This window comes from Fringilla coelebs (assembly GCF_963513975.1).
Source record: "Fringilla coelebs genome assembly, chromosome: 4".
Lineage (NCBI taxonomy): Eukaryota > Metazoa > Chordata > Aves > Passeriformes > Fringillidae > Fringilla > Fringilla coelebs.
In genome coordinates, this window is record NC_140032.1 from 49,322,453 (window position 1) to 49,610,810 (window position 288,358).

Genomic DNA, 288,358 nt, shown 5'->3' on the forward strand with positions numbered 1-288,358 from the left:
AGAGAGGGCATATCTTCTTTGATAATCTAATATAAAGGTAATTCACAGTAGAGATTAAGAAAAAAAACATGTATGTAATTTATACAGAAGGAAAACTCTTATCTATACTATGTTGGAACCTTTCTTAAGAAAACCCTATGTGTGACTGTAGTTCTTCATTCTGTGAACAGAGATGTATAAAGAAGAAAGCAGGGGAAGTCACATCAAAACTGCCAGGAACAGCAGGAGGACTGAGACAATTTTGAAGCTAGTTTCATACACTCATTTCTTTTTTAATTGCTTTGATCTTTTGAAAAGTCCATGTTATGCACTGAAAATCTGGAAAACAGAAAGTACCCTCACTACTGCACAAATTTGTCAGTTGTAGTAGAGCTGAAATAGATAAGCACTTGTGGGTGTGTTTGTGTGTGTGTACTTTATTAACAGAAGAGCATGAAAAAGTGAAGGTAAATATACTTTTATTAGGAAGTTAGATTTTGTGGTTTATGCTGCATTATGAAAAAATTATCTTCCTGACTGTAATGCTGTGTTTGGTTCAGAATGTGGGTTTTTTATGGGATAGAAGAACAGGGATGAGAAAGGGATATAAATGCTGTGGTGTGCTGCTCCAGTAGCATTTTCCCAGCAGCATAGCAGCACCAGTTGGTTGCTGTAACTGGCACAGGGAGAAGCATTTCTGATTCCTGCATGGCCTCTGGAGTGCCATGGGAAAGAGAATGCTTGGTTAAACAGGAGGCTGGGGGTATTTCTGAGACTTGCTCTGTGGCAGCTCCAGACTTACATCCAAAAATAATTGCTGTCAGAGTGTTTTACTGCTTGTTTGCTCTGCCCTCTACTACATCCTTCACTGAATTAACATTGTATGACAGGAAGGAAAAGGTGCCGCCTAACAGGTAGAGCACTGTTTATGAAAGGGAAAGGAGAGGCAGACATGCATTCTAGTCCTTCTACCCAGAATTCTGTATTTTTTCATGAAGGTTTAATAAGAAAACTGCAGAATGGGGTATTTGGGTGAGTTCTGGGCCTGTAACTGCTGCAGGATTGTGTTTTTTCCATATTCTCTTTCTCTTGCTGCATTTTGAAGATGAGAGGCCCTGCAGAAAGCAGTCAGCTATCAGTAGTGTAGTGATCAGCTCACTCTTAGGAGAGGGGGGCATCTGACAAGCTTTCCAGGTGTTCAAGAATGTAGGAGACCACCACAAAATTTCCAACACACAATGGGACCAAAGTGAGAGGGAAGGCTGAAAAAATATATACAATGTATTTTATGAATGATGTGTGTTCTTTTAAGCAATGCACCTGCAGTAATGCTAATTAAAGACAACAATTTGAGCAGAAATAAAAGGCAGACAACACTTTGCCAGGACTTGTCATGGCAGTCTTATAGTGCACAACTTACAGAAATGAATCATTACTATAAAAAATATTTTTCTGCACTGCACAGGTCTGAAGGCATTCTTGCATCACCTGAAAAAGCATTGCTTTCTAATGCCAAGCACTGGCTGAAAGAATATATCCATTCAACATACTTTTAGGTCATTGTAGGGACCTATAAATCACAGCTGATAGGTCATGTGGAATTCTTGCTGGAATCACAACCTTTCCACTTCATATAAATCCTCCAACCACATGGTTCCTGGCCAAACTCAGAGCACACATGAGCCAGGCTTAACAAGCAAGAGTTATGAGGGATCCTATTTCTTTCTTCAGGGAGTAAATGAATAAGCCAAGAAAACAACTCAGCAGGTCGCAGGAGAGCAGATCCTAGAGGAGTTACCACCTGTCAGCAGATATCTTGGCTCACAGTTAGAAGTTGTAGTGTATGTGCAAGATCAGCATTTGGTAAGTTAGCCAGGAGACCACCTCATTCTCTGTCAGCAATTGGATCACTGAATTAGCACAAGTAATTTATCAAGAGTACCTTGAGAAAACACTTAGAGGAGCTTTAAATCAGGAGAGAAAAAAGAAAAAAAGGTAAAATGGAGGTGTTGTGTATCTTTTAGGCAAGGTGCTAAAGGGGTGTTACCCTGCAAGGGGTAGTCTGTGGAGCATGCTCGCCTTGCAGGCCAAATAAATTGCATGGAGAATTATCCCACAGGGAGCAGATAGTTTCCTCCGGAGAAAAAATGAGACGGTAAGGACAAAACAGAGTTTCTGAAGTGGTATAAAACAGTTCTCTAATGAAGAAATAAAACCAAAGATCTGACATTTCATGTTGTTGTATGAATCTTTAGGACTGCTCACAGCTTATGCAATAGACAGCAACATGAGCTAGCAAAAAAGAAGCCTTCTTGTAAAAGGATGCCTTCCTGGATACGCTCAACCACCTAATGAATCTGGGAGCACAAAGAGGAAATATTGCCAGCTAGTAATGCTGAGGCCTCCTGTGTGCAAGGAAGGGGCTTGTAAGCCTGGTATCTGAGTGTTGTCTTGCAGTGGCAGCTTTTTCTTATCTCTTCTCCATGGGCTCATGCTGGGAATGTTTTAGAGAAAGGAATGAGGTGTTTTATTGGCTCAAGTTTTTGGAATGCTTTAGAGATTTTTGCTGAGGAATCCAAGCCCTGGCGAGGAGTTCTGTGTCAAGCTATGCTGAGGAGGTGATGATGCAAGCTGGAATTGTACAGAAGGTTGGAGAGAGGTGCCATTTTCCTGCTAAATGAAGTATGGAAGAGGACCACCCCTGCCTCAGGGAGTCATGGAATGGAAGTCTTTATTCCTCGTGGCTGTCATGAAGGTGTTTCTACAAGTTTCTCAAACACATAAATGAAGAACAGCCTCTGAGATAGGCAGAAACATTGTGAAAGGTCCTGGTTATAGGACAATAATCACATTCATTCAGTATCATTCTTTGGTCAGTTCCAGGTTTGTGCAGATAATTAAGACCACAGCCTAGCTAGGTCTTGGTTGCCTTGTCTTCTTGCTTTCTTTGGCAAAATGAAATTTGCAGGATTAATTTGCCTCAAACATGCTAAATGTGCTTTGTTTTTTGCACAGCTGGGCAGTTCCTGAATGGCTGAAGGCACTGAGCCCTCACTGCAGCACACACAAAATATAAAGAGACAGCTGGGTAGCAGGCAGCCCATTAGGCCTTGTTGCTGTGTTCTCTCCATGCACTGCAGTCATCCTATGTACAAACCTTTGATCATGTTAGAGGGGCCAGCATGCAGTGCACAATTTCATTTTGGAAGGAACAGAAAGGAATCGTTCCTTGTATTTAACTTTAAATATCTTGGTTAATGTTTTGTAAAAAGGAGTAAGACTATTAAGTAAGACTAAATTGAACTGGGAAGGACTTTTTTTTCTTTTTTTTTTTGGTGTTCTTTTATTAAAGGAGAACAATTAAAAAGCATACTTTTTGCAAACTGACTGGTAAAATTACATTGTAATTTACGTTCATTATTAGGCTCATGCCAGCTGGTATTGTAACAAACCTCATAAAGTAGTCCTTTTGGAATTGTGTCACTGTTTTAATTATCAAACTCATCATGCACTTTGGTCATTTGTGTCTGTATTATATATCAGGAAAAACAGGCTTCATCTGAAGTTGCATAACTGCTGATTGTTATCTACAGTCATTTGTAGTGAAAACAACTAGTGGGCAGCTCCAGTCTGTTATTACTGTAAATCAGATTACTTCAGCTTGCACTTCTCTTGTTCTTGATCTCTCTATTTGGGATGAAGTTTTGGTGTGCCTTTTTTCCAGTATAATTTCCAAAATATACAAATATACTGGAGAATATAATTTTCCTTTGGGGCAGGGCATGAAATGATAATCCAACTGTTTATAATAACAAAGTACTAATGGTGTTAAACCTAACAGAGAGATTCATGGACATTTAAGCTGAGAAATAATTGCAGTTTGCAAAAATCAGGACAACAATTCTTAAGCATGTTTTTTAAAGTCTTCATTCACTGCTGCATGATTATAAATACTTCATATTCTGATGTTGTGATGTTTTCTGACAGAAATTACTTAAAATCCGCAATATTAGAAAGAATTAGCAAGATCTGTGGGCTTCAACAAGTTAGTAACAGCAGCTGTTGTAAATAAACACAGTAGTGTTAAAGAATAAGAAATAAGTTGAAATATATACTTCAATTCTATTATATTACAAAGATAGAATTGAAATTTATGGGAAGATACAGTTAAGCTCACAAAGTAAGGAGATCTGTAGTCCTGCAGTGGATTCGGTCACTCAAGCTGAACACTGTTGCAGACATAAGCATTTGGAAGTTTCCAGAAGTATGATAGCTTCTTGCAAGCTTGAACCTGACCTATTTTGTTCACTGCAATTTTAAACACTTGAGACTGCAGAGGCTAGAGGAAAGGTTAGTGGTTTTTAAATGATAACATTCCAGAGTTGCTGAGACCAGCAGTACAAAGTAGACCTTTAAGACAGGGCCTATCAGGCTGTAAGAAGTTTCTTAGGGAAATAATTTCCATTTATTTTTCTGTCAAATTGTTTCTGGTGCTTCTACTTTCCTCACTCAGCTCACCAGCTCTTACAGGTACACAGACCTTTCTGGTGTAATAGCTAAAACAAACTCCACACCTTTCCCTTCCTGAAGTAAATTTGCATGGATGTGTGAATACATGGCATTAGTCTGTGTATGTTTGCTTTATGTCTGTGTTCAAAAGTAAGTGTGGGGATGAAATGGCAGACAGAAAATAGGCATATCAACCAGTGCAACCTGCAAGGAAAAAGCAGTTTTCTCGGAGGTGCAAGACAAGGAAACTAACATTAATGCTATGAATGCTCCCAGGCAAAGTGACCATGGGTTTTTTGTTTGTTTGCTTATTTTATTGGACTGAAAGAGTTATTGACGTACTGAATACAGAGAGATGTTTTCCTCAGCAACTATGCCTCCAGAAAAAGGTTTTGGCTTGTTCTCTTTCATGTTTTACAGCATAAAATCAAATTATATCACTGGTGGACAATAGACACCTAGCCTAGTGATCTCCAGTGGAGATCCTGTTGCCGTTGGCAGCTGTGGTAGTTCTGGAGGCCAAACCAAAAGCCCTGTTGGAGGCTCAGCTCAGGTTGGTGCAATCTGATTGTCTGAGCCAAAGAGTTTGACCTGGGAGGTGCAATTTTCTATTTCCTTTAAACCTCAAAGAACACAACCCTTGGTGCTCAAAGTGGCCCAGTATTGCCTACCAAGAACCATAATCAGGGTTTAAGGGAGAGGAAATACCAGGCCTAATGCATTACTATTCCCATAGTAGTGTAAGTCAGTGTTTTGTTGCAAATAAGGAAAACTGTCTTACAGTAGCACTGTGACACAATCTGGGAGTCACTTTAGGAACACTTTAGGAATCCTAAAGTATTTGCATTTCAAGTTATGTATTTGGGTAAAGTGAAATATTAAATATTCATCCAAAAAGAGAGAGAATTTGGAATTATTTAAATAAGAGATTTATTGCCTACTCTGAGTTTTTATTCATCTCAGCTACTGATTTAATAGCTCAGGCAGAATTCTTGAACTTTAAAGATTTAGTGAATTTATGGATTAAAATATTAAAATAGAACGAAACAATCTACACAGTCTCAAATTGCAAATTTTCTGAGGGAAGCCTATTGCAAACAGATTGGAGGTCTCTTGTGCTGCTTCACTCTTCAGATGAGAGGCTGTGTTTTCAAAGTTTATGACTTTGGATGCATAGGATTGGTAGGTAGCCATTAGTAATAGTAAATAAAACCATTTTCTATTGCTAAGCTAGTTCTTCCAAACACAGTACCAATCAATATACTTTTAATTCCTAGGCTGGGGCATTGATTATATGATTATACTATCACAGCATTAAACTATGAAACCTCAGTAACTCATGCTGCATCCATAAGATGGATTATTTATCAATAAGCAGATTCCCTGGCATGTTGATTTGGCTTTCTGGTTTCCAGTGTGCTCAAAGACAATGAAAATGAAAATCTTAATATTGTCTTTAAGAAAAACCACCACCAAACTCAACAACAACAGCAAACCAACACCCCAAACCCCCAAAAACCTGCCCAGTGTGTCCCAAGCTGCCACAACACGAAGAGAGAAGAAACCCATTGATGGAGTGAAGCGGGAGTGTGTGGTTCAGGGTGTTTTCTGAAAAAGATATGACAGCCTTCTGTAATGCTCTCAGGACAAATATTTGGCCTTTGTAACAACCTTTTGTTGTTGTAAGAATAGGTTGTAAAGAAAAGAGAGGAAAAAAAATTCTCCTGGAAAACATTCCAGTTCAGCTGCATTTTCATCACTGGAAAAGGAAAGAGCACCTATGTGGTTGACCTAATTTGACCTGAATTAAACAAATCTTTTTTGCCACCACAGAAAACCAGTTCCAATACCTCAAGTTTAGGTAATTCATCTGTGTGCAGATATGAAAATAAGGCATCTTGTGCCATTTTGTATGTTTGGATGGATGCCCATTATGTCACAAACCCTTCAAGGGTTCTGTACCTTTCTTGATTGACAGCTAGAGGCTAGAGGGGAAGATTGGATATCCAAACACACCTAATGTGTTTCTTTATATTGATCCTTAAATCTTGCTCTAGAGTGTTTGGAAAACTTGTCTGAATCAACCAAAGATATGAACACAGAACCTCTTTCCTTCTAGCACGTACAAACTAAAAGCATCTGGGAAATACTGGACCTCTGTGGGAAATGCACTCTGCTCTGCTTCCTTCGGAAAACACTTTCTGCTCTGCATAATCAAGAAGACATTAGGACAGAAAGGAATAGTGGGATTAAATTCACTGGTATCCAGTGGTATCAGATGTATTCTATCAGTCAATGAAGTCAGAGTTGTCCTCTTTAAAATATCAAGATACAGTTAATCCCTTGTCATAGTCTCCCTTGTGTCAAAGCAAATCAAAGGCTTTTGACAGGACAGAGGTCTAATTCTAAAATTTAAGCCTGTACCAAGGAGTAAAACACCTGGTAAAAGTGACATTAATTATTAATTTGTGTTTAATTGTCGCTTAATTGCCACTTTTTTTGAATAGGCAGCTCTATCTCTTGAAAACCTTTACAGTGTAGGTTAAAATGTATTAAGGAAAGGGTATTTTGTATTTTCTCTTTCTCCCCTCCCCGTTCCACTAAATACACATTAAGTGTCATCCTTTGCACTTGCTGTTTTTGTCATAGACTCAATATGATTATTGACATTCTAGGGCTCTGAATCTCAAACCATGGCTTTTGTTACTTATGTAGTGCAGTTAAAATCCAGATGGAGATTTTCAGTTCTGTTGTTGATGTTTTAACAGGGTTAGTCATGTATGCATCCATCTATCCATCCATCCATGTATCTATCCATCTATCAGGTTAAATGCAACTAATATCACATCAAAGAGCTGATTAACATCCCTAGTAGGGGAAAAATGTAGAATTCAGCTCTTTAATAGAACAACACTGGAATACACTGAAATTCAAGATAATCCCTTTCATCAAGCTGCATTTGAACAGATCTTTTTCTCCAAATCAGTGCATGAGTTCTTTAGAAGAGCTGCATATTTACTCGTCCCATTTAAAAAGACTAATTTTAACAATGTGTGTATTTATGCTTCACTGGCCTACTAAACATGATTATGTTGCAGTTCAGTGACTTTTAGATGTGCATTACTCTAAGACACTTAATGGTAGAATTTGTTCAGTGAACTCTCAGTCCTTTATAAAACTTGGATATACGTCCTGATAATGGCCCTAATATCTGCCTTACATCACACAGATCAAGGAAAGGTTGAACACTGCTGCCTGAAAAGGGTATTGTGTGCACCCATGGGGTTCTACAGAAATGACTGAGAGAAATTAATCTGTAGGTAATGTGTGTGGCCCCATAAATGATGGAATAGCCATTTTTTGTTTGTGATGATGCCCTAATCTTTCTACATGCTCTTATAGCTGCTGGTTCCTGTAGTCTAAGAGCTGTAAGGTGCACTGTTGTGTATACCTTATATAGACACCATACCTATATTTGACATTCTCTCTAAATTGCTTCTGGAAGGATCTCTGGGGCTGTGTTAACACCTTCCACATCCCTGAAAATGCTTAGGAGAACACAAGTTACTAAAGAGAAAATCCATCCTTGGGGCAATTTTAGTTAATCATCTGTAGAGATGAGAAGGAGCCAGGCTTGAAAACATCCTGTCACTTCCTATTGTTCTTAGTATAGACTTAATTTTTTAATGTTCTCATTGACCTGACAGGAAGACTGTGGAAATATTCTGCCCCAAAAGAAGTCCAGTCTTCTCCACCAGTTTATGTGTAACTTCAGAGAGTAGGGGAAAGACAGTCCCTGTATTTTTCTCATTCTTCCTTACATTTTTTCATTACCTCACTTCATGGACTTTTTTACTGGACTGCTTTAATGTGTGTAACATATACAGTCTAATGTGAAATTTCAGGTTCAACTGCAGTTGCAAGAGTTAGCAATAACTTCTGTACTCAAGATATAAAATAGGGGTTATTTTTTGTGACTAGCCCAAGCCATGCTGATGGTAGAACTTAGTATATCTACAATTAAGTAGATACTGAGAAGAAGTGGAAGAGTAAATAGCCAAGGTTTTCAATAGTCCCTTGGAATTACTGCAGAGAGGGGAAGACTCCTTCTTCCTTGTATAATAATAATTTTCAGCCTAACCTGTTCTTCCTCTTAAATTTTCTAATGGTATTGTGCAGAGCCCTAAGAATTTAACCTTGCTGTTCCACATCTTTATCAACAACTCCATTTCTATCTTGTCTTATACTGTATTTTCTATTTTCTTCCCCATCTTGAAGAAGAGATGAAGATATGATACTAGATTCCTTCCTTTACATTCTGAATTCATTTTTTCAGTCATCTTACAGGATAGACAGTCTAAGAGTGAAACCAAAAAGAAAAGGAAGGCAAAGTTTTTTTGAGCTATTTATCAAAGTTAGTTGTCCATAATGGTAACAAAGTAAAGCAGGCATTAAAACGTAAGTGAAAGTCTAAGAGTAAGTTTATAAAATCATGAAATAGTAAATATATTTAAGCATCAAAACCTTAAGCAACAAGAACAATTACTTGTCTACTATTTATTCACAAAGTGCATACCAGATAACTTCCCTAACAATTTTTACATCTGTGAAAATGTCATTATTTTCTTTTAATACATTTACGGCTAGAGAAAGGGTCTAATAGTAATAATTTACCTATTTGCCTTCTGTAGTACTGTTCAAAATTCTGCTTGGTTTCTCCCCTGAACTTAAAATATTTTTCATGTCTTTTAGCTCACTCATTATCTCTATTCCTACCCTTCCCTGAACCATCTTTTTCTTTTTTCAAATTTAGAAAAAGAACTGGAGTTTTAGGGATGTATAGATATATTTACCTGGGTATCAATCCTGGGTCCCATTTTTTCCCTTGTTCATTGGCTCTTTTGTCTTTAGTTTGGTACAGTTTCTTCCACGATTTTTACTAAAACTGGATGTTTGATACAATCACCAGCACCTTGGGAGTTCTCTCCCTTCTTGTTTCTGAATGATTTAGAGGGAGGAATAATGAATCAAATATAGGGCTTACAGTTCAGAAGCAAAGCTGTGCAGTAGCATAATCCTGATCCCTGGTAACAACTAGGAGGCCTGAAGGGCTGCAGGTACAGGCAGTCCGGAGCAGTCAGGTACAGGCAGGTGGATGGTGCCAGGCTCTTTCCAGAGTTATGTGGCTTTTAAGTGAAGGCTGTCTCATTCCTGTCTCTCTGCCCTCTACAGTAGTTAATTGCCCACTGCTTATAGGTCTGGCACTGAAAGCTAAAGCACTGCTTCAATGTTAAGTTTATGACTTGTGTGGTTTTCACAGGGGTGTGATAACCTGTACAGAGGTTGTTTCCTGGGTGTTTGGATTTTTTTTCTCTGACAATGAGTAGAGTTCTGAAGGAGCATGTTGTTGAATCTTGCATTACTTCTGCACATCAGGAAGCGAAATGCAGTTGGAGACCCTGTGATTGTGCTGCATGAAGCATGCAAGTGACCCCCTTGCAGGTTGCAGAACAATTGTAAAAAAATACAGACACATACTCCTCATCCATTTTCTTATCCACAGACCAACTCAGGAAAAAAGTCTCCTTCAGAGAACCGCAACTGGTCTAGTCAAATCAAGAGATCACCTCTTGGGAATTTAGGATAAAAGATTCTCTCTGTTCAGATTCTTTGGCAACATGTGAACATAAACTTCCTCAATACACAAATTAAAAGTTATTGGAATAAATGGCTTATAGTTGAGGTAACATTTCTTAAGATATTTAGAGGGGAAATTAAAGCATAAATTAGTCATATTGCCAGTAAAATTGTTCCCTGTCACAGCCTTTCCATTTCTCCGCTAAACCACTAATGAACACTCTAGCTGTAGAAAAAGCACAAACATTGTGCTCCCTAGTTTGTACTTTTGGCAGTTCATAATATGTCAGTGTTTGCACTGTCAAATTCTGCTTCAGATCAGTTGGCCACAGATTTGGCACTAAGACAAATATGTTTAAATTGCACACAGTCCAAAGAAGTGGAGAAGTCTCTTCAGGTTTAGGTATGAATACAGCCCTTTCTTCTGTCAGGTATTTTGAAATTAGAAGTTTTCACTAAAATTACTGGTATAATCCCTGCTACAAATAGTCTCTGTTTCCTCTCTGTACTGGTGAGGTGCTACTCCCAGTGTATAAACAAACGGTGATTCATTAGCACAATGACCCAGAACAACAGATGACCTTGCATATGAATAGGTTATTCTTCTGCTTCAGTTATGGCAATGAATCATTTCCCTCTTGTGCTCCTCCTTCCCTTCTACTTGAGTTCATTTCTTATTATTCAGAATTCTCATCTTGAAAGATTGTTTGTCCCTGGAGGTTGAGAGGGGAAAGATCCTCACTCGCACAAAGCACAGAGGAACACAACTCTGCTGAGTCATCAGGAAGCCTCCTGGTTTATCAGGCAGTTCTCTGGTTATCAGTGCCTATCTTTGCTGCTTTACACTGGACCATACTTTCCTCTCAACTGTTGTGTCCTCCTGACACAAGGTATGTTTCATGAGTGAAAGCATAAATTGTCCACCAAAATTCTTTTTTCTTCTGTGGGGAGCTCATTGACTTTTGGAGACTATGTGAATTTAAATTAAACATCAAGACTGTCCATTGGAAAATCTATTAGAATTAATGTCTTTTGTCAGTATTTAGAAAGCAGTTAGCATGTTTCAGTTTTCTTGTTCTCCACCCTACTTGAGCACAAGGAAGCCTTGTTCTGAACTTGCTATTCCCACAAGCCCTTATGTTTCTTAAAATACCTCAATATGTAGATTTCCTGAAGGGCTTCCAGAAGCTAGTACTTAGTAGTATCTGGATAATTTTTCTGGAACATTTTTGCTTAGGTAAATGTTAAAAACATAATGTCACATTTATATAGTGATTTGGCACCTGGCCATATGTCTCTGTTTCATATCAGTGGTAAACAGCTGAGTTGGCTGACTTTTAAATTCAAAAACATCCTGTTCTAGCTGAAGCTGTTAATGAAAAGACCACTGAAAAGTCTGTTGGTGAAAGTTGGCAATTGCAACAACCCTGTTCCTAGAAATACAATGGCTGATATTTACAATGGCTTGGTAGGGCTGAGCACTCCCTTTGGCAAGGGGATATAAGCGGTGTGCCACCCAGATAAGCAGTTTCTGAAGCATGGGTTTACACACCTGGACTGTTTAAATAATGCTCAAGCTTGAGATGAGAAGAGCAGAGAATCACTGACATTCTTCAAATGCCTAGTGACTTGCTGCAAAAGAAGGACAATATTTCACAATCCATGATGGATGAGACAAAAGGCTTCAGTTTTAGTGAGCGAGGATTAGACATCAGGAGAAAAAGCATCTTCCTAAACATTTTTCTAAACATAAGGATGGATTAATCATAGGAACCCAAGGGTACATGAAGCCCTTGGGACCTGATGAAGTACTAAGCCATCATACTAGAAAAGTTGTGTCAATCTGGTGAAGTTCCCACCAACTGGAAAAGGAGAAACATAACCCTCATTTTGGATAAGACAAAAATGAAAGGCCTGGGGAACCACAGCCCAGTCAGTCTCACCGGGCACCTAGAAAGATCAGGGAGCAAATCCTTCTGGAATCTGTGCTAAGATACATGGAAGATAAGGAGGTGGTTGGTGACAGCCAGCATGGTTTCATTAAGGGCAAATCAAAGTAGTACCTCAGAGGCAAAGATCTTTCCTTACTTTTCATATACAAGTTACAAGCTGCAATAGAAATGGGCAGAAAAAAAGTTGTCATCTCTGCTTCTGCAAAGGAACTCCTTCAAGTTCTCCACTGAGCCTCATTAATATTTTTTCATTTCTGTTTATTTCACATTGATTATTCTTATACTGCAATTACAAGTCTGTAGACCCTGAGAAGAATGAATTGCATTGGAAATTAAATACATGACTGTCATATTTTAATTTCTGGTAATTAGAATTACTATGATTTGTTGTAACTATGGGTATCTATCTATAAAAAATTGTATTTACTGTCTAAAACACAAAAATTAGAAGGAAAAATGTAGTTCTTGTCTACATTTCATAAATGAGGCAAAGGTTATGGATTTATGTTGTACATATTGAAAACATTTTTCCAGAGTACAAGGATATAATTCTAAGCAGTTTAAACATGTGGCTGCATAAATCTATTAAATTCTTTTGAGTAAAGGTTAGATGAAGCCATTTTTTATTTTCAAATCTCATGTGCAGCCTTTCCAAGAAAAAGAGTGTATTTAAATCAATTACAGGATTAATCTGAAGAGAAGTTCATTAAGAATCTGAGAAGAAAAGACTAAATAAATGCTAATTTGACTGCCACCGTCTGGTTCAAACTCAGTCTGAAATTTTTTTGTCATCATTTAAAGGTTTCTATGCTTGTATGGAGAACCTCTAGGCAGCTGCAGATCCTGACACTTGTGACAAAGAGTTAGACCAGTGGGTGGACTTAGTCACAGGAATTTTTTTTTCTGGTGATATATACAGTGTCCCAAAGCATCACAGCTTAGAGTCAACAGATCCTTAAGAGAGACAAATTTGAATGGGTTCAGGTAAACAGACAAGAAAGCAGACACTATGTCCAAACAACATCTCAGAATGATCAATAACAGTCAACCTATGACCCTGCTTTTCATTTGTCTCTTTTTCTTATAAGGAGAGATTAATGGAAGAAGTTACAGACTGGACTGAAAGTATTGATACCCCTCTGTTTTTTCTGTAAGGTCATATGTATCTGAAGGAAGAAAAAAATTAATTTAAAGTTAAGCATGAGAAAAAGTCCTGAAGATGAAGCTAGGAAAATCATTGAGGAATATAATATGAAATTAGAAAAAGAACACAGAAATATCCCAAATTTTGCTTTGACTCGCCCCATTGTTTAGTGAAACATGCATGGCAGGTTTGCCCTAGAAGTAAAGTTTATTTCAGTTCAGAAAAACATGTTTAAAATATTATTTAAGCATTCAAGAAAAAATGGGGAATTGCTCTGAGGGTTTTTTTCCTTTTTTCTTAAGCAGGCATTTTGTTCTGTGTAGCAAAGGAGTAGTGCCTTCAAAAGAGAAACATTCTCCAACAAGCAGAGAGTCCATTTAAAAATGAACTTGAGTCATAAATTCAGTTTTAGTAGGGTCCTGATTTAAAGTAATTTGACACTTGCCATGTTTCAAGATCAAATATAAATATGAAATGGTATGAGATGCAAAAGAAGATTGTCCAAATATGTGTCAGTCAGATCTGCTACATTTTGGAGGTTTCAACTCCTGCTTACAGATAAGGAATATTTGACATCTGTATTCCTTAAAGTCAACTTTTTCAATATCGAAACAATATTGGTAAAATACTGATTTTCAAATGTTCTGCACTTCCTCCAACTTCTGTGACCCACTCCATCAGTTACCAAACACATGTTTTTATCCCTTTTGTACTTCCATTTTCATTGGTCTTTTTTGTAGATTAAATATTTGCCAAGGAACTTGACCCCCATCAGTTGAGGAATTCATTACTTGCAGGCTAGTAAAGTAGGCAAACAGTAATCAGCAGAGTAGGCAAACTCCAAATGCTGATCATGGTACAGGTAGATTGAAAAAGTTCAGGAGATGTGCTGGTAGATGACAAGTGGGGATGTTGCTGGGTCAGAAAAAGAGCATGGCTAAGCAATGGACAGCAGATCCATCCTCTTACCTTTCTCCTATGATGGAATGCAAGACACTACAGCTCGGAAGAGGTTCATGTGGAGTATTTCGTCATAGTGAGTGTTTCTGGCTCTCCCAAAACTCTAGGAAGTTAATGCCTGAAGGTTATTCTGCATACCAAGTGTTAATGTAAGAACATGAAATGCATGGGGGGGAAAAAGCACATTATCGTGACAAAAGAATTGGAAAAATCTGACGTAGGTAAATATAGAATCCGTGCTGCAGTGGAATAATAGGTGCCATTCTAGGATGATGAACAGCTACTTGGGCTGCTGCTTAAGCTCAGAAAAATGAGAAGAAACTTGCACTGTGTTTGTCACATTCAAGAGGAGATCAGAGTATATGCTTGGATGTAATCCAATCAGCAATAAAATCATTATGGTTCTTTTTCTTGCAAATCCAGTCATGATGTCGATCATACAGATTAACACTCCTACGATAGCAGATGACAAAGATGCAGTTGATGAATTCTATCAACAGCTTGAAGAGACATTAATTAAAAATGAAGCAAAGATATCACCCTTGCAACTGGGGACCTAACTGTGGAAGTTTGGCTGTCAGATGCTTGGCTTGCCAAAAGAAGCAATGGAAAATGACTATTCATCTTTGTTTACTGAATGAAAGGGGCATCTGGTTGAACTTTTTTGCCTGCATGTTAATTTCTTCTTCATTTAACACCTAAGCTGAAAGTCCAAGATACTTGTATAGATGGCAATGAGTAAGAGCCAAGCTATACTGAAGGATCAATATGCAACAAAGAGCACCCTGAGTCAGAGGAGCAGTTCTTGGCTTCTAGAATATCAAAATATGGATTTTCAGCTGCCCATTGCTTCTTGTCCAGACACAGAAAAATCCATGTGATGTCTGTCCAAAAGAGGTTGGTTGCATTGGCATGAAGGAGCAGTCAGTTAACCCAAATGGGCTATGAATAAAACTGCCAAGAACAAGCTACCAGTAAACACATCCTGGTAAGTCAGGGCTGTGCTCTGAACATCTGTGAACACCAGCAAGCAACCATTTCATAAGACAGCATGTGAATAGTATGTGAACACCAGCAAGCAACCATTTCATAAGACAGCATGTGAATAGTAACATATGCTGCCCAGACTTTTTCAAAGTGTATGGAGGATTTTCTCTGAGAGAAGCTTTGAAAAAATTTGCAAACTAAAAAGGAACATCATGTCCCACTCCCTGCCACCTCCTGCCCCTGTCCCACCCCAGGAAACAAGTCAGATGTGCTGATGAGATAACAAGACAAGCTCCAGTCCTAGGTAATCAGCAGCAAATGCTGGAGTTACTGAAACCCACAAGTGGAAACCACATTAAGGACATTATTGTGGGAGGGAAGGAAATATCTCTATACTGACCAGAGAGAGGATGCAAGCAAATCTTACCCAGTGATTACCTGCAGAAGAAATAGATTAGGTTCAGTTATCTGGAAACTTTTACACCCAACCACAAAGGTGTTCAAAAAGAAGTGGAGGCAGAATTCCAATTCAGCTGTATCTTCTCACAGAAAAAAGCATGAGAAACTTTAGAAACACTTACTAAAGTACAAGGTTCAACTGGTGAAAATAGGAATGGCTGAGGGTGCTGGGATCATTTAGCCTGGAAAAAAGGAGGCTTGGGGGGATCTCATCGCTCTGTACAAAAACCTAAAAGGAGATCCAGGTAGGGTCAGTCTCTTCTGCTGTGTCTCAAGTGAAAGGATGAGAGGAAACAGTCTCATTGTGCCAGAGGAGGTTCAGATTAGATACTAGAAAAATTTTTCCACTGAAAGAGTGGTTAGGCATTGGAATAAGTTTCCTAAGGAGGTGGTGGAGTCACCATCCTTGAAAGTGTTAAGAGATGTGTGGATGTCGCACTTGGGGATATAGGTTAGGGGTGATTGTATGGGTGCTGGGTTGATGGTAGGGCAAATGATCTTGAAGCTCTCTTCCAAAAAAGCTTATTTTTAAGTCCAAGACAGTGAAGGAAAGAAAGTAGATAAAAGCTTATTTTTCGCCTAATTTTCTTCCCATTGTACATGGATCAATACGTTGATAGCTTAGCCTGTGTTCCAGGTCTATCTTCTAAAACATCAGCTAAAGCACTGCCACAAGCAGTGTCTGCACATAATTTATATAGATCTTCTTCCAAATTACTTAAACTGGTACTAGAAGGTAGTATTAATGTCATCAGGTGCAGTTTCCAGCTTTGGCAACTGTCCTGCCTGAGATCAGGTTAGTTATGTGCTACATGACTCTAATGGAGGGGTACTAGGAGGCAAACAGTTGTTAGCCTTAACATGGATAAATCATCTGTACTTTTAGATCTCTGAAATCCAGTTATTCTCTTCTTTTTACCTCACTGCTTTCACAGCCTTTTTTTATTGTCCACTTGTATTTTTCTGAGCAATGCCTACAGTAATTTTAAAAACCCCCAAACAACCTAACCAACTAGTTTTAAAAAAAACCCTAGTTTTGCTTTTGGTGGAAAATCTAGCATTGAAATATAGCACATCTCTGCGCTCTGCTGCTCTTATATCCAAACTTTGAGCTACAGTCACACAGTTTATCATGCTCATTACATTTTTTTTTATTTGCATCTGCTGCCATGTATTTCATTTCTTACAGGCTTAAATACTATACATAAGTTCACAAAGATATCTGAACTCACAGATTCAAGAGGATAAACTGGCTCTTGTAGTACTTTTTTCCCTGCTCATCCTCCCCCTCAAAGTAAAATCCCCAAATAATCTATTCTATTCATCTATCAACTTCTGAGTCCTTCAATATCTTCATCCACCATTTCTTTTATGCATTTAATTTTGCTCTTTCTCTTCTTTTGGTGCAGAGAGAGATCAAATTAAACTGAGCAGTATGTAGTCAAGGCAGTATTGGACTTGGTTCTGCGTGTTTCAGTTGCAGCTGATGCCATATTCACAGAATCACAGAATTTTTACACAGAATAGTTGGAAGGGACCCACAAGGATCATCAAATCCAACTCTTGAGTGAATGACCCATATGGGGATGGAACCCATCACCTTGGCACTATTAGCACCCTGCTCTAACCAACTGAGCCCATCTCAGGGCTGATGTTCATTGCTTATGATTCAATTTAGAAAGTTACTTTGTTTTTTTTGTAAATCAAACTGTTTTCATCCTGTGAGAAAGAAATCTGGAGATGGGAATTCTCCCTTCCAGTCCTTGTTTTCTACATCCTAAATTGCAGGTTTCATGCACATATTTACAGAATTAGTTGCAGAAGGCTTCATGGTCTCCAAGGATATTAATTCTCTGCCCCTTCCTCTCCCATTTATGATTTTTCAGTCTTTGAAATACAATGCAGCAGTCATGTTGATGCTGTTCAGACTCCTCTCTTCTGTACTTTATAGGTGAAAAAACTACCAACAACTGCTTTTTCTGGATTTATTCCTGAAAAATTAAAACAGCATAATACCACAAATGGGAAAAAAAGACAATGTTTGATGAGCAGATCAAATGCACAAAATGATAACTTGGGATTTTTCCAAAGGACATTTTCCTTTACCCAGACATGCTTTTTCTCCTTGTTGCTGTCATGATTGATTAGTGAAGCACCAAACAGTCCATGTAATTATTCACCAACTGCAGACCATCTGGAGTTCGGAATTTTCAGTCTCTTTCTAGAAATGTATCTGCACTGGGTTTGCTGCACGCTTTTGAGCCTCTTTTGAGCCTAGTACTTAATCACTACATGTGGGAGGTGTTAACTAGGGAATTGCCTTTCCAGTCTAACTACATTATCATTTATATTGTGCTGTAAATGTCTGTAATATTTAAGATGCTGTTCAAAGGGTTAGAAGTGCAACACATATAACAAATTATACCCCAAAGAGCATGGAGTTGAAGTGCACAAGTGGATCCCATAAAATAAAAGGCAAATGATGAGGGAACAGTGGCTGCAAGAGAGGTAAAGGAACAGATGTCAGAAATTTTTTTGGAGGAGGAGGTGGGTGAGGAGGAGGGAAGCTGTTCCCATGTGAAAGATGATCTAAAATGGGGAGTGGGCGAAGGAAATGATTTGGAGTTTCTTTCAAGTGTGTCTACTGTCCTATCAAGAAGTGTTTGCGCTTTTGAAAGGATAGCTAAATTTGACAGGAAAAAAACCCTTTTAAACATTCTAGTGTAAAAAGAAACATAAACCATTGCCCATTGCATGGTTTAGACATCCTATGCATTACAAAAGTAGCTAGCATCAAAATACTGCATGTCTCACAACCAGAAACTTGTAAATTCAACATGAACTGTCTCTCTCATCCTTCAGAGACCAGGCAAAACAACAGAGCCGTAAGAAAGACCTAAAGGTCAACAGCTTGGACAGCAAGGTAAATATTCTGGCTTTGTGGAGATGAGGCAGGAAGGAGGGAGGCCTGTTCCTTCACTGGGAACAGCACAGTGGGCACCAGACTCTGGCCATTTACAGCTAAACCAGGGACTGCCCACGTTTTTCACTGTGGTGCTTCACATATGCCCAGTCATGACTGGGAGTGACACACCTTAGCGATATGGTCTTTTTGGCTGAGACTTTAGAAACAGCTCTATCGTTATTGTTGAAGCTACAAATACATGTTCAGAAGGAATCATTAGATGTGAAAAGACATCTACGTCTGGGGTAATGTCTCCTGGCTGAGGAAGCATCCACCCTGCTTCATGCACTAATATGCACCTTCAGAGCTGGATTCTGCAGCTCTTACAACACATATAATGAGGCTACTGTCTGTATGCTCTTACGTATTTTGTCAGTATTTTGGTACAATATCTGTTCCTCCTTCCAAGACACAACAACTTTATTTTACAAAGAGGGGATATGGATAGATTTGTTGCATACACAGTTTGCTTCTAAAGGCATGCCACAATGCAAACATATGGGCTGCATCTCTTTATGCTATAAATGTTATAAAGCCATGCCCTGGGCTCTGGCAGATCTTATAACTATATAACTAAGGTCTTCTCCTGGTATAATCTGTCCTTGCTACTTACAGAAAATGGACCTTGTCCTCGTGCTGAGCCATGCTGTATAATTGTCTAGGGAAGCACTAATTCCTGTGGACCAAATTCAAAACAGTCAGCTAACGATTCAACAACAGAAACAGTAATGTGCTGAAATTCATTCCCTCTTTAGACATTTGGTCCACTGATGCAGACATACCAATAGCATACATCGAATTCAGAATCATTTTTAGGCAGCAGGTAATGACCATGAAGTTTCCCTAACACCCCTGGCTTTTTTCTGGTTTCTTACAAACCATACCTGAGGAATAAGAGTCACCAAGTAGGCTGGAATACTTCACCTCCTATTGGGATGTCAGGTACTACCCATATTTTGCCCCACTGATTGTGTCTGGTTCTCTCATTCATTCACTGTGATGTGCTTTAATCTTAAATAATTTGCCAACCCTTCCCTGCTCAGAGCATCTGGAATTTCTTCTCAACAATTTCCATCCCATATCAAATTAATTAAAAATAGTAATTAATATTAGTCTAAGATCCCTGTGGAATCAGTCTTGATGCTGGGCCGCAGTTAATGAGCAGATTTTTGTAACTAGTTGCATATGGCAAATGAAGGGGCAGGAAAATTAGGTAAGGAATGATTCTTTCTACTAATCCTGTAATCAAGAAAAGGTGAGAACCAGTAAATATCACCAAAGTTGTCATATAAGCCTTAGCAATGTTTTACATTCTATCACACTTATTCTGTCTCTCTGAGCAGGCAGCTGCTAGACTTAACTACAGTAAGATAATGTCAGAAAACAGAAGCAAAATATTTTGATCTGGGGACTGCAGAGCTGTGGGTGGTGTTAACTGTGGCCTCCATGTAGATCAGAGACAAACCAGGAAGAACTTCTAGAAGAGTGAGAAGCTAAACTATGCTGTTACCAAATTAATGTGCTACTCTTGCTTAAGTCAATGGAAGGTTCATCTTCCTCCAGTGGAGTCAGAATTTCCTCCCCAGTGCTTAAAACTCTACCAGGTTAACAGAAAAAGGCCTTAAAAAATTACTTGCTGTTCATTTTTGGAGACTATATATATATCTGTGTAGTTGGTGAAATCCACTCAGCCATATCCCAGCTCCATGTTGGAGAAGACTCAACATGCTTTAAGTTTTCCACTCCTTGGTGCCTTGATTTCTACTAGGTGGGAATCTTGGCTTATGTAATGGATAGAAATCCTGGTCTGTCTGAACTTGCCTCTAGTCTGGATGATCACAGGATATCCAAGAACATCATGGCACATATCCAGACATCACTTCAGATGCAGCCCAAGAAAGTCTTTATCTTCAGAATGAAAGAGGTAGGTACCAACAGATGGACAAGTCTATTTACTTCCAGTCAAAGTTCAGTCTTTTTACCTGGAGATACTGCTGTTTCATTGAATAATGGTCATTGTCTTGGATGTCACAAGAATGTATTCACTCAATACAGTAGAAAGGGCTTTAACCAGGCTGAACAGTGAACAGTAGAATGATCTGCATTAGAAGGACAGTTGGAATAATTTGGTATTACCTTGTCTGATTCAGCCTATTCTTCCTATGTAATTCATGTTACTTTTTTGTTAAATTAACACAGGTCCAGTATGAAAAGAAAAAAGGAGAAAGAGAAGGAGAAACAGAGTCTTTGCATTGGCCTGTCAGGTAAGAGGAGTCCCACCTCTGTTACAACTCCAGGATGTTTCGTCCCTAATACATATAAAAGTCGCATATGCTAAAGAAAGAGACAACTGCGGGGGCCCTGTGTGGACTGTGTATCTGCCAAATTGTAACAAACGAATTTTATAACCAGCTCTACCAAAACCCATGTTTTAGAGGAAAACTTCACCACGAGCAGTTTGGGTAGTGAGGTGAAAATACCTTCGTGTTTTCCAGAAAAACCCATCTAGAAGCACAGCCTTTAGAGCAAATCCTGTAACTTGGTGTTACTTTTTCCTAAAGGAGAATTTTTATTCACAGCACTCAGGAGTGTCTTCAGGAAGAAGGGAGAGTTTCTGATCTGGCTTGTAGTCAGTAATAACATGCAGAATTGCACCTTTTGTGTGCAAATATGTCACTCAGTGAGTGACATAGTCACTTTGTCACTTTGTCACCTCGGCAAGCTGTGATAAAGCTGCATGGCCACTATCATTTTGTCTGTCCAGTCTCTTGGAGGAGTCTGTAGTTTTCTGCTGATCCAGACACATCAGAGATGATTTCATGAGCAAGGGACAGGGAAGGTAAGCAAAGATTTTTTAAAATTGGGATATTTTCCTGCTTCCATCTAAACTGACTAGCTATCAAATTCATTCATAAACATCATCAGCCACTGACAGTTATTTGCTGCTTCAAGATTAAACAGAATTCAGACCAGTGATCAAGAGGCGAAGGGTCTCTCACTCATTAACAAGCCTGTGAGCCATCAGTTTCCCAAGAGCACCGGGTTTTATAGGAATGTCAAGAAGTACACAGTAGTCATGGTGTAGTGTATGCTTGAAATATTAATGAACTTTCTAGCTTAAACATACTTGACTTAGTGTAATTAGACAGCAGAAGACTTCTTAAAGATGCATTCCTAAAGCAAGTTAAACACTATTTCTGTTACATGTCATTCTTCAAAGACAGCATCTGAAATAGGTATCTGACATGTAGCATTTGAACAGTGTTTCATTTACCCCAGATTTCACTGTAGCAGCCTTCCCTGAATTTAATAAGGCTGCATTAGGATGAGCAGTGCCCAGAGTAACCTGAGTCAATGAAAAGCAATTTAATTCACTGTATGGAGAGGCACATGGTGTCTCTCTTTCCCCCTGCCCCCAAAGCAGATTAAATGAAAAGCTTTCTTACGTATTGAATGAATGCTTTCAGGATTGTGTATCATACTGTGATCTCTATAAAATCTTGTGTAAATGTGTATGTTTGGGTTACTGTGTGTTTGTTCAAAGATGGAAAGGTGAGCTGAACATAAATGAATACACTGCTCTAACCATACAGAAAGGCAGCTATTTAATTCACTGACATTGAATAAAAATAAAAGGAACAAAATAGTTGAAGCACAAGTGGTATAAACAGGATGGTTGTGATAATCTATGTGTATGTGCTTTTATTCTTTACAGTAACCCCTTCAATGCCACTCATACAGGGCATGCACTAGGAAATCATGCCACTATTACACCGAGTTGTGCTCTTTGGTGACATGGCACAGTGAAATATCCTGGGCTAGTGTAAATACATGAGGCATATTATTTAACATGACAGTAATAGTATCTCTGCCGACTGTACATTAATTGAGGCCATGAAGAGTGGGCCTGTACCTCACCATTCAGGCACAGCAGAGGTTGCCAACAGACACCGTCCTTCGCTGCAGGTACAGTGGGTTTGTAACAGTGTTTTCATCTTTGAGCTACAAATACTCAGAAATTGCATTAGGTTGTAAGTTGTGCTTTTATTTCATGTTGGTATTTGATCTCATCTTTCCTGTCTATTTCATGTATTCTGGTTTTCATGGTAAGGTTTCTGCTAGCAGTTTGCATCTTCCTGAGGTGTAGATATTATGTTCAAATGCCTGAGTGTGTGGTCAGCATTTGTTATTATCTGATTTGGACTGTACATGATAACATTTAACAGCAAAACTGAAGTACAGAGGATGCAGCTAAGAACTAAGGCCGGAAGGCACGTAGTCCCTTAGTTCACTAAGTGCTTTAGTTCTTCTGGCCTAGAGGGCATCTGTACCTCATCTTTTGCACCAAGGCAACAGTTTAGCTTCAGGCTAAACTCATGAAGTTACTGTACATGCTAATAGGAGATCAAGCTTCTTCAGAAAATCAAACTGTGTCACTGTGTGATTAGTTTTAAGAATGAATTAATACAAGAATTGCAAAGCTAAACATAATCTCTGTAACACTAAATTTACTTCTGTTCCTAAGTTCATATTTGAGAGAAATATGTTCATATTTGATAAGTTCATATTTGAGAAATTAAAAACCAACTAGCTTAACTTCTCTAGCAGTAGAAAAAAAAAGGAGGAAAGTGAGATTTATTCAAACAAATGTCTTTTGTTTGAAAGTATGTCTCAAACATACTTTTCTTATAAGTAGGTTTAGAGGGACAATATATCACATCTGTATTCAGTGTTTGTTCATCAGAAACTACCTCACAATTCAGAGTACATAATTCCAGGTATTCTTAACATCTGTGCATACTATAAACAACTAATGTATGGTTTAATGATACCTTCTGCTCTTTGAAATTGTTATGGATCAAGTTTGACCAGCCATTTTGGAAGATATAAAAGGTTTGTGCATCAGATATGGCTGCTCTGATTCTCCAATCTGCTGTGAAATTCATGGATAGAAAATGGAAACAAGATTTGCTATGTGCTGGGAGTAGGTAAATGATTTAAATAAGAAATAATGGGCTGGAATATTGCACTGTGTATGTGCATGAAAATGATAGCAGTACTTATCTGTGGAAAGAACTCCCAGCAGCTATTTACTGATTAAATTGGTTTGTGAGTCAGTCAGAACTTTTATTGCTAGCCTGCCATACAGCTACAGTGCTTGCAAATCTCTATAATTTTTTGTTTGTTTTGTTTGTGAAGATGAGCTTCCAAACCAGTCCTGTGTGTGCTTTGCAGTACTTGAGCAATGTTTGGGCAGTGTGTGGGCAACCCTTAGGGGAGGCTGAGTACTGGGCAGGGCACAAGAGTGTTGGTGTTCTGTAGTGGTGGTTGTGTGGGGCTGATTGCTGTGGCATGTGGAAGGAGCCACATCCTTTTGCAACAAGAAAACTGCAGGCAGTGTGCTGGGGGGGACCCTGAGCTCCTGCTTCCTTTTGCATACTTCTACTTGCATATTCCATTGGAAAAGGATGGTTGTGACTTATATTTTTCACATGTTGTTTCAGATAGAGCTAAAGCAAAGACAGCAGGAAGAACGTTGTAGTATATACGTGCATATATACACACATATATATAATAATTTCTTTTATACACTCTGCACTGAACTACTGTTATCTAGAACTAGAATTCAGTTTAATGGCTCTCATCCTCTCTTACTTAGCCTCATGTCTTCTGTGATGAAAGAGAAAATTCTTTCAGAGACAAGAAGCATTCCCATCCATAAACAATTGGGACAACTTTCAGCAGAGCCAATTCTTACCCTAACTTTCTAGACACCCAAAAAAACCCCCAAACAATAACCAAAAAAAAAAAAAGCAGAAGGACAACTCAGTGAACTCAGTGTCATCCCCGTCATTCCTTTTGTACCTTTTTTCCCCATCCAGTTTTATATAAGAGACCTAAGCAGAACTTTGTAGGAGTGGGTAGACAAATATAATAAAACATAATAGCTCAGAGACAACAGGGACAGATGATGGAGAGTGTGGGCTGAATGTTCATTCTCTCTTTTGTCTTTGTGAGAAAATCCTCAACAGTACCCAAATACTAAGAAAGTTCCCAAATACTAAGAAAGGAAAGTACTAAGAAAGTTCAACAGCAAAAGAGAGGCAGTCAACTTTTGAAAACAAACTTGAAATTTATAATTATGTTGAACCAGCATCTTAATGTACATATGCACCCACTACCAGATTACTTTTGGAATAATCATCCCTCTCGGCCTCTTCAGAAGGATTTAAACCCTGAATAATTCATCCCTCCTCCAGATCAGAATCTGTACTAATGTTTTCATTATGATATTTATATGAGAACATATATGAGCAGATCCACTGCTCTCATCACCTGGGATTTCCCATGCAGAACCTTCTTCAACCAATTCAGCTTCCAAAAATATTTTGCATCTCAGTATCAGAAGCCTATCATTATCTGATTTGTACTCGCTTCTGATCAAAGAACAGTTCTAGGAGAGATATGGATTGAAGATTCTTTGCACCAGATTCTCTCTCCATTCCATTGCACACAACTCTGTGGACCATACTATGCAAAAAATTTTTTCAGATCCTTTAGGCTGTCTTTCCAGCCTCTCCTTCTTGGAATGGGGTTTAAGCCTCACCTTTCATAAGTACTCCATGAAGTCCCAGACAATCTTAGTGTGCTGTGATAAACAGAAAGTCTCCCACTTGCCCTGAAATGAATTCAGGATTCTTAGGTTTGATTCTGCTAAAAATTTTCATAGTCACTGAGTCCTACACCATTTTAACAGGAAGCCAGAGTATAATTTGTGATGCCCCTTAGTCCTTGACAAAACATGACTCCAGCAGAGATCATCAAACATTTGCCTGTGTTTTCTTCTGGTTTATCCCACAGTAACTAGATTAGAGGAATTTGTCTCCCATGTTAGATCCATCTCTGTAACAAAATCTCTTCTTGCAGATACAAACTCTCTGAGGATCTTAAGCAATGATTCAATTAACCTTCCTCTGAAACATTTGTTGGTAGCATTTACAATTAACCTACCACATCTAAATTAGGATTTCTCTTCATCCTATTATACTTTTGACTTTTAATGAGTCAAAAGTTGCTCACTTTATGGATTCTATGGTTCTAATAAAACACTAGAGTATCTATTTTTTCTCTTTGGAGTAAACACATATTTCACCTAGCTCTTAGCACAAATCCTTTGCTAAAGAAGGTCATGCATAAAATCCAGTAGAAAAAAAAGAGGATAGCTTCAAAGAGGAGACATGAAAATGAGTACCAGAAGAAAGCTTATTATTGAAATAATAATAAAAACAAGGTCCTCCTTGAGAAGCCAAAGTTTTTTAGAATATCTTCTGTTTACTAGGCTTGTTTGGGGAGTTTTTGGTTGCTTACTCTGTCTTGATTCCCAGACTGTGGACAATATGTGTATGTTATATAGAATGGTTTTTTTCCTCATTTTTAAAATGAAGGGAAATGATCTTCCTTGTTTAATTCTTTGTGTATATGTTCTTCATAATATGTGATAAGATGCCTGTTAGATTTTTTTTGTGGGGGTTGCTGGGGTTTTTTTCCTCCCAAAATTAAAATTCCTCATGATATTAAGCAAGAGTCTTGGTTTTATCATCATTGTCTGGTTCAGAATTGGACGTGGTCTGAGAAGTCCTGCTTAATGATGAAAAAAATGTTGAATTTTAGACATGAAAGTTTTAGTAATTTCAGTTGCTACTGATTTGTATGCAGGGAAAAGACTACTAGAGAAATGAAAATTTGACATTTATCTCCTCATATAAATGGAATGATTTATTCTCTAAATCAAAGTAACCTACTTTGGTTCCTTTGAAAGCTTTTCTTCATTCTTTTTCAGCATCTGATTAGGGTACGTTTTTCTTTAGCAAAGAATTTTATGTTCAGTGATTTCAAGTTTACTCAGTCCTGACCTTAGAAACTGATTTGTGCCTAGAAAGTTATTATTTCTGAAAATAAAGGTTGACTGCCAGTAGAAACCGTGGATAAATCTTAACAGATGGCAGTACATGCTGCAATTTTATGAAATTCCTGCACAGGAGTGTACATACAACTTATTATGCATAGTTTTGGGGATCTGTGCAATTGAGTATGAATATATAGTGTGTGGGACTCGTTTGTGTGGACTGACATGGTGACACAATTACATGTGGTTTTCACATGTGCCTGAACTTTGGAAAACATTCCATGAAGCCTGCAAGGCAATCCAAGCAGTGCAAGTGTACAGTGTTTCCTGCCATGGCCCTGTGATGTCTTTCTGAGATGGTTCATGTGCCCATACTCATAAGTTGATCCTGTTTCAAAGGTAATTTATACTGAGAGAAGTGTACAGATGGATAGAAATATCTGTGGAAAATTTGGTCAACAAAAGAGCAAGTTAAGAGCAATAGGTAATTTTGTACTGAGGTATTTGTTCTTTTTAAGGAATTTGACTTGTTCTGTTCTGCTAGGGTTCTGTTGCGTTCTGTGTCCCCAAGACAAAGTTCAGGTAGTATAAAATTACTTTTTGTTCCCTCTGATAATATTCTTTTACAAGAACTCTGCTACTTGATTCATTGCCAAGAACCTATTCTACCAGGTATTGTGGCAGCTGGACCAGAAGGACCGTGTCTCACTCACTTTATTTCCTTGGAAAATAATTTCTGTCTGGCTAGGAAAAGAGCTGGATGTGACTTGCCATGATAAAATATAATCAATCTTGAACTCCAGAGGAAGCTTGAGTAGATTTTCAGAAGCTTAGGGGGATCAAATCAGCGCATCCAAGTGTGTAAAACTTTTTTGTTTTGTGAAATATGAGGGAACACTCAATACAGAAAAACAGATATTAGCTGAAAATAGCATCAGCATTTTAATTTGTACTGAGGAGAAAAGGTTTAAAGTGTTTAAACCTCTCCACAAATTAAATAGTTGCTAGCTAGCATAAAAGAGTTAATTACAGATCACTTTCCAGTAAGTAAGAACTTTCTAATACCTGCAGGTGTCCAGTAGATTCTTTCTTATCAGCTAGCCATAAGGGGTAACATGATCCTCCACTATATCCTTTTGAGTGGAAGTAGACACATTTTGTAAGGTAATAGAGAAGATTAATAACTACATTATTATTGAAAAGAAAACGAACACCACACTGAAATGCCTTTCAACTCTTTGGAATTTCAAACTGGGCTCCAGCAGGGCTCTAATCTATCTGCCTTTTAACTTAAACTGAAACACTCAAATTGGAGCTGCTTTGTATGTTTGGATCACTGCTATACAGCTGAGCTTCAGCCCCATCCTGTTGGAAATCCCCATGCCCTGTTGGTCTCTGCCTGCTGTATCCTCATTGTTGGATATGGCAATCAACCTTGGCAGCTCTCAGTAAAAGCCAGCTACCAGCTGTTTCCTGTGACAGAATGAAGCCAGTGCTCACTGCTGCTGCTTTCTTTAGGGCTTTAATGCCTTTTATCAAGAGTTTTCTTTTTATTAAGACGACTACTACGGCAGTGCACATACAAAATTCCCATAGCTTTAAGTAACAGACTTAGGAACAGACTTCAGATGTTCAGTGTCTTGGTGTCAAAATGAGGATAGCAATGGCAAGTGTGTTCAAAAGCTATTCTGAGGTAATGCTTTTGCTGTTCTGCTTGTGAGCCCATTAAATCATTTGCAGAGGACTGCATTCCCTCTGCTGTATCTTCACACTTTTGGAGAAAGAAGGGCTTGAGTGAAAAACCTTTCTCTCCTCCTCAGTTACACATCTTATGCTGAGGTACTTCTTTCTCTTGTAGACCTTTCTGACCACAAGAAACACTTCTTTACTTCTCAGATGTCCAATGTCCTTAGAAAATGGGTTAATAGCACTAACCAAAATACTGCCAGTACATTTTGTTTTGAAGATATATTCAGATACAGCATTGCTAAATTGGACTATAAACTCGCTTTGAGAACCTTCTATCAATAAATGGCTTGATGCAATAATCATGGAACTAAAAGCTATAAAAGGTAATTTTATCAGCCATTAAGCAGTTCTATGAAGGCATCACATAGCAAAAACCTCAGCAATGCTAGGATAGCCATCCTACATAACCATGGAGAAATTACTAAATTTCTTCTTTATGAAAAGGGGAAACTTAAAGATAAAACCAGAGTTGCTCCTCTACTTCAGGGGCCTGCTGTTCTTCTTCATTGTCTTTTTGACAATGTGGATTGTACTGTTAATTATCTTGTCTTATGTGTAAAGTATATACTGAAATACAGATGATTCCAGAAGCACTTCTTAAAATTTGGGATTTTATGTAATTACTGAGACAGACTTGGACATGCTAACACTGTGTGCATACATGCAGACATTGGGAAACCCTTCAATAAAAATAGGACCTATCATCAATACCCCAGGTATGTTGTCTTTATTGACCTAAATAAATAATGTGAAAAATCTTCAGACAACTCTAGAGCAATGCTCCCTTTTCTTGAATGTCGCAACATCATCTAAAGGGAGGAAACCTGTGAGTTACCAGGACCTGACTCACAGAAGGCATCTAAGCAAAAAGTCATACAAAGGTCTAGTTGATTCTTTAGAGTAAATGTAGCATTCTGTAGATTACAGAATTTTTATAAGCTGTCACAGAGATTTCAGCTCTGTCTTCCCTCCAAAACACTTCTCTTCAGCTCCTTTTTCAAAAATTACCAGACATGGAGAATTCACTACCAGCCCTTGACAATTTGTTCCAGTGCTTAGTTATCACCACCTGCAGAAAGACAACTTTATTCCCCATCTAGACCAGTCCATCTGCCCCTTTTCACCAGTTATATTTGTGTCTACTAATCCAAATGGCCTTTTACTCCTCATGTTATTACTCACAGAAAGAGGTTAAATTGCTTCTTAACCTTTTCCACTGTAAGCTAAATAGGCCAAGCTTTTAGTTCTTCACCGATGCAGGACATTTTGTAATCCTTTAAGAATTCTCATGGCTCTTCTGTAAATTTTTTTGCATCATTTGCATTATCCTCCTTAAATTGTCAGTATCACAACTGGAGATAGTCAGCCTGTAACTGCAGCAGGAATGCTAAATGAAGGGGTTATACAAGCTTTCTGCTCCCACTAGGTTCTCCTTATTATATACCCGTTGTGTTGCACATATTGATGCTTTTTGACAAAGGGAAGTTAGAAATCTATCTATCCTGAAAGATCTCAATGAGCCTGAACCATTACTTCTCAGTGCTAGGTGCTTTGCTCATAAAATGAGGGAGGGAGTCACAGGCTTTTGCAAATGCAAGGCAGCCACCAACACAGAAGAACGCAGTTTGGTCAAGTTTTAAAGAAACAGTTGTTTTAGGGTCTGATGATTCATCTTTTCCTATGGAAAAGCCTGATGACAAATACATATTAGGTGCCCAAGGATATGGTCTCAACATCAAGCAATGAATTGCAATAATGTGAATGGTCAATCTTGAAAGCAGACGGCGAGGAACACATGCTGGAGCTGTGTTCATCCCACCACACAGGGGGCAGCTGACCAGGTGTGCCAGAGGTGAACATTCCATGTGCCTCCCGTGCAGGGATCATGCTGCTGGATGCATCGTGTGGCTGTGTGCGGTGGCCTTTTAGTCCCAGCTGAGTGTCCGTCTCTCAAGGTTTGGAATCACGCATCCGTTCCTGCACATGCATCTCGTATGCACAAGCTTGCAGGGCAGTAATGCTGATGCAAAGTCAATAGGTGTTAACAGGTAAACCTGGCACACTTAGAGCAAGGAAAACAAAGCCATACTGTGCACCACTGTGTTCTGCTGATTCGCCTTGGAGACGGGCTGTGCGATTACCCCCGTGTACCAGTCCGTTTCAAATCGCGCTCATGCTTTGAGAATTCAGAGTTTTGGAAACATTCTCAGAGCTGGAGCCCAGCCTGTGGTTTGAAAGGAGGCAGTGGAAAAGTAAACAAAGATGGAATAAAGTAGATTTTTGGTTCAGTTGGCTGGTTTATTTTTGTTTGTTGATTGATTCACCTTTTTTTTTGGAGCCCTTTTGCCTTAGTTACTTTTTTACACCTCCTACAATGTGGCATCTTCACAAACATAAGGCAAATTGTGAAGTATAGCACAGCAAAATTATGAGGCATGTGACATCAGACAAGACACATAAATGAAAAACACTGAAATTACTCATTTTGTAGTGCATACACACATATGTCAGCAAGGGATATATGAGTGTATATTTGTGTGTGTGGTTTTAAACAAGTTCCAGAATCTTACTTTCAACTTTGCTTCTATTTTCTGTAGAGGCATTCTAGCTTTGGTAATATTTGGGAAATGTTAACCTTGTAGTATCTGGGAAGTAGCCACAAAATTATTCTGATGCATCTAGAGTATAAATAGGAAGTACTCCAGTACTCCACTACACTTAAACTAGGCTGAGGTGATGGTCTAAGAAAAAGAGTCCAAAAACTCCATGGAGATATATTAGGACATCTAATCCCTGCAGCAAAATGACTAACACTAAGTTTGGAGCATTAGGCTGAAATGAAAATCAAGAGAACAGGTTGAGTTTCCCAAATGGATAATATTCAGGAGTTGAAATTAATTCAAATAAAGGGATCGGGTGAGAAATAATTAAAAAGAGATATAGATCATAATCATGGAGGGTTATGGTTGTATAAGCAATTTAGAATTTCTATTTCTCTTTCTAATAGGAAGGGAGGCAATGGGTGAAGCTGGTAAGAGAATTTCTGGAATGAAGCTCTTTGGAGAGGAAGAGAGATGCAAAAACCATTCTTTAGCCTTTATCACAGAAACTGGCAAAAATTGTGGGAAAATGTCGTTGTAAATAACCTGAAAGCTGCAGAGAAAATTGTATTTCCCATGGAGTTAGGCATTTTAGAATTTCATTTCATCCTTTCATTGGTCACCCTGTAAGCATTTTGGTTTCTAGTTTCCATATGATAACATTCTTACCACATCCAAGAGATATAAATATTGAGTTTACTCTTGACTTTTGCAAAGATGGTCTTTGAGGAAATAGTTTCAAAAGCCAGTGTAGCTGTTGTTTTTCAATAAATGAGAGAAATTATATGATAGAGGCACATGCAGACTGAGGAAACATGAGGAGCAACCACCCTCCTTTTCTATGTCAAATTTGTCATTCTGATGCCAGATGTCTTTTAAGAAAGATGTTCATTGACAATGAATCTCATTCTCCCTTTCCACATCCACAGCAATACCAGTGTGCTTACGTTTTTCTTCTTGCATATGTGAGCTGAATGTGCCTGGATGAGCATTACTGAGCTAGTGTATAATCTTTGTGAACTCTTGCTGTAAATAAAGCTAGGCTTTTAAATTCTACATTGTGAAGGAAACCTGAGTGTAATTTTAGGAGAAGTTCATCAGGTGACTTTTGCCTGCACAGAGCAGAAGAAGGCTCTGCAAAGTCAGTGTGGGGAAAAGCCAAAGCAGGTACTGTTGCTGCCGCAGAAATCTTGAGGTGATTCGTGTGCATTGGATTCAATTTGTCATGGAAGCTCACCCCACTCCCTCTCTGTGGAGGAGGGCTCCTCTAACTTTCTTGCCATGTGGAAATCATGCTGGGTTTACCAGCACGAGGGTTTACCAGCATTGAGGACTCTGCAGTCAGCCTTTTAAAGAAGTCTGAGAAAAATGCACACAGTGGGAGTAATGATAAGGAGACTGGGAACAAAATTCCAGAAGCATGCTCCACGTATTAATTTGTTTTGGCTTTTTAGAAAATGTTAGAAAATGAGTGAACTTCCACAGAAAACTGTCTGCACACATAAAACCCATTAGCACTGCTAGTGTGGATGCCTTATTGACAGCCTCAGCAAGAGGGTCTGATGGCAAACTTTCAGTCTTAGTCTTCCACATGGATCTTCCACAGATGTTGTCAGTGCAGCTGGTGTTGTGCTCACCAGACAATGTTATTCTCCAGTACTAACCAACCTCTTCTAAAATCTCTATGTTTAGCTCTAAAAATTACATGCAATTAAATACAACCCAATTCCAGCACTATACAAAGTATATGCTCTTAGAGATATAACCCAAACTGTTACATATGTGCATAAAGTTTAGTTTAATTGACTATAAGTTCAAGGAAGTTGATATGGTCTTGTTTGTTATGTTATTTTAGTAAACAAATGCGAAATGTTTATTTAACTTTAAGCAGCTCTGAAACTTGCCTACTGTAACCCATAATCCTCTGATATTTATAGATGAATGCTTTTAGCTCAGACACCACGAATGCAAGAGATTCTACATAGCCTTCTGTGGTTTCTTAGCATAAAAATAATCTAGGACTAAACAAACAGTAGGGGAAAAAAATAAAACCCAAAGCCACAGAACAGTACTATTTCTACAACTTGAAGAATTGTGTCATGTTGTTAAAAAAAGTTCATGGTTTCATTTTTGTCATATGGAACTTTTCTTAGCAAGGATCATCTAACACTACTAGAACTAATGTGCCATCTTGCCTGTATGGTATCAAAATACCCCAGAGTAGCTAAGTACAGCTGCTTCTCACAGAGATTCACAAAAAACCCCATGTGAGTCCTTTATCCAGCTTACATTTTAAAAAGGCTGGACTTGCTCACTTGAATAACAAGAATAATATCTAGCAAAATCAGATAAAAATTTAGGAAAACGCTCTCACTGCCAATAGTGCCAAAAATTTGGAGGTGCCATCAATAACTCTGTCATCACTGAAATGTATCAACAACTCAAAATATGAAAACACATATCTAATATATTTCTATTCATTAGTCTTCAATGCCCTGTTATGAGTTTTCCTTTTCTTATTTCTTCTTCCCCCATCACCCCTCCTTGTCTCTCCCCTTTCCCTGGTTTGCAGCTCTCAGAAATGATCCAGTCATCATAACACACACCTTTTTTTTTATTTCCTTTCCCCAAAGCCTTCATTTCACCTACAAGCCTGTTGCATCTGTGTAGCTGTATAATTAACTGGAAGTCTCATTTTTTATTTATGAAAATGAAGTCATGTTTCTGCTCATTATGGTTGTAAAAAAAATATAAACCTCAAAGGTTTTAGGTCCAAAACAAATATTGAAAAAACCCCTCCAAAGTTAAGAATGGTTATGTTTTTAAGCCAACCTTTGTATGTTGGACACATTTTACTTATGTTTTCAATGTTCATATTTAGAGGTACTGCAATCAGAAAAATTAAAGGTTGTCAGAGGAGCAACTCCATGAGTGAATGTTAAAAAATAATGGAATGCAGGATTATATCAGTGCTGTGACATGGAAAGGTTTCTTTCTCTCCCCATAAGTTAATCTCCATTCTCTGGGAGGGAAAAAACCCCCCAAAAACCCAAAACAAAACCAAAGACCTGAAAACAAAAATCGCAGGTTTGGAAACAGAAGGCACTCTTTGCAGAAAAAAAAAAAAAAAAAGCTTTCTAATCTAATTAATCTCTATTTTTGTGCATTTAAAAGCAATTGAAGATGTAGATCAGCAGTACATACTAATATAAAAGAAAATACAGTAAAGAAATGCTCCAAAGAGGGAGTGGAAAGTTTTCCATTGAAAATAAAGAGTATGAACAATTTTATCAAATATGTTGAACAGAGAATTTGTTCTATTACTGTCTCATCACAACCTATCTACATATCACAACACCCATCTATAAATAACCTCACTTATACTGCTATTGTGTATTGCCTATTTATGTTGAAATTTCCCTAGAATAGTCACACAGTTTTTCTGCTTCACTGTTCAAATCATGCATGGTTTAATCTTTCAGTAACATTCAGAGGAAGCACACATTTTCTGTACAAAATTGGCCTAATGCACCTCTTACATGCATAGAAGAAAAATCTACTTACAGACTTCAGGCCCATCATATAAAATACAATGAAACCTTTTGACTTCAATGAAAGTGGGAAAGCAATTTAAATTAGGCATAAAGGTGATTATAAGAAATCTCCTACATTATATGATCCAGTGTTTTTATGGGCACATTTTCATGATAGACTTAGCAAAGGCCTGTAACATTTCAGCTGATTAAGCTGCCAGTTCTTTGCTACAGTCTCAGGCATCCCAAAGAACTGTAAGGCACTTCACAAGCTACTAAAATTCAAAAACCTAATGACATGTACTTGCCCCATCAATACAAGAGGCAGTGAGTGCCCATGCACAGGCACAACCCTTATTCCAAGACTTACAATGGTGTGCACAACGTCAAAAGGCTTTAATTTTGATTTCCCTGGCAGAATTATTTTTTTCCTGATAATTAACCAACTGGATGTTTAAAAGTGTAGCACAAAACCAGATTCAGCAGAGATTTGATTGAAAAATTACTCCCCTAGCTACCCATCTGGATTACAACAGTGTGAATCACCAGAAAAATATGGATCAATACTACACTCAAGTCCATTCTGATGCCCAGCCTGATGATACAATGCATTGATTGAGCAGAAAACATTGATAAAATGAAGCAATTAGTTTAAATCTTCAAATAAAATTTCCAATATTTTTCTTCTCATCACTCTCAACGACTCACTTTTGTGTGTATTCTCTGGAAAAGTGTCACATTCTTCTAAGTATTTAGGTGCTGAACCTATTGTGAAAAAATGCAGTGGGGCTCTGTTCCCTGAAGCTCTTTGCTGAGCTCTTCCTATCCATCACAAGTATTTACACAGAAAACATTAGAAACCCAGGTAAAATACTTTCAGTATTCATATTTTGAAAATGCCTGACTGAAAATTTACCACTTTAAGTCTGATCTACAGAACCAAAGTTCCACTCTTGTCAGGTCAACATTTGGTTTACTAATTATTGTTTTCAACAAAATGTTCACATCAGGATCTTAAAATGGTTTTAGGAGGAAGAACAGGAATTCCAGTGTACTCTTGAATACTGGCAAAGCATGAAAACACCATTACTACTGCTCTTAGGTTTATGCAATGTATAAACTTAAATTCTAAAGAATAAAAAAATAAATCCTGTTTGTTTCTTATGAAATTACTTGTTAACAAAGCATAGAATCATATAATTTTTTAAGTAACTTTTTCTCAGCTGATCATGTAATCTGAGTCTATAGCATTGCTAGAAATTGTCCCAAAGGATTTAACATTTTTTATCATGTAATCTGAGCCTATAGCATTGTGAGAAATTGTCCCAAAGGATTTAACATTTTTTATAAGACAAAGGAAAAAACAAAAATGAGATTATGCCTTATGTTACATTGCTACTCAATGCCTGTTCATAGTATTTGTGTATCTTCCAAGAAAAAAAGAAAAATAATTATTCACAATTTGGAGAGGTCAGTGGCAAAATCCAGCTCAGTATCTCTCAAGATTTGACCACATCCTTTCAGTTCTGCTAGCACTGCCTGCCTCTGGATCTGTTGGAGCAGGGCAGCTTCCATGACACACCTTGCAGTCCTGCCTCTGTCACCAAGCTCCTTTCAGCTCCTGCCTGCCAACTGCACTAGGTTTGCTCTGCAGGGAGTCGGGGTGCAAAGGGCTGGGAAGAGGGTGTGAGTCTCAACACACACTCCTTGCCCTTGTGCACTTGGAGGCCAGGAAATACTCTGGCTCCAATTGGAGAGAGGGAGATTTTAGTCTATTTATACAAAGGCTGACATTTTTGGGACAAGGTAGCATCAAATTAGAAAGAAAGGGAAGCACAGATGTTAAGAATCAGGGACTGAGTGAAGTCCCAGAACGTAATTAAGAAATTATGACAATTATTATCTCCTATTACTGAGAGGTTATAATGGCCTGAAGACAAAGATTTTAAAAGTGTTCATGTACAGCTTTCCTTGCTGTGATGGTGGCTTTGCTGCATAGATCTTGCTGGCTCTAGTAGGAATTAGGCAACTCCGGGGCGTGGAGCTCTTTGTAGCAGTATTTTACAATCTCTCTTAGAAATATATATGGAAACATAAACTACAATTGCTTTAGTTATATAAATTTAGTGTTAAAATTTAGCAGTCATCCTTCTCCCAAATGCAATGACTGACTGCTCTTTGATGCCTGCAGACCATGAGACAGACCAGTGCACTCAGATGCTTTGCAAGACAAATTCCTTGATCACACATTCTTCTGTAATTACTGCCGTGCTGTAAAATGAGGTTGTGCACACCTGGCTCACACAGGAATCACACACAATCTTCTTTGACTTTTCTGGGCCTTGATGAAAAGACAGACACATCTTGATACAGTTCTCTTATCTAAAGGATTAATGAGGTTATTTAGGAAGTGTTATGGAAGTTAGGATTTATCTGGAAGATAGCATAGAAGTATCATGTTATTTTGCAAGGAGCGGGGTAGGGCAGGAGCCTGGCTTGCATTTACGGACATATCTCTATTCTCTTGGAAATTTTCTTTCAGTTGGAAATATATTGACATGACAGGGGAAAAAGGGGAAAACCAAGCTCATTAACAGTTATGGCATGGTTGCCTTTATTATGAAAAAGAGGTGACTAAGGGAGGTATGACACAGGCCTGTAAAATGATAGATGGTTCAGAGAAAGCATGTAGGCAGTGATTACTCACTGTTTCTTACAGTGTAAGGCTTCTTCAACATTCACCCTATGACATGACTTCAAAATAAACAAAAAGGAGGGAGTTGTGCAGGCAACAGTGTTAATTCATGCAGCCTGTTAATCCATGGTGTTATGAAGACAAAGAACTGAGAATGCCAAAGTAAGAACTTGAATTTCTGTGTGAGACAGGTCAGTCATTGGCTATTAAAAGGTTTTTCCAGGTGCAGTTTTCAGCTTGGGAAGGTGGTTAGGAATATGGTTAGGAAAGTGGTTGAATATTTAAAAGAATTGCTGCTTGTCTCACATTTTTTCCTTAGCTAAGTGCTAATGGCCACTGGCAAAGAATGAATAGTGGAGCAGCCTTTATGTCCCTTTTTCCTGAACTTTGTTGTTTTCCATAATGTAAGCTTTTCATAACTTTTAAAACCTGTTAATTTTTCATGGCATTTTCTTGGCTTTTACCATCTGATGGGACTCTTATTCATGCCAGCACCTGGATTCTCATTTCGCCTCCACACTGGCATTTGTGATGAGCTGGAGGGACCGTCCTCTTTCCTTAAGCAACAGACAGATACTTGCAATTCTAAAGGAAGTTTTCTCATAAATTGAGACCTGTGTGAGCAACCCTGACTCAGATTTCAAATGCTCCCCTAAATTAGGATTAAATACCGATTTTTCTGTAGACACCATGATAATTAACGTTGTACTATGAACTGGAGTAGTTTTGTCATCACTTTGAATCCAGGAAGAACTTCAGGAATTCCTTCCTGTGATGGCAAACCACTAGGATGGATACATTTTCTAGTGCTGCAACAATGTTGCTAGAGTGGATGCAATATATTTCCCCCCAATTTTAAGGTCAAGTCCGTTTGCTGCTTAGCAAACTCTTTAAAAATTAACTGAAGTAGGTATTTAACGACTTGGCAGTCCATAGTGATAGGTAGTGGGCTTTAGAATGAGCAATGGTAGAAAAACTGAAGGGAAACATTTTTTTCATTTTTAGGGTTTCTGCTTCCTTAATTTAGGCACAGAAAATTAAATAATAATCAACTATAAAAATGTATGCTACACGCTAAATATTGGGTGCTGGATGTACAGAAGATATTTAAGTAATTACTTCCTGGAAGGTCAATTTTTAGTAAGCATACATGCTTAAATGTGGAAGTTAATTCCTCAGCATTGTACATTTTAATGACCTTCCTTGAAACTCCAAAAGCAGCTCTGGATAACTTCATTAGGTACACATTCCCCCAGCTTCAAGATTTAACATGGACCCAGAAAATTATGAATATATGTACTTGCATCAATTTTTCATGGCCATTAAGAATTAAATGGATACAAGTGACTATAACTCATTTGATGCCCATAATATATATATAATGGTTTTTTTGGTATACAAGGTTTTTTACTGCATTTGTGTAACCATTGTATTTCTTCAAGCTTAGGCTTATATTTCCTGATTTCAACAGCATGCCAATGAACAGACCAGAGTGGAATTCTATCTGAAACTGTGCCTGAGAGTCTGAAGATACATTATACTAGAAATCCATGGGAGAAATCAATGCTGTGATTGGTAACTATACCCTGTAGATTAATTAAGGCCAGAGGCAAGGGATTAAGCCCAGCACAATTCTTTATTTGGTTTGATTGCAAACACAGTTGTAAGCAAACTTCTCTAAGACTGCTCAAAGTTGAAGGTCATGTTGCACAGCATTGACAAATCTTTTTGTCCACTAGAATTTCAGAGCAGTCTCTCTATGTACTGCTATGTACTCACAAGGTACTGTGATGCTGTAGCCATGTGAATAAACCACCAATGTTCCCTGTGCTCCTCTGATGTGGAATGGCATGCCATTTGTTTGGTGATTTTCTCCAGATTGGCAATTACATTTTAGATTTACAAATCCCTAGATTTATATCATGGTAAATCATTGTTATCACTGCTCAGATTCCCTATGAGGGAAACCTTTCCCTGCTGGACTGAGAATTCTACATTATTACTTGTCTGAATGACTTCTTGTGGTGACTAGAACAGTGCTAAGTAAGTAGTACCAAAAGTGACAGAGGGATTGATTTGGTTCTTCCTCGGACTGTAATCAACATAATCCCTCATGCACCCTGCAGGGAATGTCCTGCTGTCACCTCATTGCTCAGTTGTGGCAAAACTTGCAGCATTTAACCCAATGATCAGTAATATTTTTAATTAATGCAGCAAAATCTTGAGGTTTGAAGCTTTTTTAAAAAAAAATTAAAACCAAAAAAGAGTTGAAGTCTTCTCCCAACTTCAATCCATTTGAAGTGATGCTCAGTTGGCAGAGTGGCCGGAGTCACCAGAGTAAGGGAAAACACATATGGTGCGAGCATGAATGTTCTGATAAAGCAAATAAAATCCCAGCTGCAAACACATGGCAAACCCTTCATTACTGACCTGATCATCTTCATTTCATGGAAAACATGAACTGCTACAAATCTAGTTAATGATTGTTATGGCTGATTGAAGTGCACAAAGTCATCTATTGTTATCATCCAACGCAATTAGGAGTAGCTCTGGTGATGTAACGTTTTCAATGTCTCAAAGCAAGGGCTGTTCTCTGATGCTTAAAGTGCAGAACTATGTTCTCTGCTGGTTTTGATAATAATGAAACAAAGGTCTTTGATTTTAAGAACCTTATCAGCACATCCCTGTGCAATTTTAGTGCATTGCTCATCCTCCATATAAAGTGGAAGCACTTCTATCTTTACACATCCCACACCTACTATAACTCCAAAATATCCTCCAGTTTACAGAACTTCTGTAGCAATTAGTCTCTGCATAGTCTTTTCCAGGTCAATCAGTTCTTTTAAATTAATGAATTAGCTCTGTTTTGGTTAAACAATTATTCATGACCTAGTCTTAATTTCCCCTGATTGTTTTCCATTAATTGTAATGCTTACCCAGGTAGCCCCACTAAAAAACTATGGTTTGCTTGGGAATCTCTCACCTTCACTGTGCTCTTACATTTGTTACCAGTGCTAGTCACCTCAATTATCATGGGATGGTTTTTATTTTCTGATTATGAAGCTGACATTTTTTATGCAAGGCTTTCACAAATGAGCACTGCTGTGAGAGATGGGGATATAATTATGTTGCTGAAACTATGGGAGGCTAATGGGGACAAACATTTAATTAGCAACTAAAAGTAGTTTGAATACTTTAAACTAAGAAAGTTTTGCATGGTTTACTCCAAATAAAATATCTTCTTTTGTTAAAAGTGTATTATCGAATTGAGGATTAGACTTGTGCTTTTTATGGGGAGGTTGGGATTGTCAGTCATGCCTGTGACACATTCAGGCATCACAGCATTACTGTGTTGCTCAGTGATGTCTGAGGACAACACAGTACTGAACAAATTGTACCTGCAGCACAGAAGGTGCCAGAAACCACTGTCAGCTTAACTGAGTGCATAAAACCAGAAATTCTTGAATATATGGGAAAGGAACAGCATAAATAAAATGTTATTTCCTAGGAGAGAAAGTGGAATATATCAAACAGACTTTGAGTGAGAACGAAACAATCATACCGTGGAGTCTCCCAGGAAAAGAAAGGGAATGTAGCTTCCCAAGATTGTTCCAGTTGGTGTTAAACTCTTATTACAGCACACAGTTTTACCCAGTTCTCTTCACAAATAAATCAGCATTGTAGCTTCTTGGGATCCAGTCTGTCTGGTCTAGAAATACCTGTCTCTGGTGCTCTGCCTTTTTTAATAGGACAATGTGCTTGGCAGTCATCATTTACAGTAGCTCACTGGGGACCAAGCACCATTAACAGCCCCCTGTGGTTTGATTCCCAGAGCTTGCGTCTGTCAGTTTGGTTCCAGAGACTTTGCTGTCACTTTTGCTGTTTTGTCAGGTGTGGCTACAGAAGTCTCTCCACCTCTCTGCCCCTTTGCCTTTCCAGTCTCCAGCTAATAAGGAGCCTCTGGCCTTCAGAATTAACTTTGCCATGCCCTGTTAAACACGGTTATTTTATCAGTCTTGTAGTTTTTCTACTGAGTCTGTTTGCACTGATGCATAAGGATCTCTTCAGATACTTGCTGATTCTGTCCCAGTAGCTTTTGCTGGATTAAGTCTTAGTAGTAAATCCATCTTGGCCATGCAAATACTGCAGGGCAGCTCAGGACTGCATCAGGACTGTGGGGCTGCAGAGCCTGTGCCCAGCTGGGGTAGGGAGCACAACTTTCTCCTAGGTCTGTCCTCTGCCACAGAAACCTGGCAGGTGGGCCCCTGGCTATCTCTGTTTAAGGCATAAAGGGCATATGCTGCTCCTAATAGAGTAAGGAGCTTCTTTATGCTAATGAAAACACAGATTTTGCAACATTAGGGACTTGTTGAAAGTGTGAGGAAGAGGCATAATTTGCACATTCATCCACATAAATCTGCAAGCAGTTTCTACCTGCGTGTACAATAATGTATACAGTAAAATTAAAGCTATTTAATGGCTTATTTTGTAAGGTACCATCTGCTTCAGTGCAGTATTTAACATTCAGGACTCTATTTATAAACAGGAAGAGGTGTAGACTTCAAAGCTGGATTTGCACATCCCAGCACTATGGCCACCTCACAAGCTATATATATATTAAACATGATACAGATCTACAGACCAAGCCTTGTATGTTTAGCTGAAGGAACAGAATGTGAAAGTGAAGGCTTATACACCCTCCTCCCCAAGCTTAAACTGGAAGCAATCAGTGGGCGATAATTCTTCTTATCATTCTATTTTCATTAAATAGTCACCAGCATATGAACATATATTGGAGAAATAGAAATTGTGTAACTACTTTGCTGTGATATGGATGTATTAATAAATAGGCACCCCAAAAGAATTCCTATTATATTGATCCAACAGTTTACCTTTAGTCTTGCCACTAAAAATTGTTCTTTATTGGTCAAAATATAAAATCAGTGGTCCAGGACATGTTTGCATGTATGGTATTTGGATTTTATCCAGTTTCTGCCTTAACCAAATAGCTGAAAGAGTGAAGGAACAGTCCAGAGAGATTTGTGGCTATCTCTGGATAACCATGAAGCAAACAAACCAAGGTTTGCCTGTTTTCTACATGAAGACAAGAGAGGAGGTTAATATTTATCAGCTGAGTAGATCTGGGGTTGGGTTATATTTTGTCTTTGTATTTTAATGATACCTTTTTCTGTGAGAAAAGGACCTTTAAAAAATACAGTCATGGTGTTTGCATCCCTGCTTCGTGAAACAGCCTGCCAGGCACGTCAACATATTCACTGAATTAATTAGCAATTTCTTTAATTTTTTTTGTAAAAATGATTTCTCAGAATCTCCATTTTTCTAGAATAGCTTTGACTTGGGAAACACAGCTATGAATTTTTGTTTCAGATATGACCCAGGGAAAAATGAGTAACTTATACAGGTTTACAAAAATTTTGAATTCTTTCTAAGTATGCTGTCATGGTTGCCAGGAGTATCAAATGCTAGCAGCAGTTTTGGTTTCAACCTCTTTAGTTAGACAGAACTCCTGGGTCACTGAAAGAGTGGTAAACATTGGAACAGGCGCCTCAGGGAAGTTATGGATTCACCATCCCTGGAAGTGTTCAAAAAATGAGTAAATATGGCACTTTGCAATAGAGTTTAGTGGTCATGGTGGTAGTCAGTCAAAGGTAGGATTTGATAATCTTGAAGGTCTTTTTCAACCTTAATTATTCTGTGATTCATTTAAAAAATGTAAGCTGTCTTTTATTATAAATTGAAATGGGTTGCAGATGTGAAAAAAACCACCTTTTTGATACACCCACAAATAAACTTAAGACGAAATCTAAGTGCAAACAAATGCAATACTTTTTGTGATAGAGAATATGAAAGCAAAACTGCCTGAATTGTAAATGTATTTATTTTCAGAACTTATGTTTGACATTCTTGGCTGAAAATGAGAAGTAATTTTGATATTCACGTTGAAAAGGTACATTTGCTTCCTGCCATGGTTGGCTTACACTGCTATCAAAGTGAACTGCATTTTCCCTCAGGAGGCAAGGGACAGTGCAGACCTTCTGCTACAAAACTCCCTCTCAGTAGACCCATGAATCTGGGCCTTTATGTAGATTTTGGAAAGGAAATTACGTGGTACTGCTTTGTTAAAATATTATATTTTGATGTGTCTCTCATCAAAAACATTACATGGACATTTAATCAAAAGTTTGAATGGGAGGGAGGGGGTGGCTATAAACTTACTAATGTATATGTTTGCTTTGAATGCCTTTGGATTGCAAACCAGAGAAGAACAAATCTGTATTCTTAGGAGTTCAAATGTTAAGTAATGATGAATGTAATTGTTAAGATTACATAATCTCTCCACACTGTGTATATTCTGTCTGTCCCAACTGAATCACGATATTTGACCAGAAAAACATTGATCTGTAAAAGCTATTTCCTTTTAAATAAGGTAATAATCTTCAAGACAATTGTGGCATTATTAAAAACTATAAAACTGTTGCTAAATGCAAAGAAAATTCCCACCAAGCTGGAAAATAGAAATACCTGAAACACTTCAGACTTACTTCCCATACATTTGACAGCACAGGTTATTTATTTATCTCCTATTTTATATGCCAGAATTGTGTGTGTGCATATGTTTATAGGTATGTACCAATCTGTTTATAAAGAATGAAAGTTATTATTTTGCCACTAAGATGAACATAAAGATGAGATCCTGCTCAGTGACTCATAGGTCTTATGCTGCAAGGTTCGGAATGCACAGAAGAGATGGGGAGTGTCTCCAAGTCCTTCCCATTGAATCAGTGGGAGGGAGAATCTTTTTTTATTGCCTTGGAATCTGCTCAGGTTGCTGCAGATCCTAATAGGAAAGTCATTAACATATATTCAATTCCACAGGTGTACTAAGCCTGTAGACACACTGGCTGAGGAATAAACCCTTCCACAGGTTTGGGGGTTCTTATATGTCTGGTAATAGACATCAGTGAGCTGAGGTAGGTGGTTGATTGGATTATTACAAATAATTTCTGAAGGAGATTTGAGTCTGCTGAGTAAGAAGTGGGTACAGAAGCTTTTTCTGGAAAACATTCTGCATACTATAAAGAACTTGGGGGGAGGGTTGGAAATGCTCTTTTACTGAAAAAAAATATTTAAAAACACAAAGAAATGTTAATTGCATTCAGATAAGGCATTTTGCCAAGGGATGAGCAAGATTCATTGCAACTGAATTACTGTAAATGCAGAACTGATGGAAAGATTGCTCTTTCCATGCAAATATCTAGATGATTGGTTTCAACAGTAGAAGCTACATTCAGGGTCAGTCTCTTAATCTGGGCACAAAAGAGAATATTTTAAAATACTTCAAAGCCAAATATATTCAGAGTTATAATACTAAAGCACAGGAAGTACATAATCAACTCAAGTTTCAGAGAACAAATAAATTTCAAATTACTAAATTTTGGGAGGAATTTTTTTCTGGAGATATATCTCAGAAATTTACCATTGTGTAATTTTTTTGTCTGTTTTAATAGCAAAATTCTAGATTAGACAAACAACAATATGTCTTGATTACTCAAATGGCTCAAAGCTTTGGAGTAGATGGCATGCCTTAATTTTTTTAAGTACTTCAGAGTCTAAGACTCTAGTGAAATTCTCTAAACTACTGGAACATCCAATGAATGAAAAATGGTCAAAAATAAAGAGAATGTTTTCTGCAGTGTTAAGCTTCTGGGATACCTAACACAAGATTGAAAGCTGATGTAAATTACAAAAGTACTAAAACTTGTCCACAATTCCCGCTGAAGCTTATGAATTACTATTTTTTGGTCATGGTCCTGTTGTACTTAGATCTAAGCCTAAGACATCCACATGCGTGCATGTATCATGAATCATTTTGCATGATTCAGCTCCTTTCAAATGCTGCATGAAATCCTTTCCCCTTTCAGGAAAAACCTCTGACATCAGTAGACAAGGAATTCACCCACCTCATTAGTGCAGAATTGCTACTGAATGTGTAAATCCTAATTAAAAAAAAAAAAACAACTGAGTTAATTTTACCATGAAGAGCACTTCATTCATCTCAGCTGCAACAGGCATATACATGCAGGCATAAATATCACACACTGGTGCATGAGATATATGAGAAAAGTTTTGTCCAAGTTGTTTTTATACCCAGTCTTTTCAAACTGGTACTTGATCATGAGGCAGATATTACAAAAGTTGCACGGTTGTGTATAATGATCAACTCAGTTCCACAATGATGACACTTCAAGCAGCTACATACAGAAAGCATGTATAATTTCTCTCCATCATCACTTCTCCTTCTATCCATAGCTATCCTTTTTTCAAGTTTTGGCACCTGGATAGGTGGTAGTAATTTGAAATGATGACTAAGAAAGGCCCCCATGTACAAAGAGACGTTGAGTAAAGATTTAAATGTCAAACACAAGTGGAACAATGATAGTTCTGGCCATCTAAAATTTCTTGTTTTAAAATGAAATAACTTGCTACTTCAGTCTGACATCATAGGCCAAATTTTGCCTTTCTTATTTATCCTATATATGTGGAATGTGAAATTTGAGCAGCAATGAATGGAGAAAGGATAAATCATGGGTGAGATATTGTGCAGTCTTAACCCGAAAGAGATGGTTATGGGCCTTCTATGGAACAACATGGATTTATGAACACTCAGTAGTTGTATTTCTAAACTTAATCATTTGTTTAGAGACCATATTCTTAAATATCCAATTAGAATATTCAAGAACAATATTAATTGATAAAAATGTGTTTGGGACATTATTTGCTTTACCATGTAATACGTCCGAGTCCTGCTCATGGTTTGCTTCATCACTCGACAGTCACTGTCCTGGGAGGGCCCTGTAGCAGGTTCACATTTGCTCTCTACAACTCCCTGACAGGAGGCTGTAGCCAGGTGGGGGTTAGCATCTTCTCCCAGGCAACCTGTGACAGGATGAGAGGAAGTGGCCTCAAGCTGCACCAGGGGAGGTTCAGGTTGGACATCAGAGATAATTTTTTCACTGAAAGGGTGTTCAGGCATTGGAGCAGGCTGTCTGGGGAAGTGGTGGAGTCACCATCCCTGGAAGTGCTGACGAGACAATTGGACATGGAACTTAGTTCCATAGTTTAGTTGGGATGGTGGCATTGGTCAGAAGTTGGACTCCATGATTTTGGATGTATTTTCCAACCTTAATAGTTCTATGATTAGTTTGGTTTGATAGCTGCACACTTTGATTTACAATGGTGAATCTCCATTGAAACCTCCTGATCGTTAAATTTATAATACCATCTGATCCTGACAATTATTTTTGCAAACACTGGCCCTTGAAGCCAGTCAGCCTCCTCTGTCCTGCCCTTTCTGGCTGCCAAGTCCCCATTTTTTACTAAATGCTGACAAAACACTGGTGCTACTGAGTGTCTATTTAATTTTTGACTGATTTTCCTGCTGCATGAGATCACTGGCAACTGCTAGAACACATTCTTGCTTTTCCAAACTTTGTGTTTATTTCCCTGAAGATCTTGCCATCTGCTGTGCTCAGCTGCCCAAATAAGTAAAAATTTCCATGTCTTATAATTTTTTCCTGAAAATATTGTCTCTTCTCTCAATATTTCCAGTTTTCATCAGGTTCTTTATGATCAGTTCACCTCTAAATAACATGTATCATAACAGGCCGTGTTACCAAAACCAGGAATATTGGTTTTGGCAGCAAGACAGTGGTTACTGAAGCAACATTCAGTAAGTGGCATTCCAGATATTATCTAGAGGTCAGCCAATAGAACTGTGGACAAGAGATTCATATATGATGCTGTTCCTGCAGTGTATATTTCTTTGGCCTTACTTAGCATTTACACTTCATTTATTTCGACTTGCTTACTGTTGCCAACCCTGAGTGCTCAAAATCATGAAATTGGCTTGAAAATTATAATGCTTTAAGCTGTAATACATTTAGAAGTTCTTAACCCAGAGTGCTTGCACTTTTGAGCATTCTTCTATAGCTGGCAGGAAATGTGCTTTCTTGGGGGGAGGGCAGAAGTGACGGGAGATATTCACACAAAATATTGTGACCCCCTCTGAGCTGAGAAAACACAAAGTATCTCACTTTTGAGAACTCCATGCTGGCTGAGTGGCTGGGTTACTCATGATTTATAGTACCCTAAGTAAATCAGAATACTGCATAAATGTGTAACAAAAGGAATGCATTTCACCCGTTAGAACTTATATGATCACTGCCCCTTCCTACTGGTTCCATATTTTTTTACTTTAAGAATCAGATGAGCAAAAGCTCTTGGAGATGGAAAGGCACATGGTGCAATTACATAGAGAGCTGAGGCAGTGAAGACATCTGTGCTGCCTGCCAGACTGGTTAGTTTTCATGTTAATCTGTTCGTGCCTATCATCTCTATTGCTTAATGACATCACAGGTTTAGTCTGAGCATACCTTGGGTCAGCCTGAGCCACACTTTAAGTCTTTGCACTATCAAAATGGGAATTGGCTTTGATTGAGTGAAAGTACTCTGTTCCTTTGCCTTGACATGTGTTCAGAAATAGAAATGCGGCAAGGCAAGGCAAGAGAAACAAACAACAAGCAAACAAACACCCCAAATCTTGCATACCTTACAGTCAATTCTTTGAAACTATAACTGGGACACAGAGCAGAGATTTCTAGTGAATTTTAACTCTAAATCTATTTTGTCTATAGCTTCACCAAGCAAGCTTTCACATTCTTATACCCAGGTCCTGATGTATTTTTCTCTCTTTGGTGATTTCTAGTGGGATGAGAGTGGGAGGTTAAGGGAAAGAGCAGTATGAAGAATGAATGAGTGTTGCTCCATGTGGATCCTAGGGACTCCCATAAAATCTAAAAAAGAAATGGTGGAGGAGGATGTGGCTGGCTGCTGAAATGCTCTGTGGGCTACATCCTGTCTGTGGCTGTGGCAGAACTTGCACACCTTTTTGCTGGTGTGTGTGTTTGCTGGGTGCTGAGCAGCGTGTGCAGCTCATACAGAGGCTGTGCCTTGGCACTGCACCCTCCTGTCCATGTGCACACGCTGAGCATGCCTGCTTTGGGAATCATCTGCTTTATGGAAAGCTCATGTGAACCAGCACAATGTTAGAAGGATGAACTTTACCAGGTGAAGGCTTTTCCTCCAAGACAATCTTGAATTTTCATCATAGAGAGCAGCGTTTTTCTCCAGCTCTGTAAAACTTTTCTGAAATGTCTTTATATCACTTTGTGTAGTTCAGCAGAGTGCAAAATAACCTCTTGGTGTTTGCTTTAGTTCTGTCATATTCTGTTTACAAATTCAAAAGGACCTAACATAAATAGCTGTCAACACTTACATATTACTGTGATTCACTGACTTCACTACAAGAATTTTTGTATAGCAGCAGAAAGAGCATCAATATAAAAATCTTATCTTGAAAGCCACTGCAGTTGTTCATCTCTCTTTCAGTGAATGTGTGCACAGTGAATCTAATTATGCTACTTGAGATATAATTACACAGCTGCCAGAACAGGACATCAAAATGGTACCTCAGCAGTAGTGTGTGGGCCTGAACAACTGAGAGTGAAGGGCTTTCTCTTTCCTGTACTGCTACTATACATATTGTTTTGATCATCTAGATTTAAAAACTTGTATAAATGGGAGACAAGAGAGCAAAAAAAAGAAATCAGTAAAATCTAAGGATGTATGTCTCTTCTTCCCTTTTGTTTATTGATAGGTCAATAATTCCTAAAATTCTGCTGAATTTTTTGGTGGGGGGATCAGTTCTGACTAAATCCTACCCTGCAGTTTTCAGGATGGAGGAGGAAAGATGGTTTGGAGTCTGTTGTTTGTTATAGATATTTAATATCTAGTCATAGACTAGGAAATCTTGCAGCACTGATTGCTAGCTGCCTATCTGTGGTCCTACAGCCTATGACATCTCAAACCTCTCATGTGGAAAGACATCAGCACACAGCAAACATTGCAGACTGGGATTTAAATCATGTCTGCTGTGCCATGGGAAGGGAGAAGCAGAGAGACTTGCTGAGCTGCTCTTACATAACCATGCGGTGGACAAATACGCATCTGGCATGTATTACATTTTGAAAAAGCACTGAGCTCCAGGCTTCTCAGTTCTCAAAATCAAAAATGTAGAAACACTAGAGCAGAGTTTGTATTGCAAAATGATGAACAACTATCTCACTGCTACAGGAGGACTGTGCAGCGAGGACTGTGGTATCCCCAGCTAGTTCCATTTAGTCTTACTGTCTGGAAATGCAATTCTGGGGACCTCAGTTTGACATCTCACCTAAGAGGTCTGGTTTCTCAGAGATCACCATGGTGCCTTCCTTAGTTGCAGCCCAGGGCACTCTGAATTACACAAGGACTATTCCTGGCAGTAAAAATATACTGGGAGACATATTTAGCGCTTGTGGTAGATTGTGGAGCTTCACTGAAATAAATGGACTAATTGAGGAGTAAGGTAAAACCACTGGCTTTAATGGCTTGAATGTTTCCTTCCTTTTTTTTTCTCCTGATAAAATTGTAAACAAGGTGCAATTTTTTGCAAAGTTCTGACTAAAATATTCCATCTAGATAGTCTGATTGGCAAAATTCATCTGACAAATGAACGACAATATTCAAATGAATAGCTGGATAAAGTTAAGCAAAGTCATGACCAATAACTTGTATAGTACCACTAGAAAGATGTCCTAAGTGTCAGTGCCGTGAAGCAGCCAAGAAAGAGACTTTGTCACTGAGCTTCTAAGAAAAAGTCCTGTGCTTTCATGCATGGCATCTTTTACTTGCCTAAAGATATTCAGTGCAGAGTATTTAGAAAAAAAGACTCGCATAGTCAGCAGGCTGAATTGATAAATTTACTGGCATAAAATGCCATAAAGAACTTTCTGAATTAATTGGAGGTGGCAGGGCATTCAGCATTCAAATATATGATTCCTAGGATTGAGAAGCTGCCATGGATTCTAGCTCTTTGGATAAAAGCCAAACTTTTATGCAAACCAACAAGGCATGAGCTGTGCAAACTGCTTCACTGCATTCCTGCTGCCTGGTCTTGGTGACCAGTGCTCCAAGGGAAAGCTCCATCAGTGGGGGTTGAAATTTCTTTCTGGGAATGGCTGATGAGAATAAAGTGCAGTTTTTCTCTTTACACTCTGGGACAAGGATTTTGCTTTGCAGGGTGCTAAGACTGATGGAACTGTAGTTATACTCAGGTTTACTGTGGATGATACAAATTAAACTATGAAGACACATAGGTGTCTCAGAAGAAATGCAGACTATGGTGTTTGGGAGTCTCAACAGCTTGGTGTTGGTGAATGCAGGGTTAAGCAGTGCTTTCCTGAGCTGATACTCTTTCATTCTCTAGCTGTAGCTGGTGACTGTGTTATTTTTACTGGAATACAGTTCTTCATTTTTAGGCTATTAAAAAGAAGTGATTAAAAAAAATGAATATATAAACAAAAATGTGCAAATGCAGGATTCACATTTAATTGGAATTTTGGTTTGGTTGCACTTGAAGCCACACTTTCTTCCTCTTGCATACCTTCTGTCCTACAGTATGACTAGTGCAACCACAGACAGCTAACTCTAAATTTGAATGCCTGACATTTTCAGCAAAAGTGAATTCATAAATTGTGTGCATTACCAGTATTTGTGCAAATTGGGTATTACACTTGGATGTGTTCCTGAGTGTATTTCCTAATCAGTAAAGCCCTTGGGACCATCTAGTCCAACCTTCTTCATAGCAGGGCCAATTTCTACACTGAGTTCAGTATCTTGCGACTGAAGCAGACAGCGTCTTTTTATAGACACCCTGACGTGATTTAAAAACTCCAAGTGTCCCAGCATATTCCAGGGCAAGAAACCCCACTGGTTAATTACTCATAGTGTTAAAAATGTGTGTCTTGTTTCCAGAGTGAATTTTGCTGAGTTCAGCTTCCAAGATCTGCATCTTTGAATGTGAAATGTGATACTTCTTGTTGTTTATCTCTTATATAGCTTGTCTGCGCAAGGAATGGAAATTATTCTCTGCAATTGGCAGGTAGGATGGACAGAAAGGTATTAGTATTCTTTCTTCTCCTTCCTCCTTTTGGAAAATCAGCACACTCTTAGGAGAAATTTAATGTTATGTTTTTAGCATTACTTCATACAAGCTTTCCTATATGGTCTTCCTAGAATGGGAATATTATATATGAATGATATGCAGAATATGAAGAACTTTGAGGTGAAAGGCCAGTGTCTGCTCCTAGTATGTTTCTTCTGCTCCTAGCAGTTTCTTCTTCCTCAGTTTTGTGCTAGTATCTATTTCATTGGCCTCCCTGATTAACTTCATCCATTGTTTCTGGATGTTCTCACCACCACCAATCTTCTGATTATTGCCAAGGCTTAGTAGTTTCTGGAGTGATTTTGTACAGCTTGTCTGGGAAATCTCAATGCAGATGGAAGCTGGCTGCTATGTGTGTTACTGTTGGCAGTAACTATATATTTAGAGCAGTATTAGCAATTTTTTTAAATAGGAAAAACCCAGATTTACTAAGTTCATCTCTGTGAGTGATATAGTCATGGTTTACCCTAATTTATTTTGGTAGATAGTTCAAAGACAGTGATCAGAGAAAGCTTGAGGACATTCAAAGTACATGCTCTGATTGGGAGAAACTGGTGACCACTTAAAATAATGGAGTTTAAAATTAAGAATCACCAGAATACTTTGGAAAGCACTTCTGGACACTATGAGGGTATATGTTGGAAGTCTGTGAAATGGTTCCTTCCTGGGAAAGAATCACTGGAAAATGTCACAGCAATGTCTTCATCATCCCTCCCTATGACTGCCCACTATAAGCTACAACAAAGCTAAGAAGATGGGGGAGGAAAGAAGAAGAGGGAGGAGGGAAGGGAAGGCAGGAACAGCAGCTTTAATGCAAAGGTTCTTCTAGAAGAATGTGTATGGTTACTGCTAGGTGCAATCTACATCCTTAAAGGGAAGCATGTTGTTGTAAAACTTTTCTGAAACACCGTTCCAAGCACTTCCAAAATGAGGAAGGAGGGGGAATAAAAAAAAAATCCAAACTAAAAAGAGAGAAAAGAAGGGAAAACAAAAGAGGAAAATTCTGAGAACGCAGAAATGGAAGGAGGTGAACCAGTCATTCCCCACTGCATATTCTCCATCTGAGCCCATGAATATGCAAGTGAATATCTGAACAAACATTATCACTGACACAGCTTTCCTTCCACAGCGTATTTGTGTTGCCGTGCATATGAATAATTGCATTACTAAGGCAGAAGATCTGGTTCCCATATTTTACATGCACCTATATTTTATCTGTGGCTATGCTTTGCACTCTAATTACATGGTGTTGGAAGCATCCATTTGTCTTCTTTCTTCCCAGTGAACAACACTATTTTTTCCCAGCTGACCCAATGACTGAAAAAAATTGGAGCAAGAATAGAAAGTGACAGCTCAAGCTAAGTCTGGACAGGAAGGAGGCAAAAGGAAAGCATTTTAGTGAAGAGACGGAGTTCAGGTCATCTGCCATCTGCTAGACCTCATTTAATTGTATATCTGCATAGCAGCAATCACTTTCCTCTGTCTCATTTCCCTTCCCTTTCTCTTCCTGTAAGCTCCATGACTAAAATAGGTAGATTCAGAGATGAAATGACATGACACTCTTTCCCAGCTGGGGGGAACATGGCACAAGCACATGGTTCCAGCACTCTCTGTGACTTTTGTGTTTGGCACGAGTTATGGTGCCAGGGCTGCTCCCAGCCACTAAGTATCCAGGGACCAATGTATTGTAACAGCATCCAGATCCTTCACTGGTACAGTTGTCATCAGCCCTCTCTCAGCTGATATATTTAAGTGGAAAACTTCTGAGAATCTGGCAGAGCATGCATGTCCTGGGCTACTCAATTTTGCAAGTCTCACCAATCTCACTTTAAGGTCAGGATAAGCACTTGTCATTTTTTTAACTCAGAGCAAACCCATTTTTGCAGATATTCAACTAATTCACTACTGAGCAGGAGGTCAGCACTGTAGTACTTAAATGTCATTTATGCCTTATCTGAAGATTTTAATGGGACTTATTTGGTATATAATCTTGGCCTGGCCTTGGCACAAGGGTTATTTTCACCCGAAATGAACTACTGAGGGGCTGACAACATCCTTTGGAAGACACCCAGCGAGAAGTCATTACTCTTGGGATAGCTGTGAACTCCAGGAGAGTTAGAGAAATATTTCCTTCTTAGGCAGAAAGCAGTGTCATATAAAGGAACGAATGCAAGTGCTGGGTCTATTGGCAAGGCTAAGATAGCAAAAGTAACTGAAAAATGTTTGCTTCACTCAATAAGAAACATCCTAATGGTTTTGAATAGTGTTAATGTCTGCTCCTTGCCTTAAGTTTAAATAATTTTCTCAAAATATCAAAGTCAAGATGATGAAATTGTCCCATCCTGTAGCGCACATCTATTTACAGAATGGATGTGTTCTGTACCAATAAGAATTATAGAATCATTTAGGTTGTAAAAGACCTTTAAGGTCATCAAATCCAGCTGATAACCCAGAACCACCAAGACCATCACTAAACCCCTAATCCCTAATGCCCCATTTACAAGTCTTCTAAATTCCTTCAGGGACGGTAATTCCACCACTTCTCTGGGCTTCTTGTTCCAATGTTTGACAGCCCCAGCTCTTCACCTTGTTGATCCTCATTGAACTGGCCTCAACCATTGATCCAACCTGTCCTGATCCCTCTGCAGAGGCTTCCTACCTCCAGCAGATCAACACTCCCACCATCATTGAGCTCTAGACCATCCAGCTACTCTCTCACATCCATGGCTACCCCACCACCTCTCCTTCTTGCCTATCCCTACACCCACTGCACTATCCATTACAATACTCCAGCTCTGTGAACCAACCCATGCTGTTGCCATGATGGCAACTTGTGTCATACATTTCCTGCTGCATTTTGGTTTCCAGCTCCTCCTTTTGCTTGCTTATGTCACATACACTGGTGTAGATGCACTTCAGCTGAGCTATTGATCATGCCACCTTTTAAGGGGTGAAGCCTTAATTCCTGATCATTCCCAGGCACTTCTGTTGTTTCTAACACATCAGTAACACATCAGGTCTAACACATCATGTCTCTGCTGCTATGGATACTTTAAAAGGAAAATTTATTATCTGAGTATTGTAAAATGGTGTTCTCTAGTCCTGTGCATTCATTTGTCATCATCTAGAGCCAAAACAGCCTCTGGGTACCACTTTTTTTATGCATCTCTGGTGCTGAATGCCATTTTTTGAGTAAGCACAGAGCACTGAAACTTTTTTTTAAGAAGTGAGGGAAGAGGAGGAAAGATTAAAGGGGTTCATGTACTTCTTACATAAAATTTGAGGAGCTGATGAAAAGAAATTTGATTAAAATATGTTTGAAAGGATGTTCTGTGGCATGCCTTAGGCTGATATTTTTTCAATGACATAGGTGCAAGGGGGAGGAGGGGGGAGATTGGTTGTCAATATTTCTGAGGTTTTTTTCATGAGATTAATACCTAGTCTTGCAAGCTGCCCTGCAGGAAAGCCTCGTGGGACTAGTAGGGCACTGCTAGAGTGACAGAGTTCCTTTTCCTTTGCTGCAGTAGGTTAAGACAGCAGCACTGAACTTGCATCCCTGGTTGAGAATGTTTGTAGTCAATTAGAAACCCGGTTTCCCTTAATTTAGGGCTGCTCTGCATCACCCTGGGAACATAAAATGTATTTTAAGTGAGTGTAAGTGTAACTTATAACCATTAAAAACCAGCTTTGCATTGTACAGTAATTTAAAGCCTCAGGGATAGTGAGAATCTGGATTTCCAATGCATAAATTATGGTCAGTCTGAAAATTAAATTAAAATTTTTATGTTTTGTAGTGCTACCACTAAGCCAACCTAAGTTATTTACATCTAATTCTTTATTGTAGTTATATTAATTAGAGCTCCTTAAATTGTATGGTAATCTCTAGTTTTCAGTATTTTGCTTTGAAAATATTTGGGAATTTTACAAACACACATTCAGAGATCAGATTGTTCTGTCCTTTTTTATCCATTCTAAAGTTCTTCAGAAAAGACATAGCACAGGAGGTCAGTTTGAAAAACACTTTCTAGTCTGTTGTTCCTTTTCATATTCACTATGCTTCTTTAAATAACACATCACAAGACACTTTACATTCTGAGAGTTTTGGCAACTAAATCAAAGTTTTCAGTGTTTGTTCCTTGAGTATCACTTATTGTGATTAATTATCTCACTCTTAGCACCAGTTATGGTGTGCTGTCACCGAGCCTTCAGCTGGCACTGATGGCACTTGAATAAATAATTTACTCCAGGATGTGTTCCATGCATGTTACTTTAAAGTGGCAGGGATTTAATCTATCCTGTTTTCAGGCCATAAAGGTAGCAAAACTAAATAATAAATCATGGCATCTCTATGAAAGCAAATAAGGCTTACTCTTGCAAAAGTAATTACACACATTCCTCTTTGTTCTTGTGTCTCTGTCATCGGTATTACTCCTGAAAAAGGAGGCAGAAAAGCATCCTGGGTATTAAACACCCTGGGTATCATGTCTTACTTCAGGATCCGTTCAGCTGCTTCTGTCACTAGTAGTTTTCAATAACACACCAGAGGTAAATCAGCTATATATAGATACTTAAAATACAAAATGAATATATATCTTGTTATTTTGCTGTTCCCATTTCCTTCAAATATTGTTAATTTCTTTCAACAGGCATTGGTCTGTCATGAGTTTTTTTAATGCAAGAACATCTTTAAAATGCAGTGAGCTTTCCTTCTATTCCTTTCTTATATTCTTGTATTTTCTGGATGATTTTAATATTCACTGGGATAACATCCTAAAGCCCCTTGCAAAATCTGTATTCTGTAGACTCCCATTAAAACCGATGTCTAATTAACAACCAAAGCCTGCAGGATGAACTCCCTGGGAGAAAATGACTAATTCTTGATAGCAGGACTGTGTTTTTAAGCTGTAGCCAACATCTTGAGAACAGTTCGATGCTGGAAGCTGCTCCCAAGGGTCCTTTCTTTCAGTTTCCCAACGTATTGGCAGAGGCAGAGGCTCGGGGACGGGCACACCAGTAGGGGGAGATGAGGGGATGTCTTTCCACTTCTGGGAACCTTGGCACTGTTGCCTGCCTTCAGACACAGCTTTTTGGTTTTGTCTACAGTAACACATTTTCACTGCACAAACTTGCAGTGCTTAATTAAAGCAATAATTTTAAACACATTTAGGCAAATCAGTGCAGTGTTCTGCTGGATACATAAATTGAGTAAAACCTGCTGCTTGCACCAGTAAATTTATAGGGACAAGCTACTCCTGCAGATCAAGTTTTAAGTCAATGAATGTTTAACCACACTGTTGGGCTTTGCTTGGGCTACTGGCCCTGCAGCTGGATGCAATAGGGCAACTGGGACTGTGGCCCAGCTGTGCAGGAGCTAAAGCTTGGCTAATTTCCTCTAATAGCAGATGTGTCAGGCAACTCCACCAGTTTTTCTTGGCAGCCTGCAGTGCCATTTGGCTGTAGTTTTGCTTCTGACTCTTTTGCCTTTCATTCTTGTTTGCTTAGTCTTGATTCCTGGTTCCTGCTTCCTTTGTGTTATGCTCCTGTACCTCACCTTTTCCCAGTCCTGACTTGACTTAGAATAGGGACTCTGATTTTCAAACACCTGGCTCTGTGACTTTCTGACTATGCTTTTCAGTTTGAAATTATTCTTTCCATCTCTGGTGTTTTGATTTATTCTTAAGATGGCTTCACTCCTATCCAAACTCAATTCTTATCTGGTCTTCACCTTTGGGCTTAGTGGAGTCGTCTGATGAAAGTATGTGCCTCTTAGGAAATCTGACACTGCAGTGGAGGAAACTTGTGTTAGGCTGTTTCTCAGCAGTATTGGAATGGGGACAGATATGGAAGTCCTTTGCATGATTTCTCTTGAGTCTGCATGCTGTGAGGGATTATAGGCATGACTTGGGGATCAGTTTTACACCAGAGGCTTAATCTGAATGCAAATATTAATTTGCAGCCTCAGATTACCACAGTTATGCTTCTTTTATATTGAAACCTGTTGTAAGCAGGCCAGTTTTGGCATGGGGTAAACAATTTCCAGGCCTCAAGGTTATTTTCTCTCACTTGTGTTCTTCTCTTTCACTATTTGTTGACTTTTCAAATGTCACTCAAGCTCTGAATACTGTTCATGGCACCAGTTGTTACTGTTTTCCATGTTGATTCAGCATCTTGGAATTTGTAGCTAACCTTTCTCTCTTCTGTATTCCAGATGCCATTGCTTGCATTTTATTGCAACACAATTCATTTTGGTATCATCCATTCCATGGCTCTCTATAGAATTATCTATTTAGCTTTGCTTTCTCAACCAGGCACAGTATCATTAACAGTGCATATAAATTCTTCTAAAAACTTCAGGACAAAATCCAGAACCTGCATAATTAGCCAAGCCAAAAGCCCAACAGATGAATGCTGGGAAAAACATGCAAAGCTCCAGAGAGGCTGATGATCAACAGGTTAAGTGCCCACAGTGGATCCATGAAGACCATGTGTAAAGAAAGGAGAGGATATATTTAGCGATGGGTTATGTGTCTGTCTTTTGCCATCTGAACTTTCCATCTCCTTGCCAACATAACCAGAAAGCATTTCAATGATACAAAGAATTTACTTGCTACAGGCCCTTTCTCTATCTTCTTTTGTACTGAGGTAGAACAAGAGGAGAAAAACTATTGTCAAAAAAATCCTCAGACAGTGCCCTTTGATGGTGATCTAAATTGCTATGTGGTCCTTTGTCTAGGCTCTCTACCACTGGGGTGAATTTTCTCTCTTGAGGATATGATGGAACCAAATGACATGTGGAGTGCTGATAAATTATATTGCCTATCCAAGGCTAGTATATGACACTTGGTATCAAATTTATTTTAGTTAAATGTAGATGAATCTAGTTCTTTTGAAAGTTTTAGGCTCTTGGTGTCACTGTTGTGACTGTGAGCTGTAACAGAACGTTGAGTTCACTATGGAGCATCTCCTCAAGACACACTATCAACATAGACTGGTACATAGTGGTTTTAATCTTGTAGACAGTGATGCTATAGAGGTGATGGCCTAGGCAATAGACATAGATACAAAGATGTTGGGAATCTCCAGTAATTTTTATATTGAAGGGAAGTAAACCAACGCAATTGCATATCTCTTTTGAAAGAAAAATCAGGAAAATCATTATTTAAGGCAGCACCAATATCCAGACTAACCTTGTCACACATATTTTCCATCCGGCCATCACAGTATTTAAGGGCCCTTGCTAATTCCCCTTTGCTTCCAAGATATTGTCAAACTTACATTTATTACATATGAAGCCAGAACTTCCAGAGGCTAATAATAATGCAAGAAGGACAGACTCCTGTAGCTAGAACAGTCTTTCTCTAATAATAATGATTAAAATTTTAAATACTATCTCTTGCAATCAATACTTTAAAACAGTATCTTAATTGGTTGAGTCAGTAGGCAAAAGTATTGCTACACGTCTATAAAATAATCCTCACCTTGCTGCTTAAATAGAGTCAAGACAACTTGACTGCTAATTTTTCATAGGATCTATGATACAGTTTGAAATCCCTCAGTCTGTGTCTTTTTGAAAGTCCGGCTTAAAATTACTGTCTTTTCATTGTATGGACATTTATTCCTCCTTCCACTTCAGCTGGATGCTGCTACTTTCCAGAGCTGCTGTGTGCTTAAAAGAATTGTCATGTCTCAGCTAAAATGGAACAGAATTGTTCATCTGAGGCAAAGAGGTGGGTACTAACTTACTCCAGACTTGGAAAAAATCTCTCCCCCAGATCTCACAGAGCTTGTCCTCAAAATCAGTAATCAGGAGTGACTGCTCTTTGGAAGATCAGAGCTTCCAATCTATCATGCTGGGCTTTTATTCTACTAGGGGATGAAATGACTAACAATGCTACTAGGGATTACTGATGCAAGAGGTCAAATGTGTTAGAATTTTCCCAGAATCCACTGACTGTGTTCTTTTCACTCAAAGATGTGATCTTCATATTCTTCTCTGCTGTTAAATGAGAAAAAGGAATCTAATAGGACTTGGATCCCATGAAAAAGAAATCCTCCTGTGACCAAGGAGTGTGAGGAAAACCTGAAGGATCACCTGTGTGGATGGATTTGAAGGACAGATTTAATCATAAGGAATGCCTATATAACCTTTACTATTAACACAAATCTGAAACAGAGTATCTCTAGTTTCTTACTATATCAGATAACCAAGACAATGTTTGGTGAATTCTCTCTCTTCCTTTCCCTGCATCACAGCCAGGATAAGGAAAAGGATAAGGATTTCCTTTTGCTATGGGAACAAGTTATGGGGTTAAGATTTCACCACACCATGGCAGAGTAGTTATGAGGTCTTACACATGTGATCTGAATCTTGGCTGTATTATCCATTGCAGAAGTGGCATGATTTGTGGTATTTGGCTGTGGTACTGACCTTTGCCTTATGAAAGCTCATTTGAATGCTCCTAAAGAAGAGATGACCTGAAATGGGGATTCTACCTTGGCAAGGAAGACTGAACACATTCAACAGATGAATAATCAAGACCCTCCACAAGATAAAATGAAAGAGCTTTACGTAGCCTGGATGGCATCTTATAATTGAAAACCAGAAGGGAAGGAAAACTGTTAAAAAGGAAGAACTCCTATATAGCCTTCAGAATTAATACAGACCTGCTGGAGTTGTGACACTGGATGTTCTTATATAAGCAGCAGCAACAATGATACTTCCTTGTTAAAAAAGCAGAGCTGAAGTCTTGTCCTGTGATTAATGGGGGAGCAAATGTAAACTCAAGAGTTCTAGAGCTTCTGTTATTCCAGGCTATGAAGACAAATCCAGATGACTCATGCAAACCGCCTGCAGTCCCAGAAGAACGGATCCAAACTGGTCCTCCACACCTCATGAAGCTGGGGCCCACAACGTGTAGGCGATACTGGCCATACTGCATTCCTCACATGCTGCCTCTCCTTCCGTGTCCGAGCACCAAGTGCCGCTGGGCAGTGTTTCCCGGCAGTGGGGATGAAGATGTAGGGGTTTTTCTGTCCAGATTCTTCTGTGCCCTTCATGCTTCATGAAGTATGCCTACCATATGGGGAGATGTCTGCTTACTTGTCATGGGTTTCAGGATTTTTCTGGGCATATATAAGGCACCCTCGCTTGAGCCCTAGCTCTGTTTCACATTCTCATGTTACCGCTGCAATAGGAATCTCAGATGGCAACTTTATTACCCAGCTAGTCTGTGCTCCTGGGACAAAAGGATGGTCACAGCACATGGAGCTCACCACAGTTATTGGAACAAGCTGAGAACTCATGCTGTTCTACTAAATGTCAGTCACATACAATGTCTTCCCATGCTCAGAGAAAATACCACAAGGACAGCCAACAAAATGTCCCCTAAAAATGTCAGGCAAATCAAAGCAGGGAGTATGTGTCACAACTGCCATCTTACATTCTTGGTGGCTTTCTAAAGCTATAGTATCTGCTAAGCAAGCAACTTGTACACCACCCCAGAGGGAAGTGAGAAGCTGGGTTAGGTATTTGTTGATTCTTGGCTCATCTATGCAGAAATTATTCAACAACAATTCTGTAAACATCCCTCTCCAGAACAGGTATGCCCTATTTTCCTCTTTAATTAAAACTCTTGGTGTTAAACTATACCAGAACAGCCCAGCCTTATTCTGGAAATTAGTCATGAAATTAGTCAGGAATAGCTCCTCCTGAACAACATGTATAAACAAGCCCATAACAATATTTATGTTGTCTGGAATGGTGGAATACACCTTCACAGATGTAAAGTACTTTCCAATCCTCTAAGAAACATGAAGCAAGAGTTGTTGTCTTTCTTCCAGCTGGGGGCGGCGAACACTTCTCACCCACGTTTGGCCATTCCGCTTGTCCTTGCAGGCCCATTTGAGGGGACAGTGATGCCCCAGCATTGAGGCCGAGCTCTGCAGCCAGCCCATGCCCCAAGTTGGCGTGTACCAGATGCGCTGGGCAAGACACACAGCTAGGGGCGATGGATGTATTTTTCCTTTATCCGAGGGGATGGACCAGCAACCCCCCGGCTCAAGGATGCTATTTAAGAAGATCTCCCTTTCGCGCAGGCCAGCCCCGGCTGCGCGCGTGCCGGTACCTGCGTGTCACCTCTCCGGGAACGCCGCACCTCGGGGCGGGCACGCCGCGGGGCAGGTGCTTGGAGCGCTACGCGCCCGTCCGCACCCGCGCGGGCCGGCCGGGCACGCAGGCGCGGCCAACCGGGCGCGGTTCCCGGCGCGCAGCCGCCGCCCCCGTGAGCGGCAGGTAGTAGGCTCCTTCCCGCGGCCACACGCAGGCCGGGCCGTGCCGTGCCGGACCGTGCTGTGCTGTGCCGTGCCGGGCCGGGCCAGGCCGTGCGGTGCGGTGCCATGCGGGCGCTCGGCGGGGGATGCGCGGCGCCGGCGGGCGGGCGCACCTGGGCGGCGCGGCGCGCGCGGGGCGGGGCGGGGCGCTGGCAGTGAGTGGCAGCGCGGCGCGGGCCAATGGCGGCGCTCGGGAGCGGGAGCCGGGCGGGCGGGGCCGGGCGGCGCGCGGGGGCTGCGCGGCGGAGCGTGTGCAGCGGCGCGCGGGGCCGCGGCCGGTGTCGGTGCGAGGCGGGGAGAGACCCTGCGGGGGGCGGCGGGGAAGACACGGATCCGGATCCCGATCCCGTGCGGCGGCGGCGGCCGTGGTGGTGCTGGCGGCGGCGGCGGGAGGAGCCGGAGCGGCGCGCCGTGGAGGAAGGAAGCGCAGGGCTGGCCGCTGCGTGTGCAACCTGGCTGTTCCTGCTGCCCGCGTCCACTCGCGGCTTTTCCTGCCGGCGCTGCCTGACAGCCGCCCGCCGCGGGTGTTGTCGCCGGGGTCTTTGGCGGGGGGGGGAAGAGCGAGCCGTCCTGCACAGCCCGGAGGCGTGATTGAAAGCCAGCAATAATTAACTGGAGGAGGAAGAGGAGGACGGGGGTGGAGGAAGACGAAGGAGGAAGGCACCGCGCGGCAGAGCCCAGCCGAGCCAGCGAGCGGCGGCGGGACGCGGCAACTTCGGCCGCAGCGGAGGAGCCGGAGCCGTGACCGCAGCGGCCGCCTCAGCCCGCGCCTGCCCTGCCCGAGGGGGGAGAGCCTCGCCGCCTCCCCGGCCGCCGGACATGTCGGAGCATAAGGCCGTTGATCCCAAGTTATCGACGACGGACAGGGTGGTGAAAGGTGGGTGCTGCGCCCCCGCCGCCCTTTCGGCCGGGTCCTCCCGCCGGGCCCCCTGCAGGGGTCGCGTCCGTCCCCTCTTCCCCGCCAGCCCCGGGCAGGTACCTCGGGGCTATCGGAGGCGCGGCAGCTGGGAGGGGTGGGCTCGGCCCGGGGGCTTGCGCCGGGCCCCAGTGGAGGGTTTGCGGCTTCCCTCGCCTGCCTGCCCGGCGCTACATTGCAGCATTTCCCCCCCTTCCTCCCCCCGCCGCCTCCCCCCCCCTCCGCCTTGAAGGAGCTGCACAGGGCTGGCATGAGAGAGAGGGGGAGCCCCAGCTTCCTCCCCCGCCCCGGTGCCTGGGTGAGAGGAGGGCAGGGCTCGGCCCCCTCCCCCAGCCCGCCCGCTCCTCTGGGCATCCCCCATTCCTCCTCCTTCTCCGGACCGCGCTCCCCGGAGCCCCCCCCCCCCCCCCCCCCCCCCCCTTCCCCCGCAGGCTGCGCCGCCGCCGCTTGTCATTGCCGTTCTGCTCCCCGCATGCAGCAAGGATGCCTGGAAGCCTTCCCGCACCAGCAGCCGGGGCTGCGTTGCCACCCCGAGCGCCGCTGCTGGGACCGGTTGCACCGCTCGGCTCCCCCGTGCCCCGCTCCCGCAGGGCCGCCCCCGCGGCACCCGCGGCGGGGATGCCGGGCGAGGGGGAGCGGGCCGCGGGCGTTGTGGGAGGCGGCGAAGGCTGTTTCCTCCTCCTCCGCCTTCTCCTCCTCCTTCTCCTGCTCTCCTCTCCTCCTCCTCCATCGCCGTTTCTCGCTGACGGCCCGGCCTGCTAGGATGTGAAGTTATCCGGCGGGCGTACCGTGTCCGTGCTCCCGCGTGTGCGTGCAGATGGCCGTGAGGGTGCTCGGCACGAACACGTATGGGCTCCATGATCTTTTCTCTGTTTCGGAGGGACGCGTGTGCTGCCAGCCTCGGCCGTATAAACAAATTAGAGTTTGGGTTGACGACACGTTGTGCCCCGCAGTACAGACCCAGGTTTTATTTACTGGGTTGATGCTGATGTAAATTGCACATGTGCATTTCTCGGTGTGTAGGAAGTGCACGTGTATTTAGTGGTCTGGGTTTTTTGTTTGTTTGTTTTTTTGTTTGTTTCTTTCCTTCCGCACTGGGCACACAGCCAAGTGTGCCCAGCTCTAGTGTATTTCACTCAGTTAGGTTATAACCCGTATGCTACGGTGGACAGCACAAATCCTAGGTGCAGCATGCATGTGTCCAGATCCTGGGAAGCTGGAAATGGAAATGGCCTTGAAATACATACACTTCTGTATTTACATGACTGTATGCCAGAATGAAACACTCAGTGTAAATATTATTTGGGAATATGTGTTATTTATGGTTTTGTGTTTATATTTATGTGTCCCATCTTATGCCTTTCCCCGCTTACTTCATTTTATGCCCCTCCAAAGGCAAATGTAGGTATTCAGGTATTGTAAGAAACGTAATTGCAAGAATTTTAAGAAAATCACTTGTAAATTCACCTTTAACTTGTAATATCGGGAATATTTACAATTTAAGTTTCAGTCTGTTGTATCACCCTAAAAGTAGGCTTGAAAGCCTGTGTTTAGCTGATACTTGTCTCCTGTAGAAACAACAAATGGCCATCCTGTTAGGAGATTATGGGGTATCTTTTTTTTTTTTTTTAATTTCCTTAATCTCCGTGGTCCTAGTACATGACCAAACGTCCTGATCTTTGCTCTGGCCAGCTTCCTTTGGCTTAAGACAGTGTTTGTAATGAATAGGACTTATGTCAGTATTTACAAAACCTTTAGTGCTTTCAGCTCATCTAAATGTGTTTTGTCAGCAATTGCTCTTTGTATTTTTCCCACGTGTAAGTGTCTCAAACATCTGAAACCACTATTTCTAAGAAAACTTAGCAGTGTGTTTAGTTTAATACTTTTATAATGCAGCTCAGAGATAAATCAACTTGGTTAAACTGAATTCAGGTCTTGAACAGAAAGAACATAGATGCTGCTCAGGTGTCGATTGCCCCTGCTGTTTGTCTCGTAATGTCTGTGTTTCAGTGTAGATGTGAAGATCGGCTTAACTGGTTCAGGCCTCTATTAAATATTGAAATCCTTTTAAGGTCTTAAAATAGCATCTAAAGAGTGTAGTACACAGTCAAGTGATTGTTCATAGGATTATTCTTTGCTGCATCATAGGCACTTCACACTGCCTTCATATGGACATTAAGGAAGTCAAGAAACTGGTGGTAATAAAGGAAAGATCACTTGGTTGTTTCTGTCTTATAGGACGTGATTTGTACCCTCTGGAGATGAACAACTGAAATGGGCTTGCAGTGTTAAATTAATACAGAATAATTAAATTAAAAGTTACATTGTGAGCACCTGTATAAGTAGTTGAAGTCTTGTTATTTTAGAGAGAAAAAACAGATATTCTAACACTGGTAAGGTGTAACCTGAGAAAGCAAGTTAGTTAGGTTCTTCTAAGTTAAAATATAATATAAAACCTTATTTAAAAGAAATGCCTTTAATGTGCATGTAATCTCTGGATGAAATTTTTCCTTCTGCTTGCCTATGTGGGATTTTTTTGGTTTGATTTTATTATGTTTTGTTGAATTTTTTTTTTAATCCTCTCGATTGCTGGTGTGTGAGAGGAGATGTTTCCTACTAACAGTAACTCTGAGCTGGCTGGTGAAAAATCCTGGCTTGGCGCTGTTACGTAACAGTGGGATGGGCTTGGGGGGATTACAGTTCCAGCAGCTTTGTGCAAATTGCTTGTGGCTGAGAGCTGCTTCTTCAGGGGGTTGCTGTGGGTTTGATTTTGTTTTTTGCTTCTAGTGCTTAAAAAGCTCAAATATATGGAGAAGTGGAGTATTTCATAGGCGAGGATTTAATCTCACACTCATTTTTCTTTGCTTTTTGATTTGTCTGAACTGTACTTGAACTGATTTGACTCAAAAATAAAACATGCTTTTGGGATGAGGGGAGAAAGGCTTGGGAGCCCCTAATGTTTTTAACATCTTGGTCTTCTGTCTTTGTTATGCATATCCTACACTGTCATATGATGAGAAGTGTAAAGATGAAATTCAGGTTTGTGTGTAATGGTAAATTTCCAGAAGCAAATTAACTCCAGTTAAAATTGACAAAACTGTCTATTTTGTTGAGCTAAAGAAAAAAGTATAATTAATCCAGAGAATGCAGTTGTGGTTTGAGGGGTACTTTCATTTTACTCAGTGCTCTCATGAAGATGCTATGTGTGTTGTGATGCAAATTACACAATTCATCTTTAATCTGGATTTTGTCATGCTGTAGAGGAGCAACACTTTGGTCTGTTGACTGCAAATACGATAAACTGTATATTCAGGTGCATTCAGAAGTTCGTGGGATCAAGGCTCAGGAACAACATACTGTTGCAGGAGGTGCTGACTTGTTGTGTTTATTATTAACTGAAATTCCTTGCCTTTTTGTTAGTAGTATGGTGCAGCTTTCACTTGAACAGAGCTGTCTTAAAAGTTAGTGTCTTTTTTCAGGACTGAGGAAGCTATTCCTTATCCATGCTGCTTCTAACTCCTGAGACTTGCCAGCCAGAGTGTGGGCTTGGTTGTTCTTGTGAAGGTAGTAATACCTGTCCAGGAAAAACTGGACTGAGGATAGTAGCTCATTTCACATGGCTCAGCTGCCTGATGTCAACAGCTTTTGCTCACTACTGACATTAGCAAGATTTGAACCCCACCCATGGGGAAGGAAAAGCCATGTATCATGTTACTTGACCTCCTCAACGTGTTTAGTGTTGCATTAGTGCCTCTGAGGAATACTGCACTAAAGCAGAGTAATCCTAAATAAAAACTTTGAAAGTCGACCGGAGTAGTCATACAAAAAAAGAGTGAAGTCAGTATTTCTTGGAAATCTTGCAGTTAGTTAGGTACACTAATTGTTTAGATTTTTTTCTGGGCAGGTCAGATGGTTGTATGCTTTTGTGTGGGTTTTTTTGTTTGGTGCTTTTTATTGGAAGTGGAATTTTAATGAAATAATTCTGTCTCAGCTGTTTAGAAAGGCTGTAGCCATGGCCTGTGATCCTTGGTGTTGTCCTTTCCTCTTGTGCGTTGCATGGGGAGGTGTACATGGTTATATCAGCAATTGACAACACACAATAAAACCAGACACTGCTGTCTCTGAATTTCAAACTGTGTCGTTGTTAACGCTCTCCTAAAGTGCAGGCTGACAGTTGTTTGTAATATAATCTGAATGCCAGCTCAGGATCGATATCTCACCATCAGTGTTAATTTCAGATTTGTGAGAGGTAAAATTGCTGTCAATAATGGAAACTCTAAACTTCATTGGTAATTGCCATTAGTCCAGGGAGACTTGTGTGCATTCACCAAAGGCTTGTGCTTCAGGCTGGAATCCAGCACTGGTGAATTGCAGAAGCCTGCTTCTGTCTCCCTGTGAATTGAGTTCAATTTTTCCAGCATAGATGTGTCCTGCAAGTGCTTCAGTGGTTTTTGAGCAAGTGTGTTGACCTGAATGTCTGTAATGTTAGTGGATTTGGTTTATATTTTGGTGTAAATTTGAGTATTGCTTGTTTATGGCAAGGACCATGATTACTTAAATAGTTGTAACTGTCTGATACAGTAAAGGATGATATGCCTTTTTTTGAGGATGATGAAGATTGTCTCTATCTGATTCTCATGAAGAAAAAGAAGGAATTGCTTTGTAGCTGTTCCTGTTGGCATAAGAAAGCTGACTTGACTTTTAATTAATTTATTGTTTTAGTACTTGGGAATATACTGCCTCTCCTGAGGAAGACTGCATCTGGGTTCAAGGTGTACTATTAACTAGAGAATCCACCCGCAGCTGTGCCAGAAAGGTGGCACTGGTACAGCTGGGGACTGATTCTCTTCCTGTCCACTGTTACCTTCATTTGAAGGAGCAGGTGTACATCACCTCAGTTTTAGTAACTCCGTAGTTGCAAATCTCCTGGTACCTTTATGAAACAAGCTGTGTGAGAGGCACCTAGGAGCAGAAAACAGTTGAATATACTTGGAGAGATATTATGGTTGTTTAGGAAAGAAAACAAGGTTGCTGTGTTATGGTTTTTTTATGTATGTAACTGATTTGTTCTTATCTCATGTCAAAACTTAATACTTGTAAGACCAATAGATTTTATCAACTGGATGACACTTAGGTGTTGCAGTCTTTGTATGTTTTACATTGTGCAAACCTGCATGTGTATGTGGTGTGTGTGTAACGCTAGTGAGGGATTATGAGTGTGGTGCTGAGAAACTGAAACAAAACTAAAGTACAGTCCTTGATGACTGTGTGTAATGAAGCTGGTGATTTGTTTTGATTTATGAACTTACTGAGCCTCTTAGTCATTAAGATCATTTTGTAAATAAGACCTTTAGTGAAACAAGTCTTTTGCTGTATAGGCATAGGGGAAAATTGTGCACTTGCTGAAGGGTGCCTTTCTTACAGAGTTATTGCTGCACTGCTTAGGTGGGAGGCTTTTCTCATGCTCTCTATGATGAGAGTGGCTTGCTGAGTGTGCTGAGTCGGAGGACTGATATGAAGTGAGGCACAAAATTGCCTTGTTTGTGTGTTAAAAATCTTTTGTATGCTTCTGAATTCCACATTGGCTGAAGCTGCCTTCTGTTGCCTGCTCTTTCTGACTGAGCCTCAGTAGGGAGCTGGTGCTTTTAATACCACTGTTTGTAATCTTGAAAGAGGAGTACATACTGGATGATACCAGCATTTAACTTAATGGGAAAATATGAACCTGTTGAGGTCATTTTCTATGGGGGGATGTTGAAGAGAACAGTTGTTTTCGCTCTGTTATCCGTACCCAAATTGAATGGTATTTACTTCCATCACATGTATCCCGCTTAGAGATGATAGTTGTTGTGTGGATATGCTTGCATTTCAGTGCAGGTTGTGGCAGGAAGAGCACGTGCAAAATATATTTACCTTTATTTATATAACTTGATATTTTAAATAATCTTTTTTGTAGTTCTAGGCTTCTAGAACTCAGCACAGTGTTTTCTGTCTGGTATTTCTAAAGGGATTTTCTATCAAAAGTAATTTTGGGTAATGTCAATAAATAAGTACCTGTAGCCTGGATACTGCCAGGCTTTTTTTTTTCCAGTTTCTTATGTTTTGCTGAGTGGCTCCTCCTTATAGTACAAAAGCAGGTCTATAAGTTAAATTTGGTACTCTATTTAAGTGTGAATATTAACTTATTTTAGGCTTCTAAGTGATGTTGAAGCAGTTTATAGTGGGGATTAGTTTCTTCTTTATGGCTTCAAGGAATGTGGAAAAAAGTACTTCCTTAAAAGTATTTTAAGATGGAGAGATACTGCTTAACACTTACTGTAAGCATGCCATAAAAGAAGCCACAAGTTTCTGAAGTAAAAGCCACTTCAAATCATCTTCATGAAAAGGTACCTTCTTATATTCTTTTGTATGTGGTTTCATGAATCAAATATAGGCTGTGATTTCACAATCGTTTTTCAGCTGAACACTCAAATAATTTCCTCTTCTGATAATCAGCCATTTACCTTTCCCTCATAAAAGATCATTTTATGTCTACTCAGTAATGGTGGAAAGCATCACCCCAGTTTTGAAGACCATTGTAGTGCATGTGCAGCCTAAGTGTGCACGTTCATATAAGTGTGTGGCTCGCTGAGTGGTCTGCCACTTGGGTTGTAGACTGAGATGTGTAACTGCTGGAGGTGGTACTCCAGGTACATACTTAATAGTTTCCCACAATTACTGCATGAAGGAAGAGACCAGAGATCATATGTGGAAAACTGGAAAGACGTTAATTGCTGTTATGGTGGTAAGTCATTCCTCTAAAGGTAAAAATCTGAACTAATTCCCATCCTATTTACTCTTCCCCCAGAAAGCTGCCACTGTTGAAATAACACCTCCGGAGTAGTACCTCCTTGACAGTCATCTATGTGTGTTTTAATCTCTATTTATACGAGAGCTTAGGCATGGTAATGTTGATACAGCAACACTGCGTATGAGGAGAGAATGACTGTCTTATTTAAGATTGATTTAGCATGCCAGCATCATCTCCGGCTAATTGTCAACTAACACCATTTATGTTTGGAGCTGGAGAGGAAAAGAAGCGGTGGAAAGATACCACACATTGAAAATGGTGGTTTTAATTAGAAGTCATTTCTTGTGTGTCTTGGGGTGCTTGTGTCTAAGGCGCAGATAGCATCCTTTTGGGTGTATTTAACCAGTTTTCAAAAACATTTCATTTGAAAACTGTCTATCAATCATACTTCTTTCTACTTGTAATTAAAAGCTGTGCTGAACTTCTGTTGCAGCTCCTTTTACTTGTCAGCAAGTTGGGTTTGTAATGCTTTCCCCCCTCTCATGTTTCAAAATGCCCTTTTCCTGCCTATTCCTGTCCTGCATTTCTAAAAACTCTTCCTCATTGCTCGTATGTTTATTTGATTATTGCTAAATAGGATGAGCAACCTAAGTGCTGCCTGGTAGATTTGAGTGATTTGGGTGCATGTATTGAATGGAAGAGGTTCAGGGAACACTGTGTCTTTCCTTTTGGTGCGTCTGTAGGTGCCTGGGGAAGCCTGTGAGAGCAGGGGAAGTATATTCTGCCTCTTCTCAGACTTCTGTTGTAACTCTGCAGCCAGCTGCTGACTGTAGCTTTCTTTTCAGTGAATAGCTCCACTGTCAGTGTGCTGCTCAAGCTCTACCCAGCTTGTCACAGAAGGATGTCTCTATTCTGCAGCTCAGCTGCTGCTTGCAGGTTTCTTGCAATTTATGTTGAACACTCATAGTGTGACTGTTAGTTTCAACTCGTGTGGTTGCAAAGCCAGCATGAACAGTGTGTTCTCGGTCAACTTGGGAGTCCTCCTTCCAAGGAGTGGTATGGGTCCTCCTGCTTTGGTGCTTTTATAATCAGACATGAAGTTAGTTAGCAATGAAGGGTAAGACATGGTGGCGTTAGTAATACTTGAGAAGAATCCTGAGGTTCACCACAGATGAGTGAATTATAAAACTCCCCCCTTAAACTTTAGGATTAGAAGGTGCAGAACCTAGTCTGTATGGAGGCTGTACCAAACCTTTGAGGAAAAGAAAGGGAAAAACCATGCTAAAAAAGGTTGTATAAAATCTTTGAGAAAAGCAGCAGCAATTTTTTCATCTTTGAGAAAGGCGTATCTGGGTTAATAAAATCAAGCTTTCAAAATTAAAAAGTGCTGTAATGTGATGAAACATACATTGATGTGGACAGATGTTGGTATAACAGTATTCTTTTCCATATTCTTGTTCTCCATCCCGTTGTTTAGAAGCATTCAGCTTAGGCATTTCATTGCATCAGTTTGCTGTTGGCCAAAATACTTTGAATTATCTTGACTTTTGCACAATGCAGAGCTGAATGAAAAAAAAAACCAACCAAAATTGCTATGGAGCAAATTCTGCTACAGTGTTTGTCTAATATTTCCTAATTGTGCAGACTTGATCTTTTTGTACAATGTTGCTATAAGAAAGGAAGTGCACTTTGAACTTTGATTGAAATGGTGAAAATAACATGTGTTAATAATGGCTTATGCAGATGTGATGCTACAGAGAGTCTTATAGCAGTCCCTCTGGGCATTGTTCAATAGGCTTAATTAATAGAATCCAAACTATCCAAAACTAGAGTTTTGGCCTCATGCAGTGTGTGATTAGATTTTTTTTTTAATTTAGACTTTGAAGGTAGTGTTTACAATTCTACTTTTTAATTTTTTTTTTTAATTTGCTGATAATGACAGATGAGTAACAGATAAGTGTGGCTGCACAAAGTTTCAGGATTATTTGTGTTTTGAAGTAACCATCATTTGGAAAGAAATCCTTTGCAGTCTAGATAGATGTCCCAAAGTGAGGAAAAGAGGCTCAGCTTCTAACTTGTTATCTGTTGCTGAGTTTGGCTATAAGTACATGTTTAGAAATTATTTCTTCCTTTGGATCAGGAAGTTTCATTGTCATAGGTTTTTTGTTGCAGCTGTGTTTGTAACTTGTTACAGAGTCCCAGGCTGCTGCCACAAAAATGGGTCAAGGCAGTGTATGTTTAGGTCATCATCTTTCCAAAGTATTTGGAATTTCTCTGGCAGTGTTTTTGTGTCTTAAAGTGGAGAAAGTGGTAAAAGGACTTCTAATTTTCTTCATGAATTATTGATTTTCTTGGTAACTCTAGTGAAAATAAAAAGCAGTGCAGGATTGTGATTTCTTTCTTGTCTATAGCTCTATATGGATGGTCTTGGAGGGCACATTGCTAGAGAGGAACCTCTATTCTCTTATTTTATTGAGAAATTACATGAAATTACTTGATGTAGTATGTTTCAAGTTCTGTGGAGATTTTATGTGGGAACACATGCTTTCCTCTAGCTTTTTCTCCATATGTCGAGGAGTAATGCTCCATTGGAGAGAGTTGTATCTGAAAATTCTTTCTGCATCTATATGTATGTGTGTATATATATATATATATATGAATTTTTCTATTTTAACCTTTTTTCTTTGCATTTGTGTACTTGAACCTTTATGAAAAAGTCTGTTTTGGTTCATGTATAGTTCAGTTAATAAAGCAATTAAAAGCTTCTAGATGGGGACACCTACCCTGTTCTTGGCTCCAGAGAAAAGATGTTTCATCATCATCTTTGAACTTGAGACTTGTAGTCAGCACACCTCTTTTCAAAAAAAAAAAACCCCAAAAAACCAAACCAAACCAAAAAAAAAACCACCACCCCAAACCCCCCCCCCCAAATCCCCCAAACATACACAAACCAAACCAGGATTTATTAGATGAATTATCTTTTTATTTCTGGAAAAGACAATTTTGATAATTTAATACCTGTTATTTACCATGATTTTGTAAGCAATTTAACATAATTGACAATTTGAATAAAGAACCATTCATACAAAATCCCTTCCTATCCCCCTAAAACACTTTAAAAAAATGAACAGAAATTAAAAAATAAAATCAAACAGGATTTAAATGATTTCTTAGTCTTTTTTCCATGATGCTTGCCAGGTTTCAGCTTGATGTAGATTACAATGGTCATACTGTGTTACAATCTTTAAAAAAGTGCAACTGGTCATTAGCTGCAATGACATGAACAGCTGTAGTATTTTATGACAACAGCTGGGAACAATCTAGTTCTCTTCAATAACTTTCTTTTGTTGTTTCTTTCATGCCATTTTTAAAATGAGAAAGCAAGATTACTGTATTTGTTCTCTATTTTACACCAGGGATTTCTTCATAGGCAGTGGTGGCAATTACGTATCAAAATACGGCATTGCTGTTTGTGACTTGGAACATTTCCCTCTGCAGGACCTGTTTCATAACCCGCTGAAATCTGTGGGAGTTGGAGTCTTTCATTAACTTGAGTAAACTGTGAATCAAGTTGTCATCCTAGGATTTCTTATTTTGGCCTTCCTTTTCCAGTGCATGATTTCTCTTTGGTTTAAACTACTTTGTTCTATTTGATCTTTTACAACATTAGCACTTAAGAGTGAGCTAAGTGCCTTTCTACTTTGCAGTGCTCATTTACCAAGTGAGGATCAACTTGTCTGTAGGTGGCTGGTTTGCCAAGAAAGTTTGCCTCACTGTTGCTTTCTCTTCAGAAGTGTAGTCTAAAATATTTTCTGTGTATGTGCATATGGTTGTTCTTTATTGTTGGAAAAACAAGCAGAAGACTTTATGCATATATGTTCTTTCTATATCCCTTTACAAAGAGGTTTTCTTTAGTTATGAACACATTTGGGTCACCTTAATTAAAATCTGTTTAACTTATTTTTCAGCTATAAGAGTGTAACTTAAAATCACATGGGTAATACCAAAGATGTACATAGCAGATAGGTATGGGAGCATTATTTACTTCCCTGAGAAACCTGCTGTCATGTGTCACCCCAAGTGGTGGTGTCTGTGATTACCAGAAGGGAGCCTATTGGCGTAACGTGGTGTATTGGGACCACAGATGGAGCGTTTGGGAGGAAGAAATGAAGTGCACAGTGGGCAGGGGGGTGTGTGTTCAGTGCAGTGAAGTGTTACTAAGGGAATTTACAACTAAGGTAGTTTAGAAATCCAGAGAGAGCTGTTTTGGTGCTGCTTTGCCTCATGAGCCCTGTTGGCTCAGGTGAGTATCCTGGAGGTGCCTGTGCAGCAGGGCAGGAAACTGAGTGGTAGCTTCTGGGGCGCTTGACTCTCAACAAGCAGAGAACTGGCTAAGGCAGTTGGTGAAATTTTTGGTTAGTCATATACTCTGTGTGTATACCCCTAAAGTTGGTTTAGGTTATCAGAAAACGAACTTTCTGCATATTTAAAAAAAAGTTTGCGGAGATAAAGTGCTTATAGTTTTTGTAAACCATAACAACTTTTAATCTGTAGTTAGGTTATCAGTAAGAAGGAGGGGAAAATGACTCTAGGGTGCTGTGTTTGGAGCATCCTGAGATAAGGTTACTTTTGGTAGTTGGAGGAAAGAAGTGAACTCAAAAAAAATCCCATACTTGTACTACAAAAGGTGAAGAACCTGCACTCACTTCAGTTGAGAGATCAGTTTTAGCTTCTGCGCTAGCTCATCGCGTATGGTTTGATTTGTTTTTTTGGTTTTTTTCCCCCTGCTTTATCACTTAATCTTCTGCTTTCCACTTCACTAGAGAAATAGTGTATCCTTAATTTTTATGAATGATGTGTCAAAGTACCTTTCTCAGTCACTCTCAAGGAAAAAGCGCAAGCTCTGACAGCTTCACAGAAGCCCAGAATCGTTAAGGCTGGGAGAGACCTCTGGAGATCATCTGGGCCAGCCCCAGCTCTCTCAGCCTTTGATCACAGGAGAGATGCCTTGGTCCCATAAGTCATCTTTGTGGCACTTCGCTGGGCTCTTGGTAATTGGTCCATATCTCCACAGTTTGTGGGACTTGTGAAAGTACATGGAAGTTAATTTATGCATATAGAGAGCTTGTACATTAGGGAATAGCATACTTTAATCCTTTTAACAAGGTTCTGTTCCTTCCCTGGAGCTCTGACTCTCAGGTGACACTTACCTCACATGTAAATAGTGTTTGTTTACCACAGAGAAGATGAGGAATATCGCTGTCATTAACAGAAGTCTTAAATGAATGTGAATTTTCTGTACACTTAACCTCACATCTTGTATCCTATTGTAACAGACAATGTTTTGCTGTAGGTTATTTGTATAACCTTGCCTAATGTCGGAAGTACTGCCCATCAGCAAGTTACTCTGCAGATATCTTTTTGGTTATAATCCAGTTGCTCTGGCTTCTGAAAGTGTGTTAGACTCTTTGCCTTCACCCCTTGATTTATGGAGACATAGGTTTTTATGGGTTGTCTAAGAGAGTTTGCCAAGAGCCTTCAGGGCTGCATAAAGACAATAGTTGCCAGCAAGTTGATGGGGTGAATCCTCTGCTCAGCACTGGTGAGGCCATACCTGAAGGGCTGGATTCAGTTCTGGTCTTCCCAGTATGAGAAAAACATGGACATACTGGAACAAGTTCAGTGCTGGTGCACAGAGATGGCCCTGGGACTGGGGAAATCTGAGAGAGCTGAGGCCACTGAGTGTGGAGAAGACAAGGCTCAGAGGGGCTTTATCTGGCTACATGAAAGCTCGTTGTAGGAAATGGAGAAGGGGCAGCCAAGCTCTTTTCAGCAGTGCTCAGTGACAAGGCAAGAGGTAATGGGCCCTAATTGGCAGCTCCACAGTAAGTAGCTGTCTGCTTTTCAGACACTAGCACAGGTTGCTCAGAGGTTGTGGAGTTCCATCCTTGGAGTCATTCAAAAGCCATCTTGATGGGGCCCTGTGCAGCTGGCTCTAGCTGGCCCTGCTTGAGGACAGGTGTTGGTTAGAGCAGCTAACCAACAGAGGTCCCCTTTCAACCTCAACCCTTCTGTGATCACCTTTTACTCAACTCTCTTAATGAATAATTAAAACACTTGATCAATTAAAAGACCTTTAGACCGAACATGAAATGGAAAAATCTCCCTTAAAAATGCAAAGTTATGTTTGCAAATGAGGTGTTCTACAGGAAGAATGCTTTGTGGGATTGAGGGTCCACCATGTAAATAATTATCTTGGCATAGCAGCAAGATATGTTGCATTGGGAAGATATATGCATATATATTTATGAGTTAATGCACCCATATGTAGCTAGTAGTGTTGCTGGCTAAATATTTGCACAGATCACTCTTGAGAATTTTCAGAATCTCCCGAGCATGTGCAGCTCTGGAGTTTGGTGTCGCTTGGAAGCCGGACACAGTATGACCACTGTACTTGGCTTTGGACAACTGTAAGAAAAAGGGAAAGAAAGCTTTCATATAAATCTTCCATAGTTACTGCCAGTGTTCCTAATATGACTGTCAGAAAGGTCCATTTCCTAATTATGGGAAGGAAGTAGTTATCTTTCCCTAGTCCTTGGTTCATCTGATTTTTTCATAGTGGCATGACAATTGAAATTGAGAGGGATGGCAATTGTCTTTCAGCACTGACACTCTTGGGCATATTTTTTCTTTGCTGCTTTCTCATGTTTGTTTCCTTATGAGGGTGAATGTTGCCCTTTAAACCTAAGTTGCCCTTTAAACTGAATTTGTGTGTGTTAATCTAAAATCAAACCTGAGATAAGGGAATCTCTTCATGTGGGTAACAGAAAATGAAAATAAGCACCTGGAAAAGTTCAGAGTATGACAGAATTATGCTGATTGTTTCAGAAAAGTTAGTAGAGCATCCATACTAGAAGTTTTGAGCAAGCTCCGTAGGTGGCATCACCTTCAAGGATAAGTAATCTGGATAATGGAGGTAATATTTTGTTTTGGAAGTGTGGCTTCCAGAGTTGCTCAATTGACTTGATACATTTGAGGAAAAAGACAGATAACTGTAATTTAAAGCATGAATCGTCTTGGTGTATTATAAATCATATCATAAATTAAAATCTAGGGCAAACATACATCCCCATGAAAGAAGCTCTGAATTATTCTGTGTTGTAGGAAGCTGGGAAAGCAACAGGCTGAATTTATTACTGGTTCAGGATGCAACAGCGATCAGAAAGGATGCTGCTTGAAGTTAGGGAAAACTTACAAGAGGAGTTTGTATTACCTTTTGTTTTCTGCTTCAGCAGCTACACATTTAAGTAATTCAAAGGAAGGAGGAGTATTAACCTTCAGTAGTGAGAACTGCTGAGTATGATAAATGACTCGGAGAGGATAGTTAGTTATTTATTCATGCTTGTGTATCTGCAGTGCTGTAGAAGCCTCTGTCAAAGGTCTGATTTCTCTTCAAAGAAACCACCAGAAAAATGGTCCATATAGGCAATGTGTTTGTACACAGTAGGACTGCAATATCCTGCACACATCCTCCTGAGATCAGCAGGTGCTCCTAAACTTTACTGTAGAACTGGAAATAGAGAAATCCTGGGTGTTTGTGATTGGATCGTAAGTGCAAGGCATGCTGCTAGTTAGTTTCTGACAGAATAGCATCCCTTGCTTGTGTAAGTGTGCCCGTTTCTGGTTCAGTGGCACTGCAGCTGGAGAGGAGTATGTGAACCAGAACCACTCTGTGAGGGAAAGGTGAGTGTTAAAAGCTTTCATCTTGAAACCCCACCAATTTCCTCTGTCGTGTTTAGCTTCCCATTCAGATAGGGAAGTAGCTGTGGGTAGTTGTGTCGCCAGGCTGGTGTTGCAGAGGCAAAAGCACTAAGGCTTGGTGCTATGTACTGAAAAGATTCTGAAGCTTTAGAAGACTTTTTGTCTGTTTTCAGTCCTGTAAGAGCCTTGGGTTTTGTTCACTAACTAATTCCTGAGTTAACTGAAATGAATGCCTTTTGATTATTAAAGGAAAAAAGATAGCCAAACCTAAGATATACAAACCCTTCTCCCCAAATCAACAAACATCTTAGAAGAAATTATGCATCTGTATGTGCATAATTATGCAAAAAAATTTTGCATATGTATGCATTTTTCTTCTTTCCCTTTATAAGCAAATTTGGAGTCTCCATTAAAAAAAAAAGGATGTTTTCTTGCACTGGTGGCCTAACTGCTATAAAACCTGTGTTAATATGGACTGTTTAATGTCATGCCTTTCTCCTGTACCAAGAAAATGGTGATGACTGGAATGCATGTCATCAACTTCTGTAATCAGGGTACTTGAAATATTTACAATACCGTGATTACAGTAAAGCTTCTTATGTACACATACGCACACACTGTAGCTGCCTTATATATTTTGGCCTTTCACGTTTACATCCTCGTTTGTCTGCTAATCTCATGTGGGGTTTGTTTTTTTTATCTAAGGTGCTTGGCAAAAATGAATAAAATATGAACTTCTTTATCTGCTATGTGAGGTTTGACATGTGGACACTTAAAAAATATCCTAGTGAAATGAAACAGGACAAAAGAGCAAAGTTTGAAGATTTTTCACAGGCCAAAAGCAAACACTCCAACGTCTACTGAAACTACCAAATTCTGTTTTAGGGGCTTGTCTGTCAAGAGTCTAAAACCTTTTCATGGATCCAGTGAATGGAATTGAGCAGCAGGAAATCCTGGAACAGATTTGCTGTAAAGGCCTCTGTTTGGAAGAACAAAGGTTCCTGTAGGTGTGAGATGCAGAGGAGTTTCAGGGCAAGACCTGTTAGTCTGATCTGTTTTGTTTCTGTGTGTAAGAGCTGTGACCATTTGGTGCAGTGCTTCGCTAAAAAAGCCAGTTCATTGTAAACACTACTCCTACTTATTGTTTCAGATCCTGATGGTCAGTCCAATGGGAAATAATAAGGTATCCCTGAATAATTACACCTGTAGTATTTCCTGTCTGATGGGCAAAGTTCACAGAAAACCTTCTAAAGCATGACTACAGACTCATTTAATTGAATCCATATTCTAAACTGGGCATACCTGGACTGAGTCCAGGGCATGAAACTGGAGAGGATTGGGTGGCACTAATAGATGGTGTTCTACTGTAACTTGATTGCCTGGCATCTGTTGCAGGAGGCATTAGAGAATGTACCCACTCAGTGGTAGTCAAAGAAACTTGGATTACTCCTTGCTGGGGGTCTTGTAGAATTTTTTATGCTGGTGCCTGGAGCTCTAAAATGAGGCTGTTGTAGTGGTTTTGCTTTCCTGGCACGAGGGCAATAGTCGCAGCAAGAGGATATGGATTTTTGCTTTATAGCTAGACTGAAATTGTGGAATAAAGTCCTTCTTTTTCCTGCTGGGATGAAGGGTGATCCTAGATCTTATGCTCTGTGCACCTGTGTAAAGCAGTTATGTTTGACCTTTCCTTTTCTCATGCAGTCTATAGTCCGCTTAAACCTGTGTGGTTTCATGTAACTTGTACCAAAAGTGAAGTGGCCTTTTTTTTTCTTTTTTTTTCCTTCTTTTTTTTCTTGTTTAATTCAGTTCATGTTCTTTGCAAAAAGAGGATGATGTGAGAACAAGAAGTGAAAACAAATACTGTTAGAAAATCATGCCCTCATGTGTGCATGTGTGGCCATGTAGTTTTTGTCTTCCTTGAGAGCTGAGGGTTTCTCTTTCATGCCTGGTATGCCCTGCCCTGTTGGGCTGTGCAGTCTGTCTTCCCTAACAGGCTGTAACAGGTTTTTTAAATCTCTTTTTGAGCATTTCCGATTTTGCTGGCTTTTTTTTTTTTCTTTTTAGGTGTACAGTCCCCTCCCCTAAAGGTTGCCTTTTGTATGCTGATGTACATAAACTACTTCAAGGTTTTCTTAAAGAATAGTGGAAACAGGCCCACTAGTTCTCCCAGGAGAGAAGTGCAGTGAGGTCAGTGGTATTCCTTTTACTTCCCTTTTGGTTTTGTTCACTCCTATGCCTTGTAAAACAGCCAGGAAGATTTGTCACAAATCATGTTTATTTCTTCTTGTGCAGAATATAATCCAATGTTGACTTTTATTTTCCTTACAATAAGTCTTCCAAAATCCCAGCAGCAGAGTCACAAATGCCGTTTTATTCTTCTTATTTGGAATCTAGTGCCCCAATCTGTTACATCAATATTGCTCTCAGAATAGTGTCACTTGTTATTACCTGTCTGGTGAAAGCATTGGATTTGGCATGCATATATGTGTGTTCTCCTTGTACAGCTTTGTTTTTTTCTTAACTGTACATGTATTCCCTGGAATACATGTACACCTCCCCTCAGGTGTGGGAAATAGGATCTCTACAACTAGTATTCTGGAACAAAAGCAAGGTTTAATCTTTAAACGAGAGTATGAATTGTTACTGTAAAGCCTTGACTCCAAATATAGTCGGTTGTTGTGTTTTCAGTAGCAAATCTCTTAATCTTCTCTGGAGGAGTCACAGCTTCCCCTTTTTGTCTCTTTTTAAACTGCAATTCTTATTACTTTTATTAACTTTACTTGAATTGTTATGGATGGAAAGTAGTGGAGCTGCCTGCAGAATAATATTAAAAGTTTAGAGTGAGAAAAGTTTAAGAGCCTGTTGCTTTTGCAGCACCTTTTGTTTTTTATTCGTCTTCTCTCTGCTATAACTTTACTGAAATCCAGAGTCTCTGGCACTGGGAAGTGTGTGAAAGGCCAAAATGTCTCATTCAGACAGTGACTCAGATGTGCAGTCACTTAACTCTCCAAAGGCTTTGTTGTATCGTAGAACCAAATGTACACTGCTCTGGTATATCCTCAGACCTGAAGGATGTTCGTGGGCACTCAGCCAAGTACAGATTATCCCAACCCTTGAAAACTACTTGGATCCCAGTGTAGTTTGCAGTAATTTGTTTTTATATAGCAGTGATTAATTAAGACAAATACTCTCTGAAAAGCTTCTTGAAATTTTTGAAAGAAGAGGTTTTATTTTCTCTAATACGTACCTTCCTAAGGCAAAGTGATTATTCTTTAAGAGCTGAATCTTCTGTGGTGATTTTTCTCCCCCAAGAAAATCTGTGTGGAATTAATAGAAGAGCTGTATTTAGAGAATAAAGTGCTTGCAACTTCTCGGAGAAAGTGTTGTTAAAAATTGAAAGCATCATAAGTTTACAGCATTAGGGAGAACTACTGAGAAATAATTGTTCATGTTTTTACCTTGATCACATGGCAACAAATAAAAAAGTGATTTTGCATTTCAAGTAGAAGTTGACATTGCTATTCATAAAGGCTTATGACTTGTGCATTTAATGAAAAGAAGGACCAAGATTTGTCCTATCTGTTTGCAGAACACCTCATTCTGTGAGTTAGAGATCATGGCTTGCAGAGGGAGTGGTGGTGGTGTCTGGAGAGGAGACCCTGTGCTACTTCATCTTTCCTTCCACTTTCATCCCTTGCCTCTTCCCATTCTCCCCCCACTTTTTTTGTTTTACTGAACTGTTTCAATTTGTGACATGATCCCAAAGATGATGAAAACAAAGTGTGTTGAAAGGCTGGTGTTCTTTGAGATCTGGTGCCTGAAAGCTTTTGGAAAAATACCCAGTTCTAGCAAGTACAGAAAATCTGATCAAACATTATGTGAGAGACTACTTCCATTTTGGTCGCTGCAAAAGAGGAACAAATTACATTCTTACAGCACTTTTCTAGCTGAGGTGCACTGTCAGGAGAATTATCCTTATGGGAATATTTGCATACAGAAGTAAAAAAGGTTGTGTAGGTCTAAGTTGGAATTCCTTTTATATATATGTCACTTTTAAATTATTATTGCTTTTTTACAAAACACAACTTTCCATCTAAACTCAATTAGCTGAAAAGAAGCTGAAGGGCATATTTTGGGTGTTTATAAAACTTTTTCAGTATTTCATACTGGAGCAGTATTCCTGAGCCTCCCCATACTGGACTGGACATGAGGAGAAATGGACCAGTCTCTTTAATCTTGTCTAATAAAGTACTTCTTTCAGCTGCACAGGGACTGTTTTGCTTTTAATTCAACTAATGTAAGAGCCAGGGAAGGCTGTCAGGTGGTTACATATCTGCAAGAGGCAGTGGTTTGGCTGCTGAGCATGCAGAGCAGTTACTAGGTTGGGTGGTTTAGCACGGCCTCCGTGGCTTACCTGGATTTTGTGCAAGAAAACTTCTCTGGGGAAGGGTGACAAGCTTATGCTTGAGTTTGTGCCTGAGCCAGCCAACTGAAGTGACAAGTGCAGCCATTTCTCTCTTTCCCCCTCCCCCTTTTTAAATTTTTTTTTTTCTTTTAATTTGCTGATGCAGGTTTGCGGTATGGCTGAGGAGCCAGTGACTCCACACATTGGCTGGGGGGGGGGGGGGGGGGCTGTGGTTCTCTCTGTACCAGCAGTCAGTCCTTTCTAAATGTATCAGATAAGCAAAACAGTTTATACAGGGCTGAGTAAATTCACTTAAAGACTGGTAAATACCGTTTGCCTTATCTCTGTTAACCTAAACAGTTTCTGTAAATGGCTGCTGGTAAATGATCTTCACTAAGTTCTATGAGAAGAAAGTATTTAGTTTTAGATTAGTTCAAGAGGCCAAAGGAGTTTACTTGTCTGTGATGGTAAGTTCTCAAATAAATCACTAAATCATATATGGGTGGTCTTGAGACAAGCTAATTAAATGTAGTAGGAATCTTACATTCAAAGACCAAGTTTTCTCTTTTAGTTTTTCTGCTCTTAAAAGGTTAGTTATTTTTTCCAGAATGATGTAATGTTGGTGTTTTACGGAAGTTATTACCAATACCTAAAAAACTTGTATGCACTCAGAATGATTAGAAGAGCAATTTCAGTGTAGTTCAGTGCAGTAAACATCTGCAGGAGGCTGGAGTTTGATACTTTGTTTTTTTGTAGAAGTGGAGTTGGACTAAAAAACTTTCCTGCTGATACCTCATTTTCTGTTCCGTGGTCAGCTGAAAGATAATTAAGAGGCATGGTATCCTGTCTGTGAGGGAGGTACAACCCTTGAAATTTTCTTGCAAAGCCTAGAAGATGACCTGTTTTCTCAGTCTTGCCTAAGGCCAAGTCCAAAATGCTGGTTTAGTAACTTAATGATGTATTTTTGGTACTGGTGCCAGGTCTCATTCATCTTACAATGTCTTGCTGATTAGTATAAAAATTGCAGTTCTTTTTAAACTTTGTTATCCTCTTGCTTTAGCTTGGTGATATAAAGTACTAGGAACATCTCTGACATCTGTTTTCTTTTGATCTGTAAAATGCTTTTTGTTTGATAACTTATAAAAAAAATATGCGTTAAATTAATTCTACTTCCACCTATCCTTCTGGGGGCGATGGAGGGTGACTGTCCAGGATTTTTTAACTACTGAATACCAGTAACCTCTGCTTGCCAAGGGTGTCTTGGTTGTTGTTCCCTTCCATGTGAGAGCAGGACTTGCTGCTCATGGCCTGGTTCCTTCTGTAGTCTCCCACCTTCCAGACAGAGCAGCTTCAGCATTTCTGGTGCTGTTGCCATGATTCCTGTAACATAATACAGGTCAGGAGAGTCTCACCTCATGTTAGGAAGGACCTGTGATCCTCTGCATGGTGTAGGATTAAGAGCCTCTGTGCCACTTTAAGATGTTTTTCTGTAGAAGGAGGAAAGAGAGAAGCTGAGGGTCTTCTGCTTTTTGCTTCCCAATCTGAAACTCATTAGCTAATTGCTAAAACTTAGAATGATTTCATTTGTGATGCAAGGCACAAGTCTAACTGCTTAACCAACTAAATAACTAACTGGAATAACTAACTAAAGTCACTATTAAATATATATTCTAAAATGAAGAATCATAAGGCCATTTTGTACAACATTTGATAGCACATGTGAAAATTGTAAAGTACAGGTAGGGATGTGCTTGTCCCTTTTTGTTGACTTGTGCATATTTGAGAAACTGAAGTAACTTCTTTAAAAAGGTTTAATTGGGTTGAGCATTTCAGCTTTTTAAATGACTACATGCAATATATGAACTATTATATTCTCCAAAGATGAAGTGTGACAAAGAAGTCATGTGCATTTTTTTAAATCAGCAAAGGAGGAAGTAGACTTGCTGTATTGCCTTTGAAATAGAATATTCTGTACATTTTGGTTTCATACAGAAATCTTTTCCTATACTGGAAACTCCTGAATGGATGCAAAGCTGCCCTTACCCTGGAACATTTGTCCATGTGTAGGAACATTTCCTTGTAAATCTCATTACCAGTGTTGCAGCAGAACTTTCTTCTACCTGTGTTCAGAGCATAGGCTCTTGTGACTTTAAAATATAATCCTTACTGTTTATGAGTGCAACACTGAGAATGAGGCCTCTGTAAATAGATCCAAATCCATATTTGTGGGTGGGAACATGTGAGGTTTTATGGTGTTTTTTTAAATCCGGTATCTTGAGACAAGCAGCTGCCTCTAATATCACTCAAAAGGCTGCAAAATTGAATTAATCAGACACGCTTCTTTGACTGATACTTGGAAACTAATAGCAACCCTGTCACTGTCCATGGTCAGCTGAATTTCACCCAGCTGGAAATCCCAGTGATGTTCTCTGTTCATAGTGGAGCCACTGGCCAGACCTTTGCCTGTTGACCTTCTGCAGTGATTTCCACCTCCCCTGGGGAAGTCTCCTGCTCACTAAGGGGTGAATTATTTGGGCCCTGTGTTTGTAGGAATCGTCTGCAATCCTGGACATCCTTAGTGGTTAGAGCATGGAAGATTATAGACCTGGGCTTCCAGGTTGATCTTTTTTGTGTCCATCTTTCTTTTTTGGGACCAAATAATCTAGGCTGAACAGAAGTTACATTTGGCCTGATGATTTTTGCCTCATTAGGATCGTGGTTTTTTTCAAAATACAGAATGTGCATGTCATTCATATGTTGGAAATATACCAAGGGAACTCCAAAGCAGAGGAACCAAAAATGAAACTAGCTAATCAAAAAAGACCAATGCTGTTTTCTGTTGGGATTATGATGCTGGGAAAACTTCTCATAGTACCTGCAGATGAGTCAGCAGTGCTCTGCCAGCCAGGAGGGCCACCCATGTCCTGGGGTGCATGAGGTGCAGCATCGCTGGCCAGGCCAGGGAGAGGATTGTCCCACTCTGCTGTGCACTGGGGTGGCCTCACCTCAAGTCCTGGGGGCAGTTTTGGGCACCACAATATTTGGAAGACATTTAAGCTATTAGAGAGCGTCCATAGGAGAGTAAAGATGCTCGTGAATGTCTGGAGGGGAAACCTTACAAGGAGCTGAGGTCAGTTGGTTTTGTTCAGCCTGGAGGAAGCTGAGAGGAGACCTCATTGCTGTCTTCAGCATTCTCACAAGGGAAAGCAGAGAGGCAGGTTCTGATCTCTTCACTCTTGTGAACAGTGGCCAAGGAGCCTCTTGCTGGATATTTTGTTGAGGATATTCAGCTACCTAACCTGTTGAACGTTTTGTCTGTCAGCCTTTCAGGTTAATGCCGATGCTAACATGCTCTCAGAGCAGTTTTGGATATTATTAGTTGCACATTTGTGAAAGTCTTCTCCTTGATAAATTTTTACTATGTGTGTTGAACAACTTGGGTGTCAAGTCCTGGCTCTCCTTCAAGCTCAAGGGAGCCTTGGCATGACTTATAACAAATGAAAAACTTGGCTTGATCCAAAAAATGGGGTTTCATTTCTTTTCAGATGGCTGTCTTGCTGCTTACTCTGTATAAATGTTGTCTCTCACCTTAAAAGTAAAATAAATAAAATCTGAATAATTAATGCAATTAGTGATTGACAAGAAGAAGCAGTGCTCTTGGAATTTTTGTGGCTTGTTAACAGTTAAAATGAAGTTTGTAGAAACTGAGAATAGAAAATTTATTTAAACTCTAAGCATGCTTTTGTTAGATTTTTTTTTCTTTTTTTTCTTCTTTTTTTTTCTTCTTTTTTTGGACTTCCAAACCCTCTTAAACAGAAGAATAATGATATGAAATAGAAACCATTGAAAAGGAAGACCAGTGTTCATGTGTTTCCTGTTTTATCATTATTTTGTGTTTAACTTGTCAGTGGCAAGATTCACATGACCTAAAACATCCTTTTGAAGCAAATTTGCCAACTTGTATGACTGTGCTTATTTGTTCTGCATTTTGAAGAACTCCCTAATGGGTACATGAAAAGGCTTACTTTTATTATGATACATGATTTTGTGAATTATCAAATACTGCTTTATTTTACCTCACTGAAAGGAAATGAAGTATGGACCTTAATTTAGTTAGTTAGTTAGTAGTAGGTGATTCTTGTGCTTTTTTTGATTTTTAACTTAGAGAAAGAACATGTATGATTGAAGTGTGAGAAATGTGCATTTCTCTTTTTATATGAATAAACAAGGATTAAATTGCTCCCCTAAGGAACAGGGTTTAGTTGATACGTGTGGGCCTCCTTTTGGAATGTAGCAGATTCATTACTGTTCTCCCTTGGTCAGTCTTGCATGAAACAGGAAAAAGAAATGCAAAGCTTTTGCTTTTCTTCAAACTACAAAATTACAACGCTGTATAAAAACTGTTAAAAACACTGAAGTGACTTATAAATTAGCTTTTCAGTTTTGGAGACTTCTTTGGACAGTCTCCAAAACTGCAGAGAAGGTGTAGTGGTAAGGTGGAAGAATGAGGAGATGAATTGTGCCTGGGGTCACCCAAAGTGGTGGGATCAAGGTAGTTTCCCAGATCCATGTACATATTTCAGTTACACCAGGACTCCATCTCGGGATGAGAAATTGTGGCTACTGTATTTTTCCCTCTGCCAGGCTCTCCTCTGTTGTGTTTTCCAACAAGAGGAAGCTTGTGCATGATGTCTGGCAGGGTGCCTGGGTGCCGGGCAGCCTTGCCCTGGCCAGAGCTGCCAGATCCTGGGTGGGCTGCAGAAGGCACCTGCAGCTGGGCTCCTCACAGGCTCTCCTGATTCAAGAAGAGGTGCTTGAGAGTGTGTTTCATGTATAAAACTCAGGATGTGAGGGAATTCATAGATTGGGTTTTGAGCTATGAGAAGGGGTATTATTCATTATCTTCTTGTTTTAAACCCAGAAGCAAATCTAAGGGTTGTAGAGTCAAAAAGTGGTGCCAATAATGGGCATTGGAAGGAGGAACTGAGCATTTGTGTGCCAAACACAGCAACGGGAAGATAAGCATAGCTCCTGAAAAGCCTGGCACTTCTCCTGCTGAAGGGATCTGTATAATGTTACAGTTGACTGCTGATGCTACAGAATTTTGATAGATTAAACTAGTTTGTTTATATGGCTTTTTCTCCAAGGTTCTGTGATTTAAATTGAAGATGTAGGTCTTTAATTAAATAAAATTATTTTGCTCTTTTGGGACTTAAACAGTAAGAGGCTTTTTTTGTATACCTTTGCAAACATGAAATAGTTCCTCAGCCAAGACAATCGTCTTGTAATCTACATATGTGTGTTTCTGCTTTATTTGAAGCACATGGATCATTTTGTATACTTTTATTATCTGTGTCTTTTGTGTGCTTGGAGAGGGTGGGTGGTTTTTTGGTTTTTTTCCTGCTTAGGGGAGCACGTAGTTTTGGAATCGTTGTCTTACATCTGAAAACTTCACAAGGGATCTCCAGCTTGTGTAGCTAGATCCATTCCTTAAACAGTGACTCCTTCTTTGAGGTATTTTTTTGGTTCCTGCCTAATTCCATACTTTTGGCAATGATAATGTTCTTTAGAACAGTAAATAGGTACATGGTTGTAAAAATAGGCCTTGTTCAAACTCTGGCCACCAAAATAAATGTTAGCATTTAAAACTCTAGCTACAGAATAGAGGAGAGGAAAGAAGCATTCACAGAAATGAGATGACATTAGTTTGGTTAAAGCAGATGCCAGAGAAATGATTTCTTTTGAATGCCTGGATGATGACAGGCAATGCTTCAGTCCACTGAGAAATCAGTCTGAAATGTTGAGCTAGGCTCGGTTGTTTGCTCTCAGACTATTAAGTTAATTCCTGCAGGAGGCTGGCTTAAGTTGTTTACTAGTCGATATTCTCAGTATTCATCATCCATTTATCGCTGTCAAAGAGGATAATTTCAGTATTTTTGGAAGATGAAGTGGGAAGGGATTATAAACAGTTAGGAGAACAGATTTAGAATTTCATATGATGAATTGGAAAAATGGTTTGAAATCAATGAGGTGAAATTTAATAAAGACAACTGTAAAGTGTTATGCTTAGGAGAAATCAAATGTGCAGATATAAATGGGCTAGGCAGCATGCTGGCCAGGAAGGATCCAGCAATCACAGTGGCTTTGGAAACTGAACTTGTCAGGGGTGGTGTGCATTACACTGAGATTTCATTAGGGCTGTATAAGTGATGAAACATGTCAGATAAATGGCAGAGGAGATAATTATTCTTCTGTGCTCAGCACTGTGCTTTCAGCCTCTGGTTTAGACTTATAATTAAAGGAGGATGTGGTAGATAAAGGCACAGAGTCTCAATGGCACCAACAAGGCTTGGACATGAGGTTTGAAAAACTCAGCCTATAGGGAATATGTAAAGCTTTGAGGTTTTTTAGCCTAGAAAACAAAAAGGTTTGAGAATGTCTGAATCTTAAATGATTCAAAAAGATGGTATAAAAAAGATACAGATCAACTCTTCTGTATTCTTCATTTCTAATGAAGCTAAAATAAATTATTTTAATTTGCTGTGAGCTTTAGATTACACAAGATTGAAATTTTCCAATTACAAATATCTTTCACAGTCTGAAAAAAACATACCTACAAGAGCTAGATGAAACAGTGACACCATTGTAAAAATGCACAAATAAAAGCTGCCCTAAGAAGGGAACCCTCTTGGTCCCCTAGCCGTGGTGTACAGTATGGAAATGGATGTCATAGCTGGACTCTGAAAGCAACAGAACAGCAAGTTAACCCTGCTGAGAGCCTGTCAGCTCAGCCTTAGATCTACCCTGCTGTAGCCAGGGATATCTGCTTCTGTAGCTGCCTGCAGTGCTTCTGCCGAGAAATTACGCTGTGCGTGGTAGAGATGGTCTAAAGATGGCAGAGTGCAGGGGCTGGTATTAGTCAGGATTTCTCAGCTTTTTCTAGTCCTTATCTAATTTTTACTATTGAAAATTCTTGGCTTATTATAGTATGTGGTTCTTGGAGTGGGAAGGTTTTTCGTGTCTCACTTGTTCTCTGCAGCGTTTCAAGGGTGAGTTACACCTCTCAAGTTGGGAAGAGCAGGCTCGGATGATTGCCAGGGGCTGTCACTAGCCGGCTCAGAAGCAGGTAAAATAACAAAGCAAGCTGTAGTGTACACATCTGAGTCAGCACAGGGTTAGCTGCTCAGCTGGGTGCATTTGCCTGTGCTACAGGAGTTGAATTGGTTCTGGTACCTGAGCCTAATGCGCTGAGAAGTGGCCTGGGAGTCTCTGCAGCAGTGACCTACCTGACTCTTGGGCATGTTCCCCAGCCCTGTGGTGCAGGGAAAGGCAGTCCTTCCTCTGCCCTGTATTTGGCAGGACTACTCATTTTAAGCCAGCCTGACAATGTTAACTACTGTGTTTGGAGTATTAGGTTGTAGCTAGAGTCAGAATGTTTTTTCCTGTCCTGTCCTTTTTTCTTGATCTATCCTACTGCACAGAGCACTAGACTTGGAGAAGTGGTTTACTTGTCTTTTGGTGTGACTTGTAGTAGGGGCTGCTTGCACTGATGAGTGAGATATTCTACAGATCCTAATGACTTTTTGCCTTTTAAATATGATATTTTGAAATGGATATCTTGACACTTGCACAAAAATGGAGGAATGAGATGTTTTTGAGGAAATTAATAGTTCTTATAGAAGGTATAGAGCTTCTAGTTTGAGGCATGCTTGAGATGGGCTTTTGAGCTCAGTGAAGTTACTTTCAATTTAGGTGCTATTGAAAATAAGAAGAATGCTTATTTTGGTAAATTGAGAGGAGAAGATTAATATGAGCCTTCTGTGAAATTAATTTGTTCTTGGGGGGAGGGAAGTGCGTAAAAGTAAAATTATGTTTATACTCAATCATTATACTCTGATCATGTAATTTGCAGGAGCTAAAATTTTAAAACACTAATGTTTGTGTAAGTTTGTCACTTTTTGATTGTCCTAGTGCTACAAACATGAAATTTCTACCTCTGTTATTTTATTTTAGTCAAATGAAAGCATACAAACCCAAAACATTGACTTTCAACATTGAGGCCATTTGCCATTTCATTCTCAGGGAAGTCAGATTAAAAGGTCAGGTATGGAAGGGATATGTTTGTTCTGGATAATTTATGGGAGATGACTTTTTTTTTAGCATGGTGTAATTTCCATGCTGTTGCTGTTAATTCCTTACTCAGGTACTTCTTGTGGAGAAAGGAACATTTGCTTTAGAAAACCTTGTTCATTTGGCAGCTGAACCTGGTGGTATTCAGGCTGCATGACTTGTGGCATGAAATCAAGACTAGTCTTAATGCCCACATTGTCTCTTTATTGGGGTGTCTGTATCTCACCTCCAGATCTGAGATACAACACTTGATGTAGTTGCCTCTTCAGTGTATTCCAGGATTTCACTGAAATTCCTTTTCATTGCTCAGAGTAAAATTAATAATGTAAAGATTTTCCCAGGTAGGCTTAGATCTGTTTTGTGGCAGTCATTGAGATGCAGATTAAATGGTGGCAGCCCTCTTCTAATGAGCTCTTTCAGTGCACTTTGTCAGCAGTGAGGCTGGTTTCACTTGAACTGACGCCTTCATTTAGCACCTTGCATTAGCCTAGTTTGTTTTAATTTCGTTTCCTTCCTTGACAGAATACCTGCAGAAGTTTCTCATGCAGTTTTTCTCCAGTGAAAATAGCTTTGTTAATTAGCTAACATCACTGTGAGGGTTCCCTTTGCTTCTGGTCACTCCTTTTTTCTTCACTGTGTGAAAGTATTAGCTTCACTGTTTGCCATAGTACAGTAATGTTTTTTCAGAAAAACTCAAATATTTAGACAGCTGTTTCCTTTAGTCAGTACAGCACTGAAGAGGATATTTTTACTACCCTGACACTGTGCTCTTAAGCTAACTCATTAATTCATTTGGCTTGTTTTGCCAATTCTTTGCTAAGACAATTGGTTTATGGTAGTCTATTCTCTTATTTCTTTCTGACACTTTCTGCTCTCACAAGGTGCAGCAGATATTTCATCAAGGAATTGGGCAGGTGTAATATCAAATGGTGTCAGAGATGAACTTGACTTCCCTGAAAACTTGAAGTAATAATTTTCAGTGTTGTAAATTCAGGCTTCAGAAATATTTTATATGCATCTGACATAGGCTTGTTGCACTAAAATGAGACCACTTTTCTCTTGCCAGCCTAGGCATAGCTCTACATGGGTTTCTGCACACCACCACTTGTGAAAATCCCCCTAAGCCACTCTGAACACTTCTCACTTTAGGTGAAAGGCATGTGTTACTTATCATCTGATAGGCTTGTACCAGCAGTGCCTGCTACTTTTGCAGGGTGTAAATATACTACTTAAATGTCATATGCCTTGATACACTGATTTTTAACCTTAATGCTTGAGACACTCTGTTTTCAGTGTATATCTTTGTATGTCTTAGAGTTTTACAAATCTGAGCCCCTACATGGTAGAAGTTTGCTGAAATTCTTTGTGAGTGGTGTTTACTTTCAGTCCCTCTTTGGATATCATGTACTTAACAACCATTTGTAATCACCAAAACAGTTGCATAGGAGAGTTTTTAAACCTGTAATTCTAAATAGTTCTCTGCAGAGTGTCTTACTAAAACTTTATATATTTTGAGAGAGATTTCCCCATGTTTGCAGTTCTCTGGAACTTTTGAAATTCTCCTTAAGACATGCAGAGGTAGTGTTTGAAATTTATGTGATGCTGGGAAAACAGTACAGTACTTGCCTAAAAGAGGCTTTTCAGTCTACAGCTTTGTGTTTCAAGGTTGTGGAGCATGGAGTGATGTTTCTTAGTGTGCAATATCTCTGTTAGAGGTGGTTCTGAATAGCAGATTTGTATGACAGAAGTACATTTATGTGAATATAACCTTGTGTACATTCATATTGCTTCTATTTCTGGGATCATTTTAGGAACGGTGGCAAATTTAGATGATGGATTTTGTAGAGATATCACATGGCAAAGGTGTTCTCTCAAAGGTTCTCTTCATAAGAATTTTAAATATTGATGTTCAGAGGTGAAGAACAGTAGCTTTTAAAATGTGGGTTTGTTGTTTTTGGGTTTTTTCTTTTGGTCTTTGTCATTTCTTGTTTTCCTCGCAATTCCCTAGCTAACCTTGTTTTCACTAGATAACTATTTATAGGCAGTATCTCTGTTACTGGGAAGACTGAGCTGGCAGGGCTTGAGGGGGATTCCAGGAGGTGACATCATCTCATCTGCACAGCAGTCTCCTGCTGGCATGGCAAGAAGGGAAAACCCCATTACCACAGATGAGATGAGAGAGCTTGTAAAATGCCTTTTATAGAGTATATGTGCAAAGGTGTAGTATCTTACCTGCTTTTTACTGCCTGAAGAAATAATGTCTCAAAACTTGTTGCAGGCTTGGTCTTGAATTTTTAAACTGTCCACCCACTCTTTTCTGTCCTGAAGACTCTTTTGTATTTCTTTTCACGTAGAACTTAAAAGCTTTTTAAAGCAAGCGGAAGAGAGAAGATATTTTAATTTCCTTGTTTTCCAAGTGGATGGCACTTGAGAAGTTTCATTCTGACAATAAATGTGCATTCAAAGGGGGGGTGTGTATTTTATTGGTCCTCTTGGATACTCAGCATCTCTCCTTTTGCCTATCCAATGATTAGATAGTATCATTAGGCGAAGTGAGTGTACATGAAGCCCATATGTAGCTGTTTGCCACCTATATTTTTTTATATGAGGAAGAAAAAGGCTTTCTATAGGGGGAGAAGGGAAAACAACATTTTTTTTCCTATTCATGGTATGTAATAAAGTATTTTTTTACAAGAGGTATGTATGGACCTAATTTTCAGGGAAAGGAGAAGTTCCTGATGAGGAAGGATAAGTCACCTTGTCCTGTTTTGCAGATAAGGATTTGCAGTGGACAAATCCATGGACATTTTATTTTTTCAAAGAATGATTCTATCCCCTTAAATGGTATGGGATCCAAATTTCTGCATTTGATGTTTGCTGTTGTTGCAGCCCTGAGCCCAGGTAGCAGAGCTGAGCAGTGAGACAGTGACCACTCAGCAAAAGCAGTACTTGGGCACCCGAGAAAGATTTTTGATTTGCAGCATGGCAGGAGCAGCAGCTGGGGAGTTACTGAACTTTACCAGCTGTATCCTCTATTCACTTGCCTGAGTGCCAGAACACTTGAATTCCAATCCACCTTCCTGTTTGTTGTCCCACAGTGGTCCAGCAATCTCAAGTTTAGTGCTTGCTCTAGAGAGACTGTTTATGATAAATCAGATTCGGGATAAAGCTGTAGCTGAAACACAGAAACAAGAGGTTGTTGTCTTTTTTAAAAATAATATACCTACAGTGACTTGTGCATTTCAGAAATGCAGGTGAGGAAAAAGTAGTTTGGGAGAGGTGCTTTTTTTTTAAAAAAAAATCTAATCATTGATCTGATTGATGTTATAATATTTATTGTTACTGGCAGGATCAGAAGAGTATAGACATTTATGAAATGGAGAAGTATTTAGGCAGTCACTCAAAATAGCAAGTGTGACTTCCCTCCTCAGTTAGGTTCTGTTTTGAGGCACAAAGTCATCTAGAGGAAAAAAAAATGTTTTCTGTTAGGATGTGTTTTCAAACTTGAAAATACTGGGTGTGTTAGTTTTTGTTTGCTTTGAAATGATGTATGCTTGTATCTCGATTCTCGTGCAAAGCAGATGGCTGGAGGTGGGTAGGGGGAGAGGTGGTCAGCGCTGCACCTGGAGCGCTCCTCCAGTTGCTGTCAAACCAAGGGGGGAAGAAAGCAGATTTCTTGGTTGAAAAATACACAGGGGTTTTCTAAAGGCAAAAAGATTTCAGTCTCAGCTGTCGAAAACTGATCCTGAGATAGGACTGATAATATACTCTTGTGTGAGAAGCTTGAACCCCGGCGCAGGTGACAGCTGACCTACTTAGTGCGGCCGTGTGGCGAACCAGTGGCCAGCCCTGGTGCCGACAGGGACATAGAGCTGCCCCGTGGGGACCCTGCCCTGGCCGTCTGCCCTACGAGAAATCATCTGTCTCCAGTGTCATTAGTGGCGGTGTTTAAACCAGCACGCTGGCAACAGTTCGGGGCTTTTAATAAAAGCCTGTACCCAAGGGAGGGGAGATAAAAGGGACACAGTTCGCAAAACGCCTGTGTGGTTTAAGCTTGGGCAAAAGAAAGGTGTCTGCTGACTGAAAGTTGGTAGAATCTGCTGTGTAGATTATACCACTTAATACAGTGATTTGCATATCCTTTAAAAAAAAGTATTTTTAAAAATGTCAGAATAAAAAAGCCTCAGTTTTAAACTCTTCAAAATAACATTTACTTGTGTAAGATAAAGTCTGTATTCAGGCTCTTTTACTTCCAATCATGATTAACTCTTGTCTCTTAACTTGCTAATTGCTTCAATGAATGTATTAATTCCTGTCAATATTAGCAGAGCTCTATCACTCTGAGACTCTAATTTACTTGTTTTCAGAATTGCAGGGGGAGGGAGGGAGAAGGACTAAGTAAGCACATCAGTAGGAGTTTCATTTATTGCTACTTGTATGCTGGTTTTTTAAGTCAAGTGAAATTGTAAATGAGTTGCATGCCTTGCACTCTCTCTGGCAGCCATCCCGAGGAGGGAAAACAATTAATTCCTCTTCATCTCACTGGGCCATGATGTGTGCTTGGAGCTGAATGCATTCTTCAGCCAGTCATACTGTGCAGCCCAGTCCTTTGCTCTGTGAGGGAACTGATGTTTTTATGAACCTTAAAATAAAGGGAATAATGGGCCATGTACAGTGCAGCTACTTAGAATTTTTTTATTAGGCTTTTTTCCTATATCTTCAAGAAGAAGCAAAGAATGGAAGAGAGAAGAGACAAATGTAACCACCCAAAGCACAGCTTTTACTGGTGTGAAGGCCAGCATTTCCCTGCTGGGACCTGAAAATGTGTGGAAACCAGGTAATTATTCTTTCTGACAAAACACAGGTGTCTCCTTATGCATCTGTCTATTTTAAAAATAGACCCTTAATGTATATGTTCTCGTAGATCTGGAATATTTATTTGTTAAAAAACTTCTGCTACTGGCCGTTTTGTCCTTGATGATAATTTCTTGGAGGCAAAATTTTGTGGGTTTGACCGACTTGAAAAAAATGTAAGGCAGAAGACAAACATTTGTCAGTTGGGAGAGGAAAAGCAAGAGGGCTAAGTATTTTCACCGTGCTTTAAAGGCAGCTCTTCATTGTAGCTGCTTTGGTTAATGAAAGCATTGTGTCATGTAAAGCAGCTCATGTTGGTGTTGAGATGCAAGCTGCTGGTCTGAAATCCTGAATTCATGGTACAACATGACAGTTCAAAGGGTAGATGCCAGGTAGTTTGGAAATAATGTGTAGAAGGACTTAAAGGTTCCACTTACTGAAGCAATGTTATTTTCTTCTTGTTGTTTTGGTTTGGGTTTTTTCACGTGTTTTGTTTTTTGGTTTCTTTGAGTGAAGTTAAAAACAAAAATAAAAACAGATTTTAAGGGTCAGTTTACCTTTAGAATTAAGGTTGCAATTTCGGTGACCTATCAGTTTTGGTGTGAAACTTCATAGTTTTCTTTTAATTTAAAACAAACCTCTCAATGTTGTATCAAGACATCAGGTTCTGATTTTTTGGAAGTCACTCAGAAGCTGCCATTTTTGTCCATGGAAGCTGAATACCATGTGTAATATCCAGTGTATGTATCTGTGGGAGCTATGGTGGAATCCTCAAATGACCAAGACTGTCAGACTCTCATCATTTACTTCTCTAATACCCCACTTCACGGTGACATTATGTAATGAAGTCTCTGCAGCTCTGAATTTGGTGTTTGCCTTCTCCAAATTCCTTGTACACAGTGCAGCACTGAAAACCTGTTAGCTGTCAAATTGTTACATCTTGAAATAATTTTTCTACCTCCTTTCCATCTATTTCTTGGAAAAGTAAGAGGTTTTTTCTGCAGAGCTATTGGTTTTCATTATGAAATTATATAATGTGAACACATTTAGCAGTACTAAGCAAGCTTATAGCTATTGTTACTAATGTATCATCTGCATTCTGAAATGCAGTAGTTAACTTCTGACATATTTGTAGAGTTGAAATTTTTTAGTGTGAGTCAAGCCTACTTTTAGCCAAATAGCTGTATTTGAAGCAGTGTAGTCATTAGCAAGGATTGGCTTCCAGTTTTCCACATCCTGTAGTATTACATTAACCTTTCAGTTTGTGCTCGAGGTTGAAAAACCTGCGTAGAATTTCTCATAATTGTTAGCCCACACGCTTTGGACCATCAGAAGTGGCCTTACCACTTTTCAGTATCTTACTGCATTTCTGAGTATATTACTGAAAATAAGCTAACTTGTAAAGAACATTGCTCTCATAAATAATTTTTTAAACCATTCTAATTGCAACTAAGTTACCTCTATTTAAGAAGTATCGCAGAATCATAAAGTGGTTGAAGTTGGAAGGGACCTTAAAGATCATCTTGTTTCAACCCTTGTGCTGTGGGCAGGGACACCTTCCAATAGACCACATTGCTCAAAGGCCCATCCAATCTGGCCTTGAACACTGCCAGGGATGGGGCATTCACAGCTTTTCTGGGCAGCCTGTGACAGCATCTTAAAGAGCAGAGCAATATAAAATACTTTTTAAGTGTTTTCTCTGGTTGGGCAAAACTGAACTTTGGAGTGCAGGCAGAATAAGACTGGGGGCATCTCTAACAGTCCACGTAGCCCTTCCGACACCAGCTTTTGAGATTGAGACACTTGACTTTATTGAACAAAATAATTATGGGGAAAAATGTTGGAACTTCAGTACAACTGTTTTGTATTTGAGGACTTGTAAATATAACGCTCTACACCTACATTATTGAAAGTGGAAAAAAGTAAAACTGCTTTCTAGAATTTTTTCAAAGCACCAGGTTTCATTTCCGTGATGAGCAAGTGCTGGTTTTTCCCAAGTGTGTAATGGGAGTAGGGATGTCGGAGAGCAGCACTGCTGCTGCCGTTTGCAACAGCATCCTTGGAAAACCTGCACAGCTGCACTGCCAGCTGCTAAAAATTGGCAAGGTGGGGAGAGAGGATATTCCTTACCTTGACAGGGACACAAACACTGTCTAACAGTGCCACCCAGTGATGTCTGCCATAACAGCACGGCAGAGCTCGGCAGAGCTCCGTGTGCCCGTGGTGGGGGTGGCCGGGGGTACGAGCCCCACGGCCGCGGAGCGCTTGGCCACACACGATCACCTCTGCTCGTGCTCAAGCGACCTTCTGGGTGCATGTTTGGAGGGAGGGACAAGACACATCTCCTTCCAGCTTGAGAGGGACATCTTGCTTAAGTGCAAACGTATGAGGGGAAGTGCTGGGCCGCAGGAGAGATGTTTTGTGGGGTGTACAAAATGTATTGGGCTTAGCACACATCGTTCAGGCGCGACGATGTTAAACTCACAGTGCAGTTCTGTCGCCGCGAGTGCAGCAGGAGCTCAGTGGAGCTCTTTGGCCTGTTTCTTGTCTGTATGTACTAAAAACACTGCTGGAGAACAGCAAAATACAAAAAGTTGAAAATCAACTTTCAAGCGCTGAGTCTAGGGCTGGAATTAGGCAGAGTTGTAATTTTCAGCCTCGGGAAGGCATGCGGAGAGGTGGGAAAGTGGCTAAGCTCTGCACAAGACAGGCTTAGCATTTTAAGGCTGTAACTGCAGCAAACATGTTTTTGGGAAGGTAGTACAGGCAAATCAAACGTCTCACAATCAAGCCATTTGTATTCAAAACTGTAAGGGGAGATATTACATAAACATCCCCCCTCGTCTAGTTCAAAGAAAAAAACCCCACTTAATAGTGTGGTGGGAGTCTGAAACTAAAAATAATGGCTTTTATTATTATTCAGCACTTCTTTAATATCAAGCCAGATGGAGTCAATAAAAGCTACTTCAAGGCCACAGAAGATGAGCTGCTGCCTTTTATGTCTTATACTTTTTAATTGTATCTGGCCTCAAAACATTTTGGAAAAAATTGAAGCGTTCTGATGATGATAATGGCTTACTAGTTTGTATTCTTTAAATATGAAATTAATGTGTTATTGCATCAAAATTAGAAGGCTTAAATGCATTTTGAAATCAAAAGTAGGGGTTGAATGTTCGTACATCATACAGTCAAGAAATAATTTGAGGAAAGGAGTCATAAAGCAGTTATTTACCTTTTTCCTGAAGTCAGTAATGAAGTTGCCACCTCATTTTTTTAATATGAAATATGCAGGATGGTAAAAATATGTGTAAAAATATTTTTCCAGCTAGAATGAAAAAAGATACCAGTGATCTCTTGATAATGTGTTTTTTCAGAACAGTCTTTTACAGGATCAAATACTTAGAATTTACTTGGTCTCACTGTCTTGAGTGCAGGTGCTTGGCTTTCTTTTGGCATTTGTTCTAATATCTTCTATAACTAAAGTTAACCAAATTTTTCCCCCTTGGTTTCTTAATGTCACATTTGCAGTAACATGCTGTGCATGTACCAGGACATGAATGTGTGGGTGTTTTGATCTGTATTCATTCTTTCCTCAGATAATTGTTAGCACTGTTTTAAGTATTTGCTTTCCTAGCTTAGATTTGCTTGTTCCTGTTGAGTTTGAAAAAAGTAGACTGATGCCATCTGTTAGTTTCAGACTTCTGTGTAGTTTGACCTTTGTAACCCTTGTCATATGTAGCACAGAGCTGCCCTTGCTGGAAAATATTTCACAAGGGAGGCCCCTTCTCCTCCTTATCCATTTAGAAACAAACCTGGATGATCTCATTATTTTGTGGGGTTTTGTTGCTATTGTATGTTTTTTGAAAACTTTTCCTACAAGAAGAGATTTGATCAGTGCCTAGGCTTCAAAACTGTATCTGTGTACTGTTTGTGGCTGCATGCAGACCATCATTTTGGTTTGCCTTTTCTTTTAGTTCATAGAACTGTGTAAAATATAAGAATATACGGGAAGCTTGTTCAGTTTGTTTTGCAGACATATGGTTTATTTTCCTTTCTTAAACTGGTAAACCATTATTCTTTTAACCCTTAACCCAAAACATGAAAAATATTTTATTATAACTCTGTGTGCAGTCTTTCTAGTGAAAAGGGAAGGGAAAAAAGGAACTAAAGGGGAACTAAAGGAAATATGTGAATTGTACCACAGAAATGCTAAATTCTGAGCAATTTTCATTTTCTCTCTTGCCAGCTTATTAAGGAACTCACCTCAGTTTTTACTGAAAAGTTCATCAGCATTTCAGTTCAGTAAGTGAACTCTCAAATCACTGTGATGCAGTTTCAAAAATTTAGTGTTAAAAATTTACGCTAAGAAAACGAAAACAATAGAAAAGTCTAGCAAAAGAAAAGTCTTAAGATGTCTGCATTTTCAAATAGGATGTATTAGGGAACTTGAAATGCTTCAACATGGGGAAAAAACTACTGGCATAAATAGTCTTTAAATACTTAATATTGGTGTTTCCTAAACCAAATATTAGGAAAGGTGTTCAGTGTGCTTCAAGCTGTTTTATGACTTTTAGTGATTAAAAAAAACTACAAAACAAAGCAAAAAACCCACACCCCCCAACCCTAAACTAGCTACTCTCAGAGTAACACAGCAGTATGTTGTCTATGCAGTGCAAAGCTTTTTAGGCTCCCATTATAAATAGTGGAACATTGGACTTTGGTTTTGTTTATTAAGGTTTTTAAGCTGACATCTGTTGAAATGTTCTTTATTTTCATAGTTAAGTATGACAAAATGTATAGTGGTAGAAGATGTTCCAAAATGTTAGACTTAAATACAAGTTGGAAGCAGTCAGTTTTATAAACAAATACCTGAATGAAAGTGGTCTTAAGATCATTAGTTCTCCCTGCATCCGTGTGTTAAATTGCAGAAATAACCCATGTGATAAAATGAAAGTAGGAATAATTGTCCTCTTACATCAGATGAGTTTTCTGAAGTGGCAATACCTAACACAAAGCAAGATTTCATAATGGAAACAGTTGAAAGAGTATATCTGAGTGTAATAAATTATAAATAGGAAAAAGAAAAGACAGTGGCTAGAAATATTTTGCTGGGTTTTTGAGCTAGAAAAGACTTACTGGCTCAAAAAGCAAGTGTCTCACTCAACAAAATGGATTCTTTATAGAAAGCACTCTAAGGAAAGGCTCACGGGGCCTAATATTATATAAACCACATTGTAAAACTATCTATAATGTATTCATACTTTTATACCCAATATAAGAATTCTTCTTTCAGTAAAATTGTATGTGAACAGTCTTCAGCCTTATATTTAGTAGAGAGGTTACTGTACACTGGTACTTTCCTAAATATTAGCTTTTGGATAAGAATGTTTTATACATACATAAATACATAAAGTCATTGCATATGTATCCACACTATGAAATTATTAAAATGACATATAGGAAATACTTATACAATTAAATATAAAGATAGTGACTATCAAGTAAAGCTGCTAGTGACAGCTGCCTAAGGGTTGCCTATGCTGGGCAGTATTGCTGGAGCCAGACTATCTTTTAAGTGTTGATTTCCAAAGAAATTTCTGCCTCTAAATCTGGAGCCTCTATCCTCTCCTTTCTGTTGTATCAGTGCTGCCTTTAAATTTATTTTAAAAAACATTTAAAGGGCTTGGTTTGGAAGGAATCTTGAACATCATCTGGTTCCAACTCCCCTGCTGCGGGCACCTTCAACTACACCAGGTTGCTCAAAACCTTGTCCAGCCTGGCTTTGACCGCCTCCAGGGATGGGACATCCACAACTTCCTGAGTAACCTGTTCAGTGCCTTGCCAGCTTTACAGCTTGTGGCTGTCAGGGCTCTTCCCTGTGTTTCTGCACTTGTAAATCCTTGGTTGATAATGAATAAGCAGGTGCTAGTCCTCTGGGAAGCTGCTTATGTGAGCTCTGGGGCTTGTTTGCAAAATCAGAGCACTGTATGCATGACACCAGGGATGAAATTAACAGAGCAGTTAATGGCAGCTGATGGGGAGTCTGGAGGGATTGTTTTAAAATTGCAGAAAGGAGAAACTATAAGGCTGGGAAGGACCTTTCCTGGAGCACTGAATCCACTCATCTGTCACTTCTAGCATTCTTGCAGCCCTCTCCAAAAATGGTTCTAGCTCCACTTTAACACTGTTGAGATTTATTTCTCAGTCTACCTGGATTCAAAGACTGTGTGAGACCTTTTTTTTTAGTGCTCATGTCTGCCAGGCTTCTTACTGATGACCCAGTTAATACCCACTTGTTCTCTGGTCACCACTGTCCACCCAGATATTCCTGTATTTATTTCCAGCCCATATTTCTTTCCCTTTTGTTGTTGTAGGGACAACAGAGCCATCTTCTCCCTATCCTTCCCCCACCTTCATTTTTGCCTAGCTGAAGGAGGCAAACTCTTTTAGCTTCTCATAAAACGGACCCAGGGTTGCTGCAATTATTGTCACAGCCCTGCTCTGCACCTGTTAGATATGAGTTTATTTCTTGATTGCAGGTCACCAGGGCTGTGGATGGTGTTCCCACTGATTGCTCACTACAGCCTTCCCAATCATTGTATCTCAAATTTGCCTCATAAAAGTTGGACTTGATCTTGGAGGTCTGTCCTATTCTGTTCCAGGGTTGTACACATTAAATAATTTGTGCTGTTTACTACCTGTCTTTCCTCTCTTAAATGTATTTAGAAACTGAAGGGCTGAATGAATGTAGCTAACTTAATGAGGAATAACCTGATGCTGAGTGTCTGGAACGAACAAATGTTTTGAAATTAGAAAGTTTAAGAAATAGAAATATAAAACTTTGACTAATGAAATGAATAATTTTACTGAATTCTGTAAAGAAGAAAGCAGATGACCCTCAAATCTCTCTTGATAAATTGATATCAGTGACAAGAACAATTTTAAAAGTTACTGCCTGATATTTTTAAATTCGACTGTGCAAAACAGCTGAAATCATGCCCTGTCAGGAGAATGTTTTGAGTGATGCAATCAGCATTTCCTTTTTTAACCTCAGTATTTCTATAATATATCATTGATATTCACTTCAGGAAATCTTCTACAGAGACAGCATGAGCTAAATAGACTGCAGTGGAAACACAGCTTAAAAAAGTTGTCTTAGATGTGATATGCCAAGTCTCTAAGTGCAGTAACCAGCTTGAGGGGAATGTCCAACTGATTTTTACTGGGATACAGTTAATTTTCTTCAGAGTAACTGATACGAAGCTGTTTTTGGGATTTGTGCTGGAAACAGTGTTGATAACGCAGGGATGTTTGCATTACTGCCTAGCAGCACTTGCCCAGAGTCTCTAAAGACGTTTGCTGTGCCTCATCCCACCCCACCAGCAAGGAGGCTGGGGGATGCACAAATAGGGGAACACAGCTGGGACAGGTGACCCCAACTGACCCAAGGAGTATCCCACATCAAATGGCATCTTGCTTGGCATGTGCAGTGGGGGGAAGAAGGAGGAAGGGGCAGACGTTTGTAGTGATGGTGTTTGCATTCCCAAGTCAGCGTTAGGTGTGATAGAGCTGTGCTTTCCTGGGAAAGCCTGAATAGCTGCCTGTCTCTGGGAAGTGGTAATTGAATTCCCTGTTTTGCTTTGCTTGTGTGCGTGGCTTTTGCTTTAGCTATTAAGTCACTCTTGTCTTAATCTGCGTTTTCTCACTTTACTCTTCCGATTCTCTCCCCTATCGTGACATGGGGGGACTGAGTAAGCCCCAGCTGTGTGGGGAAACTACTTACAGAGAAATATGTTAAAAGTTGGGGAGAGTTTCATGGTGGCATTTAGAAGCTAAATATTATGACATAAAATTTCCATTGGTTCAACTTTTCTTAGTTGAAACAAAAGGGTATTTAACCCAAATCAGGCTCCCTAAAGTCCTATTTGCCCTGTTTGCTGCGTAACAGTCTCATAGGAGGTAAGCTTCAGGGAAGTGCTGGTGAACCAAAGCTTGATTGCTGCCGTGTGCTTGCACAACCAGTTCTCAAAATTTTACTGCTGCAAAAATGAGGAGGAAAAAGCAAGGAGACTGATGTTTGAAATTTAATTTAAAATAAAATGTTTGCAATCTACAGAAGTTGTTTGTTTCTAGTATAATATCGCTTCCGTAATTCTCTCTCAGTCCATCAGCAGCTTTTGGCTTTTGGAGAGAGGACAGAATTTGCCATTTTTTCAGCTCATAGCCCGCTCCTGCTCTGCCTCCCAACATTCTTCAAGCTGGCTCCCCATCTTTGAGTCTCTTCCATACCCCCCTGCATCCTGCACCCTGGCAGTTGTGGTGTTTCCATGGATCGCTCTCCAGCTGGCTGAGGAGTGCTGAGCAGCAGGCAGGGGCAGCTGGCAGCCGGAGTCCCAGGGAGCTCAGCTCCACCAGCACTGCTCTCTCTCCCTGGCAGCCAGCCACAGTGAGCTGCTGTGCAGCAGCCTGGTGAGCTTTTGGACTTGGCACAGCTCAGCTGCAGGCTGAGGTAGCAGCGGAAACAGCGCAGAGCTTTCCGACCCATTCTGAAACACCAGGCTCAGGTTACTGCTCTTAAGAGTTGAGCAGGAACCTTTGCTTCATACACCTGAGCCAGCATCTTGGGGAGGACTTGTTGCACCCTTTCCAGTTTTGTATCTTTTTGTTGTTCTTTCCCAGCTCCGTCAGAAAAGTTCAGTAAATGAGGGAAGCAGCTGAAGTAAGGCTGTAGAGAGGAGGGTTTGGGAGCCCCGAGGAGGGAGGGTGGTATTCTGACTGGAGCTGGTTCCTGCAGAAGCAGCATAGGAGATGTAGACTGGACAATGGGAAGGTAGCCTGCTATCAATGTAGTAACGTAAGGGACCCATCAGGGTCGTCTTACTCCTCATTCACCCTTAATTAAATATTACTTGCTTAAATATTACTTGCTTAAATATGTATGTAATAAAAGGTAGAAGATGTTAGAAGCTGACTAATTTTTTTTTAATCTGTCTAATGTTTTCTGTAACCCTTTCTACGAGAGTCTTTCAGTTATAATTTATGTTTCTTACTGATAGACTTTTTCCTGAATAGATCTTTACGTAGCGTACTGTGATTGTGGCATTCTAAAAAAGCTGACATGATTTTAGTATCTTTTTTCAATTAAAATAGAAGATACACAGGTATTTTATGAGTGCAATTTGTGTTGCCCTTATGATATTGCAGATTTATGATTGTGTTAGAGTGAGTGGGAATAACTTACCCGAGTTATTTATTTACAGTCATGCCAGGAAAGAAAATGGCTCTTTGCTTCAAAAGTATCGGTTCTTGTTTTTAATCTTTAATTAACTCTGAATTTGACTAGATCTGCAAATAGCAGATGGTGAAGTGTTGCCAAATTGCTGCTCATCATCTGCTTCTCACATACATAATTTGTAAGAATGTAAGTATAAAGGAAATATATGAAAAGTCCTCGGCACAGTGTTCCCCAGTAGCAGGAAGTTGCATTTGTTTTTCTTTTGGCATTCAAGTTTAACAATGAGCAAGAGATTAAATAAAGCATTTGCATAAAAGAAGACTTTCATAATAGATTTTTGAGAAACAAGTAAATAGGACAGCAACTCCAAAACTTTGCATTGTGCTAAACCAAATGAATAAATTATCTTTAACTTTATGATGTTCAAATGAAATGGAGAGTTGCCTGCATGTGAAGTATTTTGCTTGTTTCAAGTGCTGATAATTGATGCCTTTTGTTACTTGCACTGGTGCTTCTGAACTCTGACTGGGCTATAGTAATTGAACACAAAAAGGGGAAGATGGGCTCATTAAGTGCAAGAATTCTTATGGGAGGCTAGGGTGGCTCTAATCTTATGTAGTAGAAACACACAAGATTTCATATCGGCTCTGAGGAAAGCTGGAAATGTAGACTGTTGTATTGACAGCCTGTATAAAAACTCTCCCTTGTTGCCCAATGTCTGTTATTACCTTTAAAAGAAAAGAATACCAACACAGGTTTGAAAGTAAAGCTGAAATACTGAGAAAATTTGCTGCTTGTCTAGTCATGCGTCTCGTGATTTGAAAATATTTCGTATGCAAGGCTAGTTTTGTTTTGTTATGTTTTCAAGGCATTAGCCTGTAAATTGTACAGTTCTCAACTTTAACGTTACACTTGGTATAATTCAAATGTAGGGTTACATCAGCAGGTCTTTTTAAAGCAGTGGTTGAAGGTTAAGTGTAGGCATGAATGTACTGCTCCTACAGTTATTCACCATCCTCTTTCTGAGGGGTTGTTTAGAGTCCCACAGCTGGGAGGTTTCTATGTGAAAGTCCATGAGGTGGGGTAGAAAGCTGCTTCTGCCCTCTTAGAATTTATTTTGTTGTAGAGGCTTTTTGTACCAGAGCAAGAAATCAGCTCAGGTTTTTAACCTAGGAGCAAAGCCTTACAGCACTCAGCATTTAGCAAATGCATGATGGAGCAAAACATGCTGTAAAAAAAAAAAAGCGCAACAGACTTTAAAGAAAGACTTGAACGAAGCCGTAGGGAGAAAAAAGTAGTTTTTTGGGCTTTTTTTAATCCATTATCTGTACCTTTGGACAATATTTTATTCATTTTTTTTATGGCTTCTTAACTTTTCAATTCTATTCTAATTAAGTTTGCATTTAGCATATTCCTATTACCTCTAAAGGATATTTATCATACTGCCAGGGTCTTATACTTACTTTTGCTGTCTAGTAGAAGACATGGAAAGCTACATCTTGAGTATATGGGTTGAAAATGAGGGCATTAATTTTGCCTTCCTCACAGATCAGTCTGTCATATCATTTGCAAAAATCTTGATCAAAAGAGCTAGTTACTCTGAGCAGTGTTCTAAAGCCTTGGGAGGGGAGAAGGGATTCCTGAAAGGGAAAAAGTAAAATATATTTTGCTGAGTGTGGTTCAGGAGGTTGGTTAACTTGAATCGGATTAAATCTCAGAGCTCAGATGGTGTCAGTTGTGCTGGTGGGAGGCTGGTGGAAATTGACACTTTCTTCAGCTTGTAGGCATTTTGCATGTGGGTAGTGTGGTTGCCATCTTCAAAAGAAATTCACAGAAAGATCCATAGATAGGAGGAAAAAAGGCTTCTCATTTCTCCTTACTGTCATGCAAGTGTTCAAACCAAATGGATGGACAGCCCAGCTTTTGCAGTTAGAGTTGTACGTGTACTTCTGTCTCATTGTATATAGCCAGAGGATGTGACGGGTGGGGTTTTGTGTTTCTTTGGTTTGCTCTGCTGACTCAAATCTTTCAACTGGCTTGACTGTGGGAAATGTATGGTGGTAGTAGCTCCTTGGCTGAGAGGAGAGGTGATTTCATGGGGGATAGAGACCAGGGTCTGGATTCATTTTACCTTTTGTCTCTACCTTAGTTAATTGCCTTCATCTCCTTGAGATGAAAGAGAGCTGTGGAGAGCAACACGGTCATGGGGAGCAAATTTAACCTATTTAAGATTCATACTGTAGAAGGAGCTCAGTCGTGCTGTCAAAATTCTGGTAGAGGGAGTCTACAGATACTGGGTTAGTCATGCACATTTGTTGGCAGTTGTATGTTAGGAATGAGATTTGCCTGGATGGTCTTGCAGTTGAAGTCTCTGCTCCGGAACGTGTTTCACTTTAGGATCAGTGTCTCAGCGTTTATTATGTCAGTGGAAAATTCAAAGAGACTTGAAAAGATCTTTAACATAGTTCTGTCTGTCATGGTCACCCCCATGGTTTTCTGATCTGGGTTATGGTTTTCTTGGGTTCTCACACAAAATGCAGAGTAGGCAAAGAAAGAGTGTATGGCAAAGTGGTGAAATTTGCTTACTCTCATGGAGCAGCTTCATCTCAGAGTCAGAAATGTTTAGAGCATATGACAGCCAGTTCTCTGACTGAACAAACTTCTAGGTTCATCTAACAAAGCATAAAGAAACAGACTGGTCTAGCTTTGATGTTCAATGTATTAGGTTATCTCTGAACGTCCAAATATGGCCTAACTATAATTTCATATGTGTCAGGCAGAACTAGATGAGTTCGTTTTTCATCCTAGTTTTAGTATACTGAATGTAAAGAGGGAGGTCCAACATTTTGAGAAAAAACCCTGAGTGCATCCCCCTGCTCCTGTTTTCAATGCGAAACAGCTCAGACCAAACCCTTACTTCCTCTGCATTTTACTTGGAAATGAACATATCTTGTATGTTCATCTGAGTTTCAGCTGCTTTCTCCTGAGTGCTGTGAAAAGATGGTTATGCTGCTTATGCTAATCTGTAGATTAGATGCATAATTTCCTGTATTTTGTCTCCAAACACAGAAAACAGACAGCTTTTGCTACTGTTAGACATAAACCCAAACTGGAAACCTGCATTTGCGAGAAAGTCATGGGCACACCAACAAGCTAAACAGCTTTACAGTGACGAAAGCATGTTGAAACCGGTGTACAACTGTAATTTTAAAAACCTAACATTTAATTTCTGCTTTGTAAATCCCTGTCCTTAATGGGGGATAACAAGAGATTTAAGGGATAGGAAGACATCGTGCTGGTAGATTCAGGCATAGTTGGGGTTTGGGCTAAAACCTCATTTTCTGTTAGCTTGCCTTTTATCCTAGTCCCAGAAAATCTGACAAGGAAAAAGAAAAGTGTTGAAAAAATACAACTGGAATGAGCACTATGTTAGATGAAATGTTTTTGTTTGTGCCTTTGTGAGTTGTTGAGTGATCTAAACCTAATTTTCAAATGCTAATATTTGCAAGTGTTGCTGGTAGAAGTGGGTTGTCTTAATCCCTTGTATGTGGGACTGTTAAAAAAGTACATGAGAGTGGAAGGGAACCCCTGGCAAAATCAAACCCTCGTGTCAGGGTACAGAAGGTAGCAAACACTTCTGTCTGAACAGCAGAATCCACTTTTTATCTCTTGGCTGGAAACCAATGACTCTGACTTCAGTAGAGTCTGACTGTGGCAGGAGAGGATGGGTAGTGGTAGGTTATTGCTTTTCCTATTACCTTTTAAATTTGCCGTTGTGTGTCTGTAACCCTGCTGGGTTGCAAAGTGGCATTATCTTGGCAACTGCTTTGTTTGCTGTAAAGCAGATAAAAAGCTGTGTAATCTATGCAGTTGGCACTTGCAGGAGATTTTGAAAGTAGATGTGAAGTAGCTGCCAGGGGGTCCCCCAGACAGCTTGTTCCTCCCTTCCTTTGCTGCAGCTTTTCGAGGGACAGGTAAGCACACCATTCCTCAATCCTCTCAGTATTGATTTCTGAAGGGCATGTGGAGGGATTTATTTTATTGATTGTTAATGGGGGACATTAATGCCAGTGCTCCAAGAAATGAAGTTTCTCATGGATTCTTGCAGCTGACTGTTCTGTTTGAAGAGAATTTTAGAGTATATGGGTAGTAATATTAAATATGATTGGGAAGGCCAGTGATGGTGGTCACTGAAAAGCAAGGATTTTGGAGGGACTGACTGTGTAAAGGCTAAGTATTCAAGTGATAAAAGCTCTTCTGTGTTGTATATGCATTTTTGTCACCCAGTTTTGTGATTACAAGTCAACAGTGTTGAAGAGAGAGGTTTTGGAAGACCAAATTTTACTCTCTTGATAATTCCTAGAAAGTGGGGCAGTAGAGAATACAGCTCTGTGAAATGGTCTGATACATCTTTTCCTTCTCGCTGTAAGTGACTGCAAGGATATGTTAAAACAGAGAATGAGAAACTGGCCTCTTTCTTCTGGAGGCAGCAGTATCACGCCTGAAACCTGTCATTACCTAATTTTAATTTCTAAGAACATGCTAGTTCGTTTCTTATTTCAGAAATAATACTCCCCTCACTTCATTCTTCTGTAGGTATATTTAAATTAAAGTAACTCTCTCTTTGAATTGATTCCTCCCTCAGTCATGCTGAGTGTGCCCTGTGTAGTTGGGCTTTTGATACCAATCTAGGCCTTGGAATGAGAGCATGATTAAGAGAGGTTGCAGAGTCTCCATTCTTAGAGTTGCTCAGCACCCAACTGTCCATACAGTCCTTACCTTCAGAACTTTTCCCACCTGTGGGACTCTAAAGATATAAATGATAAATAAGGCAAGATTAATGAAAATGTTAGAGACTAAGGTTCAAATTAGAGTAGTACAGGTTTCTGCTTTAGGTTAGGTTGTTTAGTCACATTTATCAATTAATGCTGTTGTGCAGGCTTTTCTGCAGTCCCTTTATTTAGAGTTACAAGAGACTGGAGCACAGGCTGCTGCCTCTTCTGGTTTTCTTTCCTCCTGTTGGGCATCCTTGTGTCTTCCGCTGCAGTCTCCCTTAGCTGATGTTCCCCTCACTGCTGGGCTGAAGTGACAGATTGGTGTTGCTAGGGCTGTCTCAATCCACGTGCAAGCAAACAGGCATCACTGGGTGACTGTCAGAAGCCTTATACTTTGGGTGAACAGGGAGAGAACTGTGCAGACACTGCACTTCTGACAAGCTGAGGTCTGGATACCCTGTGCTGCCTGTGTTTTGTACTGCGTGCTTGCAGTTCTCAGATTTCTTCTCCTTTCCTCCCAGTACTGAATTGCTGAAAATATTCTGCCTATGAAGATGCATTGCCAGTGAAAAACTGCAAAAGTGTGATGTGTGAAGAGATTTTTAATGATACCTTGATAAGCATGTTTCAATGGGTTGAAAAATCATTAAAGTAAGGATTTTGGCAGCCAACTGTTTTATGCAGGCCTCTGAAATGCTCCTGAGTATGAGTCTGAAATGCAATTAGTTTAAAGAAAAAAGGGCACACAGAGGTCTAGGACCACTTCTGCCTTTTGTAATTAAGGGGCGGGGTGGGGGGGGGAAGAAGGGAAAGATAAGTTACCTGTGTGAAGAAGTTAGACAAAACCAATGTAGAGTTCAGAGTTAGAAGAGGAAAAACAATCTTCTCAAAGCCATTCTCTGAAATTCTAATTGAGGTCTTGCACTCTCTCTTGCATTCTAGTCCAAGCAGCAATGTCTGTTAAAATCTGAAAAGGCAGATGAAATTTAAAAACCACTAAGAAAATTACAGAAGGAAGAAACTTTTTTAGGAAATAATTAATTAACTTGTAACTCACAGTGGTTGCTCGTGTTTGTCTGTGATTTCTATCCCACATTACCATTATCTTCCTCTTTAAATATTTCAGGAAATCTCTGCTAATTAATTATGCTATATGGTTATAGTACAGGGAGATGGTGTTATGAATAGAGATTAATTTCATGTTTCAGTCTTCAAACCAGTTTCTAGCTATGAGACATGGTAAGCTGTAGTGAGTTGGACCCCAGCCCTCTTATGTTGGCCTTTCCTGTTTTCTTCTGATATGTTTGTGTAGTGTGAAAAGATGACAAGAACTATTGGAATTCTTCACTGTACAGGAGAATAGTCACTCCCTTGATTTCCCCCTCACACCCCTGACTTACGCAGATACTTAACAAGGTATTTACTTATGTGCTCCAAATTTGCCTTTTCTCAGTTCATCTGAGACCTGTTTTCCTCCTGGCTTTGCTGCTATAGCATGTAATATCCACCTTTTGCTGTTGTGCTTCAGGTGCTCTGCAGATTATCACTTCCCATATTGTTTTTATAATTAGACCCAGTTTTTAGTTTCTACCTGCTCTTTACTGTTGGAAAAGTTATCAATTGCGGAGGCCGATGGGCATGGAGGTAAATCCATTATTACCTTTAATTAGGGTATTGTATGAAACAGAGATATGCTGACTGGAAGTCTTATTCCTGAATTTGGTGCCTGTTAATTTCATCTTCCCCCTGTTAGGTCTTGGGCATTAATCTAAGCTTTGGCCATATACTTCAAGTTTGAGAAACTCCTCCTTTATTTATCTTCAGTAACTGAATTACAGGCCTCTCACTGTCTCCTTACTAGGCATAAGGTGCTAAGTTAGATTTCTTTGCAAGTGTAAGCACTCAACTGTTTCACTACTTTTCCTCTCTCCTCTTACCTACTACCTTACTTAAATGTGTGAAGTCTCACCAGGTCTGCATTCTGTATTCTCTTAACTTGTGTTAGCTCTTCAAAATAAATCCCAGTGCTTCAGCGGTCATCAAGACAGGAGGCCCACCAGATTGTTGCAGTGAAGTTGCTGTAGCGGGTTGACTTGAAATTTTATAAAATGGGATGTTAGCAAAAGCCGAAATGGGTGTTGTAAACATGGAAAAAGCTTTTTGTGTACTGAAATGGCATTTAAACGAGCTTAGTTTGGTTTTCTAAGTAGCATGGTGCAGTACTTATTCTGAAGTTGGAGTTCTTTATTTTACATTCCCTTTGAGCCAAGTCCCTGATAATAGATCAAACTGTCATTCTTAATGGACTCAAGAGCAATAAAATAAGGACAAAGTGTGACGCGTTGTAACAGTGTGAAATTGGAATCAGGTCTGTTACTGCAAGAGTCATAATGGCACATAGCTCATTCCTGCACACAGGCTGCATCATTTCAGGATAATGATCTCTGCCATGAGACAAAGTGTTTCTGAGAGAGACTGCCAAAAATGATGAGTATGAGTAAGACAGTGGGGTGTTTTTTCCCCTGTAAAAAAGCACTGTGTTCTGCAGCCCTAAATGTCAAATTAAACAGTAACTTTCAAGTATAAATAAATTTTGAAATACGCAGTATCAACTGTGGAAAGCTGGAAATGTTGTAATAACATACTGGAAAACATGAGATTTCTACTCCCTGTTGTGTTGGCTGTATAAATGATTTGGAAGAGCAGGTGAACAGTGAGGTAATGAAGTATCAATTCATTCAGGGTAGTTAAAAGCCAGCTCTAAAGAATTGCACAACACTCTTACAGTCCTGCTTAACTAAGCCACAGAATTGTAAGTGAAGTTTGGTGTAGATAAATGTGAGTGCGCCCATGGGAATGGAAAACATGAGAAAATTACAGTTCTACCATGCTAAGTTTGGACCTTGCTCTTGTCCCTTTTATTTCCAGGATCATCTTCCCATGGGTCACTCTGGGAAGGCAGGAGCCTGATGCTCAGTAGGCCTAAGTAGTGCCCAGCAAATGGAGTGGCTGATGTCACTAAGGGAAAGACAAAGGACAAGTCCCAAGACATGGCTGTGCAGTGTGTGCCTACCGCTCATGTGTTTGGAGCAGCTCTGGATTACCAAAGAGCATAGTTAAACTAAAAGACTGTTCTAAATGCTGGGGTAAACCATGAGGAAAATGGGAGAATTCAAAACATTAATCTAGGAGAAATCTATTGATTAGAAAGTTCCTCAGCTCCAGGTTTTTCTGTTCCTCTATTTTTAAAACTAGGAATTAATCCTAATCTACCAAAAAGCTTGGCTGTATTATGATGATGATAATTCTTGTTTATATAAATGTAGTGAGATATTAGACGTTTGTTTTGAAATGTTAGAACACAAAGCACATCCCCCTCAAAAAAATCCAAGCAAACCTCATCCAAACCCCAGCTATTCTCGTACCATGAGAGCTATAAAATCCTGCAGGCTGACATGCAATATTACAAATATTTGTTCATAAGAATAAAAATATTTCAGTTGCAATCCTTATATTAAGAGGAACAAATCATTGAGAACTTTCTTGGTGGAGCCTGTGAGGGTGAATGTTGCCTGGCTCTGTGGCAAACCTTGAAGGGCTGAGCTAATGCAATCTACCAGATGTTGGGGTTATTTTCAATTCCGTAAATGAGTAAGCCTTTCCTTGGGCCCAAGCCTTCATGAAAAGGATTTAAGGGAAGGAAAGAAACATAAATAGTAAAAAGGCAAAGGCAGGCTATACAGCCTCCTCTTTAAATGTTAACCTTGTCTGTGCATCATGGATAAATTTATCTTTATAGAGCTCCTCAGTATTTGTTTGGAAATAGTGTGTTGTCTGTTACTGCTTCAGGAGAGGTTATTTGTTGTTTCTGGATGTGGTTTTGTCCTTTTCTATTACTAATTAATCGTACCAGCCTATTATTCAGAGAAACATGCATATCCCTGTTCTGTCCTTGCCTCATAGATGCATTTACTCTGTGCTTGTGTTTTGCTCTTAGGATTTTTAAAATATAAGCTTCTGAAGACTGGAAGGTGAAGCCAAGACTGTCTTTGAAATAGTGTATTTGAAATGTCATTTCTCAGGTAACCAGGTAGAGTTAAATGATGCGAATGGCAGACTTCATAGTGATGGAAAAATAAAATGGAATGCAGTGTGATTTTAGGTTCATTTTGAGTTCCAGAGGAGAGGGTTTTAACCTGTTTCCATTAACATCTGAGTATATCTATTGCTTTTTGACAGTTATTGTTTTCCCTGTGGCAAGATTTTTGCAATAAATACACCTTCAGTGTGCTTCTGACTTGTATTTTGCTGGAAAATGCAAGAACTTTGTTTAGCTAAGTGAATTGTTAAGTATTATGCAATGCAGCTCTTCCACACGCATTGAAAAGTGATGATTTAGTCCTTGCTTATTGACCTGGTTCCTTGCACAGAGAAGCAGCCTTTCTGTGCTAAAATGTCTACAAGTTACAACTAACTCATTTTGAGGTTGCTGGATTTGTGATTTCACAATGTTCATCTCATTTACTGAGTCTGAAATTCCAAAGAGAAAAGCAAATTTGGAAGCAGTCCAACGTGCATCCAAAAAATTTCAGGGTGAAGCTTGAGGTAAGAAGGACTGCTATGGAAACTAGATCGGTTCTTTCTTGTAGGATCTCTGCCAAGGCTCTTCATTTGTAGAGGAAGGCATAATATGTTTTATCTATGTTGTCTCAATATAAAAAAATCACAGTCCCTCATATGGAGAAGGTGGATATGCAATATTTTCTTTCCATTCTCTGGGACGTTGTGAACCTCAGAAAACCCATTCATCATCCCCTGCCTTGCATTTGCTGTGAGGAACAGTGTTTTCTTCTTGCTTGCTGGTTTAGCCCAAACAATTTTTACTTTTTTTTTTCCTCTTGAAAACAGCTTCATACATAACTTCTAGCCAGGAAACATTCTGGGATTCCATTTGGAAGGTTTTAAGCTTGGGATGGATGGGGAATAGACAAACAAGTTAACTGGCTTGACATCTGCTGCTAAAGTTGATGTACATAAATGTGTCAAAATTATTTTGGCTGCCTGCGGAAGAGGGAAATACTATCATAAATTCAGCAGTGTTTTGTTTGTCCTGTCAGCCAGGGTTGCTGATTCAACTGATGGTTGCTGGTTAAAAGTGTGAATTTGGATTAATGAATTTACTGTGTATCTGCCCCTGACTGTAAGCAGGGTGGATTCTGACAGTGATATCACCGACATGCAAAGTATGAACATAGGACTTGAGTAATTTAGAAATCTCTTTTTTTGTAAGACTGAGATTCTAGTAAGTAGTAGGTGGGGTTTTTTCCCCCAAAGGAGTTAAATCAGAAGCAAATAAGTTTGATTGTAAAGCTTTAAATGTAGAATTTATCCTTCTGAGTTTGCATGTTCATTTAGTATTTACATATTCATTTTAGTATTTAAGGATCTTTAAATTATTATGGCAGGAACATGGGATTTAAGATCTTCAGATAATGAAAAAAGACTGGATATCTGTGTACTGCGTTTCTTTAATGTATCCCACAGAACACAACCATTAAATAAGTTTGAGTTTGAACTCAGTGGCTTGAAAGTGTGGTAACACTTTTAAGCCTTTGTGCAATTGATTCTCTTGGTTTTTAAATGTTTGCCACAGGCTTTCAGTAAGGTCAGACCTGTACCAGATAATATCAGGGCAGGGCTCTTGAGATGATGCAGAGTTTGCCAAAGCACGTCTGATGGTACCTCAGGTAGAAAATAGTAAGAATGCAAGAGCAAAAATAAATATTACTAAAAATTAATGTGTTTAACTTTTAAGGTTTAATTAGGACATGCTATGCTGAACTAGCCTGAGGAATTTTGAAAACTTGAACATTATGTGCATCTAGAGCAGCAGGGGGATAGATCTTTTAAACCCATGTTTCTCCTTTATGGATGATGTTGCAATTAAACCAGCAATCTTTGAAGTTATTGTTAGTCTAATCTTTAAACCAGGAGAAATGTGGAAGTTGTTCTGTGGCAACATGATGGCCAGTGATAAAACGTGAGAAACTGGAGTTAGAGCTTTCTGCCTTGCTTGCATCTGGCATGGATTCTTGGGTGCTTTGGGAAATTCCCAGTGGCAGTCTTAGACTTTGTTAATACACATTCAAGAAATTAAGCACAAAGGATTTTGTTTCTTGTGTGATAAATCCTACTTAGTACACATTAGTATCTTTATGTTCTTAATGCTAAGATAATATTAATCTTAGAAAAGCCTTTGTGTCATACGAATATAATATATAATACATTTGTACTTTTTTTCACTTACAGGATTTTCTACTCTTTATCAAGTTGCAGAGCAATTTGAGGCTGCTTGATTCTGCAGAAAATGATTCAGTTGAAGTGCACTTAATTTAATCTCCTCTGTTTCACTGAGTCTTTGATAAAAGATAATTGAAAATGCTTCAACTTGGGCTCAGAAAGTTTTAGTCAAATCAGACTTTGGTTTGCTCTTTTTCCCTGCACCCTATTAAAGGTCAGTGGATCTTATTTGTAATGTGAATTATGCAGGAAAGTAAGCCATTTATGGACTCAATTCAGGACTGATGGTCACTCGGTTAAATGTGCATCTAAAATGTATTTGTTGCATTAATCTCTGTCTTACAGTGTGAATACTGAATTGGTAATACAAGGAAGGTATCGCTGGCTGCCAGGTGGTTAATAATTGATTCAATATCTGATGAATTCTTGATTTTCATTACAAGTGTCTTTTAATTCATTTAGAAGTAGAAGTAACTCAGAGAGGTTGGGAGGCGCACATGAAAAGTTGGGATTGGTTTTGCTGCAAATTCAATAGACAGAAGTTTGCTGGGAGGCAAACTGGTGCTGGTTCTGACTTCACAGTTATCATCCCAGTCATTACCATCCTCTTAGCAGTAGAAAGAGTGAAAAAGGTAACTCTTGTATTACTTGCATGTCCACAATTTCTTTTGTTTTTCCTCGGGGCTTCTTTAGTGACTAATTCAGTGTAGGTTGTTCTGTGTTTTTTCCCCAGAAGACAACACTAGAAATATTAACCTACCTTCAGAGAATTTCTTCCCTTTTGTTCACTGCTATTTTTGTTAGGAAGTACTCTCACTCTTGTCTAATAAAATGGTGATAATTTTATTAAAGACTGTTCTTTAAAGCTGTTCAGGAAAACAGAAAGTCAAAGATCAACAAAGTTTGAAGGAGCTAGATGGGGGAAAGAAAAAACTTGTAAACAAATAATGAGTGAAATTAAATGTATCATTTTGTAGTTAAAAAAGTCTTTTTTTTTTTTTGGCAGTTGAGGTGAAATATATTCTTCCCCCACACAGTAAAAAAAAAAACCCAAAACAACAACAACAGCAAAACCATCCCACCAACAACTTTTTTTCACAGATTCCCGTCAACAGATTAGGTGGCCACCAGTGGGTGGTAAGTGGAATGCATGGAACTAGTTACACTTGGAGTGCTGGCTGGGTTTTGGGGAGTAATGGCTACACACACACACCCAGGTCACAGCATGTTGCATTGCAATAGAAAGATGTAAATCAGACTTCAGTGTTCAGAAGATACACAATGATACATTTTCAAAACCAAATTAGATGAAAATCACTTTTTGCAGCTCCCATTGAGAATTTCTGTGTTAGGTGACAGGAATCATTCCTGCTAAGTCTGATGCAATGCAATATAAGTATTGTGAAAAATACAACTTTAGTTTATAGTAATTTTGATGTTTTAATATATGGGGAAGGGAGGAAGCAGAGTCAGAGGCAGATTTTGCAGTGTTTTTAGATGAATATTACTAGAAAAGTGTGAAGTTAATGGCAAAAGATAGGCTTTGCTCTGTATTAGAACTGGAACCTGATTAATGGACTGGGAACGTTTTGGTCTCAGATAGTTTTGTTGCGTTTTTTTGGGGTTTTTTTTTGGTTGTGTTTTTTTTTTTGTTCTCACATCTTCTGCATAGTCTACAAGGAGCTGGTTTTAACAAGTATAGAAAAATAGTTTTATGTATCTGGTCATAACAGGCTTTAGGGAAAAAAACACTTTTTTTCAGTGCAGAGGTGATTATTGATCTCTGTTGACTAATTATAAATTTATTTATCCTTAAGCTATTTTCTTTTTATACTAGAATACTTAATCTTTTTTGTGATGTTCATACAATAGATTAATAATGCAACTCTTGAGCTTCATTTACAAGGAAGTACTGTAGGCCATTCTGGAAAGCTGCAGTTAAGTCAGGAAAAGCAGACATTTCACTCTGCTTACTATCTGTTTTGTCACAAATATTAAAAAAGCTATTAAAAAGTGTGAAAGCAAGTTGAACTGTTGTTTTTGCTCTCCAGTGGTATTCCTGAGGAACAATTAGCAGAATGGGAGGGCTGGGAACTGCCACCATCTCACAAATTTGTTCTGTGCTGGAAAACTTATTCAAACACTAGATTATTAAGTTGGAAACAAAAGCATTCTGTCCTTTCTTGATTGTGTTTTGAAGACCTTCATAACAGGGCAAATGTTTTTTACCTGATAACCAATTAGTCCTTAGGGTGGGGAGGAGACAGGCATCTGTCCCTCAGAGGGCCCTTACCTGCAATGTCTGCCTGGGTTTAATTTGTTTGGAAGCAATTTTTTGTGGAATAGGGAGGGCTTTTGCAAGACCCATCTTCTCCCTCAAGTTCTCTGGTGATAAAAGATAGCATTTCAGTACTTCAAGCTTGGAGCTTGCCACTGGCTGCCCATAAAACATGGGAGATTCCTGTGTTCTCCTCTCACAGCAATATTACTTTGGGAGATAATGGCTGTGCTGGAGATAACTCTGTGAACAGAGGCAAGGCTGGTGTAGCGATTTGGGTCCAGGTGAATGTAGCCTGTACTGAGGAGTTTCTTCCACTATACACTTAGGGTATAATGCATTATATAGGAAGAGTCATAGGATCCAAATAGTCTGGGGTACTCACAACCCTGAGATGCATTTCTTTTTAACTATTCCCTCAAAAACATCTCAAGTGGAATAGATGTTTCTGGTGGTTGTATGCCTTTGGGGTTTTGTGCTTGTATTTGTACTGATCAAGAATTAGTATAGTTTAGAAGCCTTGCAGCCATTCAGTGCTTGCTAAATATGATTTTTGAGGCTTTTGGGAGCATGTGGATTAGTGTCCATTGCCTTTTGAATTCAGATGGAATTTTGTGGGAAGTGGAGAGACTTTTAAGACACATACACAAACTTCTACAAAACTAGTTAAATTTCTTAGGGCAGCAGTGTCAGTAGTAACCAGTTGTTCACATTAATGCAGTGTAACTTTACCTGTCAGTAAACCTGGAAAAGCATTTAACTTCTTCAGCTGTGTGCAATGTGAATTGTTTTTGTGTGAAAAGGAAATACAAGTCATTGTATCCTTTGGTACTTCTTCCTAGTTCTGTATAGCTTTAAGAGATAAAGTCTGTAATCTGTAGAGTTTTCACTTGTGTGCATGCAAACACAGGCTGGTGAGTATTTAAGTTCATTTCAATTTCTGTAACCGTAAAACACTCTTTTATTATTAAACATGTAAGAGTGTGTAATAAGGCCATCAGCAGTCTGTCTTGATACCACCATGGTGTGTATTATTTCCTTGATAGATTGTCTGTTAAACACAAAACATATCAGAGAGTTTTGTTTAGAATAATTGTGTGTAGATGAGTGTTATAAATACTTCATGTCTGTGTGCTGTCTCTGTCCTCCACACCAGTACTAATGGTTTTGCTGCAAATGGTGCAGGGTAACAAGTGAGAAATCACTTTAGGAAGTGTAATCGCTATAATTTTTGCAATTATTTTTAATGATGCAGAGCTGAATGTATTTGAAAAAACCCTCCACAAAACCTCTTGATATAGGAAATGTGTAAGGCACATTGCTCAGTTTGGGATACCTCTGCAGATTGTAAAGGCTCTTCCTTTTGTTATGCTGGTCCCCAGAGTAACTGTTGCCTTGGTCACAACATGTGAGACAAAAAGAAGTGGTACCGGCTGTGCAAATTGCCATGTACCTTTCAGCTCACTAAGGCATAGATTTTGACTCTGTCTTCCACAAGTTGAGCTTACAACCCAGTGAGGCCCTGCCAGGGGTTTTGAATGTGTGCTGCATTAGAAATTTGCCTTTAAAACAGAATGCAAGAGGAGACAGTTCCAAACCCCTAAATATTCCTTAATTTTGAATGCCTTTGGAATTATCCATTTTTACATTGATATTGTTACTCCATTTTGGAGGTCAGCAGTATCAGAGGTCTTGGAGATGGTTTTGTGTAGAAGCCTGTGAAGTAATTTTATTGATCCTTGTTTCCTTAGGCTTTATTCAAACAGTTACATGAAACTGCAGAAGAGTTGAGCAAACAGGGGAAAGTCTTGTGCATGTGGGGCTACAGATCTGTTTCAAGTAGTGTTGTGCACCCGAAGTATTTTTTGTTTCCCACTGCTTGTTTAGGCTAAAAAGTGTTCTTTTCCCTGAGCATCTCTGACCCTCCTTCGGCCTCTCTGGTAACAGTGGGAGATCTGCATGAAGCAAAACAGTGAATTCTCTGTCCTTGTATTCCATCATTTGGTTCATGAAATGTGCCTTTCATCTGGAGGTCTTTATTAGATGCTAAGTGCAAGCCCATTGCTCAGCGTGAGAAGTGACCTTGCTCTTGGAAAGGGGCTGCTTTGATTTGCAAGTAGCAGGACCTACATCTTTGAATCTATTTGAAGGAAACAACTCCATGTTCCACTTAAGTCAGAACTGTTTTCCTTGGGTCAGGATGATGCACTGAAATGAAGTAATGCATCTAACAAAACAGAACACCACAGCACTCGGAGTGAGAAAAGCCAAGTGGCACATCACGGATTGTAGATGCCAGATGACTTTTTGGTGCTAGGCTGTGATTATGGCTTGTTTCTCTAGGTCCTGCTTTCCTTCATTATAATAATATATAATAATGTAGTAGGTCAGCTATATCAGATCAGTAATGTTGATATAGTGATATATGACACAGGTGAAGTTCTGTTTCTTGCTAAGGTAATTTAATAAAAAATTCTGATGCACCTAACAGGTAAGCTCATCTCTTGATAATGCAGTGAGTTAATGCACTTGGGAGATTAAGAAGCAGTGAAATGCGTAGGCTGTGTCTTGTCATTTGCAATCCATTAGTGAATGGACCTAGTTAGATATTTCCATGATAAATACCATCTGAGGTTTCTCCTCTGGCTCATGGTCCTTACTTTCATGTATAAGCAGAAATCTGAGAAACTTGAGTTATTTTTTAGAGCACTTGAATCCTGTTTTCTGTTTTTGCTTTTTATGGTTATGTGAAAAATGTTTTTATTTTATTTGTCCAAATATTCATTATTAATCTCTATTGATATTAATACTGCCATATTGCAGCAAAAACCTGCACAGATTTCCCTCTCTTCTTGTCCCCCCTTAATCTTGTAGCCATACTTTCATCTCAGGCTAGAAAAAAACTTGAGTTCAAGAAGGGGTAAAGGTTCTTACCTCTGGGAAGATGCACTAATACTCTGCTACTTCTTCCTGGAGGAAAAAAGTGTCCTCAGCTTGTCTCAAAAAGGTAACTACTTAGTGTAAAAGAAGAATTTGGATTCCTTAGGACCAGAAAAAAAAATTGTGCTGTAGGGGAATGGTGACATCAAAATTCCTGCCCCTGCAACAAATGAGGCCATTTTTACTGGTTCTAGGGAACTAGTGAATGTCAAATGTGGAAGTGGCCTTGGTAGCCAAAGACATGAGTTTAGTTTCCCTGATGCCTGCGCAGCTGTCTAGGCTGCAGCATCACATTTCCTTTCTTGCTGTCTGATCCATGGCTTTTGAGTCATCTGTAGAAAAATATTTTGGTCTTGGTCAAGGTAGGGGAAGATGGTATTTTGACCTAGGTCTCTGAGCCAGCACTTCACTGGATAAGTGGCTGATTGAAATCTCTTTTGATCTTAATTTGAAATAATAGTGACCTGTTCTGCATTAAAGGATTTGAGACCCAAGATGTGACTGAAAGTGCCTGATACCACCTCACCATTAGCAAATGAGAGAGTCCCATTTTCCTGGTGTCTCCCTGGTAATTGTGCTCTTTCTGTGACTTTTTTTTTTGTGGGAGGGAAGTGTGCTGGGAGTCCTGTTGTCTGGGAGTCCTATGGTCTCATAGGGGCATCACACAGAGTCACCATGACCGACACATGATGGTGCATGACAGACCCGAGCACCCCAGTGCTGAGCTCTTTCTGTGTGTTTTGTATGGCAAAAAAATTAATTGCTTTTACACAACAGATCTGGGAATAAACCACAGGTGTCTGGTTCTCTCACTGCTTCATTAAGCTGTTTTTTTTTAAACTCCAATGTTCTGCTTAAGAACAGGATGTTTCAGAGAGTATGAGCAAAATGGTAAATTTAGACAGATTTATTTTTATCTAACATTTATTAAGCAGCAATTGAGATTTGCGGGAAGATATGGTTTACAAAAGCTATAAAAGCATCTATACTAAATAAAAGGAGGATTTGAGTTAAATATCCCTTTAGATACAGGACTAGAAGCTTTGAGAGCTTTGAAACTATTGCTGCCATGTGTACTGAGAAAAAAAATGAAAAAGAGTTTTAAAAAAAGTGCCAATCAAACCACATAATATTCCAATCAACAAAAACTTGCCTTTTAAAAAAATTTTTTTTCTTACAAATTCTGCTTGTGTTACTTTTAAAATCAGTGCAGCTTTTTCCAGAAGTGCAGGTTAGTTGATGGAAATAAATGTGCTTTGATGATGAGTCCAAGGCACAAGTTCTATGTGGATGTTCCGTGATACAAGTGCTGGTAGAGGCAAGCCATGAAAACCAAACAAAAATACCAGGGCTGATTCACAGCCACATTGCTTGAGATTAATGTCAGTGTCACTGGGTTTGGTTTGGTAGGTTTTATTTAGACACTGTGAGCAGGCTGAACCCAGTTTCAAAGCTCAGTGTGATCTGTTAATGCTGGATTAGAAAGGGTATTTGTTTAATGGCATTACAGCATAGCACAGTGGTGAATGTGGTCCATAATCTTTAGTATTGATCTGTGTGAACTCTAATAACGTCACAGGGAAATTAGTTCTTTGAGCATGTTGGAAGAAGAACAAGTTGTATATGAAACTATTTATAAGAGTCTCATCGAAGAGTTTGGGTTTTCATTAGGAGAGAAAGGCGCCATTGCTTACAGGGCCTGTGGAGGGCTGACTTTGCCTTCTGCTTATGCCCCTTCTGTGAACCGAAGGGTTGAATTCCCCTGTTAAATGTTCTAGTTTGAACTGGGGTATTAGTTTGGAGTGGTAAGCCATATCTCTGATATCAGGCAATAAGAAACAAGTTGTACTAGGCCTTTGCTGAGTTCCAGAAGAAACCAACCATTTCAACTCAGTGAGTATAGTGAAGACTGAGATGGGGATTTTGTTTGTTCATTTAAACTAGGGCTCTGTGTAGCATGAAGTGTGTGTCCCTAAATCCTAATGCAGACAAAGCCAAACCGTGCTGTGAGAACTAGTTGGTATCTAGACATTAAACTGCATGGGAAAAATAAAATGACTAGTGCCTCTTTATGTTGCTGTTTTTCCAGGTGTATGACCTGACCTCTAAATAAGAAGGGGCTGCTATTGGATCAATAATACATGTAGCCTAGTACAAATTAGTTTTTTTATATTATCAGGTGCAGATTTTTTTAATGCATGTGTGTTTCCTGTCCATTGATTATGGCTGATCAAAAAGAATTCAGTTTCAGTGGAATTCTGAAATTGTTTTTCACACTAGTATGTGCAGAGCTGGGCCAGTTCCTTGTACACCTTAAACCAGTGTGAGTCAGTATAGATTCACTCATCCAGAAGTATGCTGATTTAAAACTTCTGTCAAGGGCCAGAATGCTGCTAAATAAGCAAAGCTCTTTGGGATTAAAAAAAAAAAAAAATCCCAAAATTCAAACAAAACCTGAAACAAAACACCCACACATCAACTGCTATTTCCAACTTCTTCTTAAGGTCAATTTGGCTCCAGCTGCACTTGGTCCTTACGCATACTTATATTTGTAAGGCTTATTCCTTAGGCTTGTCAGACTGATTTATGAGGTGTTGGTGTATATCTGCTACTTACTGCATGCCTCGTGATCAGCAAAATAATAAACCAGGTTAACATTTACAGGTCAGCATGTCTTTTTGATTTAGTTCATAGGGCATAGTTTAGACATTAATGTTTTCCCATCCTGATATTTATTGACTTAGGTAAGGTGTTTGAGTTTTTTATTTGTTTGTTTTCCCAAAACTTATCTTTTTAAAAAAAAATTCAAATAAAATAAAACTTTTATGATTCCAAGATGCTGCTTGCAAGTCCTTTGGTCAACATGGCAGTAAAGTACCTTGGCCTGTTAGCATCCCTACCCCCTTGTATTTGTCCTTTGTCCTTAGGCTGCACAGAAAGTTGTCAATTGCTAGGTGCCAAGTAGCCTTCAATTTGAAATGTGAGATGTATTTTTTTGAACGATTACTTAGTAATGCTAGTAGGAATTTTCATTTCCTCTGCCCAGTGAACTTTCTTGTAGGAGCCAGAGATGTGCTGGTCTTTCTTGTTCCAGAAATCAACCTCGGCAGGCTGACATTTAAGCAGAGCAATTTCTGTAATGTGGCATTTAAGGAGTGTTTGGAAACAGAATTACTCCAAATAAAGACTGCCTTACTTGCACTTACTCATCTCTCCTTTTAGGAGTGAGGGGCCAAGCTGGATGGAACTCAGAGCAACCTGGTTTAGTGGAAGGTATCCCTGCCCATGGCAGAGGGCTTGGAACTTGATGCTGTTTAAGGTCCTTTCCAACCCAAACCATTCTATGAGTCTATGACTTCTTTTAACAAATTTGTCTGACAAGTGCCAGCCTGTGTACAGTGGTCAGTTTTTGGAAGCTAAATCTTGGTTGTATTTAAACCTTGCCCTGATAGAGCAGCTTTGGAAAGGAAATGGTGTTTTCTTTGTGCCCTTTTGCATGTCACTAGAAACTTTTGAGTTAGTCCTCAAAGCCAAGCTGATTTCTGACGAAATTTGGTAAAGTTACCCCATTGTGATCAGAAGGTTGGAGAGGGAATTCTGTTTTGTAGGTGAGGATTTATTTGCAGTCCCTTTTTTATCTGCCTTTGCTATATAAGAGACTGAAATTTGGTAGTGTCAACTGACTGAAGTTGAACCAAAAACCAGAAGAAAATGGTGCCATAAATTTGTGTTGATACCTGAAGGTTTCCCAGGTCCTTGATTGTTTGGGGTTTTTTCCTCTGTAGATTGAAATAATTTCAAGTGCAATCACTTCCTGATTGGCTCCAATTAGGGACAATAGCAAAACTTTACCACAGAAAAGATATTATCCCTCACTTAAGTATTTTGGGGGATGGAGGACTGTGTCTGATTCCTTATCTAAGTCTTGGAAGACCTTTGGTATTTTCCATTGTTGCAGGGTTCTTTTTCCCCTGCCTATTTTCTCCAAATGAATTGTTCTCTTAAAGGAATTTAAACTCTGGGTAATTATTGTTCTCTGTTCCAAAAGGTAATAAAAACAAATCTCAATAGTATTCAGTTTGAGGCCTATGGAAAAACTTGGGTGTAACAAAGTAGAAAAACAAACTTTTTTGATGAGGCCAGGAAGCTACGATCACATTTTCCAGTTTTTACTGTATGTGTTGGTCCTAACTGGGAATATTTCCTATTCAACTGAATTTTTCCTCTCAACTTTATTTTGTAGTTGATTTTTTTGTCCATGAACTGTGTACAAAAGTGGATTGTAAATGTCAAAGATACTTGCATATGATCTCAAACACAAGGAAAGAACACTCTTTTGCAATATTTTATAGGGATGTGTGTTGTTTTGTGCTCTTTAAGACTGATAGGATTTGTTTGTTTATTACAATAGTTGGCCAAAAGATACTCTGGGAATGCTGCCAGTGTATAACCATGTACACTACAATTTGATATTTCATACAGACCCATTTCTTTGAATTAGGAGGCTTTTCTTTCTTGCAATTTTTTTTTAACTGTACCTCCTTCCCTTCCCATTTCCAGCCTGTGCCTCCTCCAAGGCTGTCAGGGTTCCCATGCTCTCTGATGTGTCTGTTGCCTGTAAATGTTTGGGAGAAGTTATTATGTGGTTTTTTCTCTGACTTCTTCTGAAAAACTGAAAACCAGTTTTATTGCTAATTGCGTGATAATGATTGAAAATTAGATTTGGCTTGTTACAGAGTTGTTCCATTTATCTATGTTGCTGATATCAATGGTACAATTTATTACAAAAGTGTTCAGAGTGGTTGAGATGTCTACATGTCAATCAACTCACCAGTCAAGGGTCAAACCACCAAGGGAATCTGGTGCGTTTATCCAGGCCTTGGTTGTTTTTATAACTATTCTTCATTTGAGCCCAGAGTAAGAATAATGGACCACTGCTCTAACTTCTTGGAAGAACCTCTTTGTGTAAATTCTTCTTCAGGGCTTTAAAGCTTCATGAGGTGAATATAAAGAAAATCAAATCCTAAAATAGTGAGTGTTGTTTTTAATGGATTTTTTTAAGTGATTGAAGGTGACTTATGGTAGTTCTTTCCAAGTATAATTTGACCTGAGTTTATATGGAGATTTGTTATACTCTTTTAAAGAGTTGAAGAAAAGCATTGCTATATACTTTTCTTATTGTTAGGTACTGTGTATTCTGGAGGAGGCCAGTGATGCCATGAGAAGTCCATAGCAATTCCCAAAGTGGTGGCAAGTGGTAGTTCTTTAGCCTTTCATCCCCTAAGAACAGGCACCTGGCATCCACCCAGGGGCAACCCATCATACTTCAGCTTGGTAATTAGACAGAAATGACAGGATTTCATCCCCCTTCTGTTGGTCCAAGTTAATGGTGACTTTTATTGTCCTTCCTTTCTGCTGTGCCACTTATGCCCAGCTCCACAGCTGGTCAGAGGCAGCGCCCTCCTGTGAACAGGGGGTGAGACTTCATCCTTCCCTTTTAAGTCTGAGGCTCAAATCCTGTAAAGGTGTTGTGCTTCCTGAGGTCTCATGGAGTTATGCTGCATGAGGATTGCTTGTAGTGTGCTGGAATGGGTTGTCTGAGAGTGGGACATTTCACTAGAGGAGTGAAGCCTCCTGATGAGAGCACCACAGCCTTAGTGTCTGGAAACAACATGGCAGTGTGTTGGGATCAGTACATGGTTGACACAGCCCTTCCTTTTACAAACAGTGTCCTGTCACAGCTTTTGTCCAAAGTTAGGCACGCTTCTCTGAGGCAATTCTGTCTTTGCTGTTATGTTTCCCAGTTATGACTGAAGTGTCAGAATATATTAAAAATAGTCATCAGAACTGGCATATTTGATGAAGTGTCTTTTGTTGCTTTTTAAAATTTTTATAGTTTGAGCTTTTGTTCATCAAAAAATAATGCTAGCATGGCTCATCTCAGTCTTGTGAGAAGCAGTTTCCTTGCCAACCTGTAGTACCTTCTGTTTTTTCTAAGCCACAGGTGTTATTGCCTCATGTCAAATGGCCTGTTTTCTGTGTTGTCAGCTGAGATCTCTGTGAAAGGCACTCTTTTCTCTTTTCTATGTTTGGTGTATGTGGGCGTTGTTGAGGTGTGACTCTCTTGTCTGCTCCCAATTCGGTTCACATATAGGTGCTGTTACTTCATGTAACATTCTTTTTGATGGACTCTTTCTTTTTGCAGTATCGACTGGCTTGCCCAGTGAAAACCTCAGCTTTCTGTGAAGCAAAGTGCCTTGCTCATGAGTGATGTTAATTTAGTTATGTCTTTTAGCAAAAACGGTTGTGAGCTCTTCTGATTACACTGCAAGAACTTGTTGGCAATGAAGAAAAATTCATGCTAAATTTCTGTAGGAATCCTCATAGCTGCTTCTTATTTTATACTGTAGATTTATTTTCCAGATTCTAATTTCCAACACTTTCACCATCTGGTGAGCAGATTTAGTAAAAACAGTCCTCAAATACGTCATGTCTTAAAATAGCAGGTGAAAGCTTGATCTTTTAGAGAGAGATTGCCAATTCCAGTGCCTACTCTAATGACAGTAGCTAATGTAAAATGAAACCTGATAGTTTTTGTTAGAAAACATCAGAACATGTGTTCCACTTTTAGCTCCACTGAGATGATTTTGGTTTGGCTCTTTTGCTGTCATATAAATAGTTGGATTTTTTTTAATCAGGTATAGACATATTTCCCTGCCAAGTACACAAAAAAACTAATAAGAACTTGCATATGGTATGAATGCTATAGTACAAAATTTTATATTGTGAAGAAATTTTGTTTTCTGAATAACTCAACTTTCTGTATGGTACTCCTAAAAAAATACCTGCTAAGGAAGTAATATGCAGGTTTAAAAAGAGATTGCAGTGATTCAGTGTGTTGGAATAGTTGAATCTGTCTCCAGAAAACTTGTGTATGGAGATGAAAGCATTATCCTTGTGGTGCCTGAGGAAATCTGTTGAGAGGGGATGTTTGTCACATGAGAATTCCATGTCTTGCATGGCTGAGCATCTTTGGCAGTTCCCTTTCCTTTTTTCCACTGCTTTGGTGAGCCCTGCACTGCCTGGGGGTTTCGCTCTGTTCCCCTTTAGCAGCTGTGGATGGTGGTGACTCATCTTCTTGTGTCAGTCTGTCACCTGAATTAAGCAGTGTTCTTGAAAAAAAAAGGCATTGTTCCTTCCCCTTAGGTTCATAGAAACCATGTAAAACAGAAGTTCATAGGCAACTGTACAGGAATTAGGTAATGTTAAATTCATGTCTTTAGGTTAACAAGTTTATCTTCGGCTGTGTCTTTGTGTTACTGCATAGGTTTTGTCAGACCCAATAAGATGCAGGAATGCAGAACTCCGATTAAATAGTAAAAACTCCAGTATGGGTGTTATTGGTCAGCAGGGAATGCTCAAGATTATACTGTATGTTCAAACAGATTATAAAATGGGTTAGATTTTCAAAGTCAGACTGCAAAACCTGTTAGTTAACTATTAAAAATGTTCCTGTCTTTAAAAAATACAGTTTTGTTGGCATTTCAGAGGTGATTTTTTTTTATCATAGTTTAGGAAACTTCTATGCATACTGAGTCTGAAGGTTATGAGGAAGTCGATGTAAAAAACCCAAAGCTGCAGAGTGACCTTTTAACTTTTTTGCACCTGTGGCATAGTGTCAGTGTGTTTAATAACTTGTGCTCTAGGCATGACTGTAGTGCAAATGTTTCTCAAAATAGAGAATTGCAAATTGCTGTCAGACAAATGCAGTGCATTGGGTTTTTGGGATGTTAGCAGATGTTATTGGTGTGTTTTCCATACAAGTAAAAAAGCAAACATATATTTGTCATAAAACTATGGTGTGCTCTAGTTACGTACAGCCATGCAGCATAAGTTGCATAAAATTATAGGACAGGCATTACAGGGGGAGATAATTTGGGAACTTGAACATTGATGAAAGAGAGTTTTTCTTATGGGCAGCCTCCTCTGAGAGTATTAATTTAGTGTACAGCTTCATTTTAAAATGAATAATATATAAACAAAATAATGCTTGCTTTGCCACATGCTTGTATTTTATTTATGCGTGCACACATGGTCCACTCTAATTAAGCAGAGCTCTTTATGGTTTATTTATTTGTTCCAGAGCAGCTGCTTAATATTTGAGAGAAATAGTAACGATGTCTGACCTTTGCAGTGGCTGTGTTAGCGATGAGATGGGTTTTGTAGGAGCCTGCAAGAACAGTAAAAGAACAGGTTGATCTTTTCCGCCATTTGCTGGAACATGCTCAAGAGACCTGAAAGCCCAAGTGGAAAAATCCCCATTAGTAAATGGTTAAAGAGAATTTTCTTGTGCTTTTGGATCTCAGGAGAATATTACTGACTGGCTGAGGTCAAGGGTTTTAAACTTTGTTTCTTTGCATTTGGTTGTGGCTCATGTTTTATGACCAAACCACCAGGGCAGTATTTCACTTGGCGAATAGTTGGTTGTTTGTTTTTTATGCCAATATAAAGAAAGTAATGTAAATGAGATGGACACCAGTCCAGGTTTTAAGTTTTACAGAGTATGATTAGGCATGCATGAGTCTTTTGTGGTGGTCTTGTAGTGAGATTTGTCACTAAACTTCTAAAAATATGTCTCATATGTAGATGTACATTTTATTGCCTCTCCCCTTTTTATGGCCTTTGCTTAATAGATTCCTGCCTGTTTTTACAAAAACATCCCCTGGGCCTGTGCCATGGCGAGGAGCTCAGTGCTGGCAGCTCATACCCCACTCCTTCCTCTTCCTGCTTTTCCCTGGTGGCCTCCTCTCCCAGTTCTCTGCTCTTCCTCATTGTCTTATCCCTTCTGATAAGGGTCAAGTCAATTGCATTTGTTATTATTTACTTATATATGCTAATATTTTAGGTTTAAAAAAACAGAAAAAGAAAAAAGGAATGGAGAAACAGGTGGATACCTGTGTATTCAGGTGGTAACATTGGTCTCTATAAAGCAATGGAAGTTAAATGTTTGTTGTATTTATAAAAGGATTTTGGTTGATACGGGTATTTGTGGGTGTTATTAGTAAAAATGATGTTTAACTGACTTCTGCATGAATGTGACCGTTTCTTACATTGTTCTTCTGTGGAAGTTCTGTGTATGTGTACATTCAAAGTTAATATTCTCATAATGGAAGATGCAATTTGTGGTCTGTTCAATCACTCATGTTTTTGCTAATTAATCATGAATCATCTGCTATTGGAACAGTATCTTTTTTTCTTTAATTAGGTACGGGTACATCTTTGTTAGAGCTCTGCCTGCAGAGAGCTCTTACAGTCATGCAGCATATGTCATTTTTTTCTATATCAGTAGGTTTTATGCCATAGCTTCTGTTTGCTACTGTCATTGCATCTTGTATTTTGACCTGTCTTTATAAATGTAAAAATCTCCTTTCAGCATACAAGCATATATGGTAGTTACCTCAAAGTACTGGTGCACTCCATAGGTTTGTGCATTATCATGCCTTTGAGGAGGACCAGTGGCCATTGTCTTGCTAAGGAATGCAAGCTAATGGTATATGCTTATTCCAGCCAAAGTGATTGCATATATGTACCAACTTTTCCTCTTTCTCCTTTCTCCATGCTGGGAATGCAGGATCATTAGGACTACGTAGTCTTCCAGGGTTTTGTTTTTGTAAAAAGAGGATTGAGGCTTGGAGAATGGCTGAGCTATCACTCACCTTCTGTTTTTTAGAAAATATTATTCTTTTTCTGTGCTGCATAATGAATTGTTTATTTCATAAATTTTCACCTTTTGCCCTGTGTTTAAGTCTGAGAGCAGTCAGGCTTCAGCAGACACTCACATTCATAAGTCCCCACCAGATTATTTCAGTGAATGGACTGCTGAAGCAGCAAAAAGGGATGAAAACAAGATTGAGGTGGGGGAAAGGCATTTTCTGAAGCTGTTTGTGTCAAAAACATCAGTGGAAAATAACTGTGTAAAGAGAAATTTTTTATGTTTTGCTCTGTTACTTCTGGTAGTGGAAGAAGAGTGTTGGGTTTGAATTTGAAATAATGAGTGTGAGTTATGGGTTTTTGCGGTCCACTGCTGGTGAAATTAGAAGAAAACTGAAGCTTATTGATATATTGATCTGCTGTGTTAGGGTGTCGTGTCTTGTGATGGGGCGAAGCTGCCAGTAAGACATTCCACAGGGGACAAGACCCTTTGGCAGGGACAGGGTTGCACTGCAGATGGGACCAGCTGAAACCAGCCCTGTGGCCACCTCCTGTCCCCGCTTGGAGCTCTGGAACAATCTGACCCTCTTGCATCTGTGGCAGGGATCAGGATAATTACCCTGTGGCTGGTGAGGCGGGTGCTGCCTAATCCCACTCCAGCTGACCTGGGAGGGAAAGGGGGTTAAGCTGGGGTAATGTTCCAGCTTCAGCCTGGCAATTGACAGCATCACCTCTGAGCCTTCTTGCTCCAGCTGGCCCCAGGAGAGCAGGAACATGCAAGTTTATACCTCTGACCTTACTTGAGGACAGTATGCAGGTTGCTGCCCTGTTGCCAGGACAAGCTTCGCATTTATCCATTTATTTCCAACTTCAGTCTAATGCATCCTCTGCCCTGTCCGTGCTGGAATGGTCTCTTCAGCACTGATGGGTTCCAGATGTGTCTTGTGCAGCAAGCTATTACTTATACAGGGAAAACATCTTACAACCCTCTACCCAAAGTCATTAGAGAGAGCTCTGTCTTGGTTTTAGAATTTTAATTGGAGTGTATCTATGCGTGTCCACACACAGATATTAAATATTGCACTTGTTTGTGAATTTTATGCCATTAATGAAAGAGATGTCAGTGTTCTCTGTTTCTACCAGAGCAGTTTAAACTCTGTTCCCTCCTTTCCCTGGTGTTCCCATGCCTTTTGGGGGATTTACTTGAATGTATCGACCTGTAATTACGGCCTAAATACTCCTCTCAATGTTTTATAAGCATGAATTATTTCTTGCATGTGTTAATAATATATCTTGTAGAATACATGCACTTTAATGGTATCTTTGGGAGTCTATGTACAATTTAAACCACAAATTGTAAGAGGCAGTAGAAAATCTTTGCTAACATTGTTCTGCAGCAAAGATGTGTTTTGGAATGTGTCAGTAATGGAAGCTTTTCTGTAGAGAATGACCATAATATTTTTTTCGGTTTTTTTTTCATCTAGCTGTCCCATTTCCTCCAAGTCACCGTCTCACAGCTAAGGAAGTGTTTGATAATGATGGAAAACCTCGTGTGGATATCTTAAAGGCGCACCTTATGAAAGAAGGGAGACTGGAAGAGAGCGTCGCTTTGAGAATAATAACAGAGGGAGCTTCAATTCTCCGCCAGGAAAAGAATTTGCTGGACATAGATGCACCTGTCACAGGTTAGTGTGGAGTTACGGGGGTGGAGAGGAATGGGTGCTCGCTGGGACGTGTTTGGTCATGCATTAGTGTATGTGGCTTCCTAAGGCACTGAAAGGCACCTTGAAAATCAGTTGTTCTCGCCAATACTTGATTCGCTCTTTGTCTGCTACCACTGGGTAATGGAGGCCATCAAGCAGCTTGTAATTTAAAGGAAAGGATTGCATCTGCTGAGACCTGTCTGTTTCTAAGGCAGGGAACATTTTTAGTCTTGAGGAGAAAATTAGAACTACCTTCTGAAACATGAAAAGTTAATTGGCCTTTTGCACCAGGTATTAATTCTGTAATTGTATAGATGTTATTTATCATAGTAGGACTGTTCAGACATACAGACAGCCTTGGGCTCTGGGTGGCATGAAGTTCAACAAGGCCAAGTGTAAGAACCTGTACATGGCTTGGGGCGATCCTAAGCACCAATAAAGGCTGGGCAGAAAATGGACTGAGAGCAGAGGTGATGAGAAGGACTTAGAAATGTTGGTGGTGAGAAGCTCAGCATGTCTTGGCAATGTGCACTTGCAGCCCAGAAAGCCAGCTGTGTCCAGGGCTGCATCAAAAGCAGCATGGGCAGCAGAGCAAGGGAAGGGATTCTCTTCCAGCCCCTCTGCACTGGTGAGCAGACCCCACCTGGACTGCTGCATCCAGGTCTGAGGCTCCTGACATAAGGAGCCCGTGAACCTGTTGGAGCAAGCCTAGAGGTGGTCTACAAAGATGCTCAGAGTGCTGGAGCAGTTCTCCTCTGCAGAGATGCTGAGAGGTCTGGGGCTGTTCAGCTTGGAGAAGAAAAGGCCTCAGCGAGACCGTGCAGCTCCTTCCAGTACCTGAAGGGGACCTACAGGAAAGTGAAAGAGGGAATTCTTACAAAAGCATGTAGAGACAAGGCAAGGGGGAGTGTCCTCAAACTGATAGATGGTGGGTTTAGGTGAGATGTTAGGGAGAAATTCTTTACTATGAGGGTGGTGAGGCACAAGCCCAGAGAAGTTGTGGATGCTCCATCCGTGGAAGCACTCAAGGCCAGGCTGGTTGGAACTTTGAGCAACATGGTCCAGTGGGACTGGCCCAGCCCATGGTGGAGGGGTTGGAACTAGATGATATTTAAGGTCTCTTCCAACCCAGACCATTCTGTGATTCTGTGAGGGAATTATGGTGTCAAATTTAGTGGAAATTTTAATTAGATGTTAAGGAAAATAAGAAGTGCAGAAAAAAATTAGTAGTTTGTGTTGCCTGGGGGATTAATGAATTGTGCTGGTTGCAGAGCCCATCCTGCCCTTGACTATCAAACGCTACCACCCACTCATTAATCCTCAGGAAATGCCTTATTTCTGAATTTCCTTCTCTAATTGTCTCCTGCCTCTGCCTGCATTCTGAATGTATGAATGCATTTGCTTGCTCTAATGTGTGTCCTCCCATATTTTGTTGTTGCTACTAGATATGAATGCATTTCTGACAACTAATTGATCTGTGGCATAGAAAGTTAGCTAGGAGGTAAAAGATATCTAATTCCAGCCAGTTTAAACTGTGAAGCCAAAGTATAAAACCTGATTTAATAACTCAGGTCCTTTCATCACTTTTGCTTCTCGAGAGCCCTGATAAAGGTACTAGAAATAGTCATTTACTGCAGAGGAAGGGTGACCAGTTTTATTAGCAATACTGGTAGCAAAAACTACGTAGAAATAATAAAACCTTCATTTTCATGAAACCTTCTCTGAGGCTGAGTGTAGTGTCTGGACTAGAATGATGCACAGTTTATTAAAGCTTGTGGTTTTAAAAATGGCATCCAGCTAGAGGATTGTAGTTTGACCTGGAGAGGTAATGTGTATCATTTTTTATGTAATAATTAGCTTGTCATGCTGCTGTGCAGTTCTGATGGAAAAGATGTCAATCATGTTGCAGCTCATGGATGAATAAAGAAAACAGAATGAATAACAGGACCCTTAGTTGACTGAAAATAAAGTTCTGCAGATATATTTTTTTTTGGCACTTCAGGATAAATCAAAGAAGTTGTAGAAGTGCAGTACCCTTGTCTGTAACTGAGTGTCAGACACACAGAAAATTCTACCTCTTTATGGATTTTTTTGGGGTGTCATTTTGTCATTTTTACACTTTTTTTTTTTTTAATCCATTGAGAGATGTAAACTGTAGGAGGACAGCTCTGGTGTGTTGTGTCCCAGCTGATCTCCATAAGCCTATGTTTAATGTTCTCTCTCTCTCCCTTTAATTTTTCTCTTCAAATTTTTTCTTAAATGCATTTGAAGGTGTTGGAATTGTTCAGAATTATATTTTGGGGATTAATCTCCTGAAGTTTACCCCATTGTATAACACTGGTATAATATAAGTCTTTGATTCTTTTTTCAGTTAAGCCTACACCTTGCTTTGTTCCTGCCTTTGAAATTATTCTCATGCAGTGATTGTGATACTGCAGCATTCTTTAGGGTGGCTGGTAGCTACTCTCTTTTAAGCCAGCATAGGAAAGCTGGGCTCCTGATGTGTGTTAGCAGGGTAGCTGAGAAAGTGCTAATCTTCTGTATGAACAAACATGAAAGCTGTAGTTATGAAAGTGATCATCAAAAGAAGGAAGAACTTAAATTGTGAGGGGGAGGTTGAAAAAGCTTGTGAGGCATGGTTGTTGTGGGCCTGACAATTTTCTTTGTATGAGTAGTATGACAGCAGGTGACTGGATAAAGAGAATATCAATTGACTGATGATGTAGTGGAAGTGCCAGGTATACAGGCAGTCAGGAAATAGCTATGCAGTAGAGGAAAGCTTTTTTCAAACATTGGGAAGAACAAACAAAACCACTGATAGTAGATAAGAAAATAAATTTTAGGATTCAATACAAAAGAAGCAATCTTTTTGAAGAATGACAGTCATAAACCACTAATAAACCCCCCCAATATGGGATTCTTTGTGGGAGAGGCATTCATCTTTTAGAAATATATTCCTGTCCTTGGCTTATAAGATGGTGATCATCAAAAAGAAGAAAAATAGAGGAGTGTAACTGTAGAAGTAATAGCATTGTGGATTATTAGTGATATACTGATAATGTTAAAGAATATGAAAAGTTCTTTCTTAAAGCCTTGTGCAACCATCCAGTCATTTGAAATTTCACTTTTATTTTAAGGGGTGATAAAACTGTCCTCAGAAGTATCAGAATTCTGTTTATAAGTCATGTGCAATGAAGTGGGTACATACAAGGCTTGAATTTGAGCAAGAAAATGATAATTGGGTGTGAGTCATGCAAAGAGCCTTAATGTGACATGCGCAATCAATTATTTTGCATTTGTGTATAAAACTTACTTTGTATCTATGGTTAGCTGGAACCATCAATGTGATTGCCATTTGAATGAATACATTTTATTTTCAAATTTGGCAAGGTTATAAGCCTTTTGAAGTACTCCTGGTGAACCCATTTGTGAGCGTAGCTCAAATTGTCATTGTTTGCTCCATGCATGTACTGCAGGTCTGGCTTACAGACATGGTGATCTGGTGTCCTGCAGTTACACTGGGCTGCTGCTCACTGGTAGGGATATGAACTGAGCCTGAAAAAAGAGACTCCAAGTGCCCTCCTGTCAGGACTTTTCTTATATCTGAGAAGTCATGAGGCAATGTTGTCTTGACTGACTTCATCTGTAACCTCTTCACTTGAAATGCAGACTTCATTTGAAGCTTGTTTGTTTGATGAGGTTGATCTACCACTAGACTACAAGTGTTCAGTGGACAGATGTCTTTATGGCAGCCTTAGGATTTCCAGTCCTGTATTATGTTCATAACAGTATAATGACACGAGGAGAAATTGGCTCATTTTAAATGTTTGGGCGTTTTGTTGGGGTTTTTTTTGTTGTTTTCTAGAAGGCTAAGGAAGTACATCTCTGGATCACTCTGGCAATATTTACTGAAGTCACACTCCAAAGTACACTTGGGATTGCCAGATTTATGATTGACTAGGTAGCCTTATTACAGAGGTTCATTACAATGCAGAGTGATTTTGGGCGAGTGATATACACTGCCCTTTCTTTGCACGATGGCTGACTGCATGGTGTTGTGGGCTCTCCCAAATCTAAAATATACTGCTTGGTTACTGACCATTCTTAACTGCATGCCAAGCATGTGTCCCTTTGACTTCAGTGGATGGGTGACTTTCTCTTTGTGCTTCAATGTATAACTCCTTAAATGACATACATAACTGCAGGATAGACCTAGAACAGTAAAATGATATATTTATCTAATATCTATCACTGCACATCTTTGCTTGCACTTTTTAGATTATTTTCCTTGAGGATATTGTTAGATTGTGAATGTAACTATCATGATACCTCTTGCACATATAACTGCACAAGTGAATAAGCTTGTAAGATATGTATTAATGCTTTAAGATAAGTCTTTTTTCCCTGTTGATATCTATTTTTAAAGTAATTAACATGTGCTCTTTTTTCTTGTCACACTTGATATATCTCATTTTTTGTGCTCAGTGTGCAGTCTTTTAGCTAGTTCTGCCCATCAGTACTAAAGAAAGTGTCCTCCAGTAAACTAAGAACACTGAAACCTAAGTCATATACATCTTTATCAAACTGTGCTTTTTAGTATGTGTACTGAAATATAATGTATGAGTATTACTGAGGCAGCTGTCTGTGCACAGAGGTTCTCAACTCTGTCTGTGCGGCTGCCCCACCAGCAGTGTCCGTGACAGTGGTTTCTGGCTTGGTGGCTGTAGCCAGGCTATGCACAGGCACGGGGCCCAGCGTCTGTTACTCCTTCACTTAGGAATAAATGGAAAATAGGTAAAAACAGCATATACTTTCATTCTAAACATGCTTAATTGAGGAAGTCCTGACTCTGTGTTAGCCTGGGTGCAAAGCTTTCAGAACTGCCAGGTATATGCAGCTTGCTAGATGAAGAGAGGAGAGCATCGGGGAAGACAGAATAAAGGCTTATTCTTGTAGCATAGAAAGTGTCTCAGTCTCTGCAGAACTCCTTGGCCATCTTTTCCTCTCCTAGTCCTGTTTTTTGCAGCTCCAATGTTTATGGCTGTGGTAAGTGCAAGGAAACCACTGCAGTTTGCAGAGCCTTCCTTGCTACTCCCTCTGCATCACATAATGTAAAGTAGAGTGTTTGTATCCTGTTGGTTTGGAAGTGCTAACCTTGTGCATGCTAAGGGGAAATAACACCCACTTGCACTATTATTGCAAGTTATTATCTTGGGGTGAAAAATTCCATTGGCTTGGTCGGTGCCACAGCATTATGGAGATCCAGCTTAAATACTTGAATTGCTTCTAATGTTTGTGTCTTTGTGAACTCACAGAGGTTTTGCAATTCAAACTGTAAATTGATGAGAGGGAAAAGGTTGTAGGCATTTATGGACAAGCCTGTGCAGGAACAACTGTGACAACCTGGGTGACCTTTGGGAACTTTTGTGCATTACAAGTCCATAAAAACTAGAGGGAAAGCCCTTTCCTGCTAGCATGTGCCTTTATGATCTGTGAGGCTTCCAGATATTCTCTGGGTACATTATTCCGTGGAATGGTAGGGTGTCCTGGGCCTGAATTTTTCTTCATGTTCCACATATATTTTTCCTTTGCCCAGTTTCTCTCATTTGGTAGCATAAAATAACATTTGTTGGTTGCTAGTGCTGTGCAAGCTAAAATTTTGTAAACAGCAAGAATTTCTAGCTAAAGTGATCAATGTCAAGATTAGTTAATAAAAATATTTATGCCCACATTATAGTAAAAGAGAATAGCATTTAAAATTACATTGAATTTAGTATGCATGTGAATGATCTGATCCAATCTGAGAGTCAAACTAAACCAGTTCTGACTTTTACCTTTGAAGCAGTTTAAGATCAAATTTCAGCATGGAAAATAAGCAAGGTTGCTAATTAGAGACCTACAAATGTTGTTAGATCTATCCATATTTGCACAGCAGTTTGTTTGAAATTAGCAGTTCTGTAAAAGTAATTATAGTCAAAATTTCTTTATTTCACACTTAAGGTTAAACCCTATGTACTGTGATCACTGCTGAAGAAACTATTGAATTCCCAGAATATGTATAACTAAAATTTTTACATATGTGCCATGAAAAAAAAATCACATACACGATCAAATTGTAAAGTGTTTTAAGGCTGGTATGTTCAGACACGCAAGTCTTAAAGCTTAATTGCTGGTTTGAAGCCTAGATACCTGCAACTTTTGAGGATAAGAATTGAACTTTTCCCTTCTTTGCCATAGGACATTCAGTTTAGTTATCTTGAAAAAGCATCTTTTGTTTGTGGCGCTAAGAGTGAGCGTGTGATGGGGTCTGCCCGCAGAACAGGACGCTGATTACAGTACAACTCTTTTTTCTGTATCTTGGAGATGCATGAGAGTTGCAAATGCTCCTGGTATAACTGTATCAGTTTGAGTTGCTGTGTTACCAGTAACACCTGAGACCTGGACACATTTCTGCAAATTAGTCTCACTCTCAGATTTAGTAGCCTGAAGTTAATTCTCCTTCATCATAGGAAAGTTAACTTTGCCTGGAGTGAGGTAATGTCTGAAGTAAATTTTTACTTGTTTCTTTCTTAATATCCATTCACAATCTCATTTGCATAGATGAGATTTCAGCAGAACAGGTTGGAACTGGGAAGTGGAGGAAAGGGAAGGTATTAATAGCACCACCTACTCTTGTATCCATCTTGAAAACAAATGATAGTGCAGTTGTTTTTACATGTTTTTACTATATAAGATCAGATAGGAGAAGAAAGCAGAAGCAGCAAGAAGAAAGCAGATATGCTTTCTCAAATTAATTAGACTTTATGAAGAAATGTTTGCCGTAATTTTTTAAAATGTTAGATATCCTCTTTTCTCAATGCAGGATAAACACAGTTTGCTGTTGCACAATTATTTTCCATTACGTTATCACTGTTGAATGTCATTAAACTACAGAAAACCTGCACTTAAACTTATGTTTAAAGTAATTTACCATATAAACATACTGTTGAACAGTGAAAGTGAACTTGATTAGATCCTTTATTTGGGTTGCTGATTAAAACTGACACAACTCCAGCTATTTTGCATGCTTTATTGAGAACTCATAATACATCAAATCACTTGTGGCTTAAAATCTTCTGTAAGAAGGTGAAGATGTAAGGCTGTATCTAATCAGATTTTTTTTTTATATGTTCCTTCCCTAAGTGCTTCTGTTGGTTCCAGATATAGATTGAAATATGTGTGCCTGCATCCCTGGTAGAACAAAGCAATTGTGTCTTGTAGCTTAATTGAGCTGCTTCAGCCATTAGCATCTGACATTTTGGCAGAGCTGATGTTTTCTAGTAGCAGCTGCTTAAATCTATCATTATTGCCAAGACAGTGGATACTACTGATGGTGTTCTTTACAACTATCTCAGTTGTTCTTATAAATGATCTATCTATGGTTTACTTTATTTGGTGCAAAAACTGTAGTCAAATAAACCAAACTGAAATTGTGGAATCTGAGATTCCCTTCAGATACAGAGCTTAATTTGATGCTGTGAAATGGAAGATCAAATATATTTTAGGCTTCAAGTCAGCACAGAAATTGCATTGATTAAAAAAATAACCACCAGCAAAAATACAAAAACAACTGCTTGCAAACACCTAAGCCTTCAGGACTTTGTTCTTTCCATCTTTTATTTAGCATGTGGGTGGTTCATCATGTAAATACTGACAGCACAGTGTAGCACATTAGCATTTCTTCTAGGACTATTCCAAGCAGACAGAGTACATCATAGCAGTGCTGTTTATTATAGCTTCTCAAATATTTTTCTGAAACTTGTAAATCAGGGCTTTTACTTGCTTTGCAGTTTTGTAGTCAGCGGCACAGCTTGAGTTAGACCTGGGTCTTTGACACTTGAGTTCTTTTTTGAAAATAACCATGATGTTTGTACTGTATAATCCTCATTAAGAAGAGTGAACCTTTGTTCTTGCCTTTTGTGTTCTCTTAGCTTCGCCCTGTTACTCCTCCTCTTGATTCTCACCTCGGTTAATTTAACTCAATCTTAGGTCGTAGTCTATATTAGTAAGGGATGTGGGAATGCAGTGGGATCACTGCTGAAATCACAGCTACCCATGTTCCTCCTTCCATCCATTTTGGGTGGAGGAGCTACTGAAATGAGTAAGAACTAGAAGGAGGCAGAGGGAAATTCCAGCCTATGTTTGCCTTCCCCCTTGGGAAATAAAATATCTACCAGTCACAGGTGTACAAAACAGAGTTCCCCATTTTGTTTGAATGTGAAATAATTATAGAGTCATGATTTATGTGTGTGAGGCTGAAAGGGGGATTGATTTGGTCTTAATCACACTGTACCTGCAACAGCTGTAGATTGGCTGCAGTACAGAAATCAAGAAAAGGAGTCAGAAGAGTGTGAGGGGGTGGACTAATAGCAAGTCAGAGACAAACAGCATTTTGTGTCAGCTGATTGTTGCCATTGGAGGTACCACCATGTTCATCTGATTCGGGAATTGCTGTGCAGAGGTGTGCCTCTGTTGTTCAGAGTCTAGTTGTGCATTTGGAGCTAACACCAGCTGTCTCTTGCCTTCATCTGTGCCCTATTTTTGTGTGTCTAACCTTTCACCAAAACCTGCTGAGAAGCACTGGCAAGTGCAAAGGAGGTAACTAATAGGTTCCTTCTTAAAGAGATACTATAAACATACCTGTCATCACTTGGAGCATAAATCAGAGAACATTAGAAGTTGGAAATTACACTTATAGAAGGACATTATTCCGGGGTGGATGGTTCTTTTACTTCTTCCTGCAACATGCTGTTGCATTAGCATTTTAATTATTCTAAGAAATACTACCAGAGCTGAGACAGATGCTTTCTTCATTTGGTTTTCTGCATTTGTCTAGAGAAAACATTTCTAGAATGGTTTCCAGGCGTATATAATATCCTCTGAAGATACTGCCTTTTTAAATGAAAAAGAAAGCTGCTATAGTTCAAAACATTTTCATTTGTTTTTTAAAATAGTATTTTAAAATGTTCTTTACAGCCTAAAAAATCCATGATCTCCAAATAAGTGTACCAGTTAGGAAGATCAGTTTTGCTGAACAGGAACATCTTTTCATTCTGGAGTTGATTTCAGAAAGTCTTGGGGAGTGTCGCAGGGGATTCTGGCAATAATGTACATGATTTGTACTGGTAGTGTGTCAAGCCATAACATTTTCTTCTGACTTGGGGGTCATTATGTGCATCTTGTAAGGCATTAAAGCCTTAAATGGTGAGTTTCAAATTATTCCTTGATGTTCTCTCTGCATTGACTGTGTTTGTTCCTGCGTCTCTCTTCTCAGCTTTAGGCATCTAAATCTGGTAGAAGTTCATGTATTGATACCACTTGGGGTGCTCATTTCTTCCTGATAAAATGTTTTTGATAAGTGAAGAGGATCTTATTTCTCATCCACTAAAGAAGATTCATCATTAACTGAATTTTCAAGAGGATTCTATGTCCTATGATATGTTGTCTTTCCCTTTCTTTATTGCGTACTGAGCTTAGCTGTTTTGTTGAACCTTGTGGATTGTTTGGTTTAAGTCAATGTTGTTCCTTCTTGTGAGATTTTTATAGATCCAGCTATGTCATCTTTAAAGCAGGCAACTCAAGGGCAAATGGCAAGGGACTAAGCTCCAGTTTCAGAGCCTTTGTGGGACTCAAAACCAGCCACAGTGCTCCGCACAAGGGAAGGTGCTGTGGAGAATCCTTCTTGCTCATTAAGTGTCCCAGCATTACTGCTTTCAGATGGTACTTCTGAGAGTTGTCACGTTGAATGTTTGACAGTCATTCTTCCACCTCTTCTCACTCCTAATTTATTTCTGCAAAAGTTTCTACCTTTACAAATGGAAGGCACCACAAAAGTATTGCTTCAGTCAGAATAGGTTGAATTTAGATGTCAAAATGAACAGCTTGCGAGAGTTCATTACAAGAGCTTATTCATCCAAACAAAAAAAATTCTTCTGAGTAATCAAGGAGATAAAATTCAGTGAACTTTCAGATTTATTCTATACTAACCTGTATTAAGAGCACTTAAGTGTGTCATTTTAAAAAACCTGAAGAAAACAACACAACACATTTCAGTTCATTTTTCATGCATGTTCTCCTTTGTATTTGGTGCCCCCTGTACATACAGGTCAAGAGCTTAGTGTAGCAACGGGGGTTGGGAACATTGCTGGTGGCCATAGAAATGAATCCTGTGGCTTCAGCTGTTGACAAAGTGGCAGAACACTTTCATTTGCTTTCTGCTTGGCTTGATTCCTGTCACAAGCAATAGTTGGAGTTGTCTAAAGCAATAAATTATGAAAGCTAATGTAGCTTCTTTGTTCCACTTCATTTCCTTTGGTTCTCATCAGACTTTAATAGGGGAAAAAAAAAAACTAGTCTCAGTGCAGGGTACACAACTGAAAGTGTAGAGAGGAAGACCTAAGAGCTGTTTGTGAGATCAGCCTGCATGCATAAATCTAGGTTATATTTTTTTTCCCCAAACAATCTAAAAAACTTCAGTTGAAAGGGTAAAACTCCTTTGAAGAGAAAATGTTTAGATTCTAGACAAATAAGAAAATATTTGTCTCTAAAAGGCAGTTAATTTGCAATGCCTATGGCAGGAAATAACCAAAAATTGTACTTGAAAGGTGAAGAGTATGGTAAGAGTGTTAAGGTAAGTCTTGGTTCGTCTCTAAGTACAGTAAAGCAAGCATTGTTATAGATTTGGGTGTGGTTTGTGTGCTACATTTGTTACTGTAATGATTGATAGCAGCAGATTAAGGATAGGCTTGTAGTCGACTGTTTCTTGCAGAATTACTTGAGTTAGGGGTGCTTTTTTGTTCGTCTTGTTTTCATTAAGATGTCTGCTAAGGAAAATAGACTTTCTCATTATAGCGGAAAAACTGAAATTTCCAAATACAGGTAGAGGTTAGTTATGGCCAAAACCACCTCTTAACAGGGGACCAGTATCAAATATAATAAAATCCTGTGTAAATCTGTAGGCCCTCTTTGAAAATCCAGTGCATTGCCCCTAGATTTTATTGTAAAATTAGAGAGACATCATTAAGGAGATGTGGAGAGAAGACATCAGAGACTGCTGCGGCTCCCAGAATCCTTGTTGTGGGAACAAATGTATCCTCAGTAAAATGATGATTTTAGCAATGAAAAAATGGCTTTCAGATCATTGTCGCCAATCTAGGTCTTCACTAGTGCTCCTGCTTTTTCTAGTCTAGAAGCTTGAGGCTTCAGAATATCAAGGGTCTTATCAAATGCAAGATCTCCTCTTGAAAGCACGATCTTAGGATGTAGCTGGTTGAAGATGCCATCTGGTGGCACGTGTTTGGTGTATCTGGCTGCTTCCTGATGCACCTGTTATCAAGGCCGTATATTCTCAATATGCATGAGAGGAAGAGTAACCACAGTGATAAGGCCAGAACACAGAGGTCTCCAGCTGTTGCTAGGGGAACAGGCTGGAAGATGACCACAGCTGTGGGAGAGCAGATAAGGATAAGCAATTAATGCAAGTCAGCCTTTTACTCTGGAGTCTCATTTTCTAAATAAGCATTTGGGAAGAATTTCAGGTTATCTTACTTGGGGTGGCAGTGAAGAATAAACTGGATTTCTGTTGGGTTGGGGCAGCTATGAAATGATGAAGATCTGAAGCCTTTGCTTGCTGCAGATTTTTATGGTAGAAGGAAATGTGTTTCAACTGCATAAACAAAGCTTGAGTGTGTGTGTCTGGGTTGTAAAACCTCAAGGCCTGTATATTCTTTTATCTTTAAGAATATCTGGAATATGAATATCACCCTTCCTAGTTCTTCAGTGAAGCTTTTTTCTTTGAGGAGAGCTTTTCAGGTCTAACAGTAATTGAATGGGTAAAGGTTAAAACTTTATAGCAGTAGCAGTTATTCACTGTGCTGTTGAAGCTAAGTTACTCAGTTTAGGTGGTTTAAACAAAATCAAGGCATTAGTCTGCCAAAAGACATCTATCTTCTCATAACATTTGCAGGTTCTTTGGCACTTAATTCATCACACTTTTTCCCTACACACCAGTGACCTACTCTCCAGACTGCAGCTTTTTTCAGCATAAGGTTCATTCAGTAATGAAGATAATGCTATTTTTGTTTTGTTCTTTCCACATTAAGCCCTTTTCTTAAAATAATTTAGGTTGACCAGTACCTTTGAAAATCACATTGTGCTACTTCTTGTTCAAAACAGAGACAGGTTCAAAGGTAAATGAGAGTAAATTCTGCCACTTCTTTTCTTAATTAATCCATCTTCTTTCTGACTTACACACATTTGTCCTTCCCTCCTAACATGTTTCTGAACAGACCTCCTAGTAGTCCAACTGTGTTCTGAGGGAGGTTAACTCCTCACAAAAGCGATCATATTCTTCAAGCATCATGACTGTTCCTCATGACTATGCTTCTTACTGTCTGTCCCTGTTTTATCAGTTATCCATATTGTCTGTTTTGCTCCAAGATCCCCAGTGACTCATCTGAGCTCAGACAGTTTCATTGTAAGCTTCTGAAACATTTCTTTGATTCTTCATAGAAGAAGGACCATTTGCAGCTCCTTTTACCTTTTTGTTCTTTTCTGTTGGTGATTTTGGATTCAAAAAAATCTGGCCTTGGAAGAGTACTGAGTCTGAGCACTGAGATGTCCCTTCTCTCAAGACCAAGTCCTTTCACGCTTCGTGGGAGAGGCGGTGTTAATGTTTAAGCTGTCACCAATAGCTATTGCTCTGCAATGTGCGACTGATGATTCTTCCCCATTACCAGAGTGTACAGGAGGAGAGCCTGGTGTTCAGAGGCTGTTCTGGGTGCCAGCAGCTGTTTCATCTGCACCTTCCTTGAGTACCTACCCTCTGTCTGCCTTTGGACTCACAGACCCTAGCTGATGCAAGCGTGATTTCGAAGAAAGAGTAATAATGAAGAAGGTGTGTTTGGCTGATGTGTCACTGTCCCAACTGAATCCATCTCAGGGATAGATATTATTTTAAATATTTATTCTGTGTCCTCAGGAACACCTAGGCGCTGCATCTGTCTTGCAAAAGATTTGGCTGGTTCCTTAATTCCATTCTGCTGTGGCACAAATCTCGTAAAACTTTTGGAAGTGAAGTATTTGGTTCAGCTCCTGTTAGTAAATTGGGATATGGGGGTATAAAAAAAGGACTTCCCCAAAGTATCTTACTCACAGAAAAGCATGGAGAAAGGTATTTCAGTAGGAAGAGTATGTTTTTAGTTGCAGCAATTGAATTCATATTGACAAGAATTTTATGTTAAATACAGATGCTAATGGTTAGAATTTTTTATCTGGTGTCTGTTCTGCTGCATTTTACATGTTTTCTTGTGAACTAGAAACGTTTTCCAGTAAATGAGTATTTATATCTAGAGTGTGTATCATATGTGATCTCAAAGCACAGTTGTTACAGCTGATAATGTGTTGTGTGGGTGCAGTATCAGTTATGAGGCTCTGCTGTATTTGCATGCATGGGGGCATAGTGTAATTAACCACATTAAACTGAATAACATACAGCCTCCCCATTGTTTCTCTTTATGGATGTAATTAGATGCTGAGAGAACTATAGCAGGAAATAGGAACAGTTTCCTCCTGCCACCCCTCAAACAGGTTTTGAGTTCCAATTAAAATAAATTACATTTTCAACCAGAAGAGATTCCTGACATGATATCTATGTCATTTATAAACAGGCACAGAAAGCCTGTTGTAGAAGTAAATATTAGAAAGGAGAAAGAAAAGGAGAATAATTCAGAAAACCTCACCAATTGGAATTAAAAAGCTGATTCTTTGAATTGTTAGTTTTCTACCAGAGAAATCTACCAGAGGTTGAGTAATGGAGCTTGAAAGCCTCGTCACAAAATTTTGGGTCTTAGAGGTTTCTGTAGTTAAACTATATGATGTGCTTTGACACTTTGATGACAGAGCAAAGTTTCATAGTTTTATGTATTTTTTTTTAAAAAAACCCTTTATCTTATGAGACTTCTTACAGAAGAAGTAACTTTCTGCCCAACCTCTTCAAATTTTGATCCATCAGATATTCCCAGATATTCCTCACTGCTGTGACAACAGAACTTATAAAACAAACAGAACAAAACTCTTAATTATGATGCAATTAGGTGGAAGGATAGGTTTTTTAATCATCATTTTTACTGAAATCTCATGTGTTTTATGTCAAAATAAAACAGTTGTTTGGTTTTAAAAGAATCAGTAAGAAATGACAAGAAAAACCACATAGTGAAAATCATGTGATAAAGGAAAACCCTAGTCTTTTCAGCTATGAAAAGGCTTAAAAGTGAGACTATTTTCATTCTTAATAAACTATGTAAGGGAAACCAGCAATTCACTTACTGAATGTTGTCTAGTACATGAGCCTTTTATCCTTTCTCTGATGATAGAAGGATGGGTAAGGTGGTCCAAGAAAGATTATTTAAGAAATTAGGAATATCTCATTCTCTATTGTCATCATACAATTCCAGTGACTTGTAAATCTTTTGATAGACATAATGCTAAACGATGGCTGTCTTTTTAGCTTAATCGTGCAGAAAAAGTTAATACAATCACAGGAAAAAATGCTGTTTCCTCTCCCTTCCTTAATTATTCTGACTGTTTAGGAAGGCTTAAATATAATTGGGAAAAAATAATGTGTATATTAATAACAGTGTTTTCCACATGTGGAAAGTCTTCATTTCCATGGCTCCTTAATCTGAATCTCCATGATATCTGCTGTGTACATTATGTCAATACATTAATCAAGCTGAGGAGAATGTGGTGTGGGAAAGATTCTTGGATCAAGTGTATTATTAAATACCATGCAGGTGTATATTTTTCAGCAGTTTCTTATTCTGCAGATGCAGTCAAGCTGTGCAAGTGTATCTAGTGGAGGAGGATTTTGACAATGCTAATGCTTGATGGTCTTTTACTGTTATCACTCCATGCTTTCTTATCCATTGCATAAATTCACTTTTGAAGCACTTTGTACAACGCATTTTTGAGTCCAAATTCAGTAGCCTTTGATACTTTTTGCAGGAGAGAGAACTCCGTCCTCCAAAGCATAATGTGATCTACAGCCTGTCAAGTACAGTAATTTGATGGTTATGGCTAGTAGACTTGATTTTTGATATAGAAAAGCAAAAGAAAAAAACCAAAACCAAAACCTTAGTTTTTGTGTAGAAAAAGCAGAGAGAGAAACAAGCTGATCAATACATGTTTGTCACATTGGGGTTTGGAGCAACCTCACCTTTCTGTGAGTTTTCAGAATGGCTTATTTTGTGATGTTTATCATAACTGTGATAATGAATTTTGGACTGAAAATATGAGCTGCATTTGGAAGATTTGATAGCAGTTCATATCTCTGCAATTGTGTGGTAAACTTTTAAGTTAAAGCATTGCAATGACAATTCAATTGGAAAATTAACGGCACAATGTGGAAAATAGCTCATTCTCCTCCCACTTCTTCCCCATGCTTTCATCTACCAGAGTAGTCTAATTCCTGGCAATCTTCTTATTTTCTCTGCAATTTTCCAGTGTCCTTGATAATATCGGAAAAAGTACAAGTCTTAATTGCTTCCTTTTTTGAGATGTATGAAGAGATTGCTTTTCATAGTTTTTTTTTTTTGTATTACATGCTGATGCTTTTTCAGGGTTTAAAGTTAAAATGCTGAGACATTTTTGTAAAACTGACTGTAGTAATAAATTCAGCTCATTACATAAGGAGTTTAGGGCATGTTCTTGTACTCTCACTCCTGTTAGTTTGCCAGCCACATAACTACAAATACCTTTTTTGGTCTGATGCAATCACTGAGTTATTATAATACCATTATAAATATTGTCAGTTGAAAAGAGCAAACTAAGACCTGCAGAAGATGTTTCCTCAGCTGAGCAGAACTGGGCATATAGATCCTCCATTTTCCTTTTACCTGCTGAAATGCTGAGCCAGTGTAAGTGACCCTTTCCTCTAGCGTGGCTGTTGACCTCTTAAGTGGCATTTATGGCCATCTGGGCTGGTTGGGCTGTTCTGTGGCAGCAGCCTGAACTGCCCACTGGCTGTCCTGGACCCCTGGGCTGGGGGGTTCCCCTGGACCCACTTCTCCAGCTTGCTAAGCCCACTGAAGTCTAAACTGGCAGAAGTCCTGTAATTCAGTGTAGTGCTTGGCTTTTTGCTGGTTTAGTATGCTTAAGCAGTTCATTTCACTCAAGGATGTCTGAGACCAGGAGCTGGAGTAAGGGAAACTGCAGTGGCCTGGAGCATGATTGGCTGCTGCTGCTGCAGACCCAAAGGCTGAAATGACATTTTCCTATTAGGGAACTTGAAGGTATTCTGTCATTTCTTTGAAATAGAGTATTTTTCTCAGCGCTTGAGAAAGAATACCTGGTAATGAATATCAGTATCTGGTAAAGTCAAATGTATAGTCTGGGCATGTTCAGTACACTTTGGCTATGCATGTAAGGCTTTTAAAATTTTCCTATGTTATGATAGTGGAATTATAGGAGTAATGTATCATTTCTTGAAAATAAATTAGCTATGATCCTTAAATTGCTACTAAATGGAAAATCTGCTGATGTTTTTTGAATATTTGCAGAATAATACTAAAATCGATACTTGAGTCATCCTGTGTCGAATGAAGTGTGATGCTTTTGTCATCAAGAAATTCAGTACAGCATGATGCTACTTCACTGTGATTTCTATCTGGGAAATGTACCAAAATTGTACTTGTGAAATCTGCTCAAAACATGAAAAGATTGAATATGCTTTCATGGAAATACTTCTCTGTGGAACCAGTATAGGGGAGGATCTGTTCACTTTGGGGCTTAAAGAAAATCACATCGGGGTGTGTATGAAGTACACAGGATACAAAGCTTACACACTTTGAGCTGGGCTTCAGGCCCTTGTCTGTATACATGCACACTTACTGCACTCTATCGTGGTGAGCCATCAGATAGTGTATCCATTTGGCACTTGGAAGTTATTTTAAATGGATCTGTTAGAATGGGTCCAGAGGAGGCCATGAAGATGCTCAGAGTGCTGGAGCACCTCTGCTGCAGACATGCTGGGAGAGCTGGGGCTGTTCGGCCCAGGAGAAGAGAAGGCTTGGGGAGACCTTAGAGCACCTTCCAGTACCTGAAGGGAGCTTATAAAAAGGAGGGAGAAGAAGATATTATATATTATATTGGCATGTTCAGACAAGGAGCAATGATTTTAAACTGAAAGAGAGGGCAGGTTTAGATTAGGTGTTAGGAAGAAATTCTTTGATCAGATGATGGTGAGGCACTAGAACAGGCTGCCCTGAGAAGTTGTGGATGTCCCATCTAGTGGGGGCTGTCCCTACCCATAGTAGGGATTTTATACCCCCCATGGTAGGGGGACTAGAACCACATGATTCTTAAGGTCTCTTCCAACTCTATCCATTTTGTGAATTTGTGATTCTGTATTTGCGATGTTAATAGAAAATAAGGTCATGTTTTTCTTCAGAAGAAACAGCATTGCATGTGCCAGTGCTCAGAATTATGGTGTGGATTGCAATTGTGTTTGTTACTTGTATACTAAATACTAGCTGATTATTTATTAGATGCATCTCTTGATGAGGCATGTCCATATTTTGCTGCAGTTTTTTCCAGCATTTTGAATAGCATTGTTGCAAATTTCATTTTGTGATACTCCAAGGAGTATCAGTTTAAAAAATAATTTTTGATGTTTTAGCATCCATTTTCTCCCTTTTCTCCTTTTCAAAGATTATGAAGAGTTTTTGTCTCTGGTGATAAAGGATATGTTTGCTCTAGGTTGTATCATCTTTATCATAAAATTAGAATTGTTACCTCTAAGATCATTGAGTTCAACCAGTAACACATCAGTACTGTGTTCTAATGCTAAACCATGTCTTCAAGTGCCACATCCACACATTTTTGAACATTTCAAGGGATGGTGATTTCACAAACCTGGCAACCTATTCTAATGCTTGACCACCCTTGCAGTGAAGAAATTTTTCCTAATATCTAATCTAAACCTCTCCTGGCAAAACTTGCTTTCAGACATTTATAAAAAGCAACAAGGTCTTCTCTGAGCCTCCTTTTCTCCAGGTTAAACCATCCCAGCTCCCCCAGCTGCTTCTCATCAGATTTACTCTCTAGACCATTCACCAGCTCTGTTGCCTTCCTCTGGATACACTCCAGCACCTCAATGTCTTTCTTGTAGGGACAGCCCCAAAACTGAACACAGGATTTGAGGGGTGGCCTCCCCTATGCCAAGAGCAGGGGATGATCCCTTCCCTAGCCCTGCTGGCCACACTATTGCTCATACAGGCCAGCATGCCCTTAGCTTGCCAGCTAACCTCATCTAAGGAATGCAAACATGTATTTTACTTTGTATTCAATTCTGGTGGGAAGCCTTATGCTGTATTTCTGATCTAGGCTGTGGAGACTTGAAGTGATTTTTTTTTTTATGTTGTCTCTTCCTCTCTCTGTCATCTTCTTTTGCAGAATTTTAAGCAGTTATTGTGGCATTCTCAGCCTTCCTGGTACAGGCACTCAGCATTGTCTGTTTCTATTTCATGTCTAGGTGAAGACTGTTTAAATACCTAGACTGAGAGCTACTTAAGTCTGTTTAAATTTGTTTATTAAATCCCATTTTCTTTCACCAGAACCTCTTGCTGACAGTATGGGGAGGGGGAAGAAACTTCTCTTTCTGGGGAGAACTTGATGCACATTCTCTGAGGTGCTCTCTTAGGTTAGAAAACAGTGTCTCTCAGACAGGTAAATCTAAATCATTCCAAAATATCTGTTTCTTAAACATCATGCAACATGTTTTTGGAGCAATCTGTGTTGTACTAAGTCATCTCATGTTGAAAGCAGAGCAGCACCTTTGCCTGGTCAAAAGCCCTGTGCAAATTCTCATCCAGTTGTCTTCCTCCACATCTCCCTCCTGCATCAGCTTTCAAAGCTTAACCAACCTTCTGTTCACTCATCTCTGCTTCCTCAATGCGTCTGGAATTGGGTCTTCCCACTGCCTCTCTTTGATCTCTCTGGAGCTCCCTTCCTCTCTTGGTCCCTTCCTCAGAAACATGTGGAATCCATGCAAGTTTTCACTTTTTCTCAGCTGCCCTTTAAATGCTTTGTCTAAGGACTGATAGATAGATAATGTAGAACTTCCTCTGAAAGTTTTTTAGATTTGTGAAACGGAGTTGCAGATTTTTGATGCCAGTGTGCCAGTTCTTTATCAGCTGTTTTGGTCCATATGTCAGGACCAAAACATCAGAGCCCCATTAGAGAAGGTGGAGATCTTTTACTCATTAATCTGAGTAGTCTAAAATCAGGAGCAAGGCAGTAACTTGTGCCTTGCCTCAGAAAGTCAGATCTGCCCTTTAAAGTCTGGGAAATGTCTTTGGAGGCAAGGTGCTCCAAAGACAGATGGAGACACCCTTTCCCTGCATGTAGGCAGGTGCCTTGTGAAGCCTCAAGGCACACAACACCTCTCAGCTGCTGGAGAAAAGTTCCAGTCCCTAACTATTGTAGCAGCTAATTATATCTGCAGCAATGCAAATGCCGTTTTTACTTATTTTAGTAGATTTTATGAAGATTCATTATAAGCAGAGTTGAAAGGACTTGCATTTTAAAAAGAAAAGAAATCTCTTTTTAGTTCTGCCTTTAATCCAGGTCACTTCAATAGGCTCACAGTGAATCACATAGAGCTGCCTTAGTACCTGTTGAATATTCATCTGCATGAAAGTAACACAAAGTTTCAGTTTAACAGCCTGTTTAAATTGACTCCCAGGGTGTGAGGAAATGTGAAGATGCATTGTTTAATCTCAAGTATGTTTATTAAAGATTTTTAGTAAATTCTGTAGAAAGTTGTAACATTAAAAAAAAAAGAACCTGGCAAAATCATAGCGTAAATATGTAAAGGAGAGTGCCTGTCTCCTTCCTCCAGGAAAATTGAGCTGCTTTAGATGTCTCTGAATTAGGGATGATTAGATAATTAAACTTTGTGAGTTTGGGGTGGTTTTTTTAAGTTCAATTAAAATACTTCTGTTTACAAAGGAGCTTAAATTTACTACAGTTTTCATCTCAGACTTTTTTTACAACTCATGCAGTTTTGGAATTAAACAGGTAAACTGCGTTAGCTCCTTGCTGGACTTTTGAAGCTTTTAGGCCTTTTTTTGCATCTTGTGTCCCATAGTCTGAAATATGGTTTTCTGCACTAATAGTAGTACTGGAGCAAATGATGGGATAATGCAAGGTAGTGATTTTAGACACTACATCCAGGATAGACTTCAGTAACAGATGTGACACCACAGAATCACCTAGTATAATATCTCATTTAAAGGGATGTTTCATGTCTTTTCTCCTCTGGAATTAGGCGTCAGAAGGCCTTTTTTCCCCTCTTGAAAATTGTCTTTTGTGCTCTTTTCTTCCATCTGAGGAAGAATAAACTTCTAATTCATTTAGTGAGGTTGATTTTTCAGATAGCAATGACAGCAAGTGCTGTTTTCTGTGGTTCTCAAAGGAAACATAAAGCTTGCCCCTCTGCTTAATGGATGGCTGCTGTTAGTCCTGAGCAATGAGTTTTGCTGTAGTTAATATTTCAGAACTAGGCAGAGTGTTTGCTGGAGAGTTTTCATGGAGTGGGCTCTGGTCTTGGGAACAGCTTAAGGGCTCAGTACCCATGTGAACTCTGACAGAGGGAGCACTAATCACTCTATGTCACTGCTGATGTTTGCAGAGCTTTCAGCTCTGCTTTTCTTTGCTTATTAACATTTTATTCCAAGTATTTTTCCATCAAATATCTTTTAGGTGTCTCCTAATTTTGTAATAGCATACACACAAATAAACTTGAAGGAAGTGTTGTTTAAGTTATTTCTGTCCCAAGGTACAGGATAGCAGTACAACTGTTCTTCTTGGAGTTTCTAGAAATCAGGGAAACTTATACTGAGTGCTCTCAATTCTTTAAGGGTCCATGAGGTGTCTGTGGTATGTAGCGGGAAGTATCATAGAGACCTTAGTCTTTGGTTCCTACATTAGTAGCAACTTTTTCTGGAATGTAATGTGCTTTTTCCAGTCCTTATTTTGTTTGCTAGCTCTGTATATGCTGCCTGGGCAGACTGATAGTTCTTGGCAGCTGTTTGCTGTTCTTAGTATAAGCAACCATTAATTTTTTTGCTTTGCCACAGTGTCCTCTGTGGAAGCAACCCCTCGTATTGGTTCCTAACAGTTTTGGATGGCTGTATTATTGAGCATTTTTCCTGTAATGATATTTTTGTCACTGGATTGTCTCTCAAAGGGGAAGAAAAGAGTTATTTCTCATAGGCTGAGTTAAGTCTGTGGTAGCTATGAGTTCCAGAGGTTGTAGGGGGAACAGCGGCTGAACATTGTAGTGGCTTTGTTAGTGACACTGCATATTAATGCAGCCATTTCTGGGGAAGGGCAGAAATATGGTTGCATAGTAATCACTGGGAAAATTAATGTTTGGTTAATAAACTAACTGGAAGTTCTCTAAGGAAAGCTAAAAAAAGACAAACATTATTTTGTGAGTTGACCTAAGAAGAGCATGTCAACCTGTTAATTCCTTAGCCTAAGCATATCTGGTGATCCTGCTCTTTGACGTTGCTATTCCCCTTCTTTAACATTGGGTCAAGCACAGTCAGAGGCTGCAAATGCTGTTTTACACTGTTCAGAGCAGATGAACCCTCAGTGGTATTTAACCTCTAGTTTTTATTAAGTTTCATCTACTATGTGTGTATCTCTTCCCCTCCCACTAGTTCTGTTCATTTAGGCTGCTTTTTCTTACCAGCAGAGATGAGTAAGAGCTAAAGACTGACCCAGTTCAGATACCGTGATGGAAATGAAAAGGAACATGTACCTCTGGGAACAGCAGGACATGTTTTTGCTTTAGCATGGCTAGATTGTTCCTCCAGTCTTTGTGCTGAAGACTTAAAAACCCTCACATGCTAAAAAAACTGGAAAATTGTGTGGTAATTTGTATTCTCTTGAAGCATGTGGGGGTTTGAGGCTTTATTCTTTGAAAAGGTATGTTAATTTGGTGCTTGTCAGAAAGGTTGTGTGAGGAGCTGGCCCACATGTAGTACTCTGTGAAGGCAATGGGATATGGATGAAATACATAGTTTGCTTATTTACTATTCAAAGGAACACAATGTCAAACAAACAATACAAATTACGATAGCATTCCAGAAAACAAGATTTTGAGGGTTAAAAAGGTAAATTGAAATGGATTATGAGCTCCCAGGACACAATATCCCAGCAAATGGTAGGATATGAAGACTGAGTTAATTTCCTTGTACTCTATTTTTTTATTCCACCCCGAGGATTTGTGTATAATGATGTGTGCAGTGGGCTGTCTGTAGCCAAAGGCGTTTAGAAAGTAGTCTGCCTAGGTCTTTGTCTCATCCTACTGAAATGGATAAGGATTTACAAGGGACAGAATCAGACAGATGTTAAAAGGTTTTGAAAAGCTCCCCATTCATACATGCTGACAAAATTAATGAGGCACTTCGCAGCTTAGAGCATAGTTTTTATATGCAATTTTTGCTTCTTAACTGAAAAAAAAATCTCTTTTTAATTTCTTCTCTTTAATACAAATATTTTGTTTACTTGTTCAGACTTCACTATTGACTATACCTTAGGAATTCTAAATTAATTTAGAGCGTTCATACGTATATTTTCTGTCTGCTCCAATGAGAAGTTAATGGTGCTGATGTGAAAAGATCCAGCAATTTTCTGCATAATTTTAAAGCACTGTAGCAAAATATAGTAAATTGAACCAAAATAAAATAACCAAGAACTCCTTCATTACTAAACACTGTAGTAGTAACAAGAGAGTATATATGTGATGTCTTAAAAACAGTGTGTATTTGTTCTACAGGTGCATCTTAAATGAATAGAAGTACTGTGCAGAAGTACTTTTTTCTTTTTTTTTTCTTTTTTTTTCTTTTTTTTTCTTTTTTTTTCTTTTTTTACATTTTAATGAAGTTGCTTCCACTCAGGTGGTCAGCATCTAAAACCTGTAGACCAGATGGTTCTCCCCAGGAGAGTGAAATGCAGAATTGCAGAGTGCAATCATGGTGCCAGACCATGCAGGACAATCTGCTGCCTGAGCTTGCCTTAAAAGCAGAACAGGAATAACCCAGAATTAACAGATGAAAAATGGTCACAGGCCAGACTGGGGCAGAACATAATTTACTGGATTATTTGTTGGGAAACACAAAACAATACTTGAATAGCAGCAGGTGAGAATAAATTTTAAATATAGTGAGGCTAATTTGCTGCTTTTACCTGTTGAGTTGCTAAACATTACAGTGGGGTAGGACAACTGCTTTTAAAATCCATGCCCGCTATCTGTGATAAACCCATAAATATGTGGTTTGCATAGCATCAGCAAATAGATGTAGAAAGATTACCTCTGTTCCTGGTCTTAGAGCAATCCCTGTAAATCTTGTGTTTTTTGCTTTCTTCTCTTTCCTGAAGGCAGAATCCAGTCATTTTCTGAAGTCACGTGTTCATTTATGTGAGGGATTTCTTTCCTGCTGTTTCTGTTGTAATTTAACTGCCGAATTTCCTGAAAATAACATAACTGTGCCTTGTATCAAAATGGTGGTTGTTTCTTTCTCAATGTGGGAGCATTTTTTCTTTACCCTTTGAGGAAATTTCCTTTCTCTTTAGCAGACATACAAGTATAACTTGAAAGCCTCTGCGTAAGAAATTCAGGCTTGCTTGCATAAGCTGCTGCTTTCATCTCCTTCGGCACATCTGCATCATGCTTTCCCTCAGGGGGCTTACTGGTCCTGTCTGAGAGGAGGGATGGGTTTGTATCTCAGAGAATAGCCTACAAAAGCAGGCAAGCTTTAGTTTAATATTTCCATGGCAAGCAGTGGGTTTGGTGTAAGTGTGGCAGCAGATGGACACTCGACTAGGAGCGAAAGCAAGAAGGAATGTGCCTTACACCATCCCTGGCTGGAGAGAATTTCTTGATGAAAATTGAGATTAATGGTTATTCTATTCTAAAATTTAAGATGACTGGGGTGGTTTTCATTTTGAATTAATTCTCTTGGCAACAATAAAATTTCTGTATAACAGAGTGCTTTGATCAATGCAGTTGTCCTTTTCAGGCAGCTGATGGTGAAAAGAAATATAATCTATAAGCATGTGTTACCTTCTACTTGAGGCATTTTTTAATATTATGCTTTTATGTATACTTTTGCTTATGTGTATGTGAGACTGTCCGAAAGAAATCTGAGTTATTGTCTTGTTTAGAATGAGACTTTTTCATTTTCCTCTATTGAAACATTTGAGAGAGCAGGTACCAATATTTATTTCCTTCCAGGATTGAATTTAGGGCCTTCTGTGCAATCCATTTGCAGGATACATGGGATTCAAAGCTTTGCTGGTGGTGGCCTGTTTATCTGGCTGTAGGTGACTCTGGCAAAAGGCAGGTGATTGTGGGGCTAAATGCAGTGTTGAAACACAAGCATCTCCCTTGGGGGCTTTTGGTGTGCGCACTGGGGTGGGTGGTTGGTTTCTCCTTTTGAGCAGACCTTCAACTTCTGCACTGGGTCTCCATGGTGCCCAGCCTCTGGCTGCCTGTAAAGGGGAGGGCTTGGGGTGATGAGTGGCCTTCATTTTGTCTGTATATCCACTGCAGAGGAAGATTGTTTCTGGGTGTTCGTTTGTGTGTCACTGTGTCAGCGAGATGGCCAAAATGTGGGTGAGGCGACAGGGGTTACTGACCCTGATGTGAGGAGTACACACCGCTGACACAGAGCAGTGAATTCAGAGAAGGACATTCCTGATGGTCACATAACGCATCACAAAATCTCTTCTAAGAATCAAATTTGGTCATGTGTTTAGTACCACCTGAATTTACTGTAATATTGAATTATTTTAATCTCTGTCATCGAAGGGTTTGTTATTGTAAATTATTATTTAATAAAAGAAGTAGTGAGCCATGCTAATCAGATTGCAGTAGCATTATGCCAAGCTCTCTGCAGTCATCTAGTAAAAGACAATTTCTGCTTCACAAATCGGTCTCTTCTCCTAAGTCCTCTCCCCTGTGTCACTGTAGGCTGGGGGTGAGGAGGTCCTTTTTGGTGCTAAGTAATCGGGATAAGAGTTTGAGCTAAACAGCATTTGGAGGAAAACACTTGTTGTACTACATTGCTTGTTAAATTTTGGTGCAGTTACCAACATTTTTCTCACACTAAATTAAAATACAGCACTACACCATCTACTAAGAGCAAAATTGTCTGTCCCAGCTGAAACCAGGACAGTTTTTTCAGCTTCAGCTATGAGACTGTACTAATCTGTGATGCTGTCCATGTCACAGAAGAGGAGGCTGCTTTGGGATGATGATGTGAAAGAGAAGGATAAATCTGTAGTATAAAGGTAGCAAAAGGACATATCTAACATATATGTAACAGTTCAATGTCATGTTTTCTAGAAAATCTATTTTAAGCACCTTTGCCATTATGTTTGCAAGTTTTTGATTTTAAAATATTTCCACTGTCTCAATCAGATTTTAAATATAGAGTTTCAGTATAGGCAGTATAATGAAAATGATGTCAAGATTATAGTATATGGACCTTATGACCATTTTGGTTCTGCAGAGGTTTAAGGCAACTGTTGCAAGCTTGGCTGATATAGCTGGTGCTGCCACTGAAGGTTGAAGAACTGTATATGGAGATTATAGAGATCTTTAAAATGGGATTAAAAGGAGAAATTAGTTCCAGCTCTTTATCCCCAGACACCTATCACAGTAGGAAGCTACTGGAATGACTGACAGTGCATAATTGAGTCTCCCAGTATTATGTGCATCTTCAAGCAAACTTTTTTTTTTCAAGAGGCCATTACTGAAAATGATGATTTTTACTTGTATCCAGATACATTACATTTTTGCAGGGTAATTGAGCATCTGCAAACAAGATTGAGAGGAATCAAGGAATTTTAAAGAAATGGACTGTTGTGGAAACTAACAATGATCTATCTCAACAAAAATGCACGCATATGAAAGTGACCTGAGGGATTTCTAAATGTGATGGAAAAAGATCAATTTGCTCTTCTCAGAATATTGTTTTATATCACTCTCATCCTAATTGCTACTGCACACTGTGTTATTGCATTTGGATATGTACAGCAAATATTTATGACTAGTCTCTTGAAACTGAAACAATTAAACATGCTGTTCTTGGAAAAATATCTAAGAACCATACAAACAGTTGATTGGTCTTTGCTAGCACATTCTTTGAGGAGCACAACTTAGATCCTAGGCGTGTAGCTGAGGTTGCAGGGGCTGCCCTAAAATGTCGGTAGCGTGTTGCTAGGGCAGGATGCCCATTGCCTGGTACAGATATAGGTGAGGGGTTTTTGAGAGACAGGCATGGTACCTACTGAAAACAGCAACTGAAATCATAGAGTCATAAAATAGTTTGGGTCAGAAAGGACCTTAAAGATCAGGAGCAGGGGCACATTGCACTAGACTGTGTTACTCATACACCAGCAGAAGAATCCCTTGTCCATGACTTCACCTGTGTGGAAGAGCCAGTATGCCTGTCTGCACATTCACCGGCCAGGTCTAGCCAAACAATGGAATTTACAATAGCATTTTAGTGCTCTGCTGTTAGATATGGGAAATGTTTGGGGTTTTGGCAAGAATATGGCAATGTCTTTGTACTAAAGAGTTTGGAACCAATGCCTCTTGCAAGTTTTTGTATTTCAGTGCAAGCCTCTTTCTAGAGGGGTTAAACTGCTTCTAAGCTGTGAGCTCAGTGGTGCGGGTGGGTGGCTTATGCTGCTTATTACTGCAGAGAGATTGTCTGTGCTGTGGGGTGCTTTTCATGCAGAGTGAGGGTGAAGATAGAGTTTGAAATTCTGTGCCTGGGTGTCAACATTAAGAAAAACAAACCAACTTCTAATTCCTCTCTTGAGTACTATGGAGAGGTGCCTGATTCAGGATATGTAGCTGCTGCTTTTGTCAAATAGGTAACAGATCATTGCTGGTGAACAGTATTCTTCTTTGCCAGGGGAAGTACTTGGATGCTGTGCCAAGTTTGCCCTGTTTCTGTGTGGTGGCTGTGTTATGCCAGATAGCTGATGTGCTGCTAGGAAATCACAGAATCATAGAATATGCTGAGTTGGAAGGGACCTTCAAAGAGCATCAAGTCCAGCTTCTCACCCTGGACAGGACCATTCCCAAGATTCACACCAATGCCTGAGAGCACTGTCCAAACTCTTATTGAACTCTGTCAGGTTGGTGCTGTGCCCACTGCGTTGGGGAGCCTGTTCCAGTGCCTCCTAAATGCCCTCTGGGTGAAAAACCTTTTTCTAATGTCTAGCCTAAACCACCCCTGACACAATTTCAGGCCTGGCTGGAGATGCTGTGCCTGCTGCACCCCAGGACATGGTTGGCCTTCTTGGCTGTCAAGGCACTGCTGATTCATAGTCAGCTTTCAGTTAAGCAGGACCCTCAGGTCCCTTTCCACAGCACTGCTTTCCAGCATCTCATTCATCAGTTTGTACATCCAGGGTTGCCCTATCCCAGTGTAGAGTCCAGGACTTTCCCTGGTTGAACTTCATATGAACTTGACCAGCAGCTTTGGCAGTAATGCAGGCAGCAGTGTCTCTTGTCTGAAGTTGCACCAAACAGAAATAAGGTCAAAGAGCTGTCGAGAGTTGTAGTCATCTTCCTGGGCAAAGCCTCTTGCCTGTGATAAGTGCTGATTGGCAGGAGCAGAGTATGTGTCAAACCTGGGATGATCTAGAACATACAGGTTACAGACATTTGGGATGACAGGGTACTTTTCTCTGCAGATATGAAAAGAAGCTCCAGGACTTTTCAGAAGTGTGCAATTAGCAAATCACCTTGCAGGGTGTTTAGAAGAAGGATCTGGCTTTTGCTGTCCTTCTGGACTTTTGCCGGTTGAAGGCCTTTGCCTTACTGTTAAGAGGGTACTGTCAGTACATCTTTGAAACCTTGCTGGTCTTCAAGGTGCAATTAATAATTTTGTATGTGCTTGAGGTAAAGCAAGCTGTTAATATTTTCTGGGAGCAGGTATCTGGCAGGCAGATAAAAAGAAAGGAGCTCCTTTATTCTGCGTCATTGTAGCTGCTGTGGTTCACTGGAATTAATAGGTGCTGCAAAAGTTTTTCTGAGACTTGCTTTGATTTCTATTTTTATTACTTCTTCCTGTATGTATGGTACTCAGTGTGTAGTACCACAGCTAGTAAAGCTTTTTATTGAGCTGAAGCTGTGTTGGCAGTACCACGCTATTTCCAAAGACAAAGGGACTGATGGTCAGTAGTTAGAAGGCTTGTGGCTGCCAGTCATTATGCATCTGAGATGTCACAGCTGTACTATGTTTCTAGAACAAACGGAAGGAGGGGAGATGGAGAGGCAAAATTTTAGGCATTTCTAAGGTATTTAGGGCATCCTGTTCTCATGTTGCTACAGAATGGCTGAGGTTGGAAACGATCTCTGAAGATTACTTGGGCCAGCCCTCTGACTGATTTTGGCTCGCTGTGTGTAGATGTTTTTTAATGGTAACTTTAGGAGATGAACCACCTTTGTGTCTTGTGAATAGCTGTGTGTGAACTACAGTTTCTCCCCTACAGTTTCAGAACTGATACGATGCCATGTCTTTACAGACCTTTTCTTATGTTATGACCTTGTGTGTTGAGCAGAGCAGCAATTCTGCACTGACAACTGTATTGTCTGCTTTCAGTGAATGCAGTTGTGTCATCTCATTTTTCTGTTGTTCTTTGGACACAGGTGGCATCTTAATTAAGGACAGGATGCTGAGGACAACATTGATCACAGATTGCAGAGTTAAGGAGAAAAGGGGTTGGAAGTTTGGCCATCAGGGTGGTTGTTACAAAGCTGGCTTCAGCATTCTTGCCAAGTACTAAATGATTGTCCTTGCAGCATGTAACAGGGAGGTAACAAAGGGGTTGATCAGAATGACAAGGTAAGCCAGGCAGGAAAAGTGAGCAGGCATAGTGGCTGATACATTATATTTTGCAAAATTATCTCTTTCATGCTCTCCATATGCCGGTGCAGCTGGTGGTCTCTGTACAGGTGTTGGAGATGGGAAACAGCTCTGAAGAAGCACAACAGGAACAGAAAAAGCTGCTAGGTCACATCCTTCCAAGCTGGAGCTTAGTACTGGGCATAACAATTCATTCCAGGAGAGTAATCACAGGATACCATAACTTAGGGTAAAGATACTCCCATTGTAATACTGCAGCCAGTTTTTTCTAGGTCTGCATGAGAGCTTTGGTGTAGACTGAGCATCTAGGAAGTCAAGTCATGACTGAGGTCACCAGACTTGTGGCTCTCACCAAAACTCCGTGAACCTTGCAATGCTAAAAGGAGGTGCCCTCAGCTCTGTTGAAGGAAGTGCCACTTTCCAGAAGGCTTAGAGCTTCATCAGGAGGCAAATTGTATATAATATTTTCATTAATTATCTTGGCATAAGAGAGTGGGCATGTGCTAATAAATTCTGCTGAGGACACTCTGTGGGAGGTACTGTCAAACAGAGGACTGGAAATGAGGGAAGAACTGGAATGTATTAAAGGTTGCAGTAGTAAAAATGGGATGAAGTCCTTAGTTTTACTCACGAAGCTGGCTGTTTCTGTTGTTAGCATCCTGCTCATCATCTTGTCTGTGGAGGAGAAAGTCCTGGCTTTCACAGTTAATGGCAGAATGGCTGTAAGTGTGAAAAAGATAAATTTTGTCTTGTCCGAGAAGACATTTCTAATAAATACAGGCAAGTGTTGTGCTGGTTTTCATCCACGTGTGGTTAGAAGCCCTGGTTAATTTTTTCTGGAATAAGGGACCCAATTCTGATTGTATTCAAGTTGAAATTCAACAAAAATAAGTATAAACAAAGTGCAAGGATGAAGAATGCAGAAGCAATAGAATAGTGCATATGGAAAAGGTTGAGGAGAAAAAAGCCAGAGGAACAATGGCTTCTTTTCTTTAAAAACCAGTGGTGGTACAAAAATGGGTGGTTGCCTGTTAATAATGATAAAAGGTCAGCTTGGAATTGGAAGAAAAGTTCCCTGTCTGTGATGAGAGGCACAGTTGACTGAACTATTCTCAGTGCATGCATATCTTCCCATAGTGTGATATCGCTGGAATGTCTTTAGTCTTTAGTTAGCTATCTGAGGCCTTCAGAAAAGCAGCTTTAGGGTAGAAGTAGCCATGTGATTTTTTTGGTGTTAATTAACAGGAGTCAGAATTGTTGGAGTTTTCTTTTGAGATTTCATATTGCAGTATCAAGAAGTTCCATCTTGATACTGCAATATGAAATCTCCAAAGAATACCTCCAAAGAATACTTCAGAATGCAGATTCTGAAAAAAAAAAATTCAAAAGCCTCCTTAAAGTATCTCTGAAATAGCTTCAGAGTATAGTGAGAAAAGGACCTGTTGAAGAGCAACAACTCTTGAAAGTAAATTTGCTTCAGTATATTGAAAATTTAGAAGCACAAGTCTGTTCTTGTGAAGTCTTCCAGTTGTAGGTGCTGGTGGGAGTTGGTACTTCTGCCTGATTTACAGGGTTTCACTGGAGATGGAGCAGAATTATAAAGAAAAACAGAAGGGTCCATGAGCTATTGATTTAATTTAGTAGTATTTCCTTTTCAAAATTGGTGGCATACTTAGGAGATTGAACTTGTATTGTATGAAAAATTGTAGTTTAAGCCATTGGAGGTATATTAAAAGACTAGGTCGGTTGCTTTATTTTTATTTACTCTTGTCTCTGATGGCTATACACACCCAGTGAAGGAACAGGAGTACTTTGTCAGCGGAAAATGAGAAGAGCCTGAATATCGTGTAAGCCACTGAAATTTGGCTCCTGCAACATGACTCAGTGGGCCAGGTAACTGAAGTGGACACTCTGCAAATTGAGCACATGGGTAGTAGTGCTGGCAGCCAAACCTCTATCCCATCACTTAAGAATATTGAGCATGCTGGGAAGAGGAGGCTGGGCTTGGGGAGGAATAGGAGACCCTATTGGGAATGTCCATCTGCTCTTCATGCTGATGAGGTTACATGCCTGTGATTTCTTGGCTGGAGAAACTTGACTTAATAAATAAATCTTAAAAAAGCTTCTGTGACTAATAACAACAGTTTGTGCCAGAAGAGGATGCTATCAATTTGGGAGTTAAAAAAAAGGAAAATTAGATGTCTTCACTGTGGATCATTCAGCAACCAAGTGAAATTATTTTTTTCCCCATGAAGGTATTTTTACACTTTGGTATCTTATTCAAACTAATAATTGCGTGTTTTGAGTATGCTAGTACACATGTTCTCACAGCTGCTGTTCCCATGTGGGAAAAGCAGTGCTATTAACCCAGCCTCCTGCTGGGGTTATAAACCTTGCTATTATCTGTTGGGGGAATGAATTGCAAGGAGCTTATTTGAAGGAGATACAGATTTATTTCTACAAGTGATCACCATGAGTCAGAAAGATGCAAAATTGTCAAAGGTGGAAAGGTAGTCAGCTTTTTACAACCCAGGAAGTAAATTACAGTTCTGGTATATAATTTGTTAAGTTCAGTAAGGGAAATAGAGAGGACAAATTCCAGTATAAGATTGCTTACTATTAAGTAACAGTGATTATGAGTAATTAAGAGTAGTAAGAAGATGGATACTGATATTTTTGAAGCATTTTTAATAGTTTTATGAGGTTTTCAAAGTCATTGCACTTTCCTAGGCTCTGTCTTTAAAGTTATTTTCTTCTCTGTGACTGTCAGTGTCATAAAGTCATGGGCACTTTCTTTACAATAATAGTATGTAAGAAGAAATGTCTTCTGTGGTACTTAGATTTTTTTTTTTTTTTTTTTTTTTTTTTTTTTTTTTTTTTTTTTTTTTTTTTTTTTTTTTTTTTTTTTTTTGTCCTTTACAGTTGCCTGCCTAGTCCTCTATTAGGAGTCATTAGGCAACATGTTGTCTTTTGTGATTTTTTTTGAATCTCTAGTTTTTGTTTTGGAAAGCCAACATAACCTACCAAGTCCTCTTTATGAGTCCAAGCAGAAGTTATTACTTGAAGATGTGAGTTAAGTCTTTGAAGTGAAAAAGATATTGTTGAGATTACTTTACACTTCTAGGGATATATAGTTAGAAAATATCAGGTGAGAAATAGGTCTTTTTATTTATAGCTCTTGTTTTTTTCTTTAATGTAGGAATTTAGGTTAGTATATAATAATTTGTTCTGTTGTGTTTTGGCTTGATCCTGATAATGGAGAAATGTCAGTATCTGTTGCATCTGGTGACTTAATAATTTTCTTTCCTGAGGAAGTACACGAGGAGTACTCTTGAAGAATAAACTCTGCTGCAGCATACCATACAGTTATTGTACTTCTATGTAAGTGCATTGAAATGAACGCCTCCAGTAACATGTGGAAGCATTTAATTATCAGAACCATTTGTTATTATTATTCGATTTGCTGTTAAGGAAAGTAGCGAGGAAAAAAAGCCAAAACCCTCCTGGGAAACCAAAAGCTTTTTAGATGTGTTTTGTGGTTGATGTTTCATGCTTGTTAACTCCAGAGTTTGGTTTCAAAGCCCTTTTAATAGAAATGCTAATGGGATTCTTCTCCATCTTAGAGTGTGCGATAAGAGATTTTTTTGAGGGATAGCAACATAAGCTGTGCTGAGCAACATAGCATTCAGTAACACTGTCCAGATTCTACAGAGCTGGTGTTACTGGGATAGTATTTCATAAGACTGGGGGGAATGATTCCTCTCTAGTCATTGCTTATATGCTTGTTTGGGGCTTGTCAGTTTGCTGGCAGTCTGCTTACTTGCACTTGTGTGTGTTCTCTACTAGCGAGCGTATGGGTAGGCAAAACCAAACCATGCCCACCACCACCCACTCAAGTTAGGTGCCTCCCTCAGTGTACACTTCTCACCTGTGAGTGAAAGCTCCCACCTGGAAACCTTTGTCTTCCTACCTGCAGTTGAAGTGATCTGCTGCAGGGAAACCAGGAGTCATTGGCTAAAGAGGTTAGCATGAACACCTGCACTGGTTTGATTGCAGAGTTTGGAGCTTCAGGTGGGCTAATTTACATTGGTTTTGGGGAGATTTCGTATTTCTGCTGGCCACCTGCTGTTAATCACTAATACAGCTTTGATCCATTCATGGATTAGGGCATCTGAGAGGCCCTGACAGAGCAGAGATTGGAGCAGGAGGAGCATGTTATGCCTGTGAACTCTCCATTTAGTTGTACAGTCTCTTGGTTTGTCTTCAGTTTGGGACAGCTCATCTTGGTTAGTACTTAATCCTGTATGAATTATGCTGCTGCTGATGTTAAATCTTTACTTTATGAAAGTAAAGTTTTACCGTATGAGTCTTTCATTTCCTTTATTTCAAATTTGTAAGATGATGTTCCTTCCAGTATCTCAGGTCCTTCTGGGGGGTTTTAGCCATACCCACTGTAATTGTTACTAGGCTAAGTTAAATAATAATGCTGTTCTAAAGTTATTGTGCTACGCAGTAGGTTGTATTTTGAGCTGTGGACTTCAGCTTTCTGAAGAAAGGTTTACACTAGGCTTGGAGTAAGTGGATTTTTTTCACTTCCTTTTGCTGTCACCCTGCCAAAGGTAAACTCTTGAGATGAACAGCTGAGGTGAAGGAAATGATCTAATGACACTTGCTGGTAATTAGTTGTAAAAAACAGGTAGTACTCGGGATGTTTTCGTTAATTCTTGTTCATGCCAAGGCGTCTTGCAAACGGGTTTTGTTTAGATTTAGTAATTTCTGGTTTACATTGTGTATTTTCAACTGGAAATGCTGTAAATCCTTTTCTAATAATTTGTCTGTCTGATGCATTCCCATGCAGTATTAACATGCACTCTCTAAGCCTAATACAGCAGGAACTGCTTCCCCCGGAGGTGCAGAGAAGCAGAATTAGGTTTGAATGGGAAAATCAAATAAAGCTGAATTGAGAGGAAAAAGAATTTGCATGGGTTTCTGAAATGAGGGCTGAGTGTATTGTATTGGAGGCTGTACACCTGCTCAGTTTAGTGGCTAGTGTAACTGGGGCTCCTCAGTGTAGCACGGTACCTTACCCCTGCATTATATGGGCGCTGCCCTTCACATCCTTAAAAATGGATTTGAAGTGCAGCCAGCAGATGCTGTCTTTGTTGCAGAGTAGCCACCTAATGTTTGACAGCCGTTTTGCATTGTGAGTACTATGCATTGATTAACTAACAGCACAAAGTCTTTCTGAAGAAGTATTTTTATTTTTTAGTAAGAAAAAGGGAGATGTAGATAACTGTGGAAAGGAATTCCACCTGCTGTATCAGATGTTTTCCAGCAGTTCCTGAATCTTCTGGCTATCCATTCTGGTCCTTGCTCAGCCCAGCAGCACAAGGCAGGATTACCTGGCTGCACACCAGGCATTGCAGTGCCACCATGAGAATGTCACCTGTGGTGCTGCACTGTGAGTCCAGTGCAAGAGGGGATGCTGTCTTCATGATGAGGAGGCCTTGATGCTGACTCTCTCACAGATGCTTGATTCATACCAAATCAGAGTCTGAGCTGATGCAGCTTTTCTTGATAGATAAAGGATAAGAAATACAGGACTTAGCAGAGTTTAAAGGCTTGGAGAGGGTATTAAACTTCAATGCTGTTTTGCAGCCTCATAGGCTATTTTTTACCTTTTTCTGATGGTTTTCACTGAAAACAGCAACGTGCTTCTCTTTTTGTTTTCGCTTTCTGTTGAAATAAGTATCTGTCTAATAATACAGCCGCAATGAGGGAGAATTTTTGTCTGGGATGCAAAATCTGCGTGTGACTCACGCACATGGGTAGCACTAGACTGACTATTACAGAGGACCCATTTTCTGTGAAAAAATGCCTTGAACTAAGCATGAAACTTGATTCTGACTTCAAGCATACACTAGTTTTGTTTACTCATTCCTTTCAGAATGGCAGATTTTCTTCTGGCTTACATGGTTTACAAAATAAAATACAGTGTATTTTAATATTTAAAAAATAATTTTAAAAGTAAAAACGGGTAGATTATTAGATGACATCTGTTGTCTCAAAATTCTATTCAGGAATTTTAATTTTTTTTTTCACATCTGTACTCCATTTATTCTTGGCCTTTCAGTTAAGTGTGAACTTGTTCCAGCACTGAGACTGGGAATCAGTTCTGTGTGTCACAGGTTTTGATGCCGTCCCAGTGTCAGGACAAGCAGGGGCCTGGAAAACTGGTCCCTTCCTTCTCTCCCAGTGTAGCTCTGCTGTATTTGTCCTGATATATTGAAAAAGAAAGTGAAATGAAGCACAAGGGGAAGAGCAAAGCTGAAGTAGGATATCACAGTTGTAAAGGACATATTCAGAACAGTTTTAACACTGTGCCTATACTTTATTTCAGAAGTTTATAGATATAGTTGAATGATCAGATTTTTTTCCCTTAGTGTTGCTCTTTAGGTAATTTCTTGCAAAGTCTTAATTTGTCACACTGAACCCCTCACTGTCTCCATTCCTAAACAATCAGGCAAGAAAAGACAGCTAAACCGTGATTAAATCAATATATTTTTTCTCTGTTTGTATTTAGGCACCCTTTTTATGCTATAATGATTACCTCACCAGGTAGAAAAAACAAATGTTTTTACTTGGATTATTAATATTTTGCTCAAGATACATGTGCTCTTTGAAGAAAAATACATCCTGGTTCTTTCAGAATGCAGAAAATTACCATTCTTTTTTGTCGAATGATCACTTTATTTCTGAAGGGATTTTGAAGAACAGGTAGAGTGACTTCTTGCAACTTAGAAATTATTCATGTTACACCTTGTGCTTTCCTTTTCTCTTGACGCTCCATTTCTCTGGTTTAAGGAGTTTATCCATCAGCAATTTCAAAATGTGAATTTTCCATTTCTAGAAGTTCGGTGAATTAATGTATTTTAAAACCAACATACACTCTTATATTAAATAGCTTTCTGTTTTTACAACTGCTAACAAAATGACTTTGCTGGTTAGCAGCTCAAAAACTGCATCAGCCAATAATACTGGAGTACTGTGGATAAGAATTACAAGAACTAAAGTGAAGGTACAAGGAATAAAAATGGCCTTTTAAGTTACCACATAAACTCTTTCTTTTACTGTTGCCATTTACAACAGAGAAGTATCTCCTGGTAGTCCAGCACCAAAGTAGCAAAAGAGGTAGGTGCTGATTCTTCTATTAAATTTTTAATTTGACAGAAAAGCCAGGTTTTTCAGCCTACCACTTGCTTGCATTGTCGCTAATTGAGTTTTAAATGTTGCACTCTGTTTCCTGCTGTAATGATGATTTATATCTTTCTAGTTAATGAGCTTAGATAATTAGAGCATCCATGTTCAAGGGCTGCCTTGAAAACCACAGCAGTGCTGCAGTCCACTGAAAAATTACCTTAATGATAGTTCTTTATCCTTTTCCTTAAAAAGGAACTCCACAGAATAGTGTTCTTGTAGGTCGCAAATAAAAATCTTTGTTAAAGATGGAACCTCAATACAGAAAAGCATTTTGGCTAGTCAGGCGTGAAATAATCCCACAAATCATGATTATGAATGATTGACAGAAAGATGACAGCGTTAGTCCAGTTCTTAATGACACTATTTTGTAATGCCTTTCCAAGGGTGTGAGGCTTTTAGCATTTCACAATGCCAGTCATCCTCTGTGCCACAAAAGGACAGTATAATTAAAGCAAAGCAAGACAATGATATTTACTAACTGTGAGTACCAAACCCACAAAGAAAACAAGCAGTGTTTATTTAGGTATTTTGTTCTCTTTTGCAAGTATTTCTGTTTTTTCCTGAGACACTAGTGTGTAAATGAGATCTATGTGACAGGGAGTACAGGGAATATTAAGAATCACTGCTCCAATGCAAAACACATCTGATCCTTACTGTTATCCATGCTATTTCTGATGACTTGCTCCAGTTTAAATAGCATTAAATAGATTTTTTTGTGATTTTGTTGTTGCTGTTTGTTGTTGAGTTTATTTGTTTGTTTTGGTTTGGGATTTTTTTATAAGAGATATGAATACCTGGACTAGAACTTTGTTGTAACAATTTTAAAAGGAAAAAAAGGAGAAAACTGCTTTCTGGACTTGCAAGATTTGTGCCTGGTGCAGAAGTCTTGCTAAGCTGCAGAAGTCTGATGTGGCTTTGTTCTTTCAGTTCCCTTATTGCTGCTGTTTGTTTCTAAAAGTAGATCAATGAGAGGGGCTCAAGGAAAGTCCTGACTACTTTCCTTCTGAAGCTTAGGACATTGTTCCTTGCTTCCTGAAAATTGTTCCTTGCTCAGCTTGGAAGGGACAGCTCAGAAGCTTCCAGAATTGAAGGAGGATCTTCCAGACCCTGCCCAGATCCTGGGATCCCTTGTAGCCACATACTTGGCCAGTCCTCAATGGAAGAGACGAGCTGTTGTCAACTGCTGATGGAAATGATGTTGTCCATGGCCAGTTTCTAATCCTCCATCTTCTAAGAAAAATTGTCAAAGCATTTCCAGAGTTTCAGGTCTTTTCTATGTGGTCCAGTTTCACTGAGCCTTTAATCAAAGCTGGAAAATCAACAATATTAACAAATACGACTTTTTTCATTTTTTAAATTTTTAAAATAGTCTTTTGGACTTTTATAATTCTTAAACAAAGGACTAACATATATATGTCTGTTCTTTGGTGGAAAACCTCAAGTATTTCCTAGCTGTATGTGCATTCTTATAAGGTAAGGGAATTAGTTGTTGGATTTTTAATTTTTTTTTTAATTTTAGAATTGTCTGTTCTCAGAGACAGCATAAAAAAGGAAGAAAAATAGGTTGAAAGCCTGCTCTTTTCTACTTGTGTTATTTCATAGCACTTTCATCAGCTCTACTTCCTGTGATGCATAGATAGCCCTGCTTTGCTTGGTCACCAAAAATACATACACACAATTATCTTTTTTTGTGGATGATGATCTTCTAAAACCTGATTGCCTTACTTGTGTGTTTTCTGAAGATAAGGTCCTGTCTGCACTGACTCATATTTTTTTGTCACAATGATATGTCTTCCTTTTTTTTATAAGAAGCTTCTGTTGATTTTGCTGCTTCTTTTTTCTTTGGTCACATGCTTTTCAGCTTTCTAGCAGTCTATTTATAGTAGACAGACAGTTGAAGGACTTTATTGAATTTTCTTTACCAAGTTCAGTAGTAAATATTTCAATTTGAAATATAGATACACAAAAATATGGTATGAGATTTTCAGTGAATATATAGGTTATAAAACTTCTGAAGTACATGAAAATGTTCAGATACAATAAATACAGGTTTATCATCCAAGGGTTTTTTTTTAATATGTTATTACTTGGCCAGATGCAAGAGGCTAAGAGGGACTGCCAAGCAATATCTACAGTTGCAGTGAAGCACAGGCAAGCACTAACAAACATATGAATACATTAGAATTTTATTATTTTTATGTGCCTGAAAGGTTTCTGCCTCTAGGTCACTTCAAATAACCAGGTTATTGCAGTCCAAAATAGAAGCAAGAAGCCTGGAAAGTCCATGAAGTGCAAAGTGCATATTTTTTTTTCTTAGTACCCATTTTTCACTTGACAGTATCAAATCCACAAAAGAATTGTTTCCCTAAAATTGTTGGACTGTTGAGAGCCAAATTTGACTGATCAGTTGTGCAAAACCATTGTATGGGAGAAGCAGCAACAGCAATTGGTGTTTCATAAAGTGGTTTGTAAGGAGGGCAGAGGATTTTGTTTCATTAAATCAAGGCAGCATACTCTTGGGAATAAAGCCTCTTGCCTGTTTGCAAGCAAGGAATAGAATAGCTAGAAGTGTGCATAAAAATAATGTGTCATTAATGTAGAAGATACCAGGTTCACTATTCTTCTCCTGTAAAAATGACAGTTAAGCTACTCATTATAGAAAACAAAGGGAATTAGACGTCAATAAAGAAATGAATGAACAAGAAATTGGAGTGGACCCAGTCCTTGTAGCAAAGGACTGTTCAATTACAAGTTATGATTTCTTTCAAGGTGCTGGAGTCCAAACTTTGTCTGACAATATGTGGATGCTGGTAAGCAACAGTGTAAAATTTAAGCATCTGTAAATTTCAATGGGCCTATACAGCCTTATAAATCCAGGCTAGATGCAGACATGATTGCTTAAAAACACAATGGTATCTTGTGTGTTGGCTTTTTCCTAACCAATGGCAGCAATTTTGTTGCAAGAAAATTAGTACCACTGCTAATTTAGCAGTTTACTAATTTGGGTTTACTGCATTTGCCTTGACTGTGTGGGGAAGTTCACTCTTCATTTGAAATTTGGGTTTTGAGGTTGTTTTTGTTTTGGTTTTTTTGGGGTTTTTTTTTGTAACAGTAACTTTTATTTTAGTGAATGTTCAGCTTCCTATGGTGTTTCACTATTTTGGTTGATGATTTCATTGTTCTCATGAAGGACTCTGGTCAGAGAGACTCGTGGAGTTGCCTTGATCAGGGTCAGTGGTTTTGAGCACTTCCTTGGGTTTTTGCTTGACTCTGCTTTGTTGAACAGAAGCACATACTGCAGAGGTCAGCTTGTCACCAGCCCTCATGGCATGGAACCTCACAGCCTGTAAGAGGTGGTGAAAAGTGGCATTTCTCTCTGAAATTTAGTGGTTATGAAGAATCACCAACAGTTTAATAACACACTAGATTAAGAATTTCAAGTAAAAATTATACTCTTACTCAGTTGGAAATGTGAGCATTTCCAACTGATCGCTTTTGTCAAATCATCTTTCACCAGGAATGTTTTCATGGTCCTTGTTTCTTACAGCTGGGAGCTGAATTTAAAGCTGCAGGAAATGCATGCTAAAGAGAGATGAGGAGAAATGCAATTCTTCTAACGTCATGAAAAGGATTTTTTCTTTTTTCAGGACAAAAGTAAACTAATCTATGGCTGGTTTGGGGGTTAGTATTGTAGTATATTATAGTTGCAAAGAACATTTTGTGTTATGATTTAACTGATAATGTATTGGATCTCAGCCAAAAGCAGACAATGTTCTTTCTGAAAAGTGAGTCATTCTACGGAGCAAGAGAGTTAAAGAGGAAAGTTCTTCTGAACTAAGGGTTTAACATCTTCAATCTGAAGCATAGTGTGAGCATAGTGTTGTGTTAAAAAATCACCAATACCCACCTGGCATGGAATGGGAACAAGGAAATGCTCATCTCTTACTGCCCAATTCAAGCATTATTTTGCTGTGTGCTCTGATGGGATTGTGTTACATATAATTGTATTATCTGTTTGACTGGGGTTCATTCAAGCAGAAGAGTCCTTTATCCTGCAAATGCAAAGGGTAAGGTGTGGAGATCCTTGGTTGGAGATACTGAATTCATGTACACTTAATTCACTTATCAAATGTCAATGAAATCTTTTGACCAATAGGCAGCATATTAAACACTTACTTATCTCCCCTTGGAATGTCTGGTTTGTAATCATTAAAATGCATTTGCTAACTCTACATTAGGAGCCTGAAAGGATGTCATATTTGAGGTTACTGGTCGATTACAGACCAGAAGAGTGCCATAAATGCCAATTCAGTGTTACAGATTTTTTCTTCGTTTTTTTTCACCTGATACTCTGCAAGTTGGTGGCCTTTTCTTCTCACCTCTGTTTCTGAATAGCAGTACTCTCTTACCTCTCAGAACAACTTAAGGCATGTGATGTGGTTGGTAGCTGTCTGCTAAAATAATATTTCTTTCCTGTCACACCCCTCTTCTGACTTTTTGGGTATTCTCCCCTCTCTAGCCAGACATTAGGAAAACAATTTTGAATATAGAGTGAGGGGCTGGTTAGCTTGCTTCAGGAGCACAGAGCAAGAGCTAGCCCACATCTGCCTGACTGACACCCCTTAGTGCTGCCCTTAGTCGTTTTTAACTTGCTTGCACTCTGCCTAATAACCATGTTATACAAAGAAATGTAATTAAGGCTATTCAGTTCATCAACATGACTTCTTTGTGTTTATTTTCATAATGATCATAAAGTGATAGCAGTTTGTTTCTAGAGTTAGGTATTCTTAAAGGTGCCTTTAAAAGCCCAACCATTCTATGATCCATGTTGATTTAGGATCAGCATATGGATTTAGCCGTCTTCTCAAGATCATGTTTATGTTTTCATCAAGGGGAAATCAGCGTGGTCAACTCCTCATTGCACTGACTCTCCTAACTAATTATCCTGTGAGCTTTTACCAGGACAAAAAATTACTTGGGAGAACTTTCTCTTGAAAGCATTTTCCTCAGAGCTTAAGCATTTTTTACCAGAATTAGATTTGCATAAGACTTTGGTTATGTAATTTAGATTCTATCATTTCAAAAAGTCATTTTCTGTGTCTTAAACTAGAATTGGGAAACCTTGCACATTGCTTGCTTTCCTTTACCTTATTCCCATATACATGAGCACCCATAGTACAGAAAGGCTGGATTACAGTGATGGCTCAAGCCCACTAAGATGGGTACAAAACCTGACATTAAAAGCTCAGTAGGTCTTTGCTGCTTTTCATTCATGGCTCTGAATATAGCCCAAATGCTCTACTTCCGTGAATTTCTTTAAGCTCATTGTGCTGGCTCTTCCAACTCAGGAGGCATATAAGTATCTATGTTGATACTGATGGTTGCTAATTAAGAGCACAGGAATTTGAGAAATCTTATTTTCATTTTCCCTTCTGTTTCTGGGATGTACAGAGTGCTACAGATACAAAGGTAACAAAAAAATGCAGTTTTTCTTTGTGGGCAAATGTTTGTTTTCCACGGTAAGACAAATTGTTGCACTGAAGGAGGGAGGATGCTCTTTGTAATAGTGTTGCTTCTAATTTTTAATGAAACAGTAGGGGTGGGTAAAACATCAAGTAGGGCTGTGATGGCACAGAATGAGGAAACTGTGACAGCAAATGTTATCCCTAGGTAAAAATGGATAACCTGTATTACCAGCCAACATGAAGGCTTTGTGGTTGGGTTTTTGGATAGTAGGCATTCATATACTGTAGCTTGGCATGCTAATACTGCTACCTGTAAAATCTTGTACATTGTTGGATGCTTGGAAGGTGATTGGATTGCAGTTTGTGATGGTAAAACTGCTCTAATATTTTGTAGGTAGAAGAGCAAACTATGCTATTCATCGTGGCCCTGTAAATAACTGAGGCTTTCTTTGGGCTTTATGTAACTCTCACTGGATCCATGTAATACTAGTGCCTGTGTTTTAGCTTTACTGGGGTTGGGATTAGTGCTGCTGAGAGAAATACTGATTGTAAAGAAACCTGTTCCTAAGAGTTGTATTAAATCATCAGCAAAAGAAATGATCCTATTATTTAAGATTCTCCTCTTCAAAAGTCCTTTTCTCATTTTGCCTTGTTTCACCTTCCCTAAATTTCATTTGGAACATTGGGTTTAAAGCCAGGCTGTGCCTGCTTCTTCTGCACTTCCTTCCTCCTTGAAAGGGCTGTCTGCTCCTGGTGCATGGAATTGGATGCAGCAATATGAGTGTGCATTGCTCCCTCTCAGGCTATCACTGCTGACTGAACCTGTGACCTTATAAACCGTTAAAATTCCTTGGGCCTTTGTTTTTCACATCTGTAAAACTGAGGATAGGAGAATTTTCCTATTGCTAAAAATAACCTTGATTTCAGGATATGAGCTGGAAATCCTGACCCAAACACCAATGAAACACTTTCCTCACAAGTAATCCTTCTGATGGGATTATTTGTGGAATATGCATTGGTCCCTGATTTTAAGGGTGCATTAACAGGATATAATGGCAGTATACTTGCTTTTATATTTGCTAAGGAGGATCCTCAGGGGCAGTGCTGACCTTGGGAGGATGACAGGGGAAGACCTTGTTGTTTCTTTGGTGGATATGGGAATGAATGCTGATTTAGTCCTGTCACGTTTTGTTTCTCCCTCTGTGACCTCATTCAGCATCTTGTATATGTGATGAAAACACCTACCTATGTTGATCTCGGGAAAAAAGATCTGTAAAATAGGCACTAGATCACCATCCCCTTTTTACTACCGCTCTGTTAAGTGGCTTTGATCTGGAATTTAAAATTTTAATTTGGTACCTCATTGCCAACAAGTGATACCAACTTACTCTTCTGAAAAATTCAGCTGGGGTAGGGGAATGGAGAGAAGGTCTTTTTCTCTGCCAGTGTAGTTTTCACAGCACTTCATAGAGCCTGTTTCCTGAGACTTGTTTCTGGTATTTCCTGTATACACAAAGGCACTCCTCTGCCTACTAAGCTTATGTCCCTGGTTTTTATTTTGTTTTGAGACGCTGCAAATAATATTGTGACATGAAAATTAATATGTAGAGCTACTGTTAAAATCTTTGTGCTGAAGACATTTTTCTATGCTTAACATTGTGAAGGGCTTCTGCTGCATGGGTTAGGGATTGGGGGTTTTTTTGCTTCCTCCTTCAGAGAATATTAATGACTGTTGTCCTGAAGGTCTTTCCTGATGTGATGTTTTCCCTTCTCTACTCTTTTTCACTCTGCCTCTTCAAATCAAGTGTCATTAATTTGTTCTAGCCTTCAGGGGATGGTGGGAGAAAACTAATTCCTATTAGAAGGAGTGAGCGTGGGTGATCTTTACAGACACTGGAGTTGCAAGTGTTGGCAGTGCAGAACACAGTGTAGTGTCCTCGTGTGTTGCGCAGAAAACAGATTTTCCCAAGATGCTCCTTGCCTTTTTTTTTCCTTTATGCAAGAAAGGAATGTTATCAGTCAAATAACACTGGCAAATATGGCCTTGATGCTTCCTTTGTGGTTTCCTTTGCTGTACCTGTATGGTCAATGGTTTCTGGATTTATCTCTGGTTAACCAGACCTCTTTATGAAAAGACGTAATTGAAGTTTTTTGTTAATGCCACTTCACTCTGGTAGTATAAACTCATCAATTTGCATGCAGTGATTGAAGGGAAAAGATAGATGAAAGCCTATTATAATCACATTAGATAACCAGATATGAATATGAATGAGATCATGCTTCTTTTGGAAATAGAGCTGTGTTGTTCAATAGACTTAGTATAACAAACATTTATATTAAAGCCCATTATGTTGAGTCTTGTACTTGTTTTCTTTGGAAGAGTTACTTAGTGAGCTGTCTACATGATTCTGACCTTAATTTCAGTAAGTAATGAAATCTGCAAGTTCTTTAAATAGCTCACAAACAGGAACAGAATTGCATGGCAATGAAACAATGCATGTAACTTAACCACAAACTTTGTGTCTTGAGTTGCCCTTTAGTGAGCAGATGCAAATAAAAATTTCTGGAGTTACTTCTTTTATTTTGTACTTCTTCCTTGTTGTTCTCCAGAAAATAAGGAAAAGAATTGCTCTTTCTTTAGTGATTAGGAAAAAAAAAAGGAATGAAACTGTGGCGTTCTGAACATTTCATATTGCTATGGCAATATATAATATTCCTCAGATACACATTTGCTGACAAACCTCATTGAAGCTGTAAGGTTGTAATCGAAGATGTGACCCTTATATGTAACTTTGTTATTAAATTTTGAGGAAAATCAGAGCCTTCTGGTTAATAGTTGAACCCTACAAAAACAATGCAGTGGTTGTTCTTGAAGCACATGAGAATTTCATGCATATAGCTCTTGCAGTTCTTTTCCCTCACGTTGTGTGAGTTTTTTGAGGAAGCCCAGTCTTTGATAGCTGAGCTACAGAAGCTGGTTTAGTTGATTCTGCTTTGCCTTTGCCCGTTCTAAGTACTCCTTCCCACTTGGCTTCTTCACTTAGCCTTTTGTAACTTTTCATTCCTTCAAACTCTTTGCCTGGAGAAGTGTTTAGGGCATACTTCTCATTGGACATGCAGCCTCTTTACCATCTTATTGTAGATCTGTACAAGTGACCAGCCACAATTCTGCTCAGACACGTGCAGGTTTACATGATGCAATGGTTTCTTTGTCAGTAAGGCTTTGTAAGTACCAGGTGTCTTTGCAAAGCAGTAAGCTCTTGGAAGCACGTGCTCACTAATGGAATGGTAAGCAGCTAAATGCTTCCAAAACATTGTACAAAGCAACCTCCTTTGGGATTCACTGTCTGCATTCTACAATGTAACTCAATAGGGTGTTTTCCTCCCTTAGGTATTTTAGTATTGTGTGCTGCTTTGCTCAAGCACAGTCTCTTGGAACTCAGTGCAAAAACATCTCCAGCTCAGTGAATGTAAAGAGCAAGGGATCAAGTGGTGGATATTATTCCCTACACAGTGGTTTAAAAGATATCTTTGCTAGGTTGTTGTTAATTGTCATATATGTATGAGTTGGCAAATTTTGCTTGTGGAGCTGGTGATAGTGTTACCTGCTCCTAATACCTGATGGCATTTGAAGATGAGAATATAATCTTGTGACACATGGAATGAAAATTGACTTGAAGCAGTAACTATATTTTACTATCAGCCTATTATGTTACACCAATTAAGTATGCAGCTGATAAATGAGAAAATAAGTGTGGTATATCCAAACTGTTGCAGATAGAAAATTTTTTAAATGACAGTGTTTAATGTAGTGTGAAATTTAAATTTTGTTCTTCATGTCCATATGGAGTGGGAAACCATATAGAATAATCTTTGGACTGAGTTTGTAGATAGTGAAGAGCCTTAAATTATCTGAAGGAAGGTATGTGAAGAGCATTCACAGACTTTTTATTTGTGCCAATAGACATTGCACTCTAAATCACTGTTATACCACTTTGTCATCTATAAATAAACTGGCAAATGCACTGCTCAGCTTCAAATTTCCTTCACTGCTAGTACCACTTGAAATCAGTGGTTCCTGTTTCAATATTGCTTGTTCTTTGACGTAAATCAAAGAAAAATCCTCACAGTGAAGCCATCAGAAACATAATTTAATTTGTATTAGGATGACAAAAACATTTCTCCTGTGTCTCGCCACGTCCAATTTCTATTTTTATAATAGAATGGTATTTTATAGACAGTTAAATTGGAAAAAATCTGTTGCTGTAGGTAAAGGTTGTGTAGTGGATCAAAATACCCATCATAACAAGTAGAAAAAGAAACATGATTTCTCAGGAATTGCAAGGTCAATCCTGTGAACTTGAATCTTCTGAAGGGGCCCATGTCTTCCTTGAAAACTTCCCCAGCAGAGATACATTTCTAAGGAGTCCACAAACAACTCGTGTTTGTCAAATTTTCTGATTGTACCAGCAATTCCTTTTTTGGAGATTAGGACAGTAGTTTTGAAAAACTTAAAATTTCTTTACATTTCAAACATTTCTAGTGTGTTGTGCAGTTCTGGAGCTTGCTGCCCTGAGAGTTTAGGTAGTATGTTGACGGGCTCAAATAGACAAATTCTTAAGCAACAAATTTGATGCCTGAACTGACCCTGGAAATAGTGAGTAGAAAAAGTTTTGTGGTTCTCCAGCTGGCAGTTTCAGGATACAAAGGAAGTTGAAGAGCTCTGAGTAAATTAAGTAGTGCTGTCTTCTTCAGGGAGAAGAATTTGCAGTTAGATTAGTTTATTTTAAATTAGTGAGTGTATAAAGGCCGTGACTTGACGGCACTCTGTGAAATCATTGATATGGGGATAGTATGTGAATTCCTTCTCTGGATTTTTCTTTTTTATATGAACACAGCTGCTTTTAGTGTTAATCCTGCACACACAGAAACCATGCTTTACATTCCCTGTGTTCATAGTTGAAATCCATAAGTACATTGATCCCGGAGATCTTCATTAAAAATTGAATTTCCTGCTTTGCTGAGCTGGGGATTTTTTGGTTATTAGTGATGAAAGAATGTTGATACCTCTTTACATGTGTTGTTTAATAGTCAGAGCTCCAGTGCGCAGGTGTAACAAAACAGGCAAAATTACCAAGAACGACAGATTGAGTGCTAGTATTTGTGAGAGAGTAAACCTGAATATATAATGAGTGTGCTTTCAATTAATTTTTTTCTTGTAACAAGAAGGACGAGGGTAGTGGACTCAGCAGTGTGACATGGATATGGAACCTCTCCTGTGGGCTCTTGGTGGGACAGTGCTGCAAGTTCTTTCTTAGTGATATGAAGCTACAACATGACATGGAGACTATGCTAGAGTTATTGGCTGGCGAATGTTTCTGCCTTTTTGAATGGAAATATAATGCTTGGATCTCTTTTGCCCCCACCTAATGAAAGATAAAGCATTGATTCGGCTGCCTGGGAAATCTTCCAGATCTGAACTTCATAGGAATTTAGAGTTGGAAAAGGAAGGTGACAGAACTATAGCTTTGGAAGCAGTTGCAGTTCTTTTCAAATGATAAATTGAGCATAATAGTGTATGCATGCAAAATTGCCCCTTTAATTCATTTGTAAATCAGGCTATTCATCAGAATATGAGTATATGGGTTTTACATTACAAGGACACTTCAAGCCTATACATGCAAACCTGGAAAGTGTAAAGTCTGTAAGCTATTCCATCCTATTCCAGGCAAAATACTAATTGGATTAACTGTATGTAACATTGTTGTTTCCCAGTAAGAACTCTGGGATTTGGCCATAATAAATTAAACCTCAATGCTAACTCTTACTTTGAGCATCTTCCTATCTCTGCTTTTACCTGCTGATTTTAAGCTTCTCTTTTGGAACTACTTTAATTGACAAGGTTAGTTTTGAGTGCTGGGATTTTCAACTTTCCATCTTGGGGGGGGTTTTGTTTTGTTTTTTCCTGGATACATTTCAGCATCTATTGCTAAGTATAAAAGAAGTAGGCTGCTCTGTGCAAAGTGCCTAGAATATCTATCAAGTACCCATTTTCAAGAACAATTCAGACTTTTGCAACTTGTGGGATGGCAGAGCTTTGCACTTTTTATTTCTGTCCTGTTCACTGATTTTCACACTGCTTTTCTGACTCGTGACAAATTCAGGGACATGCAGGTCCTTGCAGAAAGCTTTCTAACCTTTCTGGTTTCTCTGTAATGGGCCCTGTGTATTTACCTGTTCACATGTCTGCATATGAAAAGAAAAAAAAAAGTCTAGTTTCTTTGTGCTTTAAGTGAAACTAAAAAAGTTAAATCCATTTAAAAATCTGTAAGTCTTGTTCAACTTCAGGTTTTTGCAGTTGGAGCAAATGGGGGCGGGCGATAATTGGTAGAGCTGTACAGTTATGTAACTAAAAGCTTTTCTGCTGCAAGTTAGGAGAGCAGATTGCCTGGCCATCAAATTGTGACACGTGTTTTTAATCTTCCCACAGTGTCCATGCAGAGGAGTACAGTCAAGAAATGTGTATTGGTTTGGTAGATTAATGTGTTCAAATAAAGATGTTACCAAAAAATTTCCTTTGGGGTACAAACATTTTTTTAGAGAAACAGTGGTGGCGTCCTACCACTTGGGGATTTAAATCGTATTTATTTGGCATAATTAATGACAGATATTATTCTTAGGTTGAAATTGTAATTGTTGATGGCTTTTAGCATGAAAGTTGTCATCTAAAACTCACAGTGGGGAATCAACTGGAAAAAAGATACAGTATATCACAGTGGTGATAAGATAAAATATGCTATTTTATAGGGAAAAATATCATCTTACTATCATGGAAGAATGGTCAGCTAGCCAGGAATCATGAATTGTCACCAATTTCACATAAATATTCATGAAAGCAGTGACTGAGTTATCAGTGGGTTTTTTCTGTACCCAGAGGGGTAGGTGGTTGGTTTGGTTTGGATGGGGGCTCTTTCTGGCTTTTGTATTTAGTTTTTCTTGATGGAATGACACTATACGGATCTTAGTGTGTACATTCAGGGAAAAGTGATACAAGTATAAAACTATAATGTGAACTTGACCGAGAGGAAAGACAGTGGCATATGAACACTTTGCACTGGGAGTTTGTTGGATTTGGTGTTGCAGCTGTTGTATACAGTCCTTTTGTATCTATATGGAGTTGTGACTTCAGCTTTTCCAAGGCATGTTGACAAATGTGAGGTTTGCTGTCTGCAGTGGAACAAGGGCATTACCTGAAAGAGAGCATCTAAATTTTACTTAAGGTGGGCTGCTACTGCATGATAAGGCCTATCTTGGACCCTTGGTTTTCTTCAGTTATTTCAAAATCACCCTTAGAGTGTGAAAATCAGATTTTTTGGGGGTGGGGTTAGTTCAGTACCAGTCAGGGCTATTAGCACCACCTTGGTTAAGGGTCATAGCCGTAAAACCTCCAGGCTTGACCCTAAATGGGATGTGTGTGGGGGAAGTTATCTTTTGAGTAGAAGAAACAAAGCAGGTTTTGACACTGCACTCATAGGCATCCATGGGGTTCTCCAAAAGCATTGCCTGCCTTCCTGCAGATGCTTGAAATTGCCCACCAGGGAGTTTCAAGTTTCGCAAGAGAGCAGAGCCAAACTCTTCCCCTGAAGGCACAGACTGTTAAACTGTTTAACTAGTGAATGATGCACAAAATTGTCATAATGTGTCTTTGGATTGTGTGTAGCTAAGATGATTTTTTGCACGGTGAATCTAAATATTGCTCCTCTTCTGTTCCAGTTTGTGGAGACATCCATGGTCAGTTCTTTGACTTGATGAAACTGTTTGAAGTGGGAGGCTCTCCTGCCAACACGCGGTACCTCTTCCTGGGGGACTACGTGGACAGAGGGTACTTCAGCATTGAAGTAAGTTTCTAATTTCTGGGTTTGGGTGCAAAATTGCTTGCAGCACAATTTGTATATTTACCATCATATAACTAGCTCAGGAATACTGAGGCTCTTCACAAATACCATGTTAATGTTGCTGGTGGTGTTTTTATAAAGGTTGTTTGGAATCCAGCCAAATCCCACTATATCTGTGGTGGAAAGCTGGCACAGAATGGTGCAAACTAGTGGCCATCTAAATATTGCACAGAAGGCAGCGTGCTCTGCAGCTTACAAAAGCTAAATAGCCCTGAGTAGATGTAAGCTATTAGAAAAGAGACATAATAGAAAAAACTTAACCTGCAACCCATGGTGTAGTTTGACTTTTAGGCTTATTTGATCTGAGTTTCCTGGATGTGAAATTTTGGGAGAATGGAAGGACTAGATGAGAGGTAAATGGGACAAAAAGCCAGCGCGCAGCATGCTGTGCTGGAGAGAATGAGTAAGTTCTGTTTAGATATGGCATGCAGGGGTGCATGATCTCTGGCTTTTATGCAGCACTTGAATCCACAGAGAAGTGATGCACAAGTGCCCTGTTGGTGGTGCTGAGACCTGGTGTAGTCTCCAGATGAGGCCATAGAATGTGGAGGTCAAATGGCCTCTTTAACTGGCTTGTGAAAGAAACAGTGTCCTATCCAACCTGCTGGCTTTGACTAGAAATGAGTCAAATACCAAGCCCAAATTCTCTGTTCCAATGCTTGTATAGCAAACTAGATGTTTTCTTCTATCCTGTGTTGTTGCTTGATTTTACAAACTGACAACATGAAGTGCACAACCACTGAATAAAACCTGATGTGGATTTTTTTGTCTAGATTATTAGCTGATCTAGTCATTGAATAGTCAGTCAGAAATTCTTGCTGAACTCTTGATCTTTTCTGTGAAAAGTTCAGACTTGAATTCCCTCTGAGTCAGGGCAGAATGCCCATTACCTGTTGGAAGCATGTAGATCTTATGATACATGTCTGTGTGTCTGTGACTAGATTAGATGGCATCATGTGAGAGCACATCCACTGCTGTTTCATTCTACATCCCACATGGAAGTACACTGTTGCCATATTGGTATACAAGTATATAAGGCCAAGCAGCTGAGTTATGTGTTTGGAAGACAGATCAGTGTATTATTTTGCCAGTGTTATGTTTAAAGTAAGAAGTTTCTGAAAAATTAGATTCAATAAAACTAGTTTTGCTTTTTTATTTCATTTTAAAACTTCATTTCAAGTGAGCTGGTAATCACTGTTGTGGATTGCCATGCTGGATTGCTTGGGAAGGGTTGGGAAGGAGGAGCAGGAAGAGCTTCACAGACTTAAACCATTGTGCAGCTCTGTCTTGAACTACCATTTTTGAGTTGTGATAACCTCATTCATATTTACTGCAGTCTTTGATTGAGACAAGATGTGTCTGGAAGAGGAAAGTTTTGTCTTCACTTCTATGTACGTAGGCTTTTAATAAAAGAAATAGAACAGCTTTCAAGTGCTTCTCTGACAGTTTACCAAAATCTGTTCCAGGGCTATTACCAATTAAAGAAATAGCAAGCCATATGAAACAAAGAAAACAGCCTATGTATAGGAAATAATTCCCTTAAAATCTCTCATTTAGCAACCTGTGCATACATACTTAGCAAATTGTATTCTGAATGCAGTTTTTCCATTCAGGAACATTGCTTTTTCACTGGAAGCAGTATTAGCTTCCGCCAGCACCAAGGAAATATCTCAGCTGTCACTTCTATTATTTCTTTTGTATGGTAGGTTCTCAAATCGCTACTTTTTTTTTTTTTTTTTGGTCACATAACTGATTTTCCCCACCTGTCACCTTGATTAAAGATTATCTTTGAAAGGAAAGGCAAGTTTCTGTTTCATAAGTGTATTTAGATGTAGAGCTGTGCATTCAGGCATGAACTCAGCACAATAAGGAGTGACAAGGAAAAGAAAATTGTGAAGAATGCAACTTGGCATTTAGAGCGGGAAGATATTTTGGTGTAGAAGGGGACCTAAGTACATGGATCAGGCATCAACTCTTGTCAGTAGTTTGTGCTGGGGACGTCATGCTGGTAAACAGCCCTAGCCTCAGTTTGGCCTCAGCTACCATGCCAATCACATAGTGATCTTTCTTCCATCCATCTGCTGGCTTCCCTTTCTGCTATGGAGACAGGAGAGTATTGCAGCTCTGGGGTCTTTGCAAAAGAATTAAGTGGCTGGTCCAAGGTACTAATCATGAGTAACACAAGCTTTAAAAACATTCCCCTTGATTGCTGTGTGATCTCTAGTGTAAAAGTGACACCATTGAGCTTAGACCGAGCTGAGTTTGATAGTGGGCGAGATAATCCTTCTCTGTGGGCTGCAAAGCATTTGGAATTCTTCTGGATGAAAGGTACTACATAATGCAAGCTATTATCATTAAGAACAGAGAAAGAAATTGCATAAGGTAGGTGGAAGGCATTTGATAATTCAGAGGGAAAAAGAGAAAAGTATTTGTATAAGGCACTCAGCAGAAATGTCGGTCCTTGCTCTATAGAGCTTTTGATCCAAGGGCTCAGTTCTTCATGTGCTTGCTCCATTTTTACTGGTGATAGCTTCACTGCTTGAAGGGGGTGTGTGTTTTGTGGTTTTTATTTTAGCTCTAAGCAATGAGTCAAAGGATGAGAGACTGATAAAGAAGTTCCAACAGGTAAAGTTAAAAAATGTCAAGTTGTAAGTAGAATGAGACAAGGTTTCTTGGAATCTTTATTCCATATCTGCGTTCTCTTTTCCATTTAACCTTTTGTTCGAACCTGGGCATTTCTTCACTTAAATAACAAATTTCTGCAATTTAATACACTGCATTTGTTTCCTTGGCTGTATAAATAACATTTCCCTCTTGTGCTTGTGCACTGTTCCAGGGGTTTGACTCCAGAGTAGAAGAAACCCCTTAGTCTTCACTTTCAAATAAGTTTTATGGTCATGGAGAGTCGAAACCCAAATGATCAAAACAGAGGGCTATTTTTAAATGCAAAGAATAGTTAGAGCCTAAGTGGTTCTGCAGGAATAGGTTGTAAGGGAGAATGACTAATCTTTCTACCCAAGTCTAAAAACTCTTTTTTGAAAAGCAGACAAGTGCTGTGCAGTGTAGGGAGGAGTGTACATATAGACTATTTTTCATCACAGTCTTAGGAAAATTACAGAGTAAAAACCAACTACTGCGCATTAATAGCAACAATATGTAAACCAACTGTTGGAATTATTTTCTTGCTCAATTCCATATAACAGCATACAGTCTTAGATGTCACTTGACCATCATAAGGTATGTAGTGGTCATTTTTGGCAGAGGAAATAGTTAAAAGATGGAGAATTGAACCAGTGTTCAAAACTAACAAAAGTGGAGTTGTTTTAAGGTTCAGAACATGCATACATTTTGCTTCCTGAATGCACAGACTGACATTGCAGAAGGTGATACTGGTGTTGTGGTATTTCCAGCAAGAACAAAGTGAGGTGTTTGGTGTGAGTCTGGAATTTGACTGCTGGACTTTACGCCAATTTAAAAAAAGCATCTGGCACTTGAGATGCTTGTGAACTGTTGGAAATTAAATGTTGTCTCCCAAGAAAAGAATTACACATGAATAAATTTATGTTAGCAAACAGTGGGTGAAGTTAATGCTGGTGACATTGTGAGTTTATTATCTCTCAAGTCTCTGTGAACTTTTGAGGACTTCATTGGAAGAATAAACACCTTTCAACGTTGTCTGTTACTGTAATGTATTAATGTTTTCCAGTAAAGAGCTTGATTTAAAATAATTTGGGCTGATCAGGAATACTTCACCGGCGAAGTCAACAGTTTTTTTCAGTTCTCTTAAAGCAAGGAAAATCCTAGGACTTTAGTTATCCTGACTTTCCTTGCCCTTTTCTTCTGTAGACCAGTAGCAAATACCTTTCTTCATAGCAACAATTTGCATCTTGTGAGATCTCATTTTTGTATGGCATTGCTCCTCAGAGCTGTGAAAACTCAGCAAATTCAGATTATTTTTATACGTATTAGATTCCCAGACTGGAACATCTGTTTGTGTCAGGGCTGTCCTTGCAGCTTGACTGGTTCTGTGCCAGCTGTTCCCAGTGTGAGTCCCCAGCATGCCAAGAAGCCCTTTTGGCTGCAGGGGGAGAACATGTGATGGCACTATTTCCCCTGCACTGATGCCATCTCTCTGTGGGACCCATCTTCTCAGAGAACAGCTGAGGCCTAGTCACAGGATCCCAAAAAGGAGAGTTAGGAGCCATCCCTGTCTAGAAAGTACTAGCTATAAGAATTATAGGAACATTTACAAACAAGAATTTCCTAGTCACTTTTTGGTTTAAAAGAAGGTACTTTTTGGATATTTTTTAACTTTTCAGATACTCTTTTTAAAGGCTGAAATGGGAGTAATGTGGTCTAAACATTAGCAAACAGTATATTGCAATTGCGCTGAAATCTTACTTGTAGTGAAGGCAATATGGCTTATTCTTTATTTGCAGTAGTGTTCATAATCTTCTTTGTGCTCAAGGGATAGTAGTTCAGAAATGGCAGTAAGTTGCATCTCATGTGAGTATCCTGGTTACAGCCACAATGTATCTTTATTTGTCTCTGAAATCATGCTGTAGTAAATACTCATCCCAGTAGTGTGAATGCAGCTATGTGTGTAAATGGTACATGGTTTCCATTGGGATGGTTACTCTGTTTTAGGAAGCTGTATCTGTACTAGATGTTGTGATGGTATCATTATTTCACTGCACCTACAGTAATGCAATTTTTGTATTTCAGTGAGGTGTGTGTTAGAGATGTGGGAGCTATGCCAGTTCCACAGGTCACAGAGCATCAGCAGAGATCTTAGCAAGGCGTGGCTCAGCAGATGAAATAAAGTGTGAGGAAGTGTGAGATAATTCATACTTGAAAGCATAATTTGAGCCACGCCTTGCTAAACAAGTAAGAGGGATTTGAGGGTCCTGTCTTAGATACATATATATATAAAAAAATTATATGGGTCTTTTGATAGTTTGAAATGAAATAGATAAAAATACCTTACAGATGTCTAGATTGCAAGGTCCCCACTGTACATTTTGCTTAGAGTTACAGCAGAGCTGATGTTTCGTATGTTCTTAATGAAAATGTCGTAGGAAGAAAAGTATTTTAAAATTTTACAACAGGGAAGCAGTATTATGAAATACTTAAAGATTTTAAGCTCAGATTTTCAACAAGGGCAATTTATCATAAATATTTTATTTTCAATAAGAATTATGATATACAAAGCACAGGTAGGAAAAAAATCAAAACCAGAATGTTTGCTCATGATTTGATGTTTGGACATAATGTTTTTTGTATGTAAGTTGAAAAGCCATGAAAATCATTGCCCTCATATTTGCTCTTTAGTTTGCATGGAAAAAAAAAATCTTCTAATTAGTTCTTATTTACTATTACAACATTCCTTCATTGAACTACTGAAAAGAAAAGGGAGAAAATTAAAGGAATCATCTAAACAAAATAAACCTTTGATATAGTACTGCTGGAAACAACACAAAATGTGAATAGTGGGCTTATGTTGCTTGAATAGTGGCAGAGAAATAGAACTTTTTAGACTGTATTGATTCTCTGTTATCTTCTGTCTGGTTCTCGTAAGTACTTCAAAGGAAGCATAGGAAAAAAAAAATCTATGATAAGCAAATATAGAACAATCAACCTGTAAAGAAGTACCTACTGCCAAAAAGTCAAAAATTCCATCTCTCCTTCTTTTCCCTGCTTTCCAGATCTGGACAATATTTTAAATATGGAGTGCTTGCTTTAATCTTGCCAGAGCTTTCAGAAAATTAAAAACTTATAAGTTATGGGGGCAATGTAAACCACTTAATAAAGTAGCTGTTTTATCTAATCACGAATCATGCTTTTCTAACAATGTTTTGGCAGGATTAGAAGCTCTAAGGTAACTTGGCTAGGACTTTAAAATCTGGAGCTTTCCTTGCGTGGAAGGAAATGGGGGTGTCACTTTAGACTTCTTGTCTCCCAAAATTTGCATCAAATTTTTGCATGTGTCAGTAAGTTTGAAGTGGAATGTTCTGGAAATTCTTGGAGCAATGAAGGAGTCATCATCAAAGAGAGAGAGAGAGAATTGCTCTGGTGGTGTGGACAAGTTCAGGTTTCTTGGCCATTGGAGTGAAACCCTCCAACCCAAGTCTGCTGGAGTTTACACAGAGACAGAAGACTTTCTCCACCCACACCCTTTGGTTGTTTTGGGCCACAACAGCTGATTCCTGTGACCTGACACCATAATTCCATGCTGGATTACATTAGTATGATTCCCCTGGCATTCTGGCATCTCTTCTCACTTCCTGCAGTGGCAATAGCGCCAGGGAGGTGGAAGAATTGGCATGAGCTGCGAGGCCTCCCATGTGTTTCCAAGAGGGAGAATTAGTTTTACAGTTCCTCGAGTATACTGCCTGTATTTTTGCTGGTTTTCTCTGTCTGTACACCCTCTGAGTAGAAGAACTGAAATTACAGAGAAAGGACAGGCAGAGCATTCAGATGTTTACATGTAATAAATTCAAGGCAACAAGTAGTAGCATAAAAGTCCTGCTGCTGTGTGATTATCTATGGATAGTGTGAGTACAAACATTAAAATATTGAATCCCTTCATCTTTTCCCATTTTCCTTCTAAGTTGGCTGAGTAGCAAACAAGAGATTGGAAATCTACACGTTGAGATGATTAAATTTACTGTTCAGCTGTTTTTCAGGACACTGAATTGTAGAAGGGAGTTCACACTATAACATAGAGGCATTGCATTGACAGCAATGCTGCTGTTGTTCTAATCTGAAACCAGAGTACATTCTGAATTTCCACTCTATTGATTATTAAGCTAAATGAATGGATTTTTTCCCCCCAATGGAACAAAGAGGAGTGTTAGGAAGTAGTTGTAAATGAAAGTGGGGGTTTTTGACACCTTTTGTTTATTGTGCAGCATTTCAGCAGTTCATTGTTGTATAAGAAAGGAAAGGCTGGAGGAAGAATCATTCAGACAATTTTTCTAGCTTTCTAGTTTTTGGGAGGGTACTGTGGTCTGTACAGTGTCCCTGCAGGCAGTGGGCTCATCTCATGGGATGAGTGCATCTTATTTCCATCAACTTTCTTGGAGCTGTGAGTTCATTTTCAAAACAAATATTTTTAATTGGGTGGTTTAGAGAGGTCTGAGCAGAGTTTAGCCTCTCCAAGTCTTTTTTTTTTAATAAAACACGTCTAGAAGAAATGTCATCTCAAATAGAAATCTTTAGGAAAGAGAAAAAGCATTGTAAAAGCTTTGTAGTAACTTCATTTAATGCAAGATCTTTGTGGATCTTTTTACCCCAGTTTTATATAGGGAACAATGCTAAGTGAAAAATGAACAAGCTCTCATGTAAAAATTGTGTAATTCTGGAAGCTGAGGTATTTCCTGAAGTGTGAGTTAAATTGTTCTGAGGCAAATTTTCCTTAAGCCAGGAAATGCAGGTGTTCCGGTGGAATTGTTTCCACGGGAGGTTTCTGCCTAGCCTTGCAGGTGGAGAGTGTGCACTTCCTTCTAGGGATGCACAGCAAATGCTGGGTGAGAGCTGGGGCTGCTGGGGGCAGCCTGGCACGGCTGACCAGGGAGGTGCCACTCAGCAAGAAGTGTAAAACTCTGCCAGAATATACCCACACGAGTTTCAGCCAGTGCAGGCTGAAGTGCAGAGAAGTGTTTGAGTGTAGCATGTGAAGAATGAAGTTAATCAGTTGAAAATAAATGCTTTTCACAGATTACTTTTACTTTTTTCTGCTAGTTTTTTTTTGTGATGGAGGGGAGTGTAAATTGTTCTGTCACTAATTATGAATTCTAATTTTCTTTTTTCTTCTGATCCACAGTGTGTGCTGTACTTGTGGGCCTTGAAAATCCTTTACCCCAAAACACTGTTTTTACTTCGTGGGAACCATGAATGTAGACATTTAACAGAGTATTTCACATTTAAGCAAGAATGTAAGTCTGTCTTACCTTTCTACTTTTAACTCCTTTTTCAGCAACTTAATTTGGTTTTTTGCAAATATTTGATACTGGTTCACTATTAGTAAATGTTCATGTACTTTTCGTGTTAAATGCCATTAATTTTAGATGGTAGTCCCTGTTCCTTGAGGGGCCAGTCACCTCTCAGTGCTGTGGAATGGAAGGGCTTAGATCCCCCCAGATGTGAGCGTGGGAGGATCCTGGGGCTGCTGTGGGTCCATCTGGGCCGGGATGCTCTTGGTCAGCACGTACTGCTGCTGATGCTCCTGGCAGCAGCCTGGCAGGCAAAACCTGCTGGCACACCAGCCCTGGCACCTGTGACAGGTTCCTGTCTGCTAGTTAAGGAGAACCTCTTCTCACTGGGTCTCATCTCATGGAGGAGGAGAAAAATGCAAGGAATTTTTATTTTCTTTTTCCTTTAGGTATAGCATTTTCACATTTGTCCTATGTGGAGGCTTAAACTTTTCAATATGCTCTTTTGATATGAATTCCTTTCTGTGTTGCAAGGAATGATGCAGTGACACATAAAAGCTTATTAGATGTAGACCTTTACCTGCACAATGAAGGTTTTTTTTCCCCTGTGACACTGTGAGATGAAACTATTGCCATAAGTCTGTGTTTTCTTTTTACACTGGGGATAAAGGAAATGTTAATTGGCTCGAAGGCTTCATGGTTTACTGAGTTTCATATGCATATTGGTAAATTAACATTTCAGCTTCATTATTCCACCTCGTTCATTTCATAATGGCATTTCTGTAGATAATTAATTATAAGGGACTGGGCTAAAGTTCTGACTATTTCACAGAGAGTATATTGAGTGATAATGATGAGAACCATTCAGCAGATATTTTAAGGCTTGCTCTACAGATTTCATGCCGAGTAGAAATGGTAGACTGTAATGGTATATTCAGTCATTTATTTACATTTTTTAGAAGAAATATGAAAACATTTTATTAATTTCACATCAGAACAGGAATAATTTTTCCAGCAGTGGATTCCTGAAGATATTTTTGTATTAAGCAAAAGTTTGGGTACATTCCTCAATATCAGAGAGAAAAAGTTTGAGATAGTAAGCATAATCCTTTTTCCTCTTAAATACTGATGGCACTTTCTGTTACCATCTCAATTTTTAAAAGGTAAAATCAAATATTCAGAACGTGTATATGATGCCTGCATGGATGCCTTCGACTGCCTTCCCTTGGCTGCTCTGATGAACCAACAATTCCTGTGCGTACATGGTGGCTTGTCTCCCGAGATCAACACCTTAGATGACATCAGAAAAGTAAGTCTTGGAGGTATTACCTGTTAGCACAATGTAAGCCCCTTCTGACAACTCCTTGTGCCTTTTAAGTGTTCTGTGCTTTCCTGGAGAAGATGCAAAAGAGCTCTAGAAGAACCTCACAATATACAAAGATGTAACTAAAAAGGCTCATATGATTGCAATGAATATCGTTGATATTTTTTAAAATAGTCAAGAGCTTAATTCTCAATAGGTCCCACCATATTTTTAATAGTTCTGCATTTGAGTGCCCAGCAGATGGTCTAATTGAGGCTTAATAAGTTCATGCTTGTTGTACTCTTACGTTCTGAAAAGTTTCTCGGAAATCTCATGGAAGTTCAGAGAACAATGTCAAACAGCTTCTTCACATAATCCAGTATTATTGCATGTTATCAAGGACTAATTTTTTATTCACATGTTTTGTAGAAGATATCTCAGTCAATATTTCTAGGAAGAGCTATTTAAACCATCCATTCTTAGTGTTCCCAGAAAAAAAATCCTTCTTGTTTGCTGTTTGAGACTTGCAAACATGGATGTGTGTTTCTGAGCTTTCAGGTTAGTGAAAGGTAATTTATATTCTGAGGTTAATTTGTAGTCTACTAAGAAACAAATATAGTTAAAAAAAAAACCAAACAATTGAGCCAGTAATTACATGTTTTGGTTTAAAAGCAATTAGCTTAAGATATTAACTGCACTTTAAAAAATTACTGAATGCAAAGTTTTGTTTCTGAGGTAAAGGTTCACTATCTCAGTAAACAAAAATAGTCTGCGTAAAAATAAGCTGGCTCTGCAAATGTATAATGGCAGAGTAAAGTTGTTTAGCTCTCAGATTCTGGATTAGGTTCATTAACACCTTCCCTTCCCCCTGCCCAACCCAGCAGGTTTATTTATCTTTGGCAATCAGCAGAAATAGGGTTTGCATATTTATGAATTTTTGTTTAAATGAATTGTAATTACATAAGCATTAATCGGAGAGAGCTGAAATACGAAGTGTAGATATGCTGTGAATATGTCAAGATGAGAACACAAAGGTAAAATTGTAGAAGTCTCTTACTACAACTTTGTGTTGAAAATTTACAACACCAATTTGTTATCTTTGATTTTTTTTTTTTTGAGGGGAGAAGGTATCTACTAGCTACTGAATCTTTTCCTTGATCTTTCTGGTCAAAATAGAAAATATTTCAGACTGCAATCCTTATTCATACACCATCTTAACAGCGCTGTTCTTATATGAAAGAATTCTTGAGATAACACATGATGTTATTATGTTAGAGTTCTTGCAGGAGAATACTGGGTTTTTTTATTTTATTTTTTTTGCTATACTTCATCTTATTTGTGGTATGATTCTATGTAATTTGAAGTTTTAAATACCCATAGGAAGACCAAAAAGAAAAGTTTTTAACCTCTTAATTAGGGTTGAGGTTACGAGAGCAACAGGAATGTCACACCAACATGCTGTAATGCAGAGATATTGTCTTGATATTTAGATACATTTTTTTGTGAAAATGTACATAAATCTAAATGGGAACTTGCTTTGAAATAACTACTATATTTTCTTGAGGTGCCCCACTAACATAAATGTAATGTTTTAAGGTTTGGAAAATCATGAAATACAGAAATATTATATTCTCCCTTGTCCACTGGAATGCTTGCAAAAACCAGTACAAAGGCAACAAAAAAACCAAGCAAAAATTCATGTAGAATGGGAATCCACTGTATCTCTTAATTTTCACTAAGATCTGTTCCTTTTATCCCTGTCAGTGTTTGCAAGGAGTGTTTTGCTGTTACTCAAACTCCATTGCTTTAAAGCTGAAGAACAGATTGCTACGAGTCTCTTGTTTGCCTGCTCATGGAATAAAAAATAGTAATTTTACTTCATTGTTTCTGTGATACATAGTTGAAAGAAGTTAGTATTTCTTTGTCTCCTATTTTTCTTAGTTAGATCGATTCAAGGAACCACCTGCATATGGACCTATGTGTGACATCCTGTGGTCAGACCCATTGGAGGACTTTGGAAATGAGAAGACTCAGGAACACTTCACTCACAACACAGTCAGGGGGTGCTCGTACTTCTACAGGTGATTATTGCTACTTTGAATAGATTTCTGTTGGTGAACTGCTTCTGGTTTTGCAGTATAAATGTTTGCTTGAACTTTGTGGCACTACTTAGGTAATTAGACCTTTTTATCTGCAGGCTAGCCTTGTTTTCAGAAAAATTCTTGCTTGCTTTAGTTGAATCTCTTCTGTTATGCCACACTGGGAAAACTCTAAATCACTTAATTTTATTCAGCAAAGCTTGTGTATTTTGCCTCTGTTGTTGTAAGTTAGAGAATGAATTAATCACTTTTTAAAAGGCGTATGTAACTGCCTTTCTAGTTTGAAAATTGAAACTTAATTTCTAATGAAAGATTCCAGCACTGAAAAATTGATTACCTATTGTTCTGCAGGGTAAAGAAAAATTGTGATTTCCCCCACAGAGGTGCTTTTTTTTTTTCTCAGTTTGATCAAACTTTTTTTGTTTGTTTGTTTGGAAGCAATTCTTCTTAAGAAATTCAGTATTTGAAGACCATTTGTTAAATGGGACTTAGTAATACCTGAAATGCAGAAAAGCACCTGTAACATTCCTGCAGAAACATGCATGTACTGTTCCCTGGCAGTCTGGGAATTTTAAGGAATTTGGATGCTTTCTTTTTTTATTGTGGTAGTTAAGAACAACATACAAGGACACCAGAGTAGCAAAACTAGCAGGGGAGGAGGTTAAATGGCAAAATGAGCAATGTATTCAGAGAAATATTAATTTAAAATCCATTTTTGTTCAGAAGAAATGTGAAGATGTTATTGAAATGTTAAGAGGTTGTTGAACTTTTTGAAGTGAAGCAGTTCTGCTTCGGCCCATGCTAGTTACACACAAATCTAAGGAACTTAGAGGAAGGGAGGAATTCAGCTCTTTCACTTCCCTTAGAAAATCTGACCTTGAACACTGACTGTAGCTGTTTAGGAACATGTTGAAAGTAATTCAATGGCTTCCACCAACAACCAGGTGACAGAGCCGCTGGAATAAACCTCCTTGATGGTGACATTATCAGGAAGGTGGCAGATGGTTTGATGTTCAGAAATGAGGTTTCTGGCTCCCTTCTCAGAGCCCTGTTGCTGCAGCGTGGGGCCAGAGCAGAACAGCTGGCTCTGCAGCCTGTCCCGCCTCTGGTGGGCAACTCCGGCAGCCGCGCTCGGGTCCGTGACATCTGGGAGATGCTCCATGGATGTGTTTGGGCTCATCCTGAAAGGGATGGCACACTGCTGCAAACAATTGATCAGTGCAGAAATGGGCTATGGCTGAGGAGTAAAATCATTGCTCATCCTCTCAGCAGCAGATGCTGGAGTGTACCTGTGACTCCCAGGTACTGCACACACAGGGAGTGATGGGGACTTCCACTCATGAATAGCCTGGCAGACATGGCTTGTGCTTAAATACAGAGCTGTTTATATACTGGGGAAAGTTCTAGATTTTAGGTTGAGGTGTTTTTCAGAGGTCTGCTCCATTCAGTTGCCATAAAATTTCCTTAATACATATATCAGTTTCCTCCAGAAAATGTATCAGACCTAGTCTGTGTCCTGACGTGTATTCAGAAAAGTGTGTTTTCAGGAGACAGAAACTATCCAGAAGACAGCTAATTATCAGGTCATGTGAGGGACAAATAACTGCTTGATGATTCAATCAGAAGGCTAGCTTGGAATCATATTATCTGAGTTTATATGAAGGCAAGCATTCCTTTTCAAAGAAGTACCTAGTTGCCTGGAAGATGACTAATTGCTTGCCTAATGATAATACCTGGTATAAAAGGTGTCCATCAGTGTGGAATGTCTAGTTTTCCTTGCCTTTTCTAGTTACTTCCTGAGTAAAGGAGCAAATTTCCCTGAACAGGCAGCTTGGCTTGTAAAGGAAGGACTAAATTACTCAGTCCTCCTTCAAGAATGCCTGTTAATAGAATGACTGTGTTTATTCTTCACTGAATAAAATTTCTTAAGTTTCTTCAGTCATTTCCAGAATGGGAAGTTAAAAGATAGCAATGAGAATTTTGAATGAAGGTCAGGAAGATTTCAGTCATGCCTGTGAAGCAGTGGAAGAATTTCTAGCTGATTAAGGTCTCCTAATAAATTGCAGGAAATATCTGTAATAAATAATTTTTATTTTTCAGAGATGTTCTTCATAATGACAACTTGCAAGTTACTTTGCTCTGACTTAAAGTTATTTCCTAATACAAAGATGCTGTGAGGAAAATAACAGTAATGTGGATTTCTAACTGTGAATGCACCATGTTAACTGGACCTTCCATCTCAGAAGTGCACAAAATCCTCTGCATTCAGCCAAAACCCATTTGTGAAATGTTGGGCCATTTCTATGAGAAAGTGTAAAGACTGTAGCTTACAGCAGTCTGACAAGCTTCTCACTGCATTTCTTACATGATCACTCTCATACAGCCTATTAAATTTCAAACAGATCCAGTGTTTCTTCAAGAAATGTCCCTTTATGTAAGAGTTCTTGAAACTGCTTTGGTTAGGTGCAAATGTCAGATCTTGAAACCATAGGCATAACCTGTCATTTAGAGATGTAAAGAATAGTCTGATTTTTCAGAAGTGTTCACTGTCAACACTTAAAGTGCACACCTTTAGCATCTAGCAGCATTTTGTACTGTGGAGTGTCAAAATAGCACAATGCCAGAGTGAAATGTTAACTCTGGAATATAAGGAATTAATGAAAATCTATTAAAGTTTCTGTACCTTAAAGAGAACAAAAAGTGATAGGGATGGGAATTCATTTTCCCTATCTGAAGTTTAAAATTGTATGTCCTTTGTAGTCATGGTCACATTTGATGCAATTGTGTGAAAAAGTAGAAATCATTAATAGAATGCTGGTTGTTTAAATTGTTCTTTTATTATGAGTTAAGCTTTTCTTTCATCCATACCCAAAATAATTTTGTGCTCAGAGTATATTATAAAAAAGAGGGAATTAATTTGTCCCAGAGTGATATTAGATCCGCAGGCACACAGTTTTTCAGCTGATGCAGCCAGTAAAAATGTTTTCCTGTTTACCAGATTATCTAGTTCTTGCCTTGAATTTTTCTAACAAATATTTATTTCCACTTTGCAATTTGTACTGATCTTGCCAATGACCCTTTGCACTTCTTTCATAAGCTAGTGGTATAGTAACTCTCAGGCAACTTTGTAAGAAACAGGTTGGACACCAGGAAGAACTCCTTCACTGAAGGGGTGGTCGGGCATTGGAATGACTGCCCAGGGAAGTGCTGGAGTCACTTTCCCTGGAGGTGTCCAAGAAACACTTTCCAGCCTTGGATAGCAGTGAAATGGTTCAACCTTGCAGATACTCTGGGGTAGAGTTATAATTTTGGCCCTACAAGCACATGATTTCATTGGTGCATTTGACATGCAAGTTAAGTTTGTCAGAATGCAAAGATTAAAGAAATATCTGCTAAAAGCTTTTGAAGACTGTAGTGTGTTTCAGCTCAGGGTGGGAGGCACAGTTGTACAAATTTTTATTTTTTTATTTTTTGGACATAGCATTTTAAACAGATTCTTTTGCCCACTGTTCTACTCTTCTTTCTCCCAGACCAGAAGCTTTTTGCTGCCCTCACGTTGTCTGCCCAGATGTACTGGTAGAATTGCTTGTGTGCTCCATCAGGCCTGGGAAAACATCCAGTTTTGGAAGAACGACTCTGCAAAAAAAAGATGTGTTTATTTGTTCTAATGCAGTTCCCTGTTCCACTTCCCAGTGCAGCCCTGCAGACAGCACAGCTAAGGGCAAGGAAAAGCTGGTGGAAAGGGATGTTCTGAGAGTTGCTTAGGACAGCACAGCAACAAAGCATTTGCCTTTGGAGACTCAAGTGCAAGGCCAATGGATTTTTCAGGAAACCTATTTTATATGTGCATGTAATGTTACAGAAGCTTTTTGGACTAAAAGTGAATGTTCTCTTTTGAAAGAAGTGCTTGTGCCTCTCTTTTAATGGCATGATGAGGGACATGAAAAAAACTGTTGATTCCATGTATTTTTTCCAGTTATTGGTGGAAAAACAATTTGAAAACATTTGCCATTTGGGTTCATGTTAGCAAAGTATTGTTTCTCTTTTAAAACTGCCAGAAGTAATCAGATATCATGCAAAAGAGACCTCAGAGCTAGTAAACGATGCATGAGGCATGTTAATGAAAGAAGATGCCCAAGTAGGGAATATCACAGTCACATACTCCATGGGGAATAGCATCTCTCTAGCTTAGCAGAGGGGTGTTTTGTTTTCTCTGTGAGTCACCGCTCCTCTGTGATTCAGCATGACACATGAAGGCAGGAGGCTGGGTCGCTCTGGAAAAGCCTGTTGCGTGGGGGATTTCTGTTTGTTTGTTTTCCCTCTTGGCCAACTGCTTTATTTCTGGCTCATCTGAGTTACAGTCTGGGCTCTGCAAAGCAGGGCAAGGAGGAGAGTGTTTCTGGAAGGGTAGCGCTCTGAAAAACTAGTAGGGAATTTGATTGCAAGTCAGTCATTTTAATACAAAATATTTGAAAAAAGATTTTCAAGCAGAAGTCATTTCTGTAAAATTTTGTTTCTGATTATTTCTGCCATAATGTCCCTTTTATTGGCTCTTTGTGGGGCTTCTTATTTTTACCTGCTTTTTAGGACATGTATTTTTGTGTTAAGGAATACTGTTTAATGTGAAGCGAACATCCTAAGGAAATGCTGGATAGCATATGTAATAGCTGCACATGATGCAAAGTTTGCTACTCCCCAGCCCCTGCTTCAGCAAGAAGCTCAAGAAAAATGCCTGCAAGTTGCTTTGCCTTTTTCAAAATAAAATATCCTGATAGACTGCTCATGGGTTGTGATGGTCTGGGTAATAGGGCAGCTGGCACATTGAAGGTCCCGTGCTATTCACTTGTAAGAAAAGAAGGCAGGCAGATTCTTTTTTTGTAAATTTGCATGGAGCACCGTGTGACACCTCTGCCTTTGTAGGTGTGTGCCCTGTAGAATCAGCCAAATTCTGCTAGCAGAACTCTTATTTTCCACAAATTTATGAAGAACAAGATAATTAAGCAATAAAAAAAACCCACCACTTTTGTACTTGAAATGGAAAGAAGAACCGATCATATCTATTCAGGAGCATTTTTTACCACTTCATTATGTCTTCTTTAAAAGCAGCACTTAACACTGGATGAAAATAATAGTATGGAGGAAAAAAATGTAATAGCCTAGCCATTTTGAGCAGCTGCACTGATAATGAACATAATCAACTGTCTATCAGATTTTCATGATAGACCCCAGTTTTCAGAAGTTAATGTAAAAATTTCTAAACAAAATGTACCATAAGTCTGCATTTAGTCACAATTAATTATGAAAAGAAATGTATGCAAATCAGTTCTCATTTGCCAGTGGTTTGAATGGCAGCCTGTCAGCATTTGAGATCATTGCAGTTGCCAAAACGTTACCCCACGTAATTTGGGAATTGAAATTGTTTTATAATGGCAATCTTTTTAGACAATTCCAAATACCAGACCTGCATCTGAAAATACATGCTTGGTGGCTCAAGTCCAGGAACAGCAATGCAGCATTCCACTGGGTTTGTAGCTTCTGGCTGCAAATGATATTTCAGCTTCAAAATACTCAGGATGGTTTGGAAGCAAGTAGTATCATTTCTCTTGGATAATCTAAAGATGATGTATTAGATTGGGGGAGGGGGGTATGTAAGTTTTCATCTTTTTCATGCATGAAATTAGAAACTGATGAGGCTTTGTTAACTGATTGCAAGTGGGCTCTTAGGTGAAACCATGAAACCATGCCTGAGACAGCAGTTTTTTTTATAATGTATAGTTGAGTTGATTTTTTTTTTAAATCTTGCTCAGTATGTTTAGCACAGATGTATACCGTGAACACATTTTTGGCGTTTCAAAAGTCACAGGATTTTAGGCTGCCAAGGGGAAAGATAATTTGTTTATCAAGGAGATAAAGTTCAGGAAGATAAACATCCCCAGTCTAAAGATTGATTTGCCTTTCTTTTTTCTATCTCTTTCCCTCTCTTTCCAATTAACCACCTTATTTTCTGGTGTCCACAAGCAACTGCTCTGTTGCTTTCTCTGTTACAAGCAACTGCTACATTACATTTTTCTTTTTTAGAATACATTAAATCTTAGATGAATAAAAGAAAGTACCTTTTTTCTGACAAGCCATTGGCTGATTGTTGTTATGTAATGAATTGCAATTTCTAGCATTCCTTTCCAAGCAGTTATGGAGTGGGATTTAAAAAGACACTGCTGGTGATGTTGTCTCTACTGAAATCTGCCTGCAGAGCAGGCACCAGTTTCATGAATGATGCACGTTTTATGATACGTTTTTTGAAATCTAGAGCTCTTTGTGCTGCTTCTGATAATGCCATAACAGGTGCTATTACTTTTTTTTCTAACAGTTACCCTGCTGTATGTGAATTCCTACAGCACAATAACTTGTTATCCATACTGCGAGCTCATGAAGCCCAGGATGCTGGGTAAGTATGTGTGGAGAGGGGGCAATAATAATAATTATGTATAATGGCCTACCATTCCCAAACAGAGCACAAAAAGGAAGAGGAGCTGAGTGAGAATGAACTGGAATATATAAGTTGCAACAGCTCTCATTTTTACTAATGCTACAAAAATGCACACTGGCATTACAATGTCTTTTACATTATTATTAGTGAGTTACAAAATGTAATGAATCCTTATATATGCCACTTACTTAGCCTTAGTGATTTTAACTGATATAAAATGACCAATTTTTTTTTGATGCCAAACAGTGCCAGACATGGAAATAAAAACACATTCATTTCAGAAGAAGGTTTGCAAATGTGCCAGAGTATTTTGACACACTCATTGCCATGATGCCGGAGTAGTGATTTGGCTCACAAAGGCCAGAACTGCCATCTTTTAGGAATTTCTCAGCTACCTGAAATTTCTGGACCTACTGGTTTTATACTTCATTAGAAAAAAATTGTGAAACTCTATAGGCACATAAATTTTTCTCCAGATTGAATTCATTTCTCCTGATTGAATTCATTAATGAATTCAAGTCTAAGTCATTGAATGCAAAAACAGTCCAGGTCAAGCATCAGGTGGTGTTGATTGTTCCCCTTCAAACTATTGTCATTATAAAGGTAGAATTTTCTATGCTGCTTTAAAAAATTATTCTAAAAATTCATCTCATTTGAAGTGTACCTTACTTGTGAGATATTAATGAAGGATTGGAATCTGAATAAATAGCTTTGCATATAATGCCATAATAATAATAATAATAATAATAGTTGTTGTTGTTGCTGTTGTTGTTGTGTTTGTTTGGAGGTAGAAACTTTAGCCAATTTGAACAGCAATGAAAGGTAAATTAGTGGCATTGTAGGAATAAGGTCAATATTCACTATGCATATTAAAAGCTATTCTGAATCTTCGAATTGTCATGACTTCCATATGGTAATGCAATTAAAAGCAAGCTATTACTATGCCAGAAATACCTAGCATGGAATACTCAAGGGTAATAAGATTTCATTTTTCTTGTATTGCTTTCCAGCAAAGGGTGAAAATTAAAATTTTGTGGAAGAGATTGCATTTAAACTATACAACAATTTCATTGCAACTTTTGTGGATGTTTGCTAAATTCTTAGGTTTCTTGTCGCTGAGGTCTAAAGAGCAGTGTTTGGTGTGCTTGTGTCTGAGTACTGTTTGGTTGCTTTCTTTCCAATTACTTGGAGGTTTAGTGCTTGATTGATTATTTGTTGGCCCAATAAGGCTTGTATTTTTCATGAGTCAGTAAGGTTAGGTAATGAAAGCACGCAGACATTAATAAACTGGCTGATAGGGTGGATAAAATTAGCACTGAGAGTATCAGATGCCCCATTTCCCTTCCCTTCTCCCCCCTTCCTCTGGCCTTGCCGTGGTTTCCATGCCTGGAGAAGGCAGGCAGCAGGAGGCCCATGGGGAACACCCACGCCCCTTCTGAAGTCAGGACCCTTCCATGGCACCTGCTGGTGCTTGCTTCAGCCACAGTGCCCCAGAGGGAAAGTCTGGCAATGTCCTGGGCACTGAGCAAATTCACAACAAATCCCACCTCCGGCTCACTGAATTTCAGGCAGCGACACAACTTTCCAGTATGGATCCCTGGACATGTCAAATGGTTATAATGAGAAAGTCTGCAGGAAATCCTTCTTTCCTGTGGCTTTTAAATAGCTCATGTGCATGTTTTTCAGTCTAAGCATGTGTTAACAGCCAGAGCCCTAATGTGCTAGGCATTTTTTGCACTTCGTGTGGTCAGTGACAAATACACATTCAACGCTGGGTAGTAATTAGTATCTTGTCTTTCTTCTTAGGTATCGTATGTACAGGAAAAGCCAAACAACAGGCTTCCCTTCGCTAATCACAATTTTTTCAGCACCAAACTATCTAGATGTATACAATAACAAAGGTAAGAATTTAATTCCTGTTCATGTACAGTAGACTGTACTTCTGTGCGCTCGAATATGTTGCTGTCTTTTCATTCCTGTATTTATCAGTTCATGCCCATTTTCTTCCTCTTTTATTAGTTCATACCCATTCCACTTATTATATAATACAAACCTAATTAAATTCGTTACAGGCAGATGTATGGCTCTGAAGATAACTGTGTATTTTAATATGCCTTAGGATATTTCTGTGTTTTGACTGCAAGTTATTAAGTAAATGTTACACGGGAAGCAAAACTTAAAACAGCTCTATTAATGAAGAAGTATATTAAGAAATGCTCTGGGTGAGATGTTTAGAGCCCACTGTTCCTTATAATTAATTATCTGTTTCTTGCTTCTTTCCAATAAAATTATTGGAGTTTGTATGTGCAAACTGTCTAGCCAGTTAAACTTTGACTGGTCATGAGCAGATAAAGCATGGGATGGATGTCTGAGTTCCTTTACATTTTGGGGGATTTAATCCTTGACTATTGAAATGTAGAAAATTAAATATAAATAGCCAAAAAAACCTAAAAAGGTGACTACAGAAATAAGAGTCACTGGTCACTGTATAAAGGCTCCACTGAAAACAAGTCTTTGCAGCTTCTCTGAATTTATTCATTTATTGCATTCCTGGAAATCTCTAATGAACTGGAAAAAAGAATCATGTTTCTAAAAATAAAGTTTTCTGATATACCTGTCCTCCTATATCTTGAAATAAGCAGTATTGTTTACTTTCTCCTAGTCCCCATAATGATAAAATTATTTGGGTTTCTCTGTGAACAAAGTAAAATAATTCTTTCTCAATTATATTTTCGAAAGTTGCTCCCTTGCAAAGAGATCAGTTTCTCTTGCAAAGTGCTATTTTTAATCTGGATGCTTGTTTGCAGATGAAGCAAGCAATACTTCTTTTCAAACTTGAAAAGAAAGCTTTCTTCAGGTATCGTTTTACATTACAAAATTTATAATCTAAAAGCTTTTATGCCATGAACTGTATGCAAGGGAAGGAAGCACTTCACCGCTAGATAATGGGGTTGTACACCTCAGATTTCTCAATATGCCTGTTAACTTGTGGAAAAATTAATATGTTATTCTGCAAAACCCTGTGAGCAGAACTGTCAGTAGCTACTTTTGTAAAAGCTAATGATGTAGATAGAGGCTCTGCTAACAACCCATAAGTGCAGGATGAAGTAAGGAATGTGTTTATTTTCTTGGTAGGGTCGTTGCTGTTGGTGGAGAAGTGTTTACTCTCCTGGTTGGCTGCTTTGGGTCAAAGGCTGAGCGATCACAAGTCTGTGATCACTCAGGGAAGGTGGTAGAACGTGTTCACCTTTTGTTTCTTAGGCATGGAAGGGTTCTGTGAAATGAAGGCAATGGGTGAATTATGTGAAACTTTGTCTTGAAGGCAAACATTAAAAGGAAAGCAAGGATTCACAATGTTCAAAACCTTGATTTTGAAACCACAGAGTTCGGGTGGTAAAGTGCCTCTCTGTTATTTTCATTTCTAAAGAGAGGGTCACTTCCCTTGTTCCAGAATGCTCCACTGTGGCAGGCAGGTCTTACATGTGGTGGAAAGCCTATTTTGATGGAAAGCTGTACACCATTTGCTGAGGGGTTATCTGTGGCCACAGCTGGAGTTGGTGTGCACTGCCAGCAATACCTGCTGAGAGTGAGCTCATGCAAATCAGCACTGATGCCACATCACTACCTGTGTGCCACTCCTTTATATATAACTTCTTGGAAATTCAGAGGTTGACCTTTTGCAGCTTTGTAATGGATCTCCATTGAGATTATCTGCCTCCTTTCTCTCATTAGAAGTTTTGTGGCATTATTTCATGTGACAGATTGCACTGGCTCTTGGCATTTAAAGTACATCATGCATAGTTCATCATGCTGCATTGCTCATACATCTTTATCTGGATGGTCTCTGGGTGCTTGCTTCCCTCTTCAAGGGAAAAACCCACTATCATATAGGATGAGTCCAAAACATGGCTACTTGTTGGCTTCCTTGGTTTGCAGCAGATGAATTTACTGAGAGCACCGTTTCTGAGTGATCTCAGGAGAAAAAGGAAGGTATTTTCATCCAGAGGTGTTGTCAGGACAGTTGTTCTAGCTGACTCATCATGCACTGGTGCAGAACCTGATTGATTTTTACAGGTCATCTGGAGGTTTGGTTACTGTCAGTCCTTGGAGAAGGAGTTATTCTCCTACTAGTAAGCACCTTCCTGTCTAGTATGCATTCTCAGTGTTCCTCTGGTTGTCAGCCAAGAGTCACCCTGAATAAATTCCTGAGAGGCTTCAGCTCCCACTGACATTAAATGGGTCATTTTTAAATGCAGTATTGTTTAGGATAAATACATTTTTTTTAAAGCTGCAAGCGGCAAGCCCATGTTCAGCAAATCTGCTGTTAACAGTGCTGCCATGGAGCCTCTGCATGGGCTGCCTCACAGTGCTGACCCACCATGGGAACCCCTTCTGGCTGTGCTGGGTTCTGGCACCAAAGGGAGGTTTTTGTATCCCTTTGGTTGCTGGCTGTGGCCTTGTGCAGGCTGTGTGTGTGTCACTCTGCACAGGTAGCTGCAGCTCCTGTCACAGCCCCAGGCCACACACACACAGCTTCAGGTGCCAGGGGGAGGTTTTAAAATTAGGAGGCCCCTGTCAGGGCTTCCCTCTGTAGTTAAAGGAGACCCAGAGAGAGGCTTTCAAGGGGTGATTCAGAGACTCAGAAACTGCCTCAATATTGGGAGCCTTGTGTCCTCCTTTTTCCATTATTATCCTACTCCATTACTGTTATTAATTCCTTCCATATTCATTATAATGGAAAGCATTGGCAAAGGAAGGGAATTTTTATATGGTTTTTGGCAACTTCTGAGCTACTGTTCAGTATCTTCATAGCTTTCTCAAACATTTCTGCTTTCATTTATTTTATTAAAAGGCATAAAGATAAAGATACTCAAAGATTTTTATTAGTGCTTGTTACAAGAAATACCAGTGCATTGGTGATTCTTCTAAGACTACTGCTTCTGGAGAGAGAGCTTATGCAAGAAGATAAATGTTAATTGGATTGTGGTAGTTACCAGTGACTTCAGGGCCTCAGAGATCATCTGTGCTGATCAAGAAACTCTGAGACAAAGTTGTGTAAGTACAGATTTGCCCCTGGGCTCCAGGGTGCCTATAACTAGGAGAAATTCTCAGTAGCAACAGAATAAGAGGGTGCCAAAAATTACCTTGTGGTATGATCTGGCCTTGTATTGTGTCTAAACTTTCATTCCTGCATTCAGTATTTCTTAATGCCTTAATGAGGGCTTGCTGTAGTGCTGTTTACACACACCCCCTCAAAAAATAAATTAAAAAAAAATCAAGTGAAAGATTCTACAGAAGTTCCATAGAGCCAGGGAAGTTACTTGTAAAACACTGGTAATACTGGCATTTTCGTGTCTGGCTGTCACGGCAGTAAGTGTGTGCTTTTTGGCTGAGTGAGCAATTTTAACTTGCTGTTTAAATACAGACTATTATCTTTTGAACACTTTTAAAAGATTAGGTTTTGTAGTGGAGAGAGATCCACCAGAGAATCAAAAGTTATCGAAAAACTCCCCAGCATGAAGTTTCTTCCAACGTGCTGCAACATACACGTGTTGTAGTATCAGCATGAAGTGTACCTTGAAGAAATGTACCTGATCCAGATGGATCTAACAGGAAAATTATTTTCACCCAGAAAACAAGTAGTATACCTGGAAGACAAGGATGATCTGTGAGAAATATTAGCACGTTGAGGGGAACTAGAGAGATGTAACCTCTGTTTGCCCTATTAGTTTTCTTTAATGCCTTATCTCTGCCGCTGTGAAGAGTTCTTGTCATGGAAACAAAAGCTTTTAAAGAAGAGTTGCCAGGGTATCTAGGCCATCTCATTGCTGATGCAGAGAAGTTTGCCAAAAGTGATTTTTGCAGTCTGTTGATTAAATCTTGAATGTTACTTGGCTGTTTCTTTGCAAGATGCAGTTGCACATGTTAAATAAAAATCTTTAAAATTGTAAAAGGAAAGGTATTTCCACCTACAATTATCTTCACTTCTGTACTCGATTATTTAGACCATTGCCTTGTATAGTAAATAATTTTTGTCCTTTGATACTATTTAAACTCATTTTACTAACCCTTATCCCTGACCTGACTTGGGCAGAAAATGCTGTGGTTACTTAGCAACTCTTCTTGAGAAGGCATTGTTCCCAGTTGCACAGTTAATGCTTAAGTTATTTTGGCATTGAATCAGAAATTGAAATTCTTTCTTAGGTGTGAAGAATTTGAGGGACTTTTCACCGATTCATTTTCTAAATGCAGGATGAGTTTTCTGAAAGACAATTACAAGAAATTTAGTTAAATTGTTTGCTTAAAATATTTTTAGGTTGTTCATCTAAAAATATTCTGGGCTAGTATTTCTACCAAGCTCATTTTTTTTTTCCTCTGATGGTTTTTTTCTGATGGAAATGTTAATTAATTAATTTACCCTGAAAAATGATTTGGCAGACCATGAAGCAGGATATGTAATGTCTTTGAGAAATTCTGAGCTATCTGTCACACAGTTTAATGTTGTTCACATGGCTTCAGGCCTTAACCTACCTCCAAATATATAATCTTTTAAAGCCCCATTTGAGATGCCAGAGTGTCTGAGACATCCATTCAGATCTGACAGGTGTGACACAGCTGTTCCAGGCTCATCTTTTACTGAGGGAGACCAAGGAGGTGCAGCACTAGCACTAGAGGGGCTGTCTCCATGTGTAGCCAAAGGAAGGAGGTTTCTTACCTGCGCAGATTTCGACACCCATATTCCCAGCCTTAGCATAGCTGTGTTAAATGCTTCAAGCTAAACAGTACAAATGCCCTTTGCCTGCTGCATTAGTGTTTCATTTCACTCTGATGTGATTGCAGCATCCAATATCTCAGTTTACTAGCATTGGAAAGAAGTGGAATGTCATTTGGGCTATCTGCACATCTTCACTTTACAAAACATTAGCTTTTAAAACTTATTTACAACAGCAAGTATCAAAATTAGGTTAAAATGTGCGTGTCTGTTAAGAGTAATAAAATAAGATTCTTGCTCTGGTTGGTGATTATACATGATAATGGCTGGTGGCTTGGTCTGCTAGCATCTGTCTGATTATGTGTTTGGAAAGAAAAGTATTGAGGTTGCAGCCTGGAATAACAAGCAAATGTTGGATAGAGTCAAGTTTTCCTCTCTTACGAGTTTCATAGCCAAAAGAGCCCATCCCACTTCTGTCTCCTCCATCAGTGACTGTGTGACCTCCACTCTTGTAACCTTCCAAAGCTGTGTACTCTTTCAGGGCCACTGCTTCTCCTGTAGCTTCTTATGCATCAAGCTAATGTGGACTAAGGAATGAAGCAGAGGTGAAACCCCCAATCTTTTCTGAGCCAACAGAGAGGGAAAAGAAAGCTATGGCCAAAAGAAACCACAGAGGCAGATTAGCTCAGGGAAACTCCTGCTGTTATCTGAGAAGTATTTTCTACTTGATCCAGGCAAAGTTTTCCTCTTCTGACTACTAAGTAATAATCAGAACTGTACATTCATAACAAGAGCTGATTTGCATGTTAAATATCATCTTCATTACTTACCTAATAAAAATATTTTGTGTGTGTTTTGCTTGTAAATGACAGATGTTTAATTTAAAATGCCAAAAAGTATTTGTGATACTGGTAACTACCCTATTTCATTTTATTCTTTCAAGAGAAGGGTTATTTTAGAAGGCTTCTCTGTTATTACCCTGCTTTATTGTGTAAAGTTATTTTGAAGTAATTTGTTGAGGAGATGTACAGGTCATTAACTGGGGAGAATTTTTTAAAATACTATTATTGGAACTTTATTTTGTAAGTTATTCAGGTATATAAATTAACACGGTGTTGTGAGGATATTTTTGTTACAGTAATCTTAAATTATCTTCCTTTCAAAGGAAACAACCCAACTTAAGCCATTTTCATTTAATTTTATGTTTTGCAACTGCTTTGCATAGGGTTCAGGCTTTTTCAGAGGCCAGTTTTAAAAGTTCCCTGTAAAAATTATTTCTTTATTCAAATTTCACAGAATTCAGAAGTAGACCTAATAGATAAATTGCAGAAGTAGTGGGAAGGGGAACTACCTCAGCTCACTAAGATGATAAATTTGAAGTTTTAGTCCTTCTAAATGAATCTTTACGACCACTAAGTGGTCCTTTTTGTGTGGTTTTGACTCATTTTTTCTGTAAAGCCACAAACTATTTATTTTTATTATGCAATTGTGTCACAGTAATAGAAGAAGAATGAATTTCAATCTGCTGCATGTGATTTCAGCCAAAATCTGTTGGAAATATTCAGAGCACTGACACTAGTTTTCTCAGTTTTGCTAATAGCAGTATTAAGCCATTTTTTTCTTCTACTGAGCAGCAGATTGACTGCCAGTTGTCAGACTGGGACGGACAAGAGTCAGATGTGGTTTATTTAAATGAAGGGTGTCTGCTTGGCAAAAGTTCACATTATTGCTGTTTTCTGTGTCTGTCAGGAAATATGTTTCAGAAACTCCCAGGTCACTCTGGACTCTGTCATTGACCACAAAATAGAAGACATTTAACATCCTATTAAATATTTGTGAAGCAACAGCCTAGAGTATAAAAAAAGTTTTCTTCTCTGATTGACACACAGTCAGAGAAATAATCAGAAAAGAGAGAAATAATCAGAAGGAATTGTTCAGCCCCTTCAGCCAACACTGCATTTCCCACAATGCTGTCTCACAGTGCAGTTGTGCAACTTTATTGCTGGCTATTAAGTGATAACTGGTCCCTGGAACTACCTTCCTCCCTGGGGAGATGGAAGTGGGAAGGCTGGAGGAAAGGGGAAAGCATAGAATGACACACCTTATGTTGACTGTTTTTGTTGCTTGTGTTGATTAAATATCCTGCATGCAGTCTCCTGTAACTGCATTGTTTAAAGAATTTCATGTCTTTAAGTCACTTTGGTGAAATCTCAGCATTACCTTTTTGGATTACCATTTCAGATATGAGCCTGAAGTCCATTAACAAAAGTTTACACTGAACTTGGTGCAGTGCTTTAAAAAGTGGGTGTGGCATAAATATCTGTATTTCTGCCTGTGAGCAAATGTAGTCTGTGTGTTTGTGTGTTGATAAGAATGATGAGAATGTTAATTGGTGCAAGACAAATTGTATTAGCATTGATTCATATTATAGGGAGCACATTTTTGCGTGCCTAGAGTTTGCATAATGTGAGAAGCAAGTGTCATCTCAGTTACAATACTGTGAATGAAATATGTTGAAAATGTCCATCAGAAGAGCAGTGTTCAGACTCTGAGTCATAAATGCTTTTTTCTGTTATCTCCAAAGCATGGTTGTGAGGAGCTCAGATAACTCTGTGAAATGGGGGGCTCTGAATACTCTGCTTCATTCCTCACTGGTGGCAGATCCCAGAGCTCACGTTCTTGACTACTCAGAGATATTAATTCACTTACCAGCCCATCTTGGTGGCAGGGAAAGCTGTTGACACTGCTTTCAGACTGAAAACGGCTTTCCACTTCAGTGGAGCTTTATCCTACTATAACTAGCGTTCAGGTGGTGCCACTGCATCAAGGGGGTGGAAGCTGGTGAGCAGCTCTGTGAGCTGTGCATGCTGTCTGCATTCCTGGTCTGCTAGCCAGCTACACACATGGCTGATGTCTCTTCTGTTTCTTTTCTTTCTTCCTTCTAGCTGCAGTATTGAAATATGAGAACAATGTTATGAATATCAGGCAGTTCAACTGCTCCCCTCATCCGTACTGGCTTCCAAACTTCATGGATGTGTTTACCTGGTCCTTGCCATTTGTTGGTGAGAAGGGTATGTATGTAAATCAGTTCTGTTCATAAAGACTGCAAAAGGGTTTCTTAGTCACTGTGCATGTGGCCTCACTTATTTTAAAGTACAAGAATAATTTGAAGACAGGTGTCTTGTTTTTGAAGACAAAAGTTGTAGAAATGGGGCTCAGAGGGGCAAGCAATTACCAGTGGTTAATAACACTTCTCTTTTTTTTTTTTATAATTTCCACTCTTTCCAGGCCTTTATCTTTCTGCTGCAGAAATAGATTTTATGGCGTTGCAGGCCAGAGGTGCACTCACTAAACAAAATTCTGATTTGTTTTTCTGTTATAAGCTCTTAAACATCCCCTTGGATATCACTTACTGCTGAATGGATGTCTCAACAGACTTCACTTCATGGGGTTGCATCTTTACTCACATTACCTTTATGGGCGGGTTGCTTTTTCATCAGCAAACACAGAGCTGATGATGTTAAGAGCCAAACTGACTAACTGTCCCTAGAGAGAGTAGAGGGATGTCAGTAGGAAGAAAAACTTGATCCTCAGCCCCTTCTCTGCACAGGACATGTGGTGCCTCATCGCTGGCAAGAAGAGTCTAAAGAACACAAATGATATTTTATTGAAACCTGATGCTCTTGATGTTGCCTAAATGCAGCTTCATGCTGTGAATGGCAAGCACACAAAAGGCATGAAAACACTTTGGTCTAGCATATTAAATTAATACAAAATACAAACTGCCTAAACCCCAAGTCATTTATTCAGTGCCCAAGATGAAGCTTGCTTTGATCCATCCATTATAGAGCATTGCTGCAACAGCAATTACAGCCAGAAAACTCTAATAAACTCTTAAAAGCTGCTTGGAATAACAGTTCTCTCTTAATAGGCAACTGGAAATACAGCCAGCTGTGTCTCATACCTGCAGTCATGACCAGCTTTGTTTTGAGCTACTCTTTTGTTTGAGGAAAGCTGCTGGTGAGACACCTGAGGTCTCTGTGGACAAAGCAGATAGACAATGAAACAGGGATTACCAAAGAATAGGCAGCTGCTTGCACTAATGGAGACATGACATAATCCTCACTGAGGTGTGTGCAGACTCTTGTGAAGCAGATGATAAAACGCATTCATTTTCTTTGGCCGTAAACTCAGCCCGGCTGTTTTTAGGTTGGGCGTGTTCCCCACACACATTGCAGTCCTGTAAAATGTTCTGTAAGGTCACTTTTCAGGGGCTTCCCATCAGCAGCCTGCTCAGGTGGGGCTGCAGGATGCATGGCCAGAATTGTTGAGGTTCTGACACCACGGTGTTCCTCTTTCTTCTTAGGTCTTGAGGGTGTTTTTTTCTCCTTCATTTCTTCCAGTGGTCAGACTTACCAATTTCTTGGAAATTTTAGAGCCCAAAGAAGTGAAATCAGTATTTTCCTTTCTATGCAAAGCAATATTCAAGGATGTAAGAGCTGGTGTTCTACACAACTTGTTATTTATTTCCTTTGTTTTTAATATAGATTTTTTCCCTCAAAGGCCAACCAAGGTAGGAAGCTGTTAGCTTCACTGGTTGTTGTTAATGTGGAAAGTCTTTCCACTAATACTGTCAGAGGAAAATATTAAAACCACCACTAAAGTAGGAAAAAATCTGGCTTTGTCCCACCCTTCTAATTTTCCAAGCCTTCATAGTAGTTACAGAAGAGGATTTTAATAACTACTTGACTAAAAAAATCAAAGTTTCAACCTGTGTAGCTAGTACAAGGCTAGACAAGCCTGGTAACACTTTTAATGTTGCTTGCTACATTTAGCTGTAGTGAAGTTTTTCTTAATCTGCTAATTGCTTCACATTTTATTCATAACTTTGGCCTTTTTGTTCTCTAAGTTGCATTTTCTGGGTGTTGATTTTAGCTGGGGTTGGTTTTTTTTACTCTTCTTAGTCTGTATGCTCTCTGGTTAGTGTCTCACAGTTGTTTCTCTGGAAAGAAATGAGACCAGGGTATGGACAGTCTGTGGCTGACCCTTTCATGCCCAAGTTGCCAAGTAAGCAAGCTGAATATGGCCTAAGTTCTCCCATAGTGATGTATCTGTTGAATATAGAATATAGTTCCACCTCTAAGGCATGTACACTGTCTGGTCTATTTGTAGTTGTCCCTTGAATTCAAGGGACACCAAGGACAGCTTACAAAGGTTAATGTTTTGTTGAACTCGAAGTAGTGTCCAAAACCTGGATAAATAAAGAAATACTCTATGATCCCTCTTGTGGTACCTTTTTCCACTGGAATGTTGTTCCCATTTGCTGGGCAGGAAATCAAATCCTATTGCAGTTTAGGAGCAATAGGAGAGGGGTCATTTTGTTATCCAAGTTGAGTGAAAAGCTAAAAAATGTGTTGAGGGGAAGAAAACAAATGTTGCCTACATCACTGACTGTTGCAAAAAGAGAGATCATTAGCAGATTTTTTGAAGTCTATTTGTTGTGTTCATTGTATTTGGAAAAATATTTGTGGAAACTTGTGCTTTTTATTAGCTACACGGGACACTTTCAGTTTCTAATACTGCAGGTCCTGCTGTTTAAAAAGTGGGTGTCGTGATTGCACTGAGTTTTTATTCACACTACTACAGCTGGAGTTGGCTCTCTGACAGACCAAGGAAGCTTCATATCAATATTTTGCATTTGTTTTCCATTTTAGTGACAGAGATGCTGGTAAACGTGCTGAATATCTGCTCAGATGATGAACTGGGAACAGAGGAAGATGGATTTGATGGTAAGAGCCTCTACCTTGGTTGAGATTGTTTGCCTTGGAATTACTTTAAAAGTTTATTTACTAACCATGAAATAACTTTCTGAGTCCTAGTTGAGTTCTGTGCCACTGAAAGCAACTGTTGTGCTAGACTCCAATGGATTTGCTTCCATTATGCTTCAGAAAGAATTAATGGCTCTGCCCTGTTCTAAACCATTTCTTTATCTCATTCTTCTGGTTAAAAAATCTGCATATCCCTCCACGAAATCTGGGTTATGTTGACATGAAGGGGTCAGATGATTTCATGTAAAAGATCACAGGTATTCTCATAGTGAGTTTCATTATGTCAGTGAAATGGGCTTCCTGCAAAGTTCCTTCCCAAAATGTTGGTACTGCGACTTTGGAAGACTTTATACTTGAGGTATTTCTTTAGTCACTTCTTTTGATGCACTTGAGTGTCTAGAAGACTTTCAAGAACAATAGAATCACTAAAAATAAGCATGTAATCACAGATAGAAAATGTTTTAACCTGGCATTTGTGCCAAGAGTGAAATGGTCAGTTCTGTTATCCTTTGCATTGAAGTTTATATGATGATTAGTTGCCCTCTACCTGTTGGTTTGTTTGTAAATGGTACTTTGTATCTTAAAACTTGTAGATTCTTAAAAGTCAGTTTATTTTCTTAGACATAATTTTCTGTTAGGCTCTGCAAGAATAAATAGCAGCTGTCTAAAATGTCCCTTCTCAATTGAGAAAAGCTGAAAAAAATCCCGTGTATCCCTGACATTCTTACTCTGAAGACTCTGTGTTTTAAAAAAGTCTATGAAAAGTAATCATAGATAATCTATCTAACAAAAATAATATATGAAAAGAAATACTAAGAAATTATTTTAAAAAGTAAGATCCTGGAAAAATCTAACACTACTGAATATTCTCGGGATGTTTTTAGGCAGAATGAATGAACTAGGAGAATGGAGAACTTTAAAGTAAGACAAATATTTAATGAAGTTGTAATTAATAATTAAGATTCTCATTCAAAGTACTTATTTTTAATCTTTGGAACAGGAAGCTACATCACAGGTTTTGCAAATGTTTCCTTTGTGATGGAGAAGACTGGTATAGATGATAGTACTTTGATTTTATTGTGAAAAACCAGATGGAATTCCCTGTTCTGCCTTGGCCACAGAGTGTGGACATGAACAATTATCTTGCAGGACTTGGGACAAAGACTGAATTATTGAAACTGGTAATCACTGAAGAGAAGAAAACACCTGTTTGAATATTGTGCCCATTTTTTTTTCCTCATGAAATTTAAATAAGTCACTACTGTGTAATTAAAGTAGCGTGTGAAATTGTGTGGAGGCATACGATGAGTAAAAACTGTGTCAAGTTAAATACAGTAGCAACAAACCATGTGCTTAAAATCCTTGGCTCAAGAAAGCTCTTAAGCATAGGCTGAAATCCCACTGATTGCAATGCCAAAGCAAAGACTTTATGGGAAAGATTTCTAAATTAATTCAGCCTTGGCCTAATACTTCCTTTTGAAGTTGTCCTGTAAGCTTCCATCGGGCATAGACAGGCTGTACTCTTTTTCTTAAACTTTGGAGTGTCATCATTCCCATCCCCAAGTTACAGTTCAGAAGCATGTTTTTAAAAGCAGAATCAGAAATAGGGAGGTGTTAGGGGTATTGAGCAGCAGCCTACTCCAGCTGTAGGAGGTCTCTGTATTTACTGTGTTTTTTCTGAGAGGCGAGTGAGCCCCCATCCCACCTCCCTGGGAGTTTTGCCATGGCACTGCTCCACACTTGGAGTTTGCAGCATTGCAGGTGTCTGAGCAGGGAGACAGGCTGGAATCCTCTGGGCTTGCATGTGTGTGTACTGTGTAACAATATCTAACAGCAGTGAAGTTTCCAGCTGAGGAGTAACTAAACCATTCCTAATGCTGTGCCACTAATACAGTTACCTAAATCTGCTCTCAGGTTTTTTTGTATGAATGTGTAAAACATTATGGTAAGGAAGATACTAGGAATGTAGTTGTCTTTAGCATGTGTAGCTAAAAACCAGAGCTGGCATATGTTCATGTCTGCTTTCCCGGGTAATCAGTCCCCTTGGAGCTGTAAAATGAGCTCTGTGGCACTGGTGCTGCAGCTTGCTGTGGGTTCACACTTTTACCTACAGCCCATTGGACATGTTAGGCTCATGGGGATCATACACATGGAAGAGACTGAAGGATTCTGACATAGAAGTAAATTTGAGGTTGATTTAAATTGAAATAGAAGCTGATATCTGTAATGATTTCTTAGTGGGTTCTGATTTCTTATCTGTACAGCCAACAAAAATTCTTTCTCTCAAGTTGAGTTCCCTCTTTTTTTTCTTTTTTTTTTTTTTAAAGCCTTGCCTTTTGGGGAAGAGAAGTACAAGATGTGTTTCATTTGTCTTCTCAGTGAAACAGACCAGAATGATTACCAGCTTAATCAGAACTGTTTCTGTAAGGACTGTCTGCTGACAGTCTTGTAGTGGCTCAATATTTCCACTGTTCTTCCTCAATAATTTCTGTCCAGCTTCCTTGGAGGACTAGTCCTGTTTACCGGCTGATATTTTTTTAACAGTATTTCCCTTATAATGCCTGATATCTGCAACAGCAGATGCATTTTGTTTTATGGAATGATTCTTAAAAATCATTGCTAGTTTTAGATCATCAGTAGTTTTCAGGGCTCGCTGCTGATTTCCTTTCTCTCCTTGCAGTTTGAACATGCCCTGACCTGGGTTCCCACATGTAGTGAGAATGGTCCATCACTATGGTTTGCACTGATCATTCATTTGTTATCTTCTTTTACATTTTCTTGCCTTCTGTCTTCCCCTCTCATTCCTTCCTTCAAAACAAAGCCCCATCAGTATTGCCTGACTTCACTGCATGGTGTTCTTGTGAGCCCTTTTTTATTTATTATTATTTTTAGTTCTGAGTCATGTATGTTGCATCTAGCCATGAGCAGGATGCTCAACAGCATGTGTTCCTTTTTTTTTTCCCTGCCCCCTCACTGTTTTTTTCCCCCCTAAGGAAACACATCGTGGGGATCTGATCAATTTGTTGTAGGCAGTTTCTGTGTAAGCTTACTGTGAAAAAAGCCTAAATATCGTAGTGCCCTTTATCCCATATGTCCCTGCTGGCCTGTATTGGCCTTTTGGTTTCACTCACTTTAAAAATGAGAGAACATGATAGGTCAAGTTTCCTTATCTCTGATAGCTTCCTCTTGCTGTACTTTCTCTTTCCTGTTTGCTGTGGTGGTTGCAATATAATCTGATCCAGAAAAAAATGTCTTGGGCAAATGTTAGTTCATGTGCTGTATGTTTGTGCATCAAACATATCACTTAGCAACAGGAGCTGCAAATACCTCTACCTAGCAAGCATACAGAGTTCTGTTTTGTTTTAATTAGCAACATTTCTAGCCTCATGCATTTGATTGAATAAACTAAACTGCTAATTAAAAGGGTACAATAATGCAATAAACTATTTGACACAAATGCACTGCTTGCTTTGTATGCATCCTTACCATGATTTGGCATGAAGACACTCCTAAATTATCTACAATTTTTTTTGTATTGCCTTCAACAGTAGCTCTCAGCCTTCTCACAGAAAAGCCACTGTCAGAGCCATTAGCTACAGCATTTATTCCTTTGTTGGAAAACAGCTTCCCAATACAGTGCTGTAGTTCCAACCTAAAGAGAATTCCCAAGTCAAACATCTCCTGCCAATCATAACCTGGTTCTGCTCTGAACCATAGTATGTGACATCTGCTACATCTCAGTACAGTAAACTGTGCCTGGAGCCAGCTCAGCAGCAACTAAGAGACTGATAGAGCAAAAGCAAGGGTCATGTCCTTAGGTCTGTTACTTACCAATATCTTGATACAGACCTTCATGGTACTGCCTGATGAGAGTGTCTTAGCTTGCCAATGAGTTGATTTTTAGCTGGGAGAGAAATTGAGGGGTTTTCCTCGTGGTTTGCATTTGTTCTTCCTCCAAACCAGCAAGGCTGAGTTGCAGTGCATACTTAATTTCTGTGAGTTGGTGGCAGAGTGGCATTTTAATGTGATCTTTGTATTTCCTATCCGCTCTGTGATTTGGTCAGATGTGGTTGTTTCTGTGCCCAAAGCATTTTCCTGCGAGCCGCATTACAGCACATCGGTGTGCCCTGCCTCTGGACCAACCTAGCAGCATGCACTAGATGCCCAGTGTCCCCAGAGCATGTGCCACGGTGCAGTTGTGCCTGGGCACCAAGAGCAGCACTTGTCTTGCCCTCAGAGAGCTGATTTTAAAATGCAGTACCTTGAACCGTGGTGGCATTGGAATTTGCTGCCTGAGAGCTGCTGGAGCAGTGGGACAAAGGCAGGCGTGCAGCAAGTGGCACAGATGCTCTAGGAGAGGCAGACATGGCTGTGACTGTAAGCTACTCTGTAAGCTACTCTGAGAGAGAGCTGGAGCAATTAGTTTGACCCTTTTAACAAAAGAGGCATCATCACGCAGGCACAGCCCATATGGCCAGGGTGGGGCTGGTTTTGAGGGGTGATGAGCCTATCAGTGCAGCAGCAATGATGTAGGAGAAAGTCTGTGTTGGAGAGGTGGTGACACCGTTGCTGGTCTCCTGCCTGCATGTTGATTCCCTGCAAAACCTACTAACAAGGCTTTAAGCTGAAAAGGTTTCTTTTTTTTCTTTCCCTCCTCTCATTTTCAATCTGTTTCTTTCCTTTTGGATGTTCTCTGCTTAATTTATTTCTTTTCTGTTTTTCAGACTTTACTTAAACATTACACTTCCGTTGATGTTGTCAAATGTTTTGTATTATTTTTTATTTTCATTCTACGAACATCACTGATCTTTTTCTTTTCCCCTCTTTGGAATTCATAAGAAGATCCCATTTATGCACAGAAGAAAGGTATTCAATAAGTTGGAAGGCTCAAGTTTTATTAATTTTCCTAATGCTTAACTACATAATATATATATTAGGATGCCAGTGAGAGATTTGGGGTTGACTTTTTTACTCAGTACTGCTTTAAATCTGTTCAATCCTACATCTCAGAGTATTGTCAGCATTTACAGTCTTTTTTTCCTTGTTGTGCTTCTTAATCTGAACATTTAAATTATCTTTTATATTAATCCTTCATATCCAGCTTGCCGTTTCTGTGTTTTCATACCAATGCAAAATCCAAGAGAACTTGTTCAATCAGTGAAGTAAGATTCAAAGCTTTTATATTACCCCCTAAATAATTTTTGCACTTCAACTTGATTTTTTTTTTAAAGTCCCTTCATTCAAAAAGGGTTTGTTTAGCTATTGGAATATCTTTTCAAGATATTTTCGAGCCTAAATGAGTCTATGGTTCTAAGAAAGGAAGGTAGAATCTTAAGAGGATATCAGGTAATGTTTGCAAGGGCTAAAATTAACCCTTTTACCTATAGCCAGTTCTCAGGTTTTGACCCATTTACTTTCACTTAAGTGTGTGCTTAAGTATAGCTCAAGTAATTCATCAGAATTTGCAGTAATAGTGAATTTCAAAATATTAAACTAGACACATTTGGAATGTGAGTCTAAGATTTATGTATAAATAGTTAAGAAATCCACATACTGTGAGGTTAGCGATATTCATTCAAAACTAACAGAGCAATAAAACATTGTGAATATCAGGTGCATTTGTTAATAAACTCAGAGAGGATAAATGAAATTATTAGTAATATTTACTAAACATATGTCATTTTCACAGATTTGTTACATTAGGAAATTCAGTGGAGACCAAACTCTTTTAAGTATATTTTTTTAGTGACCTTTATGTGTATCAATGAGATACCAAATACTCCTTTTGAGCCTGTTGTGGTTTATGATTAAGGAAGGGGTTTTTTTTCTAGTCTTATTTCATATTGAAGTGTAGAACATTATATTTCCCATCAGTCATAAATTACAGTTCCAGTTTTCAGTTCTCAAATATTCTAGACTGTAGTCTTAGTTGCTGTTCAACTTTTTGAATATCCTTATAAGATACACCAGAACAGTGTGGACTTGTAATAAGCAAGTAGGGATTGTGATGCTTAGGGGCAAGAAAGGAAGAAAAAATCATGCTCAAGTGTTTTTGGAATAGGAAAGGCTGAAAACCATGTATTGTCTGTCTTGAGAGTACAGTTCTGTGAGATCATAGTTCTGAGGCAGGAAGGTACCACCTTCTGTTCCTGGAGAACCCAGCTGAATCAGTGCTGTTTTATTAAAACTTTTCATTAAGCTGTTTAAAGTATATTGCAGCAATTCAGTTACAGCTGAATTACAGCTGTTTCTCCCACTCTTTATTGTCTAGAATTAGACATTTATGCTCAAGTGTTCATATCTCTTTTTATCTTTATATGTTTTAATATTTGCTCTATATTTTTATCTTTATGTGTGGGAGATTTGAAAGCCATCATTCTGAGTATCTTTTAAGAAGAAAGCTAACTTTATTCCACCCAAAACCAGGACAGTATCCTGGTATATCATAGCAGGTCCCACATTTTCCAGTACACCATCACCTTTCCTGGCTTTGGTAGATAAACACACAGATGCCATTCCCCTTAGTCTATGGGCTATCTCTAAAAACGTCCATTGAGTTCATGAATTCCATGACCTTGAGCTCCTGTCAGAAGAGTTTTTCAGGGCAGGAAAGATGGTGTGTGGTGTTGTGAGGTGTTGCATGCTGAAGCCAGTTCTGATTCCATCGCCACTTGTCCGGTTTCATCCAAGAATATTCTTCACTAATGTTGTCCTCCTCATTTTTGCCCCTTTCTGTTGATTTAGCTTCCCTGATGGGCTCTAAAAAATGGATCAATTTGTTAGGATTTGAAAACAGACATTTTCATTTTTGCCCTTGAATTCTGGAGTAATAAAGAAGGAAGCATTGCTGTGATGTGTAGTGGTGTCTGAACAGGCAGGAATTGTCCGGCAGCATCCACACAAGTCAAGGTTAGCTGTCCTTCAGAAACCTTTAGGAGAAATCTTCATGATGTATGTGTTGAGATAGTTAATTAAACTACTTTTCTGAGTGTAAGAGAACATTTTCTTGGGGACGTGGAGGATCCTTTGTACTAAGTCCTGTTGGCTTTTTCCATTCAGATGGTTTACTCTTGCATGTACAGATTTTGATGATTCCCAAGTAACAAGTACACCTCAAACTCAGCCAAACTGTAATCTTGTTGCACTATTCCTTTTTTTTAAGGCAGAGTATTCTGTGAGTTCACAAATTTCAAAGCAATTGTAATTTTGAGCAGTCCATTAGCAGTGATTAGAAGGAAGTTGCTCTGTGGATCTCTCTCTGCCACTGCCAGCCAACACAACCCCTACCATCTCATGCTTGTTTCCAGGACCCTGCCCTTAGGTTTTATTATCTTTAAATAATTTTTAACTAGGAATGAGAAAAAGTGTTTTCAGTTTTGATTGCAAATGTGGCTTAGTTTGGAAAACTGTAGCATTAATATGATGTTTCTTGTATTTAGTGTTGAGAGTATTTAGTAATGAATTGTTTACAAATCCCTATAACAGTCTTTAATATCTTTTCCATAGGTGCAACAGCTGCTGCTCGAAAGGAGGTTATAAGGAACAAGATACGGGCAATAGGAAAAATGGCTAGAGTTTTCTCAGTGTTAAGGTAAGGCTTTATGCTGGGTTAGTTTTTTTAGTGTTGAATGATATCTTTGAATGCTTACTTAGAGCACTCAACTGTTAATCAAACAGCAAATGTGCTATTTTAGTATACCACCCAACTGAGTTCTACTGCAGCCTTTTACAGATTGTTTTATTTATACAATAGTGCTGTTTATTTTGGCTCTGAATAGTCTTCCTCGGGGCTTTTGCTGAATATAAAGCAGACAAACAAAAGATATCAGCAAAAAAAATTCCAATTACCATTTTTAAAAACTTTAACTGACCAGGTGTACTAATTAACTTCTAGCTCCTGTGAGGCAAGCGTTAAATGCGGGGAAAGGGTATGTTACACATCACCTCTCATTAAAAAAGAAGTCAGCTGCCACACTTTGTCACCCACAGATGTTGCCACAGGCACCAGTAATGATGACTAAAGATGAAAGCGTTAGGGTCATTTACCTAGAAATCCAGGAAATGGTTGTGCAGGCAAAAGCAGCTTGTTCCTTTGGGCTGCACTCCCCCAAACACATGAACATGAGTAACTAATTGCTACCCAATGTTTAGAACTCTCCATTTGATGTCTCTGAGCAGAAGAGAAAACATGCTGTACTGTGCTGCAGTCTAAATATAGAAAATACAGTTCTCCCTCCCTTTCAGCGAGCGATTTTTTCCTCAGGAAGCTGTGTGTTGGTCTGCTGGAGTCAGTTGATGGGATTATGCTTAGTGAAAATCATGGGAATTCTAAAACATTTACTGTTATGATTTCATGATTGATGTAAGAAAAATAAATAAAATAGTTACTTGAAGAATCTACTATTTAATTTCAGTGGAAACTGTCCAACTTGCTTGCTTTGAATGCAGCGTGCCAGCAGTGGGCAGGTTTTCTGTAGGGCTTTGCATGGGCACAGCAGCTCACCCACACCTTGCAGATAGCAGCAGCATGGCTGTAAATAACTGAGATGGAGGGCTTTGTACCTGGGGATCTCAAAGTATTACAACTGACTTACTGGTGATGCATGAGCTACTTCAAAGTGGTGCCCATCAAAAAAAAACCCAGGTGGGCATCATGCCTTTTTCTCAAACAAGATGGGGGGGAACAATCAAACGTTTCCACCTGCTTCTCTGTACGAAGTCTGGCAGAGAGCCTGGAGGTGGCTGCTACCACCTTCATAAAACAGCACAACTATTTTCCTCTAATGATAGTTGAGCAAACAAAGTTTGGGAAACTTGGCTTTCTCCCATAACCTTGAACCACAGCTTCTGGATTGACTGTATTCCGTTGTGAACCACCTTTTAAAATATAGGATTATTTCACAAGAGTTGTGAACTTTATTTAATAAGCAGAAGGATCTGAACTTGGATGATCAGCTGATATTTTTGGAGTTGTTCAACTTACAGATGATTGACATCAGCCATGTGTCAGACTGCTCAAAGGGATCTGTAGGACAGAAGCTTTTCAGTGGTTTCAAGGATGGAAGAGGGATACAGAATAATTCCTGCATGTGCTCTGTCTTCAATGACTTGCATAAGTCTCAAACCTTAAGTCTACCCCAGCCAAAACCACCACAGTCTTTTATAGCTCTTGATTATTGATGGCCTTGAAAGCTTTGCAGGAAAGACTGAAGATGAAAAGTAGATTTGTTCTCCCTAAGCTTTAACCAGCAAATACAGCACATCCTCACTGTGATCCAAGGCATAGTCAGCAAATAAACAGGTACCTGCAATGCATGGTTTTGGTGACAAGTCTTCTAGGGGGATGAGTGACATTTCATCCCTGCCACCACTGGAATACCTGTTCTCTTTTTTTCTGAGAAAGGCTGATTCTCCTCAGCTAGGTGGCAGGCTGCTAGGCAGTAAAAATTTCACAAGGTAATCTTGCAAGTACTATTCCTGTAGAAAAAAGCCTGGAATATTTTTTCTGTCTTGCCAGCATAATCCACATAAGACGCAAGTGTCAGGTAATTCTGTGTAACCCTAGGAAGAAATCAGCAGTGCCACCGTCTATCATCTGTCTATATACCAACCTGCTCTGGAAATCTTTGAAGTTCCTGTTCAAGTCATTGTGTTTTATGACGTTCATTTCATTAATTCTTGAAAAATTTCTGAATGATTAGCGCTTAATCTGACCATCTGCAAAGAATTTAGTCATCTCTTCTTTGGGCAGAAGTGGTCCCTTACCTCGAGGATGTAACTTGAATGTAAAGCTGAAATAATTTCAGCCATTTTAGTGTAAAAAAATGAGATAGCAAAATAATGTTGTATTGAGTTTCAAATGGTATAAATGAGCTTTGATGAAAATAGATATTAGTAGAATTATTTGCTTTAGCTAAATGGTGATTTTTGATCCTTGTCATTGACTCTCTCCAACTTTGTTTCTCAAGTTTGACTTTTCTTTCTTTTGTATTTAGACTGGAGAGAGGTAAATAAAATACTTATTCAGTCTATTATCCTTTTTTAAAAATAGAAATAAGTGACATAAATAGAAATGAAGGAACACTGAAAGCTAAAACATCGTGATATTTGTGAGACTCATCTTTCTTGTGCAGATTCAGTTTAAAGATAATAAAAATACAGTCGGTAAACTTAACCCATGAGGATAAACCTAAAAGTACCATTGCAATTTAATTCTAAAAAAAAAACCAGAAAGATATGTAATGCACTGAATAATTAAAAGAAAGCAAAAGCTTTGCTGTGTAACTGTTGATGATAAAAAATACGTTAATTCTGAAAATATTTTGCTTTGTGTTAGTTCTAATTGCTTGGGAAACTTGCAAACAAAATGGTCACAATTTGATTTTGACTATTACAGAATGAAAAGTGAGTGTAAGGAGAATTATTTTCAGACTAAAAATAGAACTTGAAGAGCATATGTAGTAGGTAAACAAGAGTTGCTTCAAATACATGAGTCATTCAGGGCATGTAGGTCCAAAGAAAATTGTGAGTAGTAGAATTGCTGAGAGACAGTTTTTATAGACAAAACCACATTATCCTCAAGTGAATGTGGAACTAAGTTCTGGTCTTTGTATTTGCTTCCTCCAGCTTAATGTCATTATATACTTCAAAGTAAAGGACTTCAAAATAGGTTTCTCTTAAAGAATTGGGGTCAGTTTTGCTGCTGAGAAAGTATGTCATCACAGGCAGCATTACAGTCCTTGTAGAAAACTTTACTTAAAGGTTTCTCTGGATAGAGCTGTTGTATTCCTCTAGCCATGTATGTAAAAACTCTGTATTTGGAGACCAGCAAAGCATATTTGGGTTTCCTAAAACAATTTTGTGTAATCCATATTATTTTTAGCATACAAAACTATTGAGGACAGTACTAGCAAGGATGGAAGTGCTTATTAATTTTAATGAGCTTTTAGCTGCCCTTCTTTAAGTGGCAGGTGATCATCAATAAATAATGCACCTGCCTACTAGTGCAGACAAGAGCAAACTAGCAGTTTAAGCTGATTTTGGACCACACAGTCCAAATGCATTTTTGGCAATATCTGGTCCTTCTGGTCCTTCTCCTGTCAGATTTGAGTTGACAGATGTATTGTTCCATAGGTTATAGTGTTCCACAGGTTATAGTGTTAACTGCAGTAGGAGTTGCATATGGTGTGGTGCAAAGGTTAACCATGTACATGGCAGTGAAGGGGACTTCACTGGTGCTGAGGTTATCACCAAATTCAGTCTATCTTGGCAAGGAGATTGGAGATGACAAAATCATTGCAGATCATGTGTAGCTTAAGATGTCTAAAACATATCCTGTATTTTTAAGAAAGACGTTTACTTACTTTTGGTGGTTTTATTTTTCATTTCTTTTTTAACTTTTGCAGAGAAGAGAGTGAGAGTGTGCTGACGCTGAAAGGTTTGACTCCAACAGGAATGCTGCCCAGTGGTGTGCTCTCTGGAGGAAAACAAACACTGCAAAGCGGTAAGCCTGTTTGCCTGTGTGTCTTGTCCTTTTCACAGGAGGCCTTTCTTAATGGGTTTGTGGTCTTCACCTAAGCTTTTCTCCACATAGTTGTTTTACATTTGTCAGAAAATGTGTACAAAAAATAATTGGTTTTCAACTGCAGAACCTAAGAAAAGTAACCACAGCTGTCTCAGAAAAAAAAAAACAAAAACAACAAAGGACAGAAGACAACCAGGCAGTTGGTTGTGCTGGAGCATTTGTGAGCAGTTAATGTGAGGCCACATCTCAAGACTTACTACTTACTATCAATTTTTAGAGAAAAAGAAGGAAAGGGGAGCCCCTGAAAATCAACTGTTAAGAATGGTAGCTCAGGATTGTATGTGAAGTACACTCCTTCCACAGTTCGGAGCATCTTTTGTTTTGTTTTTAAAGAGCAGCCTTTGATACATTGAGTACTGAAGGTTCAGCTTAGCTAATGACACTTGAACTCTTCTTTTATCTGATTTGTTCTTCCTCATAGAGAGCCACCACTGGAAAATAAGTCTAGAATTAGATTTTCTCTCCTAGAAATTCTAGGCAACAACATGAGAACAATTCCACTCTGATTTTTAAGGCCAAGTGAAGGGAGGCTCTTACAAACCCAGTGTTTGCATTGTACACAAACACAGTACAGATTGTCGGTTTTACACCAAGTGCTTCTTGTTACAGGAAATTGGTAAGTCTATGGTAGGACTGCCTTTGTTTCCTTATGGAATAAGGAGTGCAAAGTGTTTAATTTATTACTGGAAGCTCTCCTTTTTTTCTTGTGTGTACTGCTGTAGAGTATGTTGCAGGCACGCATGAAGGTCTCTCATTTATTGAGGTTCTATTGGCAGTAGATGTAAGAAATAGAAATGCTTTATAACCTTGACACAGTCTCAGCCTCTTGTTTTCCTGTTTCCTTCCGGTAGCATTCTTTCTCTGTATTTTTCCCTTTACTGTCTCTTTTATCTAGAAGATTCAGGTATATGGTGGTAAACATCCTTTTTCACTTTTTTCCCCTTCTCTTTTTACTTGTTGATGACTTGTGTGTGATGGACATAGTAACGTTCTGCTTTGGAAATGCTGCAATATGATTTCACAGGAGGCCTTTCTTAATGGGTTTGTGGTCTTCACCTAGGCTTTTCTCCACATAGTTGCTTTACATTTGTCAGAAAATTTGGTCCAAGGAAACTGCTATTGTTGCCCTGGCAAAATATTAGGAATAGAAATAAATTTGAGAAAATTGCCAAATGTTCTTGTTTCAATGGCTAAAAGGAAAATCTCCTCATACTGCAGTATTCTGGCTCAGTAAAACATTACTATACACAAGCTTCTGCATTAGTTAACACATAGTACCCCATTCACCGAATACTCCGAAGTTCATATAGTTTCTGTTAAGCACACATATTGCCATATGTATTAACAGAAAATATGAGTATTATGTTCTGTTGTGGAAGTATACATTTTAGTCCTCATTTTTTCTAATGTGTCAGTGCTGGTTTGGATCTGGTTTTTCATTTTAATTTTTCATCCTAGTTATCATGTTTCCTTTTCTTTTAAGTTTGTGTTGGTTTTGTTCCTTGTTTTTTGGCCATCTCTCTTGCTCTGCTGCTTGAGAGGCATAGGCTTACCTTGGTTGCATGAGGGTTAAATCCTCTCTCTTCTCCATGCAGCAAGATAATAGTATAGATATTTTAGAATATATCTTAATCCATATTTAACATCCTAACTTAAAAAAAAAAAAAACCAACAAAGTTTGGGTTTTATGTATGGGGGAAACAAGACAAAAAAGAAGAGACAACTTCCTAAAAACTTGATTTCTTGAACTATTCTCTAAACCAGAGAAATTCTTGAAGATTGGAATTTCTTTTAAAATATTCGCTATATTGGATTGCATTTAATGATTTACATCAGCTTCTAAATCTCTGGCTATAAAAAATAAATGCATACCAAAGCTGATGGGTAAAACTCAAATGTTTAAGAACCATTAATGGTTTCATAAGTGGTAACATGGTATTCCTAACATTGCAGTAATCTCCCAGTTACAAGTTCTGCTCTCTCTGACCAGGCTTTGCAACTTTGGAGGTCCAACAGTCAATCTTATATCTACATCCATTGATTTAAGTAATATATTAGCAAAATGTTGTTTGTCAGAGACTGGGTTGACAAAAATAAAGTTTACAGATGGAGCAGACTGGGCAAAGTTGCAAGCAAAGGCAAAGCTTTCTGAGGATTCCAGACTGTGGGGATGTTTCTTGTAGTCAAGGGAGAGAAAAAAAAAATTTCTGCTAAGTTGTATATGGAATTCCTTTGCCTTATTCTGGCATCAGTGCTTTTCAGGCTGATGTTGTAAGTTGTATGAATTTTGTGCGATGGCTTTATGCCATTTTTTGTTCTCTTTTGACAGGGCAAGTCAAACTGCTCTTACTGAGAGCTGGGACGATTATATAATGACCTTTTCAGGTCAGATGTGCAGTATGGAAGACATTTACATTTTGTAGTTCTTTTGAGTCAAAAGAAAACTTCTTAAATGTGTCTTTAAAAACTTTTAGTTTGTGAAACTTCTGCTTTAAAACAAACTCTAGCTTAATTCAGTCTGCAGATTATTGTTTTTGTCTAAACATATCTCTGTGTGTCTGTTTTGCCAAAATCCAGCACTTACAGTAACATTAGTGTTATAGCTCCTTTGCTATTCACTGACTTGTTCTTAGAGTTGAAATCCTCTGCTCATTTTTTCTCATTCGTTTTGCTACCCCTTTCTTCTCTTCAGCTACTGTTGAGGCTATTGAGGCTGATGAAGGTAAATTGGCCAGTCCCCTTTCTGTTGGTGCCACAACAGATAAGGGCTCTGCTGGGTGTATTCATTTTGCTGTAGCTTGTACAGATTGTGTGGGTGTTGGGCTAACAATTGTGGCTCGGTATTAACCAAAATGTAATTGCTTTAAAGGGGAAAGTGTTTTTTTGGCTTTTCTTTCTGTTGCTGCTGTTGAGGTTTTTCTCTTTCTGTAAGTTACAAACACGTTGGAATTGCTGTGTGTTGAACTAAGCACTGAGTCATGCCACAGGAGGAGATCAGGGAACTCGGATTTCACGGGACATAACTTGGCAGCAGCTCGTAAATGCTTTGTGACACATAGCTCAAAAGCTGTGCGCTGGAGGCTGGCTCAAACTATCCTCAGCAATTTCTGGTCAAAGAAAACACATAGCTTTTTATATATTCTCTCTTTTTGTTGGTGTTTCTTTTCCACTTTTTCTTTATTTATGCTTCAGTTTGTTTCCTTTCTTTTGGGTCACTAATAAAAAAAAATTATTGGTCTTTTGTTATAGTACAGCATGTTTCTGTTTCCCTTTAAAAGTAAAACAACATGAGACATTTGTCTGCAAGATGTCTGCTTCTTTTGGTAGTGGCAGTTTACACACTGGATATTTACGTTAGAGCAACCATCAACACAGGCACCGTTTTAGCTGCATACAAACTGAGTGGCTGCCTTAGAAGATTTCTGAACGCTCAGTATTGAAAACTGGTGTTTTGTTGACAGACCTCTAATTTAACCCTTAACAATTTTTAACACTTCAGGTAAAATCTAAGTAACCATGTATTGCAATGTAGATGTACAATATTTGTTCAGTATTATAAAGTTTTGGAAGAAGAATTTTCAGAATTCCCCTTTAAAACAAAATTCTTCAGTTGTATTTTGTTCTTGCCCCTCTCAAATTTTCTGTGGGTATTTTTTTTTAGCTAATTTAAAAAAAAAATCCAATGATTGTTGCCCTTTGGTAAGACGTGCCCTTTCGGCCAGTTGAATTTGTTTTTGAATTTTGTAAAGCAGTGAATAAAATTACAGAACAAACAAGTAAGAGAAAATACAACTGCTTTCTAAATAGCAGTGAGTAAGCTGCTATTTATGTTGGAATTATCTATTCCTATCAGCAATCTCTAATCTGCAGTGTGCATTCTTGTTGACAGTTTGGCTGTTTTCTGTGGTTTTCTGTGACTATGTGTTGTGTTTTAGTAGACTTTCAATGTAACCTGCTAATACTCGTTGTCTGACCAGCAACTACAGCAGAGCACCTTCCTTAGTGTTACAGACAATAATGTGTCTACTGGAAATACAATCCCTTAATGTGCCCCTGTGCCAGTAACATGCACCCCTCAAGTTCATTCTTGATTTGCCATCCTTGCTAGTTAGACACCATCACCATAGTCACAACTACTGCTCCACACAGGTGAAGCTTCTGATGGAGGAGAAGTTTCACCAGTTGTCCTTCAGGGCCCAAAAACACCAGCTGGGCTGTGCTGCTGGCAAGCTCCAGGACATGGCAACTGCTTCAGCTTCAATGCAGTCATCCATTAAACTATTGCTTTAAGGGATTGGTGTGGGTGCTTGTTAGACATCTTCATTTTGTGGTAGAAGGTAAATTTAAAAAAAAAAAAGCCAACTGAAAAGGCAAACCTCAAGAAAACTCACTGTACAACCTGTTCTGTTTTCACTGCTCCGTCCCTCCTCACTTGACTAATCACCATTATGTTGTTTTTCTTCTGAGTTGAAGTATAATACATGTTAAAAACCATGCACTTCACAAAGTTCCAATGAAACATTTGTGAAACTGGCTAAAGAACTAAATCCTGAGGCAAACAGGATATGTTATTTTTCACAGGAAAGGTTGACACAACCAGAAAAATGCCTTTTCTTGCTCCCCACTAAATACAAGGAGTGGTAGCTTGGTACCAGGGATGTTCTGGGGTTTTGGAAGTGTTAGGCTTTTTTTTTTAACAGAAGTTACCAGCTTGTCCAGAATCAGGACTGCACATAGGAAGGAGAGTATTTGGGGGTAAGGAGAAGAGAAAAGGGGAGAAGGAATACTGAATTGGATCCCTGAAACTCCCCTACCATTTTCTCCCCAGGGAGTTTGCAGTTTCCTGGTACTAAAGCACCATTTCTGCTCTATGGCATGTTATGATAGAAGCCTAGCAGAAATTCCAGATCTGGAAGTGCAGTGCCCTGATTTGGTACAGCTAAGAGAAAAAACACACAGAAGGCTGATCTATGGGGCTGTGACCTGCTGTTTGCCTACAGTGCTTTTTTTCTCTTTTGCTTTAAATCTAAAGATCTGCCACACTTCAATTAGAGAGAGAATAAAATAAAAATCGCAGTCTGTGAATGCATTCCTCAGCCTGCGGCTTCCTTCTGAGGTTGGTATGGCCTCACCAATGTCACTGCTGAAAGGCAGATTATAAATCCTCAGTTGGAACTTTGGTCCTTTGTCAGTGCATTTCCTGAGCTAAACTGTATAGCTGTTCCAAAATTACAATATCCCTCATCTGTGTTGCACAGTGCTCCTGCCGTTTGACTCAAGCTGCTTTCTAGAAGTCCAGGGTTGTATCAGGGAGGATAATTACCCCAGGCAATCAACAAGCAGCTCACCTGTGTTGAGAACAGAAGGCAACTTGTTGTAGGGTCACCCCAGATCTTCCCTGGCTTTGATGTACATCCCACAAAGTGGCCTCACCATGTCATCACCACCTGGAAGTAGCCAGCACTTTTTGCATGATCTTTGAAAGTCAGGTGGGAGTTTTGCTTGATGGAAGAGCACTAGGGCAAGGCACGGTGTCCGTAAGGCTGTGAGCGATGACAGCAAATGCCAACTCACCAGCTCACGGCTGTGCCCTCGGCATGGTTCCAAAGTGCAAACTGTAGTTTCATGTCAGCGTCTTGGTGTTCTAAGCAGAGCCCCAGTGGACAACAAAATACTGGAAGTTGATCGTGTTGAAAACAATAGTTGTGTTGGAAGGGACGGTGGTGGTGAGCCCCCAGCTCTTTCTGAGTGTGGTAAGGAGTTGGTGGTGGTGTCAGATCTTCTCGTTGCTGCCTTCCCAAAGAACGACTCCCGCACTTGTTGCTAAATTGGGGGAAAAGCTGCTGAGAGTTTTAACTTGCTAATTTTATTTTTCAATGATCCTTTATTTAGCTATCAAAGGATTTTCACCCCAGCATAAGATCACTAGCTTCGAAGAGGCCAAAGGCTTAGATCGAATTAATGAGCGAATGCCTCCGCGCAGAGACGTGCCATCCGATGCCAACCTTAACTCCATCAACAAGGCAATCTCCACAGAGACTAATGGCACGGACAGCAACGGCAGTAATAGCAGCAATATCCAGTGACCACTGTCCGGGAGGGGGGTTGAGCTGCAGGGCGCGATGGGGTTGCTGCACGTCAGCACTGGGATGTTCTTGCCTCTGATAATAGCTTATTTGCTCTGGGGGCCAGGTGTTGGATTCAGTTTACAAAAATCATCAACAAAGAGATCGTCAACTTTAATTTGGTGGGAGGGCGGGTGGGGGAGACACACCTCCTTTGGATATGCCTTTAAATGCTTGTAGAAAAATGAAAGCTCATGCTGGTATATATTGCAAAGTTAGGGGAATGAACATGTTTTCCTACTACATTGGGAGCGTCTAGCTATGTTACTGAAAGGCCTTTTATTATGTTACTGGACATGAAAACTTTGTTTAATTTCTTACTAACTATTGTACGTTTACAGTTGCAGCACTCAACATCTACAACATCGAAACATTTTTAACAAAATGTACAAACTAAATAAGGACTATTTATTGATAATGTTTTGCTACTCTTGTCAGACAATGGCTATGAAATAAATTAGGCACTCTTTAAAAATATAGAGAAAAAAAGAAAAAAAAAAAGTTGGAAATTTGTTTAAAATGCCAAAAAAAAGAGAGAGAGAGAGAGAGTGAGAGAGAGCGAGCGAGAGCGACAGTTTAATTTTGTACAGATTATGCTTACCTCAGGTTTCTTTAGTGTGCTTCAATGCCCTTCTTTAAATATAACACTTACCTTACTAATTTGGCAGCAATTATCTTTTTCTTTGTTAAAAAAAAACTGGAATAATAACATTTATCTTTTTTTGCTGTTTATATTTAGGGGGGTTTGGTTTGGGAGGTTTTCTGGGGTTTTTTTGGTAAAACAAGTCTTGGTTGTGGCTTGCTAAATTTAAATATTTATGAGTGGTGCATTTTTAAGTATAGTGAACAAGACACCATATTAAGTGCAGTGAAAAGCATCTATATTCTGTAAAAATCTGCCTATGCATGTTTTTTAAGAAAAAATGGCTGTATAGGCCTGTATGGGACTGTAATGCGCTTAGTGGTCTGACTTATACTGGAAATGTATGTATACTGGCGTACTTTATATTCTCTAAAAAGAAAATGCTTAATGCCTTTGAAATTTTGTAATCAAAAAAAGCTTTGAAAAATCTAAGGGGGGAGAGTATTCCTAAAGTTTTTAACATAAGCTTGTCAGTGCACATATAGATGGGTAGCATGTTTAGCAAACCTTGTGAAATTTAAATAAGTTTGTAGTTACATGTGAAATTCTAAATGCATGATAACTGTTAATGTCATAATGGTTTAGTCATTTTGTTCTGTTTTGTCATGTGCCACAAAATGTGTAATTTTTTCACTTTTTTCCCTTTGTATATCAGTTACGGGTTTCAACTGGTTCATTCTAAAAAAGAAAAAGAAACAAAACAAACAGTCCATTGATATTTTTTAACAATTGTATAAGTGCCCAAGTAATTCACTACAGCCTACAGCCTTGCCTTTGTAATTTGACTTCGAAATGTTGGCAATCAAAGCATGCACTTGTAACAATGAAAGAAGCATTTTATATTACTACTCAATAAAAATGTGCATGAACTTAAGCATCCTGCCCTTTCTTGCTGTCTCAGTGGCAGAAGAGTGCAGGCACCACAGGCGCGTGCTTCTTGCTCTCTCTCGCTGCGGACAGGAGAGGACCGCTGGTGTAAGAGATCGGTGACTTGTTTCAGGATTCAAGGTCAGTTCTTTATAAAGAGAAATAAACCTGTGTGTTACCCAGCTGTTCTAGGCTACTGACTTCTGTCAGTTCTTCAGTTCTGCAGACTTTCCCCAAGGTCTGGTTAAGAATGTTGGGTTTTCACTAAAATGAGTAGGATGTAACCCACAAGTAGAGTGCACAAGAAGAAAAGCCCTCTGTGTGTTTTCCCCTTATCTGGAGTGTTTGAAAACGTCAACGAGTATCATTTACAATGATTACAATTTTATTTCAAATGCTCTTTCTTTTAGTCAGAGAAGAACTGTCAAAGCTCTGCCTTCTCATTTTCTCCCTAACTGTGCTCAGCATCCTTCCCAAGTCCATCATCCTGTGAACAGCTGAGAGATGCTGCCAAATGGTGCAGTGATGTGGGTATTGCCTTAGCCCTCCTTTCAGGTACCACTATTAAATATAGGCTCAGTGCCTGATTTCTTATATGTTTTTCCCACTTTAGCTCTTGCTAATTCTGACAAAATAGGACAGGTGGCAAAAATAAAGAGGTTTCATAATATCTGGGACTATTTCAGATGTAACTTTTCATTTCAGATTGTGTAGAGGTGCAGCACAGACGCATAGAGTCTGTGTGTTCCATCTGCCGTGCGGAGCTGTCTGTCCTTCTGGTTCAGGGGCACGCTGTGTGCAGAAGGGGACGGTGACACTTTGCCTGACCACTTGGCTTTCCCGCTGAGCCCTGCGTGCTCGCTGAGCACTGCAGGTTACCTGAGGTAAGTCCCACTCTGGAGACGCCCCGTGCCACACACGGCAGCACTGCCGGGCAGCACAGTCTGCTGTCTGCCTGCATTTCACTCGCGCCCTGGCAGTTCCACCAGCCAGTCTGACGCTACAGAAGAGGGGTTTCTGCTCAGCAGTGACTCTGCTTAGGCTCTCAGTTGGTAGATTTAACGCAAAAGGTCTGTGCTACCAATCAGCAGTGGGGCTGGAAATGTCTGTTGTAGTTGGTGATGAGTTTATGAGATAAGCAAGTCAGCCCAGGATGAGTGATCCACTAGGCAATGTACTAAGTGTCTTGTCTCAAAGGACATTTTGGAACCTTTTGCATCTCAGAAGAATGAAAAGTTCTGGAGCATGCAAAACAGCATTGTCCTGCGTATCCAGGTAGGATGGCCTGGCCTCTTCCTGAAGCAAGCCCTGCTGTCCTACTGTGGGACAGTTTCTGGATGGCTCCGAGGGATAGGCTAAGCTATACTCAACTGTTCCTGAAAGGACCAAAAACAATTTCCAAAGCTTGTTTCGTTTCAGGGCATCCAATCTCTTCCAGCTTTCCTTCTTTTTTCCTAATGCAGAAGAAACTGTGGATGAATTTGAAGAAAAACCCTGCTGCCACTGAAGGCTGAGTTTTGGATTCTTTCGCCTCATCAGTGACGTGTCATGCACTGGACTGTGTCTCCCTGTACAGATGTCTTCCTTCTTACTGAATACCCCACCTTAATGCCAAAACCATCATTGGTGCCTACTTGAGAGATTTACTGTATTTTTTAACCACCTGAATCTTGCTGTGTGTTTGATATAGTGTCTTATATTTTCTGCACTATCATAGTTCTGCTTTTCAACAGCTATTAAGCATGAAGTGCATTAGCACTTAGTGTAAATTTTTTGCAGAAGACAACATTCAAATTTTTTCTGGATTTTCCTCCCAAACTGTAGTAGATTTAACCCTACTTAAGCCTGTGCCAGTGTTGCCAGCTGTTGGGCACAGGTCAGAATTCTTTCAGCATTTTCCTCTTCTGAATTCTCTAGAGGAGTCCTGACCTCTCTCCTCCCTAGCTTAAGTTTTTGGTGAAGTGGCAGTCAGAGTGTAAAATAATGAAAATTTGGGGGCATTTTCTGGGTGCAAGCTGAATTTACAATTTTAGTCCTTAGAAATCAGTTTCCCTTCTTTTTTCAAGATACTGTTGCTCAGATTAGTCAGATTGATGAGTCTTCCCACTTCTTTGACTAAGAGAGGGATGTGAGAATCAGTTATTCCAAATGTTAAAAAACCACAAGCACCAAAACAACCATTTGAAAAATAGTTTTCAGTTTGCTTTCTTAGTTGCTTTTGGAATGATGTTTAATCCCTTTAAAAGTGGCCATTTTGGGCATGCAAAAGGATGAGCTTTCTTGGTCTTCAATGATTTTGGAAAAAATATATCTACATGTAAATGTGCAGGCTGGTAGGCATTTTCCTGGCAATAAAAAAAGATGAGCTGATGGAGCTAGAGATAGGGGTTGGGGTTTTGTGTCTTGCTGAGCTGATGTTGCAGTATCAGGCCTGCTGAACTTTATAAAATAAAAAGTTTTGTGAGGCCCTGATTTTTTTAAATATTTTTAAATAACTCAAGAGCAGTTTCAGTTTGACATGTGACACCAGGTTTCATCAGGCTGACAGATAGCTGTGTGCTCTGGGCAGTATTCTGCCAATGATTGCAAAGGCAAGGGCTGCCTTGGCTCTGTCATCCCTGTCAGAAGCTTGTTTTAGGTAAAGTAACTTGGCAAAGATTGTGCTAAAGGACTGATTTAGCCACCAGTGGGAAGCCTGCAGGCATGGTGACAGTCATGACAGTGTCTGCTCCTTTCTGCAGCCCCACTTGTGGCCATCACTAGTTGCTCTGGGATTCCCCACGGCCCCCTTTCCCTTTTGGGCAAAGCCTGGCGTGGTGTCTGCTGGCAGTTTGGGTCTGGACACCCAGTTAGGCAATTCTTACAGCAGCAGGACTTGAGCAAGAAGTGGTTGTTTCACATTTCAGCTTTTGCATTCCTGAGGCAGTTGATGCCAATGACCGTGCTGTGATTGAGCAAGCTCATCGCTCTTAACATTTGGCTATTTAATAATCTCCTTTGCTTTAAATGAGCATTTGAACACTGTGACCTGGGCTAATTTCCCAGTGTTCTGTGCCAGAGGAGACTGGCATAGATCATAACCTCTGTTATGTTACAGCATCGAGAGTTACTGAGGCCAGCAGGCACTGCTGAGATCGGCTCACACAGGATCAGCTGGAGCAGGTTGACTGGGGCCATGTACAGTCAGGTCTTGAGTATCTGCAAGGATGAAGACTCTGCAACCTCTCTGGGGAAGCTGTCCCAGTGCTTGAGAGCTCTTAGAGTACAGAAGGCTTCTTCTTACATTTAAAAATCTGCTGTATTTCGGTTTGCGTCCAATGGCTCTTGTCCTGTTGCCGGGCCTCACCAAGAAGAGCTTGGCTCTTTCATTTTACTCCCCCCATCAAGTACTTACACACCTTTTCCCCAGGTTGAGCAGTCCCAGCTCTCTCCATTTCTTCAGGTCTTCCAGTCCCTTAATCACCTTTGTGGTCCTTTGTTGAACTCACTCCATTAAGTCCATGTCTGTCTTGTGCTGGGGAGCCCAGACCTGGATACGGCTCTCCAGTGTGTCTCACCAGTGGAGAGTGAGGGGGGAAGAGACTCGACCTGGTTGCCTGTATGTGCCCTTAAATTTCCACAATATATGCCTGTGATTTAAGACAAGTGAAGACATTTCTGGCATTGTGAGTTGAAGAGATGAGAGCCGTACCTCAGAAAGCAGAAGAAGCAGAGGGCCATTGCAAGTGCAGAGCTGATATACTAAGGTACAGATCCAAGAAGGTAAGAGAAAATTAATGCCTTGCCAGACTGAGACTGCAGTGAAAGACTGGATTAGTAGCTGTTTGCCAGGTTGGGTAATAAATTTAATTGCCAAATTATTCAGATACGTATAAATTGCAAGAGGGAGGACCTTCTTCACTCTTTGTCCACTCCTGTGCTTTGTCCACACCTACTGCTGATCCTTCAGAAGGTGAAGTAGTCATGAAAAAAATCTCGCCAAATTTTTACAGAGGGAAATAGTCCCTTCCTGCATTCAGCAAGCAAGTGGCTGAAGCCCTGAAGCATGTGATGTGTATAAAGCCATTATTGTGGTGCAGATCTGCACGTTATCTGCACATCACATAAATGAGAGATCTTGTGCCTCCCTGGGGAGGGAAAAGTAACCTTCTGACAAGGTTGCCTGAGGAGGAGGTGATTTGTTTATCTGTCACTGGGCTGTTTATTGTTTTCAGTACATATTTAATAAGCTTTGTACTCAGACTAACTGCTGAGGAGAAAGAGCACTCTGAAGGGAATATGGGTCTGACATTCTGGCTGAGCTTAAATAAAGCTTCAGAGCTGATGGACTGAGAAGGCCCTGCAGCCATGGACCAGAGTGCCAGAGAAAGGAAAGGAATGAGTAGTAGAACTGGGAGGAGAGATTGGGTTATTTATTTCATTCTCTTTTCAAGGCAGTCAGGAGAAGAGACGGTGATAGCAGTGCTACACTGTGAGTCTGAGATGATGAGGTAAGGAAGCCGTACCAAGCACCCAGGGCTCTGAGTAGGCCATGACAGAAACTAGCCTGATAAAATTCACCTTAGACTAGATGTGCACTTAAAAATTATGGTGGAGTTCAGGCGCTGACCTGAAGGCAGACGTGTAGAAAAGGAAAGCAGGGAACGGCATGGGAAGTAGAATTTTGGAGGGCAGACTTGTGATAAGGAACAAGCTGGGATTCAGAGCCCTGGCAGAGGAAGAAGCACAGATTGTGGAATAGAGTGATACATTTATTACATGCTGAAGAGTTGAATCAGTTCAGCCTTAGTGCGAGGATGGTATTACTAAGGAGTTTGGACCTTGGACAAGGGAGTTGCCATGAAGTCAGCTGGAATGACTGGCTAAAGCCTGTGCTCTCTGCAGGATAAGAAGGCAGGAATTATGAGGACCTTAAATCTTAACTAGCCTTGTAAGGTAGGGATTGCAAATAACCATGTCAGAGAAAAATAAAAAGCTAGCAAGGAATGGAAAAATGACCTGTTAGCCAAGTAAGTTGGACATGACCAGTAAAGTCTAGGAATACAGTGAAAACCAGCATGAGTCCAGCTAAGTTATCTTTGCTGATCGTGGTTGAAAAGCAGCAGAAAACTTTTCCAGACACTTGAATAGAAAAAGCAAGGTTAAATAAGTGGGAAATGATGCAATGAGGATAAGGGAGAGTTTTAAAGCATTGGCTAAAGGACTGTGGAAGGAAAGCCAAGAATGAGATTTAGGGTATGGAAACAAGGACTACAGGAGTCAAGACAGAAGCAAGTTAAGAGTTGACAGCACTTATTCCAGGAAATTGCAAAAGTTTCTTTCCTAGTCACAATAAAAAATACCACATTTGCTTCCTCATCATATTAGCAATGCTCTTTAACAGCTCTCTGAATGGGTGGTATGTTTTGAAAATATACTTGGAGAATATATAAGTACAGAAATTTATATAAATCAGGAACAACCACTGCTTGGTCTGAGCATTATCATATGCAAGGATTTAAATCCTGAAGGAACTACTGACCACAATGTGTGTGAGAGGCTGTCTGCTGCAGTACTGTGGGGCAAACAGGCACGAATGATGAGTGTTAGGAACACGTACATGAAATCTGAAGCAGAAAGGAGCCAGATGGAGGGAAGATCACAGCTGTTGATGTTGGAGAAGAAGTTAGAGATACCCAAAAGGTTCCTCAGATAGTAGTAGATAGAAATTTAGCCAAGCAAGAAATGCTTGTGGCATTGTAAATTTGTTTCATGCTTCCTTTTTTGCATCTGCCTCTGTCCATTTTCCTAGGTGAGATTTTTCCTAGGTTTCTACTTTCCTAGGGAGACTAGGATTACTGAAGGGTATCAGATTTCCTAACAGGGATTGCTGCTAGAGGGAAGTTCTTCCATGTTTCTCCTGCTGTTCCTTATTTTCTTCCCCTCTTGTCCCTTTTTCTTTTCTCTCCCTTGTTCTCTTGCTTTATCACAGCCACCATTTTACCCCTGGTTCTTTTTCCCAGATCCTCCGGGGCACTGACGCTGGCTGCGTGCTGGGCTCAAGCTTTTTGTTCCTATAAGGAGTTCCTATTTTTGTTCCTTGGGAATAGGTGGTGTTAAGAAAACACTGAAATTTGTAGGGAAAGAGTGACTGGACAGAGGAAGAAGATAATTTTTCTCTTAGCAGATAGGGAAATAATATTGGCAATAGGCTATAGACACCTTGGGAGAAGTGCTGACGTTGCTGCAGAAGTAGGTTGGCATCAATAGGTGATAGTACTGATCCCTGCTGAGGAGCTGCTGAGGAAAACAAGCAGAGGGATCAGCTCTGGGTAAGAGGAGAAAGGGGGCTTCTGGCCTCTTCTGCCTCTGTGTGGCTATTTTATTTATAGTGGAGAAAAAAAAATGGTTTTGCCTTCACTTCACTCCCAGCAAAGTTTGTCTTGGCCCTTTCACCCCTGCAGCTTTTTCTTGTAAGGAGTGATTCATGCGTGTGCCTGCATATGGAAATAGATTTGCAAGACTTGCCAAACAACTCACCTCCTAAAAGCACAGCTGGGTGCTGACACCGCAGTGTTTCCCTCAGTCCAGAAAGTTACATCCAGAAATAACCTTCCATCTCTCACAGCTCCATGACTCACGCGGGCTTTGGGGGGGTGCAGGGATTCCCGTCCCCAGAAAGCCCCGCTGCTGCTCCTGCTGCTGCTGCTGCTGCCAGGGGCTCAGGGAAAGCTCACTGCCAGGGAAGCAGCTCCTGGCAGAGCCTGCACCAGGAGATGCCATCCAGCCCACCAAGTCAGAGCAAATTGCTTCTGTGGGGACCAAGAGCTTTACACCCAAAGGGGTATAAAAGCAGGCGTGCCCCAGCCCAGGCTCCCTGGGGATGTGTTGTCTGCAGCTTCCCAGTGGGGAATGAGGGGAACAATGTGTCAGGACTTGTGGTCCTGATTCACCCAGCTTCCCAGCCACAGTTCCCACTGTGGCTCGGCTGGCAGCTCCTAAATGACATGTTTTCTGTTAAAACCACCAGAGCCATCATGTGGCTTGTCTGAAACTCAAGGGGCTGGTTCATCCTTGTGAACGAGCACCTCTGGGGTGGTCTTCAGTAACGACTGAGAATATGTGCCGTGACATCCACTGCAATCTAATTCCAACCATGGCAGGGGGGGTTGGAACTACTGAGTTTCCTTCCAACCCAGGCCACTCTATGATTCTATGATCTGTAGTGATTATTCTATTAAGGTATAGCTAGCCAGTAAAATAAAGATATTGATGCACTAGTTACAGAATGTACAGTTGCTCTGCACTGCCTGGAATTTCTTGCTGGGCTGCTCTTTGGCATCTTTGCTCCCATGCCAGTCCGAGACTACGAAGATTTAAGTAAAACTATCTATAGAAATACTTTACTTTCTCCACGTCCTGTGGATTGTGCTTTTATTATTGTTTTTTAACACAGGTAACCCAAGTTCATCTTTGTATGTAGCATATCAGAATTACTCCTAGCTCCTCACAGCTTCATCAGGAGTGGGAAGGTAGCGTCAGCACAGGCTCTGCCTCCAAGAAGTTACATACTAGATGTGTGTGTGTATATACGTATATATATATGTATGTTAGCTAGCACAGGTGTTTTGGAGAGAGAATATGATCTTTTTTTCAGCATTTAGATTGTCTCAGTATCACACAGTTATCAAGAGACAAGATGCAAAAGTGGGATATTGCCATGTCTGCCTTTTCCCCCCCTTGCTGTGTCCCCATGGGTAATCTGGCCCTTCCTCTGGGTTTCTTCACTGCCCTTTCCTAGGAAACCTGAGGGAATTTTAGTCCCTCTCTAGGAAAGCTGAAGCACAGACATGACCCAGTGATGGCTTAAAGCCTCTCAGCCTGTGTGGCAAGTGCACCAGCCCCAAGAGCACCTGCAGCCCATCCCCACAGCTCCAGGTCCAAGGGGACTGGGGCTGGGAGCTTAACTGCAGCTCACTAAGGCAGAATTTCTCAGGAATCAGAGCACAGCCCAGAAAACAGCACTTTGGAGCTGAAAAGTGTATGTGTGGGTAACATTATTGTTGCTTTCTCCTGCTGTTGCTGGCCTGGCAGCCTTGCCTGCCCTTAACTGCACTTCCTTCAGGTGAAGCAGGAGGCCAGAGATGACCCCATAAGGTGAGGCTGGGCTGCAGAGGAGCCAAAGCCAGCAGCCAGGTCAGGAGCTCACCTGCTCAGAGCACACTGCAGGTGTTTGCAGAAACCCTGAGCCTGTGGGAGCTCGGGGACTGCCCGGGATTCACATCAGGATGAAGAGAGCACATGTGTTATGGCAAAAGTGTTCTGTGCAGTTCAGCAAACCTTGCCAAAGTGTTTTCAGGAGAAGAGAGGGATACAGTGCAGAGCAGCAGGACAAAGGGATATCTGGGCTACTTAGAGCTAGAAGGGAGTTTTGGGTAATATTATTAACGGTGTAATGCTTTTTTAGTGAGTCTTGTGGAGGAATATCTTTGTATCTAATGGAATAACTGTCATTATTTCCTGGCTCTGAAATATTTCCAGTATCCTGCAGTATCAAATGTACTGGAGAGGTCTCAGGGATTGCCTATTTGCAAGGGCAGTGAAAGGCCAAGGCTCAGGGAATGGAAGGAAATAAGAGAGGAATGAGAGAAAATATGATTTTAGTAGCAGAAAATGCATTTCTTCCAAAACTCCTATTTTTCTTTTTATAACGAAGATTAATTAAGGATAAAAATCCCTGAAATTTACATCATTTGAAAGAGATCAGCTGGGAATGAAGCTTTAGCAAAATTCTCAAAAGACTAAATGCATCATTTATCTCTGCAACACAGCTGAGATGCAACAAAAAATGCATTCTGCTGAGCACTGAAAATTAAATTAAGTCATGCTTGTGTGAGCATTTGTACATCGCTGGAATAAAACCATGAGGTCTTGTGATTGGCTTGGGTACTAAAATCTTTGTGATGTCTGTTGTAGGATGGGCTTGCCTGGTTACAGGCAGGCTGCTGCTCCATCAGTGGATCACATCCATAGTGGTTGCTGAGAGCTGAGGGATGCAATGCCTTGGAAATCACCGTCCCTGGAAGGGTTCAAAAGCCGTGTGGGTGTGGCACTTAGGGATATGGTTTAGGGGTGAACACGGTGGTGCAGGATTAGTGGTTGGACTCAATGATCTTAGAGCTCTTTTCCAATTTAATAATTCCTGCTGATCACCCAGACTTTCAGGCCTTTGGTGAGGACCTTGTCCTCCTCAAAAGCTGCCCCCATCCCTGGTGGTGGCTGCCTGATGTCTTCCACAGCCTTCTCCTGGAGCTGCAGTTTGACAGAGTGTAGCTTAGAACAACAAAGGCTTGCAAGTTACATCCTTCAGGGGGGTCCTTTTGGAACCTTCCCTGATCTGAATTGCACCTCCTGGGGAAAAAAAAAGAGCTGTAATTCCTTTCTCTTGTTCCTTTTTTCATGACAGGCAATTCATTTGAGCATCCAGCAAAAACACTGGGGGAGGCCAGACCCTTTGTGGGCATCGCCTCGCCCGGGGGCAGCAGCGCAGTCCCGGCGAGAGCTGGCGCTGCCATCACCCCCTGCCGTGCGAGCCAGGGTCGGAGCATCCGGGCCTCTGCATCCCTATGGTTAAGCGAAACCAGTTGCCATGGTGACAGTGGGGCTTACTAAATATGGCCTCTGATGCCCAAAATCTCGTGGGTGGCAGCAGCTGAGGTGCGCGCAGGGGCCCTGCCGACGGCAGAACCTGCTGGCGTGGTCATGGCAGGGGAAGGAGTTTGCGCTGGTGAGTGAGCAAAGCCCCAGCTCTGCTGGTGGTGTTAATTATGGGTCGCTGATTTTTATCTGCCACAGCACCTCGGTGCTCCCCAGATCACACAGACTGGCTCGGGGACCCTGTGCTGGTGCTGATAAGAGGCTGCAGTAGATTCATCTGACAAGTGCAGGGGGGACTTGCAGCCCTTGACGTGGCAGGGTCCCTTGCTCAGAGCGACGCAGCCGTCCCCATGCTTATCTGTACAGGGCTGCATGGAGGGAGGGCTAGATTACACCTGATACAATTATCAGTCTTTTAATTACATGCAGCAGCCCCAGACACTCTCGGGTTTACTGTACGAATCTAGTAAGACTGAGGCATGGGAGAATTACAGGCTGAGGAAAACTGTGTTTGCCAGACCTTTTCCTGCAGCTTTCATCGAGAGCTGTGGTGTGAGATGCAGCAATGTCTGTGAGGCTGGAGGGCTGGCTGGCTGTGTGTCCGTCCATCCAGCTCTGCTCAGCAGTGTCCCACTGAGGAGAGGCAGGAGGTTCACACGCTGGCAATCCCATGGTGCCCATCCCTCCCAGGGTGGCGTTTGCTCACAGGAGGTGGGAGCTTTTCTGTGCTGTCTGCCCATCTGCATAGCTCTCACACTGTGCTGGGTGTTGTTGGAGCAGCAGGACCCGAGTCCACAGTGCTCCCAGCTCCCTGTGACAGCCTGAGCAGCTTCTGGGCTCCCCTCCCAACAGATGTCAGTGCCAGGCTCCCCTCAGTGTGGGGCAGGATATGGGGGTCTGGCCCCCACTGATGAAAAGCTCTGCTCGGGTTTTGGAGCCAGCGAGGCAGCCCAGCAGGAGCCACACACTCATCTCTGCAAGCTGTGGGAGATGCACATGGGATGAGATGGAGCTGGAGGGATATAGGGAAGTGGTGCAAGGTGAGGATCCCCCTGTGCCTCGCAGCATGCAAAGGAGGAGAAGGCAATCAGAGGTTACAGTTCCTGCTTGAGCAGTCTCCTAGAGCTTCCCAGATTCCTGGAGCAGCCAAAACCTTTGTAAGGCAGATTTCCTGAAAAATAACAAATAGCTCATTCTCGAGGTATGGGAGAAAAAGGGCAAGGAGTGAGAAATCTGATGCTGCAAAACTTCCAGAAGCCATTACAGCTGATACATAACAAACCTAGAAGCAAAGGCAGACAGGGAGGGAAAAAGACTGTGAGGCAGCCCTGCAATAAACAGCTCCTTGCAAGAAAAGCAGAGAGAGGAAAGGGGGGGCAGACACGCCAGTTTTGCAGATGAAAAACATGTATGCATAAAGAGAGGTCAGCAACAGGAATTCCTACTGAGGTGCTATAAAGGCCACTGGGGACATCCACCCTCAACAGGTGCCCCAGCACATGACCAGTGGCTTCTGTGCTGGGTCTGGTCTCCAGGTTGGTCCAAGGCACTTGGCCAAGTGTGGGGCACATGGGGCTGTGGCTGGTGGCATCCAAGGGGGCAGAGAAGAATTTGGTGGGAACCAGAGGGGGAGCCTGGAGGATGGAAATCACACATCACCCTCATTTCCATTTCACAATGGAGGCGAGGAGGTGTCTTTTGGAGGTTGGAGGTGGTTGTACTTTTTAAATAGTGAGTGAAATGTGAAAAAATTGTTCCTGGTCCCACACCCTCAGAATGATTTATGCTGGTATTTAATCCTGGTTGTGTTTCCCTACCCACCACGTTCTGGTTTTTCTCTGCACTTTTGGGAAAGCAGTGGGAAAGCAGCATGCTGCTAATTACAGCCCAGGGCTGTTTGGACACAGAGAGAGAGGCAAAGAGAAATAAATAAATAAATAAATGAAAAGTCCCATCTCCATAATCCACAAATATAGGTGCCTCTCTTTGCAAAGCCCACAGCTGTATTCCAGGGAGATTGCAAGTTGCTGGCAGCAGTTTGTCAGAGTCTGGCTGGCTCAGGGTTGGACTGGTGGCAACATTTGGTCTCCATCATTTGCACTGCTGAGAGAAGATAAAATGTGTTGGTGTCAGGGTCTTGTCTGGGGACATCTGTGTGGACAGCACTAGGGTGGTGCATCTGCCCCAGCCCTGCAGGTTTTGGGGGCTGTTGCTGGTTGCAGAGTGGGACAGGTGGCTGCTGGGGAAGCCCAGGGAAGCACCATGTGCTGCGCACCGTGTGTGCTGGCAGGGATGTTTGCTTTTATGGCAAGCATATCTCAAGGGCTCATGTTTAAAGTCCCAGGCTGTCCTTGGATCCATGTGCTGTTGGACTGCACAGTTGTGTCCTTCATTAAAAACCAATGTGACGGCACCTGCGCTGCCTCTGGGCAGGGACTCAAGCCTTGGTAACAGGAGCATGGGGAGGGAGGGAGGGAGGGAGGGAGGGAGGGAGGGAGGGAGGGAGGGAGGGAGGGAGGGAGGGAGGGAGGGAGGGAGGGAGGGAGGGAGGGAGCACTGGTGGGCACGTGCATCCCCAGGATGCTCCTTTTGCTTCCTCCCCACACACTCCTGGTGTCTTGGCTGGTGGGGCTGGCAAGAGGCAGCTGTCAGTGGGTGCAGGTAGGGGCTGCTGCTGCCTGGATGGTTCCCATTGCCAGTCAATTAATTAATAAATCTTTCTGGCACCTTATCAGATCCACAATTCAGTCAGTTTGGGCTCCCTGCGGCAAGTCATCCGTGACGGTTTTTATTCACTTTTCTTTCTGGCTGCAGGTCCCTCAGCAGGCTGCCTCAGGCCAGTGAAAAATCAGGCAAGCTGTTCTCAAAATGGGGGTGATGAGTGTTTCCTGTGCTCAGTGCTCTGCCTTGCAAGTTTGGCTCTGCATCCTGTCCTTGAGCCCATCACCTTGGGCATGTTCAGAGCAGTAGTGCAGTGGCCAGCTGCCGGCAGGGTTCTGACTCCTTGGGTGGGGTTCTTTTGCTTTGTTTTGGGGGGGTTTCAGGGGCTTTTGGTTGATTTGCACAGGGTCACGTTGGCACAAGTGGCTGGTGAAGAGGGGAGAACACGCATTCCTGAGGCACTTTCTGTGGGACAGCATTCTCTCTCTTCCCTCTATCAGGGAGCACAACACTCCCAAGAGTTCTGGGGGTAATGGAGCTGCTTCACACACACCTTCCCCCATGCCTGGTAGTTCTTGTAGAGACAGTCCATTTCTTTGGCAAGGAGCTGTGCAGAAGCTCTGCTCCTTAAGGATGTGCTGGTGATGCCCATTTCCATTTCTGCCTCCGTGCCAGCTCCGGAGACAGCCTGGGAGCTGGCACCTGAGTGCTCCCAGTGCCTCTGATGTGCCCTGAGACGTGACAGCTCCTAATGAATGAAGTATGAAGAGAGAAATAAATAAACCCCTCATCCTGCCATTGAAAATTGAGGTATTTCTCTTTTTTTTTCCATCTTCAGAAGACAGAGCACTGGGAAGATTAGATTGTTGCTCCTCAACCAGCCTTTGTCTTTTCAGAGAACAAAGGTGTTGAGGGGGAGAAATGGAAGTCAGTATTTGCATTTTTCAATGGGAGGGCAAAGAGTCCAAATCCCTCCAACCTTTGACATGTATGGTTATTCTTTCCACATCATAAAATCTTGGAGGGCTGAAACTACTAATGCTTATGATCATTAATGTTGTTGCTAATTACTTGTCTTCCATTAGGTATTAAAAATGCACTCAAGGCTCACCACCGTTCTGCAGTGTCTGACACAAAAAATTGCCACTTTTTGCTTTCCAGGCTCTGCTTTTTTCCCCACTGGAGTTGCCCTCACCTCAGCTGTGCCACTACAGGACCTGGTTTGAAGAGTTTCCATGCAGTCCCAGGCACTGCAAACCCCAACATCTCCTCTCCCCTCTTGTCCTCATCCTCCTATTGCCGATCTTCTGGTCCCACAGGTTTCAACATGGGGCAGACACCGCACACGCATCCAGAAGTGTGATCTGAGAATTTCCAAGCAGTTATATAATCATTGGTTCACCTTCAAAAGCAAATTAATAGGATTTATAATGAAACAAATTTGCCTTGAAACCAGCAGATTTATATTCTAGGGCATATGAAGAAACTCAGGGATTCAGTTGCATGGAAAAAGGGGAAAAAAAAAAAAACTCAAACAAAAACCAAAGGGAAAAAACCCTGCTGCTAGCAGTATTAGCTGCCAAAGCCATAATTGTGCAAAGCTGGAAATCCCTTGCTCAGCTGAACCTAGCACATTGGTATAGCATTTTAAGTGAATTAGCTGGCATTGGAAAGCTAGCATTTCTTATAAATAATAAACCAAATGTTTTTTTCAAGTCATCCTGACAGTTTTCTTGGAAATCTGAAAATACAATACTTATGTTAACCAGCTGTGTCATCTGGATCAGCGTTTCAGTTTTTCAATGGGAATTATAAAAGGTAACATCTGTAAAGCAGCACAGTTCATATAGATTGTGAAATACTGCCTCTAATGCAGAAATACGTCAGCGATGAAGTGATAATTTAAAAATCATTATCCCTGTAATTTATTAATATGTTCATATTACATAGTAATTTGTGCTGTTACTTTGTCACTTTTCTTGTTGTTGTTTGGCTTTTATTTTTACATGTTAATCTTCTGTTAAGACAGACATCTTAATCTTCTGTTAGCATAGGCAGGCTGCTCAGCTGCCTGCCCAAAAGCTGGGACACTCGTGCATCCTAGGAGTGGGACTCCCTGGTCTGTGCTTTGGGATGATCCCAATTGCTCCTGCAGGCTTGGGTACACTCATAAATGTCAAGGTTAGACTAGGAAAGGAGGCAAGGCAGTGTGACCATTGACTTTACTGAAGGAAAGCTGCTGGGTTGTCTTGTTCTTCCAAGCGTTTTTAGGCTGTGAGGAGTGAGGCTGTTTTGCCAGCATGACCTTTCTTAAGGGAGATTTTCTGCTTCTACCACCCAGACCCTTGGTACCCTCAGATCTCTTCTGCAGTCACTGGGACTTTCAAATTTTGTCACACTGGGTAGTGACAAACTGCCCTAAACCCCTTCCTTGTGTGAGACTTACAAAACCCAGAGAAAGGCCTCTGTGATGAACGCTGCTGGTGGTTTATTTCCCCTTCTCTGTCTGGTAGAACTGTTCTCCAGGACATGCCCATCCTGATCAACTCCAAAATCCCATCTCTCATGTCTGTGTGTCTCAAACCTCAGATAACAGGACTGAAGAAGTAGGCACAGAGGAGAAATGCCCAAGAGGCCCAGAGTGTGGCTCAGTCGGGCACTCTGATGTCTCATTTTCTCATCAAGAGCAGTCTCATGGGCAGGTGAAGAAGTCCCAGGGTGATATGCAAGTGACTCTGGCTTCCAGAGCCTGGCTAGAAGAACTTGGTGAGGTTCAGGCACTGAGATCCCTTTTAAATCTCGTGATGGGAAAAGGGCCATGGCAAGGGGGGCCCCAGAGCAAAGCATCAGGGTTACCCTGTGCAGTGTGGTGACGATAGCTGTTAGTAACCATGGAAGATTTAAATTTAATTCCATACCCACGTACATTGTCACCACTCAAATTAGAACAGCTATCCCACAGCGACGTGAGAAATCACAGGGCTTTAAAAATACATGGTAATTAAAACTATTAGAAAAATTAAACATTTTTATACCCTCATTTTCCCAGTTCCCCAGTGGGATTGTGGTACTGGTAATTTAAGATTGGGGGGAGGGAGAGGAGAAGATGCATGTATCTTGGAAAGTTAATTTGGGTCTGAAGTGAAGGACTCCATCCTGTGCTGCAGAAATTATCAGTAACTGCAGCTGAAGGAAGCAGAAACCACTCTATCCCACTTGTCATACAATTGTCCATATGGAAACACTTATTTGAGAAGGAGTAATTGAGAGCCTTAATATGAAAATCATTTCAGATTTGCCTCTGAACCAAAAGGTCTTTCTCCTTCAAGATGAAACTTTTTTGCATTAAATATTAACAAAAGAATGAAAGCAATTTCTGCTGAGGATTCCTGGTGTGCCTGGGAAGCCATCAGGAAAGTGTTCCCGGGGGGTTGCAGTTGTGGGGGGCTGCGTGCCCAGGGCAGGGCACTCCCAGCCTCGTGGAAGGCAACTGGACCCTGGCAGGGCTGAGACTGCAGCCACAAAGTCAGCCTGGCTCAAATAATTTGAAAATTAAAAACGATTTTCCAGAGCACAGAAGGAAAGAAAAGCAGTTCCCCTTTTAGCAGGCTTGCAGTTAAAACAAAGCATTTTGGGGCTGAGCTCTTTGCTGAAAACCTCTGTGTGCCCATGGTTTTGCAAAGGGTCACTGCAGCATTGCCAGGATTCAGTCTCCTCCCTTCTTCCTCCTTCTGCCGCCTTGACAAAGAGGCATTTTTAAATAATTGAAGTCTGTAAATTGTCCAAGTCAGTGGCTACCCTTTTAGCATAGAGTTTTTAAGTGCACTGATGTAATTTGTACAGTAGTTTGAAGTTCAGGATTACAGACACCAGGTAAGGTTTTATTTTACGGTGTTTCTGGCTAGAGCAGCCTGGTTATTGGAGAAAGTTTTTAAAAAAGCATATTTCCGTCTCTGCCTAGTTTTAGGAATGGCTGGATCAAGATTCAGTCCATCTTCTTCTCCCCATGCCCTTTGGCTATAAAATTCTCCCTGTGCAAGGTGTTGTTGCCCTGGCTCACGGGCGCTGGAACACTGCCCTGGATGGTCCCAGCACCTCCCCACCTTCCCCCTCTGCCCTTAAACTAAGTGTTGGAAGAGAGGGGCTCCAAAGAAATGAAGAGAAGGGCAAAAACTCCAAGCCCACCGTCTGTCAAATGCCTGGCACAGAGCCAGGCTTCTGTGCATTTAGAGCAGAGGGTACAAGCAAGTATTTATTTATTGATTGAGAAACGACGCAGTGTTTCTCCGACTCGCTATCGGTTTCCAAATCTGATTTAAATAAACTCTTCCAGTGCATAAATCCAGGCAAAATGTCATTCACCATATGTTTATTACTAAAACTTGGCGCTTGCTTGCATCAAAGTAGTTTTCACACGCAGGCTGTTTGTTACAAAACCTCAGTGAGGCAGGTATAATTAGCACTAGCGCTTGAGGGGGAAAACTGGGGCTCAGAGCAGAGAAAATCATTTCCTTGCTGCTGCAGAGGGAGTCGGCGTGGGGATTTGGATTAGAAACAGCCTCTCCTACCTTCCCATTTTCTCCATGCAGATGACTAGATTTGCATCTTTTATTAATTTATAACAATTGGAAAAATTTTACCTTGCTATTTTCTTAAAGAGCGAGCTAGAAATGCTTGTAAGGCCAGCTAAGAAATATCCAAAAATATGGGCTTCCTACCTGAATGTCCACAACTTCCTCACAAGAAAAAGGTGTGATTAGTTGCTGTATGCCATTTGGCATACAATTAATGCTTATCAAGTGCAAAACACTCTCTGAATACATCATTTATATGAGCTTTATAAATGATCCACTCTCACAAAGCCAGCATAACTCACACTGATGAAGCCATGCAAAGAGCCTCAGAGAAATAAGTAGCTGAAGCAAGATCATTTTGTATGAAACTTCTCCAACCCTTTACATATCACCACTAGGATTATTATCAAGTGCTCAGAGATGTTGGAGTTTCAAATAAAGTTTGTGAGCTCTAAGGAGGCAAAAATTACAGATCTTTTTCCTTTCTTTTTGCTTTAATGTTCATATGTGAGCAAACCAAATTAGAGGCTGATTTTTGTTATTTTCTTGTCTGCAAAACAGACCTGTGAAAAGATTAAATTTGTGTCAAGGTACCCCCTTTTAGGTAAATTCCTAACAAATATGAATCCTAACCCTAACTGTCTGAAGGCACTTAATGTATAAAATAAGAAAATGTTATCCTGCTGCACATATTGTAGGTGTCCTTCAGCATGTGCTCAGGGAATTGGAGCTCCTGGTTTGTGGCTTCAAAACAGGCACCTGTGTGGTGCAATGCCTCCATTGCAATATCCTTTGTATCTTTCAGAGTTCCTGTTGTGTGTTGGCTGCTCCTGTTGAATCTCCCAGGGTGGCTTTTTGGATCATGCTCAGATGGAGGAAAGGTATTGCAGCCCAGGGTTAATTGGTAGCAATTGCAAGTGCAGAAGGATGGTGCAGTTGGTGTGAAACATATGATGTACACAGTGTCACTCAGGCATTTCCCTGGGTCTTAGTGCAGTATCAAAGTTAAATTAATCTAGTTCCTGTTCCCAAGAAGAACTGGAAGCTGGGAAGTTATCAGTAAATTTAAGGAATGTTATGCATGATGCTGCTGTAACTTGGTTATAAAGCATACTATTTTAAAAGCCCTTATGTTACTATTTCACAAAAGCATTTTTAGTGCATCCAAAGAGCTATTCATGCCTGTACAGAAAGGACATTACCTGTCTTGTTTTCATCGTTGTGCAAAAAAGAAATAAGAGCTAGATAAATCATATTTTCAAAGGGTTTGTTTCCCTCCTTTTGCTTATGCCCTCTGGGGAATTTTCTGCAGCCTAGAAATGAACCTGCTGGTAGGGCTAAAAACCAAGCAGCATGTCAGGCAATCGTGGCAAATGGCTCTGATGCTTCTAGGCTTAGCCCATTGCCAGCACTGGTGTCCACACAGCACCTGCTGGGCTCTGTTATCTTTGCCTTTGGCTGAGAGTGCAGTCACAGGGGGAAGAGCCCGGAGCCAGCCCATGAAGTGCAGGGCAAACACCCCCAATATTCCAGCAGAGGGGAAGGCAGGCACGGGGAGCAGGTTGTGTCTGGGTGTGCAGCTGGGCTCTCCTGGCAGGCAGGTGGTGCCCTCTGATGCACTTCTGCAGGGGCAGCTGAGGTTGTTCTTCAACCCCATTTCCTTCTCTCCAGCTTCTTCACTGCTGCTGTTTTGTTATGGGGACTTCCTTTCCTTTGAGTGTTGAAAGCAGCAAAGCTTTCGCTGGTACCGTGGTGCTGCTTCGGCTGAGTGCTTAGCAGGGCAGAAAGAACCAAGGGCAGGGGAAGCACCTGGAGTGCAGCTCGTGCTGTCAGCACCAGGCAGGTCATGGAGGAACACAGGGAAAAGATCAGTAACCACCTTGCTCTGCCTCGGGGTGCGGGGAAAGGGCTGCTCCTGCTTCCCCTGCGCCCCAGCTGAGCTGCCTTGGCATCTTCAGCGGGAGCAGCCTGCGGAGGGCACGGCTCCAGTGGGTTTGCAGGCTGCTTTGTGCCCTCCTGCCCACAGCTGTGGCGCAGGACCCAGCCCCCACCCACCACCCCTGTCCCCGTGTACAGCAAGGATTGGGAAGTGGGAAAGAGAGAAAATGCAAAAAAGCCAAAATTTTGACAGAGGTATCGGTTTGAATATTGTATCTGTTAGAATCGCTTTAAAAATCACAGCTCAGAAATGAAGCAGAGACTAAAACTCTGATCCAATCCAGAAAACAATTATCTCCCCACATCAGCCCACTGGGACTATTACAGAAGATGGGTTGATTTCAGAACGACACTCCATGGAAATTAGACTTTTATAAAGCCTCAAAGGGAAGGAATCAAAAGATGTGGAAAATGTTTTTTAAAAGTGTATCTAGTGATAAGGACTGGAAATTTTGGAGCAAGGCAATTGATTTTTCTTGAGAAATTGGTTATTATTTTGGTAGGGGGAACTGCAATTGAGGAGAGGATGCCAGATTCTGATGTCATGGCTGCAGTGTGCCCTCTCTTGGATGTCTTTCTTTTCCTGGCTGCTGTCAGCATGGCTGAGATGATGGGTCATCTTCACTTGAGCTTTGGCTGGGTATTTTCACTTCTTGGAAGTCCTGTTTTGGTTATTCATCAAGATACTGGGAAGGGGAGGAGTTAAGTAAATCCTATCACCTTAGGACATTTCCCTAAGCAACAAAATTGTTTTGAAAAGGAAAAAAAAATAAGCCCATGTTAGATGATGCACTGAAATGCAAATAACTGTTGACTCAAACGTGCAGGGATGAGAAATAATAAATTTTACATCAGCAGGGTCAAAAAAAAGGAAGGTTTCCAATAAAATAAAACCAGAGTTGGGCAGAGGCAGGATGAAGGCCTTGAAAGTGGTCAGAGAAGGTGCAGTGCTCCCCCTTCCCCCACAGGTAAACTATGCTGGAAAACTGGTAACAATGGACAAGGAGAAGGCTGAGGTACTCAAGAATTTTTTGCCTCGGTGTTCAGTGGCAATCTCTCTTCCCACACCTCTCGAGTGGATGGACAGCAGGATGGGGATTAGGGAGCAAAGTCCCTCCCTCCCATGGTGAGTAAAGATCTGGTTCATGACAGTCTGAGGAACCTGAGTGTGCTTAAGTCTCTGGGATCCAGTGAGAGGCATTCCAGAGTCCTGAGGCACTGGCTGATGTAGTTGCCAAGTCACTCCATGATATTTGAAAAGTCATGGCAGCCAGGTGAAGCCCCAGGTGACAGGAAAAAGGGAAACATTTTACCCATCTTCAAAAAGGGTAGGAAAGAGGAGCCTGGGAGCTACTGGCCTGTCAGCCTCACCTCTGAGGCTGAGGATCATGGAACAGATCCTTCTAGAAGGTGTGCTAAAGCACATGGAAACAGGGAGGGGATTTGGGACAGCCAGCACAACTTCACCGAGGGGAAGTCCTGCCTGACCAGCCCAGTGGCCTTCTGTGATGGAGGGACTGCATCAGTGGACAAGGGGAGGGGTCAGATGCCATTTATCTGGACTTCTGTCGAGCCCTTGGCAGGGTCCCCCACAACACCCTTCCCTCTAAATTGGAGAGAGGGGGATTTGATGTGTGGATGTTAGATGGATACAGAAGTGGCTGGATGGTCACATCCAGAGGGTGGTGGCCAATGGCTCCGAGGGGTCAGTGGATGTCAGAGACAGGTGTCTGTACTGGCACCAGTGTAATTAAAAATCTTCATTAATGGCACAGACAGGGGGACTGAGTGCACCCTCAGCATGTCTGCAGATGACACCAGGCTGAGTGGGGCTGCTGACACACCTGAAGGATGGGACCAGAGGGACCTGGACAAGCTGGACAAGTGGGCCCATGGAGATCTCATAAGGTTTAACAAGAGCAAGTGTGAGGTGCTGCACCTGGGTCAGAGCAACCCCTGGTACCAGCACAGGTGAACTGGGGATGGACAGACCGAGAGCAGCCCTGCTGAGAAGGACTTGGGGTGGGTGAGGATGGACAAATCTCAAGAAAGGTGGAGGGGGCCTTTTACAGGAGCCTGTACTGACAGGACAAGGGTGAATGGATTCCAACTAGAAGAGAGAGGTTTAGATCAGGACCAAGAAAAATTTCTTTACTGTGAGTGTGGTGGGGCACTGGAAGAGGCTGCCCAGAGAAGCTGTGGTGCCCCATCCCTGGCAGTGTTTGAGCCAGGCTGGATGGAGCTCTGACAACCTTGTCCAGTGTATGGTGTCACTGCCCATGGCAAGGGAGTTGGAACTGGATGATCTTAAAGGTCCCTGTCAACCCAAACCATTCTATGATTCTATGAAAATAAGGTTTCACAACAGCCCTGTAGTAGGCTCATATGAATGGAGAGGATGGCAAACTGAATGGGGTTAATTAGGAAGGTAATTTTGCAGACAATTACATTATTTGTTTGAAACACTGGATGCACGCATTTAAGCTTATTTCAGTTGCCATGACAACCTGATACAAGCCTCATATAATCTTTTATCACATTATCTTGGATATGATTACATTATTTTACAACTTTGGTTGCTAGGAGAACACAGTACCTTCCTGCATGCTCCAAACAATTCTCACTTTGCAGAGACATCAGCTTCTGGCAGCTGGCCTCTGAGATGGCTTATAGAATCATTAGCGAGGCAAGAAACTGAGTTATACGTGTGGGCGTGATGGCACTGGGAAAACTCTCTGCCAGAGGATGGATGGGATTTTCTCCTGCCACGGGGCTGGCAGGGGAGGCTCTGTTTGAAGAGCTGGGAGCCAAGGAGGCAGGAGTCTGGGGGGCAGCCTTGGGGGGAGCTTCGTTGGAGAGTTAGCTTCAGCTGATGAGCTTCCTGTGCTCTTGTTTTGATGAGTTAGTATTATAGAGAACAAGTTGCATTTCATGCTATCAATTTCCTTTGATGAAAAGGCCAATAAATGTGTAGTTATACCTCCCCAGTTGCTTCTGACATGACAGCAGAAGCTGACTCCCTACCAGCAATGCTTCTCTACCTCTGATGTCTCTGGAGCTCTTGTAGATTCTGGAGTTTTCCACCTTATTAGGTCAGTGTGTGGATGGTGGGTACAAGAGGTAATATGGAAGTCTGAAATTAATAAAAACATGAGAAGAACACGGAAATATTTTTAACATTTTTAATACCCAGGAGGGTTAGCAGGAGCATAACTTGTATTTTCTTTTCTCTTTTACTTGTGATTACAGAAGCTCTCTGGGAAGACTTTGTTCTTAAACCACACTTAATAGCCAGAAAGGCAAGAAAATTAGTTGAGGTTTTCTTTTTCCCCTTCGATCTCCCTCCATCCTGTGCCTTAAATTGAGATTGCAATTAAAAGGAAACCTCAGCTGCCCAAGGAACAAACCAGAAATTCACAAGGCGAAATATCAGCCTCATCTTGTTTTCCTTTAGCCTTCTGCTTGGAGAGTTACGGAGTTGGGTAATACAGGCAGCAGTGTGAAGACAGAGATTTGAGTAACAGCACACAAAGAAAACATGGAAACACGATGGTCACTGGTCCTTGTGACAGCTGCACCTCCCAGAGGTGGGGGAGCAGAGATTATGGGCATGGACCTGCAGGAAGAAGGGTTTGATCTCCCAGGCCACGGTGTGCTTGACCAAGCTGCCAAAGCGACAAGTCTCAGCAGCACGGGACCCTCCTCCCTCTGCATGGAAATGTCAGGCACCTGCAGGGTACCTTGCTGCTTTGGAACGAGAGCACAGCTCTCCAAAGTGTCACCAATGACCCAGTCCCCAATTAACAGCATGGCTTTGTGGGTTTCTGACACTATTCTTAAAGCTCCTGTGGGCTGCTGCAGCCTACAAGCCAAGGATCATTTCTGCTTTGCAACACTCAAAAGAGAGGAAGGGAAAAAAGCTGGGAAGGGAAAGGTATGGTTTCATTATTCCATGCTAGCAGGATAACAGAATACATTTCCTTTATTACTAAAATGTGTCATTTGAGAAAAGATCCTGCTGTCTGATCAAGCTCTCCATTAGTTATTTTTGCATGTGCATGCACAAATCCAGCAGCTAAGCCTAGAGCACTGCTGTATATTGGAAACCAGAAAATGCTGCAGGGTGTTTCTAAAGAATAGCAATTTGGAGGTTGTGGGTGGTTTGTGGGTGTAATCAAAAAGGCTGCATACCGAGGCATCTGAATTAGGCTTCTCTTTAGACTGCTTACAGCCTCTATGAGGATTGTTAAGAACCTCATTCTGCCACTCTTACCCTCACCCAGTAGAATTTTCTCCTGTGAGCAATTTTATTGGCGTACCACCCGTTGTATGAAGGGGCCTAACTCAGAAGCTGAGCTCCAGCATGGCTGAACACAAGTGGAAAAACACTGAGCTTTGCCATCCATACCTCTGCTCCCCATATTTTAGCAACTGCTGAGGGCTGAGATCAGCAGGTGAGCAAGCCGTGCTGCGCTGGTGGCACGCTGTCTGTGTCACCCTCCATGGCCAGCATCCTGGCGGCTGCAAGGCCACCACAGTCAGCATCAATGAAGGGTGAAAACCATGCAGCTGCTTTCTGCTCTCCTGGCTTGTGTTAGCCCCTACCCTCCGTGCCAGAGCAGGGGCTCAATGTCCTGCTGCCGGCTTCCCCCCACTCCCATCCATGGCGATCTGCCACCACCATTCCAAGGTCCTCAACAGCTCTTAAATTCCCGGTTGATTTTTGTTGTTGTTGTTTTACTGGGTGTTCTCTTGGTTGTGTTGGGGAGATGGTTTTGCAGAAGTCCCCTGGTCTTCCCCCTGAGGATCCTTGCTCTTGCTTGTCTCCAAGGGACCCAGGGAATGTCACCTGAGTATCTTACACCTCGGGGAGCCTGTGGGCAGCCAGCCCGCAGCACAGGCAGCTGACTCCAGCCTTGCCTAATCTGGTTGATCAGTTAGCGTGGAGGTAGAAAGGCCCAGTGTTTAGTGTGTCTGCAGCTGAAGTTTCTCCTGGCCTTCCCCTGCCTTGCAGCACGTTTTCTGGCCAGCACGCTCCCGCTCCGCGTCAGCGCCGGGGCAACACGTGAGCCAGCTCAGCCCAAGCGTGAGTGCAAGAGCACGTCTAGCGAGTTCCCCCGGACGTTTACAGCCCTGACTTTGCCAATGGAAAGTTAATCATTAGTTTGAAACTGTGCAAAAACGCTAAGGGAAAAAATCACAAGATCACAGGAAGAACTCTAATGTGTTTCCGAGTACGTCCCTTTCATTGGCTCCACGGATCGCAGTTCTAGATACCTTGGGGAGAAATGTGTCTGAGCATTTCAACACCTGGCAAATATTAACTACCTCAGAGCGCCACACGAGCGGGTTTGGGGGATGCTGATGTCTGTGGAAATAGTCGCTTCCAAATTCTGCCCTTCGTTTCAGTACTTTTCTGAACGACCACCACAGGACAAAGTAAAGCCACAAAAGCGCTCGCAATATTCGAAGATCCTTCAGTGCTTAACAAATTTTACTTCATTAAGGTTTTTGATACCTTTCCAAGGTAATTATGGCATTGTTATCTCTTCCTGCTTTTAGAAACAGAGCAATTATGTATTCTCAGAGAGTAATGCAGAGCGAAACTCAGTAAAACTGGCTTGTGATGTCCTGATAGCTCTTTGCAGATCTATCCAGCACTCCTGACCTGTGGTGCAGAGGAACCCACCTGTGTCCTCTAGCTAAGAAAGGTAAAGTCCCTGCTAGATGAGCTCTTTGTTTGTAAGAAGGGGTTGAGGGGGAGAGGGAGGAAGTCTGTGTTCAATAATGCTGAACAATATTCTTTCTGAAATCTACTTTTCCTGCTTAGAAGTGGTATTGACTTGGCTGCCCATTGGAAGCAAACAGTAACATGAGCAGCAGCCCACACTTGAGGAAGTTGAACAGGTAGGATTTCTTACAGGTATGCTCTCTCTTATTTCCTAGCACTCATTGCTGTCCTTCCCAGGGAATAGTGGATGGACTTCATCAATATGTATCAATTTTAGTGACCTGTTTGGTCAAAGGGAATATGAAAACAAATCTGCAGTCTTGAAATCTCCTTCTTGGTAGACTAGGGGGACTAGCCCTGTGAACCACACCTGATAATGTATTTCTCCATCAATAAAAAGCAAAGTCTCTTTGCAACCTCTTTTTTTTTTTTCTGTGCAATATCTTCTAAAACAGGAGTGATATACAGCTGGTTAAAAATGCATGTGGCAGAAAGAAAAAAAATAATTTTGCTGTTTATGCAGAACAAGCAAGCAGGGAATGTGGAAATGCTTACATGCCTGTTGGAAATTTTTTTGTGAGTTTAGGGTGGTTTTTGGATGTTTTTTAGAGAATATAGTCTGGCCACCCATAGAGAACAAACTTGAGCCCTGGCGGACGGGCATGTTTGCCTGGCAGCAATGCAGCTGTGCTCTTTAAGGAGCAGCATCCCACAGAAATATAGCCCACAAAGCAAAACAGGCTGGCCTTTTTCCTTCCTCAGACTTGAACCACTAGAACAAGTTGGGGGAGGAAAACTACAGAAGGAAGAAAGTGCATCCAAGACAGGATATTGCACCTGGATCCACAGGTTGGCAGACATCCCAGACTCTGGGTGCTGCTCCTGCCCACAGGAGTTTTGCAGTCGTGTCCCTACCCACAGCTCCCCTGGGTACATGTCCAGTGAAATGTTTGTCAGGGAAACAGCACAGCTGTGGTGGCCTTGACAGCTGTCCCTCCCTCGAGCAACCAGTTTTCTCTCTGCAGCAACGTGCACGGTGGAAGAGTGGCTTTGGCATGTTTGCATTTTAGCTCGCTTGCTTTAGTGATTTAGTATAAATTACCATGATTTCTAGCAAACCTGGATGCTTATAAAGTTAATGAGGCAAGAGAAGAGCACTATAGGTAAATGCCAGGGAGCAACCTGTACTTCTGTCTTTTATGGTTGTATTTTTCACTGTGTTCTGAAAGCTCCCATTGAGGTACAAACTTCCCCACGCTGTAAAAATTTTAAGACCTTAATAAAAATAAGATTGAATACAATGCCCAAGAACTAGACACTTAAACAACACTTAAATACACTGAAACCAGGCACCGACTCACAAAAAAAGAGTAATTATCCTCCCTGTGCTGCTGTGCTCCTTTCTCTCTGGTGAGTCACACGAGGTGGCATGAGAGCAATCATCTTACTCTCTGGCTGGATTTCATGGCAGCCCTCCTAGACAGAAGGGGGGATTGATTGATTGTTTCAAAGAAACAATTAATGGGAAGCTTGTCCCTGAGAAGGCTTTATTTGCTGCTGAGCCTCGGCCATTGTCACTGCTCTAGCTGATGGTGACTGTCCCAGGGCGTGGTGAAGTGGCTGGGGGTGGGCACAGGGGCCATGCCTGTGTCCTGAGCCAATGCAAGAGGAGCCAGCTGCAATTCAGGAAGTGTATTCACTCGGGTCCCAGCCCCATGCAGTGCCTGGTTTGCTGGCCAGCTGTTTTCCAGTGCCACAACCAGCTTCCTTAGGCGGCCAGAGGGTTTGTGCCTTAGTGCTCTGTGCATCTCCACAGCAGTGGCTCCTGGAGAACTCCAGTGTCTTTGTGTGACTCCTCATTTCTATTGTTCAGGCACTGATGAAGGCAGGTGTCTGCAGCCCCACCTGCCTGTACAGAACACTGGTAAGAACCTGCTGGTTCATTCCTTTTGGAGCAGCCCCCTCCTGCAAGGGAGCAGGCCAGCCAGCACTGACTGCATAATCTACCTTTTCCATAGGTCACAAGCTGTTTTTTTCAAGGGAGCTTTTGTCTTGGACCCAAACAGTAAATGAGCAGATTTCCCCTCATCTGTATGAGCAGCACAAAGTCACAATCATGAGTCCAGAAGTAATTTCTCTGACTGACAGATGCCAAAATCTAAATGGAATAAATGCATGACACCATCTCATACAAAGTCCCTAAGAAGTAGGCAGCCCAGATATTCTGGCCCTGGGTGTGGCCAGCCAAGAAGGTACCTCACCCTGGGAAAATATTTTCTGGTTTATAACTTTATCTCCCCCTTTTTTTCCTTTCCAGCTGCTGTGGTGCTGGCTGAAGCTGCTGGCCCCCCCATGCTGTGACTGCCACCTCCAACATGACAGTGTGGGGGATCAGGTAGGTCCTCTCAAACCTCTTTCCATCCAAAGGAAGCGAGAAAAGAGAGGCAGCTGATTGTAATTGAGATATGGTAAGAGGCTGCTTAGGATCTGGGAGGGCTGCAGCATCTGGCAGAGATCAATGAGCTGTTGTAGGAGAGGTCCCAAACCATGTGGATGCCTGAGGTAAAACTCTGCTGGTTTTGGGACTGTGGTTTTCAGCCAAGAAATGTGCCTCACCCAAGGCAGCCCTTCATTCTTTTCTTCAGTGTTGGCAAAACAACCTCTTGGATCAAGTAATGCTTGGTCAAAAGAAACTTGGTTTGGACAAACCATAGCTGCTATTTCATTACGTCCTCTTGGTGTGACTTTCTAGAGATTTGTGCCTTTTGTTTTATGGAAGGGTGTCAATGTTGCTGTGCAGCTGGTGCACCCACCTCTGAATTTAATTTGTTCTCATGATTGCATCCCAGAGGAAATGATAAGTGTACTGTAGACAAACACAAGAGTACAGTTGCTCTTCCAGGTCTGCCATATATTCTGCCAAGAAGAGGCCTCTGTGGATGCTCAGTCCCTCTCATCTGATCACAGTTCCCAGTCCCTCTGCTTGAAGACCCCAGACTGTATTTCTGGCCCATGCCAGACAGGTGCTTTAGATTAAGACTAGAAAGTTACACCCCACAGCTGTATGAGCTGCTTAAATCGTTTCAGAGGTTTGTTACAGACTTTTTGCTAACACCTGACTTGGTGCCTGGATTCAGTCAGGAGAAGATGTTTGCCGTTGTGGGTGGTGGTCCCTGAATCAGGGCCCTTGGATTTAGATAATGTCTGGAGAGGTTCATCTCTTCTAGCACATCCGTGTCCAGGTGTGCATCTGAAGCAGAGGACAATTAATTGCTCAGCTAAGGAGGCGTTAATTGCCGTGCTGGTACAGCTACAGCAGGTTGGCTGAGGCTGTAAACAAACTGTGCCACAGCACCTTCCAGCCCCAAGATGGTTCCTGGTGTCCATGGGGATTGCTGCAGCCCAGAAACCTTTGCCATGGCAGAAGCTCCATGGAAAGTACAGGTGGGGTAGAAGGGGAGAGAGTGCCCCTCCAGGCTTGCTGGACTGGCTTTGGCAAGAGGTGTTGAGGCAGCCAGGAGGGGAATGAGCTGTGTGGAATGAGCTGCAGGGATGCCTGCTGAGGCTCTGTACAGTCTAGAGGACGTAGCTCATGTCCTATTCTTTTTAGTGCTGTGTTTTAAAGGGGCTTCAGGTACTGAGCTCTGGGAGCCTCCGTGCTGTTGGAAAGTTGTGCTCTCTTGTGGAGGCATCAGATTTGCTTCTGGGGGACAGCAGCACACAGGGCTTGCTGCTCGCTCAGCCTCACAGCCCCAGCCACCCTCTGGCTGCAAAATAAGTTGCAAGTGCTGCCTCTGGCATGTTCCCTTTCCCCTGTGCTGTGTCACAGCGCAGAGCTGTAGCAAGCAGCGTGTATCTGAAGTGTTCACTTTGTCCTAATGGTGCCTTAATCTTGAGCAGGGGTGGTGTGCTGACACTGTGTGAGCAGCAGACAGCTCTGTCCTCAATACCTCAAGGTACTCTAAATTAATGCTGATAAAGCTGGCAGCCTATGTTAATCCTCAAGTAAATGCATGAAAACTGATTAATAAAACAAAGCTTCAAGCTCCAGCAGCTCCTGCATTCAGGTCACCGACCCTATTTTAAGAAACAGGCTTTTGTGCTTGTCCATGGCTCCCATTCCTAGGATGGGAAGGCAGAAGTGGCAGCTAGGGCAACATGCTGATGTCTGGTGTGGTATGGCTTCACCTTCTTCCCTGGATAGAAAAGAATTGCCATTACATACTCTTTTTTTACTAAATCCTTCTCCTATTCATATGAAATGTTTCCTGATGTTTTGAACTAATGTTCTCATTATTTAGTAGTGACAAAAGAATATATTTTGTTTCCAGGAGAGCAAAAGCCTTATTTTCTAACTGTGTTCATCTCACTTGGAAGTTTATTCTGAATGCAATGCTATTAAGACTGCATAAATTTAAGCCAGGAGGGGTTTATGACATGCTTAAAATGTATCTCCAATTTGTTTATACTGGTGAATTGGGCAGGAGGTAAAATGCATAGTACTTCTTCTGGACACAGTCTGAGGGCTTAGCTGTATCCAATTCAGCCAAAGCTAATGAAATATTTCAGTCCAAGAAGGCTCTGACTTAAGGAACTGTTCACAGTGGGGGTGACAATGGGAATCTTTCCATTAATGCTTTCAGGGTGTTGGATTTGAGAAGCAGGGGCAGCAGCATCTTGCTGCTACCACCATGGTCTCTTGCCTGCAGAACAGCCAGGAGATAATAAATTGCTGTAGGTTTGCTGTATTTCAAGGCCAGCACATTTGTCACATGCCCCTTAAGAGCTAACCTCATGGTGGACTGCTTTGCCATGATTAAGCTGCAAAGAATTTAGAGATCCCACCAATCTCAGTGCTGGGATTTGCCTTTATCCTTAAAGAGGGCTGTTATTATTATCATCATGTTCTTTGGCAGGACGAATTTGGTCAGAAGATTACAGATTGCCATCCCATCCCAAACAATCCAGGCTTGTAACCCATCACATGGACTCCCTCCATCTACCCTTTGAGTCTCACTCAGAGCCAACTGGAGCTTGCCAGCAGGCATGACACAGGGGACTCTCCAAGGATTAAGCACAGAAATGTGCTGGCCGGAGCTTATATCAGCTGAAGGCTGAGCCTGCCTTTGTGAGCTGTTGTCTCAGCAGAGATCCCTACTTTTATGAAAGGCACACGTTACTCCAGAGCATGGGAATTCACAGCCATTTTCTTCAGCCTTTGCAGGGAACTGTAAGCTGCAATTTGGATTCTCTGCAAAGCCCTCTGAGTACAAAGCCCTGCACCAGTGGCTGATGTTTGCTCCTGCTGCAGGCTGAAGGGTACATTTGCAACAGTAAGTATTCATCTCCTGGGCATTTTACAGATGCTGCTTAGCATCCCAGGTTGTGACTTCCAAGTGCATTCTTTCTTCAGTGCGACATTTGTGACAGAAAATTGGATTTCACTGAAGTATGAGGGGCTTGAAACACTCATTGCTCCTGTCTCACTTGAAAAACAGCTCTCTGGCCCCTAATATATTAATATCCTTCCCCTGTAATTTCCCCCAAGTTCAGCTACAATAGGAATGAAATTCAGTGGAAGTTGCAAGTACCAGATCATCTTTGGCACGAGGTGCTCCATGATGATTTGTTGCCAAGTTGCATTTAATCAGCATTTTTCAGAGAATCACAGACTGGTTTTTTCTCCCAACCTTCTCTCACCAAAGTAAAATTAAGTTAATTCTAGGACTGGATGGACCTTCTGCATTTGCTTAGTCTAGTTTTGACAGGGAAGTCTGAGTTAAAATAAAGCTGTGCTGGTCCTGATCTTGAACCAAGGAAATTGAGAAGCCTGAGATGTCTGTGCAAGGGAGAGAGCACATCTCCATCCGATGCAGCATAGAGCTCATCCCTCACTCTCCCTGGGTCCTGGAGATTTCACTCTGTGCTGGTTTTTATGGGAACCAGCATGCAGTCCCTTGAGGAAGCTGTGGTGCAACTCACATTGCTCTCTTAGAAGTAAAATCTAAATTAAGATGGTGGAGGTGGTGGGTTTCTAGCCGAGGAGAGGAACAAAAAGACTTGCCTCCAAGAGGAACATAACCAGCCAGGCTCTGTAGAAGGATTTTAGGACTTGCTAGACATTTCTTTTTTAAACCTAAAAAATCTGAAAAGCAAATTAATAGGCTCTTTGAGTCATTCTGTGAAACCCATAAAAAGCTGTGAAATTTCACTCAACAGCTAAACTTCTGTGTAGATTATTTGGGCTATTTTTCCCCCATTGAGAGGGGAAAAGCAAGAGCAGGAAGTTACCAACTGGGAGGGACTAATGCCAAAAGAGACCCTATGCCAGAACTGGATTTCATTCCTCTCCATCATTTCAGTGAACAGCTTTAGTCCTAGAGGGCTGAAGGGGAGGGCCACGTGTGATACAGCAGTTTGGCACTGCACAGCTATGTGGAAGCGTGAAAATTGTCTTGCAAAGCTGACCCTTGGTGGGGAGGGGGGTGTACGGTGACAAGGACATATGTGTGTGACCAGGCATACATGTGGGCTGCATCCTCTGGGGAAATGGGGGCAGTGAAAAAAGGGGCTTTGTGTGCAGGACAGTGAGCGTGGGCTGTCTCTGTTTTGTGCTGCTTGAGATCAAATCGCCGCTGTATCATTCTGGCTTTTTTTATCAGACCAAAATTTTGAGCACTGTAGGCCATCAATCATTTTACTCACATGCCAGAACTTTTGCTAGAATGAGAAATAACGAGACATACAGACTGCATCCTGGTGAAAGACATCCTTGTGCTTTCTTGGGATACTGGAGCACAAACAGGGACTAGCCCCTGTTCCTCTGATGGTTCCTTACAGCCTCTCTGCCTCCATGCCTTTCTTTTCTTTCAGGAAATCCAGCTTAACTGAGGCTCATTCAAGCATCTTCAGGTAGAACTCTCACAGCTGACAAGTTTCCCCCATTTAGTCAATTTTTTTTTCCTTTTCCTGGGCCCTTCCACATTAAATTCACGTCAGGGCCAAAGAAACCTCATGTTCTTCAGAAATGCATTGTGTAGTTTTTTATGGTCTAGCATTGACAGAAAGCCCGTGCTCTCCAAAACCTCCCGAGGGGCCTGGATGGGCGATTGCATGGGAGATCTCTGTTACTCAGGTTCCAAAACACCCCAACCCCACATCTCCGCATGTTTTGAGAAAACGCAACTGTCTTCAGAAAGGAAAGAATTTTCTTCTACTGAAGGACAAAGTAATATCTTCTGTGCAAATTTGAGAGGGCAAATTTCTCCTCTCAGATCAGCATGACAGATTGTTTCTCGGGCTGGGAGCAGCTCAGACATATGGGGAACGGGATGGGGAGCGGGTTTCCATGCAGTGCGCCTGTAACCCTACAAGGCTGGCGCTAACACGGCAAGCCAGTAGTCATCCCCTTGAAGTTCAAGCTGAATAAGAATTCAGCAGCTCTAGTCATTATTTGAAACTCTTGAACTGGCAAGATTATTCTGATATTTCAACCTCCAGGCCCCCAAGTTCAATCCCCTGGGATTTCTGATACTCGTTATGTCCTTTACTGATGGAACACAGCAAACAGACAAAGCCAGGCATTCTGCTGTCACAAGGTCACAGCAATCCAAGGTGAAACAGGATCTGTTCCATGCCTTTACATAAGTAAAATTCAAATTTAGGTTTAAAAAATAGCAAGGATTGGAGAATCCTCTGTTCTTTTTCTCTCTCTTTCTCTTCCCATTGCACTCATTATTCTGCTTTCCTGCATGACATCTGTAGGAGTCCAGCTACTATCCCAGGGGCACAGCAAATCTTTCCTGTCATGATACAGAAACATAGTATTGGGAGATTCTTTAAGCCAGATGGAACTGGTTCAGTTTTAAATAAGTCTGAGGAATAATGCTGCTCAGTTAACATAGCAAAATTTTTGTCCTTTGCTATCAGTATCTTTGTCCCTTTCCATATATCATTATAGCATTTCTGTGCTGTATGTAAAGGCTCACCCTTAGACACATTAAAAACATCCTTCAGGTCAAAAAATTTATTGTATTCCACTGGTGTCCTTCAGCTTATTCTAATGAGAAGTATGAAATTCAATGACTTTACATCCTGTGGTGTTTGAGCAGTGAGAAATGCCACCTGAGCAGAGGTAATGGGGCCCAGGTCACTGACAACCACAGTGGTGGCTGCTGAGAACCTGAGGTTGGAGGATGCTTTGCCCCCAACACTGAGTCCTTCTGGAGGTGCCCTTGTGCTGCACAGGGGTCAGAAAGGAGGAGGGTTTCCATGTTTAGTAGAATAAGAACCTGCAGTCCAGGGCTTGTGCTTTCTGCCCAGTATTTTACCAGAACCTGTAGCAGGTTCCCCTTCAGCACCTCCTGTTCCTCTGCCCCTACTGTGCCCCTCTCCCAGGGGTGGGGAAAGAAAATGTTCCAACATTTCAGACACTGAAAGCACAGTGTGAAACCACTGATCACTGCTCTGCATCCCACTAAGACTGTAAACAAGGGTGGCTAGAGGGTGGTCCCACAGCTTGGTCTCCTGCCTTCCCTACAAGAAAAATAATGCTTGCTGAGATGCAGCTGAGGGTGGGAATACCTTTAAGCCTTGCATCAAAGTCCTTCAAACTTTGGCTTTAATCACTCCTCCAAGAGGCTGAGTAGGAAGTTAAAACAGCTGGAGACACAATTGCAGGGTATTCCTGAAGGTGATTAGTCTTTTGCAGGATTTTTTAAAGGATATAAATATATAATATATCCTGTGAAAATTCAAAAACCTTGCCATGGTGTCTGTTGCAGATGGAAAACATTTTTTTTTCTCCCCCAGAAGCCCATCTGAGCCTTAAATGAGGGCAAGCATTGTGACATGTTTACATTTTGTGGGGAGGGGGGCGGTGGTGGAGGAAGCATAATCAATGCAAGGGAAGATTGTCTTGGCACTGCTCTCTTCTGCTGGCAAACTCAGCACCTGAAAAGCCCTGGAGCCACTCTTATGCAGGAGAAGAGATGCTTCTATGCTGATGAGCTATGACTTGTGGAGAAACAAGTTCAAGAGAGAAGTCTTCAAATCACCCTGAGTTTGAATCTGGCGTTAAGGAAAACAAAAGCAGCCTCAGGTATTTCTGCTAAAAAGGAATGGAAACGCAGTTATAGGGAAGGTGGGAGCTGGGGGAGAGGAGAGCTATGAAATGCATTTATTTCAATCTTGTGAAGTACCATAGCATATTGAAGCACTTCAGTGAAAATCAGGAGAGATGGATTTTGACACAAATGTGTCTTCTAAATCAGCTAGATGCACGTCTCCCTGCCAAGATTATGCATAGGTGAACTTTGAAAAGTGCTAGCCTCATCAAAATGAAAAAAACAGATCTCTTCTTCCCATCTCCAGACAAGCTAAGCTCTGAAGGAAAATATATCATTAGCTTCAGGAATATGAACTTTGATGGGCATATAGGGCTGGATGGACCTCTGGAGATCAGCTACTGATTTTTTTCTTTTTTTCCTGAGAGTCTGAGTAGCTCTACAAGGAAAATGTAATTTTGTGTTACTGAAATAAAATCAATTTCTCATTTCTTCCTACTTCACACAAGCCCTAACTTTACCAACTACTGTTGCAAAAATAACTGGAGTGTTCATAACTGAGAATTTAAATGGAATATGAGGTGCTATAATCCTTCAGCACACTCAGCTTTTCTTGCACACAGTGCAGGAGCATTTTCTGGAGTAGAGGCAGAACCTCTCTTCTAACACCACCAGGATCCATTTTGCTGCTGTAAATTAAATTATCTCAAACAAACTACGGGGGTCCTACTGGCGTCAGGAAAAACCTTCAGCTTCTTATCTTTGCCTTTCCAGTTTTGCAGGTGGGTATTTTCTGTGGAGTCACTACCAAACGTAAGCCACAACCACGCTGGTCAAAATGCTGTTGTGGGGCTCGAGGAGCAGAGAGCTGCTTAAGTGGTGTGGAGGAAGATTAGGGAGGAACTGAGGAAGTGGAGACCAAATCATGAGAGCTTGAACACCATCTACAGCTACTCTGGCCTGACAGGATTGCCACCTAGATGAATGGAAACCATGGTCTGTCTTTGTCTTCCTGAATTGTGTTGTGATGCTGGCAAGATTTGTGTTTGACTGCACTTCCAACACTTTCTTCTGCTGTTACTGTGGATGAATTATAGTAGAAAGAGATAAACTACGAGCTAGAATATTTTCTTTTAAACTTAAACCTCAGATCAATGAAAGAATATATTTGAAAATTATGTAAGTAGATTTTGAGTCTGCAAAATACCTCATTTTGCCATGAAAAGGATGAGTAACATTTCCCAAATACTTAATTTTGGTTCAAAACTCACAAAACAGTGCTCTGATGTGGTGCAGAGGAAGGTTTGGAAGATGATCTTCTCTGATGTTCACAACTGGAGTGGAGCTGTAAGTAGCTAATGTTTACATGAGCACTCCATCTTCTTGGCTTGCTGTTGCCCTCTGGGCATGCTCCAATCTCTAGTGTGCACATTTCCAGCCAAGACTGCACCCTAAGTCTGAAATTTAGGAAGCTTCAGACTTTTTTCCCAAACCTAAAGAAAATCCACATTAGTTGTCGGTACCAGTGACCCTGTGTTTCCTCAAGACCGTGCCTGGGAGCAATGACCCATCACCCCTGTCTTTGCTGATGCTTGTGGTAAAAAAGAAAAACGTTTTTCTGTTGACTTCAGTGAGGCAAGGAGTGGGCCCAGCTTCATTCACACCCACACTCTATGTTTAATTAGAAACTATTTTCCTCTAAGAGCAGGCATTTGAATTTCTTGAGATGTTGCAAAGAGCTTGAAGTAGGAGCTGCCGAGAGGTGGGGGTGTTTCGCGTGGGAGGAGGCAAATAACTGTTGGAGAAAAAAAAATAATTAGGGTCTTGGATCAGCGTAGTTTTGTAATGTTCCATAATTAAAGGCTGTTTGCATGTTCTTCATGCAACAGAAGAAGTGTTTTCCATCCCTTTCACTATAAATTTGACCACTATCTGGCTAAATCTATTTTCTAACCAGAGTTGATGTGGGCTAGGATGGCCCTGCATCAGGGAAGGTACCACAGCCATGAGGAACAACCACCTTGAGCCCAAATTCACTTTTCTTTAGATGTCCTTCCCTAGCTTGCCAGGACATTTTTCCATTGTGTGCCTTCAGCCCTGTCCCAAAGGGTAATAGTTATTTATTAGTGCTGTAAAGAGAAGGTGTGTGCTTGACTAAATTCACAGGGGCTGTGTCCACAGCCTCCTTACTGCTGGACCGTCAGGATTTAGGAAGGAGCCATTAACCGTGTGCCTTGTGTGTGCAGTTATATATGGAATCACTGCGGGTTACAGCCCCTGTGTGACAGCTTAATGGCAGTAGTAAAACACAGCTGAAGTCAGAGATTTCACCAGAGTCCTTCTCATTTGTGCCCTAAAGACAGCCTTGGAAGTTTGCATTTTTAAATACCCTCATGGCTTGCATGGTGTGCAAAACACAGAACTGGGGATTGAAAGTCAATCTCTGACCATGGGGAGATAATAAAAAACCCTCCTTACTACAGCCAACAATATCCAATCCCTACAATGGGAAGGTTGCACCTGAGATGACCTTTGAGACCAAAGCCCTTGAAAGCAGGTATAATACTTAGAGAAGTGCAAACACGGAGTGAAGTGTCCCCAAGGCTGCTCCTTTCCTTGGGAGGTCTAAAGGAGAAATTGCCTTTGGCCTCCCAGTGAAACTTTTCAACCCCCTACATCCATCTCAGCTGGGGGAACGCAGGAGGGATGGTGAGTGCTGACCAGGTGCCAGCACTGCTCTCAGCTAAAGGTGTGAGTGGGGCTTGCTGGGAGTTAATAACAATTTCAAGCCTTCTTATTGGGCTCTTCAAAGCAGATAAAGACAGGCAGGCATGTGTGTGGAACCATCCCATGGAGACAAGCTGGACTGACTGCTGATTCTGAAAGCTGGTGGTAGGAGTGGCAGGAGGTGCTGGTTTCCTGGTGTTCTGGAGCTGCTCAGAGATGCTCTCTCTCTGATGGCAGCGATGGGGAACCCGGGGGGATGATGATAAGAGGAAGATGTGCAATGACTCCCTGAAGCACTCCAGTGCGCACTGCTTTATTGGATCCTGGCACAGCCCTTCCTTCTGCTGCTTAATTCATTCTGATTACTTGATAGCTGACTAAAATTGAGTAAAACTGTCACTTACCAGCAGTGAAAATTAAGATGTGCTGTGCTGCTTGTGTTTATTTTCCTTTAAGTTTGGCGGATAATGTGGTGCTGAGACGCAGGGGTGCTGTGCCTGTACTGCAGCCTCCCCCTTTTGCTCTGGGGGTCCCTTGGCTCCTCTCAGCCGAGCGAGGAGGAGGAGGAGGAGGAGGAGGGACTGGTGGTGCAGCACAAGGAGTTGCCCTGTGAGCCTCTCTCTTCTGAGGGACAGAGTGCTCAAACAAGCTGCTGTAGGCAATGCACTGTGTGCAGCTCGTAAAGTGGAAAATTACTGCTTCACGCTGCAGGGTAGAGGCTACCTTAGAGAAGATGATGGTGTTATTTAGCCTCAGCATGCTGGCTGCGAGGTCTTTGGCAAGAGGAACCTGGGAGCGGGATGTCACTGGGGTTATCAGGGAGGGTTTAAGGAGCATGAGTATTCCAAGGAAATGGCCAAAAAAAAAATCTTTATTGGAGGGGCTGTAAGGGACTAGGAGCCAGCACCACCTCACTCTGCAGTTTTCCATCTATTTAACCCTCTTGCACTTGATATTGCTGCTCTGATTATGAAAAATTGTTAATATGTTTCTGGATATTTTAGTAACTGATTAGCCCGTGTTAGGCTCATTGCAGTCCTGTCATATGCTTGTAAATATTGTCCATTAGGATTTTCACATTGAAATGTAGCTCTTCCACAATCAAACTTTTACAAAGGAAGAGTTTTGGTTTTGTAGAAAGGAAAATGCAAATGAAATTTTTCATTTGCTGCAGGGTTAGCACTGACTGAAATGTCATGTTTGTGGCGTAGAAACAAAATCTGATTTCAGATTTTTGCCCAGGTGCACAGTAATCACTGATGATTAGTTTGGGACACTAGTTTCTGAGAATCATTGTTTTTCTGTATCAGTGGCTGAGTGAAATATGTTTGCTACAAATAGTAGCAAACTCACTTTTGGGGAGGTAACCTTTAAACGAGTAGAGATTTTTTGGTGCCATTTTCTAACTGGAAACAGGGACCAGGGTCCAAGGTAACTCTGGCTTTCTGACCTGCTCTAGTGTTTTCTTCTGGCTTGACCCGGAATTCTTCTTTTCCTCCCAATGACTTATTATTTTTTATTTTTTTAAATTATGTTTTTGTGTAATTACTACTTGAGAAAGAGCCCTATCCCTCCATCGTAGGGCTTCTGGCACAAGCATAATTGCAGCTTAAATATGTGATAATATTTTAATAAGGGTTTAATAATCAGGAACCCATTATGGATAGAAGTGGAGTTTTATCAAGATACAGTTAAAAACGTCCTGATTTCAAAAAAAAGCTTAAAAAGCAGTATTAAGTTGATCTGCTAGAATTTTATTCTGGATAATACTAATTTCCAATACCCCATGGCCAAGATCTACAGGCTCTTTTCATTTTGGGGAGCCATATAATAAAGGCTGTAGCAGTGAGTTATGTGTCCTCTGTGGTGGCAGGCTGTGATTAAGGGGAGCTGGATTTCCTCCTCACACAACTGAGAGACCAGAAAAAAAGCCAGGCTTCTCACATGGAGCAATCTGATTTCTTGCTGTGCAGCACATTCATGACTAAGTAACCATTCCTGCTGATGCTGCAGTCACAGGGGAAACCCAAAATGAAACCCCAGCCAGCAATCAATGTAGCTAATTTTCTTTTTACTGGTTTTTTTCTTCTGTTTTTTTTTTTCCTTTTGTGCAGTGGAAACAAATAATTGGATGCCATGGACAGCAGTTTGATCCAAGAGCTATATTTTTTTCTTCCCAATAAAGATAACAGTGAATCCGCTTCTTTTTAAAAAATCTTTTATTGAGCTGCTCAGTGGGAAGTTCTGAATCCTTCATGCAGTATTAGGGAATTTATTCTAGTGAAAAATTTACCATTTCTAAAGACCAGAAGCATAGCATTAAAAATCACTAAAGCAGTTCTGTTTACTCAAGACAATGAGCGTAGTCAAGTTTTGCCTTCTCCTGCTGATGAGCAAATTCATGCAGAGAAGATAAGGGGCCTGTCTAGGGAGTCTTCAGTGGGGAGTAAAGCCCCATGGGCAACTAATTTCCCAAAAATTATGTTTCTCTCTGAAGATATCAGTAAACAGGGAGAAGTTCCTCATTCTGATGAGGTTTATTTTATTTTGTTGCTGATACTTACTGTGAAAGCCTTGATTCAAAGGTTCAGTGCCATTCTAGACAAGGGGAAAAGTTCATGAATGCTTCTAAAGTGACTCAACATTTGGTTAAGGCCAGCCTGTCAACCAACAACCTGCCAATCTTTGATAGGTCATTATCAAGTGCTTCTTAAACTGATTTATAGTCTTGGCTCCTCCAGGGCTTGAAGAACTGGAAAATTCAGAACTCAAAGCTGGCTGTTGAATCTGGCCTGCTGTGTTACTGAACTTTGAGGAAGATGGCAGTGGAGACTGTATTGCTTATTGTCGTCTCACTCGAGGAGTTATGAAGGGGATTTTATAACAAAAGTCAAAATTACAAGTAGGAGTTGAAAATTAGGCATGAAAATGCAAATATATTATAAGAATGCAAAATTCAAGATAATAACCTGAGTGTAGGTTGGAGAGTTTCTTCACTCTAAAAAGACTGAACATTTTAGACTGCTAAGGGTCCTTCAAAATAAAATATCTGGGAAAATAGCGGAAAGAATGAGGATGGGTTAAGAAAGGAGGATGGCAGTAAAGCTCAAAGAAAAGGACCATTTAAGCAGCATTTATTTTTTTTTTTAATATCAGATAAGGTATAGAAGATTCATGAGAAGAGAATTATTCCCTTTATAAGATTTTTCCAAATTCAGAAAATAGAGATGAACATGAGGCTCGCTCCACACAAGTAGCAGAGAACAGACTCCAGCCAGCTGTCCCAGCTGAGGAGCACAACAGTGCTGTTTCCAAAAAGGAAATGAGAGAGGAAGTCTGAGGCATTATGGGAAAGTTTTGTCTGGCAGTTAATTCCTTCAAATATGGCTCAAAAGTTGTTTTCCATAGGACAAAATCCCGGGCATGAGAATTGCAAATCTATTTTTATTGAAGAGGCAGTTTGTGGGGGTTTGTAAAATCTTCTGTCAGAAGGTAGGTCTGATGACAGAACACCAGGATAGCATTCATATAGGATGTGGACAATTAGAAGTGCAAATGGGTGAGTATCCTGTGTCTTGGGTGAATGCCCTTCCAACTGGCAATTGCCACCTCTGTGGTTTGCCTCTCCCCTTCTTGAATGTCATATAATTTCTAGACTTGAGCAGTGTTGCCAGTGAGTTTCATCAAAACCAATATGTTACTGCAGAAAGGGTCAGTTTTGATTTGCAATAATTTTTTTTAAATTAAAAGTTTTGATAGAAAATTCTCAAACCAGCTCTTATCTCAAATGTCAGTGCCATTCTTTCTGTGAAGGAAAAGCTTTGTGGAAGCAGGACTAAATTTTTGTTTTACCTATTTCCTCCAAATATGCATTCCCAGAGACAGATCCCTTCAAATGAAAATGCTTATTCTGAGCCATCACAACCTTTATCCTAGATTTTTATGGCTGCCTTGTTTTGGAAACACACAGCAGCTGCTGGTAGTGATACATTAAAATTCAGACTTTGGCACAGCTGAACCCTGAGTTTAAAGTCTGAACCATGCTAAGGTAAAACTGGGAAATAGAAGTGCTTCAGAGCAAACCTCTTGTATTCCTCTAGACAGAGAGAAGGCAAAGAAGTGAGCAACCCTGGACCCTCCCCCTGCTGGTACCCCCATGTGCTCTTCACATGCAGCTCCAGGTAAAGAGGATGTTTGCAGAGGAGTCACGTGGATCAGGGTCACTGTGGGCAAATTCTCAAATGAGAGTTTGATCAGGGTTTCAAGACACACACACACACAAAAAAAATCTTCCTGGTCATACAGGCTTTGTTGGGTCAAATAGAAAATGTGCATTGTGGAGAGCTCAAGTGAATGTCTTCAGTGGCTCTCCAGTTTTCTCCTCCTCCTCCTTTGATGGCTGGCTTGTCAGCAAACTCACTTGAGCCCAGTGCTTTTCATTTAAAAGCTGACTTTTTGCAATCATCTTGACTTGTAAGGAATGGGATGGAACTTAAGCCTAAGAGCTGTAAAAAGTTAATTTCTTCTATGAAATATCCTTTATTCTGGCAGAAAGCCCTTGAACTGCTAGTAAAAGCAAACCTGAGAGTGTTGACTGTACAAGTGCCCTGCTTTAGAGAGAGCCTTGGTATGCAAACTCTGTCACTCAGGTCTGTAACGATAGTGAACTACTGAGAGGAGAGGTGGACAAAAGATTTTATTAAAGAGTGAAACAAAGATTGTTCTGTGTGGCTATCACAGGTAGAAACCTGAATTATTTTCCCACTGAGTACTATAGCATCAGGAGTCTGACAGAGCACAAGAAATAGATCTCCATGTAGTACTTACATGGAAAACACACCATGACTTTTGGCAGATTTTCATATTTAATATTAAAAAAAACCCCAAACAACACATGGCCTTAATATTTGTAATTTAGAGCAAATCTAGACAACAGCCCTAGCAGTTTCACCAATTCAAAGGACAGTGCTTGGCTCATGGATGCTGCTGTGTGTGCACTCAGAAATGAAGGTGCCAGTTATATTTTAGGAACAGCTTGAGCAATCAGCAAAGGCCTGTCAGTGAATGCTGAAGTTCTGTGGGACAAAACACAATGTTTTAGTCACATATTCTCTTTCTCCTCCATCCTCAGCAATGAATCTGTCCTTAAGAGTAGTGTGTGTGTTTAGCATCCAGTGAATAGGGGTTGATGAGTTTGGGTTTTTAGAATTTGTAATGTGGAGAACGGAAATATAAAGCTTGGTAAATATTAAAAAATTTAAATGTACTGACAAATGTTCAATTGCTTTGAATTATGAAGTGTATCAGTCAGCAGGGTATACAGCCAGTTGTTTAAACTTACTTTTTACAAGGGGGCAGAAATACAGACTGGGAGAGGAGGAGAATAGATTCAGGAATATTTAGGTAAGATGAATGTACTCCAGTCAGCAGGGCCTGATGAAATTCACCCCAGAGTACTTAAAGGTGCTGTCTGAAGCAATTGCTGAGCCATTAGCGATTATCTTTAAGAACTCACAGAGGAGAAAGGAGGTCCCTGAAGACAAGAGAAGGGCAAACACAGTGTATTATATTTCAAAGAGAGGGAAAAGGAGGACCCAGGGAATTACAGGCCTGTCAATCTAACTTAAGTCCTTGAAAGATTCAGGAACAAATTATTAAACAATCAATCTGAAGTAGCCAGCTGATACAGGAAAACATAGGCTTGTCAAGAACATTTGATGTCAAATCAATCTAATTTCCTTCTTTGTCACAGTAGCATGTCTATGAATAAAGAGGAAGCAGCAAATGCACTGGTGCTTGATTTTTAGTATCGCTTTTTGACATACATGACAGACTAAAGAATATGGTATAGATATAATTACAATGGGGTAGGTGCACAGCCTGTTGAAAAATAGCTCTTCAGCAATAGCTATCACTGGATCACTGTCAGGGAGGATATTTCAAGAAGGTCATTCAGCAGTTTCCTTATACTCCATTCTTTTAAATAGCTTTTTTTATTGACAACTAAACAACAAGCAAAGTCAATCTGTGGATGTCAAAACTAGGAGATGATAGAAGTCCTTGGAGGCCAGGATCTGAATTTGAAATGATCTTCACAACTTGGAGAAACTACTCCCAAATATTTAAATTTAATTTCTTCAGGAACAATCCAAAGTTCTGTGGTTGGGAAAGAGAGATGTAGATTGATAGGGGTGGGTGAAAGGTGGGGAAATAACCAGGCAGCTGCATATTTGTAGAAGACTGGAGTATTGAAGGGAATCACGAATGAAATGTTCTGGGTTCTGGTTCAGAATCATCATCCTCGAGATACAACCAATATTTATTTTCCTTTCTTCACTGGGGTACTGCAACCCAGGTGCTCCCTTTCCCTGCAGATGAAGAGAAGGACAAAAAACTCCAGGTAAATCAGACAGAACATAGGGCGCTGAAAAGCACAAACTGTGAAGAGATGCCAAGGGAATTGGGTTTGTTCACTTTAGAAAAGGGAAGGCTGACAGTAACATGGCAACAGATGTCCAGTGCAGAGGTGGGGGCTGTGAACAAAACAGAGAGCAATTGTTCTCCTTGGTCGTGGAGAGGACAGATTTTTGTCTAGATTTACCAGTTAATGTCAGGGTTGGAAGGGCTGGTGCAGTCATGCAAGGATGCTCCTTGCTGCTGGCTTTTTTTCTTTTCCATAGGACAAGTCAGACAGTCCCTTTTGGGAACTTTGTGTCAGTGTGGGCAACTCATGCCATGCAGTTTCTCCTACAGCTGCACATTTCTACTCAGAAAAAAATATGAAAAAATGTTCTTATCTCTCAAGTTTCCATTTAAATGTTGCTTTCATTATATGCCAGAAATTGTTTGATTTGATGGTCTTGCATTGCTCACCATGAAAATGTCAACATTTATTCCCCATTACCATCCTCTGTATTGAAGATACTGCAGAATTTTAGTTCATAATAAGCCAGCTGGTCCATTACACATACCCTTTTTGTAACACCAATTACTGCCTGCTTTAGACTCTCCTTCCTTCTCCATGGCAGCATCACTCCAAACCTTATTTCGTGGAAGATAAGAGACAAAACAGGCTTATATAAATATTAATTGACAATGTTGTGAAAAAGATGATCTGGGAATCTGTCCCTTGGAGAGAGCAGCAGAGCAGGCTGTTGCATTAAAAACATCTTAATGCAGCTCTCCAGCAGAACACAGACACCCTAATGCCACCACCTATTGCAACCCAGACAGTCCCTTCTTTAAATTATACATAGGCTGAGAGAAGTCCTTGATTATAGGGTACATGAGCAATAACCCCACAGTTACTGTCTGCTGGTTTGTTAGAGTGGCAAACACCCTCAGATTTGCTTTCAGCTATTAATTAACCAACCAGTCATTAACTGCTGCTAACAATTGATTTACAGGGAATTATTGCTTAAATAGCAGGAGGTATTTAAGAGGAAAATAAATTAAAACAAAGAACTGTTGGATCCTTGGGCACAAAAAAGGACTCCTTGTAATATAGAGCATGGCTGCTACAGCACTGTAATTACAGAGTGATAAACAGTGATTGGGAAGTATGTTCCTTTCCAGAGACAATGACATTATGTCTCCTGGAAAGAGCCCTTTTGTCTACACTAATTGAATGATCTGAAATGAATGATGTTATCAGAAACCTAACTGAGGCAACTAATGTTATATTTATGGGTTATCAAAAATGTTTAATCACAGCTGCGGTCTCTCTGAGATGTGTCATGGACACTGCAGCATCCCAAAAATATGATTGAGGGCTGGTGTGGCACATTATCTTAATTAGAAAAGAGAATTACAAGTTCTTCCATTGGTTCTGCCTCCCTCCACGCTGGCAGAACAAATGAGACCTATTAACCTAAGCACAAGAAAACACTGCCTCCTAATGACACTTTTCCTCTCCGTGGACAGGGAGTGAACAAGTGGTTGCATAATTATTTCCCTAGGAAATCGTGACCCAAGTGAATTCAGGGAGCCTGTGACACGTGAAATCCCACTCTGGAGCCCCACTGCTGAATTTGCCCGTGTTTGTGCTGCCAAGGTCAGCGTTTGGGTTGACTAAGCAGGCGCTGCTGAGCAGTTCATGGTGCATCTGCCCTTTCCTGGACAAGTTAAACCGTATTTCACTGCCCTCTCCTGGAGTGAGAGGCTGCCTGCTCTGCTGCCTTCTAGGCCTTTTGGGTACCCAGCACCAGCAAAAATGTTTTTGCTTCTGGGAGCACAGGGAGGACGCTGCTGCTTTTTCAGACCTGAGCCTGTGATTTCTCTTGCTCTGAGGCTCTGAGTGAGACAGATGGGAAAAGGATGGGAAGCATCACTGAAAAAATAGATCCTGTGCTTCAACTTTTGGGAATATTTGCTTTCATTGGATATATGTTTCCCCTTCACCTGCATTTTTGGGAGTTGGTTTCTTGGAAATAGGCTGCTAAAAGTGTGACCCATCCCATGGGGAAACTGAGTAATAATGCTGAAGGTGTTTTGCTTGAGGATTAGGTTACTGAAGTAGATAGGAGCTAAGGAAAACATCTGACTTGTAAGAAAAGGCACATCTTGGTTGTTTTTAGAAATAAATTGGCAAAGCCCTGACTAGAGTCCTGTCCTGCTGCCTCCTGCTAGCAGCTGTGTCCTAACCTGTAGTCTTGCCTCTCTTACTTTCATTTGCCTGGATAAATCAGTGGAAATTCTGTACCTCAGATGTGGGGACATAGAATCCCCCCCAGGTTTCAAATCTCCAGTCAAAATCTCAGGTTTTGTATCCAAGGTTCATAAATACTGCAAGAATTATTTCCTCAGTCCTGAAATGAATGCAGACATTTCTGAATAAAACTTTAAACTCACAAGCTTTCTCTTGTTCAGCTTCAGCAGGTTTGATCAGCATATATATACATTTCTTTTTTGGTTTTAGCTTTGTTATGGATATCCTGGAAAGGAAAATCCATGGTAACCTCTTGCCTTTGACATCTCCCCTGCCCCTTCATTCAATACATATAGCTACAAAAATATTTCACTTTTTGATTTCTTGTAGGATAGACAGCTGTTTACAAAAGGCTGTAGAGAACAACAAATATTAAGCAGGAAGAGAGGGTTAGGATATTTTGTGTTTCTTCATCCTACCATTCCTGAGTGGCTGGATCTCAGTTTGTTTCTGTACCAGGAGGTGGCACTGATAATTGCAGGGATCTGCAGCTGACCCAAACAGAAAACTGCCAAAACCTCTCTGTTGACACAAAGTATGACTGCAGTCAAGGAAATCTTCAAAAGGGATGTACATGTGTGTTTTAGCTTTATTTAGCTGCCTGCAGAAGGATGGGAGACAGCCTGTCTCTAGCCAAAATTCTCAATTCAGGCTCAAAATGGCAGAGCAGGAGTTTTATAAGTTGTCATAGGATGTGCAAAAATGAGTAGCTGCTGGCAAGGAGAGTATCAGTAGCAGGGTTCCCTAATGCATTTATAGTATTTCAAAACCTCATCAAACTGTTATCCAGACATACCTATTCCTTCCAAAATATGCCTGACAAAGCTCTGGTGCTCCTGGGGGTGGCAGAAGTCATACTGGAGTGGCTTTTGGGCTGAAAACTCTTCTGTGATGGCTGTAGAACTAGAGCAAAAAACAGCCTAAATACCTTCAGGCACTGCAGTGCATGACTCCTAGATATCTGGGACAGGGTAAGTATCTTTCATCTTGGTATGAATAAACAGATATCAGAGGAGGGAATCTACTACCTACTAGACTCTACACCTACTAAAGGTGTTCCTCAGACCTTGATCCATGCATGGTGGTATTCTGTAAGATGTCAGGAGGCATCCTGTTTAAAAATTGCAAAATTATTTTAAAACTCTCATATATGCAAGCAAGGAAAGGAAGAAATTGGAGAATTATAGTAAGAAGCGAACAATCAGATGTCAGCATGCCCAAGTCATGGTTTTGATTGAAAATATTACAGTAACACTGCGCAGAGTAGTGCTTGGGAAAAACAAATGTTTGCTTTCAATATCTATTATCACTCTTGCTTCCATGGTGTCTTCAGGACTGTGAGGAACAACAGCAGTTCCTGCCTCTCCTGAGGATGCAGCTTTCCCCCACCCCTGGTCTGTGAGAAAGCAGAGAGGGCTTTTCTTGTCTTGGAAAATAGGAAGGGGGCTTGTGGTAGCTCTTGCTTGAAGGCATTTTGGAGATACTAGAAGTGTGTCATTCAAATCTCCTGCCAGCCTAAGAAATTTTAAAGCTGCATTTGTGATCTCCAAAGAGTTTTGTAGTTGCAAAGCTGTAAGCATGAAAAGGGATGTCTTCCTCAAAACTCATTCTGGAGCTTCCCTATTTAGTTTCCTAAGCCTAATGGAGGCATAAGTACAAGGTGCTAAAATACAGCAGCTGTGCACATGCCCAGATGTGAACCTCTCCTTGCACAAGGCTTACAGTTCTTGGCTGGGCATCTCAAGCACAGCCCTCTGAAGGCTTGCCTGAGGAGTAAGATGGAGCAGGAAAACGAAATAAATTGTGCTGCTCTGTTGGAGGATTCAATATTTTTAGGCAGTTGATATGACTGGTTTTGGTGGGATATAAAGCCCAGTCTCTCTCATTAGACAGCCTACTCAACTTGAAGTGCAAATTTCTTCAGGCCAGGGAGCAAGCAGACTCTGTTTTCCAATTTGAGCTCTGTGAGTATGAAGGAGCCAATAAAATTAATGAAACAATGATTGATTTAGTTTGTGTAGTGACGGTTGCCTCCGATTGTATCACCAGCCCCTCTCTAAACAGTTACCATAGTAATGAAAAATATCTGTGAGGATTTAGAGATTTTTAGGGACAACAAATGCATAATTTAGTCCAAGAAATATCCAAGAAAGAAGTGATTAGGAGGAGATGATACTGGATTACTTCTCTGGATGGAATTTCTCCGTGCACAGCATGACATAGCCACTATAGTGGATAGTCCCTATCCATTTGCACACCTGTTCTTTGCTCTTATATCTACATCTCCCAAGATCAATAAGGATTGTTTATTGAACAAATTTGCTTCCTTCTTCAACTAGACTTAGACAAACTCAGAAGAAAATGCCTTGCCTAAACAGCATAGTTCACTTTTTATGCTGTAGGAATGAACCTGACATTTATTTAATGTCATATCTCTTTTTTCTCACATTTAATCAATATTAATTGATCTCTAGTGGTCTTAGTTCAACTTAATGAAGTATGGCATGTTTGAAACAACCATGAAGCTGATGAAGTAGATACAGTAACTGCTTTGTTGGGGTTTTTTCCCCTGTTGTTATCTAATTAATGCTTTTTCTTCTTTTCCTTAATTTCTTCTTTCCTTTGGAATACAAATTCAAAGGACTTAATGCAGGTAGAATGATTCCATTGCTGTGATATTGAACTGAAGTATTAGGAAAGCTGCTAAAATCCATGCCAGAGCATTAGTAGCAGCATTTGAAATGAGCTTATTTTATGTTCTCTCCAGTCAAATGGGGTTTTTTTGGTGACTATTACAGAATTTAGGTCAAACTACAGTAAAAAGAGGCCCTGAATAGAGCCTATGAGTGATTTAAAGACCCTGATTAGTTTGTGGGTTTCAGGTACTTGAATGATCTTTGTGTGAGGTGTTGCCTGCAGTCATGGATAATTCACAGACTGGTCATTATATTATCCCTTCTTCTTTTTAATTTTGAAACACAGGAAAGCATTTATTCACCCCCTCAGTTTTTCTTAAAGACTCGATGTGTCATTAGGTCCCTGTTTAAGAGTCCAAATAAATGTTTCAAGGGTTGAGTGTGAACAGGAAAGGTCTGCAACAAGGACTGTGAGCAGCTCTGAAATTGCTTACAAAGGCTTTCCTTGCTCCAAGCTATGCAAAATATTTGAGCAGAGGAAAGAGGAGGAGGCTGACATTTGGATTAAGAATTGTTGAGCTCTGAGTGTTTTTGAGATTGAAGATCTGGCAGCAAATAAGGTGAACTAAAGTGCAGCTTATCTGTTTGGCTGGATTTCCAGGGCTAACAAGTCCCTCATGCAGGAAGTGTACAGCTTCCCCAGGGAGGAGTGGGGATGGAAAAATATTTTTTCATTGAGAGTACTTTCACAGGTGTTCTTCCCTTTTCACAATTATTCCCAAATAGCTTCTTTCCTTCAGCTGCGTGCAAGGCTCACCTGCCCCTGAGTGTCAGAAATTCGCATTTGAAGGGCCATTTCTTGATGAAATATCAGGGCAGGGATCTTCACAATAGCCTTGAGATTGGTCTGTAGCTGTCTGGACCTTTTATCCAGCACTTCTCACCAGAACTTAATTCTATTTCACCCACAGGATTTTGTTCACATTGATTTAATCCAGAACATTTAAGGTATTGACAAATAGTAAAGAATAATAACAAAGCACTGATTGAAAGCCTGAAAAAAAAAGAGGAGTCTGGGGTGACCTTATGGTGTTCTTTCAGGGGGGCCTACTGGAAAGCTTGAGAAGGACTTCTCACAAGGGCATTTAGTGATAGGACAAGGGGGAATGGATTCAGAGACAGTACATTTAGATTACACATTAAGAAGAAATTCTTTACTGCAAGGGTGGTGAGGCACTGGCACAGGCTGCCCAGAGCAGTTGTAGGTGCCCCCTCCCTGGAAGTGTTCACAGCCAGGTTGGATGAGGCTTTGGGCAGCCTGTTCCAGTGGAAGGCGTCCCTGACCATGGCAGGGGGGTGGAAACTGGATGGTCTTTAAAGATTCCTCCAACCCAAACCATGCTATGGTTCTGTGAAAGAGGAAATCTTTCTCTCAGCTGGTTTTATCTGAAACATCTGACGTTTTTTCTGCTGAAGTGTAACTCCTCTATGAAGAAAACACTTCCTAAAGAAAAAGAAGCATCACATCGCTGGCAGAACCTCTGGCGTGAAAAGGAGCTTTCATTTGGTATCCATGTTGGAAGGAGGGTATAGATGCAAAATACTGGTCTCTGTAAACTATTTATAGAAAAATGTTCCTTAATTTCCTGGGGATAGAAAGAAAGGCAGAGAGAAATTCAGCTAAAGAGGGTTTAATAGACTCTAAAATATTTGTAGGGATGATTCCAACCTTTCAATCTTAGGATATTCAGTTATGATGCTTTGAGGTTTAATTTCTATATGCAAAAAATACCCTTCTTGGGAATGATAATTTGATATGTGTAGCTTATTTCCACAAGGGCTGAGCAGGTTTGTGACCAATCTGGCCATACCAGGTGAATTTGTTTCAATTCAAATGGCTCCAAGACCACTGAAGGAGTGAGAAGGAACACCTCTTGCATCTTGCTCTATATCTGAAACCCATTTCTATGTACAGGAATGTCTCCTTGAGAATTAACATTGGCTGTTAAATACATAGAGGGAAAAGAGATCTTTTAAACACAATGTTGACCTCTTTGTGCACATTCTTTTCTCAAGATGTTTTGGCCTTGACTGCAGGAAGCTTCTCCTGTCACTTTAGGAGCTAGTTTAAAGTCCACATAAATTCAGATGTGCCCCAGGAATAAAATAAAAAATAAAAATATGCAAGGGATAGGATCCTGATTCAGGATAGGCTCTGGGTACCTGCACTGGGACTTGTCTGAAATTGCTTTGCTTTGCTCTAAGATAGTAGCCTGGGTTTCTGGGATGGACCCAAGGAAACTTGAAAGGCATTGTTTTGTAGGGCTGCTGGCTTTTTCTACAGTTCATCAAAGATCTTGTTAGGAAATGAAGGGGAGGAAACTGGGCAACTGCACTGCTCAGCCATGAGGAAATGCACAATGAGTGTGATGAAGCCAGCAGCTGCAGGACAATGGGAACAGGCTGGGGCTATTTTTGTTAGATGTGAACAATCAATCGAACGTGTGAGACCTTATCATCTTCCCTTCTCGCCTTCTCCCCCCACTTTTCTTCAACACTGGAAATCTTCCCAAAGAGAAAAAGCTTTCCTTTTCTCTTAGCAGAGTTGATTACCGTAATAATTTTCTCTTTCATCTCAGAGCAGGTTTCTTTTGGAAGCCTTTGATGGCTTCCTCTGAGCACAGTTATTGTCTTGCTGTGGCTGAGTGACTTGCAGCTGGGTCATACCCGGCACTGTGAAACCTGGGAGAGCATTTATCAGTATTTACAAGTGGGTAAGGGTCCCTTCACCTCTCACTTGCTGGGGGTAGAGGCTGGAAGTATTTCTCCCAGAGTTATCCTCAGGGCAGAAATCTGAATTTGAACTGGGCATAGCTTTCACAGATGGAAAATAAACAGCAAGTGTTTCCATCGTATAAGATGTAATGAGAAAAAATACATAATTAAGATGGTAATCGGTGCTCCAATAGCCGAATTCTCTTTTATTTTTATGACTCTTTTCTCAGAACAGTCCTTTTAAATGTCACTGCAATATTAGCTCCAAGTTACAAATGGAAAAATAGAAGGACATAAACACATGATTTATGGTGTTAAGTGAAAAACGAAAGAAAAAACATGTTTTGCTCTCTCTAAACAGAGTTGCATTTTCTTACTTTATATTCAGATGTAAGTGAACCCTCACAGTATAGTTATGTCTAATTTATATCATTACAATGTTCTATGTACCAATACCAGATATAGTACCCTAGATTCTCATACTTCATAAATATGAAAGGAATATTAATTTCTAAATGAGTTTTTCCAACATCTTGTGATATTTCAAGCATGTACTGAAGCAGCACTTCAGGTTTGCTATTAATTTTTTTTTAATCTTCAGTTCTTCGCTGTGTAAGTCCTTCTCCCTGTGTTAAGCAGCCTATTAGTCACGGAAGATCAATACTTTTTGTTCTTCTATCAATTATCTTGGTATCACTGAGATCTGGCCAGAACTTTGTACCACAGTTCTTGCTACTACTTAAATTTCATTATAATGATATGTTTACATCGGTAAGAGTTCGATCAATATTGGATGTGTTTATAACACTTACCACAGTTTAGATTAACAGCTTACTTCCACTTTACTACAAGGAAACTGCTAAATTGACTGTAATTCCTAATCAATATAGTTATAATTCTTAGAATTTAAATAGGTTTTCAAGTGTTGCCCGTGCTGCTAAAGGTGACATGGACGTCCTGCAATTTGTTATCCAGCTGCTGCAGAATCCATTTCCAAACAGTCAATTGTTTCATTCCATTTCCAGTTACCAAACTCAGCAAGACTTAATTACTACCTCTTTTTTTTCTTCCCATTTCCCAGTGCCTTTCCTTCACCTAGGCTTGGCTTAATGAGCAGCAATGTTATATCATGAAAGAATCTCAAAATGTCTAATGACCCAATCCATCATCATTATAACACATCCATGCCTACTGCAGAGGAGATACTGCTGGTGGGTACAACTGTCTGATTCCTTCTTTAACCCCTGAGGATCATAAACTTTCTCTTATCATCCCATTAGAGTGATAACAACTCCTCACTTCACTACACTTGTCTAAATATGCTTCTCTGTTCCCAATTTGTGTCTACCAGTTCACCATGATTTTTTTCAAAACCAGACTCAATTTCAGTGGGAAGAGCTGCAGCTCAAACTCAGCTCAGTAGTTAGACTGAAGATCACAGATTTCTCAGAGTATTGGAGTTGATGGTCTCCACCTTGAATAATCATTCTTTGTCAGTGTTTGACTGTGTTTCATGGGAGGACCCAAGTGTGATTCTGAGCCTGCCTCAGGCACACGCTGCTCCCATATTAGAGGGCACCAGTCCCTACTCAGTATATCCTTCTTGCTCTCCCGTGGGAGGAAAACTCACCCACCTGGTACCTGGACATTTTTGGGATAGGTCACTCAATGAAACTGCCAATCACTTTCTGAGCAGGCTGTGGGACTTAGGCACTGCTCAGCCCAAAGGTACCCAAAAGGGGTTTGACCAACTTCTCTCCCTCTCACAAACCCTCCCTTGTTGCCTTCACAGCCATCCCGTGAGAGGGAGTTTTGGATTGGCACATTTGAGCAAAACCTTGGATCGATAAACACCATTCCATTGATCAGAGGTAAGTTGGCATCCTGAGGGAGGCTGGCACTGTAGGCTAGGCAAAAGCTTTACTGAAAATAGATGCCTAATTCCTATTAATTTAATTTCTCTTGCTGCTCAGATCGAATGATGGAAGCCTTAAAGAAGATGTCGGGTGAAACCCTACCAGAGGTATTTTCCTTCTGGATGTAGCTCTACTGGACCAAACTGATATAAAGACTAAGGAATAAGAGTTTCCAGACAAGTAAGTGTCTAAGTGTTATAGCACCATGCTTTTTATTTCTTGCCTTTTTTATCTCCTGACTGACTCTTTCTGAACAGAATAAAATAAGATTCAGCAAGCCTTTTAATAGCTTACATGATTCTATAACTTGATTTCCCTGGTTTCAGGGTAAAAAGGAGCTTCAAAACCTCTTCTCTGAAGCAGCTGGAACTCAACTTCTGTCTTGCCCCTGTGGCCCTACTCTGGAAAGACTGCCACCCTCTGACTTTGGCTCTGAATTGCACAGTGCAATGCTCAGAAACTGGAGCCAGATTTGGTCCGTACTTCTGAGTATTTAAGAACTCTGTCATCAAGACAAGACCTTTCTTTTCAAATCAACTCAGAGAAAAAAAAAATACACAAGAGGAACAGGAAATATAACCTCTCAGCTCACACAACACAAAGCTGATTCTGGTGTCATTGGAGACGGACAATATTTTTAATCTAATTCTCACAAGTAAGTCTGAGTTTAGTGAACCTGGGATCTGTTTTCACTCTCTCAGGCATAGCAAATCAAAAGCAGTTTCTTAGCAAATCCCGAATACACTGGGCTCTCCATCTTATTGGAGTAGGCAAGACTGATGGGCCCCAGCTATGTAACCATCACCTAACCTGCTTCAGGAGTTCCAGTGTGAGCAGATGGATCCTTTCAACAGCACCCATCTCTCTCCACTGCTCCCTGCTTTTGCAGGCATGGACTGAGTGGGTGTAAACAGTGCTCAGGCTGGGCTGGCTGGATCCTGTCCCATCTTCTAAGCAGCTTTCCTATATCTAACGATGGAAAAAAATCTTTTTCATTTCCAGTCCTTCTGCCTGAGATTGTAAATGTGAGTCCTATTCCCACTGAAGAAGTCTGACAGGTTAGCAATGGCAGGTTGTTAATACTTAGATGACTTCAAGTACAATATCAGATTTGTTGCCTGGCTTGGGGTTTGTCTAGACGAGTTGTTTTATTAGATAGCAGATGGTTTGGAAATTGTTTGCAGTGACAGGGCCGAGTATAATTGGAATTCTCTGTTCCCAGATCAGAAGGAATGGGGCTGGGAAAGTGGAGAGCAAAACTCCCACGTTTCTCATTCAGATTGAAAAATGCATATAGATATAGATTTAGGTGTGTGTGTGCATTATTGAGGGAAACGAGGCTCACTCTGTTTGTCGTGGATCCTTAAGCAACTCTGATAAATCACAGGACGAATTTCCTTGGTACAGCCTTAGTGCCAATATTGGGATAGTGAATTTACAATATTTGAGAGTTCTTCACTTTGAGTCATTCTTCACCTTTCTCCTTTGCCCTTCTCTTTCTCAGTCCCCATTCCACCCCCCTCTGCCCATCTGTCTCTGCTCATTTCCTTTGGCCTTCATTCTCCTCTGCCCTTCTTCTTTTTCTTCTCCTTCCTTTCTCTGCCTCCCTCCTGTCTCTGCCCTTCTTCAGCCTTCTCTGACCTTCTCTTTTTTCCTGATCCTTTGTCCTTCTTCCTCCTTCATCTCCACCCCTCTTCTCTGCTGTTCCATCTGCCCAGCTCTCTCTGACATTCTTTGAACTTATCTGACCTTCTCTTCACTTCTGTTGTTTTCTCTGCCCTGCTTTAACCTCTGCCCATCTCCACTCTTTCTGCTTTTCTGCCATTCTTTTCTTCCTTTTTCACCCTTCTTTGCTGCTCTCCTCTGCAGCACTCACCCCAGCTCTGCCCCATTCTGCCCTTTTTTGACATTCTTTGATTTTATTGCCCTTCTTTCTCTGCTTTACACACCTTTTGGCCCCTTGGTCACTGCTTGTCCATCTCTACACACTGCTCTCATCCCTCTTTTGCCCTTCTCTGTCCTTCTTCACCTCTGCTAGCCTGCTCTCCACCGTGTTGTAAAACCATAACTATAGGCCATACCCCAACTCCCTTTTCCTTCTTTTCTGCCATCTTCTCTGCTGTTCCCTGCTTTCCTGTTCCCCTTTCTTCCCCTTTTCACCTGCCTGTGTCATCAGGATACCTGGAGTTAACACTGTTAATTTATTTAGTGCTATTCCCCAGGATGAATAAATGTATTTTTTTCTGTACACTTGAAGCTAATGCTTGATGATAGTTGCACATCACCATAGAAACCAGGACAGGTTCTTCTGTAAGTCAAAGGTTAATTTATAATTATCTTTAAAATCATCTTGCTCAGATGCATCAGTGTAGACAGGACTTGTCCAAAACCTTCTTCCTTACCAAAGAATCTATCTTTCTATTCTAGCTCTTCCAAAAATACATCAACATGGCTCCTTAAGGCAGTCTCCATAAGGTATTATACAAGATAACTGTCTGGTTCTGAGTGTTTGTAGCTATGTTTGCAATTGACAGAGTTACTGACAGCCCAAGCTCTCTGTGGGATGGCTGTGGACCAGAGCACAGATGACTCATTGTGTATGATGTTGTTTCACACCAAAGTGTTTGCTCTGTGTACTGAACATGTGTGCAAGTCAATAGCAAAAAGTTTGAGAACAAACACAGCTTAGATGGAAATAAATTCAAATTTACTGAAATCATTGTGCCCAAGTCAGAAACAACAATATAAATGTCTTTTTAAAGGAGAAGTTTTACTTGGGATGGTTCTTGCATCTTCTACCAATGTTTGAGGGTCAGGCAGTGTGAGAAGAGGTCTTGGCATTTCCCTGCAGCAAAAGTCTTTTTATTTCCTTGCAGCAAAAGTCTTAAAAGATGGGCAGAAGGGAGTTTGGGTCACTGCTCAGATTTCTGCCATGCAGCAGCAGTACCCAGTCATTGGGTGGTATTTTTCCCTTGGAAACATAGACTTTTGCCAAAACTGTTTTTCTCCCCCACCTGTCTCCCCAGCTGCCTTTTCAGAGTTTAGCAGATATCTGAATAACTGGTTTTGTATTGGGAGTTATTTACTTGCCTTGTTGCCAATTAACCCTCCCCTAAAGGCCTTGCACATCTATAAGGTGTAGTTAATAAAGTCCTTTTGATCTGTTAATGGCCTTCTAGGAACAGCCTCAGTCTCAGGCTGGCTCAGTCACATGGAGGTGTCCCCTCAGCTGCCTCCTCTCTCCCCAGCTGAACTAATATGGATCTCTGAGAACAGCACATTTCCTCAGTCCCTCAGAATGCCTGACTGTACCTCTGGGCCACATCTTCTTTTATTAAAAAAACCCTCTGCAATGTATGTTGGAAGATTACCCATCTGCAGGACACTATACACACATAAAGGCAATCTCCTACTGTAGACCTTTCTGAAGATGTGGTAAAGAGCACATAAACAATCCATTTATCTGGTTGTCAGATAATAAATTGCTTTTGTGCTAGTGTAGGAAATTAAACTGTGTAATTTACTTAACAAATCAGCGTTCTCATGGACTGTGGGTATAAACCCACAAATTTCTTCAGGAATCTTTACTGGGCTTTGAATTGTGTCCGTAAGAACTTGTTGTAGGTGACAGCCTGGTTCAGAGAGTGCTGTCTCATGGGTATCACTAGGATGAGTCACCTTCACTTATGTGGAGGCTTCTATATGTGGTAATGTGTTCAGGGAACTGAGGAGCAGAGGAAATCCTCTCAGTCATTCCCCCAAGGTCTCTGGCAATGTCCCCTCTGCAAAGTATTTCCACACCCTAGACCTGCTCTTGCAGCCTGTATGTTTCTGGAAGCACAGTAGCCAATGGAGCCAAGATGTTCACACCTTCAAGGAGTGGCCTGAGACATGGCTGAGCTTTGTCAGCTGCTAGGCTCCAGATGTGGCCAGGCTAGGACAAACAAGGAATTCCCATTTTCCTATGCTACAGACAAGCCACAAGGCTGCAGTACCATCCTTTTCTGTGCTTGCAGAGGCTGAGCTGCAATAATGTCAGTTCCACTGCAGGCAAGGAGCCACCTCCTGGGACCAGCCTGAGGGACAAATCCAACCTTGAAAAACAGCCAGCAGGATGACATGCAGATCAAAGGGGTATTGCAGAGCTCAGCCCCAAGAGATCCCTTAGAGACTTTTTAAAGCATTTTAGCTCACCCTTAACTTCCTTGAAATGGAGCACAGGTTCTCTCTGGAAGAAAAAGAAGAGCAAAGTTTGGTGCATGCCCTGAAATGCACAGGCACCTGAGGAGCATTGCCATCTTCTGTACCTGTTTGCTTAGTGACTGTGTTGTTTGCAAGAGCTTTATTATTCCAATTCCTGTGTTGTTTGCTAGAGGTTTATTATTGCACCTTTAGGAAAATTACCCCACAAATCTCTGAGGCTGGAAAAACCCTGTTTTGATGACATTTAAACTTTTTAGATGTGATCACAAAAATTTTAAATGTGGTGTGTGTGAGTGTGTATCCAATGTCCCACAAAGTGTGGGCAATGTGTATGGGCGTGAAAGAATTTTCCCAAGAGCAAGAGGTAGAGCAGTTACTTCGGTATTTTATGTGCCTTGGTAAATTTGTTTTTAATGAGAGAAAGAGTGGGGTTTTTGTTTTGTTTTGTTTTGTTCTCTTTTTTTCCCAGTTTCCACGCTGTAGTTGGATTTATCAGTCCGTCAATGGACATAAACAGTGTAAGTGCGTGAGAGTATCTGCATGCCAGTGCAGGTTTCCAAAGCGTACAAGCTACAGTGAGCCATGCTATTTTGCAGTTAAATTCCATGTCTCTGATGGATTTCCCCACACTGTTGCTAGGAGATGAAGGTAATGCCTAACAAAGGGTATTTTGACAAAAAATTTTCCAGAACAAATCTATCTTGTTATGGTAAATAGAGACTCACATAAAATGGATATTGCCGGATTTATTTCCTTCGTGGTGGCACTGGCAAAATTGCATACATCAAGTGAAGTGAAATTTCCCCATCACAAATGCAGGTTTGTTTTGTTTTGTTGACACAAAGACTTTTATGCCGAAAAGTGCTGCTGCCTTCCAGTGTGTTTTGTTGCTAGGCTAATAGGATGAACACATCCTACATCAGCGATTTTCCTTCTTCCCTTCTCTGCTACTTCTCCCTTTCAGGAGGAAAAGGGGCTTATCAGACTGGTTCCCCTCTTTTCATGACTCTTCTGGGAAATGTGGATTCCTTCTTTTGAAGCAGGGGAAAAGTGTGCATGACTTGGGACATGTTGAGATTTGGCAAAGAAGCAACTAAATGCAATGGAAAAGCAGAACAACTGCCTGCTTTATAACTCCAGGCACATTAAAACATCTGCATTAAAACAAAACAAAACACAAAGTTAAATGGAAATCTAATAAAGAGA

The 288,358-nt window shown here is 40.2% G+C and overlaps 1 protein-coding gene across 1 annotated transcript; it reads left to right on the forward strand.

Moving 5' to 3' along the window:
* Positions 1 to 61,824: 61,824 nt before the first annotated feature.
* On the forward strand, positions 61,825 to 229,178 carry PPP3CA (protein phosphatase 3 catalytic subunit alpha). Its single transcript, XM_084204490.1, has 13 exons — positions 61,825 to 62,403; positions 131,106 to 131,306; positions 180,820 to 180,944; positions 188,827 to 188,938; positions 190,099 to 190,244; positions 192,180 to 192,319; positions 198,705 to 198,782; positions 200,631 to 200,725; positions 208,482 to 208,607; positions 211,251 to 211,325; positions 218,871 to 218,955; positions 222,770 to 222,867; positions 228,841 to 229,178. Exons 1-13 carry the CDS (start codon positions 62,346 to 62,348, stop codon positions 229,032 to 229,034), a joined length of 1,533 nt encoding a protein of 510 aa, XP_084060616.1. The 5' UTR covers positions 61,825 to 62,345; the 3' UTR covers positions 229,035 to 229,178.
* The last annotated feature ends 59,180 nt before the right edge of the window (positions 229,179 to 288,358 follow it).

Coding starts and splice junctions, on each gene's coding strand:
- PPP3CA (XM_084204490.1), top strand. CDS start 62,346: ATGTCGGAGCATAAGGCCGTTGATCCCAAGTTATCGACGACGGACAGG. Junction 200,726..208,481: donor AGATGTATACAATAACAAAG/GTAAGAATTTAA, acceptor TCTTCCTTCTAG/CTGCAGTATTGAAATATGAG. Junction 211,326..218,870: donor AGAGGAAGATGGATTTGATG/GTAAGAGCCTCT, acceptor TCTTTTCCATAG/GTGCAACAGCTGCTGCTCGA.